This window comes from Elgaria multicarinata, chromosome 2, assembly GCF_023053635.1.
Source record: "Elgaria multicarinata webbii isolate HBS135686 ecotype San Diego chromosome 2, rElgMul1.1.pri, whole genome shotgun sequence".
NCBI classification, from domain to species: Eukaryota; Metazoa; Chordata; class Lepidosauria; order Squamata; family Anguidae; genus Elgaria; species Elgaria multicarinata.
This window is the reverse complement of record NC_086172.1, coordinates 93409526-93697883: the sequence shown is the minus strand read 5'-3', so window position 1 is coordinate 93697883 and position 288358 is coordinate 93409526. Positions and strand designations below refer to the sequence as shown.

Below are 288358 nucleotides of genomic sequence, written 5' to 3'. Positions count from 1 at the left end.
GCACCCTGAACACCTCATTTTGCACAAGGTTTTCAAAACTTTCAGATAACAGGTTGCATTGTATGACAAATTTGGTGTCTTCTTTTTTTTTTTAATTGCTTTGTGTCAAGGCAGTTTAATGCAGTGGGTGAGCACACGAGGGATTCAGTACAAGTGCGATGTAATTGGATTCTCAAACCTGTTTCTACCTCTTTCCCATCTCCCAAATTCTCTTTACATCGCTGCAGGATTTTTGAAAAAGTAAAATGTTCGCTGCTTGAAAACGATAAGCATCTCGCTACAATCAGATCGTCAATAAAAATATGAAAATGTGTTGTTGTTGTTTTTGGAAATCTTTACCTTTTACCCTCCCCCATTCAAATTTAAAATAGGTTCACAATTTGCCCACTCAGCGCCGATTTAAAAGAAACCTACATGCAACTCATATTCCTTATCTGCCTAACAACAGGCGAAGAGACCATGTTTATCTCGGAAAGTTTGCCTGTCTGCGCTTTTGGGGAAACACCCTGGAGGACTCAACTAATCTCCTGTCCGCAGGCTCCCAAGCCCCGGCGAGGTCTCCCTGACACCCAGACACAACAACGCTCAATTGCCTTTTCACATTTGCCACTTGCACTCCCTTCTCGCCGTCCTTAAACACCCGAGAAATGAGTCCTGCGCAAAGCAGGGGCGGCAGCAGCAATCAAATCAATATGATCTGTGCCTCTGATTGACCCCAAGGCCCTGCTCTCCTCCCCAAGCGCGGGCAGGCAAGAGGAACCCGGACTGCAAAGCGGCGCGGAAAGGCAAAGGAAAGCGGAAAGACTGTAGAGCTGGTAGCAACAGAAAGCCGGTGAAAGTATACACGTGCAAGCAGCATGGATATCGTGTGAATGTGCAACCGTGCCGGCATGTACTGTCCCACAGATGCGCGCATACCTACAACTGTCTCAAAAAGCCACCTCTGTTTTACCACTAAATCAAGCAGAGAGCGCTAAGAGAGTCATTCTAATCGTCCTCCCACTTACATAATTTTAAGAATCTTTGTAGGGCGATAGTTCAAAAAAGAAAAGAAAAGAAAAGCAACATAAAGCAAAACGCGTCAGAGAATCAGCCACAAAACACAAGAGTGCCTATCGAAGGGACACGCAGTTCTGGAGAAGACAACCCAGACTTCAACAAAATATGAAAAGGTCAAAAGATCTCCACATCAACACATCTTACGTACGCGCCATTTAAAAGGGATCCGTCTTCAAAATCACAAACAAGAAACAGCAATTAATAAGGAAAAGGAGAAACCAAAGCCCCTTTCCTCACCCACATTTCTGCGAGTCCGTTTTAAACTGTTCATCAAGGCAGTTTCCTTGCAATTAGAGTTGCACGAAATAGTAACAGACGAGAACAACATTTAATGCAAATTAAATTAAACTTTAAAAAAAATACTTCCTAGGAACTTACTTTGGGTTTACTTTAGCCACTATTCTTTTCTTCCCGCTCGCAAAGGAAGCCGTTTTGTCCAGGTATTGTCTACTTATGGATCAGCCCGTGGCTACGGGGTTTATTTTAATTTATGGCTTATGCATTCTTTTAAGGTCGATTTGCATGACCTCCGGCAAGAGCTAAGACACAGCAAGAAATCCCCAGCTGAATGTTGGGCGAGCCCACAATGCAGCCAAGAGCTCCCCTTCTCATGGTGTAAGCAGAGCCCTGTGTGTTGTTGGGCTCTCTCTTTTTTTCTCTCCCCCTCCCTGTGGAACACAAATTAGGGTGTGATATCAATTTTAAAGTTTTCGGTATAACTTTATCCCAGCGTCTGCCTGCAGAGAGATAAGGCGCCACCGGAACAGGAGATCCTCGATTTACTGCCCCTCTGTGGTCAAACGCAGTATTACCACCTAGCAGTCCAATCTCTCTCTCTCTCCTTTCTTAAAGATCTGCTCCACAGATATATAAGCACACTAGCGGCGAACTTCTCGACAAGTTTACCCACCTCAAAGTTAACGGAGGATTTAAAGCCGCTAGCAATAGTCCTTGTTCTCCCATCCTTATTCTATCTGCGGGAGAAGGCGAACCCCTTCGGAGAAACGACAGCAGCTTTCTGCTCCCAAATATTGATTTAAGGGCTTTATTTCTTTCTTCCTCTCGCTCCCTCCCCCCTCCCTTCCCGCCGCTTTCTCTCGCTCGCTCGCCTGCCTATGTTAGTATCACTCTTACGTACAGTATCTCTCGAGCGCCATGTGTTCGCAAGCAGCGGGTGATCTTAAAATACAACGCTGATCTGTCACTACGTTTTAAAATAGACGCCACTTGGATGGCGGAAGGGAATGGGTGGAGGGAAGCGGCAGTGTTGTGATTTCAGAGTAGCGGGATCTTTATGCAACCTCAGGACCCTCTCAGGAAAACTCACCCCAGGTTAGAAGCGTAAAGAGGACTTTCTCCATCAGCTCGCGTTTTCCCATCCCATTCCCATACGCCGCCACCGACACCCCCCTGCCCAAAAAGCCTAGGAGCGAGCAATCGTGCCGGAGATTCATTCAGAAATCTCTTAACTTCACAATCTACCGCCGGACGCTGCTGTTGCTGTTGCGGCGGCCGCTTTGGTCAATTGCAACTAACAAGCCCTTAAAGACAGCGCGAGAGAGGGTACCGTATTCTCTAGTATAAGGCGACACAAATAAAACGGACAAGCGCCCCACCTCCCCCGCGCGCCGCCGCCGCCGCCCGTAGAACATGATCGAAAAAACCCACTCCAAAAGCCAAGCCTGCACCACACACGAACACAGTCAACAACAGGTATCAGCAACACAATAAGCGGTGAGCCGGGTAGTTTCTTTTCCTAGTTACCTTCTTCGAGATCCAGTGTGGCGATTTTTTAAAAAGCCTTGGGAGTCCTTCCTTTTAAATAGTAATAGTAATAATAATAAGAATTGTGCAGCAGAGGGAGGGAAGGAGAAAGAAGTGACTGATTGTAAGGTAGGGTGAATAAGCTGCAAATAATATACTAACGAAAGAAATGAATTAAAGGAGCTACAGTCAAGCTGCTGCTGCTGCTGCTGGTGGTGGTGATGTTTCTCCGGGCCATGGATAGGCAGGGCGCCAGATCGTCAGGAGAAGTTTGCTGACGGGTTGCCTGGAGATTTAGTTACAATCGGATTCATTATTATTTGTTGTTGGGCTTGGCTTCCCCCCACGTTGCCCCCTCCCCCGCGCCGCCGCCGTCTTTCTCACTCCCTCCCGATGCAAGCGAAGGCGCTGCTGCTTTACTGCTGTCAATCTTGGCAATCAATGTGAGCGGCCATGTCGTAAGTATTCAAAGCATTTCCCGTCGCGCAACATCAGAAAGTGAGTGAGTGGCCAGGGGCATTGATCTGAGAAAGGCGAACGCAAGCAGGGCTGCTATATCGCCGCCACCAAACAACCCCCCCACCCCTCCCCACCCCACGGCAAAGGCAAGATGAGACAACACACACGCACACACACCAACAAGCGCACAGCCGAGAGGCAGGCAGGGAGGGAGCGGGAAGGGTGAGTGTGAAACTGAACGACCCGAGAGAAAGTGAGCGCAAAAGAGAAAGCGAAATCTCATTCTCGGTGTTCCCTCCACCCACCCCGCGCGCGCCTCCCAGCCACGGCATGCGCACATGGCCAGCTACAACTCTTCCCCCACCCCCCTACCCCAGTTCGGTCGCAATCGCCACTGTAAGAGCTATTGGCCCCAGGCTGTAGTTCTAGGTACGCACTCTTTCCTGGGAGTAAGCCCCACTGAACACACCTCCGAGTAAACATTGGCAGACTTGGGCTGTTGTTATTAGCAGGCAAAGCGATTGTAGTCAATAGGAGTTACTTCCAAGTTAGAGTTTAGTATTTCATGAGACTCACTCCCAAACAAGCGCTCGTAGGACTGCAGCAGACTTTTACTCGGAAATAAAAGGCTTCTATGCAAACGTGTTTAGGACAATCAGGCGCAATCGGATTCCATGCATGCCTACTCGAAAGTAAGTCCCAGTGTGCGCGTACCTAGAATTTAAGCCTTTGCTGGAAATTAGTTATTCATTATTTTCAATGGAACTTAATATTAATCAGGTATGGTCGCAATCCAGTCAAAGTTAATATTTCTAGTAAATCCCATTCATTTAAATGGCAAAGTTAAGCCAGGACTTAGTTTAGGCAGGATCGTGCCCTATTGATTGCACTTTCAAATCTCACTTTCTGTGATTCTTACATGCATATTAGATACTGTACACCGCATGTTTACTCAGGAGTAAGTCTCTCTGAGGGTGAATAGAAAGATTGCAGCCGCGCACGTTTACTCTGATTTCAGCGGGATTAACTCCAGGATCAAGGTGCACATACTTTCAGCCTTCGGCTGCTATTCTAGACACACTAACCTGGAAGTGAATCCCATGGAAGCCAATAGGATTGGCTTCCGAGAACATTTGGGATAGGTTTTGGAACTCTCACTGACTTTAAGCACAACTACAATCCGATTCTCCTTTACCTGTTTACATTTGGACTTTCGGTAAGTGTGGACAGGACGCCTCCTTTATTCCATTGAATCAGTCGGCCTACCTCGAAGGGAGGGCGGCATAATATGGGATGGAACGAAATCTTGATTCTCCGGAGCCATGCTGATTAAGGATGGGATCCTGTACACACTTACTTGCGAGTAAGCCTACCGAATGCTAAGCTTACTTTCGAGTAACCCGACATAGAATAGGCCTGTAGGATTAAATGACTGGCAAGGCTGAATAGAAAGCTGAAGGGGAGATTAGAACGGAAAGACGCCTTCTTCTCAAGAGAGGTTAATGTAAAATGATTCCTTTCTTACGCACCATGTACCTAGAACTTTTAAGAAAGGGTGATGTAGACTGAAATGAGGAAGGAGCAACGTGGGACAGAAGGAAAGGAAAGATGAGGGGAGAACTGGAGGAAGGAGGCAGAAGAGTAATTTCAGACCGAAAAGGATACAAAAGTTATCCGCTCACATAAGTAAAGAGGCCTTCAATCCTAAACACCGTCGTGGAACGAGCCAACGCATGTTTACTCAGAAGTAAATCTCACTGAGTTCGATGGGTCTTACTTCGTTAGGTAGTGTGCAGAGGAAGCCACATTGACTCATTTCCCAGGGCTAATCGTCAGGACCAAGCAGCAAAAGTTATAAGAGAAGACTAAAACTTTCTCTCTTGCAGCCCGATACGACGCACACTTACTTGGGAGGAAGTCCCATTGGAGAGAGTGGGACCTACTTCTGAGTAAAGGTGTACAAGAGCGGGCTGCTAATCCTCTACAAAATTAAGCAAAAGCGAGTAGCAATCAGGGTAAACTGACTTGGAAGTCAGTTCCACCGAGATCAAAAGGACTTACTTCCGAGTAACTTAAAGGGAAAGGCGCGGGGTGCGACGCATTACACCTGATTTGGAAGGAGGAGGGCAGCAGTTTGCCGAAGGCCGGAGTGTGAAAAGAAGAAAATTCGGGATTTGGAATCAAAGGGGAGAAGAACCATCCCGCAACCGGCTTCCGCGGGATGAAATCGCGACTGTCTGCACTGGCCACCGAAAGCGGGGCTGGGGGCGAAGGCAGGTGGGCGCGCAACTTCAAGTCCGGGTGGGGGCGAGATCCGTGCCTGGGGCAAGCAGAAATGCTGCTGGGGGCTGCCCCAGCCTTCCGAGCTGGTCCCTTGCGCTCGTGCGCACCACCATCACCCCCTTCTCCGCGCAAAACAACACAGACAGGCGTTTTAGGAACTTCCACTTCCCTAGAAGTGTTAATTAAAAACCGAGGCTAGGCAAGAGAAGGGAGAGCTGTAAAGGGATGGAGAAAGTAAATCAAGGAGAGGTTTATTTGGTGTGTGTGTGTTTAGTGTTGCATGAAAGAGAAAAGTCTTTCAATCATTTCTTTTTCGGAATTCAGCGGTGGCAGTGGGGGGGGGCAGACACCGCCCCCCTCCAAGTCAAACCTTGAAAGAGGCTTTTCAAAGTGTCAGGGGCCGCCGGGATCGTGTGAGCAAACAAAAGTGGAAAAACCGACGTGGCTCTGTCTTTTGATATTATTCGCACCTAGGCGAAAGGGTTGGAGGGCTGAGGCGCGCGGAAGGCAGCCTCCTCCAAGCCCCCAGAACAGAGGAGACGCTTGTTGATTGTTTGGCTTTGTATTTTGGGTCATGCCTTTCCCACCTCCCACCCCCTTTTCCACCATCTCCCCTTCCCACCCGCACACACACACGCGCTTTTCTAGAAGGATCAGATCATGACAGGGAAACGTTTCAGTTTTAAAATAGCTGCACACACATTCCCAAAGGCCAAGAAAGGAGCCTCCATCCGCCACCGAAGTCTCTGAAGCCCAGATTTGCGGGCTTGGGTAGAATCCTAAAAAATCCACCCAGACAGAGCTCTAGCGTGATAAATATCCATCCGTCCATAAATCGACATGGAAAGGGAAACTTTGTGTGGGCTTGCCCTGATCTGGTTTTATTTCAATTCATGGGGGCGGGCGGGGGGGTAAATATTTTGAACTTTATAGAAGCTTTTCTCCTTTGCTTGCACACTGTCCACACAATCTAAGATATTCTGGTCTATTTCCATTCTGCCTTCGGAAGAATAAGTAGTTTTTAAAAGTCGTGACTGCTTTTTTTAAAAAAGCATCTTCTTGTTTCAAGTCTAATTCTGATATTCCTCCCCAAATTCCAGTAATATTTAGTAACCTACAATCCTGATGGACCATTCCAAGATGAGAAGCTTAAACTCATCCAGTGTTGCTGGGCTGCTTGAAATTCTATTAGATGCACATCTATAACAAATCCTAATTTCAACTGTTCTTCTCATTCCATTCAGTTTTTAACCAGCTAAGTTTGCACCGAGTACCCTTCATGATTCTAAATACAATTCATTTCTCCTAGTTTAGTTTGCAAGATATCCTAGTGGAATTAAGCTTGTAGAGAACAACTGTAAGATTAATGTTTTAACACATGTACACTTTTTCATTGACAGATGGTCTGAACTTCTTTCTCCAATCTCTCTCTCTCTTTGAAAAAGAAATTGTCACACAAATTAAGAAAATGTTACAATTTACAGGGAGCAATCTCTCTCCTCTCCATAGGAATTTAAGAAATCTGATGAGGAGACCTGTGTAATTCGTAAACTTGCATACGCCTATACCAACAGGCACCTGCCCAATAACAGACGTTGCTTTACCTACTTTGTATGACTTACTCTTGAATATGTTACTTTCTCATACCAACACAGCAAGTATTGTCTTACACCGAGATCTGTTTTAAAAAAGGGGCTCCCCCCCCCCAAATATCCGAACAGTATAATATGAGGAACCCTAGCTCCTATCTGATTTCGGATTGTGAGGCGTGTTATATCAATCAATCCACAGAAGAAGCATCAGGTGGTAGGTATTCATTAGAAACCAATCCCATTTCAAAGGCGGAAAGGGGACGATTTGGGAGCATCCTTGAAGCGCTGAAAGCAGACGGTACAAAATAATACAAGGCACGCCGGCAGGAACGATCTGGAATTATTGCAAACTCGTGATGACGATCCTTTAGTCTTATATCAAGCGAAGAAACTGGGATCAAATAGAACAGTAGATACAAAAACGTATTTGGTTACATCGTACACAGTTTTGAATTCAGCTCTCTCGTCTGGGTTAGCCTGACCCTAAGGGCCAAAACAGACATTACTTTAGCAGTGCAGTTCTAAACACGTCTACTCAGAAGTAAGCCCCAATGAGAGCAATGGCTGTGTAGTGGGTTACAACCTAAATATGTGTCCAGCTGCTAGGTCTTTTTTTAAAAAACAAAACAAACCTCTAAAGTAGGTGCGAGGGGGGTTACGATACAGATCAGGGGCCCCTACACGTACTCTAGAGTAATAATGAAAAGCAGACATAACTGCTACACATATCTGTTTTGGCTCCAAGAAAGCGCCTTGGCAAGGAGTTCCATTCAAATTTGAAATTCCTTTCCAACTGAGACTTACTTCCATGTAAAGGTATGTAGGTCGAGATGCAAGTGAGTAAATCACTCCACGTTGTGCGAGGAAAGAGAGAGGAGACGTCTTAGCGTGGGGACACACACACACACACCCCTCCCGATTTGGAGGAACAACTTGATTTCAAGGGAGCCCTATTGAGTAAGATGTAATTTCCTTGAAAAAGCAAACCTTCTTCGGATCGACGCCCCAGCGAGCTTTTCAGCGTCAGGAAGCCGTTATTCGGTCTTAATAAATGCGAGTCTCCTCCCTCCACTCCCCACGGCTTTGCTTTCTTACCGCTAAAGTTTAAGTGGGGGGCAAAGTCACCGCAGAGAAGTGACTCCAAGCTACCGAGAAGTAAGTGGTGATGATGCTGAGAACGGGAAAGCGTTTGAACTTAACGGGACGTTTGCCTCCCGGCTGGAAGCCGAAAGACTCCCGGTGGTTTCCCCCTCCCGGGTATTTATTTTGGACCATCCCATCCGACACACGCCTGGCTCCGGGGAGTGTGGCATTTGATGGAGCGGAGCAAGTGCAGGACCTGGGTCCTCTGTGGCGCAGCCGGATCGCAGGCAGAGTTAGGAGCGCTGAAGCCCCACTGAAAAAAACCGACGCAATCCTGCAGCGTCCCACCACTTTGGAGATCAAAGCGTGTGTGTATGTGTGCGTTTTAGGCAGTCGTTCCTTAAACTCTCTCTCCGCCCCCCACCCCACCCTCGCCCCCCATCGCTGCTGGATCACACACGCAGGACCCTTGAGACAGACACACGCGTCTAAAGCTGCCACCTCGAACACGCTTTCTGTAGGGAGCGGTGCTGAATTACGAGCGGCGCTCAATAAGCAGGTTGCTTACTACAGGGGTGGGGGCGGAGGGGAGAGGAGGGAGACAGCAGCTGGGATCCAAAGCACTCTCTTCCTGAGAGTAAATCCCGCCGCGACCCGCAGGACAAAGTTGCAGCCTCTATAAGAACGTTGCCTACTTGGGAGCAAGTTGCACTGAACTCAGCGGGACTTACATCCAGGTAAACAATGCTTAGGATCCAGTCCCGTTTCATTCAACGAAACTCAATTGCTAGTAAAGGGTTATGGGAACTTACTCCCTTAGGTCAAGTTTACAGGTGGGAGGAAAGAAGGAACTTGAGATGGATGATGATGATGATGATGATGATGGCGATGGCGAAATAGCTACCCTTTCAGAGTGAATTAGAAGAGACAAGCGATTATCTTTTCAAGAAACAATGTTGGAAACAAAACTCTCACGACTGGCAAAAAGTTCCTTCACGCGAAAGCTAGCACATGGTTCTCCTGCAGGCCATCCCATCCCTTGTGTCGAATTCTCAAACTGTGCTGAACTCCGTCCCGAGATTTGCATTTGGGGGCAGAAGCAAACCATCCCCAAATAACCCACGACTCCCCCCCCATATACAGACCCACCCAACGCCCACCCACACAGAGGCTGAACCAGCCCCCTCTAAACATTCCTCAAGTCGACTATTGTGAGGGTGAGGTATTGTCCTTTTCGCAGAAGTGCCCGTTCGGAGTTCATCTGACACCACGAGCTTGGGGTGGGGGTGGGGGGATCGACCACCACAAAAGCTTGCAACTCCACTAATAACACCCCCCTGCTTTGGTCTGCCCTCTTTTCCCGCCGCGCCTTCCGCAAAAAACACACCTAACCAAGCAAGCTGTTAAAGTTCTTGCCCTCCCAAACACAATTCAAAAGAAAAAAGTTACACGTGAAATCTCTTTCCTCCCCCTTTTTTTCTTTTCTTTTCTTTCTTTCCCTCCCCTGACTTGGGAAGGTTGTTTGGGAAGATCCCGCTTGTGTTCCATGTGAAGTTCAAAGTGGGGGGGGGGGGGAGAGAGAGAGATGCTGGGATTTGTACGCTGCTGCTGCTGCTATTACTACTAGGAGAACAGGCTGGGGGTACTTACAGTGCTAGAGGGCAGGCTGCCTGCGGAAGGCTGTGATTCACCGAGGCTGCAAGGAGAGGGAGAGAGAGAGAGAGAGAGAGAAGGGGGAGTGCCAAACTGGAGACACCTTCACCGCAGCTCATCACATCTGCCAGCCTCTCTCCCCTCTCTTTCATTTCCACATTCCCTTTGTTCCTGAAAAAAAAAAAGAGAGAGAGGGGGAAAGTCTACACGTCACATCAGTGTCCCCAGATGCAATCTTCTACACCAAAAAAGGGAGGGGGGGGGAGATATATGAATAATTCAATCAAACAGCAGATAGTCTCTAAGGCAATAAAATGTATTGCACTTAAAGGAACTGAGGGTAATTATTACCGCGCAGGAATGTGAAGATATTATTATTATTATTATTATTATTATTCCACGCTCTGCACACTTCCAGAGGGCAATTTAAAAAAACAATACTTTTTCAATCATCATCATCTGCCATCTCCAATGTAATTCTTCCCTCCCCCTCCCCCCACGTCCAAAAGGGGAGGAACAGAAGTTGCTTGGAACGGATGGGATGGAAACTAGTCCTACCAAAGTGTAAGAAGTGTGGGTGGCTGAAGGAATTCTTCCAAATGCAAAGGCAAATGAGGGTTGTTGTTGTTTAAAAAGCGCACAGATTGTTTTTGTTTTCCTAAAAGTCTTTTCCCGCGCGGATCATCTTTGGGGCGCACCGCTCCGTCCCACCCCAAGCCATGCTCGCTGGCTCGCTCATTCCCACGCGCCCTCTGCCCCAGCTCTGGCTGCCTGCCTTCCACTCGCTTTGCGCAGCCTGTACCGGCTTTGGCATCCTTACCTGCTGCTTCCTAGATCTCACAAGAAAGCCTGACAGCAAAGGCAAAAAGTCATCCTGGCCGTCGGCGGGAGGACGGGGTGGGTGGGGGCTGGGGGAGAAGGAGACGCGGGGGGTTTGCAGTCCACAAGCCGCGAGTGGGGAAAGGAGGAGGCGGAGGGGGAGCGCTGTCAATGGGCTTCTGGACGTGTCAGGGCTGCGTTGGGGAAAGCGAGGCAGGGCAGCGACAGGGCGGCAGCAGAAGAGGCGACCGAGGCGTGCTGCAAGTTTGTCACCGGCACCAGGGAGATCTGGGAGGAGAAGGGACCCGGGCCAAGCGGCAGCACCTCGGAGGGCTCGCCTTACTCCGCCTCGGAGGTTGTCCTTCGCTCCCGGGAGGTAAGCGGGCTGCTTCCCTCCCCTTGACTATGTATGGCGGTGCCTTCAGACCTGGCGGGGTTCCGAAGGACGCCCGAAGTCCCGAGCGCGTTAAGGGGGCACTTTCGTCACCCGCTCCATCCCCACGGGGCAGCTCGAGGTCTGAATCCGCTCCTCCTCCTCCTCCTCCTCCTCCCACGGAGGGAAACCCCGCCGCGACCGGGCAAAATAAAAGCCAGGTAAGGGGGTGCGAAGGTGGGTGGCGGCGTGTGGGGGCGGCGGGGTGGCGGGAGAAGGACGGGGCTGGCGGCGCGTGAGACTCGGCGGCAGCCGCACTCCGAGCTTGGGCGCAATCGCAGCGCTCATTTGCCGAGAGGGAAAAGTTAGGAGTTTCTCTGGAAGCCTTTGCTTCCAACATTTCCTCCTCCTCCCCCTCCTCCCCACCCCCCGGTCGTCTTCTAACAAGGCCGACGTGACGGAACTAAAAACCAAAACATTAGCGGCACCGTTAGCCTAATAAAAGGTAAACTGCCGAAAGACACACGCGCGCGCGCTTGCGGGGCCGCCGCCGCCGCCTGGCGGGCCTTTTGTTTATGTGTCTGAAACGCCACCTCGAGGCCAATTCTGGAATAGCAGCCGAAGCACTTGGAGCGGGAGAATTTTGCGGAGGACCGGAGGGGGGCGGGGAGAGATACCGAAGCCCCCCGAGGAGGAGCGTCCGGGCAAGCGCTTCGCACCCCATAAGAAAAACCCATTTCCAAGCCGGTTTAGGGATCGAAGAACAGGGCCGGGGGATTGGAGAGGCAAGAAGCCCTTTCGTAATGGAGAGGGCAGAAGGCTCTGCAGGCTGGGGCGGGTCGAAAACTATTCGAACACGAAACCTTGCACGTTCAGACGCGCTCGTTTGAGGCCGTCTCTTAGAACGCAGGAGGACCGCGACCGCCTCGTTTCTTTCCGGCTGTGTGTGTCTCGAGAACTCTGCGGTGGGAAGGGGGAGACAGATAAATCACGCTGACTTGCCCGGCAGCCCCTCTGCCCCTAAATCCTGATTTATCCGCTTTCGCGCGGCACCTCGAGGAATCTTGCCCGGCCAGACGATCTGGGAAGCCAAAATTCATATGGACCAGATTTCCAGATTTGGGGGAGGGAAGATGGGACGGGGGCAAGGAGAACCTCTCCTCTTGGCAAAGGCATCTGGAAGCGGCACTCCCAGGTCCCTTCAGGAGACAGACGCGCTCATATCGGAGGGAAACCGGTGCTTTCCCGAGTTTGGCGAAGTTCCTTTTTGGATGGGGAGCCGTGACTGTTAGGCGAACGTGTTTTATACATTTCAACAAAAACGAAAGAGGGAGAGAGAAGGATAGCCACGAAAAAGTTTTTTTTTTTTTTAAAAAAAGAGCCTTGTGACACTTTTGCAGCCCGATCCTATGTGTGCATGTTTCCTCATAAGTAAGCCCCAGGTAGCTCAACGGCACTTACTCCCGAGTAAATGGGCCTAGGATGGCAGCCAGGAAGCCCGATCCTCTATGCAGGTTTTACTCGAAAGGAAGTACCGCTGAAGTCAACCGGGCTAACTCCCTCTGCAGCCTGAGCTTCCTCACAACCCAAATACCCTAACAGTGCAACCCTATGCATATAGACTCAGAAGGAGGCCCTATCCCACTTACCTGGGAGTAAGTCCTATTGAGTTCAATGGGATTTACTTTTAGGTCAGTGTGTAGAGGAATTGCAGGCTTAATAATGAAGTCCATAGGAGGAGTCCAGAATGGAGAAGGCCTGACAATTTTGTATTTTATTTATTTATTTTATTACATTTATATACCGCCCCACAGCCGAAGCTCTCTGGGCAGTTTACAACAATTAAAAATGGTAAATTTCTAAATCTAATGCTATGAAGTAAAATATTCTTGTATGAAAGGCACAGCTTGGGACCAAGTACCTCAGCGAGTTTATGTTTAATGCAGAAATGCATAGGAAGGAATGTCCCATGCTATAGCTGGAGGTCTCTTTGTCTGACTTTTGTGGAGACCTTGCTAAACTGTAGAGAAAACATCCCTCAGTGACTTGGGAAACACTCTCTCATCTGAAGACACCCTTGCCTCTACAGGTTGCACTCAACAGACAATCTGCTTACTACAGCGTGGAGATTAGTCAAGTTTTTCATTTTTGGTTTTTTTTTTTAATAGCTGTTCTCATTTCTCAACTTTGTTACTTGATAGAAAAAAATTGAAATGGATGAATAACTGTTTGGAAGTTAAATAAATGCTAAAGATGATAAAAGAAAACCTGTAACAGTGAACAGGTACAAAAGTGGAAGATGGGACAACTAATGTGGTGAATAAGGGAAGTGACATTTCAGCAATGAAAACCTAAATTAGTGCCATTCATTCCTCGTTAGATGTCTCTGAGTACTTTTCTGAAATAAAAACTGACCTCACTATTTTGAAAACTTTATTTTGGACATTCCTCCAAAATTAGTGGTACAAGTTCTTAACAGCTCCAAAATATGCAACTTGAGAACTCCGTAAGAATCTTATACTCTCAATTTGCCATCTTCTCTACTTGTGCAGCCTGTGATGTTATATGCCCAAAGCTTCTGGTACAATATTATGTTTTATTTGCAAAGGAAAGGCCATGTTCCCTTATCTGAAAAGGCAGCACTACTGCATATAGTGGGGTTGACTTCAGAGTAAACAAGCATAGGATTAGGCCCCATGGTTTTTTAAAAAACTTTTCTTTTTAATAATGGAATTATAAACCAAGTAGCACTTAAGGAGTTTATAGAAAATGCCCTGAGCAAACATAATTCCTTGATTTCATAGTGCAAGTCAAGTCGGCTAGATGACAATTACAGATGATCTTTGACCTTCCTTATGAAAGCTGGTTATGTACAAAAATGCCTGTGCTAAACACTATTTCTCCCAAGTAAGATGCAAAAATCCCTAAGTGCTTATCACCTCTAGGAATATTGAAGCACAGACATCTGTCTGCAAGCCTGGAAAATCAATGCCACAATTCCTACTGATTTGGGTGGATCTGGACAGCTAACAAAAGGCATGCCTTGTTTGTTAATGGGGTCACTGTAGTTTAGTTTGTTATGGCCTGTAGTAAAACAAATACAGTTATTACTTTACTGCGGTAGCGTAGTAGAACTGTGAAGACTGTAGGAGATTCCTAAAATCAACTGATAATGTGCTTGGACCGTTATTGTTTCATTAAGCTATAGCATTACATCTACATGGATACAGATAAAGATGGAGATACTTGGACATAGATACGAAAAGCATTGATATGCTGTGATGTCAGGAAAAAGAAACATGGCAGTATAAAACTGTCCTTCAGTGTAAAGAAATCCATGTAGCAAATCAATGCACAAACACTAAAACCAGAATACACTGGAAGTATATCTGCACAAGCCTCACTAAATCAAATAAAAGGTATGCAAGAATGACTATACTGTTGCTAACGTTATTTCAATACAGTTTGATGGCTTACTCTGTATCCTGGCTACATATATATGCATAAAGAACTTGCATATTGATCCTAATTTGCCTACATTTATAATAGGATGGTGAATGAAGATTAAAGGAAACTGTACAACAGTATTGCCTAATGGGCCTGATTCTGAAGATCTCTATCATTATCACCTATTCTGAGAATTTAGCCTAACTTAAAATCAGAAGACGCAATCTAAATCTGTTCAAATTAATGAACGACAAGCAAAGCACAATGTCAGCTTTTAGCCTGTTATAAAGAGAAACATAAACATCTCCACATGTTTCCAACGTAAATGGGCCAGCCCTTCTATTCGCAGAACCAATGTTTCCCCCATTATTAGCTGATGGATGTTGCAGTGGTTCTTACTTTGAAATAAATGTTTCTATAATTAGGGTGCTAAGAGTAATTAAGATTGTTAGAAACTTGCACAAAGAAGAAGAAAGACAAATGGGGGGATGTGCACATGACGAAGTCAGATATTAATAGTGTGCCTTCTCCAAAGACTGTAAATATTGTAATTAGGGATATCAGCCAGCATTCTTCTATAGGCAGGGTTGCTGTTAAAATGTGTTAGGCTGCAATCTTGTACCTACTGACCTGGGAATACACCCTACCAAAATTAGTGGGATGTACATCTGCTCATCTAACATCTGCTCTAATGTGTAAAGCAAATATATATGTGGTCAAAAGCAAGGCCGCATTTTCTCTTTATTGCAGCATCCTTTTTATGTCAGATGTGTGTGTGTGTGTGTGAGGTGGAACTGCTAAAAGTAGTGCTTAGTTTTTAGACTAAGATGCAGTCATTCTTTTCCATTTATTCCTAACTTTTCGATATTGGTTCCTAATTGTGCTGGTACAAACAGCAAACAGATTTTTCCTGGGAGAAAGATAATGAACAGTTGAGAACATAAGTAATTGCCATTAACATTTAAAAGTGCTAAACCAAGAGCATACTTTGTTGCAAAAGCAACACATTCTTAAATATCATCTTCTAATCTAATCTTCTCAATGTTTAATTATGGAGTAACTTGAGATAAAGCGTCTTATAGGTAGTGGTCTTCCGGATTTTATACAAATAGCTTTTGACATGTGGGGGCATTTTTATTTGCACTATAAGTATGTGGTCTTTGCAATAAGTCACTTTGCATTCTGAAAATTATGCCGTTAAGCATTATTAGATTTATGGATCATAGAAACTAATACACAAATGCATTAAGCACTGTGGTGGAATTTTACCCAATGGGCTATCCCTCTGCCACTGATCAATCCCTCTTGAACGCATGACATCAGCAAGTGGTAATGGGACAAGAATGCTGGCTGTATTAGAGGTAAGTATTAGAGGTAAGTATATCAGAGGAATAGTACAACTCTGTTGGCAGTTCTTTAGTAAATTATGTTTTATAGTACTGTGTTTCTGCACCTTGATTTCTTTCATGGAAGACATGCTTTGCAAGTATATAGTGGCATTAATATATAAAATAAAATTTACATAATAGCGATAATTCTGAAAGAGAGAAAGAAAAATGTGTTTAGGATTAGACTTCATGATCCTTCACCCATATTAAACTGGCATTGTTATGGAATATAGCAACTAGATTTTTAAGCCATGTATTTTGTTATCAAATGTTAATTCTGGTCCCTCATATTAACTTAATCCACACTGTAATTTATATATCTTTGAGATCATTGACATCATTGTATAGTTGTTGTTAAAACTGCATTTTAATTACATTTTATGTGCAGCAATGGGGTTTATGTCGATGGTAGTTCAATAAAATAAGCAGGATAAGTGACAAATGAAGAGCAAGAGGGAAATGAGATAAAATAAGTATAGCCGTACATCTCAGACATCTCCTGCACTATAAACTAACAAAGTGTGTTAAAATTCTAAGTTGATGTTTAACTGGGTGAATTTGTATTTCAAAGAGATTGAAATTAAAATAAACACACAGAGAAAACATTTAATTGAATGGTTCTAAATGAAGAAAATGGTTAATGCTCAGTGAACCAGATCTCATAATTATTATTATACTGTAAGCATTTTTCCAATGAGTGGAGGAGTAAAAGGAGAATTAAATATGGCAAATCCAGGGTAAGAATAATACAATTTTTAAAAGGTAGAACATTTTCATGAATAGATTGCTTTTACAACCACTCCGATAATGCAGCTACTGTGTGATGTGAACAGCACTTGAAGCAAAAAAAAAAAAAAAAATCTAGGCAGGCTACACTGGACAGATGATTTTTTTTTTTAATGAAAATTGTTATTTTTTTAAAAAAACGACTATGATGTTCCAGGAAGATGCTTTTTTTCATTGTGCCTTTTGCTAAATAAATATCCCAAGAGCACTTGGTGCAATTTTCATCCCTGCTTTTTAATAACACATCAGTTTCATTTGTGTGCATCCTATAAATAATACTCAACAGTTCATAACATTTTGGGGTCTTCACGTTTTTATTAGAACTTTGTTAAAAGTTTGTGTTTTTTCAAATATGTAGAAGAAACCATACAAAACAAAATTTCAATTAAAGTCATTGTATGTTTAAACTGTCAGGAGATATGTACAATTCTGCATTTGTTGTGTGCCTCATTCACAGAACTAGAATGAGGTTGTTACATTTATAAAATCTAAAATGTTAGATAAGAAAAGCCTCAGAAATAAATGTAAACCAACATTTAATTTTTTTAAAAAAAAGTATACGAAATGTAGCATATAGTAGTAAATAAATAAGTATCTGTACTAGACAAGGAATGATGGTGAGAATCTAGTGCTTTTCTTCTTACAGGATTATGGAGCACTACAAAAGAAGCATTTAAATCTCTAATTTTTCCTGACAATTAACAATGAAAAGCAGATGTTTACAAAGCTGTTCTGTATGCCGGTTTATAAGATGCTAAAATATGGTTTGTGGATGTCGAGGAGGAAGAGCTGGATAACTGCTTGTCTGGTGTATTTTTAAAAGCATTTTCATTGGCTCAGTTATTGTTAATAATGAAAGAAACACTTTGTGCTCTGTGGCGGAGACTAAACTGCCATCATAAAGTCCTCAAAAACACACACTCACACACCCACAGCGCCAACTCTTAAGATGTAATTTACAAAGATAATAATAACACAGAATGATTTCACTTCTCTGAATGCTCCACATTTGCATACCAGGACTGTGCACAATGCACTCATAATGCACATTCATAATGACAAGGACTTCTTAGCAAGGCAAAAAATAAAAAATAAAATTGCAGCCCAAGATCTGTTAAAAACAATCTGATAGTACCATGAATCTCTTTCTGGCATGGGGGAGGGGGAAAGAGCTCATGTCTGGATCCCAGGTGCTAGCTGCTTACACAAATGATGCTCACATTCATTCCCACACCTTTACTGTGCATGATCATCTAAATGATAATATTGGCTTACATGGTGTAGTGCAAAGCAATTACGCCAGTAGTTATTTCATTCCATGTCATTTTTGAGGGGAGGGATAGAAAATCAACATTCACATTCATTGTTGTTTCAAAGAATTATTATTGTCATATCCATAGTACTTTCTATAGTATAAAAAGTGCCTTAGAGTTGCCATTCATTGAGTCTCAATGAGGGCTACTTTGAGTTATTGGATTTCTACATGTGCAAGAATTAACACAGAACACCTGCACATGGAACATACTTGGGACTTCATACAGGCAACTGGGTAGTCACTGTGTGAACAGAATGCTGGACTAGTCTGATTTTGATTCAGCATGGCTCTTCTTATGTTTTTAGAATGGGAGGTCAGTTTTCAACCCTCAGTACAATAGTCACCCATTAACGATCCACATGATTCTATTACATAGGCCTAAGTTACACGAAGCAGGATATTGCACTATGAAAGCGGTATATAAAAGGCAGGAGCCACACCAAGCAGGATATAGCACTATGAAAGCAGCATGAAAGCGGTATATGGTATGTGTCAATGGGCCCAAACAGTTGTCAGTGTATTTTAATACCGCTAAAAAGCAGTAGCGTGGCTCCTGCCTTTTATATACTGCTTTCATAGTGCTGTATCCTGCTTGGTGTAGATTAGGCCATAGTACCTCTCATGAAGGGATTTGGTGATGTGTACAGAAACCCTAAGTCCTGACACAGTCTCCTACCTGTCTATCTGTTCTTCTACACATCATTCTGTTTCAATTACTGTGGAAGTCCTACACAGGAAGCTGTCTTCTATTAGTCAGACTTTAGGTCCTTCAAGCTCACTATTGACTATACCAAAGGAGGGCAACCTTCTTGCTCCCAAGGAACACATGCGGTGTGGTGGTTTGGGGACTGAAAATGGTGCTGGGATGGACCTGGGATGGTGTTACCCTGCACTCCCTCATACACAAACATATTCACCCACATGTGCAGCTTTCTATCCTGTTCCAGCTGGGTTCAGTAATATGGTTTCTACTTGTCAACCACTGCATACCTGCATCTTCTCATGTGAGTAGATGTAACTTTATTTATTTATTTATTTAAATTATTTCTATGCTGCCTTTAAGGGCCGCTTATCTGATAAAATTCCCATCCAATGATAACACAGCAGTAATTAATACAATTTTCAAACACCAGCTATCAAACGCCAGACAGTACTAAAATTCAATTGCCACTAAAAACTCAGAACAGACCAATGAAACATAGTCCGGGACATTTGCCATTTATGACAAATTAGAACATGTGAATAAACACATACATACACCAGCTTGGGATTGGCCAAATAAGTGCATAGTCTCAAAAGTGTGGAAAGGTTTGGAAATCAGGTATTTCACATGTATAGCTGTAATGCATATATGCCTGATTAACACACTGTGTTATATGCTAAGTTTACCCCACTGTGCATACACTATTCATCATAGATTGGACAAAGATGTGATGCAGCCCCATATTATTCACATGCATGGAAACTGGGGGTGCAAGGAATGTGCTTTTCTTCAGTGCTCAAGGCCTGACTGTAGTACCTGTTTCCACAAAAATGGAGATAGAGGAAATAAACATGCCTTCACGAGAAAGAGACACCCTTTTCGGCTGTTGTCTTATTTCACTCAAAATATTCTCAAAGGTGTTCCCAGACACCAGGGCTGGCTCAAGGCATTTTGGGGCAAACATGTTGTGGCCCAGAAGATTTTGTGGCCTGAGGCAAAGGACAAGATGGTGAGTCCCTCCATTCCATGTACAAAAGCTGACCTGATTCGTACTTCAACAGTAACAACAGGGCAGTATCCTCCACTGCATCTGAGGGGAGCAGGATAGCTAGGGGGTGCAAGGCAGGCTGTGTGGCACACACAGCTTTGTCTGCTCCACACACTGTCTTCAGACAACACAATAAAGCATTGTGTTCCGACATCATGGTTTAACAACAATCAACACTGGGTGGGCTAGCATGTTGTGTGAACCCAGCCATTGAATTCGTGGCAGAAAATCCATAAAGATACAGGGGCACAGTCAGCAGCTGGGATAGGAATATTTAGAGAGACCTTGGATGGGGGTACACACAGGGACTGGGTGAGCACAACATTCCCAGATTTTCTCACCTCTGTAATACAGTGAAAAGTTGCAGGAAATAACCATAGCATTTTATAGTATTTGTATTACATATAGTCCCAGGCGCCTGTTAGAAGGATGGGCCTACACATTTTCTTCATCCAGAACTGTAAATGGGACATTTATCCTACACATTTCTGTTTTCTGCTTATTCTTTTTCCAAAATGAAATTCTTAAAATAATAGTAATAAAACTTGCTGCAATTATTGTGGGAATTGCTTAGCTTTAATTGTAGATGCTGACTGCATTTTAATTTGCCTTGCAGTCCAATCTTAAACACATTTATATTTGTAAGTCGAGCTTCTTTGGACAGAACTTACTTGCAAGCAAGTGCATTTAAGATCACAGCCTAAGGGTGCAATCCTACGGCCACTAGATACTGTTTAGAGGCCCATAAAAATGTCTGTTTCTGGGCTCCAAGGTCAGAACCAGGGCTCCCCCTCCACAAAACTGCACCTAAACAAGAGAAATTGCCCATCTAGGCAAAAATGGAGGGCAGCTGGAATATGGAAGCAGGGGTCGCTTCCATGCTTCAGCTGCACTGCATTGAATACTCAGCAGCCTCTGACTTCAGAGGCGGCCAGTTATCAAGATAAGATTGCATCCTTAATGTTTCTTTCTTGTTTCTTCTATATGACTATGGCAGGATCTACACTACTGCTTTAAAGCGCTTTATAACTGTTTTGACAACTGTTGGGGCCCAGGACACACTCCATACAAAGCTTCACCCCACGTACCTGTTTCCCTTGAATTATTCCCTCCAGTGCTAAGCTGTTGCTGTTGTTGCTACCAGGCGGCTAGATCCTTTGCATACCAGGAAATGGGTTTAAGGGGGAAATGTAAAAAAATTATTAAAAATCAACGGATGACCCAAATTTTTGTGGTATATCCAGAAGATATATTAAAGAGGGATATAAATGGGAGGCATCTAGGTAATGAACGTTATGAGAAAGTAGGTCCAAATGAATACACGCATAGAAAGCAGCAGTGTTGCTATTATTCCATTGAGTTTTCTATGTTCCCTTCCACCACTCATGGGGCCTAACTTCAGTGCAGACGTGCAACCAGTCCTGCCATCAGCTCTACATAGCACAGCTGTGCCATGTGAGGGGCATATAACACAACTCTCCTTTGGTTGGGGAAAGGACAAGGTCCTCCAGCCTCCCTACATGGCTGCCAGTTGCCTTTGGGCCTTACAAATCTGCAAAACTCGTATGCTGGAAAGTTAAAGGTGAATCCAAAATCCAAATGAAGTATCAATGCTATTTATATAGTTTGCTTGGATCAGGGAATGCATTATGAATTCTGGGCATGATCCTCTGCATTGTAGCATATGGGGAAAGAGGAGGGCCAGGCCAGAGAAATGGTGTCCCTTCTACACCCGAGACGAGGGATGCTATCTATCTGGCAAGAGGGTTTGATTGGGCACGTTTCCCGCTGCTGCTGCACAAAGGATCACGAGGCGTGCACAGCTTCTGTGGAATGTGCCTTGGAATATAAAGAAGTTTCAGATAATTAAGATGCAAATAATTGTTTTTCTACATTACTCAATTTAATGACTTGGGCATAACAAGCAAAACAGATCCAGCCCTGCCAATTTTTTTTTTTTTAATTTTATAGCCTCATCCTTAAAGAGCCCTTTTCTGGTATAGCCTTGAGGCTGTTTGTTCATTAGAACTACATCTCTACTACATATTAAACATAATGCACCTTTTCAAGGATGGGGATCTAACACTTTTCAAAGGCCTTTTCATGGCGTTCTCGACTTTTTTCTTCTTTTCCTCCATCAAAATTAATAGAGGTGCATCATTTGGATTTGAAGAGAGGTTTGATTTTTGCAAACACTATTTAAGGGATTCGGCTGTTGATACTTTCCATATTAATATGCATTATTTATCTCCACAGGGCCATGAAAATGAGGGAGTTGCATGGTTTGAGGTGGCAGGAAGTGGGGTTCTCTGTGATCAGCAGCTGTGGCAGACTTTGAGGTTGCATTCTGAGCTGCAGTCAAGATCCTTGCAGAAAGAAAATAATTGCTCATTGAACAGTGTGTGGAGGGGGAACTCCTATGTAAATATTCTCTTCCACTTTGTCATTCCCAATTGTCATGGGGGCACAGTGCAGGTAGGGATCAGTTGCACTGGGGTTGAGGCCCTGCATCTTTTCTCAGTGCTAGGGCTTAACTCTAGAACACCTGAGGTAAGAATAGAACAAAGTGTCCGTAATGCAGAGTGCATTTCCCTTACATCCGGGCTTAGGAAGAAGGGCTTCTAGATCAGAGGGTGTGTTTTCAATGTGAGCCTGGGGATCTCTTTTCCTAGAAAAGAACCCCTGACTTCTTTTCATGACTGCTCTGTGATTTATGTTTCAGCTCATTTAAGTTAGGGTTGCCCTATTCTTAGCAAAGCAATATATAGCTCTATTTGCTAAATTTCATTTTGAAAAGTTAACTAGATTTTTCAAGCACCATTGCTGGGCAAAGTAAACAGTTCTATATGTAGTCACTGGAATATTACCAAAATGTAGTTAAATATCTGGCACCATTTCATGTTAGGTTTTATATGGAAACCTCAAAAATAATGTTTTTTCAGATGTTTTCATTGCTGTGTGAAAATTCTTTTTGGGGGAGCCAGACTCTGCAGTCCCTAAATTCCCCATTAAAGTACTTTTTTAAAAAGTGTGTTGAAGTTAAATGTTAAAAACGGGAAGGGATGCCATTTCAGTCAGAGAGGGCAAAAGATGTTAGTGAGTGTGAATGACGGCAAGATTCAGCACATTCCAAAAATCCTTGGATTCACTAAAAGTTAAATTATGAAGAAATGATGTATGAAGAGCACTTGTATTGATTCATAATAAAGCATCCGTATGTGCATAGGACAAATAGGCACCCTTTGCTAAAGCAAAGGAATTTGTACCTTTGGAATACATTTATGAAGGATCATCATAGGATACAAAGTAATCGTACTAATTATGGCTGCATCTCCTCCATGATTTCTCCAGAGGGGCACATTATCTCTTCTGTCCCAGTATCCCAGACCACAATCTTTGGATTGTGATCATGCAGACACCATGATTTCAACATGAAATCAACTACTTTCTTTCTCTTCCCCCTGCCCCTTTGCAACATCTTGCCAGTTACAATGAACTGGAGTTTTCTGACCATTTTTTGTGATCTTTAGCGTCAAGACTGAATGACCACCAAGCCCCTGGGTGCAATGATGCCTGAAGAGGCAGGCTCAAGTCCTTACACAGAAGAAGTGCATAGTTGCAACAATAGGGTGACCATATTTGGGAAACCAAAAAAGAGGACACCTAGTGTGTGTGTGGGGAAGCAGCTTTCTGAGTCCTGCAGAAAGTACGTTATTCCCCCGCCACCTTAAAGAACCAGATTGGAGTGGAGGAAGGGAAAGGATTTCATTCTGCACCACCACCATCCACTCCAATTGGGGCCTTTTCTATAATGTCCACGAATGACCCACTTTCCCCTTTAAGACCTCAATTGGAGCTCGGGGTGGGAGAATGATGTGCCTCAAGAAAGCATGTCATTCCCTCCTGCCATGCTAATGGCAGCCTTAAAGGGGAAGGTGTGTCATTCCAGGACATTATTGAAAATTATAGAAAATCCCCCCTGACACTATGGAAAGAACAAAAACCAGGACAAATCCGGGTAAATCCTGACAGTTGGTCACTCTATGCAACAAAGAACTCCTTATAAGTAAATGTCTCCTCATGTGTAAGGGCTCTCCTCTTTGTTCTTCTCAAATGAGCCACAGATGAACCTTGGGTGGGGTTCTGGCAGCTCCTGTTTGAAATCCTCAATTCCAGATGAACCGCCCAGAGAGCTTTGGCTATTGGGCAGTATAAAAATGTGACAAATAAATAAATAAATAAATAACTGCTGGAACAATGTCTCTTCAGCAGTTCTGTTTTGCACCACTAGTGCATCTTGTGATGGAGCTCCCATGTAATCTTGGACTGCCTTTGACTTCTTCTTGAATCCCTGCCTATCACTATACTCTGAGAACTTGCTGGCTTTGATCATTGACTGCCTTGACTTTGCTACTTGCCATCTCCTTGACTATGCAGGACTTTCAGGGTTTCGACTTCAAACCATTAGTCACTATCTTAGGCCCTTCCCAAGCCCCTACAAAGAGGACAAAATGTATTGCTAGATTGAAGATAGATTACTTAGTACAAGAGCTCTCAGATTCGGGACTATTTACAAGACCATTTCTTGAAGTTACATAAGAAACAAAGGTTTCTTTGCTGTGGCATTGCCACATAAGAATTTCCCTCTATATAAAACAATCATATGCCATTTTAGATATTGTGTGTTTTCAAGACAAATGAAACATCTGTTATATGAGTCATTACTACTATAGTGTGTACATATGATATATATTGTAGTAAATAATGTTTTCGTACAATGTAGCCTTTCTTGATTGTGGATATAATAAAGGGTTCAAATAGTGCAGTCAGGTTTGCAATCCATCTGGTGTATAGTTATTTAAAATTACGTTTAGGCCACATTTATGGGTAGAAACTTCTCTCTATGTCATTATTGTAGGCCAATGAGAGGTGTGGGGTACTATCCCAGAATGCATCAGACAAGTATGTTGATATTTACAAAGGTTCTCTTGGGATAATCTGCATTTCATCTTGAGCCATGCTTGATGTCTCATAAGACAAAACCAGAATACGCACATTCCCTACTCACAGTTGTTTACAGGTTCTTTAGACAATGTCATGGCCCTCCAGTTTTGCTTCTGTACCTAACCGGCACTTTTGGTGAGTTTTTTAGAGCAAGGAAAATGCAGCATTAAATTGTGAATGTGAAAGAACACACAATTTCCTCTTATGTATTTGCACCATTCTGCTATGCCACAGTGCCACTTACAGGTTATGTAGCAGAAAAGCAGGAAAGGAAGCACATCTTGTGTAATGCTCAGATCTCAACTCTGTGACAAAACCAAAAGTAGATGCAGTGGATTAACAGCCTCATGTAGGAAAGCTCAAAATAAGGGAACAAAATCCAGCCCTAATAGTGGCTTTGTTCATGAATTTGGTCTTAGTTTGTTTTAGTGAGCATCAATGCCAGGGGAGAAACCCAATTTGCCATTTTGGCCTCTGTCTTAAACTTGGCAAATTGTTGTATAAGTTTATGTTGGTTCTGAGGAAATCACTGATCTCCCATTCATTTATTTTAATCTCCATCTAGAAATGTAGTTGCTGCTGACCCTGCACAAGGAAGCCTGGCTTACGGTCCTATTCCAAGGTTAGCAACGAGGGACAGCTCAACTAGAATGTATTTATAAGAACATAAGAACCTAAGAAGTGCCCTGCTGGATCAGACCAAGGGTCCATCCAGTCCAGCACTCTGTTCACACAGTGGCCAACCAGCCATCGGCCAGGGACCAACAAGGCAGGACATGGTGCAAAAGCACCCTCCCACCCATGTTCCCCAGCAACTGGTGCACACAGGCTTACTGCCTCGAATACTGGAGGTAGCACACAACCATCAGGGCTAGCAGCCATTGATAGCCTTTTGCCTCCAGGAATTTATCCAACCCCCTTTTAAAGCCATACAAATTGGTGGCTATCACTACATCTTGTGGTAGTGAGTTCCATAATTTAACTATGTGCTGTGTGTCCTCTTATTTGTCCTGGATCTCCCACCAATCAGCTTCATGGGATGACCCCGGGTTCTAGTATTTTGAGAGAGGGAGAAAAATGTCTCCCTGTCCACATTCTCCATACCATGCATAATTTTGTTCAGTCATCGTCAGATCAGATCCCATTAGGTTATACTTGAAGTTGGGGTTTTTTGCCCCAGTGTGCATCACCTTACACTTGCTTACAATGAACTGCATCTGCCATTTGGATGCCCACTCTCCCAGCGTGGGCATCCCTTTGGAGCTCTTCACAATCTCTTTGTGTTTTAACAACCTTAAATAATTTGGTGTCATCAGCAAACTTGGACACTTGACTGCTCACTCCTAATTCCAGATCATTTATGAACAAGTTGAAAATAATTGTTCCCAATACCGATCCCTGTGGGACCCCACTGTTTACTTCTCTACATTGGGAGAATTTATTCCTACTCTCTGGTTTCTGTTCTCTAACCAGTTACTGATCCATAAGAGGACCTCTCCTCTTATTCCATGACTACTAAGTTTGTTCAGGAGTCTTTGGTGGGGACTTTATGAAAAGCCTTTTGGAGGTACTGGTTCCTCTCTATTCGGCCCTGGTTAGGCCTCATCTAGATTATTGCATCCAGTTCTGGGCTCCACAATTCAAGAAGAACACGGACAAGCTGGAGCGTGTTCAGAGGAGGGCAACCAGGATGATCATGGGTCTGGAAACAAAGCCCTATGAAGAGAGACTGAAAGAACTGGGCATGTTTAGCCTGGAGAAGAGAAGATTGAGGGGAGACATGATAGCACTCTTCAAATACTTAAAAGGTTGTCACACAGAGGAAGACCAGGATCTCTACTCGATCCTCCCAGAGTGCAGGACACGGAATAACGGGCTCAAGTTAAAGGAAGCCAGATTCCAGCTGGACATCAGGAAAAACTTCCTGACTGTTAGAGCAGTACGACAATGGAATCAGTTACCTAGGGAGGTTGTGGGCTCTCCTACACTAGAGGCATTCAAGAGGCAGCTGGACAACCATCTGTCAGGGATGCTTTAGGGTGGATTCCTGCATTGAGCAGGGGGTTGGACTCGATGGCCTTGTAGGCCCCTTCCAAATCTGCTATTCTATGATTCTATGATTCTAAGTCCAAGTAAACAATGTCCACCGGATCACCCCTGTCTACATGTTTGTTGACACTCTCAAAGAATTGTAGTAGATTAGTGAGACAGGACTTGCCTTTGGGGAAGCCGTGTTGATTCTTCTTCAGCAGGACATGCCCTTCTACATGCTTACTAATTTTGTCTTTAATAATGCTTTCAACCAATTTACCTGGAACAGATGTCAAGCTAACCGGCCTGTAATTTCCTGGATCCCTGCTGGATCCCTTTGCATACCAGGAAGTTAGTTTAAGGGGGGAAATGTAAAAAATCAACGGATGACCCAATTCAATTCAAATTTGGTATGCTTAAAGCTCTCCCTAATATCTATTAATGTGACAATTTTGGTGTCTTTATTATTATTATTATTATTATTATTATTATTATTATTATATTATTTATTTATATAGCACCATCAATGTACATGGTGCTGTACAGAGTAAAACAATAAAATAGCAAAACCCTGCCGCATAGGCTTACATTCTAATAAAATCATAATAAAACAATAAGAAGCTTAAAGCTTACACAGATATAAGCATTTCTTTAAAATCCTCCTCCTGTGCCCTGGCGATGGCTCGGAAGATACGCTCAAAAAGCCGGGGCTGAATATGGCGAATCTTTTCTCTTTGAAGCACAATTAAAGCAGGATGCATGGGGGTACTTCACAATCAAAGAAGATTATAAGGTGGAAAACTTCTGAGTCCTTTGCATGCAATTCGCAGTGATTGCACAGTATAACGCTGGTGTGATAAAGCTTTTAGTTTCACCCCAGGGTTTTTAGGCTTACCAATTGCATGTCTGCAATATAAGAATCCATTGCTGGATTAGACTAAGGCCCTAATTCAGTATTCTATTTCCAAGAGAACCCAGCCACTAGCTTTGGGAAACGTCTGAGAAACTCTCAGGAATTATGCAATGGCCATGCTCTATTTTCCCCAGAAGCCAGGAGATATACGGTACTACCCCCCTCATTCATTTGGCATGTCATGACAAATATCCATTGATAGACCTCTCAGATCTTCCAATGCATTTCCCAATGCCCCTCTACTAGAGGCTGAAAAACTATGAGATGCTGCAGTGTCAAGAGCAAGGATGTTGTGGTGCAGGAAGAACTGGCACCAACATTATTCCCCTTTGCACACAGTTACTGCTTGCTTCTATTACATAAATATCACAAAATTACTGTTAGGTTCTTTGAAATCTTCAGATGCGTTGCAATACAATGAAACATAGAATCATAGAATAGCAGAGTTGAAAGGGGCCTACAAGGCAATTGAGTCCAACCCCCTGCTCAATGCAGGAATCCACCCTAAAGCATCCCTGACAGATGGTTGTCCAGCTGCCTCTTGAATGCCTCTAGTGTGGGAGAGCCCACAACCTCCCTAGGTAACTGATTCCATTGTCATACTGCTCTAAAAGTCAGGAAGTTTTTCCTGATGTCCAGCTGGAATCTGGCTTCCTTTAACTTGAGCCCGTTATTCCGTGTCCTGCAATCTGGGAGGATCGAGAAGAGATGGACCTACAGAAGAGGGAGAGGGATCCTAAAACAAAATATTTTAAAAGTCTAGATATTTAAAAACAAATTAGAGATCCACTTGATCTTACATATTATGTAATCTATTTATTTGATATTGAATTCATTCTTAGGCTAGATCTACACACATTGCTTTATGGCAGTATTGAAGTGCACTGATAACTGTTGGGGCACAATCCACATTCCATATTCTGCTTTCATGTTGTCATATCCTGCTTTTTATTCCACATTCGTAATGATTCGACACATGGTATAGAACTGGCCTTAGATGATTATGTGTGGTGTTATGAGATATGTAATCTATTTGATATGAAACTCCTTCCTAGATATTTATATGTGGTGTTATGCTGGGTGTTTTTGCTGAGTAATTAATATAATTTAATATGTATATTGATTGTGTTGTATAATGATATGTTGTATCATGTTTTATGTACTAATAAAAGTTAATTAAAAAAACAGAGAGAGATACACAGAGTGCATTTATGTCTAGGGCTCTTCTAGGCCTAGGGTTCCTAGTGCTGCCAATCATTGGACTTACAATGTGAAGTACAAATGGATTTTCTACATATTGCTCACACTGTTGGGAGAAACTGCTGCTATATAACACAAACTTCTTTCCACACTAGTAAACAGAGATGTAGCCAGAGCTCGTCCCACACTTTGCTGCTAGTTCCCACCATGCTCTTTGTGCCAAGGTGGGTGTTTTGCTTATTTGTTTCTTCTTCTCCAGAACTGTGCAATTCCTGAACTCCAAAGGTTCACTGCTATGCTTTTATTCCCATGTAAGTGCTTGTCACCCTGATTTGGATCGGGATCATGGTGTTCTGGGAGTGGAGGGTTAAAACATTTCCCACCATTTTTTGTTGCATTTCACACACACCCCGATTGGGGGGGGGGTGTTCAAAAAAGCTGGGAAAGTATCCATTCTAGTCATTTTTTTAACCCCCCCCAGTGGTGGATTTTGGGGGGAAATGTGGTGCTGATGCTGATGGGGAGATTTAACCCTCTTCTCTCAGACCACCATGGTCCTGATCCAAATTGGGGCTGTGTGTGCTTACACAGAAGTAAAAGTGCAGCAGCAAACCTTCAGATTGTGAGAATTGTGCAATTCTGGAGAAGAAACAAACAAAAAAACTCTGCATAGATATTACTAGTTACCCCCCCCCACACACACACACACACACCACCCTTTATTTTGTTGCTAAAACAGAAGTGTGTGTGGTAGTGGCACTGGGGAGGGGTGAAAGAAAGAGCAGCAGCAACAGGGAGACGTGTGATCAGGTTCCTTGGTGAGGGAGAAATTCAGCTGTCTGGCCAGCCCGAAACCATGAAAATATGTCCCCAGCAAGATCACCTTACATCTTACAGAGTCCCATCTCCACAAAACACTGCAAGCTACCAAAATCAGGCAGGCACACTACTGATTTTTGTAGGGATCATGGAGCAACAGAAAATAATTTGCAATTTTCCTCAGTGTGAGAAAATATGGGAGCAGCAGAGTGTGTGAGGAGAACACAGGATGACCACAGACCGCAGGAGACCAACACACGAGGAATCCAAAAAAATTCACCAACAAGGCAAGCTGATCTGGAAGAGTCCTTGTACTAAAGATTGTTTGGTCCCATTGACACCAACTGAGACAGTTTAAGTACAATTATATCAACTTGAGTGCTCTTGAATTCTCAGTACCACCTTCATGGCCTAAAAAAGAGAATGACAGATCAATTCAGCTTCTCCATATATGAATGACATGAAATAATAATAATAATAATAATAATAATAATAATAATAATTATAATAATAATTTATTGCATTTGTATACCGCCCTATAGCCTAAGCTCTCTGGGCAGTTTACATAAGAAAGACAATACAACTCTTTTTTTATATACCTAATGCATCTATCTTTCAGTTGCTGTTTTTACCACGATTTCTTATTTCTGCTATATTTTATTTTATTTCCTCTATGTCGTTGGTGTCGTTGTTGTTAAAAGCAGTCTAACAGCCTTCCTGCCACCCCACAAAGCCACTTGCGACACTCCTGTCTGGAGTTTGTTTGCCATATGCTGATGAGTATCTCATCTCCCTCTAACAGCTGAGGCAGAGGAGATGCAGAACCAGCACCTGGAAGAAGTGATAGACTGGATGGGGACCAATAAATTGAAGCTCCATCCTGACTAGGCAGAGGTGCTGTTGCTGCATGTTTCATCAGTCCAGGTGTTCAAGCACTTCTGGAAGGAGTTGCACTCTCTCTAAAAAATCAGATGCACAGCATGGGGGTGCTCAGAAATCCATGACTGTGTCATGTCCCCCACTTCACACTTGGGGTCCAAGGAGGTGAGATTACATTACACCCATTTTGAAACAACTCAATTTGCTCCCTATGCTTGTGTTCACATCTTAGGACACAGACGTCTGCCAGAAAGTCTTTTCCTATATCCATCAATGCACTGTAATCTACATCTGAGTTCCTTTTCCAGGTGTTCCTGACACTGAATGTAAGGTGTGTGGCAACCAGGGAGAAAGCCCTTTTGCTAGTAGTCACCTTGCCTGTGGAGGATTGCCTTGTGGCCACCTTGCTATCATTTCAGGACCAGATTTAAATCATCTTAATCTTCATAACTCTTTAAAGGTTTTTTGGGGGCAGCGATTCATGTGTAGTTTTATTGCTGTTTTAGTTGTTTTGTCTTTATTGAATTTTTAATTTTCTATAAGCTGCATTGGGGAGGAGCATCAACTGATTGACACTGACAAGTAGGTGTAAATTTTAGTAGTAGTAGTAACAGTAACAGTAACAACAATATGTTGTTGTTGTAATGGGCTATCAGAGCATCATATCAACATAGGAAGCTTTCTTATATTGAGTCAGGCCATTGGTCCATCTAAACTCAGTATTGTCATTGCTGACTGGCAGCAGGGTTTCAGGCTCTCCAGGGTTTCAGGCAGGAGTTTGCCCAGCCCTACCTGAAGATCCTGGGGATCGAATCTGGGACCTTCTGCATGCAAATCAGGTACTCTAGCACTGAGTTATGACCTCTCCTGTTCAGTTCCTTTGTTTCAGCATGCAATATAGCTCCTTTGTTTCAGATTCTCATGATTTGGAAACTTCAGTTTCCCAAACGAAAACCTCAACAAAGATGGCATTTTTGCTTAAATAATAAAAAAATGAAGTTGAGTAATCCCTCACAGAATGTGAAATAAATTAAGTCCATTTTCCATTTTATTTTATTTTACTATTTATTTGGTCTATAGCTTCAGGTAGAGTTAACTTTAGATGCAAAACTTTGTGCGCTGTGCAAATCATGCCTAGATGTCAAAGTGAAATAACAACCCTAATGAGCAATGTTAAAAAAGGCAGGGCCCATTAGTTTAAAGACACATGGAAACAGCCAAAGATGACAAACATGCATAAAATTCAAAACATGATGGAAAGGAGAACAGGCAACTGAACCACATAAATCAGTGTTTTGAATTTTATTTCTCTGTGGGTATAATTGTACCTTAGTTTCTTATAATGATTTATTGAGGTAAATATTCTGTATGGTTTAACAGCTACAGCTTCAAAGTATCAGCCACACAGTCTCCCTTATTCATGAGGCAGCTGAGTACTGGGGTTCTGAATTAGCTTCTGTATTCTGGGACTTGGCAAAGTTTGTTTTTTAAGGTTCTTATAAAGGATTCATATTGATGCAGCTATTCAAATGTGAAAAACACTGTGCTGTAATGGATGAAATAGAAAACCTTTACTGTAATTCCTGAGGAAAAAAGTAAATAAATGGAAATAAACCATGCAGAATTGCCTTCAGCAAAAATAAAGGAATGCCCTCAAGTTTTTTTAAAAGTTTTTTTTTTTATCACTTTTGTGTGTGCACAAAATGCCTCATTTCTTGAAGAGGAGAGAGGGATTAAAATTTGGGGCGGGGGATTAAAACAGGCGAAAGAACTGGAGCAAAGTTTTAAACGGTGACATTTGCTGTTGGCGTTGAATGCCAAACCACACTTTCTAGTGCTCTCTGACCAGAATAAACCAACCATTAACTAATAAAAGAGTCATAGTCCGTGAAAGCTATGATGGCATTTTAACAGTTCTTCATCTATTATTTAAGGAAGTCTAATTTGCAAAATACAGTTCCTTTTCTGTTTATAGTCATAGAGCAATGATGGCAGAAATTATATGTGTTCCCATGGTGTGGAGAGCCACGGAAGCCCTGAAAGTGCACTGAATTTCCTTGCCTTCCATGCCAAGATATTCAGCAGGAAACTTTGCTGTTGCCAAGAAACACGTGTGCTTCAGATACCAAGTTCTACATGTGCTGATGTTTCAACATTCCTGGAGAGAAATCTGACCCCTTGGTGCCTATGCTAGGCTTGCTGGCATGCCAGCACCTCTGCCCATCTGTCCACAGTGGCATTGTGCAACGCCAGTTACAAAGCACAGGTGCCAAATGTATGCTTCACTCAAAACCCTGAGAAAATGCAGCAAATTACTTCCTTGCAAGAAAATGGCACCTCTTGCCAATTTGGGTTCTTGCTTCATTAGGAAAGGGTGGCCATTGGAAACCTCGCTGAGAAATGACCAGTCTATATGTACCATCTAGCTTGAAATCCTTCTGCCCTGAAGTTGAAATCCCAAAGTTTGTGAAGTTTACCAGGAATGTACTGCTTTGAATGGGTTTTGGATCAGCTGCAGAGCACCAGAATTTCATAACGCATCTTCCATATGCTTCACATTAGATTATTATTCAACAATGCTCCTGTACAATAGAAATACAATAGACCCATTCATAAGAATGAAAGAGGAGTCCTGCTGGATGCTTCCAAAGGTCTGTTTAATCCATCATCCTGCTTCCCATAAGGGGTAACCAGAAGCTTCTAGGAAGTCCACAACCAGAGACTCAAGGCTGTGGTTCCCCACTGTTGCTACATGCCTTCATTCACACACATACAGTATGCAAACTTGCATGTGTAATGACAAATGTGGGAATGGAGGGATCTTTTCCATAATGCACTCACATTTGTGCACTTCAGCAATGTTGGGATTAAGTACTGGAAAACGAGCTCAAACAACCACCCAAGTCCAAAGTGATAGGCTTTATTTTTAACACACACATGCACATATGTTGCAAAAGAGAAAAACAGCTTCATCAATATACAAATCCACTAGTACATGGACCAGTATACTAGTTCTAATAGGGCTAATATAGAGCTAGAGAAAGTCTGGAATTGGGTAAATTAATGTCTGGCAAATAGGGAGTGGGAAGAGGTGCTATGCAGTGGCAGGGGGTTGGGAAGCTATATAAGAAGGGAAAGCTCAAGTGCTGGTGAAAATGATGGATCACAGAGGTGAAATGGATGGATTCAGAGAGAGAAAAGAAAAGAAATACAGCATGAGTGCTTAGAATTCCCTTACTTCTGAGTAAGGGAAACCCCAAGGATTTCACTTCCTGGTTGATCACAGATACTTAGAAAATACTATGGGCACAGGCTATCTCAGGTCTGCCAGCTTTTGGTTACAAATCAAAATGGGGCAATACCCTGGTCTTATTGACAATGGGATGTACCCAGGGCTGGGCAGTGGGGCCAGTTGGCATGGGCCTATGATTTTGAGAGGGCATACTCCGAGTCCCCCTTGGCAAAGTTGCTTGATTTTTCTGTTCTTGATGATGAATTTGCCCAAAGAAAAGCACGTAAAGCATTTCTGAAGAATTTTGAAGAAGTGATGTCTTATATACATCTTGAATAAAAGTGCTTGCCATTACCTTTTTTTATAAATCGTTCTAGTTCATATGTCAATCAATCAATCTTTATTTACAGTCAACAGACTACCATCAACAGACTAGCATATAAGCACACAGACGTTAATAAAAATACAGGATGGTAAAAAAGAAGGGCTACAAAATCTGTAAAAAATACTAATCAGTAGGTTTAAAATAATGATCAGTATTTAGAACTGCTTAAAAAATACTTAACGAACAGTTTGAAATGGGGCCTACATTTCCTATCTGGCCCGGCCCTATTACCAGCTTTGCCTGGCCCTGGATGTACCAGGTTGTCCATAGACATTAACAAGAAAGGCTGATAGCCTTAACCTCCATGTCTAATCTCCCCATTAGCCATCACTTCATCTTGTAGCAATGACTCCTTCAAATTAATTTTCTGTTCTGTAAAAAAGAAATTCTAGATGTATGATATAAACAGGTTTGGAGGGGAGAGTATCATTTAACTTTATAAACCTCTAGCACGATCCACCCTACCTGCTAATATTTATAAGGCTTGGGAGTTCCACATCCATGCAGCCTGAGCCAATGAGCCAAAGTCCCACTATGTTCAATGATTCTAATTTCTGTGGCAGTATGTAGCCCTGATTTCAAAGCTTTCTGTCACAAGGCTGACAATGAGTGATATTTTGAATAACTCATGTAATCTGGGCCTCTCCAGTTTAAAACCTGTGTTTTAATTTTGGGGTTGCTCTTATTGTATTTTATGTTGCATTGTTTTATGATTTAATACTCTGTTCTGAATTCTCAATTGTTTTTGTTTATTTATTGCAAACCACCCAAAGGACCTTATATTATGGAGCAGCATAACACATGTAAAAATAAATAAATACATTTTGCCACTTTTTAATGGCATTCCAAATTTCACTCTGCCTACTGGTATGTCAGCCTATTAGCAACTTTGCCAAATTTCTCCCCCAAACCTCTCCAGGAGATCCTAATCACTGATCTCTCATAATCACATCTCCTTTGGCACCAGACAAATTGTTATCCTTCTCAAAAATATGTTGCCATCACAAAACCTCTCTAGTGAAACAGTGTTCTAAGAACGAGTTGCTTTACACTGAAATGCAGTATAATGTGGGACAGGCTATCAAGGAATGCAGAAGACAGTAGGAAGCTCAAACATGCCCTTGATTTATAGTAGGAGCAAGAGCCAGGGATGTGTCAGAGAGACGGAGGGAACTCAGTGTGAAGTGTAGCTAATAGAAAGGGCAAAGTTATTTGTGGCCTGATGGCCTTTGCCTTCCTTATGTAGATTTTCCCCCTTTCACATTCTTAAGTGAGGCTATTCTGTGTCCAATTGCATATAAGATGGTTATGCTTCAGATGTCTTGATTCAGCAAGTTAAAGAACCCTGACGCTGCAAGTAGAATTGTAGTTCCCAAAGCCATGGAAACAATTTTGAGAAGTAATGTGTTTGCAGCTGCTGGACTGGAGATCTCAGGAGTGGGGTAGGGCTGACACAAGACATGCCCAACCTTGATTGCGTTTATACAAAAGGTAGGGCTGAATGTTGGGCCTTGCTCAGCACTTTGGAACAAAAGCAGTTGTGCGGGTAAAGCACCGTGGCCAAGAAGCCTCTCTTATGCCCAAAGGGTGGTCTAGTAACATTTTAATTAAACAAACACAATGCATAAATACAACATTACAATTAGTTTGAAGCATTCCAGGTCCTCTTGAAAATGGATGTAGAGGTCAAGCTGGTGCTTGAAATTGCATTGAATTCTAGCCAGAATAGGCCCACCAACTTTAATTCCAATACTCAGCCTTTAGTACTTGGATCTCCAGTGTGTTGCCCATAAGCCCATTTGGTCCTTGAACCTTCTGATTTTATTTTGTTTTTATTTATTTTAAAAAATCACATGTGTGTGCGCGTATTTTAAACTGGGAAGCTGGTATGCTGCAAAGTGAAGTCTCGCCTTCCAGTGCCATCGTTATCTGGGTTCCAAAGAGTGGTTTTGCATTTTAGAGCTCAGATCCAACCTCTGCCTTGTATTAGGTTCCTTTTCTTTTAGTCTCACCCATTTCTGAGAAATGAGTGTTTGGTGACCATGCCCACCATGACAGCCATTTTATGAATGAGCAGTCATTTTGTGAGAGTACCCACAAAACTCCTTCAAAATTCATTAACCCCAAAGGATTGGGGACTTCTGCTTTAAGGCATCTCTTGCATTCAAGTGTATTTGGCATCTTTCTGCCTCACTTTTAAACCAGGAGTAGATATCAAGAGGATGTCCAAATTTCAAATGGAGAATTATGTTGGGAATAGCCATAAATATTTATGTACATGAGTTTCATTGTGCTTTCAGTCCTTAGGGGAGATATAGCATTGTAGTGTGTTTTGTAACTTTCCTGGACCCCTTAAAATGAGTGCTGGGGTATAACCTGAAGCACAGAACTGTGTCCAAATATTATTCTAATGTCTTAATGTCCAAGGGACATTAAGTCGCCTTTGACATCGTTCACCATGGAAAAGCAGCAGACCAATAAGTTGATGGTGATTTGAGAATGATGGGAGTTGTAGTCCAACATGGAGGATACCAGGGTGGTAAGAGAATGCTGAACAGTTCAATCAAATTAAAGGCCTCACTTTCCTCACCCGGAGAGGTATGGCAGCATGTCGCCTTCCATAATTGTATTAAGCTGACCCCGCACAGCTGTAGTTTTCACTGCTGTGTACAAAAATACATCTGATGGTCTATTCTAATGCATCAGCTGAGTTGTGTTTTAAGTGTCTATGGTAGCCCTCGCCAACATGGTACTCTCCAGATGTGATGGACTAGAATTCCCAGCATGCTCCAGCCAGCACGAGCGTGCTATAAACTGCTCCTTTAGAGAAGCCCTAGGTCTCTGGATCCAACCCATCATAATGAATACATGAAATAAAAAATAGGCCAGTTCACAGAAGCCTACACATCACTTGGCTACTCAGCCCTTTGAGATGACTCCTGTATGCGTATACATCACTTGTTTTCTCTGCACTGGGCACTTCTTGACTGGCACTCTGTGTTAAGTGATTCTGCTGAAAAACAGTGTAGGAGGTGATATGAAAGTTCTCTTCACCCATCCAAGCCATCACTTAATGTTGTAGTCATTAAGTAACGAACAGGCAGTTGTGTACAAGGCCTGGACAACCAGCAGCTGGATGTATGAACTGGCTCCTTTGGCAAGTATTTTTGACACTGGATTATATGAATATTCTTTCTGCTCTGTTTGATCTGTGTTGGTTCATTCACACTTGCATCAAGTGATGAGCAGGCATGGCTGTATGTCAGCCTTCTCCAATTTGGTGCCCTCCAGGTGTTTGGACTTCAAGTCCCATCAGCTCCAACCTGCCTGGCCAATGGCCAGGAAGTTTGGAGTTGTAGTCCAAAACATCTGAAGGGTACCAAGCTAGGGAAGGTTGGTGTGTGTCATCATAAAGAGGAAGAAACCTGAGATTTCCTCCCTGTTTCCTCAAGGCTGTGAGCTTTACTTTTCAAAGATACATCTACTCCTGACCTTTTTATTGCTGCCAATCTCCAATGAAAACTAAAGCAACACTCTTTCTTCTTTACTCTGTTAATAAAAAGCTGTTTCAGTAGCACAGAAATCAAGATATGTGAAAGTAGCCTGCAAGAAAGTACTGCTCAAGAAAAAGAAATCAAGACATATGAAAGTAGTTTTCGGCATTGATGTGTTCAAACCTATTTTGTTAAAGAAGGGCTTTTTTATAATGGCTTCAAAAATATAAAAGCCATTATTGAATGGGAATATTTCTATCCCTTATAGTTCTTGGGCCTTGAAAATGCTTTTAACTGTTAATGGCCAAGGCAGTTTTCCTCAGATAGGGGCTTTTCATAGTGAACTCCCTTTTCGTCATATCTGATATAGCAATGGAATAATAGGCTGGAATGTTCACATTGTCTTTCTCATTTACTCTAGAGTAGGCTCAATTACTGTTAATGTTAATAACTATTTCTATCCTGCTCTTCTATTAATGTACGCAGCATAGATCAGAAACAATAACCATAGTAGTTTATATAAACAGATGATACACTAAGAGAGCAATCCTATATGGCCCCTAGATAGGTCTGGGGCACTAGGCTAGTTCAGATTCCTGTATCCAAGTTCAAAGTCAGCGCTCTGTTCTCCAGCCCTCCTCAAGTATAAAAATATTTATGGCCAGTACTGTTTTTGTTTAAAAGAATATAGGAGAAAATCTTGAAAAATTTGAGCCAGAGCTTTCTAGGGCTTAGCCAAGAACTAGAACACTGAAATCATCATCATCATCATCATCTAATAAATGAAATGAGTGCATTTGTGCATATATGCACAGTGGCCTGTCATTCAACTGCCAATCCCAGTAAAAGAACAGCTTCTAATCAAACAAATCACAGAAAATTTGGAAGACTTGAACCTTATTAGATGCAGGACATTGGAAACAAATAGGAGTATTGGCTCCATTTTAGGGCAGCTTGTTAACAAGTGAGCTTACCTAGACTGAAGCCCTAGACAAGACAATCTCTTTGCAGATGGGAATCAGAAGGGATTGCGCTCAGCCACAATGCTGGTTACTCTCTGAAGCAGCATTGCTGTTTGGATAAATTCCAGTAGAGGGGAGCAATGTGATGGGTTCTCCCTGGATAGAGAGGCCCTGTGCTTAATTCATGGGTCTGAGAATATTCTAGGGCAGGGGTGCGCAACCTTTCAGGCCCCAAGGGCCACATGTGGTCCTGGCGCGGGGCTTGAGGACTGCATGTGTGCACCCACACACCTACCCACCAGAGAAACTTTGTCCTCACAGAGAGGGAGTGGAGAGCCTCCTCTCCCCACTCCCCCCAAGAGGAAAGAGTTTTCTGTATGAGGAGCTTCCAGGAGAGGAAATTTCTCCCTGTGTGGAGATCTCTAAGGATAGCATCACAGGAATCAGCTATCTTTCAATGTTTTACCCTTCAGCCCAGCTTGGGTGTGTGCAGCTCCCTGTGCTGCCTCTAGTTGAGGGCATTTTAATCCAGAATTTACTGCCCTAAAATGCAACACCCAGCCCATTTTGGCTTTAGGCTCTAGCTATGTGATGCTCCAAGGTCTATCTACACACACACACATGCAAACGAATGCTGGGAAATTGTGAGTTAGATCACAGCATAGCTGCCCTACAACACACACACACACTATATTTTCTTAAGCTCCACACTACATAAAGCCTGTTGTGGTACTCTGGTTTGAAAATAAACCTAATATACAACCATTCATATGCTATTGTGGTTTGAGTTAAAATACTCTTTTACTGCAATTTAAGGAATTGCTTTGATTGCTTTGTTATAACTACAACATTTTGTGAGAAGAGTGAGTTAAACTGATGGTAAGCTGTTACTGCTTCTAAGCTACAGGAAAGATGGACATGGAGGGCACTTTTTTCAGTGTCTGTGTCCCCTGATTTTTCTTTCTCAAAGCTCTGGCAGTGTACAAGACCCTGGAAAGAGCTTTCCCATTCTTTCAGGGTTCTCAGATGGGACTAGGGGAAGAAGCACAAACCATCTGACTAACCCATATCTTTTCCAAAGCCAGCTTTGAGAAAGACTAAAAGGGAGTCTGCACAGTGCATTCCCCCCTCCCTTGTGGAAAGGAAAAAAACAGATGCGGCTCCCAATATATCCATGATCAAAGAGAACATGTAGCGATCATAGCTATTCTTCAGATGAGTGGCTTTTCTTGTCCAGCTTCTCAAAAGCTGTGCGCAAGGTAAGGAAAAACTGTAATTGCGAGGATCAACAGAGTCAAGGGTGGGCAACTTGAATAAATAAATAAATAAAAACTTGTAGGCCTCCAGATGTGTTCACCTACAATTTGACTATGACCCCTTACCATTGGCTGTGTTGGCTAGGGATGATGGCAACTGTAAGCCAAAACATCTGGAGAGCCTCAAGTTGTGCACCCTTGCAATAAGTGATAACATAATTCAAATACCCGAATAAAGTTGCAACCCTGCATGCACTTTCCTGGAAGAAAGTCCCACTGAACTCAATGAGACATAATTTTGAGTAGACAATTTTTCATTGGACTACAATGTACATGTGTAATAATACTGTTACAGGAATTCTATCTGGAATCAGCAATGTCTCCATGTCTCTCCTCATTGCATTATATAGTTATTGACTGACTATATTTTCCTAAGTGGGCTGTTATTTAGTTAGTTTTTTAAATTATCACACAGGATTATTATTTACCAAAGTATTTATCATACATATGCATTTAGAAGAGTAACTTAACCAAATCTAAACATGCCAGTTGGCTTATCAGCCTGTGCAGAGCACCATATCAGTCTGAACTGTTGGTTCTGAAGTGGAGAATTGCCAGTATGTGCTGAATAGCTTTCTTGTTTTGTTAGGATTGTGTACATGGTTCCCGTCCCCACTGTTTTCTTACAACAACCTTGTTAGGTAGGTTAGGCTGAAGATGATGGTAACTTGCCCAAGGTCACTCAGTGAGCTTCATGGCTGAGCAAGAATTTGAACTTGGGTCTCCTCCTTCCTAGTCTTAACATCCTGTCACTCAAAAGTAAGTTCCACACACAATCTAACCCAACCCGATGAAATATGTTTTCCATACACAGAACAACCCAGTCTCCGACTGCCAGGAGAGAATCCCAGTGACTACTAGAGAATGCTACTAGTTGCTTCCATTCATAGTAAGTTTTTTGAGACTGGGGTGTTTCTGGGTCAGTAGGGAGTAGGTTCAGCAAACTGAATAACTCCTTTAGAGTTCTGGCTCGTTCTAACTGAAAACCAGAGCGGATTTACCGCCACCAGCCTCCACTGTCTACTCCAGAGTACAAGAAATGAGCGCCGAGCTCCGCGCTGGGAAAACGCGGTCTAAGTTCGACTCAGTGACCAACCACCGAGGAAATTGTTTTCCTTCTCCGCCCATCTCTCTTACAGCCAATCACAAGTGGGGAAGAGAGGCGAGAGGAGGAAGAAAAAAACAATCTCCCTGTGCCATGCCGCAGGTGTTTGTGGGAGTTGGAGTTTTTCTCTTCCCGAGAGTTTCCATAGATGGTGCTTTTGCCGCAGGTCGTCGAAAGAAGAACTACAACTCCCAAGAGCCATCGTTTTCTCTCTCGCGCGCTTGCGCCGTGTGAAGCCTCGCTGGGGGAGGAGGGGGAAGAAGAAGAAAAAGCCGCCGAAGCTCTGAGCAGGGCCGGGAAGTGGCCCTTCGACGGGCTGTGATCCGGTCGGCGGCAAGATGAGCGCCACCCGGGAGTCCCAACCCGAGCGCGGCCACGGCGTGAAGAGAGCGGCCTCCCCTGATGTGAATAAGGGCTTTGGGGTGGTGGTGGGCAGTTGCATTGCTAAATATCTGAGCAGGGTCAGGAAGGGAGGAGGAGGGCTTGGGGGAGGCGGAGGGAAGGTTCTTTCCCCACGACCATTTCTCTCTGCTCCGCCTGTCTTTTAAGAGGGCTTTGCGCGGGATCCCCCCCGCTCCCCGCCCTCTTAATCCGCATGTATTTACTTTCCTGAGGAGAGTTGTAAGGGGGTCTCTGGTGGCTCCGGGTAGACAGTCCGGATGGCCGCCTCACCCACACCTCTGGCCACGCACCTCTGTGCCTGAAGTGTGGGCCAGGCCTCCAGACACCACATTGCAGCAGGATGAGATTTCCTACTGCATTTATATCCCTCCCTTTTTCCTTCTTACAAGGAATTCAAGACTGCTTACATGGTCCTCCTCCTCTCCCATTTCCCCGTCACAACAACCCTGGGGTGGGTGGGTTAGGGGGAGGCTGAGAGGCAGTGATTGGGCCAAAGTCACCCAGTGAGTTTCATTTCTGAGGGAGGAATAGAACCAGGATCTCCCAGGATCTGTCCAACACTCTAAAACCACTGCACCACACTGGCTCTCAGATCCAAGATTTCTGACGTATCCCCAATGAAACAAGGGACCCTATTATCTGTAACCCCTGGTCTCATGTAAAGCATTGCTTACCTGAGGCCCTGCCACCTTCTTTTTCTTCTACATGTTGTCTGTATTAATTTACTGTACACAAGCCTGCATTGGTTTCTGAAGTAGGGTATGTTAGAAAAATGTCTCTTTAAAAATCACAAGAAGCATAAATAATGTTGTTGAATAGAAATTTAGTCTCACTGTGGTAGAGAAAAGCTGTAACATATTTAACAACCTTACCTGCAGAAGTGGTTATGGCAGGGATGGAAAAGAAGCAGTGTACATATTCATGTATGTGGGTCACATGCATATGCACTAGAGTGATGATGCACTCCCCCCCAATTATTTAATGTCTAATGATCTGAGGAAAGAGGGTTGAAATATTAGACTAATGGCTAATGATTTGTGGGAACTATGTTGTTAGTGTACACATGTGCACTAGCATTGTTTTTAAAAGCATTCACAATTTCTTCCTTGAAGGCAAAGTAAAAGTGACCTGCTGGCAATCCATCATTTACTTTTCCCTATCATAGAAGTAATACTTTTTGCTTCCACCTCTATGCTGCTATTCTTGTTTGTGTGTGGCTTCTCTCTTTCACTCCCCCCTGCCCCCACTTTTCTTATTTCTGAAAAACTGTTTTTACTAAAGGGACAAAAGGAAGGGGAGGAACTTGAGCAAGCAGCAGAAGGGCTGGGGAATGCTTGTGCAGGGGCTAGATTTAACAAAATCTCTATGTATACGTGCCACTTGCAGATCCCTACTATAGAAAATTATCCCAGTTTAGAAGATGTTATCGCAACTAAAGTAAAGCAAAATGTGTAACTCAACACATTGATCTTAGATGGGACATAGAAATGGGTAGAACACTCACATTGTCTGCTGTGTCATAGTGTTCAAAATATGTGATTATTTAATATCCAGTGTGTTCACTGGTTGATATTTCCTTTTAATGTGACAAAGGGACCATCTTCTCTCTTGCAGCTTGGATCTAGCAGCTGGGAGGCAGCAGATTTGGGTAATGAAGAAAGAAAGCAGAAGTTCTTGAGACTGATGGGTGCAGGAAAGGTGAGGCTTTGTCATTCAAGCAATTAAATGGCCTTACAGAACTCTTTTGAAAATGGATTGTTTTGCTGATCATGCTTAGCTTTATGTCACTATTTTTTTTATATAAGAATACAAGAATACAAAGAATACAAGGTGTGGTATTCCATTCTATATAAAATGCTTGTTACAGCCAGCAAAGTACATGTACATTGATGGTGCTATATAAATAATAATAATAAAGTAAAACATTTTTTTTCTGAATGTATGACATACCTAAAAAAAATTATGCAGGCTATACATAACCATTTTTTCCTAACTTGCTGAGAGTTGTAAGACTTTTTCCCTGGTCTAAACATGCATAGGATTGCACCTTAATCCATAGCAAGGGTGAGCAACTCGTGTCCCTCTAAATCGTGGACTGCGATTTCTATCATTCCTCACCATTGGCTATGCTGGCTAAGGCTGATGGGAATTGCAGTTCAACATCATATGAAGGGCCACAGGTTCCCCATCCCTGATCTATAGAAAGGTCTAAGTACTTAACATTTGCCAAGGTCTAGAAATTACTGTGCTGAGATGCATAAGACAGGTAGAACTTTCATTAACAACAACAGTATTGTAACATTTTCAAGACTGACTAATATATTCTGGCATAAGCTTTTGTAGGTCAGAGTACTTGGTGCAGTAGGCTCTGACTCCCAAAGGCTCATGACAGAATATATAGTTTAGTATTTAAAGTGCTGTACTAAAGAAATTAACAGAAATTACGCTCTGGTCTTTGTATAGCTATCTATAACTATAATTTGTATAGTGACCACAGAGTCTTGTAGATGTGTGTCTTTCGAATGGTCTAATATTGTTCTCTGTAGCCACATGTACATGATGGTCTTTCTGGGTCATGGACTGCCATGCCATGTAAATAGTAGGGTTTACCACTCATTGATGTCATTTTAAGCCATGCATATCTATGGCAGGAAAAAAATAGTACACCTCTGGCACGTCCATGTGTCAGTAGTAGTGCTGTTTAACTTTGTGTTTAAGCAAAGAAGTTACATATCTTCTAATGAATAAAAGTAATATGCGAAATTTACTCTATTCAATGAGGATAGACAAACAAACTAATATTGGAAATAGTATGATCATAAACTAATCCTTTGAATGCTGAACAGTAATAAATCCTAATGCACCAACTAGTCATTGTTACAACGTACAGAGTTTCAGTTTGAGACAATGCAATTAACTAGTTTACCATTCTGTGAAGGTAGGCAATTACAGCTTTTCTTAAGTTCTTCTCTGCATGAGCTAGTGTCATACCAGAAACCTCTAATGCGAGCAAGAGTAATTTTCTACAAGGGATCAGCAGATGGTAGAATTGAAACTAATGTTGTTAAGAAGAACCTTACATTCTGTGAATATTTGGCATACTGCCGTATAGCATGAAATGTTACATATTTGCATTTATGATACAAGTTGTCAAGAAGGTGAGCAGCTGCCTTATTTTTGTTCTTTGTTCATGATTTTTTCAAGAATGACTTTAGCCTCTGGTTCAACGTAGGAAAGTTGGTGCAAGAATATTAATAGTAAGCAAATCTGTAGCTGAGTTCTGTGATACAGCAACATGGTGTTGAGCAGTTGTGCTTTTAACTCTTCCTGAGAGTTGTCTGATATTTTTAATCATAATAATAACTTTATGGTACTTATATAAGTGGGCTATGGTCCATGAAAGCTTATGCCACAACAAATGTTAGTTTTTAAGGTGCCAGTGGACTCTCATGTTTAGCACAGCTGCTATGCTGGAATAATAACTTCTATTTTCTTCCAGAAAGAACACACCGGCCGTCTTGTTATTGGAGACCACAGATCAACTTCTCATTTTAGAACAGGTCAGAGTAATCTAAGTACTTACTGGAAGGAAATTTATCTACCTTCTTTATGAAGTATAACTGATTTCTAGGGAGTCCCACCTTTGTCTCTGAATAGTGGCTTGCTTATGGCCATGCAGTAAGCAGGGATTTCATCTGATGTTTTTCACGCTCAAAGCCATCTCTCTGGCCAGTAAACCACATGAGCTCTATGGCATGCTGATTGAGCACAGAACTGCCACGCATGTACTGTAATGTCCCAAGACATATGTAGCCTCCGGCTTATTGTATCTTGACATGCCACGTCTAGATTATGTTTTTATATCATTGGATATTTGACGCTTCTGTATAATGTTGTAGTCTTGCCGTCAAATAAGCTTCATTGTGGATACATTCTTATATGGCTCACTTTAGATCTCATTAATTCTTGGGAGCAAAGTTTTCCCTAGGACAACTTTTATAAATCCTTTCAAGCCATCCCATCCCATGGTTTTAATACATATTCATAATTAAGTACTAGCAAGAGATAATGATTCACTTGAAGTGTTCTAACTCCAAAAGGCCTTATGCTCCTGCTTTTGTGTTGTAATTAGATGTTTGTTAATTTGGATGGTAATCAACGTATATGAACATATAGGGGAAGAAGACAAGAAAATGAATGATGAGCTAGAGACTCAGTTTCAGCAAAGCATGGATAGCACCATGTCGGGACGGAACCGGCGGCACTGTGGACTTGGCTTCAGTGAGGTAAGATTGTCTAAATTGAGATAGTGACACAAGAAGTTGTATTTCTCCGGGGTTCAAGCAGTCTATACAGATGTCAAAACAGCCGGACAGTTTCCTACAATGGGTAGTATTTTAAGTATGCCAAGCTGTTGCATAGCACATGCACAAGCCTGTCCATTCCTCCTACCACTGCCTAGCTAACCCATTCCACTGCTTTTCTGCAGGTGGTTTTTGTTTCTGCAAGCATAGTAGGCTGTTTAGCTACAGCCTGGAAGTTCCCTCAACTAAAATAGTTAGAGTTCCTAGTAATCCAGTGGGCTAAACTTTCTAAAATATTCACTAAGGCACTTATAATTTAGAATCAAACCCCACAGATTTTTGCCTTTGATTCATAATAATGTATAGGAGAGAGCAGGGATAACCAACTGAAAGCAAGTCGGTCAAATCAGGCTCACAAAACATTTTTATTTGACCCTTGGGGCTGTGACAAATTTGGTAAAAGACTTTGCCCACAACTTTACTTTTGTTTTCAAAGGCAGACATATTTCACACTCTAATGTTGCACCTTTCTTTGGGTTTGGTTTATAATGTTCCAGCCATGCTTGAATGCTGCGCATCTTTCCAGAGCTGTGAAGTTCTTACTATTGGGTGATACCAACTTTTGGAAAACGGGTTGACTAATCAAACTGCTTAGGATGCTTTTTCTTCCGTAGCTGATATTTGCCATACCATTAACTGAGAGTCTTGAAGCTGGTTTATGTTATGTATTTCTCAAGAGTCTCAAGTACTTTTATATATGCCTGGTATTTATGTGCTTGCTTGGTGTTGTAGGTTTGGAAATAAGAGTAACAATACTGTTTATTTTGCTAAGAAAGATGGTATAGTTACCCATTGCAATGTGGTTAACCATTACTTTTAATTTTAACCATACTGGTGAGTAATTTAGTAATTATTCCCAATATTTCCCTTAAACCTATTCTACCTTGTTTTGAAAAGGAAGTGCCATGGAATAGACTTCCATTGTTTGATGTCATCAACATGTTTTGGTTTCTGGGAGGAATACTAATATAATCTGGGGACTAGGGCATGCCAACAACCTCACTGGGTAAGATATTACTCTGTAACATACTTTGAGATATTTGCTACATGATTTTTAAAATATTTTTGAGGCAAAACCTATTAAGATGATTTTACATGGGATTTGTACTCTTAAGGCAGAATCCTGTGCATTTTTAGATAGAAAAAAGGCCTGCAATCCCCAGATAGCCATGCTTGTAGGACTTTTTTGTTTAAAAATGCACAGGATTGTGCCCTTACTGTATCAGTGTATTTTATTGACATTGGAGCAAAAGAACAATTTGTCAGAAGGACTTATGGTGGAAAATTGTGTGTGTCTTCGCGCCCCCCCCCCCCCCCGCCCTCTAATCTGAATCTTTATTTTAGTTGGATGAAGATGAAGAAGAACAAGAGGATACAAAAGACTCCCTGGAGCCAGATAGCTCAGAGGACTCCGAAAGTGACTCTGACTCTGAGCAAGAAGAGGCTGCAGAAGAGCTACAATCTACTGAAAAGCACAGCAATGCCGAAGATCCTCAAGCCAAGAAAGATGCGAAAAGCAACTATAAAATGATGTTTGTTAAATCCAGTGGTACATAACTACAAATCAGCCTTTAAGTGAAGTAAGCCTTGTGGTTACAGTGCAAAGTATTGGACTGCTTATAGCACAGACCTTTCTATTATGGTTTTAATAAGGCCCTTTAGAGAAAGAATAGTGTTTGCATTCCCAATGCCATGAAGCTATTTTTATCAGCATGACTGTATCCATTTTGTTTTGTAAAGTATGAAAATAAAATTGGGCAGGGGGTGAACTTAGTTCTCAACCCACTTCTGCATTATTATTCTGTCTCCCTCCTATTCCATTATGGCTATTGAACCTTTTCTTAGGCTTGTTAAAATGATTAGTGAAATGATTCTTGAAGTCTTTATGTGTGGTTTATTTTTTAAAGCCACGTTCTATTTGGCTTTTGAATGATGTAATTATTAAAAAGTGAGAATTGGAACTCCTTTAGTCTTGCTCATGTCCCAAAAGGGGCAGCACGTTAGGATCTATGCCCTGCATTACAATCTGAGCTGTCTGCTGTGATGCACTTCTGTTAAAGGAGTGAGGGGGGGGGGGAGAGACAGATGACAGACAGCCCATCCTCAAGGTAAGGTCCGGAGAAGGAATTGTCGGGGAAGCCATTCATTGGGGATGTGGATGTGGGGGGTAGGGTTAGGGGTAGGGTCCATTCAGTAATGTAAATGGAATAGATTGTATTCATGAGCTTTAATGGAGAGTGAGATGAAAGAAGAGTAGGTACCTAAACTTGCTTGAAAAGAAAAGCTTCAGTATTGTAGTATAAGTTGCTTCAGTTTTCTCTAAATACATTTCAGTATGACCAAGCAGTTACATTTAAGGAACAATTCAATTATTGGGTAGTTTAAACGTGTGATAAATAAGTAATTTACATTAGCAGGATTTATCAAAATATATTTTAAACAATACATTAACAAGTGTAATGTATACATCTTTATATATCAGTTTGGTTTTGTTACATGGTGTGGAGAGATTTTTCCTTGGTACTCTAGCCCACTTTCATCTGTTCGCTTCATCGTGGTTATCTTTATATAACAGTTTGAGCTAGGGCCTACAACTATAATTTCACATCAGAAAGAACTAAATAGTTAGTCATGCCCTTCCAGTGTTCTGCAGACAACATAATTGGTGTAGTGCTGAAACTAAAGGACTGTTTGGTTTTCATACCCCATGCCCCTGTGTTCAGGATTAAATCAGGTACATTCTGCAAAACCTCTGAAGTAAAAGGATTGAACTTGGCAAAAGAAAGGGCATTTATCTTCAGATTAGTACTACTTATCCAGTTTATTCTTTGTTCCAGGTGCAATCCCTTATGTACAACCTGAAAAAAGAATGTCTGAGAGCCAAACCTTCATTAACATCTGCCTCAGAGACTGGGCTCCTATGTAGGGTCAATTCAGTTGTCAGACATGTGCGACAGGACTTTCCTGGTAGTGGCCCCAAGGTTGTGGACCTCACCATCTATTGAGGTGTTAATGGCTTCTTATCTACACATTTTAAAGCAAATTCATTTTGGATTGCTTTCTTGAGAATTTAATTGCTCTAGGTCTAAAATTGAGCTATCTGGAATGATTTGATTTTTTTGGTGGTTTTTCTTTTATTACTTTACCTTTACCAGGCCTGTGTTTTAAAAATATTATTAGTAGTGCTGTTCAACAATGCAATGACTTTGGTTTTAAATTGTATTTTATATTTTTATGATCTGAACTGCCTTTTGAAGGGTTATGCCCTAAAAAATGTGGCAAATAAATAACTTTATACATAATTAAGGTTTCAAATAATCCCAGACCAAACATCAGGCAAAGAAAGGCTTCCACATAGCAAAGTAGAAGTAACCAAACCACAAACAATGGGATGGGTCCAGGAGTTGCCATCCAGGAGGTGAAGGGTGTTTTATTCTCACCTTTGTTTCATTTCTCTCCCCTACTCTGCTTTCTGTGTTCCTGTGCCAACTACAGCTGTTGGATTAGAGTAGGGCACGTTTCCCCAGCTTGGTGCATTCCAGTTACTTTAGACTCCAATTCTCAGAATTCTTGACCATTGGCCATACTAACAGGGGCTGATGTGAATTGAAGTCTAAAACATTTGGAGGGCACTAGGTTGGGGAAGACTGGAGTAGGATAACTAGGGTAGCAATCTTAAGCACACCTACCAGGGAGTAAGTCTCATTGAGGCTTACATCTAAATAAACCTGCATAGGATTGTATGTTAAATGTTGTTAGGTCTGTGAGAATGAGGACTGTTTATCTTTACCACCCACCCATTTAGATTCATACTTCTAGCAAAGTTTGTGTTGTAATGCTATAGATACAGCTCTTTGTTGGCTGCCAGTTTGCTACCAAGTCACTTTAAGCTTTATAAGGCCCTAAACAGCTCAGGACGACCAACCTTCTGGAGCAGATTTGGGGAGGCTCTGGGGGAGAAAGGGAAAACTGTTCAGCCACTGGTTCCCTTCTGTTGACAGAATAACACAATTGGATACAACTCAATGTGTGCTATTAAACATGTATTTATTAGACAAACAAGGTTTTAAATTATGTTCAGCATATTTAAGACTAGCTTCATGAAGTGCTAATGCCACAATTAAAAGGATTCAGATTGTGGGTAAGGGAGAAAGACATGGGATGGAGGTTGAAAGGATGGTTGGCCTTAGAGCTTTCTATTCCAGTGCCCTAATCTAGTTGCTTCATTGGAGTTGTAGGATGTTGGAAATGACAAATGTGTCCATAGGCTGAAAGGCTTCCCTTGATGCTGGAAGGAGTTCCTCACAGATTTCCTTCTTTGGCTTCTTTGCCCTCCTGCTCCAGCTCTGAGGCCAGCTTCAATAACTGCAGCTTTGGGGGAAAGTCCCATGGTGGCTGCGAATTGGTGGGTGTGTTGTATGATCAACGCAGTGCTGATTCACAGCCACTGCAGGGCTTTGAAGATGTATAGACAAACCTCTGGAATATAACTTTGAACATACTGCCTAGTTCCCAACTAAGAAATAAACTTGTTTATTTAGTAACCACATTTCAAATAAGATACTGCAGAGCTGGAAAAGGTGCAGAAAACGGTAACTCCCCTACAAGGAAAGGTTACATCATTCAGGACTATGTTATAGGGAAAAAACTTAGGTGTATAAAATTATCCATGATGTGTAGAAAGTGAAGATGCTTTCCCTCCCTCATAAGGGTGAAGCTGAATGGTGGGAGGTTGAGGACAAAAGGAAGTGCTTCTTCACATAGCATATAATTACAGAATTTGCTACTACTCCCAAATTATAGTGATGACCACCAGTTTGAATGATTTTAAAAGAGGATTAAAGAAAGCTTCATGGAGGATGAGGCTGTCAGTAGCTAATGATACCTCCAGTATGCCTCTGAATCCCAGTTGCTGAGGAACACAAATGGGAAGGTGCAGTTGTGCTTGTGAGCAGCTTGAGGACTTTTGTAAACATCTGGTTGGCCACTCTGGGAATAGAATACTGGACTAGAAAGGTTGAACCAACCATGGCTGTGCTTATTTTATGAATATGCAGCTTTATGTGGGAGTACATGTGATTGGTTACTCCTTGGCAAAAATACATTTCTCTTCATAGAAAACCAGTGGTTTTGGTGAAGAGCAGTAGTAGTCTAGCTTTTCCCCTGCCGTGCTAGTTTTCTGTGTTCAGGGTGGGACTTTTTTGTATAGAGGATTGTGTGATACTCCCCAGGCCAACTAGTATGAAGTGGTACAACCCAGGCAAGGTTCACCTACATTTCTCAGCATCCTCACAACAAGAAAAACATGTCAGTCAAAAGGGGGAGGGGGAACTGCCTTCCAATAGCCAAGGGAAAACAAGTTCTCCCACAGTTCACTATGAAAACACCCTCTGTGGCCCAAAAGGAAGGATCTTACAAGGTGCTCGAACTTCATACGACATTTCCTAAGAAAGGAGTCTCAAAAGTTGATTTCAGAAAGCACAATTTTTAGGGCAGCATCAAAGCCACAGGTCCTTCTAAGGCTATGGTTGGGGAATTCACATCAAAGATTGTATGCACATGTTAGTTCTCATGTCAGGGAGGACTGCTCATAGAAATCTCTTGTGAATTTACTAGTCCCCAGAAGAGATTAAATTATGCAGAGATGCTGCCTCTATAAAATGTGGTAGACAAAGAGAATCAATGCCACTGCTAGGTTTTATAATCAAAGCTTGGCATCATTATTTGCTTTGAGTCCTTATGAACTGACAGGAGAAAGTGAAGTAGGAACCAAGTGTTCAGGAAACATGGAAAGGCCAGGTGGTATATTTGGTTTGAAAACTCAATCCACTTTTTATCAGACTTTCTCCTGAATCTTCAAATCTTTGCATATGGCATCTGAAGAGTATGTGGTTCAGTTCCTTATGCAGTTGTTGGCCCATGTTGAAAAATGTACCTGAGATAAGACAGATGGCTCAGATTTAGAACAAAACCAATTTACAACATGATTATGTCCACAAGCAAAGGTTTTAGGAATGTTGTTTTGCTTCCCTTGTTTTAAAGCACACCCTTTGAAAAATATATCTTATTACACTACTAAGGCAAAGGCCAGAATAATTAGTCTGTGTTTCTGTTTGTATGATGCATTAAAATTGAGTGAAGCTGGTTGCAAAGTAAGAACAATTTTGTCACTCATTTTATTCTTTGTTTAGACTTCTATAGCCAGCTTGCAGTAACCTTTTTGAAATTTGATTATTTCCATTAGTTCAATGGGATTTACTCCCAAGCGAGTGTGTATAGGATTGCATTTTCTTTTTAACAAAAGAGCATCCCCATTTCTTTCCATTTCTCCATACAAGATTTTTTTGTTCCTCTTGTCTTTGGTATGCTGAAATGTGGGGGCTATTATTAACTGAAACTGCTTAAAATTGGAGTGCAAGAGTTTCATTATTTCTCCTCAGAAATTTTAAAATGCTCTTGTTTCTATCTATGACTTGGTTCATGCATTCTTGAGGCTTGGTGCAGCCCACTGGCTCACTTTAAATGCATCACAAATAAAGTTTTCTATCAATGTGGAATCTTTTGTTTAATGAAGTCCTGACAAACATGCCAAAAATTCTATAGTGGATCCTGTCACAATGTGGTGAATTGATTGGGTTATACTTTTCAGATACCTTTCTAAACTCCATGATTCCACAGCTCCATGCTAATGTGGCACATGGTAGTACAGAGTTCTCTCTCAAAGCATTATTTGACATTTTTATTTATTCTATAGGTCAAAAGGTTTCTTCCACTTCTCTATGCTATCCTACTTCTGCAACACCTTCATTCCTTCTTCTTCTCCTTCTCAGACTTACCTGTAGTTTAAAACATTCAAAGTGTGGCTTTGGTACAGAATACCTCAACAGGCTATATTAAAAATGCCCTTTAAAAATTCCAAAGCTTTGAACTAAAAGAAATATCTCAAGAAGTTTTCATGGAAAGTTCATCTCAGTTGGTTCAATTCAGCTACACTTAGATGCACCTTTTCAAATAATAGAAAAAAGTGTAAAGAGGTCAGACCCAATCAATACACTTGTTCAAACAGAATTCCAGTCACTGTGATGTATGTACATTTTGTGCTCTTCCTTTGTACTGTTCACTATGAAGAAAGGTTGCTTTTGCTAGTAGGCAATAAAAGTCTTAGCCTTTTGAATGCAGCTAACCAACCAACAGCAATGTTTACCAGGTGAAAACATACCACATATTTCCATGCCTTCTCTGTACTTCTTATAACTATGTAATTCACATACATTGCATTAGGAAATGCTTTAAAATACAGAAAGACAAACAGAAATCAAGGGGCGCTGGAGCCTCAAAAGCATGCTTTCTTAATCTCAGAAGTTTGTGTCTTAGTTGTGCTCACTCTCAAGTGTACCAAAATAATTTGCAATGGAAGTCTGTTTATCATCTATTTATGACCTGTATATAACACACACACACACTCTCTCTTGGTGGGAGCCACGCAAAGTAAAAATACTTTCTGGATTAGCTGATAATACTTCTGTTTAGTCTGAAACTGGTAACTAATACATTGCACTAATTCCTTTTCAGGACAGATATACATGTTAGGCAGAGCTGATAACTCATGTGTTATAGATGTCAGTGATTAAAGCCACAAGTTATACTGTCCTTGGTCATACTGGGCATGGGGAGTTTGAACAAACACAAAGTGTAAGAGGCATGCACTTTATTATTGATAGCGACAGCACCAGTGTACCTTAGTCTGAACCTAAGCATGCAACTAGGTACACTGATTGAATTACCTAGGTATTTGAAAGCTCCCAGGTTTTTTTTTTTTAAAAGGCTTGAGATGGTTAATGAGAGCTGCAAATTGGGAAACTCTGCATGGGGAAGACTGAACATCTACCAGAAAGCTTCTGTACTGGAAACTTCTGGGGATGGGCCATGGCTCAATAGTGAGAGCAGATGCTTTGCATTCAGAAGGTCCCAGGTTCAGTCCTTGGCATCTTTGGATAGGGCTGGCAAAACTCCCAGAAACGCTGGAGGGCTGCTGCCAGTCAATGTTCATAATATTGAGTTACATGGATCAATTGTCTGATTCAGTATAAGGCAGTTTCCTATGTTCCACTCTCAAAGTGGTTTAAAACTTTGGGGAATTTAGCGGGCTAATACGGACATTCTGTGGGTTTGTTGTCTACCTTGGGCTAAATTAAGCTTTTCATAATGTTACAAAATAGTTACCAGATGGTCCTAACCACCTTGAAGATGGCATTTTTGAGATGGCTTTTAAAAAGCTTTCTTGGTCCTGATGGAGTGTCATAATTGTTGGCTGGTTGCAGATAGCCCTCTTTTGGCAAGGTGCTAGAGAGGACGGTGGCCAAGTAGTCTTAGAGGGGACTGGATTCTTTTCTACCTGTTTTGAGCCTAGTTTTAACATGGAAACAGCCTTGAACAGCCTGATGATCTATGCTGTGTGAAGGGCAGGGGAGTAGGACCCTGCTAATTCTCTCATGAACTGTGGTATCCTGGATAGACTGCATTGGGACGCAGTATTTTGATGGTTCCATTCCATTCCATTGGGGGATTAGTGCATGGCCTCATGGCATTTATGCTTCAGGCAGACGTTAGGATTTTATCATGTTCTTCAAGCTTTCTAACATCTGCCTGAATTGAAAACTCTGAGTGAAGTCTGGAGTTTGAGTTGAGCATCATCGTTATTCTTATGGATGTATACAGCTTTTATCATTTTTTTTAGTACCAACTATGACCAAGAACAGAGACAATAATTACAGAATAGGACATCCCTGTCAACTTGAAGCCAAGCCTAATATTAGCTGAAGGGATCATAGTTGAACAAATATAGTTTGGGTTATGTTCAGACACGTGTATGTAATGATCCCATAAGTTATTCCATGAAACTCTTGAAAGCTCAGTGTAGATTATAGTAGAAACTTTTATCTTCACAACCAGCCTGTGGGACAGCATACTTATTTAAGACTACCCAGCAAAGCTTTATGACTGTCTACTGAATTTGAACTGGATCTTCTATGTCCAAACTTGATTTACTGTACCAAACAGGCTTGTTATATTATGATGATACATTATCATCAATCACTACAATATTTATGACACAGATAAGGAATCAGCACTAGTGGAGCCAGAAAACATTTGCCAAGCAGCATAACAACCTGCATGAACTACAATTTATGTAGAACTACAAATTTCACTTAAGGGAGCAATCCTGTATCTCTTAGAAAGAGTTTGAGGGTCTATAGGATATTTCAGATTCTCAGATCCAAGGTCAGAGATAGCGGTCTGGCCTCGGAGCTGAGAACCCCATTGTAGGCATGGGGAAAAAACATGTCTACTCTCTGTGGTTGATAACTCAACCTCGGAGGAGGAGGAGGAAAGGAGCACTTCACTTGGTAGGGAAGGAGAGGCCAGGATATGAGTAAAAAAGCCCATCTAGTGAAAATGCAGAGCAGGAGGATGAGGAGACAAAGATTGCCTCCGCTGTGCTTCCTGTTCTGGATTGGATGATTGTAAGCCTCTGAGTTCGGAGGCTTACAATCATTGAGTGCCAGAATAATAGGATTGCACCCTAAGTAAGAGTAAAACCTCTCACTTGGTTCATTATGGATTTAAATCAGTGACAGCAACATATCAGCAGCAAAAAAACACAGACCAAACCCAAATAGAACAAAGACTTGACAAACAATGGTTGAAAATCAAAGGCAGATCCAGAGTTATGTTAATAGTTTATATATACATATACATTATCCCCAAACTGTTACATTTTATTTAAATTAATGTTTTCTTGCAAAATATTTCAACATTTTAATAAAGGCAAAAAATAAAATAATTTCATTTTGGCAAAAAGTTACATACTTGATGCTGGCAGTATTCAGTTAGTTAAAAATAGATTGCATTTTCTAAATACATTTCTCAAGCATCACTTCCAAGTATAGTCAAAATAGAATAAGAATTTTTATTTAATAATTTTAAACACAGTTTCAGTTACTTTTTCATAAGAGACGAAAGTTAGGTGGAGTCTATTGTTTAATTAAATAACTTACTGGATGGAGAAGAAATCAAACAGTTTTTCTGGTTGTGAAACTCTTCAACTGCCAAAGTAGTTGTGCTTAAATCCATCTCTCAACTACCCCTAACAAAAGGATGTGGGAAAGCAGGCTTGAATTCGAGTGGATTTGTTATCACTTCAAGAGATACTGATCACAATGATGAATCACAGATATATTTTTTGCTTACAAACAGATAAATGTAAGAAAAGCTATTTACATTGTCACTTGTGGAATGTGCATTTTACCTCAAGTACACAGACTGAATACACAAGGTGATATGCACAAAGTTGCAAAACAAGACTGTAGTTCTTTAGCACAGACCCATTGTTAGTTTCATAATATAGTTTCAACTCTTCCTCAGACCATGTGTATCTCTCAAAGAATTAACACTCCCCACCAATTCCTGGACATCTGAATTTGTCACATTTGTTCTGTTCCATTCCATCTGAAGCAGGCTTGCATATATTGGAGAGACTGGTCCAATAACATGTATGGGCTACCATCCAGAGAGCTTTTCTAGGCTCTTGGAGGACTTTTATTCATTTGATGGCTGTCCTCCCACAGAGCAGCATCACAAGCAGATTTTGAAACTATCCCAAAGTTTCAACATTAGGTTGCCGTGCAGTACAGGGAGCTGCAGTTCAAAAACAACCAAATCCAAAGCTTCACCAGGTAGAGTGTATAGCTCTCTGGATTTTGACTATTATCTCAGTTGCTCTACATCTCTTCTTTTGGAAAGCCAACAGCAATAACATTCTGAATTCATTTTTCATAGAACAGCCCACAATGTTAATTAACGCTTGGGGTGGTGTGTGCTGTCCAACATTTTGGATATTGTGAGCCCCAGGGGTTGCCATGGCTTGTTGTGTTGGCAGAGGTTGTTTGAAGGTCTGGTCTAGTTTTAGGGTTACGTGAGGGTTGTTTAACTCAGGTTTGGACAACACGACAAGCTACACTGGGAACCCCTGACCAGGGCTTACATATTTTTTAAGGATGACTAGCACACATCACGACTTGTCACAGGTAACAAGACAGCCATGATGGGCTGTCATGTTGTGGGAACTGGCCCAGTTAATCCATATAGTGCATTCCACCTATGCTGCAAGAACTCACTAACAGTTGCTAATACCAATAATGGGCATGATTGAAAGGATAAATGGAACCTCATGCATTATATGGGGCCTTCCTCAATCTCATCTATGAGAATGCAAAGTTCTCTATTTCCTATAGTTCACATTAAAAATTCTCTTCTCAAAGGAGAGATTGGGACGTTCCTGTACCTGTAGGCTTTTATAAATTAGCTCAATATTGTAGCAACTAACTGCCCATGTATATGTCCATGGAAAGTGTTCACACCTGTAGACCTAGGGCAGCTTACCATGTGGTTATCTGCTATTGCTTGGGGATCTCCATTAGCCAACAGCACAACTGGATGTTTCCAGTGGCAACCAAGGGTGGCAAGGACACTATCCTCACAATGGCAGGACTATTTACAGTGGGCTCCAGGTAGAAAGTGTAATGTATAGACAAGTCCTAAGGCAACTTATTATACCAGCCTTCCACAACATAGTGCCTTCCAGCTGTTTTGAACTACAAGCTCCATCATGCCTTACTATTAGCCATGCTGGCTGTATTGACGGGACTTGTAGTCCAAAACAGCTGGAGAGCTCCAGATTGGGAAAAGCTCTCTTATATCATCAATTCTACAAAAATACTCCAAATGAACTACAGTACCCCATCATATGTTCTATATAAAAGGAGTGCACTATAGTGGAATGCTGTAAAAAAATTCACACTGCACTGCAAGTATGCATGAATTCACTTTTGAATTCACCCAATATGAACAGTATATTGGATATTTGCAAACCACACATTTTCAGTATTCACACAGATTTTCAAGTTAAAAAGCATAATCAGTTCATTAGCTGTTTTTGTTCATTGGCCAGCCTTTTGCCCAGGTCTCAAGAAAATATACTGTACTTGTATTGTATTGTACTGAGGGCATTAGCTGAATTAATATACTAAATTATAAATGCCTGACAGTAAATCTTTTTTTGTTGTTGCTTTTTTGCTGCTGAAAACATTGATTATAAAGAATATAGATCTTTACTAGTAAAATGATACATTCTATTAATAGTTGTATTGCTCATTTTATATATTTCTATTTAAAATCGATGATCCAGTTCTACCTTGCATGAAGTACCTACATGCAGAGGGCTCAACAGATATTGGTTTGCTCTCTTCTCCTCTTCGGTGTGCACATAGGTCATTAGGCAGTGCAAGAGGCCATTACAAGGAAATGGAGATCTTGTGCATAGCTCATGCCTTCCCTGCTTTGTGTGATAAATGTTACTCAAACTTAGAGGCGCTTGAGTAATTCAAATTGAGGCAAGAGGGAAAGAAAGGTGGAGGTAAGAGGTGTGTGCCAGACCTTTCATTTCACATCATGACCTGTTGCTTGTGCATGCCAGAACTGTGCTCTAAAGTGAAGGGCGGGAGAATCAAGTTTCTATTGATCTCTATTGAAATGCTCTGTGTTACATAGGCACTGTACCTGCAATGGGATAGGGACTGGATCTCACCCTAAGTATTTCACTGCCCAGACCCAAAGTTACATTTTAAAAATTGGTTTTAAAAACAGAACTGTACAGTATTAGGTTATGCAATAGGATAGGGGACTATTGCCAATACTAGGAAACTGTACAATTTACTTATTAAAAGGGTATCCTTTGCATATCTTGCATCTGCTTTTGGTGTTTGCATGAGATTGCAAAACCATTGAAATTTTGAATACTTTAATAAAATACCACTTGATAGTTAATCAGGGGCCACAAAGGCATTATCAATTCTGAAAAAATAGAAAAAGATCTTGTTACTCCTACCTAAATGCTACTATGTGCTTCCAAAAGATCTTCCTTTTTTAAAAGCAAAAAAACTGTCCTTACAGCATGCATCTGGTCTTTTAAATGAACACAGCCCTTATTTTGTTTTGTTTTTTAAAAACAAATCTAATATATATTGTGTTTCTAAAAATACATTGGCTTACAGTCCAGCACATTATAGCCTTAAAACCAATATAAACAGGACTTGAATGCTTTTGACTGTGTGGTGGGTTGTGGCCAGTGTCAATATTTACATGGTATATGCAAAGTGCTGTTTGTATAAAAAAGACATCGATAAACAGAATTGTTCTCACTTTTTTTGTACAAAAAATATCTGTGTAGTTATTTAGTTTGTTCAAATAAGTGTGTTCAAATAAGAATAAGTGTGAGAGAAAGCGAATGTAGGAAACTCTCTTCCTCGTTGCTGCAGTTGTCCATCAGGTGATTGTTACTGGTGTATCAGCGTTCAGTTACTGCTTTGGCTAGTAAGAAGAGAAACATAATGCAGTTAGATATTGTTTATACACTGTTAGTAGATGCATTCAAGAAGGCATGGATTCTTTCACTAGCCTAGTAAAGGATCTTGGAACCAGATCCTTCATTCTGCCAGCAGAAGGATACTGCTGGCAGAATTGGACTTCCACATCCTCTCTTCTCCTGCAGCCCCTCATGCACCATCCAAATCTGCTCTGGAGGGTCCCCCAAATGTAGAAGTCCTGTTCTGCAAGCAGTGTCCTTCTGTTGGTGGAATGAAGGATCCAGATCTAACCCAGGGTAAGTGCATATTTTAAAGTGTTGATCCACAAACACTTGATGCCACAGAAAGGTCGTACAAGTGCCTTATATAGGCCTTACAATATACTTTGAAATTACTTTTACTCCTACTCTTTTTGACAGCATAATAGAAACTCAGAGAGGGTGCATATTAGCATTTTTGAAGAAGAAAAATCATCATATGGACTCCCCCCCCCCCCCCCGAAATTCCATTTGCATCAGTGTCTCACGCTGTGGTAATAATGGCTTTAAGTCAGCCTATGCTGAACCTCCCAGGGCCAGGTAGTGCTGAGAAGTCCTCTGCATGTTCAGAATTCAGCTCAGCTTTAGCTTTTTTCCTGCCATGGGTTATACACATTGTAAGAATAAGCGCTTAGTTTCTTCAAAACATGGTTAATTCTAAAGGTGACTATGTAGGAATACTCCATAAAGATGTTTAGTCAAAGGAGAATGCAAGAAAAATCAACATGTAGTGATTTTTCTTACCCAAAATAACTGTGCATTTTCACTTCTAAGGTAAAGTTTCTTTGTATCTGGGAACAAAGAAAGGGGATATTCTTAATGAAGTTGGAACCTTGTTTTGGATACTTAAATCATATAATTATGCCAGAGGACATCCCTGTTTTATCTTAAGAGCACTGCCCCTTCAGAAGAGGCTTTTCTCTGGGTTCCTTTGTGAGGGAATACTCATTGTATAGGAACTAGGTAGAGGGCCTTCTCTGTATTTGCACCCTTTCTCTCAAAGTAAAGTTCATTTTCTTTTGACAATATATTTAAAAGGAAACTATTTACTTGAATGTACTTGAATAGTACTGTAAATGTACTTGTTCCTTACCTTGCAGGCAACCCCTCCTACTGGGAAATGAGAGGCCACTCCAGAGAACTTTGTGATGGTGTAAAGGCCTCTGGGGCAATCGCATTTCTTAATGGCTGTTACACCTGTCAGGTTCTTCAGCCTTTGTGGTTTGATTTTGCCTGGCTAAGATGTTCAGAAGGAAATGTGGTATGTCTGGGGGTTGAACCCCAATGCTGAATAAGTTGGCTACCACTGGTCTAAGTGAACAGTGCCTTCAGGGCCCATGTTAATGTTTTCTTCAGGTGATTTCCTTTGTTTTAGCAATGATGAGCTCCAAAATCAAAACCAAAGTACTCATGACACAAGGTTCTTTTTTACATGTCTAGACAAACTTCTCATACTCATTCTTATCAATATGCAGACATTCACAATTAGACCCCAACAAAGAACAAAAAGTTAAAATTATAAGATGCTAGTGGTGTCGAAGAGGAGACATATACTAAGGCTTAACCGTACCACAGTAGAAGAGGTGCAAATACAAAAAGGATAGTGTAGCAATATTTGCTCTTATATAATAATTATGACTACTATAAGTGGAGCAGACAAATATTGTTCAAATCATGACAAACATTGCTCATGTGGAAAACTGGGAAATTAATAGGGCAGGAAAATGACAGGAAAAATGCAGCCAATTTTCATCTGCCTTCAGCCAATCTATAATTTTATAAAGACATATGAAGGGGTTTGTTTTTCTGCTCCAGCTCAACAGAATGCAGACCAACGGTAGTTGTTTCCAATAGTTCTTATTTTTCCTGTTTACATAAGAGGACATCATTTGTGTTACTTTGCATATATTATCTGCATTATTTCTAGGTATAATCTTCAGTAGGCTACTACTGAAAAGTCATATCTAAACATTTCACTTTAAACTTTACATCATAGCAATGGGGCAATAAAATAACGTTACAAACTCTCACAATTCCTGAACACTCATAAGCTCATATGCATTTTCTTTTTAATTGTTGGAGACAAAAATCTTTTAGATCACTAAAGTTTGCATGCACTAATTAGGATTAATTTTAGACTTACATATAGTTAGCTTCGAACAATGTTAACACATACAATTAATAGCAAAATAGGCAGCCAAGAGCAGTTAGTTCTTACTTTCAAGGTGTTTAGACAAATGTGTAGTGAAATCCATTGCTTAAGGGGGGTGGCTGAGGTACAGAAGGTGAGGGTGCTTTAGATGGGTAGGTCAATTGCGGAGCTAGAAGGGATCATACAAAGGAATTAGGCACCATGATTTCTCTCTCTCTCACACACAGACACGCACGGATAGGCTTGTCTACAGGGCTAGGCACCAGTGAGACTAAAACTTTTAGTACAGTATGCACTTAAGCAGCATACAGATTTGGTGCAAGTATAAGTCATGTTTTGACCCCCAAAAGCTAAGTGCTACAACCTGAATAATTTTAGAAGGCCTACCCCACTTGTTAAGGCACACTGCACACCCCTGCCACTGGGATCTCTCGCTTGACTCTCTATTAATTTGAAGTTAACTTAAAACACATATACCAACATGTTACTAAGAAAGGAAACTCACTTTCATTTGCTGCAATAATGACAAAACACTTAGGCAATTGTGGAACCCTCAGTCCCTAGAAGTACATCAAAGTCTGAACCTGAGTTTTTCCTGAAGTGCTGGCTTCTTCCTTTTTATTGTCTTTTAATGGTTATGATAAAGCAGGATTAAACTGGCCAGTCACTCAGTATTTACTGTTACTACTAAATAAAACTATAATTACTACAATTATATTTTGGTGATTTTATTGTGTTGGGATTCAAAATTGTTGCTATCTCTCTTGAACAGAGGAAATTGAAAAATAAATAAATAAATAGTCAATCACTTGGGTACCTCAAGTTACTTGAAGGCCACCATTTACTGAACCAGCCTGCCCATACTCTGATGTCATCAGAAGAGGCCCCTACTCACTTGCCCACTACCAAGGGCAGTTAGGCTGGTAAGTACAAGGGAGAGGGTGGTGGTAGCCCCACACTTCTGGGATCAGCATCCACTAGGGCAGGGTTCATTACCGCAGTTCTTTGCAGGTCTTCAGGAAAGCTCTGAAGACCCACATGTTTTCACTGGCCTTTCCATAAATTCTTGGGCTGCTGGTTCTAGGCAATTTCAGGTTTTGATTTTTTTAAAAAAATCAGGACACCCCGTTGTTTTTAAAAAACTGAACTTTTAATGAATGTGTAGTGATTTTATTTTATTGTATCTGTTTTGTATGGTTTTGGTCTTGTATGCCACCTTGAGATGGTTTTACACCTAAAGGCAGCCTAAAAATAAATTTAAATAAATAATAGCCCGTAGTCAATACTAGCCCTGCCATATAAACTGAAAACACTGTGCTATATTAGTAATGCACTAAAGCAGTAAGATACAAGGGAAGTATAATTTACCAAAACATCTTCATCTGCTGTTTCTGTCAGTACTGTCAGTGTCATACACACTGTGCAAATATAAAAGTTTTGCTTTTTACCACACTAGACGCCCGAGAGACAAAGGTCTCTAAAAATTTAAGATGGATCTGCAAAGTCAAAGCCAATCATGCATTTTAAAACTTGGGAAAGTACTACAAATCATTCAAATTTCAGTATTTTATTTTTTATGAGTTAACCAGCATTTTGTTTGAACATCCTGCATATATGAACAGAAAAACAGATGGGAAGATGTAGAACTATGTAACAGTAAAACACAGATTTGCAGGGAATGGGAAACAGAAATGGAGTTTTGCTGCTCGAATAACAAGCCACTCAACACTGTTGGAGGCTCCACCGCTGCATGCAAACGTAGGGGAAGTGCCCTTACGCTGCACAAAGTACTGTCTTCGGAGAGAGCCTGCCAGCATGGCAGTACACTTAGTGACTACTTTGACATATTGCTGAATAAATGATTTCCCATTTTCAGATTCCTATCCACATTTTTACAGTATTTCCAAGCTATTTCAAAGTGGGTCCCGAACATTTTGATATTTGCATTTCAATCCTAAATTTGAGCCAGTACAATTGTTTATTAAAACTTTATATATGATGGTAGCAATCCTATGTTCCTACTTAAGCAGGTATGGAATGGCTATAGAGCAATTATGGTGTGGCATGTGATAGTATTTTACCACTTGTGAACTGCTCCATGTTAGGAAGACACTATGCCGAGCACTGAATGTATTTGATGTGGGTGAGCGCACAGTTCAAATCCCGTGGCTTAGGTCTACAATGGAGTTGTATCTAAACAGCACTTGTCTGTGTACACGCAAAACCCCCAAACCAAACCAGATACAGTCTTAGTGTCGTCCCTGGTATGCACATCAGTCCAGAAAGAACATAGAATTGTAGAAGTCTGTAGCAGCAGGGTTAAGAGAACATATTGTCACCACCATTGCTTTATAAATAACTGAGCAATACCTGCCACCTCCTTGCTCCGCTGAGAGGCTTCAGAAGCCAGTGCGTATGATATGGTAATGATGCGTTCTTGCTCTTGTAACTGTGAATCTAAATCAGCAGCGTTGTGTTTGTCCTGAGCTGGAGTCTGTAGGTTGTGCATACTAGAGGAAAAATTGGGGGGGGGGCAAAAAAACCCATTAACTTCAAGCACATGCTTTATGCATATACATACACACACACACAGACCTCTTCCCCCTGCCCACGCACCCATGGTCCAGAGTGGGAAAGACTTAAGGATCATGCTACACAATGATGAAGCTGAGAATTCAACAGTAGATTGAGTACAGTCTTTGAATTATGTTTAAACTTTTTACTGGGGGCTTTTTTCAAGTTGGTAAAAATATTGGCTAGCTCTACGAAGGAAACATGATCTATCGTTCTTTTGTCGGAAGAACCAGCCCATGGTTATTAGCAACTGCAGTACAGACATGAGCGGAAACCGTCCCACTTTTATATTCAGTGGTTCAGCTTTATCCTGAATATATGCTTGAGCCCAGTGAAAAAGTACAGGTATATAAACTAGCACCTCTCGCTTCATGGAATTTAAGGCATGAGGGCTCTGTGAAACCATGCAGCAGGATATAAAGCTGGTTTTAAAAATGTATTTATTTCTAAATTGTAAATCACCTTGACTCAATGAATGGTCAAGGTGATTTACAATAAAACAACAAAACACAGCAATTCCAAACAAAATGAATATACAAAATTGATAAAATACATACATTGCACTAAAATAGGGAATTTCTAACATCAAAGACTGGCATCAATTGTTTAAAGCCCTAAACGGCTTGGGGCCAGGCTATCTGAAGAAACGCCTCCTCCCATATGTACCTGCCTGGTCCCTCAGGGGTACTTCTCCATGAGCCCCTGCCAAAGGAAGTCAGGCAGGAGGCTATCAAGGAGGAGGGCTGTCTCCCCCACCCCATTTCAAATGTTAAAAACAAACTGGTGTAAAATATGTATATGAATCTGACCTTGACCTGGTAAGAATATTCTTTATTTTTTCTGCCTTACGGTGTCTTTCTGCTAATTCTTCTGGAGTGAGAGGTTCTTCAGGCTCCAACTCAACATAACGTTCTGGAATTGCAACTTTTTCAGGTTTTGACAACTGTGGAGGGTTTATAATAAATGGTTAATGTAGGATATTAATTAACCCAGCCCCTCATATCTACAGGAAGAGAAAAAAAGAAGGGCAAAACAAGCCATTCATTCCCCTACTGTAAGTCTCACATGAGACTTGTAACAAAATATATTTGTGGATCAAAATTTCTGAATGTTCTTCAGCCTTTTCAGAAAATGTTTTGGTAAAAAACAAACTGATCAATTCCAATGTAATACTGGTGCTGCAAATTACAAGGAAGTTAGAAATGCTGGATTTAGTACAAACACTAACTGGTCTTACCTTTTCAATGGCTATTACCACATTGTGTACATCATACAATGAATTAAAATGAAAACTCATTGAGACTGAATACATTCCAATACAGGTGTTTCTTTATTCCCTCAATCTACCCAAAGGCATGCAAGTTTCCTAAGGGCTGTATGAACAATACTAGTGCTGTCTTTGCTGAAACACCATTTTATCCTGTTACAATTAAAGGAAGACAGCATGGATGAGAAGGTGGCTTTAATGAGCTAAGGAGATGCTTAGGTGTGTTTCAAAACACAATAGGCTGTGAGAAGGCACTGTGAAGTGGAAAGGGTTTTCCATCTTCTACTCCTTCCCTAGTTATCAAGAAAACGTCCCTTTGCAACAGAACTTCAGTGTTTAAACCTCAGTCTTGAATGCAATCTCAGTGTCAATTGTTTTTTAATATAGATCCTTTAATTAAACGAGTTAGCATTTGTAAAGTTATTTAGGGATGTAATTGCTTTTAAGAAATCTGCCATTGCATTTAGCAGAATTTCTTTCCTGTTTCTTCATCTTTCAGTGAAAATATAACATTCTTCCTTTGGGCCACCAGATGGCTCTACAGCTTTTCAAATACATATTTAGAAAACAGAAGTCACCCGCCCCATTGTATCATATAGCCTACCTGTTGTGAAACAAAGCATTATCTTTTTTTGGAGAACACAGCGAGACCTTGATATTGTATAATTTTTGATTCTGTGGTGGATAGGACTCCTGTGGTCGTTTATTACCTGGTTTGTTCTATTTTAGGTACAGTGCTTTAACATTTTAGTAATGTTAATCCCGTTAGGGTCAAGGATGCATACACATCAGTATTTTCTTTTCTCTAAAAACATGGGGTTGGATCCAGGTTTTGGAACTTTCAACTGGGGTGAGAGCAGATGTCCTAACCCCTCCTACCTGTGACAGCCGTCCAGCCTGCCCAAAATGCTACACAGAAGGTGAGGGGATTCTACTGAATGGGATGGACTGTGATGAAAGAGGAATGGGGGAATCCCCCCCCCAAATAGGACAGAAGCACCTTCTGTGAACAGAGCTCCACTTACAGAAGTCACCTCCACCCAATTTGTGGGGATTCCCCTGACCCTCTTTCCTTGGAAGACTGGGGGAGCAACTGTGGTGAGAAGAGGCATGTGCCAACATCTGGGGGCTGTCTTCATGGCGCCGAGTTGGCACCATCTTCCCCCCCCAAACCCCGATGCCAAGGAGGGAGCATGGGGTTTTCGGTGGTCACCCAGGTACCAGAACCACCCCTGCCCTCTTCCTGGCTTCCAGCGACCAATCACTGGTCACCTTCCATCAGGACTGCCCCCCACATCAGCCCCGGAGCGAGGCCTGATGGCGGAAGAGTCATACTGACCTTGCTCCCACCAAAAAAGTCGGGGTAAGCAAAGCTTTGCAGGAAAACCCCACGGTGGCTGCGAATCTGTGGCTACTGCATATAACTGACTTGCAGCTATTGTGGGGGATTTGGCCACAGATATACAGCCCCCTGGATCCACCCATAATACGTCTCAATATTCCTAAAAAATCCTCCCTCTTCAGTTATTTTCTTTTCTAATTTGGTGAACTCGTTGCTTACTTATATTAAAGAAAACAAACCAACAGAGGAAAAAACCTAGTGGCTATAATTTGGAAAACAGCGATGGAGCATTTAACATATAATACAAAAAACAAACTGACAACTAGCCTTACCTCTTTGCTAATATCCAAATTATAATCTTGAGGTTCTAGGTCTGCTTCTGTCAATGATACAGGCTCAATTTTTAACCAGTTGTTTTCCTCTTTTTGGTCTGTGCGGACTGCTCTTTCAAGTAGCTGCAGGTCAAATTCTTGCTCCCGCTTCCACTAGTAACAGACAGGAAACAATTACAGGTTTGACCATTTTGACTAATAAATCATGCAGAAATGTTCACTCCCATTACCTCAAATTCTGGATGGATGAAAGGGGAAACTAGGTCTTACCATAACATTACTTCTGGATATTGACTTGATGGGTGTCCTTGATGGGGTACTCATTCTCTGCAGCCAGCAGAGGGCACTCTAATCTCAGCTATTAGCACTCTGGGGTTAGCCTCTGACCTTATATGCCAGGAGCCGCATAGATTTCAAGTCTAATAATCATCATCATAAATGGGTCCTGAATCTTTAAGTGAAAACAACAGCTTTGCAAGGGCAACAACACTCAACCGTTTACTATCAGTAGAAAATAATACATGATTAAACCTGATCCCTAAAAACAGCTAGAAGTGCAATGAATTCAAATGTTCCATTTTACTAGATCATTACCAAATGGTGTGATATATATATTCCACTGGTTCAGAACTCCCACCCCACCCCCTTAGAGAAATCTCTTTGCAAATGTGGTATCTGCAGAGGGCAGCATGTATTTATAGAATCATAGAATAGTAGAGTTGGAAGGGACCTATAAGGCCATCGAGTCCAACCCCCTGCTCAATGCAGGAATCCACCCTAAAGCATCCCTGACAGATGGTTGTCCAGCTGCCTCTTGAATGCCTCTAGTGTGGGAGAGCCCACAACATCCCTAGGTAACTGGTTCCATTGTTGTACTGCTCTAGGTCAGAAAGTTTTTCCTGATGTCCAGCCGGAATCTGGCTTCCTGTAACTTGAGCCCGTTATTCCATGTCCTGCACTCTGGGAGGATTGAAAAGAGATCCTGGCCCTCCTCTGTGTGACAACTTCTCAAAACCTTTTATGCCTCTTAAAAATATAAAGAACTTTATAACAACTCTGCCATCTCCACATATGACGCTTGAAATCAAAATGCCAAAGTAATATTTACTCCAAAAATAATTTCCTGTAGCTATGCAACAAGTTGCAAAGAAATGCTGTGGAACTACCTCCCCTGCTTGTATGCTTGTTTTAAATTAAGTGAAAACTTAATTTCAGTATATGAGCATTCATTAGGGATGACAGAAATGTAAGGACCCCAGTGCCTGCAAGGGACTGGAGTAGACAATCCACACACCTCCTTCTAAGGATGGATTTGCTTGTTTACATGACATCTTGCCATTCCCTGTCCATACTATGGCTAGAAGACATCTTCACATGCAAAATGAAAAACAACCCTCATTCTCTTTAAACTTTGAAAAAAAGAGGAGGGGGAAAACAAAGAACTAAATGCATGAAATACTAAAAAGGAAAGAAAATCTTCTTTTATAATTAATATGAGGGGGTGGGTGGGAATCTGAGAAGGGAGATAGCAAAGAGACTCCTGACAGGAACACTTCTAGCCCCAGCTTTCTCTACATCCCAGTTCTAAACACACTTACCTGAAAATAAACCTTGTTAAAATCAATGGGGCCTATTTTCACATAAACGTATTTGGACTGGGAAGCAAAGCAAGATTTCTCTTGCGAGGACAGGTGGGGGTTTTAAAATGTGTGGGTCTTGAGGAATTCTATAGCTCACGGCTGGCTTAAAAGAATGAGTACCTCATGCAGGTCTGCCATCTAGGAAAAATAATCTGTTGTTATACTGTAAAAACAACTTGCATGAATTATGTGTCAAAGCAATGTTTTTACTGTACACCTTTCTAGTAGTGGCTTTGGTTTGGAGATGTGCTCCATAAATCATATGGATTAGAAAACTGTCCACAAAAATGAGTCACCATGTTTTAAATAATAGCCATTATTTTTTTCAAACATACTATACTCATTCACAAAGTCCTTAGTTTTTAGGTATCTTTGAAAATGAGAACACTGAACACTGTTTCTTCTGATCAACTGACAGATTTAGGCACAGCACATATAAACACATCGTAAATATTGTATGTTTGTTCCTTCTTAGTGCAAAATAAAATAATTAAAACGTAATCCTATTTATCTCAAGCACCCTTGAAAATGTGTTTAAAAACCTCCAGATGTTTATTATATTTACTATAAGAATAGCTTAAATTGGGTGTAAAACCAACCTCAAAATAAGATATTCTAATCATACAACTCTTCACAAAACATCAAGTGTCTTTTCACAGTAAACTTTTAACTAACAACTTTTTGGAATAGAAATGTAAAAATGTGATATGTATATTCCCCTCTCAGCTGAATATACAATTTCAGTCCATAGGCTATAATCCAGAGAACTGCATGCCTACTGGACCTGTGTTGCTCAAACAGCCCTCCCTTCATGCTACATGGCAAATAGCTTTTGGAATGGAGGAGTTTCAAAAGCAGTTTGTGATACAGCAAGTGGGCGTGCCGTTCCAAGAAGGAATAAAGTGAAGTCTTGGTGAGTGTATACAGGTCTTTGAAAAATCCATAGTAGCTCTCCAGATTACAGTCTGTAAGGTTCACAAACATTATTGGCAATTTATCTCCTCGTTCAATACCACAAGTATCTATAAGGTCACACAATGACATCCCATCTATTAAAGCATCAATTTTTTTGCCATGGATTTACAACCTGAAAACAGAGAAGATAAACTAGTTCACTTTCCCCCAGTATTCTTAATGACATAAATCTCCACTCAAAAGGATGACAGAGAAAATGTAGTTGACATCTATGTATTGATGACAGAGAAAATGTACTTGCAAGTAGAAGACATTGTTTTTCAACCTTTTAACTCAACGTAAGGTTGGATCCAGAGTTCCCATGAGCAGAATTCTGCTCAAGGAAGAGATAAGAGGTTCTTTTACAGTTTTCTCCTTCCCTTTGTAGCCCCCTGTAAAACTGTTTTGGAAAGTTGGGGGATCTTCTAGAATATGGGAACTGGCATAGGAGGCTGCATGGGGAACTGGCAACCACTGCACTCCCCCACTTCTTCCAGAAGGAGCCTCAGCTAGATCTCAATCCCTCCCAATAGTCAAAAGAGGCTTTCGGTTTGCAGAAGGAATACTCTGGATTCAAACCATGATGTTTACGGGGGGAAATACTATTCATGCACAAGCTCTTGATTTTACACTCAAACATATAAAATGTTTGTATTCGTTAGGAATATGAGCAATGTTGCTTAATTTAAAGGCAGGTGCTTTAAAAATGTTTTCAAGGGGAGAAGTCCAATATTCTTCATAATTAAAATGCACCATAACCAGATATCTACTCGATATTCAAACCAGGCCTGATTGCAAGAATATGAACCATATAAATACAATATTATTTCTAAATTAATTTTATATTGTAAGAAAAACGTGAATTCAGTATTAGGAAGCATGTTTATTGGTGTTGATACGGAATCTTTTACATCAAAATTAAATGACAAATCCATGTATTCTGCTCAACATTTCAATGTCATACTACATTTAAAAAGTGATCTTTTAAAAAAATATCAGTGCATTGTATTAAAAGTAGATTTACACATACAATGTATGCAATGTTATAAACTGTGCACACTAATTACATATTTCATTGTTTACCATTTTGGCTGCTACATTATTGTCGTGCTGTAAATTGTGCTATCAAACATTACTTTTTGTGCACTGAAGCCCTTTGGACACATGAAGAAGAGATCTCCAGGAAACATTTTCTTCTGGGCCATACTGGGCCATTTTTATCTTTTACAGCAAGAACACAGTCCAATATGGCATGCAAATATGTAAAGTTATTTGTTTAAATTGTTAAAAAGTTATGAAATGTTTGCATTAGAAATAAGTATGTGTGGAAGATCCATACAATTTTTTAAAATAAGTTTTAAAATCTGCTACTTAAAAACATGAATATGGCAGGGCTTTACTTTTCCTAAAACTTTTATACCATTACTTAATAAAAGTGAGACTGCAAATGTATAAATCTGAAAACCAGGTCCCTTAAGAGTCCACACGTGTATTTAGTAAATTAACAACTGGTAAGTGAATTGCAAATTAGTGCAAATAAACAACTATTTAAAATGGGAACAAAAAGGCTAAAGGGCAACACCCCCAACAAAAAATACCCATTAGAAATTTAACCAAAAAAAAAGCTACTAAAATGCAATTAAGCCTGGCAGAAACTGAGTAGACTAGTTAGAAATTGTTTAAAATAATTAGAAACTTTAAAACAAACAAAAAAGCCATGATGAGTGACAACTCTAAAAGCAAGAGACCTTGTGCAATGAATTAGGCAGGTGATGAGCATTCTATAGTTCTAGTGTACCAAAAGGAGAAGACAAAAACAAAAACAAAATGTTGCAGTGATTGTGCAAATCCCTTAGTGTTATAATCACATAACTAAACAGCAAAGAGTCCTATGGCACCTGGAAGACTAACAAATGTGTTGCGACATAAGCTTTCATTGATCAGAGCTCACCCTAAGACCACAGAGAAAAAACACATTGTTTGCTTTTGTGTTTACAAGTGAGGTCAAAAATGTGGCACAAGAGAATACAAAATTAAAAATAATATAAGCTCAAATGAAGTAAATATGGAAACCGAGTTGGCACTGGAGTTTGTTGCATACTGTTAAGGTGGTTCATTGTTGTTTGAGGATGGAGATGGTGTGGCTGTAAGCAGGAACAGGACTACCACCCATGGCCTGCGAGAGGGAAGAATAATCTTTTGGATGGGCTTTAGATCTGTTATAAGGCATTAGAGAAGTTTTAGTTGAGAGCAACATCATCATGGGACCAAAAAAACATCAGTGACACCATCAAGAATTAAGTGATCTGCTAAAAAAATCATTTTTTTTTTCATTTACAAAAGTCAAACAGGTCAGATTCTATGAACAAGAATATACAGACACAAATCTGTAATTAAAGATGGTAACTCAAAAACCAGAAGAGGAGCATTGTGGCAAGCAGAGACAGCAGGCTGAGTACTTTAGCTCTTCCCCCCATAGCACAGTCCTAATACGCCCCACCTCCTCTTGGTGCTAACACAGCTTTCCTCCAGGGCAAATAGCAGCTTCAGGGTCCAGACTCTGAGATGGGGTGAAAGGATTAGATAACTCCAGTCAGTGCACTGTGGTCCCAATCATAATCCTTTCTCTCTCTACTTCTCTCTCTTACACACACACATACCCCTGCTATTTCACTAAACAAACTGACATAAATAGATGTCATTGAGTGGGCACAGGATTACGCTGTATATGTACCTTCTAGTTTGTCTCTTAGATGGTCATTTTATACATCTGATGAACTGGGCTCTGGTCCACAAAAGCTTATGCCACAAATGTGTAAGTCTTTGTAGATTTTGCTACAACAGACTAGTAGAGCGACCCCTCTGGAATTTCTGACAATCCTAAACGCATTGGCTACAATCTAGCACACTGCAGCGCTATTTTCAGAAGTGACATTTATGGTTTCCTTTAAAAATTCCCATGGCTATCATTCAAATTTAAAATCTATAGCATATTCCTTTGATTTTATATTGATTCTCAGTTCTGCTCTCTCTTTTAGAACAATATTCTCAATGGACGCATTCCATAAAGGGAAGCTTTCATAGCATCACTTGAAAAATGCAAAATGACTGCTAAAATCCCAGAATTCAACAGGTCTTACATGCTCTTAACTGTACAGTGGATTGACGCCAAATACTGGAAGAAAATCCCATTGAAAATAAGGTGAGATAATTTCCATATAAAAATATTTAAGTCAGCAGCCTCCTACACTGATCCTAAACAGGGTGGTTGCGATCCAAAGATGTGATATGCTCATGAGCCAAAACAGCACATGCATTCAGACTTTTGATCATTGCTTCTACCACAGATAGTTACCATTGTTAAAAACAACAACATAGTGTGCAATCCTATGTATGTTTAGACAGAAAAACAGTCTTACAGTGCCCAGCATTTCCCAGTCAGCCATGCTGGCTGGAGAATACTAGGAGTCTTGGAACTTCTTTCTGTCCAATAGGCACAAGATTGCTCCCATGGTCTCTCTCTTTGCCAATGAAGGCTGCTATACCAACAATGGCAAGGGAAGTTTCGGCTCAGCATGTAATAATCTTTGGATCATGGCTATTCCTTGGAAATAATTCCTACTGGTAAGGGCTGCTTTGGTTAGTCGCCCAAAATGAATAATAAATTGTTATATTTAATTCTGTATTTAAAGTCTGAAATAATATATTTTTCACTAACTAAATGCAGAGTCTTGCTAGAATATTCTAGTCATTTGAAACATAAATTATAAGGGGATATTAGCAGCTGTATAAACTTCTGTTAAATTTGTTTCTATTCTTAATAGTTAATATATAACCTTTGTCAAATCCTTTTTTTTAAAAAAAAAAATCTTTATTTGACAGAACCATAGAATCTATGGTATACTAAACTTACTAAACTTGCAATATAGTTTTTTTAATGCACTACCTAACATCATCTATGGGGCTCATTCTTTTATGGTGCAATTGGGAAAATATATATATACAAACTTATTCTGCTTTCATAGCATAGCTTCGGTCAGTACGGGTGGGGGGAGAGCCAAGACCAACCCAATACCCATAACTGAACGCATTCCAGGAAATTATTGTCTCTTCTTGCTATACTTTTATGCTAATTTACTTCTGCACCTGCTACATTAAGCTGTGACTACTTATAATTAAAAGCCATTTTCTGTTATTCACACTCCAGAAACTGATATAACACTATAATATAATTAAATAATACAAGGTGTCATGCACTCTCAAATAAAAGTGCTTACTAGAGAAGCTACAGATCATATTTTTAGTTTAGTCCTTTTAAGGCATGTCTAACATACTGAGCCTATGTCTGCAGAAACAGGCCGGATGAATGATCGTGAAGAGACAGACTGTCTTTCTCCTTGACCAAGAGTTCTCTTGCGTTCACGAACTAACGCCTTTTGATGTCGCTTCATTCTTTCTAGTTGTTCCTCGGCACTCATCTTGCCTCTTTGGTGGTCTCCAGAGTATAAACGTTCCAAGGCACTCTTTGGTCTCTCCTGTTAAAAGTGACACAAAATATACATCATAATTAATATATATATATACACACACACACTAGGATCCCAAACTATAGCCTACATACTCTGGACCGGTTCTATTTACTTTAGACAATGTCAATGTAAAAGGCTGAAGACTGCCGTCAAACCTTCACTTTGTTTTTTTCCATGTAAACTGATCCAGGAAAATTGTCAGCTTGTCCTGTATTTGTAAGATTTGCTTTTGTCAGATTAGTGTTGTAGTATCCAACCCTACTGTAAGATGAAAAACATTGGACTAAATTAGGCAGAATATCATTATGGAGGAAAAGGAGTGTAACCTCCTTCTTGACAATAGATGCACTCTGGATTATTTACAAGAACTTTGTTTTTCAGAACAGGAATAGGTAATGAGCAATTCTGACATTTAGAGTTGAATTACCTATAAAGCCTAACCTAAAGAGGAACCTATAACCACATGCCTATCTCAGGATGTGGCTGAACATGTGATATAGTCAGGGACATCCATCTGGTGAATTATCTTATATTAAATTCCAGTGTGATATCAAATACTAAAACAGAATACAATGTGATTAATCATATTGTTTAAAATGATCTGGCATCCATAAATAAATGAGTAAAGTTACCTTGGAACCATCTTGTCGGAGTGTTGCATATGATGAAGCGGGCGATGTCTGATGGATTCTGGAAGTTGAGCCAGATAATCCTTTACAAAGGAAAAACAAGCCTTTAAAGTAAAATTGTATTTAGGAAGAAATGCAGATGGTGCTTTCTAAGTCTAGGTTTTGTAATCACTCTTTCCATTTAGATAGCACAGTAAGAAGTCTACAGGACCTTTTATTACAAGAAGACCCAGTCATATGTCCCAGTGATTAAAAACCATGATATGAACACAATCTGTCTGAAAGATTTTAAACCATTCAGATTATTCTTCTTTGCTTTTTATCCCACTTCAAACTCCTCCTGCCTGAAGTTTGCTATTAGCATTGGGTATGACCTATTCACAAGATGGATACAAAGTGGTGAACAGGAGCAAGAACGCTAAGAAAAGTTCACCTTGGGCATTCTTGGTGGATAGGCCAAAATGCAATTAATTATATCTGGAGTGAGGAAGATGTTTTCTCCTATGTCAAACTATTTAGCAACCAGGGGAGGGGTTTTTTGGGGTTTTTTTTTTACCTTCCCCACATTTGAGCTATTTAGTGGATTGCTGCTTTGCAGTCTAGATGTTTTATTTAACTGTTCATTGAATTTTTTTCACTGAACCGTGGTGTGGGTCACCATGGTTACTCTGCTTCTAGGATATCACAATTCCTGTTATATGGGTCAGTCTGTAAGGAGAACTAATACAATGCATTAAGGACAGGATTTGATCAGGACTCTTCTAGTCCTATCCCTCTAAGTATCATCCGGAATTCCAACACAATCGCAAATCAAATAGGAGTAAACAGGAATTACTATCAAGGTCCTGAAATCTCTAAACATCACATCAAAGCCACAACAGGTACATTCTTATAAGATATAGAAAAGTCACTCTGTTGACTTACCTCTGCTAGGTAATGTTTGGTATCTACTGTCAGTACCTAGAAAACCAATGGGAGGGTTGCTCAAATCGCTGCTTATTGTTGCCAATTCAGGTTCACTCACGTACGAGCGAAGTTCTACCTATACAGATGAATACTTGATGAAATGAGATTGCAAAAACATAGGACCTATTTTAAAAATTCTGTTAGAATACTGTCTCCCTGCACTGGCCACATATTAAAGATTCAATAATGTTTGAAGCAGTAAAATACATTTCAAAATCTGGGCTTGAATACTTACCCTGTAATCTCCATTCACACACTGCCCTAGTTCACGGTCTCGTTTTCTTTCATCTGACTGACGTTTCAGACCCCGCACGGATGTGTGCCTGATGACAGTGGTTTCCCTGGGAAGGGGTGGGACGGCTGGTGGGTGGTCATCAGGACTGTACAACTGTGGGAGAGGAGGTCTTGGCGGTGCTTCATCTTCCTGATAGTGTTAAAAAAATGTCTGCTTCAGAGTTATTGCTAATTAAAAGCACCCATTTTAATATGTACAACATGGAAAAACAATAAGGGAGACAGATCCCTTGCCTGCCCTCACATTCTAAGGAGGTTCGCTTGGCACCTACATTATATGCTTTTAGACTCCAGGTGAAGACCTTTTTATTCTTCCAACATTTTAACAATCTATAAATACACTTTAACATGGTGTTTTAAATTTGTAATTTTGCATTGCTGCTGTTTTTATCTGGTTGAGCTTTTTTATTGTATTTTATATTATGGTTTTATACTGTTGTTTTATATTATGAATGTTTTTAATTTTTGTGAACCGCCCAAAGAGCTCCGGCTATTGGGTGGTATAGAAATGTAATAAATAAATAAATAAATAAATAATTCTTTCATGAAGAACCTGGGGTATGGGGAGAAAGCTCACCAGAGGGAGAAAAGCCCTCCCCTGGTAGCCATTCCTGTCGTAATCTACCAACGGAGGAAGATGATTTTCTACCACCTGAAGAGGGACTGTGCATTCTGAGGATTTCATTCCCTCCAATAGCCAGGTAATTTGGCTTCAGGTGCACAATTTGGCTTCAACTGACTTTTTTTTTAAAATCTAGTGCACTACCTAAAATTAATCTAAAATTAAGACTGTCATGTTTCTCTTTACTTTTGCGCTGTGCCTACACAGGAATATGTGTGTTGTTCCAGAAGCAAGAGACAGATCTAAGTTACAGCTGGCTTTTATGTTTTTAGAAAAGAGTGTTCAGCCATCCCGTAACTACATTGAGGAGCTAAATTCTAACCTGGTGAAGAATTCTGCAAAACCTAAAAGTTTGCACACTCTTTTGTGGCATTTTGGTTGGTCCTAATACAGGTATTGATGAACTGTGGATTTGTCTCTCTCTCATGGACCAGCACAGCTATCTTTGTTTTTTAACCACCTGCTTAAATCATTGAAAATAATGTGCAGGAACTGAAACTTAAGAGCCTATACATTTATGCAAGTGTGTTCTTTGGGATTCCCTCATTTGCCTGTCTAGTTAAGAAGCACTGACTAGTTAAGTCAAGGTATTGCATTATCACAATCAAGAGCTTCACAAATTTAACGTAATGAGAGCCAGGATGAGATATTATCTGTCTGGTATCAGGGTTCATTGGAGTTGTATGCACAAAGAAACCCCATTTTCAAATATATTTAGCTCATTAGTTACAAATTACTGTATTAATGGCACTTACAACCTTTGGCTTTAATTTTACAGGTGATTGGACTGGAGGCTCAACTTTTTTCATTTGTTGGGATGGTGAAAACATTCTAGGCTGTGTATAAGGCTGAGGAAAAAGTCTGACTTCCAAAGAGGGCTTGACAGGACTAGATAGTGGTGGACTTCGCTGAGTAGAAAGTTTTCTGTCTGTTGACATGAGAGTAGATGATAATGAAGGCACTAGAGGATTTGAAAATGAAGGCACTGTTTTTCTTTCTGCAAAAGTGAACACACATTACATACAGATGTAGATCAGAAAAGAATCCAGTTGCACAATGCATAGCATTGAGATTAGATACGGCACCTTAATATTTATTGAATTGTTTTTAGAAATATATACAACTCTGAACCCAACGGACATCCACAGGTTATCTATTGTAAAGCTAATGGAAAATATGAGAAAAATTGTCATAAGTGAAAGGCAGGGTTTTACTAGAAAAGTTAAGAATGGTAAGGTGCAGGGGTGTTTTACATTCCACATGGTATCAGAAGCGGGCAAGGGAAATTCTTCTGTGCTGTAAATATCATTGCCCTAAAAATTAGTTGATAGTACTGCAGGAAGCAACATGTTTGCCAAATTTTATGCAATCTTAAATCTGCAGATTTGGGAATATTCTCATACGTAGATACAATTTGTAATGTTTTTATTAAACTTTTCTTACCTGGATTCTTTATAGATTCTATGATAACTTTATAGTTAGATTTATTTGCACTTAGACCAGCTGTGACATCTTCAATTCTCCATAAATCTTTTTGCATTTGCGCTTTCTCCTAATAATGAGTAAAGATCAGATGAGGAAGGGGGAGGGGCGAAGAGAATCAACATTGGTTTCATAAACACAAAATGGAAATTTCGGATATTTTTGTCTCAGCTATAAAACAGCACATAAAAGCGAGAGCTCTTACATCATTTAACATTTTAAAGGATTGATCCCTTGAATCGTAAGAACAGGGGTATGGGGCAGTGCACAAGTTTGTGGAAGGAGACACAGTGGCCCTTGTTCCAGCTGCAGGGCAGCAGCCACCATGGGGCTGCCTCCCTACTGCAGAACTCTACTGTCCAATGGGCTTACATTGCAGTGATGCAACTGGCAAGGTGAAAAGCTAGAAAGAGATCCGTGCACAGACGATTCTGATGATCAATTTCTTTATTCTCACGTAAGCATGAAAATAATGCCATTGTAGCTTAAGTATTTATACCATTATGAAGAGGTAACTCAATACTTTTCCTGCCTGTTTACAAGCTCCTCATTGCTCCTTAAAGTGTACATGTGCATTTGTTAACATGCATTTGAAACCTGGGAAGGAGGATCAGAAATTGGAAGTGCCCTGAGGCTGGATCAGACCAAGGGTCCATCTAGTCTAGAACTCTGTTCACACAGTGGCCAACCAGCCATCAGCCAGGGACCAACAAAGCAGGACATGGTGCAACAGCACCCTCCCACCCATGTTCCCCAGCAACTGGTGCACCCAGGCTTACTGTCTTGAATACTGGAGATAGCACACAGCCATCAGGGCTAGTAGCCATTGATAGCTGTTAAGAGCCCATTCACTTCTTTATTTGCAATTACCCCCTCCTGAAGCAATGTTTGAAGGCTGAGTTCGGGTGGGATGGAAATGGGGAGGGGGAGTCACTGGGCTACTGTAGTGTGTGCTTTATAACGTGTAGCTTGCACCTGAAAAATAAGAGGAAGAGAAAATCTGAGCAGTGCATACCGACTTGCTGACTGGATTCACATGATCACCCATGGTGGGCTGCAGTGCTTGCTGGGTGTTTTTTGAATATTCAAGCCATAGCCACAACTTGTTGTGCTATTCAAGCCCGAGGACTGCGGTTTATATGAGGGTTGTTTAACCCAGGTAACACTTAGCAGTACAACAAGCCACGGCTTGAATATTTAAAATGGCCGCCTGTATGCGCTGTAACCGACTGTGACTTAAATAAGCCATGGTGGCCTGCTGAACTGTATGAATTGACTCAGTGTTTTCCTAAAGGACAACACTATGGACAGCCTGCTGGAGTTTGGTACCTTTTTTTTTTGGTAGCTTGAGCATTGCATGTGGTGCATTTTATTTGTTAATTATTTAATTAATTTCTAGCTCAGTTTTCAGGTAAATCCCTTCACAAAGCAGCTTCCAACATACTCTAAAATACAATGAATTAGATCTCACATAGGGCAAGATATGACTTACTGCCAAAGTGTTTGGTGAACTGGGCAAAAACTAGGTAAGCCCTGAGACTGAAAATAGCCTTACCTGAGAAAAAAACGATCTATTCATTTGTTCCTGTAAGGCTTGCTTCAGCTTGTTTACATCTTTTTCCAATTTCAGATATTCATTCCAAGCATTTTCCATTTCCTGTTGGCAAATACAAAATTCCCAGTTTTACCTTTTCATAAGCGATAAAAGCTATTAAATAGGTCTGGCTAGTCTAAGAATCTAAGCAAGTACTTCATGCACATGTAAACCACAAACAAGTGTACTTTAGGCTACAATACTATTCATATGACACTTACTTGGGAGTGACTCTCAGTGAAGTCAAAGGGGCTTTTTAAAAGTATATATGGATAGATTAGACCATAAGAAAGAAAAAATGCCATACCGCAGAAATGACTGGCCTGTCTGCTGAGACAGCCCAGTTCACACGTAGCGAGAATTTCCCTGTAGGGCTTTTCGTCCTGGCGGCCACTGCCATTTTGAATATTCAAGCTGCGGCGGGGGCACATCATAGCTTGTTAGGTACGAACCCAGGGAGGGAGGGTTGTTGGGGTGGTTAACAAGCCACCTGCAATCCTAACAAAGCCCAGGGGTTCTGGGTAGATTGCAAACCATCTCAACAAGCCAGCCTCACCAGATTCGCATGTAACAACAAGGAATAACGTGTCCCTGCCATGGCTTGAATATTCGCAATGGCCAGCGCTGCCACAATGAGAGACAATTGATTTTTCCCACCAAAAATGCAAACTTATTTTAATATCTCCTTGGCTTTACGCTTCTATTTTACATGGCCAAAGTAGACTTATTAAATAGTAAATTAAATATCAATACATCTGCAATCCAACTAAGCATCATCCCCATAGACCTTTCATTTATTTCAATGGACCCAACATGCACTGAGCTGATTGAGTGCTAAACCATGTCTAGAAATTGTTTTCTGAGACTTTTTCGGAGCACCGATTACTTACTGTAGATACTTTGGATATTTCAGCCCGAATATGTATCAGATCCTCCTGCAAAAGTTTCTGCTGGTATGAAATTTTTTCTGTGTGTTGTGGTTGGTCTTTGTATTGCTCCATCTGCCTATGTAACACTTCTAAGACAGATTCCAATTGATCCTAAGGAAACGAATGTTAAAAAATATCAAAAGCAACAGAGTTAATCAAATTTAAAGAAAAAGTGTATATACATGTATACACATACCCTTTGGCACTGGATATGTATATGTACATCTTACCCATTTTCTTTCAACTCTTTGTTAACATAAGTATAACTAACTTTTTATATATTGGGTCTGTGTTGAAGGACAAAATTCTGAAGAAATTTTAAACAAGAAGATAACTTTAGGTGCTTAATTTATTGTTTAAACATCTACGCACTTCTATACCAAACATGAGCTGGTATATCAAAATACACATATACCCAAAAGATCATGGGTTCTTCTGGACCTGCACTGACCTTTGATGCTAAGGTCTTGGCTGGCTGTGGCAGGGAGTGCCTTTGCCGGAAACAAACACACATTCTTGGAGAATTCAGATCTGCCTTGAGTGACACATGCCTTAATTATATCATGGCTAGATTATTTCCTCTCTCATCTCACACTATTCCCCCGCTCGTGCTCTTCGCTCCTCTGATGCCATGTTTCTCACCTGCCCAAGGGTCTCTACTTCCCTTGCTCGGCTTCGTCCATTTTCTTCTGCTTCCCCTTACGCCTGGAACGCTCTTCCAGAACATCTGAGATCTACAAGTTCAATCTCAGCTTTTAAAGCTCAGCTAAAAACTTTTCTTTTTCCTAAAGCTTTTAAAACTTGATTTTGTTCTGACTTTATACTGCTAGTTTTACCCTACCCAGTGCCTGTTTACCCTACCCTGTGCCTGTTTGCATTCTCTTCCCCTCCTTATTGTTTTACTATGATTTTATTAGAATGTAAGCCTATGCGGCAGGGTCTTGCTATTTACTGTTTTACTTTGTACAGCACCATGTACATTGATGGTGCTATATAAATAAATAAATAAATAAATAAATAAATAAATAAATAAATAATAAATGCAATGTGCTCTACATAGGACTGCTCTGAAAAATATTTGAAAATTATAAATGGTCCAGAATGCAGCAGCCCTATTTTTAACAGGTGAGTGTGCAACTCCCTTATTGAAATGGCTGCATTGGCTTCCAATTTGTTTCTGGGTATAATTCAAAGTGTTGATGATGACCTTTAAAGCTCTGAGTGGTCCAGAGTCAATATATCTGAAGGGCCACCTTCTCCCATACGTGCCTGCCTACCTATTGAGTTTATCTTCACAGGCTCTTTTGTATGTCCAAACAATCCCAGATACATGTCTACTTGGAACTAGGAGAGTTAGTGTAGTGTTTGTGATAGGCCCATTTCTTGAGCCAGGCCAGGATTTCTGAATGACCTTCATTAAGTACAGATAATGCATCCCAGGTTTTGTACCAGACTGGTAAGGCAAAGGCCAGTCTGCCTGTGGCTGCCTGTAAAGAAGGAACACCAAAATAAATGACTACTGCTTAAGCCTTGTGTGGAACCAGGTACCTATTTCCAAGGGTCCCAGGTCTGTGAACACAACAGTTAGGACTAGCCTTTTTGTGACTGTGCCTAGGCTCTAGAATTCCCTTCCAAGGGAGGCCTGTCTCACTTCCAAAAGCTTGGTAAAAGTCTTCCTTTTAGTGTGTGATTTAAATTTGCTATTTTTAATTTGTCTGTACTCTGAATATTTTAAACATTTTGATTGCTGTTGTGCTGTTATTTTCTGCTGCTTTCGTGTTTATTTTTTATTTGTAAACTGAAAGTTGTTTTTAACTGTTATATTTTTTATTTTTATTGTAAGTTGCCTTGAACTCCTAGGAGGAAAGGAAATGCATAAATGGGAGAGGGCTTTCTCTGCTGTGGCACCCTGGCTGTGGAATGCTCTCCTGCTGGAGGCCTGACTGGGGCTGCCACTGGCTTTATTTTGGTGCCAGGGTAAGACATGCCTTTTTAACAAAGCCTTTGATGGCTAAATCCACTTGACTACACACTGTCTTGTTTTAATTGGATAAGGCGGGTAAGAAATAAATTTATTATTATTGTTATTATTATCATATTAATGGTTTTAGAATTGTATATTTATTGTTCTATTTTATATGTATGATTTTATCTGTACGCCACCCTGAGATCCTTGTGATATAGAGCAGAATATAAATGTTTTATTAAATAAATAAATAAATAAATAAAGTACTTCTGCATTCACAACGGCTCTGAAACTGTGTATCTCAACTTGCAATCCACCAAGAGGAATGGCAAACAAATTTTGAAACTGGGGAGACTTTCAAAAGCAGTTCTAGTTATGGAATAAGGAACAAAATTAATAATTCAACTGACACACCCAAGAATTAGAGGTCCCCTGAAATTGTTCTTTGAATCTTGCTCATAATTAGTGATGGGCAAAACCCACCTCTTGCATATGATTCAGAAAGGATCTGATTAAACTGGATTAATCTGGAGAATGTCTGCTGAAAATTCAAAATTAATTCAATTATAAATCAGATACATTTAAGGTCTTCAAACTGTCACATGCCAGCTAAGTAACTGGGAATATAACCGTGTAGAGCAGCCTTTCTCAACCTGGGGCGCTCCAGATGTGTTGGACTGCAACTCCCAGAATGCCCCAGCCAGCTCTGCTGGCTGGGGCATTCTGGGAGATGCAGTCCAACACATCTGGAGTGCCCCAGGTTGAGAAAGGCTGGTGTAGAGGCTTCTATGCTGCCCCTTGCTGTAAGTCTCACCCCTCTTTCCCACACTTAAGGAGGCAGGAGAGAAGGCTGTTAGGCTCTGTATGCCCATGCAAGTATTTCATCATTCAGCACCCAGGTATCAAGAGAGTAATACAGTCAGATGGTCCGAGGCTCCAGGTATGGGTTAGGTTCTATCTAAAATGCAACAGAAGTTATGGACCTCAGAAATTCTGGTTCCAAACCCATCTAATTTCAGACTCAACTCTATCATTAGCAATAATATCATTAGTACATTCAATGTTGTCATTAATTTTTCCATTTATTAAATAGATTTTCTAATACAAATGACACCCAAAAATCCCGAATAAACACTAAGCAGGATGAACCTGTACAGGGGGAAATGGAAACAAGAACCATTCTAATAATTATGAAGGGGTCGAAAGTTGTTTAAGAATACAGATAATTCCATTAAGGAACTGGAATATGTCAGCACTGCATTCAAAAACTCACTAAATTGTTTTTCTTTTCATTATATTCTTAATTTCAAATCCAACTTAATATTACTAGTACACCTTTAGTTCCCGTTCACTTTTTTTCTGATCCACTACTGATAATGCTACCAACATTTGAGTACTGATTTAGTCCACTATCATCCTCATTTGGTTAGATATATATTATAAAACTGAATTTGGCCAGTCAATGCATTCCTATAACTGGGGGGTGTTTGAGAGCTTCTCTACATAGGGTTGATTATGGTCAACGACATTCTCAATTCAGTTCAATACTCAACAGCTGGGCTGGAAGCAAAATATATGTCAAGTGGCCTCTGACATATATTTTCAAAATTATGGTATTTTAATGATGCATCCTATTTTCATCTCAATCCTCTTCCCACTATGAGCACAACAGCTGAGCAAACTATTCAAAATAAGCCTTGCAATGATTTTCGTATTTTGATTGCATAGTCTATTACAAAAATAAGGTGGGGATTGCAATAATATTTACTTTATTTTCTTTCAGAGCTCTTATTTTGTCTTCTAGGTCTTGGAGAATCCTGTCTTGTTCACAGAAAACACTTAGCTTCACCTATAGATAAGAACATATATACAGAAGGTTAGCTCAATAAAACAGGGCTGGGCTTTGCTTGGATCAGATAGGCAGTTGCATCCTTTGTACGCTGATATTTTATACTTACATCAATATCACTCTCTCCAATCCTGATGGGTTTTGTATTTCTTTCCTTTATTGTATCACGCCCTGTCACCTAAAAAAGAGAATAAAAATTTAAAAGAACTCATAAGAGAACAGTTACAAATAAAAGAAACACTCTATCTGGAAAAGTCTTTATTAATTCTCTCTACATTTTTAGTATGATTTAACACTATAATAATTTCAAACACCTGACATAAAAACTGAGGTCTTCTAAAACATAACAACTACTTAAACTACCTCTAGAGTTCTACTTCAACAATGTGAACTCTAAACAAATGTTGCCGCTGCCCAGCCTCCATGCATTCAATAAATCTTATACGGAAACCCTAAACAACCCCTTTATATGTGAACACAAAATAGAGCAGAGCAGATTGAAATACATCCTTCCAACATATGCTACAATAGTAATCTGATTCAACCCTTTGAATATTTATGCTTAAAATTAAGAATTACTGGTTCAATTTCAGAAACTGAGGTTTTTGGGGCTTATTTTTTTTTAATTCATAGTTTCACAAATGCCTTCACATTTGTAAAGACCACAGTTCTTGCTGGTGATATATTGGCCCTGAACCCAAAGTGTGTTAGTGATGATCTACATGTGCAGTAGTCCTTTTTAAAATTGGATTTAAATGGATTCCAAAAGGCAAAGTTCTATATACATAGAACTTTCACTTGCAATATGTACCTGATAGCCAGAGTGAAATATTCTGGCCCTATATGTGCTAACTTCTTGCACTGCAGAGGATAGAAGGAGCTTTATAGGAGTTTGTGCATACTGCATGGGGAGCAGACCAATTGTACCCTTCTGCATCACATAGAGCTTCAATGGTAACACCACAGCCTCAGCCGAAGGCCTCGTGTTTTTTAGTGCAGATTTGGGTGGTGTTAGAATGCTTCTTAAAAGATAGGCATTAGCCTCAGATAATAGTCCTTATAGATTAGACAAGCTTAGATAACAGTGCCAGATGAGTACAAAACAGACTGAAAAACCTTCATCATAGGTGACCACAATTTAAAGATTTCTTGCCCACATTGTTGCCAGGAGAGCTGCCTGGTCCTCTACCCTGCATAGCTGGGAGACACCCTTTCTTGAAACAGGTTTTAAGTACATATCTCTGCGCATGCCGTCCTTTTTTACGGGCTTGAAATGTGGAGAGAGTCCTCTGTGCACACAGTTGTACACACAAGGCTCTTTTTTAGATATTACTACGTGGAGCAAACCCAGTAATGAACAAGTGACTATGATAAGAAAAAGGCTTATGAAACACCCACTGCAGACACCCATTGAAAAGAACACACAGGAATAAGGTATCTAAAAGAAATTTGGCAGTACTACACATGCACACAAAATGTCTGAACAAGCAACAACAAGAAAAGTTTGGGAACTACTGTACAAAGCTGTAGTTTCCACTACAATCTTCTTGGCACTTTATGGAAGTGATTTTATCTCTCAGCCAATTTTTAGAAAAGAATAAGACTAATAAAGTGATTACTGTATTTACCGTTATTTTAAATTAGTTAACAAGTTTGACCTATCATAATGCTGGTGCCTCTAATGCAGTGATAAGGAATGTGTGGCATTCCAGATGTTGTTGGGCTAGAACTCCAATCAGCCCCAGCCAGTATAGCCAATGGTGAGGGCTGTGCCATCTTTTCCCCTCAAACTGGTGACTGGCTGTAAGTGCAGTGCTTCATTCTGAAGCATGCCCAGCCACCCAGAAAAAAAGGAAAAAGCAAGCTAGGGGCTAGTGGGTAGCATCCTAGAGGCTAGAGAGTGGATGACAAGAAGCGAAGGGGCACATTTGCCTGTCTTAGGAGAGTGGGGGTATTAGCTGGTTTGTTGGTGGAGTGTATGTTTGTCTGGGATGTGTGTGTATGTGTGCTTGCCTGGTGTGTGTTTTGTTCAGGGGGTAGCAGTAGCTATGTGGTGTTGGTGGGTGACTTGCCTATGAGTATGTGAATGTGTTTCTTTGAGCATCAGCAGTTTGTCTTATGTGAAATGGGTATTTTGTTATGCTCTGTCAATGCAAATACGTGGTTTGGGATTTGTTTCTTGGTCAAGTTACTTGCCTCAGTTTGTCTTTTGTGGAATAGATGCTGGAGCAGAAAACTGTGAGTTCAAAAGAGTGGTTTTGTTTTTGGAGCTGAGACCCCACTTCTGTCTTGTACTTAGATTTTTGGGCAACTTACATTTCTTTTAGTCTCAACTATTTGCCTTCTGGGAAATGGGTGTTTTGTGTTCAGCCATGCCCACCATGGCAGCCTTTTTGTGAGAGAGCCTACAACACTCTCTTAATACTGCAAATGTGTCTAACAGCCCAAAAGGCTTAAGTACCCCTGCATGTACACATAGCACCCTACGCAAATAGGTATGTGTAAATCTTTCATGCATGTTTTATACAATATGTCACTTTAAACTGAAGAGTATTTCAAGTATTTACAATTTGAATATAATTTTCTTCCCCCAAAAGCAAAACAGTGGACAAACATTTTTACCATGTCTCAATTATCATTTGATAAGACCTCTTAGGACCACTTAAAATCACCTAAAGGGATAAGCCACCATGGTCTACACAAAAGTGTTTAAAATTGTTATTCAACTTTTGAGGTATTAGGCAAGAGATAGTATAATGAAGTGGCTAAGAGCATGAGCAGTGAGCCAGGAAGTCACCAGTTCAAAAGTCACTTTATCCATGAATTCAGTAGGTGGCCTCAGGCAACTACTATCTCTCAGCTGCACTATATATCTGCAAAGTGGATATACTACCTTACCTATCTAATAGGATTGTTGCAAAGGTCACTGAGATAATGGCCCCATTCACACGTAACAGCGGCAACTCATAGGTTATTTAACTCAGGATTTGCTGCATTGCGTGTCACTGCCATTTTGAATATGCAAGCTCCATGTGGACTGAGGGGAGGTTATTCCATGACTTGTGAACCTAGACACTACAGGTTAATCGTGGATTAAACAACCCAAAGTTAAACAACCCACAATTGACTCATAGTGTCCATAGTTAATTAACTCATGATTTGCTGCCATTACATGCGAACCAGGTGAATGTATGTGAAGCGCTTTGAACATTCAGAAAGCGCTTTATAAATGCTAGTATTAGTATTAGTACTATTATTAGTTCTATTTACCATTCATGACTATTTGTCCCAGCTTCATCTTCAAGTTCCCATCATTGTAAACTGATAAAATGGAAGCCAGATCATCAAACACAGGAGGCATATTGCCTTTTGGCAATATCTATATTTAGCTTTTTTCATTGCAGTAAAGCATTCTTTATTTTATAAATGCCTACTCAGAATATGTTGTGAATTTAAAACTTTTTTTTAAGATGAGGAAGACATACTATATATTTGCATAACAGAATATAAGTAATTGTTATAACAACAAATGTGCAAGCAAGGGAACCTTTCTGCAATCTAGAAGATAAACCATGAACCAAAGAGAAAAATATGCAATTGTGTTATATAATATTATATTTAAAATTAACTGATTGTCAAAGCAGCAAAATTAAAACATAATTAGCATGCTTTTGTATTTTTATAAATATAAAAATGGAATCACCACCACTAGTTTCCAACACATGAAAAAATGAAACCAAGCACCACCAGGCCAGCCAATAATACTGCACAAAGCCCCCCAAAAACACACACCTTGCAGGAAGCTGTGGTATTATATATGTATCATGAGACACCTGTGGATGCTTAGCTATATAAACATTGACTGCCATTTGAGAAAGCAATGGAATGGTTACATTTCCGTTACAGGCAATCTTACATTTATACTGGACAGTAACCCTTGTGCTGAGCTCTTTAGCACTTTGTAAACCATGTTGATCAGAGGTCCATTATTTTTTATCTGTTTCAAACAAAATTTTAATACATATCTTGTTATAGAGGAAAAGTTGACACGAGAAGCCAATGAACAATAAAACAGCCAGGAAAATGAAAATATACCTATAGGGTTGTATCCAGTATTAGTCCTAGTTAGAGTAGGCCCATTGAAATGAATGAGACTTAAATTAGACTAACATTGGATACAAACCGCTGGATACAACCCACTGGATACAACCAAAAGTATCATTTTAATAGCATAATATTTCCTTGCTGCTTATATTTGGTTTTCTAACACTATTTCTAGGAAACTGGCATGACAGGAGGAATGGATGGGGAAAAAGGACATAAAGCTCCTTTCCTTCTCATGAGGTCTTCTTTTCTATAATCACATGATTTTTTGCAACTACTATCTTCTCAGGGCTTAATTAACTACTCTTTCAGTACCAGAACATAAACTATGGGCTGTAAACTGAAAAGAAATAGTGTAAAAGTACATTAGACTCTCAGGCTGCTTTGTCATATTTGCTTAAATATGAAACAGCCTTTAGCATGATGCTGTGTTCTGACTGCTAGTGCTTTTGGATTGCAGATTTTACCAACTTTTTCCAATAAACAAATAGAGGACACCTTTTCTAATACTGTCTTAACTAATATACGTATCATTACCTATATTTTCAAAGTGAGATATCTATGTGCACACATTCCTGGGGCCAAAAGGGTGGGACAGCAGCACATGATCTCCAGCTTGGGACAGGCTGAGGTTGAAAATTTGTTTATTTATTACATTCTTATACTACCCAATAGCTGAAGTTCAACAATCCAGCCAGGTTCAGATGATCAGTGGAGGAAAAGAAGCCACCATGGCTTCTTTTCTCTCCCTGAAAGTGCTGCTCATGCACCCGCCATTTCTCTAATTACCCTCAGCGTAGTTGGGGTTGCTGTATCATCCGGATCTGGTGACGTACGTGGCAGGTGTGAATTCCAAACCACCCTCCAATCCTTATAATCCGCTGTGGGGCAGGGGAAGTAGCCACTATGGCTTCTTTTCCCTCCTGATCATCTGAACCTGGGCTTTGAGAGGGATAAAGAGGCCACCTTCAGCCTGGATTCTATGGTGGGAAGGAAACTGAACTCTGAGGAGTTCAAAGGCAAATTTTCTTCTTCAAATTTATTTATTTATTACATTTTTATACCGCCCAATAGCCAAAGCTCTCTGGGCGGTTCACAAAAGTTAAAACCATGAAAAGCATAATAAAACAATCAACAGTCTAAAAACACAAATATATAAAAAATGACCCTGTGACCTTCTGCCAGTTGAAATGATTCTGGAAAGGGAGAATTAGTTTTGAAGGACATGCACTATGGTATACATTCTCCGGATCCAACTCACCTTGTCACAGGGCCCCTTCAGCAGCAAGGGGACTGCGGTGGGATTCATGACCTCTAGATCCAAGGATCGTTTGCTACCTCTCTGCTTGCTGAGATTTCTTAGGGTACTCCAACCTCCAGAAATTAGATAGGAGGCTACCATAAATGGCTTTTTCTATGTCAGTGGCCCCATGTAAGAATACCCTCCCGAGACATTTTCATAGCATCAACGCGGTTATGTTTTAGGCACTGGGTTAAATTTGTTTTGTTTACACAACCTTTTGGTGAGAATTGGAATTGTTTCCCTGCTATCGTTGCATAATATTTAATTATCTTAGGTTTTGTTTTGTTTTGCTTATTTATGTTTTAATATTTCAATTGAATTGTGCTTTTAAAATACGTTTAAAAGAGGCTTTAACTTTTTCAACCCACCTCCAGTGTGGCAAAGAATAAAAACTGCCTAATGGCAGATAAGTAAACAAATGTTAAAAAGTGCTTTAAAAATGTTGAATGTATGTTTGTTTCCTTGAGTGGAAGAGGAACCAAGAAACTCTTCTAACCTCAGTCAGCTTAAGAACATATGAAGAGTCATGCTGGATCAGACCAAGAGTTCAAAGTTCTGTTAACACAGTTTGTCAACCAGCCTGCCTGTAGGAAACCCACAAGTTAACCATAAATGCAATAGCACCCTCCCAGTCATGTTCCCCAGCAACTAATGTACATAGGCATACTGGTTCTAATACTGGAGGTAGCATTAAGCCATCGGAACTAGTAGCTATTGAGAGCATTATCCTCCATGAATTTGTGACTGTGTACACTGCAAATATAACACTTAACTATGGTTAAAGAATTGGTAATGGTCCATGGGATTGTGTTTCCTCCATCAATTTCCCCTTTGCACACAAATCCCCTCTGTCATCCTTAGCCATAGGTTGTCATTAAATCTGTGTTGATCTTACTGCTAAATAACTAGGCTCAAAGGAGAGTTTGGTTGCTCCACAAATCACTATTCGAATGGCCTAAAAACAGGTTGTTTTGCTGACATTGAAAATCAGAACATCCTCCCTAGTATGCCAGAAATCCAGCTTCTGAAATATCCCCCGATGAAAAACTGAGCCTAAGGGGTAGATTCAGAGCTCCTTCTATCTTTCTATGCTAATGTCACTAATAGCAGAGTCCTGTGGATGTCTATGCAGAGGTAAACCCCATTGAACTCAATGGGACTTACTCCCAAGTAAGTGTGTATAAGACTGCAATCTAAAATGAATATATTAGACTGCAATCCTATGCACACTTACCTGGCAGCAAGTTATCATTAAATACAATGAATCTTAAATCTGAGTATGCTGTTAGTCACATTTCTCTGCATTAATCCTACATGATGTTTATTATATTTAATTTTGACTCCTTTCCCTAAACCAAATTGTTGAAAGTACCAAGCATCAGCAGTGTCAGAATATACATTCAATAGGTACATTTTCTTTCTTTTTGGTTGCACATTTTAGTGTGGCTGCTATATTTAATGCAACTTTTAAATATTTGTTTTTATAATTTATTATCCATGTGGATTTTGTTGTTAGTGTTTTATTTTGTAAGCTGCCTTGGGAGATAATAGAAGAAAGGCAGAACACAGGTATTCTGAACAAACAACCAATTATGATTTAAAAAAACCAGGCTTTTTTTTTTTACGGAAATAGAATTAATAAGAAACAAAACAATTCCGTGTGTATATTAGTAGCTAAGCTTTAGCTCTAATCACAAATGTGTTGTTATATATTATCTTTTACTTAGGAAGCACTAACAATTTGTAAATTAAGTTACATTGGGTGGGGGATGGAATTCCACTTCTGCAGAAGGAGTTTTCAGCTTCCTCCTTCCCATTTGTAGCTGCTCTTTTGCCTCCTGAACAGCTGCTTCTGAGGGTTGGGGAAACCACTAGAAAGGTGTAAGAAGTGGCTTGAAGGGGGTACGGCTGGAAGGGGGAACTGACAGAAAGAAGAGAGTTCCCTGCGAATCACGCCCAGAATGGGTAGAAGTGCCTTCCAGGTAGTGCAAGGGGCTCCCTGAATCCCGCTGAAAGAAATAGGCTGAGTTTTGTTTTCAGTTTATACTACATATCCTGTAGATTTTATATTTAGAATTTATTCTAGTTACAGAAAAAAGAAATCAGAATTTGAGATGATTGATAAGCCAGCATTATAACTGAATGTAGAAAGGAAGTACATATAGAGAAGACAAAAAAGGGCAAATTACTAGAATGGCATTTTTATATAGTCATATTTTACCTTCAGATCTAGATATTCAAGATCTTTTTTCAGTTGGATGTATGTATCGTCAGCCTACAAAAAGAAGTACATAAGGATAATAAAACAAAATATACTGCATTATTAGACTCTGTAACTATCTTGCAAGTACTTCTGGAAATTTCTGGAAAACCATATAAAATGATAAACTAGCCAACAAAGAAAGACAGGATGTTCTTAGCATCACCACACTTAAGGTATATGATTGAATGGGAAATGAACGAAGTGCATCAATAGCAGCACAGCACCTTCCAACATGAAGAAAGCAGATTAATTTCCTTTCCATAGAGTAAGCTAACATGCAAGGTTAGAAAGACCAACTATATATTTAAAATTATTTTAAACAAAGGCACACTAATGGGAAAGTTTGGGTGGCATCTTTATTAAACTCATCATGTTAAAACTTCCCCGAAACGTTTTTGCAACATTTTCAGCCAAATTTCACTAATAATTTAAAATATGCCTTTATTCAAGAAGGCTTTTTCACATGAAAGCAAGTAATGATTCTAAGCCACCTGATCACGTTAAAATTGACAGCTTGCTTTCATGAAAGACCCTACCTAGTTCATGATCTTGTCATTGCATGAACAATAAATAATGCTGCTCTTTGTGCTTCCTTCTGGTTTACAGAAGGTGCACAATGGGAATTCATTTTGCCCCTGCATATGAACTTCATAGCAAGGTATAACTGGTGCCAACAAAGGATATCTCCATAAATTTAAACTTAGGAAATGAGTAAAACCCATGAACACTGACTCACACCTCTTCCTCTCCCAGTCTTTGTGCTTCACTTTAGTTTGCTTTTTTGTTGTGATGACTGTGATTGTTGTGTTGATGTAAATCAAAAATAAAACTCAATAAAATATTAACAAAAACTTCTAAAATTCATTTATTAATTTAATATTCAATATGTGTGGAATTATTTATCAATTAAGAATTTTTATTCATTACAGTGGGTGAGACCTGGCCCAATCTGAAGGCTCAAGAACCCCGCATTCTAACCTACTCATGATCATACTACAAACATGTTCTGTATTATTATATCATTTATTTCTTATCATATATAAATCTAAGATTATTTTAAGTGGGTGAATCTGTAACTAATCTGTGTAACTGGTGGACAAAACATTCTAAAATTTTAGTTTTGACTATTAATTTGTTCAGCTATTATGAAACAATTTTCAGAGATGGTTACCATTTTCTGCTCTATGAGACAGATCATTTTAATGCAACCTATTTTATTCTAAACTGCAAATTAAAGACCCTTGCCTACACTGATAAATAGCAATCTAGGCAAAGTAGCATTACTGTTACATTCTACCTTTGATTGTTATGGTCTATGATGCAAAAATATAATTGATTAGGATAAACTAATGTAGACTATGACACAATGCTGAGGTAATGAGAAAATGACACAATGCTGACGTAACATTGGCCTGGTCTCTCATTATGGCTCAGTTCCGACAACACGTTAGTCAGCGCAGTGTAAAAACTACACTCAATGGTTGAGTTTTTAAGGGGCACTCCCCACACAACATGTTCTAACTCTACTGTTGTGTGAGTGTGGGCTACTGTGGAGTTGAGTAAAAGTCAACGTGGCATTTGAGTGTCAGTTCCTCTGCCCTCTCTCCTCCCCTAGTCCTCCTGATGGTATCCCATCAGCCATTGCTGCTTAAAAACAATCCTGGCAGCTCTCCTAGAGAGGCACTCACTCCTTTCGCCACTCTTGCCAGGGAACTCTGTAGCCAGTGGGAAAAGTCAATTCAACGCAACGGAAAACACCATGGAGCCTGTCACACAACAGTTATGCAGGAACTCTCCTCTGCACAGCATGGATATTCTGCGTGTAGTGTTTTCCCAAAAAAAACCCACCGTTGTGTGGACTTTTCCTGCCAGACAACACATTTCTTAATGGTTGTGTAAAAACTCCACGGTGGAGTTCTAAAACCACTGTGAGAAACGTGTTGTCCCGAACTGAGTCAATATCTCAATTTGAAAGAGAAAATGCAAGCAGATGTGGTAAACTAAGTCATTTCCATCATGAACGATTGGAAAGACTTTTTTCAGCCAAAATTAACACATTGGCAAACTAGTAAGCTTTCTTTTTTGAACAGATTTTCTTTAAAGGCAATATTCACACACAAAATATCAAAGCAAAACAATACCTGAGAAGCAATTATTCATATGCAACAGCACCCTGCAAGTTATAAATGCTTATAATCTCCAGCACATGCCAGAGCAAAGTAAAATCATGAATGATCCAGGGACTTGAACATATTGAAGAATGGGCAAGAAAGCACAGACTCAAGCATGGCACCAGTGAAGCACTTGCAGAGTCACAGAATGTCATATACAGCACATATGAGCTAATTAGCAGCTGACCTGATAAGTGGAATTAGTTGGCAAGTGCTGTAGTAATTGGGCGATTGTGTAATTTCGAATACTAGCCAACTTAGCCTGATGTCTCCTTAATCGAATGAGAAGCAATGTTAGCTCTTCAGGCTGTAGGTATTTGGACACATTGTAAAGAGGAAATTAGCAGTTTTCAGGGAGAGTCACTGTAACTATAATTCTTCACCTATGGCGTCCAGAAAATGTATATTTGACACAATTAAGCAACTATTTCATATATATATATATTTTGGCTGGAATATTGCACTGTAAAGTCAGAACACAGAAACCAAAGTAGGGGAAACTCCTCTCCTGACTACAGTAAACAATTCTGCTTATAATGACTTCACTAGTAGTGGAACATAGGCCACATCGACAGCCAGGAAGTTCAAGTTACGTGATTCCATTAACAAGGCATGAAAAATCAATAAAGATCGTTTTGGACTTAGACATCCTTAGCAGTTCTAATACAATCAGCTCGTACACAGAAGGGGAAGGAAACTGTAAATGCTTATACTTACTGATTTCCCATGCAAACTTGGAGCACTTACAGTATGGGTCATATATCCCATCGTAGGCATGGAGCGTCTATCGATGTGTGCTGAGTTCTGTATAAATTGAAAAGCAGCATTAAAGAATTTCAAGTAAAAACATATATTTTTCTCTTCTTAAACACCTCAAACTTACAATTGCCTGCCGGCCATTGCACCAGAATGGACTGATTTAAATCAAATTGCTTCCTATTAGGACTTCATATATTTCCTAGACAATGACATGTACTAATCATCTAATCAAGTAAACAAGTTAATTTACAATGAATACAGCATTTACACTATATAGGAGAATATACTTTGTATAATTATATAGATATGACTTGATATTTTTACTAATTACATAAATGCTTCATGGTATGTGACATTTAATGCATAACAATCAGGAACTTCTGTGTATTGTAGCCAATGCGTCTCTGCTCATCTCTTTTTGTCTCTTTACAAACAACTAAGGATTGAGTACTTTCTAGAGGCAAGCACTGGTAGTTCATTTCTGAGCAGTGCAGATGAAAAAGAAATGCCCTTGTTTGCTTAGAGATAAGCCTACTTCATAAGTAATGACTTATGTGAAAAAATGTTGTCCCTGCCTACAATGTTGTAAAGCTACCTAACTAATATCCTAAAATTCCACTGGATAGGCCTGCCGGACGAGACTCATCAACTTAACAGTCTTTTAGCATTTAAGAAAGCTATAAAGACTGATCTATTCCAGCAAGCCTATCCAGAAGAATTTTAGGATGTTTTAATAATGTATACTATGTTTTTAATTCAGTTTTATGTATTTTATACTTGTTGTTGTACCCTGCCTCAATCCAAACGGAGAGGCGGGTAAGAAATCATCATCATCATCATCATAAAATATTATTATTATTATCTTTGACTTAGTATGCCAAATTTACAACGCTTGACCTAGAAAGGTTATTTCCCCAATTTGTTTATTTGCATAGAAAAGCAGCCTTTAACTTAATGGGCTGAATCCAAACTAATTTAGTTGCACTTAGGTCCCATTGAAATCAATGAGAAAAGTTGCTCATGATTAATTTAAGTCCCAATGAAAACAATGGGAGCTAAGTGCAATGAACTTAGTCTGGATCCACCCCGATACATTTGCTAGAGCATCCCTGACTCAGTTTCAGAGATGAAAAGTGTACTGTTAGCATGCTTATAGTCATGTGATGTTACGCAGTTTTCCTATAAGCAACAGAATTTACATCTCATTCAGTTCACCTTGTCACACACTAATGGGCAATGAAGACATATTATGGCCAACATGCCACATAAACAAATTTTGCTAAACCTGCAACTGGCCAGGTGCCAAGAGCAGATCACTTGAACTTGAAATACAACGGTAAATGAATGATGTAAAAATATTGACAGTAAACAATTATCTGATAATCTGCAGTTTAACACTTAGAAACTTTGTAGTATAATTTCATTAATAATAACTGGCTATTAGTAAACCAGAAAAATACATCAATACAATGTACTAACCTTTATAGTTTGGTTTCGAATCTTCCTTGGGGATCCAGCAAAAGGAATGTCTATCATCTGTCTCTTGTCAGATGGTTTGACAGTAACTCTTTCTGAAGGAGTGTGTGGTCTTCGGGGTGGAAAGATTTTAGGTGGTCCCGGTGGAGGTATATCAGAAGGAGATGGGGGAACAGAAACTGAACGCGGAACATCTAGTGAACTTCTTCCCTTACCACGGTCTGTAAAGTCTGGAGAACCAATATAAATAGGTGCTGTTGGGCTGCCATGTTTAAACTGCTGTCTTTGTTGCCACTCATATAGCTGCCATACAGTACCATCTTTATTAGCTCTTCTTTCATCATGGGACATCTTCAAGTGGCTAACCCGATCTTGAGCATATTTATAGTCACTTGGCAAATTGCGATTTAGGGGAGGTGAACTTCCTGAAGGCTGCCTGGTATTCTTTGGCAATGTATGATAATTTTCAGGAAAGGATACAGAATGGCTGGGTGCTTGGCGAATAAGAGTCTGATCAGATGCAAGACTGTGTGAGAAAATAGTTTCATTAGAGATTCAAAAAGCATGCAGCTATTATTACGTCAAGACTTCACAAAATGCAATTTTAGAATTGGTTTCATAGATGCAAATAAGTAATTGTAGCACGCTGCTGACTACAAAAGTCTGTCTTTTAAGGTTGGAGAAAGTTAATAGGGTTTTTTTTCACAGAGTTAACGGTGGTTTGAAAGAGTGTGCCCTATCAAAATGTATATATACTGTCTTTGCCACTAGTTAACAGGTTTTGCTGTTTTTTGTATTGTTCAAAACCCCTCAAAAGCTGTTGACCAGAGACAACAGTGGGACCAAAGGAGAAAAAAGTGTGTTCTCATCACAGGAAGCAATTGATGGTGCTATATAAATAAATAAATAAATAAATAAATAATAATAATAATAATAGTTATTTGAAGTCACTCAGCTCTCTCAAAAATTGCTACCTGTCTCATGCCTCAGATGCCAACAGCACACTTTTGTCTATACTCTTCTTGGCAACAAGTTGGCCACTAGGTGGTGAAGTAGACCATGAAACAAATGTGATTCTTTTATCCTAAAGAAATTAATCACCTTAACAACTGAATTGGGGGGGGGCACTTCACAATACATATGTTCCGTAAACATACATGCGTTGAGCAGGCAGAGATAGGCTGTTTTTTTAACCACGATCATTTGTTTAGAACATCCCTGTGCTTAGAGAGTTACTGATAAAAGGCTATCTTCAGCAAAACCAAGGAGATTCATTTAAGGTTATACCCCAAGTGAAAGCATATCATTTCACCACCTGGCTTCATGACAAGATGATTAATTCTGGTTCAAGACAAAAGGGCTCAAAACTTGGCCAACCGATTTAACAGGAAGTCATCATGTCACATAAGCAGTCTCATCTTTTGCACAATTAAGAAGCTATTGATTTAATGCGTCAAGTGACTGCTGGGCTTTCTGCCAAGTTAATATTCAAAGAAATGTTCTCCCCCTTTGCCTGGAAGAAAACAAGCAAGGATTGTAACACTTGGACTGATCTCAACAGCGTAACTAGGGGTGAGCAGCATGAGCTGTTGCCCAAAGTCAACCTGCATGAGAGCACAGGTATGATGGGACAAACATTCTGATTGCCACAGTGAATGTCCCAGAAAACAGTTTCTCAACTAATTAAGTAGGGATCTAGCTAAGATGTAAAAACTGCGAGTTATGGCTCAGAGCCAAAATGGATGGAGGAAATAAAAATGATGGGCTGTCACCTGCTATCCTCTTTTAATAGGCTCTGAAATTGTGAGATCAAAGTCTTGATGGGAAAAAAAATAGTTAGGGTGAGACAAACAAGTCCTGCAGCATATATTCTGGGTACATTTCAAGTGGACCACAAGGCACTCCCTTCCCCTGCCTAATGTCCCAGCCAGTATAACAGGGGGAATCATCATCTCCCCCTAAATATGATGGCCAATGAAGCAGTTCCAATTTTGCAAAAGAAGATATTAGAAGAAGACATTCTCCACAGTGGGTGTGTTAAATTGGGAATAACCATTCAGATTCAGTTGGATCCAAAGGTGTTCTATCACAAACAGAGTTGTCATTGAAGGATTGTTTTACACCCCACACTAGACATGAGAAAAGTGAATCTCCATCTTAAAACTGTTTTTCCACTTGCACAAGGGGTCAAACAAGAAGAAACATACTACAAAAACTACCTATTACTGTACTGTGTATTCTTGCACAACCTCTTGCACAAGCATTTCCATGACAACATTATCAACTATTTTCCTTCTGCTCACATTTATTTGAATCCAATCTATTTAATTTCCATTTATGTGTCTGCTACTAGAATAGTCTTTTATTTTTAAAGACAATACTAGCACCAGATATATTTCACACATGTAATAACTTACATGTAATTCTGCATACACTTCCCTTTTCCCAAGACATGATTTTACAAATCAGATAATAAACCAAGATAAGAGGAAATGAGGATTTTGATTTCTTTTGCATATAGCGCTTTATACAAGAAAGCTATGTACATTTTAAACTGTTCAGAGAGCAACACCAAATCATAAAGAGGGAAAAGAGCAGCACCAATGATGCCCCCCCTTAAAAAAAATCTGTTGATTTTCAAGCAATATTAAGAATTCTGTTGTACTGCTAAACTGGATATGAAGACTAAATAAATATTTCAATGCTTCTTTTTCTGCACCATTGGCACTGCCTTCATCCACTTTTAAAATATGAATTTTCAACCAAACCATGCATCACACATTAAAGCAGATATTGTCCAGGATCCAGAGTAACCATTTAGACATCCACACTCCTTAGTGTTGTCTTTCCCTCAGAGTTGGTGGGAGGAAAACTTTAGTTTTGCTTCATGTAAGAAATAGGCAACCTGGTGCCTTCCAGATGTTTTGGACTACAAGTCATGTAATCTCTGACCATGGGCCATGTTGGCAGGAACTTACTGGAGCTGTTCAAAACATCTGGAGGGCACTAGGTTGCCTCCCCATGGGGCAAGTTCCTAATATCCCATGCAGAAATCAGTTTGTGTAGACTCCTTGCAGCCTAGGTTCTCTTTAAAGCAGAGGTTTTCTAGATGGGGCATGGTGCACTCATAATTTCCTATTCATGTTTTTTTTCATGGGTTCTTAATGATGTCATGAAACTCCAGTTTCACTTCTACATCTAAAGAGCACTTTCAGCAAGTTATTTTAGAGCAGAGAAAACTCGGTATTTATTTGTAAATGTGAAAGTATTTGCATTATTCTGCTACACCACAGTGCCACCTAGAGATTATGTAGTGGAAAAGCAGGAAAGAAAACTTTCCTGAGATAGGTACAGCATTTTGCAGCCAAGAAAGCGGAAAATAAACCATGTAGATGAATTATTATACTATATGAAATTCTAAGCAGGCAAAATATTTTAAAAAATGAAGCTTGATTTTTGCCAAGAAAACTCCCTTACATTATATGTTTTGTGTCATCTAAAGATGAAGGATAAGCAATGAGACCTAATTATCTTGACCACAGCAAGTACCTGATAGAATCAGAACAAAATCAGTTGGCAGCATTATGTAATGGGGAGTGATCCAAAATATGAGAACAGCATTATGCTTAATCTAATCCAATCTATCTTAAAAGCCAATTGTCTTCTTTTCATGTTCCCCCCCCCACTTATATTTTTTGTGTGGGTCTCATCATTACCAGATGAGGACCTGCGATTATCAACTTCTACTTCTATCTCTGGTTTCTCAAGATCAATTTTCTGAGTAGGCCTATCTTTAAAGCGGAGTGTAGCCATACACGTACTCTGGATTTTAAGAAAGCTGATTTTAATAAACTCAGAACTATGATAAGTAAGGTCCCATGGCAAGTGAGCCTAATGAGAAAAGGAGTGTAGGATCGATGGGAGTATTTAAAAAAGAAAATTTTAAAGGCACAATTAAAAACAATTCCAACAAGGAGAAAAGATAGAAGACTACAGAGGAAACCAAAAAGCTTAGAGACGACCTGAAAATAAAAAAGGATACATATAGGAAGTGGAAGGAAGGCAAGGCTACAAAAGAAGAGTACAGACAGGTGGCACAGAAGTGCCGAAATGGCGTCAGGAAGGCTAAAGCTGAGATTAGCGAGGGATGTTAAAAGCAATAAAAAGGCTTTCTTCAGTTACGTGAATAGTAAAAGACAGAGGAAAGAAATGGTAGTTCAACTGCTTAATGAGGATGGCAAATTGATAACAGATGACAAAGAAAAGGCTGAAGTGCTCAATTCCTACTTTGCCTCAGTCTTCTCCCAAAAGCGGGTCTATGACTCCCCTGGAAAAAGTGAAGCAGAAGTTGTGGGGGCAGGATTGCAATTTGAGATTGATAAACAAATGGTCAAAGAACACCTAATTTCCTTGAATGAGTTCAAATCTCCAGGGCCCGATGAACTGTATCCTAGAGTAATGAAGGAGCTAGCAGAAGAACTCTCAGAACCTTTGTCTATTATCTTTGCAAAATCATGGAAGACGGGTGAGGCAGCGGACGACTGGAGGAGGGCTAACGTTGTCCCTATCTTCAAAAAGGAGGAACCTGGGAACTACAGACCAGTCAGTCTGACATCCATCCCTGGGAAAATTCTGGAGCAGATTATAAAGAAGTCAATCTGTAAACACCTTGAAATCAATGCAGTGATTACTAGAAGCCAACATGGATTTGTCAGGAACAAATCCTGTCAGTCTAATTTGATCTCAATTTTTGATAGGGTAGCCTCCCTTGTGGACTGTGGGAATGCTGTGGACGTCATATATCTTGACTTCAGTAAAGCTTTTGACAAAGTACCACATGACATTCTGATTAACAAACTAGCTAAAAGTGGGCTAAATGGAACAACTATTAGGTGGATTCACAGTTGGCTACAGAATTGGACTCAAAGAGTACTTATCAATGGAACCTTCTCAAACTGGGGAGAGGCAATGAGTGGGGTACTGCAGGGCTCAGTCCTGGGCCCAGTGCTCTTCAACATTTTTATTAATGATATGGATGAGTAGGTGCAGGGAACGCTTATCAAATTTGCAGATGACACAAAATTGGGTGGAATAGCTAATACCCTGGAAGACAGAAACAAACTTCAAAGTGATCTTGATAGGCTGGAGTGCTGGGTTGAAAACAACAGAATGAAATTTAATAGGGATAAATGCCAAGTTCTACATCTAGGAAATAGAAACCAAATGCACAGTTACAAGATACTTGGCTCAGCAATACTACAAATGAGAAGGATCTTGGAATTGTAGATCACATGCTGAATATGAGCCAACAGTGTGATATGGCTGCAAGAAAGGCAAATGTGATATGGCTGCAAGAAAGGCAAATGCTATTTTGGGCTGCATTAATAGAAGTATAGCTTCCAAATCACGTGAGGTACTGGTTCCTCTCTATTCAGCCCTGGTTAGGCCACATCTAGAGTATTGCATCCAATTCTGGGCTCCACAATTCAAGAAGGATGCAGACAAGCTGGAGCATGTTCAGAAGAGGGCAACCAGGATGATCAGGGGTCTGGAAACAGTCCTATGAAGAGAGACTGAAAGAACTGGGCATGTTTAGCCTGGAGAAGAGAAGATTGAGGGGAGACATGATAGCACTCTTCAAATACTTGAAAGGTTGTCACACAGAGGAGGACTAGGATCTCTACTCGATCCTCCCAGAGTGCAGGACACGGAATAACAGGCCCAAGTTAAAGGAAGCCAGATTCCAGCTGGACATCAGGAAAAACTTCCTGACTGTTAGAGCAGTACGACAATGGAATCGGTTACCTAGGGAGGTTGTGAGCTCTTCCACACTAGAGGCATTCAAGAGGCAGCTGGACAAGCATCTGTCAGGGATGCTTTAGGGTGGATTCCTGCATAGAGCAGGGGGTTGGACTCAATTGCCTTGTAAGCCCCTTCCAACTCTGCTATTCTATGATTCTAAGGGTACATGCTGAGAAACCTCCTGGAGATTTGAGTTTTCTGTGAGTAGTTCAATACCTTCTCTCTTGTCTGGGCTACAAAGAATCCACAGGAATTTACTCCTGCCTCTTTACTGGTTTGGCATTTAAATAGATGTGTGTTCTTGCATTTCATTACAAATTTGCTCGTACTGAAACTAAATCCCAGGCAACATTGCTAAATGGTTTCAGTTGGATATGCATGCTTAGAAATAATGGAATACACCTTGGTACCACTACACACCTCCCTACTGAAGCTGGCCCTTTCTTAAGATTTGAGAGGTGACACAGTAGAAAGAAGCAATGAAGCTGAAATAGAAATCCTTCTACAATAACAGTAACAACAACAACAAATTGAATGAAAACAATTGTCAAGGAGACTCCTGACCAGCCTACTTCTGGTATCTGAAGAGATATAATTAGACATGTGATGAACCACAGAAACTTTATACTGGCTTAATCCTAAAATAATGTTACTTTAAGGAAGGTCTCAAAAAGAATGTTTCCTGAGCCATCTCACTCCCTTAGCCCCCCCGTGCCCCCCCCCAAACAGAATTCTCTGGAAGGTCAAGGAGTTCTCCAGAAAAATGTGGAATGGGGCACTGTGGACTGCTGTGGAAATTTGATGATTCACCTCTTCCTGCAGCAGCTCCAGCACCCCTCCCCACTTTCCAAGAAGGCAGAGAGGTTTTTCAGGAGCACAGGTGGCTGCAAGGGAGAGGAGAGTCTGAGAAACTTTCCTTACATTAACTTTCCATGAGTTATCTTAGGATCCTTCTGAGAAAACAGATAGGAGTTCATGTATTATTAGAACTATAAACAGATTTGGGGGTGGGGGAGGAGAGGAGACCCAATATGTACAATCAGACATCTGTAGCTTATTACTAACCTTTTTGTGTCTCCTTTTTGGACTTTTACCCAGTGCTCTATGTGAGCCATGTTGTTTTTCCTCTGTGTCTGCTTATTTTGCGTTGGTCTGGGAGCAACTCGTTTATATAAACTGATGCCATTCTGCTCTACTGGGCCAGTACTTGTATTTAATGAATTGGAAAGTGTTCCATTTTTCTCGACAGGCTGAGCTGCTTGGGACCGAGACACACTTGCCTCTGGATTCAATGCACCAACCTCCAATAGATGTTTAGATTTCTCCCTTTTTGATTCCACAGTGTTCTTCCTAAAAGCATAACGCTCGTCTTCGCTTCCTTTTCTCAGCTCATCATGCTTATCATATGCAGAGCTTTCAGGTGATTTTCTGTAAATTCCTTTTGTATCAGTAGAATCTAACTTTGTACAATCTTTGCAGCCATCCACATGATTAGCTTGAGGAACAGCTTGCTGGTCTATTTTTCCTATTTCTCTAAAGAAAAAACACATATAGTAAACGTCAATACTTTATTTTCATTGGATAAAAACTAAGTGTGGTTCTGGTCAGATTTTATACTCAAACTATCTCTGGTGTTGCATTGCCTTAAAGGAGGCTCTCTTATCACATGCAAGAGTATTACACAGAGGACATATTTTTGATGCGTGTGCAGAGGAAGTAAAGTATGCATGCAACCTCTTACAGTTTATTTTATTTATTTGCCTTGTACACAGATTTATACATATCACTTAAATTTTCAAGGTATGGTTTCTAGATATAAACACGTTTTAATGTGTCTTGAGTCACTGTACAAAATTTATCTATTCGTGTCAATAATTAAAGTATCACTGGCCTCAAACTAGCGTGTATTTGTTTTAAACTTCCTCCTCCCAATATCATACAATGAACCTTTTAACAATGGAGAAAGTGGAGTAGAGATGTCCAGTGATGTCACATAATTGCCACAGTCAAAATGGCTACTGTTACTGTACAATAGGGATCTCTTGGTTTCAGAATGGATCAGACACTTTGTAGGACTGAGCGGGGAAGCAATCAGGGCTAGATAACTCATTACATTCAATACATTTATATTGCATCTTTCAGAAGAAAGAAAACTCTCCCAAGGTGGCTTACAAAAGCTAGGAAACAACAGCATTCAAATCTAATATATTAAAATTAAAAGCCTAGGAGCATTTTTAATGCAAAAGTTTTTTGTTTTTAATATCAAACTGATATATGACAGAAGTATCATTTAGTTAAAATGTAGGTAAATCCCTAAACTTGCCTCTTTGGTGATGAACGTGTTTGCATAAGGGCAGCTTGATTCATAGCCCGGATCCAACCATTCATATCTTCTTGAGTATCTGCACTAAAGTAGTATGTGCGCATCCCTGAATGCTCTGCCTGAGAGCCAATAACAGAACTCTTATTATAGATATATGCCCTCATGCCTGTATGGACAGCCTGTAAGAAGAAAGAGAGAAAGAGAGATGGATTAGATAACTATAAAGGAGAATATACAAATCTCCATGCTTATGAAAGTAGAGGGTTGTTTTTTAAATGCCACGTTAATGTACAGTGTTTCTATATAATCAGAGTGGCTCCTGTAGCTAAACAGATAGTTATAGTACCAAAATTGCTGCAGAACAGCAACCTGGCTTGCATATGTGATAGAGCATATTTCTGTATTTTTTTTCTTACTACTATGATACAATTACAGAATTTTATCTGACGTTTGTAACTTTTCTTATTGTTTCTCTTACTTCATGCATTTCATTTACTGCAAACACTACACAAAACAAGCTAACAGATGTTATATTTGCTCATTCCTTTGCTGAATATACAAACATGAATACACTTGCCAAAGGAAGTGAGGCAGGTGGCTACTAGGAGGAGGGCTTTCTCCGCTGTGGCACCCCGGTTGTGGAATGAGCTCCCCATAGAGGTCCGCCTGGCACCTACACTGTACTCCTTTCATCGCCACCTGAAGACCTTTTTATTCACTCAGTATTTTAACACTTAATTTTAACTTAAATTTAAATTTTACTGTTTTAACTCTGTATTTTAATCTTATATCAATTTTGCTGCGTGGTTTTATCCTGGTTGTGCTTTTTATACTGTATTTTGTATTTGTGCTTTTAACCTGTTGGTTTTTTTATTATGGTTTTAATTTTTGTGAACCGCCCAGAGAGCTTCGGCTATTGGGCGGTATAGAAATGTAATAAATAAATAAGTAAATAAATACTTTCTAAATCACTATGTGAGGGATAATCTATTGAGAAGAAAAGTAGGCTACAAATCTTATGATGCCATCAATTTTATTTTAAATTTTTTATAATTTTTAAAAGAAGAAATTCCTTCCATGTTTATTACAGTATTTAAAAAGCTTTATTGCAAAATTACTAAAGATTGATTAAACAGTTTTGAGTTTATATGCAGAGAAATATGTTTCAATAAGATTATGAAACATTTAACTATACAAAAGAAATATTTTTTAAAACCTAGGAAGAATTCATAACATAATCATTTTGGACCTAATAGGTTGGGGCTACATTAGAAATAGTGTCCTGCTACACTGGGTTTACAAGCCATGCTGCTAGTAGCCATAACAACATACAAGGAAGCAGAGAGCAAAGTACTAAGACTTGGTAGGAAAAAATTAACAACAACAGCAACAACAAAACAAAAACAGAATGAAAATTTCACAAAATCAGTACATCCAAGTTATGCTTACACAACATGCATGCCACGTTGATATGGACATGGAAGAGACACACCCTAATACCAGGACAAAAATGTTCTTGTTGCAGACCTACATCACCAAGGCCACACACAAACACATGATCCTGCACAGCCTCAACGTCAGGGAATATCACAAAAAGGGAAAGAGCCTGGTTACATAAACACAGCAAGCATGTTTCACTTGTAGGCTGGCAGCAGGCATCCAAAACAAGAAGCCACCACACAAAACAATAATCCTCTGTAGCTTACCGAGCAAAAATCAATGATAACAAGAACATCCTGTCATTGTTGGCAAATTTCCAACACAAGAGCTTCAGGATTTGTATATGCATGAGAACAAGAACCTGAAAGCAGCCTAGCATCCTGACATGTTCATCTGCGTACTCAGGCCTAAGGTCCCAGCTGTTCTCCTCTGGGATAAACTACATGGGATGTCAAATAGGAGCTTCAAGAGAGAGGAGAATTTTCATCGATATTGTAGCATGGGAGGAAAGGGTTAAATTTTACTCTCTGCACCCCACATAGTCCCTGTTCAGATGACACGCTACGCCATGGTGGTTAAGCATTTATGGCTTAGCATGTTGTGTTAACCATGACTTAGTGTGTTGCGTGAACCATTCCTAATCACAGTTTAAACACACTCACTAACCATTTGCTGCAAAAGGGTTAGTGGTCTAACCATGGCATAGCGTGTCATCTGACCACAGTCACAGTCTTGATCCGAATTGGAGCCCCCAGCAGCTGCTTTTGACTGTTTAAAAAGATACACGCAACAGCAAACTACACATTGATGCTGACTGGTTATTTTTTAATCTCTGTTTTTGCTACTTGTTCAGCCATTGCTGCAATCATCTAGGACAGTGTGTAAAGCAGGATGTAACATGGAACAGTTCCAAGCTAACAGGGCATCGTTATATGTAATTGAAATTTGCACGAACATTTCTATATAGTGCTACAGCAATATCCTATCTTCACCAAAGCTGTGCACAGCATCTAGTCATGATTAAAAAAAATTAAAACCTCATGTTCTGCTTTGCACATTGTAAAGAATACCATGGGTTCACAGACATCTACCTGCTAATCCTGGAATGTCTAAAATAGCTCATTCTGAGGGTGTTACAACTTAGTTTGAGACACTGTGGATCTTCAGTGCACACTGATAAAAAGACACCCTAACTACATTGTCATTGTTTCTGTAATTGCAACATATGGCCAGACCAATTAACAGACAGCAATTCGCTTCTAACACCTATATCTCCTCTAGGTTTCAACATGTGCAACCACTGACTACCTAATTGGCTGGGTTTGCATGACTGGGGAAGGAAAATAAGCCATCACCCTGTGCATGCCAGTCACTCACCACGTCATTACCATAATTACTCTTGCTGGGTGCAGTCTGTCATGTTGTCTGAACCCAGCAAGGGTGCACAGCAGCGGTGGGTTACAAATCACCTCACAACCCTAGAACAAGCCATGGGCTCTGGGATGGTTTCTAAACCTACCTGCTGCACACCCTTGCTGGGTTCGGATGACACAACCAACTGTGCCTCGTGAGAGTATTACAGTAATGACATGGTGCACGACTGCCCCAATCATGCAAACCTAGTCATTGTGTCCAACATGCTTCCTACATGATGAACACTGGTGAACTAAGGTACAGAACGTCTACTGTGTTGCTCTTCTGTAATGAAGGAACATATCCAAACCCATATGGCTGAACACTTGGTATACGAGGATCTCTCTTACAGCATTTCTTGGTGTGGAGGTCCTATAGAGTACTGTGATTGGGTTGTTTGTTCTCTCCTTTGCCAGTTCAGTCTTCCTGTTCCACAAGAATACAGTATTTGAGGATGTCAAATTCTTTCCATTTTTGCTGAATATGATGTTTTATTTACTGGAGTAAAAAACTGGGACTTTTAACATGTGTTTCACTCTTCCCATATATGGACACACTGGGCACCACAAAAGCCCAAGGGAGAAAACAGATCCCTAGTGATGGAGGCGATGACTCCTGAGTTATGAAATAAAATTCTATATTTTTTAAAAAGCCAAACCATGCCAGGGGGGGGGGGGCTATAGTGGGCAAGAATCAGGCTTCACTGGGCAATTGGAGGATTCAAAGGATGGTTGAAGTCACAAAGAGAGATAACATATCTATGAGGTGTGTGTGTGTGTATGTGCGTAAAAAGTGCCTCAAAACCATCATCAGAACAGACTGGGGAAGGGGATAAGAGAGAGGGTATAAACAAAAAGTTTAATTTCATTCAGCCAACTGCAGGAACTATATTTTGTGTGAGGTTGCCTGTAGTATCTTATGTCTAAATCGTTAACCTATTTTTAAAAGGGAAGACTATTATTGCATCAGAAGTACATATGACAATATTTCTGAACATAGGGCCTGTTCGGATGCAACACTGTGAGAGTCTCTACATTAGGGGGAAATCGTGCTGCCTTATCTGGGCTGCTCCTTTGCACAATTGTGATGGGCTCCATTAGATGGGCAGATAGGGGCAACCATGTGGTTTGAATTGCTTCCCCTCCTTTCAGTGTTCATGGCCTTGAATGGGACCACACCATCTAGTGGCTGCTTCGACTTTTGAAATAGCCCAGCTTGGAATACCCAGGCTATTTCAAAAGGGCTGGAATTCCCGGAGGAAGGCATGGGAGATGACCTGGAAGTTGACGTTGTCATCTAAAGGACCCGCAAACTTTAGTGAGCTGCCAATCACAAATGTGCGATATATCAATGGCGTAGAGAGGCTCTAAGAAATAATTAAGACTTATGAGCCATAGCAAGTTTTCAGTTTGCATCCTCCCCTCTTCTCTTCTTTCACCTGCCAGAATAAGGGATCGAAAGCTTCCACTTTATATTTTAAACTAACTAGAGATTTCCATTATGTCTCATCATGAGTGGAAGAAAAGTAACAACAGGTAAACTGGACAAACACTAGGAAATATTAGAATGTTGTTTATATGGGTTTAAATAATCACAGAAGTTTTAAAACTGCAGCTAACAGCTTCTACCACAATGTGAGAGAAAGGAAAGTTACAGACTGAACCCTAGAGCAATTCCTAACACTATGTGGAAAATACATATCACAATTATTTAAGATAGGCAATAGCCCATAGGAAGAATGGAAAGCTATACAAAGAAAGAAACAGGGATAAATATGTCAACAAGAATAAATATGTCAACATTGTCTATCTAAGGATAAAGCAGGAGAGTAAGACACTGGCAGTTAAAAGCTCATAGGTAAGTCAGAAAATAAACTGAGGGGGCTTAAATAAGGGGGGGAAGATTGATGTGATTTTAAAAATATGTGAGAAAAAATGCTGAGAGCTGTGGACTCCAAGGGACAGCTAGCCATTTATATAGTTGTAAAAAAAATATTTAAAAATAAAGGAAATGCTTTTTTTTAAATATAAATAAAAGAATTCAACTTTCAATTCATGTACCAATTCACCCAATTCCACTGCAGCATTTACAGGCTACACTTTGTATAGAGCCTCTTCTTCCTGCGGAAGGATTAGACTGAAGGATAATTTACAATTCTTGCTTGGTTTCAAAAACACAATGACAGTTTAGACAGCACAAATGATATCTAATCTTGTCTGAAACCTCCTATAGGATCTCTGCAATGTTTACTACTCAAATTGCTGAGTATTACCAGACTACTAAAGCCCCATAAAAACAACTACCCCAACCGCTATATACACATGGTGACTTTTTCAATACCAAGTCTTCTTTCAGTATTGGAAAATTAGTCTTTTGTGAAGTGCTGAACTCATTGCTTTCTTTTAAAGAGCAGCACTGAAATCGTCTGAGTAGTGGATATCCTTCATTTAAATTAATTTACAAAATATAATGTTCATTTCTTTCAAAGTTCAACACATAGTGGACTGTTTTTGCTATAATTCTTTTGGCCAATATTAATCTCTCTACTATGGACTGTATTAGGTAAACCGGATAAATTGTACTTTTGTTTGGGTTGGTGTTTTCACATATGTGTTCTGTAATAAAAAAACGATTGATTGATGGATTGAACCTCTGCATTGTAACATGTGCTCCCTCCAAGAACATGTCCATGGGACAGCCACACTTTCACTATAAAAGCAGAAGCAACTAATGTACACTATTTCATTAACATTCAGTTAAAATGGCAGTAGGCAGAACATTGCACATGTTGACATTCAGCAGCTAAAGAAAGCATGCTTACAATATTTGAGTATGCAACAAATACAGTGACTTCAGGAAACCCTTGCCACAGGAAGGGGTATCTCCACAGCATGTATAACTGGTTAAATAAAAAAGTGCTGTTCAAATAAATGCCAGTTATCTCTTAGCAGCACACCAAACAAGCAACACAAACATGTGTGATTGTAAGTGTGAGGACAATCAGTGACAGGAAAACACAGAAGATTTTTGTGATCATAAATTATGACTAAGTACTTCTAAAGCACAACAGTCTGAGATACAACACATACACATTCACAATAGGGATGAAAAAGTAATATTGGTACCTATTCATGCATTCAGATGCCCTTATTCTGGAAAGAGGGAGAAGGAAAGGCAGGCTCTCTCCCACATTGCACAGAAGGAGAAATGGAGAACAAACCCCAAGAGCATAAAACAAGGACAAAAAGTTAAAACAGCAGGAATCCTAAAAAAAATCATTGGAAGTTGACATAATGAAATAAGTAGTTTATGTCCGCACCCTCAAAAACAGGCAAAATTACTTATTTTCACAAAACACTGACATACATACTCAGTTCTTCAGAAGTTTACCTATTCAAAATGCCCTACCCCTAATTCCTTCCATGCAAGCAATGAGGAAGGAAAACTGCAGCAATTTTAAAAGCAATCAGCTTGGTAGTTCTGAAAGAAAATAATTAAGAATTGGTTCAGCCAATTCAGTGGAAAGGGGCTATGTAATTGCTAGCATTTTGTCTTCAAGATTTCCATCTGCCTCTATCTGTTCAGCCAATCTAGAAAAGTGCAGAAGCTCACAAGATATAAATCCAATTGATTTGCTCACATTATGGAAAGTCTCTGCAACTATGAGAGAACATATTAGCTTCTGAAGTTTAAGTTTTAAGGTTGTGCATCAGAAATACAAGGAACCATGAGTAATGTACAATCAATAAGTTTGGGGTCCTATTGAACCTTGCAAAGGGAAAAGGTTGTTTTTTATATATCAGATAAGCAAAAAATTGAGTCTAAATAATTAAATACCAAGCCTGCTACACGTTCTGGAATATTTTTAAAATGTGTTTTGCTTTTCAAGCAATGAATGAGTTGGATAAGCTGCATTCAATTTGACCACATTCTATTTTTAGGCTGTAATCCTATACACACTTACCTGGGAGTAAGCCCTATTGAATGCAGTATAGCTTGTTTCTGAGCAGACATGTAGAGGATTGCACAGTCGCAATGATTTAATAATGATTTCTGCATTGCAACATTATACTTGAGCTTCATTTATTGGATGAATGGTTTTACTCATTTTGCAAGCAGTATTTATGACATAATAAACATTTTGGAGAAGGAGCAGCATAAATTTATATTAATAATGCAAAGTGTGCAGCAGAGGGAGGTTAGACCTTAAACGATTTTTACAGAGCAAGTCTACTATTATGAAACTTTCAATAGAAGAATACAAATATTTCCTAATGACATACAATCCTAAATATGATTACTTGAAAGTCTGAATGATTTAAGTCGAATTTACTCCCTAGTATGTATGTTTATGATTGCAATCATAATCATATGATTTTTAATCAAAGTGACAATAAAAATTCCAAAGGTAGCAATTGTTCATAAAATATACATGCATTAATTTAGATGCAACATTGGAAAATGAATTACACTGAGCTCAGGCCTTAGGACACAGAAAAGTGAATGGCACTGCAGGTGAGACAAATAACTAGACAGCTTGCCTTGAAGGAACAATTCAGATATTACATTTTCCACCTTAGGGAAAGGGGGAATGACATAGATAAAATGGCCAAATATTTGTTTCTTCTACAATTTATTTCCATGAATAGAAAATATAATGGGTGAATATACCCTTAGAGGCAAACTGGGAAGGTAATTCACCTATCACATTTTCTCTTCACGAGATCACCCTCAAGAGTGATTTGCACATGGAGATCTGTGAAAACACAAACCACAATTTACTTTCCCAACCAACGGCATGTTCCAAGATACAAAAAATTAATCTACAAATACATTTGGCAGGGAAGTAAGTTACAGATTGTACATGAATGTATTGTTTTCTTGGATATACAGACATTAAAATTTCTTCCTCTGACTATAAAATATATAGGTGTGGTGCAAATGTAATAGTGCCCAATCAATTAACTAATTAAACAATTAATGGTTTTTTAGGCTATTTGAAGTGCCTCACGTGTTCATAAGCTCTTCCTAACTTGTGAAGGCATTGCCTCCTTCCTTTCATATTTTGTTCTAATTGTGATTTAGCATTACATGCATAATAGTATTTTTGCCAATTACAGCACCAAACTAGTTTGCAATATGGGATAGAAGAGGGTCTGCAAGTGTGGTATGGGTGAACTGTAGTTTATATTAATATAGGTGCATAGCTCCTAAATGAAAATGGAGGGATGAATATCCCGGTGGGAGTGGAGAAGGGAGGGAGCCATGGAGTGCTCCTAATCACCTAACCATGAAGATTTGCGCACCTGAGTTGACTTATTAAGATCATCTATTAATAAGCCTCACTGATTTCAAAGCAAAAGTAATAGGCAAATGCTTAACTCTCTTGCTGAAATTAATGGGATTTCACTCGATGCTTAACTTGGCTGGACAGCGCCCACCATTTTTTACTTTTTTAAAAAATTGTAATATTGTGTTTTATTCTTTTTGTCTTTGTATTATTTTATTTCTCATTGTTAACCACTCTGGAATCTGGTTAGATGTGGAGTGCTATACAAATGTTGTAAATAAATAAATAAACCTCCAACAAAAGTACTACACCTGGTAAATAATTTGATTGCAAATGTGGAAGCCTGCAACAAAACATTGCAGTATGGTGCTCCTGCTGTTTAGGGTTGCAGCAATCTCTTCCATAATACTCCATTCTATTTCCCCTACCCACCCACTCACTCCCCCACATGCAACAGTGAGTCAGCAGTCCATGTCCTCTGGAAATACTAAGTCCTCATTGGACTGCTTTTGGAATCCCCTCTAGGGCTTTTCCCTAATGTTTCTTTTTTAAAAAAAACTTGTGCGAATCTTAAGTTCCCCCTGATACCTCCCTTTTGTACATGGATGGTGCTGTTTTGGCCACATAAGTACTGGAACTATGAGAACTGAAACTGCTGTAAGTATCTATAACTGCACAACAGCTAATCAATATTTTAAACTGCAATCTGAAAATCTGGAAGTAACTGATTAAAATGGAAGCTGTAAAGAAAGGCAGTGTAATAAATACATAAAATGAAAGTATTGCAAAAACTTTATAGGACCTAATCCTTCTGATAAATGCAGGTTAAAATTATTGGGTTAGGTCCATCAGTTCCCGTTTTTTTACAGAAGCAGTCTTCCTCCAATTAAAGGAGTCCTTCAGCATGGGGGAGACTATTTCCATTGAAAGACGGCTTGTTTTTCCATTTGTCTTCCATGCATAGATTTTCCCCCTTTAAATTTCCACTTACTCTTGCTATGCTTTGTATTTCCAGCTGCATTTAACAGCACTAACAGATTAGATAAGTTTCATAGCTAATGAGTGATAGAATTCTGGTCAGACAGGAATCTTGGTACTTTCAAGCTGACAGAATGTAGCACTGCAATAAGCCCTTTAAAAATACTGCTTTGGAACTACTACAATAAATTAATGCTTTTCCCACTCAAGAGTGATATATCCAATATAAACTTCTCCTGTTGACCTTCAAAGCTTTTCACGGTCTAGCTCCTGCCTATCTCTCCTCTCTCATCTCACACTATTGCCCCGCTCGTGCTCTTCGCTCCTCTGATGCCATGCTTCTTGCCTGCCCAAGGGTCTCTACTTCCCTTGCTCGGCTTCGTCCATTTTCCTCTGCTGCCCCTCATGCCTGGAATGCTCTTCCAGAACACCTGAGAACTACCAACTCAATCACAGCTTTCAAAACACAGCTAAAAACTTTTCTTTTCCCTATAGCTTTTAAATATTGAGTTTGTTCTGACTCTATACTGTTAGCTTCACCCTAACCAGTGCCTGTTTACACTTCCCTGTGCCTGTTTGCATTCTCTTTCCCTCCTTATTGTTTACTACAACTTTATTAGATTGTAAGCCTATACGGCAGGGTCTTGCTATTTACTGTGTTATCTGTACAGCACCATGTACATCGATGGTGCTATATAAATAAATAATAATAATAATAATAATAATAACATTTGCACAGAAGTGAAGCAGTCAGATATCTTGAACATAAACCTGGGATGAAAGAGCAGATGAATTATTTAAACTGAGGGATATAAATACTGCAGGCCAAGGTATAATATCAAGTGGATATTTCTATAAATTAAACTATGATGCCTAATATTTACCAATGGCAAAGCTCCAATTTAACAGATATGTATAAATATATATTTTTTAAAAAGAATATAGTGTTAAATGGAAGGATTTTAAATGTAATATAGATGTATTAATATTTCTTTTCAGGAGCTCCCCTCACTGAACCCACTGTATGTCTGCGTATTATTTATATATAAATCCTCTCCCTCTCTGATTTGGCCAGCAGTAGGGTGACCATATGAAAAGAAGGAAAGGGCTCCTGTATCTTTAACAGATTATAGAAAAGGGAATTTCAGCAGGTGTCATTTGTACGCATGCAGCACCTGGTGAAATTTCCTCTTCATCACAACAGTAAAAGCTACAGAAGCCCTGTCCTCTTGACCAGATACAAAAGAGGGCAGGACTCTTGCAGCTTTAACTGTTGTGATGAAGAGGGAATTTCACCAGGTTTTGCATGCGATGTTCAGCTGCCTTATATGCCTTAAATATAAGTATTTGGAAGGTTGTTTTTATATTATGCATAAAGTTGCCGGAAGTAAGTAGGCCTCAATGTACTTACAATTTGTATTTACAGGTCGGGTAAGTATGGAACAGAAGAAGGGGGAGAGAATGCCTGAGTGCTGATTGGATGGTGGCAGGGGAGTGCTTGGATTGGCTGGCTGTGGGAGAGTGGGAGAAGCTGGAGAAATGTGTCTGTTTTAGCTAACAGGAAGACAGAAGTGTATGATTATGTGAAGAGTGTATGAGGAGAGAGGGTTAGATTACAGAGTGTGAAGAGATTGAGAGGCAGATACTGGATAGGAAGGATTAGTGTGAAATATTGTGTTGAGAATAAAGATATTTGAGAATATAGATAGTAGAATTCTATAGAGAAACCTTTTATGAAAGAACTTACAGAAACCAATACGCATTGAAGTCTTGTAACCAAACACACTGCAACTGAGGAAACCAATAAGCTTGTTGACATGCAATTACTTATGTTAATAAATTCCTATTAATTAAAACAACTGGTGTGGTCTGTGGAAGAGTGCCTGAGGAGAGTACATTTAATGGTGGCAGCGGAATGGAAAATTGAGGGCTAGGTTGATGAGCTGTGGGGCCTAAAAGAGTAAAGGCGAGACAGCAGCAGCAGCAGTAGCAGTAAACCTGAACGCTCACAAGCGTCATCAACACAGGGGGGATTGAAATTGGTCCCAAGTGCTGGTGGCATAGATAGTCCTGTCAGGTAGCCTGTGGGCAGCACAGGTGAAGGCAAGACATCACACTGCATGCATACATACAAATGACACCTGCTAAAATTCCTTTTTCCATACAACTGTTAAAGATACAGGAGCCCTGTCCTCTTTTTCACATGGTCACCCTACAGACGCTTAAAGATAAACACAGACACAAATGCCACCACCAAGAGGAATTGCTCTTTAAACTATTTTTCTTAGTGTAGATCATAAACATAAATGCTTCAAATCTCAGCCTCTGCCTGTCTATGAAGCATAAACATTCCATTATATAAATAATCAAAGTCTACAAATAATGCATAATCGCAAAAATAAAAACACTTCTGAATTAAAAAAAGTTAAAGAGAAAAGATAGTGCTTGCTATTTTTTTTACTTACCATGTTATAAAAACCTTGTACTTTGCTGTTATTTCTAATAAGAATTTAGGATTCAGTCATGCACAACGCTTACAAAATTCAGCGTTACATATTCTTGAGTAGGCATAGAAGTTCGAATATTTTAATATTAGGCTGAAGCACTGAGCACCTTGCATCAGCAAACCGTAAATTCGACTACATGTTGAAGTGATTGCCTAAATGCAGCTGAACTAATGCTGGATATTTTTAAAAGTCAAGGGTGAGATCCAGCCTCACATTCCCTGTGCGTAAATGGAAAATACATCTGCATGTCCATGGGGAAGTAGTCCCTTATACCTTATGGGATGCTGTTCCACAAGCTCCCCCAATTTTATAGGAAGGTTTGGGTATTGCAGGGGCTGTTGTTTGAAGGAAGGCAAGTAGAGCAAGCAGCTGTACATGTCTGGATTGTCCCAAGTAGTAGTTGTTGTTATTATTAGTATTAGTATTATTCAGGTAATTTGCCATTAAGGTTTAAGTCCATGTTTGCCTCCCCTCTGGATGGTTCCATGACCAACTGATCTAGGATACAGTCCAAGAAAGTGGATATGCCATCCTAAAAATATAAGAAGACTGGAGGTTTACATGCAAGATCTTCTGCGCACACACAGGGACTCTCCAGATTTCTCTTCCAACTGCAGCTTATCAGTTGGAAGAGTCATCTGACTTTCCAAACCAGATTTTCAAGGAGTTCTAGAAGCTATGATGGGAAGGATACATTCAGAAACTCTATCCATAGCTCTACATATATATGAAATATATGTGAGGAACTGAGATGATACTCTAAAGATAATATGACATTTCTAAAATATGGCAAGTTTGATGCTTAAATAAATCACACCTTTTGCAATCACTAATGTACCTTAAAGGAGTACTTGCGGTTTATATGATCTTCAGTTCCAACTGGTGATATTACATAGCTAGGCAATGGTATACTTCCAAGAACAGATTCTTCTCTGCTGTCTGTTGAATGAAAAAATAAACAAATTAATCTATCTATTTCAACTGGAACACTACAGTGCATTCACAATGTCTAACATGTCTTGTGCCAGGGCCCAGTATGCCTTAGGCCAGCTGTGCTATATGAAGGTTAAATGTGGTTCTTTTGGGACTGAAGTTGTTGTGTGAAAACAACAACAAATACAATATAGTCCCAAGAGTCATTTAGCAGCACTGTAGCTACTTATACCCAAGTAGTACATTGCGACTAAGATAAATTAAAGGGTAACATAAAGAGTGGGGAAGGACTATAGCTTAGTGGGAGAGTCTATGCTTTGCATCCAGAAGATTCCAGTTTCAATCCCTGGCATTTCCAGTTAAAAAGGTGATGTGAAAAATCTCTGCCTGAGACCCGGAGGAGCCACTGCCAGTCAGAGTAGACAACATTAGAGTAGACATCTAGTCTGACCTGGTATAAAGCAGTTTCCTAATTCTGCCAACACTGCTAAATACCGAATTCCACTTTTCAGCCCCAGCATATACTACACTTGGAAGTTCTTTCCAAGTATTTAGCAGAAGTCCTGTTGGTTGTCCAGCTAGTCCAGCATCCTGTTTCCAACAGTGTCCACCCAGATCCTTCAGGGAAACCTGAAGCAGGGGATGAAAATAACAGCCCTCCCTTGCTGTTTGCTTCCTAGGAACTGGAATTCAGGAGCATATTTATGCTGGATTCTCCACTCCTGCCCACACGCAGTCATTGTCATAAAAAATTGGTTTCTTTGGTTATATCCTTAGCTAAAAAATACATTTATCAGTTCTTGTGATAACTGTATGCGTTTTATTAAAATTATGTGCCACCCCCTTTTCCACAAACAAAACTACAATAGATACCATATTACAGAAGTGATGCATGACTGAAATATAACATTAATATTTTACTCCACGTCACAGTGGAGAAACCACAGTGGAGAAACAATGCCTCTGTATTTTCCAGACCCTTGTGATAATTAAGTCTTTATTTTATTTATTTATTTACAATATTTATATACTACTACTCATTCAAGAATTTCGGAGCAATGAACAAATAGAATAAAAGAATAAAAACACATTAAAATACATTTTCAAAGGGCGGTATAAAAATGTAATAAATAAATAAATAAATAAATAAAGGGAAATCAACAACAATGTTTTCAGGAGGCGTGGAAGGAATACAAAGTTGGTGCCTGCCTGACCTCCAGAGGCAGGTAATTCCATAGGAGAGATAGTGAAACATTGCCAGAAAGGCAGAGTTGTTTGAAGGAGACAGATCAAGAAAGAAAGAGTGTGTGAGTGCATGCAACATACCAATTATAATTCTTGCTTTGTCACCAAGGTTTGGGTATGACAACTGTTCCATCAGTGCAATGTGATAAAATGCATGCTGAGAAATAGCCAATGGTAAAATCTACTAAAAGCAGCACCAACATCAGCCTTCCTGAAATAAATGCAAGTGGGAGGTAGGGCAAAGGATGGGCTTGATCTTTACTATTCTCCTAGATGTGTAGACTCCTAAAAATCTTATTTTCTAAACCTTAACAAAAAGCTTTGCAAAACAAATTTAATACTCATGATTAGAATGTTACATAAACAGAACTTTATTTACTAACCTTTATAGTAAAATAAACAATAATCAGCAAGCACAAACCATCGTCTTTTCCATAATCTCATCCCAGAGCTATCCTGAAAATACAAATAAGAATAGGTGTTGCCTTAAATTTCTAACAGACTGGAAGTAACAACAAGCAGGACATCAGTTCAACAGCACCCTTCCACCCATGTTATCCAGCAACTGGTATAGCCATCGGGACTAGTAGCCATCTATAGCTTTATTGTCCACGGATATGCCAATCCCCTTTTTAAAGCCATCCATCACTACATCTTGTGGAAGCGAATTCCATTGTTTAACTATGTGCTGTGTGAAGAAGCACTTCCTTTTATCTGTCCAGAGTCTCACACAAATGATCCTAAATTTTAGCATTATGAGAGAGGGAGAAAAATGTCTCCCTATCCACTTTCTCCACACCATGCATAATTTTGTACACCTCTGTCATGTCCCCCCGATTCATCTTTTTTCTAAGCTAAACAAAGCGAGCTGCTGTAACCTTCTATATGCTTACTAATTTTGTCTTTAATAATGCTTTCAACCAATTTACCCAAAACAGGTGTTAAGCTAACTGGCCTGAAATTTCCCAGATCCCTCCTGGATTCCATTTTAAAAATTAGTGTTACATTGGCCATTCTCCAGTCCTCTAGTACAGAGGCTGATATGTTACATATCATGTTACAAGACATGTTACATATTGTTGTTAGAAGATCGGCAGTTTCATATTTGAGTTCTTTAAGAACTCTAGGATGGGTACCATCTGGGCCTAATGTGTGTACATACATATACACACACAGTTTGCACGTACAGACAGACAGACACACACACACACGTACGTTTTATGCAATTTGGGAAATAGAAGGTTTTGCAAGAATGCTTTGGCAATATTGATGTAGGTGGGTGGGTCTATATTTAAAACTGTACAGCACACTGACATGCACTAACCATTGACCTTATTCTTTCCAAAGTTTGGCCTGCCTGCTTATTTCTTGCATTCTCCCCAGAGCTGCCATATAATCTGCCACAATAAAGGCAGTTAAGATAATATCCATTTAGAACACAGATAGCAATCTGCATTATGAAATATTAAACAATTTACTTAATTATATTTACAGTTGTTCAGAACCTCAGGCTCCATAATATAATAAATGAACACCTACCATCTTTCTACTAAAAATGTTCATTTTTGTGTGTGGAAGACCTTTATCCCTCTTTGCCTACATATGCAGCATCTTAGGGCTGTAAACTTAATTCTACATTACCAGTCACACCATATTTTTATCTCTTTCACCATAGAATTTGCATGACAGTAGTATATTGAATAACATTTTTTTAAAGGATTACAATTATGACGAAAGCTCTCATTTGCAGGCCATTTTCATTAAAATGTCAGTATTTGGCCATATATAAACCAAGAAAATACAAATACATTTAAGATGGGGTAACAATGGCTAATTAATATATTTGGAGAAGTACCTGCCCATTACATTGTTCATAAAATAAACATGCATATTCTTAGTACAAGTTTTTCTACACAAATTGTGCACCTTTTAAGGGGCAGAAAGCAATGTTAAAATATGCAAGAAGGTTTCATGGATCAATTCTGAGATCCCTGAGCACACCAACTGTAAAAAGAATACTGGAGTTCTAGAATCAGAGTTCTAACATATATATATATATATATATATATATATATATATTTGGTGGTAGTTATTCGGTTTAATCTTTTTTTATTGTTGCCAAACACCAATAAATAAAAAAACACTACTGAGCAAAATATAATACATATAGACAGACACACCCACAAAAATCAAACAAAGCAAAAACAAACAAACAAAAAACACAAAAATATCCAATATTCTCCCCAGCAAAAATATGTAACAATGTTGTTGTTATTTTTTTTTCTTACTCTATCACTGTCAAATCCAAATCTCTAATTTCTCTCTTAACATTTTCTACATTGTTGGTTGAATCCACAGATATACAAGTCATGTTTTCCCCGTCCCTTCATAAAGTTTACAAAAGGTTCCCATTCAGTTACAAATCTTAAAATCTATTTTTCTCTCATTATTGCCATGAGTTTCGCCATCTCCGCTAGCTCAAACATATTCAATAGCCATTCTTCTATTGTGGGCACTATTTTGCCCTTCCATCTTTGTGCATATAATAATCTTACAGCTGCTGTCATATATAAGAATATAGTCCCATGGTTCTTTTTCATTTGCTCATCCATAAAGCCCAAAATAAAGTATTCCGGTTTCAGTTGGATATTAATTTTTAAGATTTTTTGGATTACAGAATTAATTTGTATCCAGAAAGTTTTTGCTTTTCTGCAGGTCCACCATGCATGGTAGAATGTTCCTTCCTGCTCTTCACCTTTCCTGCACATTCCTGATATCCTTTTATACATTTTAGCCAATTTTGCTGGTGGCATATGCCACCTATACATCATTTTGTAAAAAATTTCTTTAAGGTTAGTACTTAACGTAAATTTTAGCCCTCTTGTTCACGTATTTTCCCATTGTGCCATTAGTATACTATGTCCCACACTCTGGCCCCATTTTATCATACATTCTTTCACTTGTTCTTCCTCCATCTCAAACCTCAATAAAAGTTTATAAATTTTAGCAATAACATGTTTGTCATTCGTACATAATCCCCTTTCAAATTCTGACTTTGTTGTTTCAAAGCCACAAGCTTTTTTGTCCATTTTAAACCTTTCTGACATTTGCATATATTCAAACCATTGACATGGATACCCTTCTTTTGTCAACCCTTCTCTTGACTTTTATTTATAATCCCCTTGCCACAGTTCTAAAATATTGCAAAATGTCCACCAGCTGTAACTACTTGTCCTCTCCCTTCTTTGGTATGCTTCCTGCACTGATATTCATAATAGCATTTTTGACATAGTCTGGGTTTATATTTATTCCATATTTTCAGAATAGCATGCCGTATGGTTGTTGAACTCTACGTTAACTTTGACTTTCTCATACTATATATAACCATGCCACCCAAATCTCAAATCATGTCCCTCTAAATCCAATAGTCTTTTATTTTTCAACAGTATCCAACCTTTCATCCATACCAAATCACATGCAGCAAAGTATAACTTTAGATTCAGCAAACCTGGACCCCCCCTTTCTTTTGCATCCTGTAATAGTTTATATTTAATTCTTGGTTTTTTTGCTTTCCATATAAATTTGGATATATGCTTCTCCCATTGTTTGAATGGTAACTCTGAATTCACTATGGGTATTGTCTAGAGTTCTAACATTTTCAAATGCTATGCAAAAAGGCCTCATATTTATCAGACAGTCGTAATTTAATTAGCTGAAATGCATAAAATTAGATAATCACACACTCACCTGTTTATGAAGCCAGCCTCTTACTACAACAGGAATATTAGGATTTCTCCTTATAGATTGGTCCCTTTTCCCAAAGCTGTGAATTTTATTGCCGGATTTCACCACCTTAAAAAAGAAAGAAAGAAGCACGATACATAAGGAACAGCCATGCTGGATAAGACCAAGGGTCTATCTAGTCTTGCTAAAGGAAAGATGACACTACTTTGACTATGGTAACTATTTAATCTGTTTCCTTTCTTCTCTGCAGCAATGAAAAATCATCAAAAATATTCGTGAAATTCTCCCTACAACAACTGTCTCCTTTACAATATATATTCTTTTTAAAAAGATAAAAGTGAATAACTAGTCAAAATAAAGATTCCCCCCCAAAAAAAAAACTGTAGCTGTCATTCTGAGCAGAGGCAGGGGACATGCAGCACATGTGCTGCATGTTGCCCCTAGCATGTCCCCCTGCAGTGCAGCTGAAACCCATGGAGGTGCCCCCCCCAAATGGCAGTTTCCTCCCAAATTTTGAAGCCAAACCACTACAGAAGGCTAAAACAGACAAATGTAGCATGTTTTAAAGCCAAATTTGTCTGTTCTAGCCATCTATAATACGGCTCCATCACACCAACATTTTATCGCACTCTTGTCATGCCTGCTTTGGTGTTTTGCAGCGCGGTACTCACATGACATCATGCCTGTCCTGCAATCACCCCACCTTTTGGTTATGTCCATCACATTGGCTGACAAAGTTGTTGATTGTTTCGTTAGGATTTTGGCTGGGAAGAATGGGTGCAGTGATCCTACGTTGCTAAATGTTATTAACTGGGATTGGGAGAGGGAGGATAAAATAACTGGTGCGTGGAGAGAGAAAATGGGGGATGCACTGAGGTCTTTAAACGCCGAAGAAGGGGCGGTGGGGGGCAGCCTTGGTGATGCTTTTCCAACAAGGCATGAGGAAAAGAGTGTGTGAAAGTTGGAAGTGGCTTGACATTAAGCAAAGAGGTTGTGAAGAAAGTCATCTCTGTGCTGTCAGGAGGACTCCGCACCTGGCTTAAAGTCCTCCGTGCTCCCCCCCCCCAGCACTTCCCAAACACTATGGGGACTTCTGCAACATAAGTAAGTCCTGCCTGTGACTCCCCAAACTTCAACCATTGTGATCACTCTGATGTTAGGAACGCTGTGTATAACTAAATAAATCAGGTCCTGAATGAGGCACCCACGTCCATCACCTGACAAGAACCAATGAACTGGAGGGGGAAGGAGAAGGGGCGGGATGGGGCAGGTGCAATAGCAGGAGAGAAAACAAGTGAAAAAGGAGTCCCCCGGTATAGCAATCATGAAAGGGACCAGAGCTTGCCCCGCTAATGAAACAGATGTCAAAATCACAGGTGCATACTAGGAAAAAAAAGTAGGTGTGATGGAGCTCATACTTTGTCTCTAAAAATTGGGGCAAATTACCAGATTTTGTTGTCACTGAATTTGGTGGCAGGACAGTGGCAGAATGCAGCCTGTGAAGGGGCCATGGGGGGGAATGACCCCCAGGCTCCAAAGTTGCCCAGCCCTGAAGTAAAATTATTGAACTGAGGAGGGGTAAAGTGGAAGCTTTGACCTTTGATGAGTTAGTCCTCCCTACAGAAAGGTCAAAGCTGTGAGATTAGTTCTCAAGGATTTCAGAGATGCTAAATAAGGAAGTTTTTCATAGCCCCCATAAAATGGGGTAAAGAATGAAAATATTCACCTTTGCTACCCTTAATATTTTCTCGGATGACAGCACAGCACCTTTATTTTTATTTATTATATGCATTTTTATTAATATAAATTTATATCCTACCTTTCTGGGTCAACTGGCTCTTATCAGTTATTTGTTGGAAATGTATACAGTTTCCCTGCCCATAAGGGATGCCCTTTCACTTCTGACTTGAGGGCAACTTCATAAAGTTACATTGTCCAGTGAAATAAATGGAGCAGCAAAATACCAAAATATATCAAAGATTTAAAATAAATGTTTATGATTGATAAATATTATGGAACAAATAGCCTGTGATAAAAAAAAACTTCAACCAATGAAGAAGAGAGCATGAAGTGTAGTGTCCAAGAAAACAGGAAGCTTCAAAGATGACTGACATGCCCTCTCCGCCAGGATCTAATCAGGTAAAATTATCATCTTACCCAAAGGCTAAGCTCAACTCTTTAATAGCATCGACTATTCAGAATATAGCAAAATTAAGTCTTACCTTGGAGCCAGCTTTTGTATCTACAGTGGATGTAGTTACTGCAGTAGATGTTTCACTGACCATGCTAGAAGGTCTTTGGTTTATCTGATGCTTGGACATATGTGAATTCTGCCTAGAAAAAGAAAAAAGTACTTACAAAGCATATATCATCTTCCCACCCCACAGAGGATGTATTTTCCCCCCTTTTACTCTGGTATGCAACCAGCATAGATTGCACTTGCAAGCTTTTCCACACTTGCGCCAATGCAGTAAACTGCTCACTTACGACAGCTTTTATTCAGATACCAGTGCTAAGAGAAGCATAGTCAGTTCATCCATCGTCCAATTTAACCAACACCATCATTTATACATTTGGCTAATACATGTACATTATACATACATCATATTTAACATATTTATAGATCAACAGATTTTAAGACCCTAAGAAGCTGTTGTGGGCAGCAATTGCAATTTCTTTCCCAGTGGAAGTCTATGAAAGTTCATTTCATTATTTTTGTACGTTCAGCTGAATTTCGTAATTTGCTGAAATTAACCTCAGGATATCTTCATATTTAAAGGTTTCAACTGTTCGATTACCCATTATGTTCTCCAGTAAATTGCCATAATGCATAAGTACATTCATTGAAGAAAACTGATCAAGGACACAGGAACAGGTAAGCAGTGTCTGCCTTACTATTCTTTGACCTGAAGGATTTTAGAGATGGGGCACCCTTTTTTTTTGTTTTATTTTGTTATTGTTACTAGTTGATGAAAAGCCAATATTAAATGAAACATTAACAATAAAAGAATTATTTTGGCATGAAACCCAACTCAATCAGGTGTCTTGTTCAATGGCTGCCCAGATGATGTGATAGTATTGCACAGCAATAGCCAAGGCCATTCTGGGCAAGGAATGTTATGCTGTGCCTAATTCCTGAGCTATGGAAATTAGGTGTTCTTGCCGGCACAGATTAGAACAGAAGCAGAAACAAAGACCTGCCATTGGCAAATTTTTGGGAATTTCAGCTGGTAAAAAATACAGTAGCTGACCTCTTGACTCCGTGCCAAACTAGATATGATGGCATTCATACAGTTAGCAATTGTGGGGATGATTTTTTAAATGTAAACTGCAGATGCCGGAACCTAATCCAGATTGTGACTGCAGCAGTGTCTGTGTGCGTGTTAAAATCTCCCCACCCTCCAAACCAAGATTCTGATTGGGGGCCTACAGCTGCAGTTTAATTTGAAAAATAGGTAACTGAGTGAATGGTGTCTCTTCTAGTTTGGCCCTCGGAATGTCTTCTTAACTATACTTATTAACATGCCAACCTTGAAAAGTAAAGCACACTTTTTTTTGCTGGTGGTGGTGGCTCTCCCACATCGTTCTATCACAAAAACATAAGCAATATTTATTTGCATTAGAAAACTTGGCTGGGAAAGAAGGATGAGCGGAAAGACTTGTTTTAGTAAGAAGAGCTAAGCCAGCTATTGTTGAGTTTTGAAATCTATTTTGAAAATATGTATTAATATACGTTTGCCTCAAACCATGTTTACTAGACTTGAGCTTTCATGCTGGGATACCTTAAAAGTTGGAATAAAAAGTGAAACAAATACCTTCAGCTATCAAGCACTTGAAGCTTCTGCACACCACATTTAAAAAAAATCCTTTTATTTACAACACAACAATAACATAAACAAAAAGGGGGAATCATATCATAAAACATCTCAATACACAGTAAGCATTAACATCTCCCTTGACATAGGGGGGGAAATAACACAAAGCTGGTGTTTACACATCACACTAGCCTAGGACGGGTGATTAGCAATTCAGGGTTGGTTGTTTTGCGAAAAACCTACCCTGCATGGTTAGCACACCCCACACAGATTATTGGGCAAAAAAGCTACCATGCATGGCTTGTTTGCCCCCTCATCCTCTTCTCCCTCCCTCCCCCTCAGTCCTCCACCTAGCATCCCAGGGAACCTCATGACACACCTGTCTTGTTTGCCACCAAGTCCCCCTTCCCAGCTCCAATTGCAATCTTGATCAGAAATCATTTTTTAAAAATTGTTTTCCTGGTCCCATTTTTGAGCCAAAACAAGACCAAGTAAATCTTTTTGCACTTCCCCATGCCTGGGTAATGTGCTAGATTTAATATTATATATTTGGTTTTAAGCAGATGCGTAGCTGCACAAACAACGGGAAACCGAAGCATACCAGCTTACCCCTCCTGCACCCCTGTGTGTGACACTTGGCAAGAGAGACAAGGTGAGTCCCCTTCTCCATAAAAGTCCCTCAAGCCACCTCCATTTGAGAGCTATGAAAAATGAATGAGGCAAGAAAGATCTTTAGGGTGCTTTTAAATTCCTATAGGCTACTATCAGAATCGAAAGGTGCTCCATACAGAAAATCAGTGGGGGGGAACCACCCCTCACCAAGAACTGTGTCTCCCAAGGGTTCTTGGCAGACGGTGGTTTTCCCTGAAGCGGCTCCTCCGGCTGATTCCCTTACGGGGCATCTTTAAATCCCATTGTCTTGCACTGGAATTTAAAAGTGCCCCATTGTGGGAAATCAGAAAGACAAACCTGTTTTTTTATGGGAGGAGGGGGTTAGGGGAATGTGGGGCCAAGTGGTGGAGCCCCTTAAAGGGTTCCCTCACCAAGGCATGAATTGGAAATCCGCAGGAAAACTGAGAATTTTAACCTTTCTTTTTCCCACCCCACAGGATGGTGAAAAAAGGGTTAAAATCACTCACTTACCTACAGGTTCCCCAGTCGTGCCTCGGTGGAGGAGCCCCTTCAGGGGTTCCCACACATGGCTGCCCACTCTCCCGCACCAGTACCGTCTCCTGCCTATAAAAAAGGAGGTTTGTTCCCCGGTGGGGGAAAGATCTTTCTCATGGATTGACTGTCAAAAGGTCAAATGTTGCAAGAGCAGTGTGAACTTCAGTCTACTGAGTGGATGGTGGGCGTTTTTCCTTTTAAGCTTGAAGTATAAGTCTCTTTGCTCTCAGTATCCACTTCTGCTGTAATTTAATGGTGCATGTACATTCACTGTTATCACAGATTTTTCAAGAACAAAATTTATATGAGCAATAACTTCCAACCAAATGGAAGTCATTACAGGACAGGCCCACATCATATGCCTCAACGAGGCATTGTCCTCATTTCATTGTCAGCATCTAGCAGAGATAGCCAGCTTCTTAGCTAGTTTCTTCTTAACAAGCCTCTGTAGTGTCCAATATATACGAAACATCAATTTGTATTGGATCTCGGCTTTAAATCTACAGAAACAGTACATATGGAAGCTAAGGGAACCTTTCACTGATTCGACTGTATAGAGCATTCCAGTTCCTCATTCCATTCACCTTTGACCTTCTGAATGTCTACTTTACTACATTCCAAATGACTTTTATAATCAGCTATTGTAGGCTTAGCTTTCTGCAAGGAACCAATTAATTCCTTTAATAGTGCAGCAAGCACTAAAGCACTCATCACATATAGATTCCAACAAATGCTGAAATTGAATGTACTGCCAACTAACACTAGATGGTAAATGATATCTAATCTGCAATACTGAAAAAGTTAAAAAAATCATCATCCAAACCTGATCTAAATCATTAATTTTGTTAGTGTAATTCTTCCACATAAAAGGAATTACACTGTTTTTATTTTATTTTATCTTGTACACAGCTCCAAAATTTTCAATGGGGAGCGGTATATAAATATTGTAAATAAATAAATAAAAAGTGATCTCTCTATTTTCAAAACTGGATGCTCCCATAAAGTTAATTTTGCGTGACAAAATGGATCAAACTGCAAGTGATGAGCCATAGCATTCTAAGTCTCTCTCGCTGCTATAATTGTTAGTTCTTCCTTTTCTTTTTAATATACCTAGATCTTAATGCCATCCAGCCAGAAAGGGGAACCAAATAGTTTGACTCCGAAACTATCCACAAAGGAGTATTAAAAGAAAAAGTTGTTTTTCAATTATTAGTGAAGGTTAATAAATAAACTTTATGATATAAACTAAGCTCTGGAAAATTAAATTCACCCTCTTTGACTGAAAACTGCATCTTCTTCAATGAAAAATGTGGAAGACACCCACCTTCAAATAATCTTATGAAATGCTGCCTAAAGTTTTTGAAAATATATTTGGGGAAGATATAAAGGTAATACATGATAAATAAATTATCCGTGGCAAGACATTCATCTTAAGTATGTTAACCTTACCCCAAGTACTTAAATTAAGTGATGCCCATCTTTCCAATTCAAGAGATATTTCCCCCAGTACTGCACTTCTCAGTTTAACCATTTACAAAATCATATCGCACACCTCACATACATACTTGTAAGTCTATAGAGCTTTAACAAGATGCTAGATTAACTTTCAGACATGAAGCCGTTCTTGCAGCTTCTCCTCTCCTCCATTTCCATTACTGTATAAACATTTCATTATAGAACAAATGTAAAATCTGCAACTCCTATCGATAAGACAGACAAATGAGAAGATTTCAACCTAGAAATTTAAGTATGAAATTTCCATTAATTTAAAAGAAAATGATATTCTATTTTTTTTAAGGTGTAGGTTTTTCAGACAACCTAATGATATAGCCCATCACATTGAAAAAAGAAATAAATTCAAAAACAAGCAAACAAAAAACAATCCCCAACCTGCTGTCAGGTATAGGCCTTATACCTATTGGTTGGATTTATTAGGAAATAGTTTGAGAATGTCAGATGTTCTCTGCAAGCTTATCTATGTAAGAAGTTCCCATGGGAGTATTATTATTATTATTATTAGCTTGTTCACTCCCTGTCTCTCGGCCTTGAAGCTGTTGGTTCTCTGGGAATTTCAGAATGTTTTGGAAGCCGCTCTTCAAAGTAGTTTGTAAAATCCCGCCCTCTTGTCACATGGGTATGGTTTACAGGTCAGTGGATCTGTCTGTCAAGTGGCTTTGAATAGGCCTTAAAAGCTGGTGCAAGGCTGAAAAAGCTTTGCTAGGTTTCATCTCTCAACGGAATGCCTCACCTCCTTGCTGCTTTGGATTCCATCTCCGCATGGGACTTTGAAAGCACTCTGCACATGGACGCTTTGCTATTTGGACTTTGGATTTCTAAGAACTGTGCCATGAAAAGTAGTGACTTGGACTTGCATTTGCTGTGGAATCTGTGTTTGTGCCCAGACTCAGGTGGCAGGGAGTTCCCAGTCCTTAGCAGAAGGATGGGACTCCTGGGCCTGAGGCTTAACCTTTGCTGAAGTCATGGCAACAGGGTCAGCTCAGTAGTGGTAGGCCGAGATTGACAAGTGTGTGACGGATCTCTCTGGTGGCTCAGAGCAACCTTTCCTGGGGCTTTGTTTTAGGAGATTGGTCATGTCCCTTTGAGGTGCTGGCATATGCGGTGTCTGGAGAAGCTCAAAGCTGTTATTGGCGTACCCTATTCACCCCCCCTCCAAGTGTTTGCCTTAAGGATCGTTTCAGGAAAAAGCCTAAAGCTTTCTAACCATCGTTCAGCTTTAAGTGTGTTTTGGAGACTCTGTAACCATTAAGCTTGTCTACCGTGTGATTTCCTCAATAAAAGAAGTCTCACTGATGTGAGTGCTTCACGTCAGCTTGCCAGCACATGTGAATGCCAGAGGGAACAGGCAAGAACATGACACCTGCCATATTTCACTCAAAGGATGGTGAGAACCCTGCTAAATATAAAATAATATTTATCTTCATGCTCAGCAGCTAATCTTTCTAATGGAATACTTGGAACTTTTGTGAAGGACAAAAGGCCAACACATAAGGGAAGGAGCGTTCTAATTGTTGTTATTAAAATCTATAGCCCATTACACTCAATGAACGGCATCTATATGCTAAGCACGATAAACAGACTCAGCTTCTTCCTTGACATCTGCCCATTTTGCTTTTCCTACTGTGCATAGTAAGCAGAGAAAGAAATACAGAATGCTTTCTAATATTTCACATTGTACTATACAAGCAGGCAGATGTATCTTTAGGTTGGGCTGGGGTGTGCATGAGAAGGTCTTTTCTTTTTCAGGGGGGAAAAAGAAGGTTGCACCTCATGTTCCATACTTAACCTTGTCCTGTATGCACTGCCACTAATCTACTAGGAAGGCAACATTATGCTGATTTTCTTTACCAAAATCTAACCTAATACCTGCAAGATATTTTAATAATATTGAGTTGAGACTGGGTACAAACAGTCAGGGACCAGCACACAACTTCCAGTCTAGCTGTGCCAAAACAAATGAGCAGATAATATTATCATCTGATATGGTATTGTATAAAGGAAGTCTATAGAATTGTCTCAAACAATTGTATTGTATAAACAAAATTAATTTTATCCATTTTATCATGATGACTGTAAATATTGGAGGCGGTAACAGCAATGACCTGCTTTAGGGCTGCAGGCATGGGGTAAGAGCCATTTTGCTGGAACCTTGGGAATAAGACTCACTTTTGGAGCAAAATAGAGACTAGGGGAAGCTTGATTCACCCAAACTGCTGTCCAATAGCTGTCATTTAGGCCTAGCCTAACACATGCTGTATCATTTCAGATTGCAGGTTGGGAAGAAATACCATTTTGATTGCTCTCCCCCCAAAACTCTCACTATGTCAAAAGGTTTTAGAGGAGCCTTCCCTTTGCTGCGCTGCTTTTCTACTTGCAAATAAATTTCTGTTGTTTACATTAGAGGAGCATTCAAACACATGATCTTCCACCTGCAGTCTGAAGTAGTACACTACAGGAATCTACTACTTCTTTCTGCCACATTTGTAGATAAAGTCTTAAATGCCTGCCATAAGGGCGAAAATACTTGCCTAGCTACTTAGCATTTCAGCCTTGTCTCTGCCAATATTCATAGCTGTTGCAGACAACAATGCCTTATCTGGATCAGCAGCGAAAAATATACATCAGCTACCAATTATTTTAATGGAGGATGAAAAGTTGTTAAATGTAAAATCCACAGAAACATCTCAATACACGGTAAGTATTAACATCTCCCCTGATATAAGGGGGTATAACACAACAGGGGTATTCACACATCACGCTAGCCCATGATAGGTGACTAGCCATGTAGGTTGGGGTTGTTTTGCAAAAAAACCACTCTCCATGGTTAGCGCGCTCATGCACACACACACCCTATCAGGCAAACAAGCCACCATGCATAGCTTGTTTGCCTCCTCGTCCCCCCGCCTACCCATTATTTTAATCAGCTATCCATTATTTTAACAAAGGATGAAAAGTGTTACAAGTCCAACCCCCTGCTCAATGCTACTCCCCTTTCCCTTGCATGCTCTAATTTAGGGTGACCATATGAAAAGGAGGACAGGGCTCCTGTATCTTTAACAGTTGCATAGAAAAAGGAATTTCAGCAGGTGTCATTTGTATATGTGGAGAACCTGGTGAAATTCCCTCTTCATCACAACAGTTAAAGGTGCATGACCTATACTAGAGTGACCAGATTTAAAAGAGGGCAGGGCACCTGCAGCTTTAACTGTTGTGATGAAGAGGAAATTTCACCAGGTTCCCCATATATACAAATGATATCTGCTGAAATTTCCTTTTCAATACAACTGTTAAAGATACCGGAGCCCTGTCCTCCTTTTCATATGGTCACCCTATCTAATTTGCTTTTGCCCTTCCTGGTTTGAGGCAAATCATAGTTTGCAAATTATATCCAAACCAGGACAACAATGTTTTGAGCGAAGTATAGTTTTCCTACAAACAGTATTAAAAAACATGGTTAGTATCCAATGTTAGTCCTACATAGAGTAGACCCATTGAAATGAATGAGACTTAAGTTAATCATAACTAACTTGTTCCATTCATTTCAATGGGTCTACTCCACACAGGACTAACATGTTACTCCATGGTTTAAATGTGGTTTTCAATTCTGGTTTGTTAGTGCACTATGGAATATCACCAAATAGGAAGTTCAAGGGGGGAATCTGACCATGACCTGGTTTTCAAGATAGTTACTTAATTCCCCTCTCTGCACATGCTGTTCATATGCCAGGGGGAATAAGCGTAATTACCGCCAGCAGGATGGGTTGTGGTGCCATGCGAAGACTGGCAGGGTGGCTTGTTACCCATGGCAACAAGCCACTCTGTCCAGGTTCACACAACATGACAAGCTGTGCTGCTGGGAGAAATTATGCTAATCGTACCTCCCCACCCGCCCCAGGACACGACCAGCACAGACAGGAAGGGAAAATAAGCTACCATAGCTTATTTCTCCTCCATGTTCATATGAACCTGGCTCATGTGAGGCAAAGAGGAAAGGAAGAAAGATGTATATGTCAGTGGCATTAAACATTTTGTCAGCGCTGCACCATAATTAAAAATCCAAATTCACACTGAAGTTTTGGAACAAACGTTTAATGCCACTATGTCACAGGAGAGTTGATTGTTCATGTCATAGAAAGGTGCCAGAAAGACTTAAAGAGGAAACAACAATGAAGTTTTGTTTAGGCTCAAAGAAAGAATGCAGATTAAAAGGACAAGGTCTTTGGAGGACAAGGAGGATGCTCAATTTTGCCAATAGAAAAATATTGCCATATTAAGTTAATTATGTCTTGCAGAATCAACTCACAACATGCTAGTTAACAAAGTCAAATTTAACTGAACACATCTATTTAATAAACCTTAATTAAGGTTTATACACTTATCAGAATAAATATTCACAACCTTCTCATGCAAGACTGAATGGGCATACTGCACTCTTTTGTATTTAAATGACAGGTATCAGTTTAAAAGAAAGTTACTTTTGCCTTTCAGGGAAGACAGGCTCACACACAAATACCGATATGCTATGTGACAGAATAAATATTATATACCATAGGAAGGTCACAAAATTCACCTTATAAGTGTAATTCAAAGAGGCATCTTCCTTTGCTAGTTAGGATTTGTCCTAATTTTACAGGGATAAAATACTGCAGCTTACAAAATGTGCCATAACGTGGAAGAAAAGCCCATTATGTGTTTTTTGGTGTTTTTTTTACTAGTGGTGAATGCTATTCCTCCAAATCACAGCGCTCATGCCATACTGCACTTTCAAGCTTCAGACAATAACATATGTTAAACAACCAGTACAATTTGCAAATGGTAAAACAGGATACTAAAAATTAAGAACATGAAAAAGATTACATCTAAGAATATGGCTGAGGAAGCTTGAGTTATTGCTGCACTGAAACTTCACTACTCCTTATCTACCCTTAACACAGCCAAATGAAATGTCTGACAAATTGGCTGTCCTGAATGTTCTGTGGTTGTCACTGATATTCAATCAACAAATAAATGAAATAGGTAGGGAAGAGCAATTCTTAGGTCACTGTTCATTATTTCTCCTACAAAAGAGCAAACTATCAGAGGAAAACACCTAGTGAACATGACAATCAGTTTCACTGAAGAAGGCAGCAGGTTAGCCTCCAATATCTACTTGAGATAAAATTATTATGTTTTCAGAACTCTACAGTTTAGCAGATTACACACTTCAAAGAATGCAGTTGTTTTTTAAAAGGTTTTTGGATATTACACACTTGTGATTCCATTATTTAAGCATCTGCTTAACTGATATAACTCCTTTTATTTAGACTTTGTAGGAAGGCTCAGTTTCAGAAAGAGGATACAGACCTCTTTAATAATAATCTGAAACAAGGTACATACACTTTTCAGAGAAATCATGTTATGGATCTAACAAATGTTATATCAGTATCTGTTTACTTACCTTTACATTAGAGGAAAATATTTTATTATTTTTGGCATTTATAACCCACTGTCAAAAGAGACCATAGGATGTTTTACATTAAAAAAATACATCTCATTTGGCTCTCCCCTCATTAGCCAACAAATCAACATTTGAACATTCTTTGTCTCTTTGATATGTACTGTATTTGTTCGATTCTAAGATGCACTCCCCCCCCATATAAACAACTTTAAAAACGGGGTGCGTCTTAGAATCACGGGTGTTTATTATTTCTTAGAATCAAAGCTTTTTTTCTGTTGGTGGTACTGAAATTAGTGTGCGTCTTACAATCGATGGCGTCTTAGAATCGAAGAAATACAATATACCCAGAGAATACACAGGGTAGTATCCAATGTTGCAATATCACTAATGTTGCAATAGTGCTGCTTCCTGGTGCAAACTAGGGGTCCCAAACTTTTTGGATCCATAGACACTTCTGGGAATTTGAAAAACTGCTGTGGGCACACCACAAATTGGCTCCCACAGAGGACATGGCTGCCACAGGAGCCTGGCTAGTCAAAGGACAAATAATTCACCCAAGTAACTGAGTACAAGAAAAGGGATCTAAAAACTCCGAAGTGAATCCACTTATTTGACTCCACAGAAACACAACAAAATATCTATTTAAAGTTGCAATCCTATGTATCCTTACATGGGACTCAGTGGGAATTACTTCGGACTAGGACTAAATAAGAATGTTTTGCTCATCCTATCCACACATATGTCTCTTTCCCCAGCCCCAAAGGACATAAAATGCCTCCAGCCTCAGCAGGAAAGAAGACATTTTCTGTACCTTGACCCAAGGTTCAGCCACTCAAGGGAAAGTTGTCAAGAGCTACATTCCAGTGAGGGCAGGGCCAAACCAAAAAGGGTGCAGACACTCCACATTCTCACATACACAAACATTCTCACAGCCACACACTCCACATTCTTCACCCACCATCTCTCTTTCATACACACGCACCATTCACACTCACCATTTGGCTTCTTTGTTGTGCAGCAGGAAGGGGGCTTCCCTTCTTGTTGCACAACACAGAAACACTGCTATCTGGACATGAAGAAAGACAGTGATCTCTTCTTCTTCTTTCATTCCTGGGGCGGATCCGCACGTCGGCCCCAGAGTGCATTTATGCGACTCTAGGGCACCCCAGAAACGATAGTCTGTACTTGCCTGTAAAAAGAAACTAGGAAGAGACAGAGATGCCGACGACGCCGACGACGCCCAGCTCTCCCCGGCCGGCTCCTCAACCAGGACAGAGAGCTCGGCGGAAGAAGGTTGGGTGGACAGCGGAAGAAGCTATATAAATAATAATAATAATAATAAGCTCTCTACCCCCGCCTTCTTCAAAAAGAGCTCTCCGAGCCGGCTGGGGAGAGCTGGGTGGCGTCGGCAGCGTCTCCGTCTCTTCCTAGTTTCTTTTTACAGGCAAGTACAGACTATCGTTTCTAGGGTGCCCTAGAGTCGCATAAATGCGCTCTGGGGCCGACGTGCGGATCCGCCCCAGTTTTGTTAATCTACTGAAAATTGCATGCCCTCTGGGCAGGGATTGTCTGCCCTCTCAGTGACTAGAACAGCATGTAGTGGTGATAAGTGAGGAGTATCAGAAAGATGAGATAAGACGTACTATAAAGTACATTTTATCCAGTCTTTTTTTTATGGAATAGCTGGTTCCTTTAAAATAAAATGAGGGAAATGGAAATTTTACAATATAAAACAGCATGACAATTAAATGATGAAGATTATATCACTATATGTTTGATTTGTAAAGGTGGCCTTGGTATTTTTGAGGCTTATACTATTAGAATGGTGCAGAAAGAAAAAACAACAACTTTGTTCCCTTAAGGGTTGTAGACAATGTTACTTTAACTTAAAGCCCATTCATTTCAATAGGTCTACTCTAAGTAGGACTAATATTGGATATAACTCACTGTCACCTTTGTCATGGTTACTGACTAATCTGACTGAGGGACCTGCAGATGTTGACTGGCAGCTGTAGAACTGCAGGAAGAGCTGAAGAACAAAAACACTTAATTGGGGTTTAAGCAGAGTTTTTAGAAGTGTTGGTGTAGCAGCAGTTAAGTAATATGCTTTCTCTAGCTAGTCCCATCTGATTTTGTTTTTGTTTTTTTAAGCAGAGAAGTAAGGAATAGGATACCTCTTCTGCAATCACTCTCATCAATTTGGAAAAATACGTAGCAGCATAGTTGGTACAGGAATCCATCTTTGTGGAGGCGGGGTACATAGGGATAAATCGTGGATGCAGTTAAGACCTGAGAAGGACACAAAGCCATTTTCATTGTCTTAAGGCCAGCTATGAAGGTTCAAACTGACCTGGCTCTGATCTACACCTTCAGCCCTTTCGCAACAGAGGAGGCATACTCCCTAAGGTTCCCCGCTTCTGCAATCGCCCCTCACGGAGCACACACGACTGATCTGTACCACAATTAGAGGAGTGCCATTGAGGGAGCACGTGTGCCCCGTTATGGTGGTTCTGCATGTGTATCGGTAGCAGTGGGCGGATCTAAGCAGATGGGTATGAGGCACAGGACTTTTTAAATTACTCATGAGGGATACGCAGGAGCGCAGATACGCAGCAACACATGGGGAATATGAACTATGTTTGTATTAAAAAAAAGCACTCAGCGGTAAAACACGCCGATACCCATGCACATGCCCCTCACAGCTAATTAGCTGTTTGCTGAGTCCAGAACTCATGGTGAACAGCAATGATGTCGCAAAGGGGGAAGCACACCACAAACATTCTTTGAAATGGACACGAAAAAGCCAGAAAAACTATGGCAAAAGCAGTCAGGGATATTCCGGTAAAAGTGAGATGTGAAGCCGAGATCACTGTGGGTACAGGGGTATGTCATGTGCCCCATTAGTGATGACTGCGATACAATACTGCAACAATTAGCTGATGTAGACTCCCCTCTGGTTTGTACAAACAATGGCTTAATTTACCTGTGGAGGCTATCACGCTGTGCTGCATGCTTGTAGGCTTTAGAGTTATTTGAGGGATATTTAAGGGTTGCCTAACCCTCAAACAACCCTGGCTGCATTGGTTCATATGACACGACCAGCTACAGCAAGTCAGGCAGCCACAGATGCCCAAGCAAAAATGGTGCCTTCAGGCACCTTGTGGGTAAATTAAGCCACGGTGGGGTGTTGTGTCACGTAAACCAGATCAATGTGAGTAAAAGTTATAGTAAACTTTCTCCATCCATGGGGAAAAAGAAGTTTTGGAAAAGTGTTTGTTAGGAAAAAGTCTCAGTAGCCTCTCTCCCATGTGGGTCTGCTGCTTCAAACTGCAGTCTTTTCAGCTGCATAATGTAAAACAGTGTACCCACATTTAACAAAGATTAAATGTTTAAAACAAAGATTTTGTAAACTGCCCAGAGAGCTTCGGCTATGAGGCCGTTTATAAATGTAATAAATAATAAGATTAAGAGGTGGATTTCATACTTTCCTACCCCATGATCTAAATTCCTTTGGAGTTACTATTCTTTTATTTATTTATTTATTTTTTTTATTTATTTATTACATTTCTATTCTTCTTCTTTATACAGCAGAAAATCTACTCGTTTTTGAAGTGATCCATCCTCGAAGAAAACTGCCTTTTCCTCCCTTCACTCCTCCATTTCTGACTGTTCACTATAGTTCCATTCTTCCACCATAGTGCTGGCTCCAGGTTTTTGAGGGCCTCTGGGAAAGACACGCTCAGCGCCCCTCCCTCTCTCAGAGAGTCCACCTTCTCACCTGCTATTGCTCCTTATTTTCTCTCTCATCATTGCTACCACTTCCTTGCTTGAGGGGCAGAGACCAAGTTAGCAAGTAGGAAGTGGCATCTATTGCTTCTCCTTCTCACAAGCACCATTGTCTAGGTCAGAGCAAAAGGCAGTTGAACAAGTAGGTTCCAACTATGGGGCAATGGAGCCAATTTAGGGGGCTCTTTTCAGTGGGCTGGGTGTGAGCCCTCAGAAGCTGCTTGACTATGCTTGATGCCAGCCCTATTCTAGCATACTCCTCTCTTAAGTTTCCTGTCTCCCTTTCATTCTTCCATCTTAACATCATCAAACACAACTTTGACAGGTATATACTCATCACAGCATAGATGCCACTCACACTAGCACAGACTCAATCAGTGGAGTAAATTAAGGTTGTCCGGCAGCAGTGTTTCTCTGACTGCTCCCACAGAGATCTAATCCATTCTCAACAATTTCAGATGTTTGAAAGAAATTGCAGCTGAAACAAGACAATTTTACTTTCCTCTATTGCCCTTTTAATTTAATTAAACATTTCACTCTTATGGGACACATAGTAAATAAATATATTACTGTCTTCTATGTACGTGTCCTTCCAACTCTTCTGTCTCCTTTAATTTCCACACTAACCAAATATCATGGCTGAAATAAGCTCCAAAGTGTCATTTCTAATCAACTTGCTTCAGATATAGCACATTAGAAAAACAGATGTAAACATTACAAGGATCAGACTTGTAATATTAATGAGCAGAAATACAAATTTTCATGCAAAAATATTATCCTATAATCCATATCATCAGTAACATAAATATTAATCTATACAGACTGTAAAATACTCAAATTCTTTCTATAGAGCTATAAAGGCTGTCCAATTCTATGAAACTGCATGTGTGGAATCTTGCATGAAATATAGTACTTCATTTTGGTTTCAGAAAACAGGTTCCCCCCTTTGTTTATTTAAAAACGTTGCCTGCCTTCACAGTTGCAGAGATATAACAATGAACTTATTTTTATTTTTATTATTGCATTTATATCCTGCCTTTTTCCCCTTATTACAATTGGGAATTTTGGCAAATAATATATTTTAGTCTTACAACAGAAATACTCAATTTTTTTGTTTTGAGTAAGACAAATCAATCTACTTACTCCTCTTGTAAAAGAAACTCAACGTTTTCTGGGGAAAAGTGGCCAGTCACAGGATGTCTAAATGTCGTAGTCTGCTGGTTGTGGCTGAAAGAAAAATCAGAATGTCATTTAATACCAAAGCAAGCACAAGTGTCAGAAATAAAAAATTCCTCCAAAATATTATTTAATCTGACCAATTCCTACAAAGATACTATGTTTCCTGAAATGCCAGATGGATGATGGGCTACTTTCATCTGTTTTGTCACTGGCTTGTTGAATTTACCAGAGATCTGCTATTATTTATATATATCCAAAGCAAGGTGTCATTTGTTACATACATCTCTGATATTTAGCAGAAACAAGAAATGTATGTTTCTTCATTCATCCTCAAATACGTTGCTTTTTGTTCCTAAAAAAATGGAAGAGTCTATAAAGAATAGTAATTTAATATTAATTCAGTCTAGTTTGTATTGTAGAATAATCTTGTCATTCTGCTACCACAATCTGCATTATTTTAGTTTGTGCTTTCTAATTTCCAAACAACCTTTTAAAATAGTTCTTGTATTTACAATTATCAGTAATAATTCTATGATTAAAACATGCACAAGCCAGTAGTTTGGAGCCTTCACACCCCCATTCTTAAACTACATTCCTCAAAAAATAGACCCTCATACAGTTTTACACTTTGCACTTCTATTGCACCTACCGATAAAATCATCACTTACAAAAGAAAACCCATACCTTTCTTTCTTTTATCATTTAAGAAAATGTATACTATGCCATTCAATTCAGAGCACACTGCTGAGGATAATTTCCAACAATGCCCCCCAGCCACAAATTACAAGCACAATAAAACAGTAAAAGCAGGAGACATAGAGCGTCATCAGATGAGCATTTTATCACACACTTGCTACCTCCCACTTATGGATCTGCGCGCATCCTTTAGATGACAATGTACACCTCCTGTGTGTTTCCCACTCCTTATGTTCGTTTGTCTGTTGCAAAATAGACCCCCACAAAATCTGACTTAAAAAAAAAACCAAAACGGAATGTGCCACCATCTCCTGTTGTGTGCAGGAAAAGTGGCACAATAAAACCAGCCCCTGAATGGTCCACGTGGTCTTTGTTTACTTCCTCTTTCCCAGCTGGGATGAATGAGGACGTAATGAGGGACAGAAGCGGGGCGGACGGTAAGGAAATCCAGATAAACATTTTAAAGGAATGGATCCTTTAAAAACTTTTCAACAGATGGTGAAAAACCAAGCGAGAAGGAGACAATGGCCCTTCCAAGGGAAGGAGTGCCATAGTGTCAGAGAAAGACCTCCACAATATCTCATTCAGACAGGTATCCACCTACCAATAGCAGATGGAAGAGGGAGTCCCCTGCAGCTCTTAATTGGGCCTATAGATCTAATTTACATTTCTTTGAAGTTGATTTGGGGGGGGGCAGTACTGAAGTGTAACAAAATGTTTTGACATTTTCAGCAAGTTCAATGCCAGATTTACCATATGCTTTAACCATTATTATTATTATTATTATTATTATTATTATTATTATTATTATTATTTCTACACCGCCCCATAGCTGAAGCTCTCTGGATGGTTTACATAGGATTAAACAATGAAAAACATATACAAAATTTAAAACCACAAAAACATGCAACATACACAGAAACAACTATAAATAACTTTATAAACAACTATAAAAACAGATTCAGGATCGATGAAGTTCATCACATATTGCTAAATGCCTGGGAAAAGAGAATTTTTTTAACCTGGTGCCGAAAAGATAGCAATGTTGGTTCCAGGTGGGCCTTGCTGGGAAGATCATTCCATAATTGGGGGGGGGGACCACAGAGAAGGCCCTCTCCCTTGTTGCTGTTTTCCTGGCCTCCCTCAAAGTAGGCACCTGGAGAAGGACCTTAGATGTTGAACGTAGTGTTCCATCAGGTATTGTGGTCCTCAGCCATGTAAGGCTTTATAGGTTAGAACCAGCACATTGAATTGGGCTCGGAAATATACAGGCAGCCAATGCAAGCAGGCCAGTCGGTCTTATATGTTTGAACCTTCTCGTTCCTGTTATCAATTTGGCTGCTGCATTTTGCACAGCTGCAGCTTCTCAACCATCTTCAAAAGCAGCCCCACATAGAGTGCATTGCAGTAATCTAACTTGGAGATTACTAGAGCATAGACAACTGAAGCCAGGTTATCCCTCTCCAGACAGGGGCATAGCTGGGCACCAACCAAAGTTGGTAGAAGGCACTCCATACCAACAAGACCACCTGAGCCTCAAGTGACAGAGATGGTTCTAGAACTCCCAAACTATGAACTTGCTCCTTCAAGAGGAGTGTAACCCCATCCAGAACAGGTTGAACACCCTCCATCTGGTCAGCAGAACCAACCATTAAGAGCATTTCAGTCTTATCTGGATTGAGTTTCAATTTATTACATTCATTCAGTTCATTGTTGCAGCCAGTTCAGCACAACCACAGCCTCACCTGATAGAGATGAGAGGGAGAAAGAGCTGTGTGTCATCAGCGTACTGATGACAACACACTCCAAAACTCCAGATGACCATACTCAGTGGTTTCATGTAGATGTTGAACAGCATGGGGGACAAAACTGACCCCTGCTGAGAGATCAAGGAGAATCAACAGAGTCACACTCCCCCTGTCTTTCTCCCAACATAGGTCATCATACAGGGCAACCAAGGCTGTTTCCATATGAAAGCAAGGCCTGAAACCCGACTGTAATGGATCCAGATAATCTGTCTCATCCAAGGATGCCTGGAGCGTCCCATTCAAAGACCTTGCCCAGGAATGGAATATTTGTCACTGGTCTATTGTTATTAAGATTTTCCAGGTCTAGGGAAGATTTCTTCAGGAGTCTTCTCACTACCATATCTTTCAGACAGCCCAGGACCACTCCCTCTCGCAAAGAGGCATTAATCACTTACTTCCCTGGTCCAGCCAGCTGTTCCATCCCTGCTAGCTTTTATTAGCCAAGAGGGGCAAGAATTCAATACTGTGGTGGCTGCACAAACCTGTCCAAGCACTTGTCAATGTCCTCGAGCTGTACCAACTGAAACTCATCAAAGAAACTGGACAAGACTGCTCTGGATACCTCGTCTAATTCACCTGCTCTAACACTGGAATCTAAGTCCTGGCGGAGATTTTATTCTGAAAATGCCTAACAAATATATTACAGTGGGCCTCAGAAGGTTCTACAGTGTCCTTGGGTCAGCATGTAATAGCCCCCAGACAACTTTGAAAAGCTCCACTGGGCAGCAGATTGATGATTCAATAGTGGCAGCAAAATATTGTTTTTTTGTCACCCTCACTGCCTCTGAATTTGCCTTACTGTAGGCACTCACCAGTGTTTGACTGGATCCATTAGAAGTTCTTCTCTTAGGCACTTCTTTGTCCCCTGTTTTTATGGATCCACCATTCTGAGTAATAATTTCTCAGTCACTACAGTGTTGCTAATTTTTAAAAATAGTATTTTTTTAAAAAAATGTAGCATAATTCCTTTTAAAATGGCTTGGATCTAGACTTTAGTCCCACTGACATTGGCTCTGCTCAGGGGATGTTCATAGCAGCAGAAGGAGAGGAGGTAGCTTTGGCCAATTCCCCTCTGAAAAATCTATTCTGGGTGGTTGAGGGACCCTCCAGAACAGGAGAGGGTGTGCCTCATCCCCCATTCTATCAGCAGGATCCTTCACTGAACCAAGAGTGGAAGGAGCCCTTCTGTTCATTAAGGATCCAACCCAGTATCTTTTCTTTGCTACTACTACTCACTGTTCTTTTCTTTCTCTTTTGTGGTATATGTATGTGTCTCCTGTTGGCTATCTGATCACCTATAATCTTTACATCTGTTTTATCTTTCAGCTTTCCAAATCAAGAGAATAGCATAACACAAAAACCAAGTTCACAAATAATAATTTAAGAGCCCAAATCAGAGCCTGAATTTTATAATGCAGGTGTCCAAATTTTATACTGCCTAAAAATAATGGAGATTTCAGTGTTTCTCAATATGTCTCTGAATGGTCTTGCATAGTTAAGGAAAAAAGAAATCTGGCTTTAATATACTACAAAATGTTTGCTACAGGAGATTAATTACTAAACAACCACATGAAAAGAATCAAGCAAGATAAATGTAACTGATATTAATTTAGAAGCACACACACAACACTACCACAGCAATCAAAACACAGAGATTCACAGAAAATACATAGTAACTTTTTCTTTTTATTGTAATGTTTTTTGTGGGGAGGGAGAATCTAAGTGCACCAAGATGGAAATTGCTGCTAATTTAAAGGAAACAATCCCTAATCTATCAGCTGCTTTGTTCAAACTGATAGCTAATTCCACTATCGTTCACACATTTCCATTACATTTTTCTGGAAAGATGTTCAGTCTGTTAAGGAAGTAAATAACATTCATATTTTGTCTGGGGCTGTTCTAATTCTCAAAATGTTCAATTACAATATTTAGGGTTATGAAAAATTCAGAATGTTTTTTTGCAAAGGCTAGTATAATAAGAGATAAACAACAGAAAGTAATGAGGAATTAGAGCAGTAGAAAAAGGAAATAGAAACCATAGGGATACTCTTATCATCCCTTGACAAGGAGAATTAGTCGATGGTGCTGCAGTGCCACTTCACAATTATGTTCTTCCTTCACAGTTATATTCCCAAGAACTTATTTTGTCACAATTCCATGTGTTGCTTTCCTCACTTGCCATAGTGATGCAGGATTCCAACTGGTACTTTCTTGTGTACTTTAGGCGAGGTATTTCTAGAGAAAATGGCACAGTTGCTATCCACATTATGGCAATTGTTGCTATTGTTGCTGCATTTATGTTTATTTTAATGGTTTTACTCTGCTGTGGTACCTGATGTGTGTGGATAGGATACTAGTTCTTTCCGAAGCCTTCCCCCCCAAAAAAAAATTGAAAAAAAATTTAAAAATGAAGAAAAAATGGATTATTATTATTATTATTATTTATTTATATAGCACCATCAGTGTACATGGTGCTGTACAGAGTAAAACAGTAAATAGCAAGACCCTGCCCCATAGGCTTACAATCTAATAGAATCATAGTAAAACAATAAGGAGGGGAAGAGAATGCAAACAGGTACAGGGTAGGGTAAGCAGCCACAGGGTAGGGAAAAACTAACAGTAGAAAGTAACAGTAGAAGTCTGCACAACATCAAGTTTTAAAAGCTTTAGGAAAAAGAAAAGTTTTTAGTTGAGCTTTAAAAGCTGTGGTTGAACTTGTAGTTCTCAAATGTTCTGGAAGAGCGTTCCAGGCGTAAGGGGCAGCAGACGAAAATGGACGAAGCCGAGCAAGGGAAGTAGAGGCCCTTGGGCAGGCGAGAAACATGGCATCAGAGGAGCGAAGAGCACGAGCGGGGCAATAGTGTGAGATGAGAGAGGAGAGATAGGAAGGAGCTAGACCGTGAAAAGCTTTGAAGGTTAACAGGAGAAGTTTATATTGGATTCTGAAGTGAATTGGAAGCCAATGAAGAGATTTCAGAAGCGGAGTAACATGCTCGGAGCGGCGAGCTAAGAAGATGATCTTTGCGGCAGAGTGGTGAACAGAAACCAATGGACTGATGTGAGAAGAAGGAAGGCCAGAGAGAAGAAGGTTGCAGTAGTCCAACCGTGAAATAACCAGTGCATGAACAAGCATCTTGGCAGAAGAGACAGACAAAAATGATCGAATCCTGGCAATATTATACAGGAAAAATCGACAAGATTTAGCTACTGCCTCAATATGAGGAATAAAGGAGAGCGAGGAGTCGAAGATAAAGCCAAGGCTACGAGCTTCCTTGACCGGAGTAAGCGTAACATCATTGACAGTAAGAGAGAATGAGAGATGAGGAGAAGGTTTAGGAGGAAAAACAAGCAATTCAGTCTTTGCCATGTTAAGCTTCAAGCGACGATGAAGCAGCCAAGCTGAGATATCTGAAAGACATGCCGAGATACGATCGTGAACATCAGGAGAAAGTTCCGATATAGTTGTGTATCATCGGCGTACAGATGATATTGGAGGCCATGAGATTGAATAAGCTTGCCCAAGGGCAACATGTATAAGGAAAACAACAACGGGCCAAGCACCGAGCCTTGCGGAACCCCTACTGAAAGGGGAAAGGAGGAAGACGAGCTGCCATTAGTCAACACGCTGAAAGAGCGACCCGCTAGATAGGAGGCAAACCAGTTATAGACAGTTGGTTATTATGGAATGTTTTATTTTAGCATGACGAATAAAATATTTAAGTCATGGTGTTCATATATTTCTCCAAATGATTTCTAAAAACTATGTACAGTATCAGATTATTACAATTTCTGTGCACCGAGCACAAGCAAGTACTAGGTTGCAAACTGAGACCAGAACACCACTTCACGGTAAGTCCAACGTTCTGTTCTCGGTCAGCGAGGGAGTGGAGCAGGCAGGAAAGGGTTATCTCCACCTCCGTGGAAGGCAGGGCCAATCAAACAGACTTATTGCCACCTGGAAGGGGACGAACCCCTCTCAGTTGTCAGTCTTGTCTCTGCCTTCATCAGAATTACAGGGCTGATCGCTTGCTCTTGAGTTAGACTCAGAGCAGTGACTTCTAAGTTTTTTATTAGTGTGTTTGGTTAAGAAATTTACCCCAGAGCACTTTTTTGCTATAAGTCCTGAGACCACACTGTACTTTTAATATACCAAATGTGATAATTTTATGCCAAACCAACTTGTACATAATTGCATTTTATGTTCCTAAAGTAACGAAGTCAATCTGTAAAAAGTACTAATATTGCTTCTTCTTTTTAAAAATTTTCCAAAAATTTCCATCCGGCCCCCGGAAAAAAAGTGGGTGAACCCCATTTTTGCCCATGGCTTAAAAATTTCCGGAAACTAGTCTTATCCAAATTTTCAGCAAATTTTCCCTCAGCAATTTCAAAACAGCATCAAACCCTTCAATCAGGACATCCACAGCATCTCTGGGATTCATATGTGGAAAAAAGATGAAGAGCTGTATGATTTCAAAAAGAGAAGGTAGAGCTGCATGTCATCAGTGTACAGGTGACAATTCAGCCCAAACTTTCAGATAGCTTTGCCCAGGAGCATCTAAATATTGAAAAGCATGGAAAATGAGATTGAACACCATGGCTCTACAAGTCAAAGGCCATGGAATGGAACAGAATTCACCCAACACAGTCTTCTGTGATTAGTGATTCAGACAGGACTGCAACCACCATAACCCTCCTAACCCCAAACCAGATAATCGAGACAGAAGGATAGTATGAACAATGGTGCCAAAAGCCTTTCAGATACCCATCAGCTAGTATCCAGTCCCTGGCAAACATCATCCATTAGAGTTACCAAAACCTGGCCAGAATGCAGACAAAAATGGATCTAAATAATCAGTTTCTTCCAAAACAACCACTACCAAAGAACCTTACTTTTAGAAAAGAGATTGGAGACTGGATGATAATTGTTCAAAGCCTTGGAATTCAAGCTAGATTTCTTCAGTATAGTTACCTGACATTTACAAGCAGCATCTTCAAGTCCAAGGGGCTTGCAGACCTACCATCAGAGCTACCAGGGCTACCAGGGCTGAAAGGCAAACTAGAAGGAAGGACAGCACATAAGTGTTGGTCTCATCTTCCCCAAATGCAGCCTTCTCCAAAGTGGTGTCCTCCAGATATGTTGGACTTCAATTCCCATAATTCCTAGCCAGCATGGCCTTTGGTGAGCTGAGCTGTAGTTCTTTGCTATGACAGATGCTAGGAGATTAAGGAGGGATGATGTTAGAAAGACAGTTCTGACCTTGGCCTCCCCGATGAATGGCTGTAGGGGTCTCTCTGTTTTTAGTTGTTGGCTGGTGGATGAAACTGTGCCTGATCCTGAAGGATAAAAGAGGGGGTCACCCTCATTCTCAGACAACCTAAGGACATCCCCTTTGATATTATCCCTTTGTTGCCGACCAACTAGTGGCAGGCCTCTCAGCCTTAATCCCCAGAAATGGCCACTGCTCCAGCAGAAGTTAGTTGTCCCCACAGAGCACAGTTCAAGCCCCCTCACTTTCTTGCCTTGCTGTTCCAAAATAAGAAGACAAGGCTAGAGATGTGAAAAGATGTCAGTTGTCTCTCAGTCAGCAGTATATCTATTATATATCAAGCAAGATCAGTTCTGCAATATACAATATCTACAGGAAACAAAAAGAAATCCAGAGAAATATCTACAGATACGAACAGTGAACATGTCCTGCTGTTTAAGAGTTAAATTTAAACAGTCACTAACAATAGCTCTTAAATAAGCTGCCAAGATAAGCTGCCAGTTCTATCCAAAATCTTTTATGGTCTTAAAAAAAATCTATTACCATCACATACTTCGAACAACCATTTAATCTGGCTGAAGTCCATTCCAACAAAACACACCTTGTCTTGGAGGCCAGGTGCTGTTCTTTTCTGTAGCAAGCTCTCTTCAAAATCATCCCTTTCCAGTTGGTTAATTATTTCTGCATGGCTCAAGGTTAATTGATAAATATTTTTAACTGTACTCTGCAGACTGTCTAACAACAACTGGATAGAGAAGGGTTTACAACTGGGTTTGTATTTCCATATTTTGGCAGGTTAAATCTTTCATAACACAACATCCTTCTCTTTCACTTAAGTACATGTTCTTACACTCCTTCCCTTTTATCTGTTAATTAAGTTTTTCAGATATGCATCCAATGTTAAGTTTCTATCTGATTTTAAAAGATGCACATAAAAATATAAAATTAAATTCATAATGTTGAATTCCCAGGTGAGATTGAAGTTACTTAATTACAGAAATACACACAAATATGTGTTGCAACACTACCCAGATAGCATTTTGTAACCTTAGTTGTTTATCTATTATAATCAAGCTCTGGAGTTTCTAAACTGTACATTCACAATTTACAATGCTTGGGATCCAACATAGTATTTTAGGGTACCCAAATAGTTTGTGTTGCCCCAATGGGAGATTTTTAAAAAGGGGTTCCTTATTTCAACAGCAGACCTCTATGATTATATCAGAAAGTGGAGTGGCAAACATAATGACTGATGTTAAGAAATATGCCTCCTTGGAAATTAGTTGCTTGTTTCTTTGCATCAAGGCCATGTTTCAAATCCACAGGAACAGTTCCATAAATTTCACTTTATTACACCATATCAAAATACAGACAACCAATAAATAAGAGCCAAAGTTGATTACATTTAACTTCCACTTCCAAGCAATAACCTTTCAAATCAGGGGAAATGGAAGTATATCATCATAACTTCTTTCTCCTCCAGAGTAATTGCCATAAAAAACCCGAAATGCAATCAACAGTGCAATCCAGTATACAACTACTAAGTCATAAGTACCACTGAGTTCAATAGGACTTTAAGTGGGCATACTGAGAGTAAGTTCCATTAAACTCAGTGGGACCACCTTTTGAGTATACATATAATGAATGCATTGTCACAGTGTCATTAATAAATATATTTCTAATTTTATTGTTTTCTTTTGGTGGGACCCAAAGAAAGCCTTTAGGGTAAAGTTAGTCTATATCACAAGCTTCTTGAAACTACATCAGAACATGTTTGGGAAGATGGTTTTGTGTCAACATGATCTGTCATGGGGGGTTGCTCTTAAGAGAGGATACAGAAGCTTCACTAAGCCCATGGAGGTTCACACAAGTCTTTGGATATCAGTACATTTCGCAGTATGTATGATAGTGACCTTTAGATGTTCTCCCAGCTGTGAAGGTACCACTTTTTTGTGCGTAACTCCCACATGGCTGGGAAAATGTTTACGTGAACCAGCCATGTGGATGAGAGCCAATCCAGAGGGTATTCCCCAAGGAATCAGCACTGTAATAGAAGTGAAGGAGCCAATTAAGTTAAGCAGACCCATGGAATCAGCCCTGCCAATTTAGCTGGTTCATTTAAACATTATCTCAGACATGCAGAAGCTGTTCATGGATAGAGAGGCTCCCATGGAGCTAGAAAGCATCAGTGACCATGTGGATCTAGCCAGAGGACTCCCCTCTTCACCACTGTCTTCCTTGTAAGGCTCGGATTCATATGAATGGGAGCTTTTTTCCTAAGCCATGGGGAAATGTGTTTTTTGTGGGGGGAGGGATGACAACTGAGAAGGAAAGGATTAACCCTCCCCTCTCTGCATGCTATCATCCCCCAAAATCTCCCCTACATAATCTTTTCTAACCCTCATTGCTGTGCAAAGGGGGGAGGATATCAGCAAGTTACGAAGGGGAGGAAGGATACAGAAAATGGAAAGTTTCCTTCAATTTTCAGAGGAGCTCCCATTCAGAAGAGCTAGTGATTTAGAGGAGCCTCTCACTCACAGAAATAAGATGGGATGCACTTTTCACTGATTCCCCCACCCCCTGCAGCCGCCTGAGCTGACCATGTGGTCCTCCAACTCTCCAAATCAGAATTTTGGAGAACACAGGGGCTGTGGGATGATTTGACAAAACCCACTGCTTCTCACCCTGCTTTCATGTGATGTCTGGATTCAATCCAATATTCTGATAAATTCTAAGATAAATTCTTTTTGTAAATTAAAACCTAATTAGGTTTTTCAGAAGGGTAGCCATGGTAGTATGTTGCAACAAAACCTTCTGTTGCATATTCTGTTGCATGCTAAAGATTAACCTATTTATTATGGTATAAACTTTCATGGATCATAGTCCATTTCATAGGGCTCTAGTCCATGAAAAGTTATGCCATAATACATTTGTAAGTCTTTAAGGTGTTACAGGATTCTTTGTTTCAGGAGATTAGGGAAATCTTGGGAAATCTAAAATTTAATATTGTGCAGAACCAATGCCACACAGCCCATACCTTCACAACTTTTGCGGCAGGTCCAATTGTCATTTGATAATGGCTTCTGCTGCCAGAATTAGAGACAATGCCATAAAGGAGACAGCAGAAAAGCCTTAATTTTCCCTCTGGCATTTTAGTTTCCTTACAAGAAGATGTCCTTAACGATGTTTAAATCTCATAAATGCATAGAATTATTCAGTATATCATTATGATAATCATGGCACAATGCATTATTTGTTACTGTACACAGTATATTTTTAATTAACTGATAGCTGAAGGAAAGTTTATTTAATGTAAGACGATTTGGTGGTAGATTTTTGCCCAAGACCTAAGGACAAGCAGATCAATGGAAAATGGATCAAATAAGGCATCTCACAATACACTTTTCTGGTACCCGTAGGAGACAACTACAGGAAGACCAAAACAACCTATATAGAACTGGAATTGCTCTATTGGCACCAAGCTCTAATAAATGTTTATGCAGAGAAACAGCATTGACTATGTTGTACTGACTCAGATCTCATAGTCTACTTGTTCAGAAACTGAACAAGAAAAACAAAGCAAAACAAAACAGGAAGTATAGCAGGAAGGCACTTACACCTGTTGATAGGGCAACCTGCTGGGACATGAATGTTTACTCAGACTTGCTTCCTACCTGGTCTATATAAGAGACCATGCCAACACGTTATTAAAAAAAACAGTGAGGAGAACAACATGGTGAACAGCTTCATACTACCAATAGCATCAGGGTCTATGGAACAGGACCTGATTGATGACAAAAAAAATTAAACCCTTTCCAATAACTGTTTATTACTTTCCAATAATTTAATACATTTATATACTGTTTAGTAAACAAATTTATTTATTTATTTAAAACATTTATATCCCACCCTATATCAATAAGATCTCAGGGCAGCATACAGATAAAAGCATACAGTATAAAACAGTAAATATACACAGCTAAAAACAAATTGTACCAAAGTGATGTACAATAGAAGACGCAAGCACAAACACAATAAAATAAATATAATAAAAATACAATATAATAATCATAAAAATATCCAGTTCAACACATATGTGTCCAGCAGTATAACAGCTCAACAAAAACTAATTGGAAAAAGCTTGGTGGAAAATATTTTTAGCATGTATCTAAAACTCACTATGTTTGGCACATGCAAATATACCAAACGCCTTTTCAGAGGCCAGCAGATGAATCCAAGGAAAATGCAGAACCACCAGAAGGGAACAGGCAAGAGTATTAGAGATGAGGTGGTCTATCAAATTATGTATTATTTATTTTTGTTTATTTTCAGAGAGCTCTGTAAATTATATTTCAGCATTCCTTTGATTTAAGATATGTTCATCGTTTCAAAATACATAAAGGTTAATTTATTGGAGGCTGGAACATGCATTATGTACCATATCTATTTTAAGTATGAAATAAATGTTCCTCTATAAATAATCAACAATCAACATTGATTGCTTTAGTATATGACTCCAGCACTGCACTGCTTTTAAGAGATATTTTCCACAGTAAGAAAATTTCATCAATCTGAATTACTGCCAGTGAAGCAGAATACTTTAAACTCTAGAAATCCTGACATATAGAAGCAAAACTTTTAGAAATCATTCTACAACAGCTACATTTTCAAGGGAGAACACACAAGGTAGTAGGTCTTCCTTTCCCAACTGAAAAAATAATAATTTCAGTAAGATCCTTACAGTGCAACATGGACGATTTAGAATTGTATCTCAAGAGCTTTTACTTCAGTTCTCAACTAAGTCAAAGACATGTTCTCTAATTTAGGATAAATCATCAAACTTCTTCCTTGTGTCAACATATGTTCTTTGCACATCTGCACAAGCATCCACTGAACTTGGAAAACATGAGAAATGTAGGTTCCAAAGTTGTCCAGATTGTATGCTTTAAGAGACTGGGCCTGCTCATATGTCACGACAGCTCCATTACAGCTGTTGCATCATGCCAGGCACAAGCACATGGCTTGCGAACCCAGTGAACCTAGGTGCCAGGGGTTCTTTGAGGGTTGTCGCAAATAACTAAAACAAGCCATGGGTTATTTGAGAGTTGTCTAACCCTCAAACAACCCCTGCCACCTGGGTTCACACAACACAAGAAGCCACAGTGCCTTGCAGAAATGTTGCCTGGCATGATGCGACAGCCTCCACAGGTGGGCTGGCATGATGTGCAAACCATGTCACTCTGTCCTCAGCTATTCTGAAGCCTCTCAACACCTATTGCAATTATATGTTCAGGAAAAGGAAAGTCTGACTATGGAGAAGTCTGAGTCAAAACCATTAAAAAAATTGACCCAAACCTCAGTGGGGCTGAGCTAATATGTAATGGGCTTGGAGCAGGGCACCCTTGAGACTGCCATTCTGAAACACACAGTTATGAATTTTTGTACCATCATCACTAGATTCGACTTTTTTAAAAATAGTTAAGTTACATTAGAAGGTCTGCATCAACTGACAAACCCTAGCAGCATCATAGATAATATGAGTAATTTAACATTAAAACTGACTACAGAAGTCATATCTGCACATCCTCATGCAAAATACAGTTACGCCAAATATCAGATGGGTGAGTTCTTAAATAACATATTTTCCCTAGCATGATGAAATGTGGGAGCACATGAAACAAACAGAACAATATATACTCATTAAACTGCTTAAAAGCAGGCATCCTCTGGGTTTTTATAACAAAAATGGCCTAAATTATCCTAATTTACTTCCTTATGTTAGCTGAAGTCTCTCCATTTTAACAGGAATTGTAAAGTTGCAGGCATAATGTCATGATGTCCTGTATTCGAGAATGTCTCCTTGAGTGCATCCTTCATAATTAGCTATGCCCCAGTGTTATGTTCTGATTGGTTAATGCTGCAACAGGGCCCTGCCCCTTGCAAGCTCAAATACTGTACTGTATTCCCTATGTCTTTTGTCTGATTGCTCCCTTTGAAGAGACCAGGCCTTGATTACCAATCAATAAAGCGCTTTTGAACCCTCTGTCGCTGGAATGGTGGAGTCGTGCTTAAGGCTGTTTGGATTTCGTCCTTGGGTGAAAAGAACATTGATCTAACACTTAAATATTAATACATACAATTCAATAACAAAAATAAAGCCATTCAGACATAGATCCTCGTTTTTCTTCTTCTACTGTTACTTCTATCAACAGCTTAAAAGATATCATAACCCATTCTTAACAGAATTTATTTATTTATTTTATTTAAAGTATTTTTATCCCGCACCTCAGCCAAAAGGCTCTCGGAGCGGCTTACAATGTATCAATAAAGAAGACAGTCCCTACCCTCAGGCTTACATTCTAAAAAAAAGACATGACACACAAGGAAAAGTGTATGGAGGGAAGAGGGAGAAAATAAAAAGAAATTAAGGAGACTGTTTAGGCTGGTGGGAAGGCCCTGCTCCGTCCTCTCATCTCCCAATGGAGGAGCAAACCAACAGCTCCTTCTTCCCCACAAGGTGAAGATGTTAGCCCTGTGGGGGGGGGGGTCTAACTGAAGCAGGCTCCGATGGTGCCTGCCTGCTCCAGTGTCCCTCGCATCTTCTTCCCCACAGGGTGAAAAGAAGTAAAAGTAGTCTCAATCTTTTTCACATACTAAATGATTTGGTACATAAATATGCTTTTCCTTATTCAAAATAGTTTTGCATGCTTACATAAACCTTAGCTTATTTCTTAAAGATATAAATCACCTTAAGAAATAGACTAAGGTATACGCAGTTGGACAGGGTGATTTGATAGCCTGATTTCTTAACTGATTTTTGCAAGCTGCAACTACCCATATTCAAATGAAATGGAACACTATGGTTTCTTACAAATATCAAACAGATCTACCAATCTTCTCCCCTCACATGTGAGGCTCATAGTTTAGTGTTTATTTGTAGTTTATTCTTAATTTGTGCCATATTCAAGAATATGGAATAAGGTTTGTCTCAATTGAATGTTAATTTTATACAATTATGGGCCTTCAACAACCCTGCTTTTCATGTTCAGATGAACCCCACTTCCTTTAACAAGCAACAACTGGGAGTTGTATGTTAAAAACGGATAACTGCATGTTGAGGAAGATGACTGCTTCCTCAACATGCAATATAAGCTTTGTCACTGATTGCTGGAGCTGCCTTAAGTCTAATTTAAGCATTTGTTTCCAGAATGCTTTTCCTCAACATTTCACACCTAGATTTTAAAGAAAATGAAACAGTGGAGCAGTTTGTGTACATAAGCTGATTTCTTGCTCATGAAGAAAAAGTGACGTAAACATGTGAAATGTTTCTACGTTCTACAAATATTAAATTCTATTAAAATGCTTCTACTAATTGGTACACATATGGAGACGATGCTGCTAGAAGATGTAAAAGTTACTACATACATGCATAATGAATCCTGGGGTGGGTGAGAAATGCATGGATGTTAGGTGTTATGATTAATACAGAAGAGGAATAGCCAACTTCTGTATTATTAGGGATCATACTATTCTCCAGAAATTTATTCCAGGGTTTACACTAGCCAATCTTCTCACAGATGGTCAGGCTCTATAATAAAGTTGGCATTACCTAGCAGAGAGGTTTTCACAGGTACAGAGCATGTGCACTTAGATGGCATGCAGTCAACAAATGCCATAAGGGCTGAGAAATGAAATGTGCTTTGTTCAGGATCCACCTAAATGGCAGGTGGACAGTGGTTGTTTGTGTTTCCAGAAAGTGCATGATAAAAATTCTACAAAAGAATATTAATTACACAGAGACCTATTGCTTTTTTTCCTTACAACTAAAGCTATGATTGCATTTCTACAACTACACTTTGATTAGCATTTAGTAGGGCCACTGAGAGCCAGATCTGACCTGTTCAGCTGGCCCTGAAACAGACTGTTCAAAATTAATGATAATTGTTATTACTTATGGAGGCAGCAATCCTATGGCCTCTAGATAGAGTCTGGGGAGCCATAGGATATTTTGAATTCCTGGATCCAAGGTCAAAGATAGCGCTCTGACCTTAGCCCAGGAATCCAAGCTCCTCTCCCCCTTTTGCTAGCAGCAAGCATGGAGAGAACTGCGCTGGCTGCCTCTCCAAAGTCACAAAAACAACCTCGGAGAAGAAATAAAGGGGCATTCCCATGGCCAGGGAGGAGAAGAGATGCGGAAAGCCAGCTTACGCCCTATCTTGAGGCCTCTCCAGCCTCCTTTCCTCCCCCTCCACAACACCTCAGCTAGACAGGTGAAAAAGATGTTTAGCTGAAAATGCAGAGTAGGAGGTGCGGCAAAGGGGAGGATCACCTCTGCACTGGATACTTGTAACCGTCCAAGTTCAGAGGCTTACACGTATCAATGGAGGATCCCATAGGATTGCAGCCTTAAATATCCAGCCTGTCGTTCACCTTATGGTCCTGGGGCGGGGTGCAGTATTATATTGTCAGTAAAACAATATAAAAGAAATTACAGCCACTTTAAAAGCTCAATTCATCCTAATTTACTACAAAGGAAAAGGATATGTTAATTACCTATAACTGAAGTCCCTGAATTGGTCATCTGTGCATTCACACAAATTGGTTCTGAGCTTGTGCAGATCTATTATTCAGAACCTTCTAGAGCTGAAATCTTTAGGCTGGAAGCCTTCCCTCCTTGCAGGCATGCCTAGAGGGTGGTACATCCACCTTTCCCCTTAGTCTCTCTGAGGAAGTTGCAGCGACAGCCCCAAACTGAGATGGTAGTGTAATACATACCAGAACTCCTGTAGCAGGGTAGAAGGATGAGTTGTGTGACTGCACAAATGACCTCTTGAAGAACTAAAGTTACAAGTATGTAATATCCTTTCTTTTGGTCTCTGTGGATCACACATATGGATGATAAACCAGCTGACTTCCTAGAAGGAGTAGGTAATAGGCATTAAGTCAGTATAGATGAAAGAACTACTCAACCGAATGAGGCATCCTTCCTTGCTCAAATATCAAGTCAAATCTTGTGGAGTTTACAAATGCCCTGGGCTGAGTCCATGTTGCAGCCCTGCATAACTCCTGGAGATAAACATCTCTCAAAAAAGCAACTGAAGAGGCAACAGCTCAGTCAAGTAGGCCTGGATCGAATTTGATACTGGAAACCAAGTCATGGCTTACCAAAGTTTAGTTGTGTCAGAGATCCAAACAGAGTCATTGTGTCAAAATCAAGGTTTTTTTACCCCCATAACATATAACGTTTCTGAAGGAAGCTGCCCAATGTAGATAGAAGGCTAAGGCCTTTTATACATTTAAGAAATGATGGGAGGATTCCAAGGGCATAGTTGGATTATGAAAAAAGCGAGGAAGAATAATTTCCTGGTTGAGATGAAAAGCTGGATCTAGTGTGAGCACTGCCTTGTCTCTCTGAAGGACAGTAAATGGGGGAGGGCAGAATGGAAGGCAGTCAACTCACCTGCTCCTCATCCAGAAGTTGTGGTAACATGAAAGAGTGTTTTAAAGGTACACAAATGAACTTTGGACATAGCAAGAAGTTCAAAAGGTTTGAACATTAGGGTAAAAAAAATGATGGAGAGGCTCCAAGTAGGAACAGGATTGGAAACTGGAGGGTATAGATTGTTTAGTCCCCTAAAGAATCGCTTCATAAATGGATGAGAAAAACCCCCTGTATGCCCTTGAATCCAACAGTGGAGTGCAGACAGGGCTGCTAAATAAACCTGAAGAGATGACAAGAAAAGTCTTCTTTTACAAATTTTCAAGAGTAACTGAAGAATGTGATGAAGAGGACAGGTGACGAAGTCAACAGGAATAGAACTGGCATATCACAGGAATGGAATGCTTGCCACTTTAGAGCATAGGACAAGCAGATACTTAGCTTTCTGGCTGCCTCTAAAATCTGTTTAGCGTCTGGAGAACGTCATATCCAACCTTTTAGTATGCGGTCTAGATGCCGAACACAACTGTTTTGCTAGGTCAGAAGGGACATTGGTTTGGGCAGTGTGAACTTGACTCATTCTGACAGGAAAACCAGAGTATTAGTCTGGGCCATCATGGGGTAAACAAAATGATCCAACTCACTGAATCTTGGCTAGGACCATTGTGATGAGGGCAATCAGAGCTAAAGCATACAGAAGGGCCATGTCCCATTGATAGAGGAAGACATCACTCAGGGAAGAATAATCAAAACCGAATTCTCATCACACTGGGGATTCTCACTGGTGGCAAAGAGGTTAACCTGTGGTACAACCCATAGTTGAAAAGGACTGTGGAAGACTGTCCTCTGAAATCCATTCATGAAATGTCTCTTCTGAAAGGCCTAGAATGTTGGCGTATGTGTTTTCCATCCCTTCTACATGGATGGCAAGTTGGCACCTTGAGATATAGCCCAGTCTCAGAGATCCAGAGAAAGACAAGGCAAATTCCTCAACTATGTATGTTTATGTACGAAACACTGGAGGTGTTTTCCATTACAATTTGCACAACCTGGTTGCAGAGAATGGCTTTGAAGGCAATTAGCACTTCCTGAATAGCTAATAATTTGAGACAGTTCATGTGATACCATTTTTTCTCTGGAGACCATTTAACATGGACTTGATATGGGGCACAATATGCCCCTAAACCTGAGGCCAAGGCATCAGTGATCACTATCCTGGATGGTTGTCTTTGTCAGAATGGAAAACCCCACCAAAGCTGGGATGGGACTGTTCCTCTGAGTGTGGTTGTATTGATAACTGGGTTTCCCCTGCTGATATTAATACCTGGGCTGATCTATAGGCATGGAGGCACTCTTTAAAATATTGGTGACCTAAGTTGTTTAGGGCTTTATATATTAACATGGGCACCTTTAATTGGGTTCAGAAGCAGATTGATAGATAATGCAGACATTAGGATTGAAGTGATGAATCCTAATGCAAAGAACTTTGCTAGATAGTTCCTTTGTGATGTCTATGCTTGGCTGAATAATAGCTAGCTATCATAGATATTATGCTTTAGCTATCATAACTGTGTATAGTACAAAAACAAAAAATAACACCCAGCTCCCCCAAATGTAGATCCTACGTATAAAACTTCTAAATGATTGGAGGTGGTGGGGCAGACATTTTGATACACAAATTAAAATGGTATTTTAAAATGTTCATTATACACCAGTCTGCAATTTTATCTTGTAAATTATTCTCAATTATATTTCAATTCTTCTCAGAAGCAATTACTTTCTTTTATATTGTCACTCAAATATCACACGGCAAAATAAAAAAAAAATTCTCTTGGCTAGAAAGACAATAGAAATTTTAATTACTGCCATTCATTCTGTGGTATGAATGAAAATGTTTAAACAAAATGTTGCCAAAAACGAAGAGGCAGTAAATACTAATTAAGATTGCAAGAATAAAGTTGCCATCTGAACAACAACACTTTTCACAATAATGTTATTCTTTTCAGCTTATGCACATAAAGTTACCCTGACGTTTCTTTTAAAACCAAAGGCTCACTTCTATACGAGCATTCAGAATCTAGCATAAATATTTAACAGTTACTGTGAGTATTACCAATTAGTTAACTCCAGAACTATGCAAAGATGACCAGACCATTTTATAGTGCTTCCTTGAGTTTCAGAGGAAAAGATATGGGCCAACTCAAACCTCAAATTTTTCTTACCACTGTATCCTGGCTGGGAGACAGACAATTTCTAACTGAAGTTAACTATGTTTTAACTCAGGGTCTCATCACCTCCTTCTCTTTGGCAAAGTATATCACTGATATACTTTGTCTAATCATCTGTGCAGCCACACAACTGGATTGTGCAACTGCACAGAGCATCTCCAGAGCTTTCTAAGGCTCTTGTCAGGGAACCAATTCTTGTGCTCCTGCCCCTTCCCTTGGGCAGGAAGGTAGCAAAATAGTGCCTGAATGTTCTCCATTCATTTTTGGTGAGTATTTATAGGGTAAATTTTTCCATCTCCAAAGCGGTTAAGTTTGAATTGTGCAAATCTAATTTCTGGGAAGCCTATGCAATTTCTCAGATATATCCATTGTAGGCAATTTAGGCTGGTTTCTGGTAAATCATGTTCAACCTAGCACTGCCTGTGTGCTCTGCACAGAATGTAAGTGAGCATTAACTGGAAGACTATTGTTCCATTTTGGAAGCTGTATATATTGAAGAAAAGATTTCCGATGTTCTCAAGGTGCACTTGAATGGTGTTAGGCATGTTCCATTTTTCTAAAATAATAATTATATTTATTTATATAGCACCAAAAATGTACTTGGTGCTGTACTGTATGTACAACAAAAGCTCACTTCTATATGGGCATTCAGAATCAAAGGTATGCTGGGAAGGCATTCCAAACCAACACCCCCATTGGCTTTTAAGGTGTGTGAGAAATGGTTTCAAACCAAGTTAAAAACCATACCAATAAAAATAACAACTGGGGCATCTTGCATGATCATTCCTGTGTACTACATACCTATTCTTCTCTGTCAAATGTTGGACAGTGTGCAGCTTATTATTAATGAATCTTTTAAAACACAGGACACTCTGCAAATGGTGTTATGTGTCAGTCAGCTTTTTGAAGGAACATGAAAAATGCAGCTTTGAATTGAACATTGAAATTTAGAAAGGTCTATTAATACCTGCTAAGAATAATTTTCTCATTTTCAAACAATAGGTAAAATCATTTCCTCCGCTGGCATTGTGGAGGCACTATATCAGTTGTTGCCTTCCAATATTTAGTGTCAGGATCCCCTAGCAAGAATCTAGCAGTTGACAGCCTGGCGCCTTTCATCCCAATCACTTCCACTGATAGGCAGAGGACATCAAAGAACAGTATTAATGTGAATGGTCTGGGTGAGCTGTGCCTCTGATTCATCCTCTTGAAGTAAATCAAGACCAATTTGGATACGGTTTGATTGATAACCTGAAGACAGAAACTGTAGGGTTACATATGTACACATTCTGCCTGTAAACAAACTTGCCGAGAAGTGATCCATGCACAATTGAAGAACTGTTCTTCATATATGGCTTTAATCTTTTTGTACTTTTCATTTTTGTTAAATAGTTCTTCTTGCTTGTTGAGTCCAGTAACAAGTAGAAAAATGTTCTGACATGCCCTCAAAATCTATTGAGATGTTCTTCAATCTAGGATAAGTCTAAGTTTCATGATTTGGCTCCCAGATGCTGTCACTGGCAGGAAGGTACAGTCGTATGAAAAAGAAAATACACCCTCTTGGAATTGCATGATTTTACATATCAGGACATAATAACAATCATCTGTTCCTTAGCAGGTCTAAAAATTAGGTAAATACAACCTCAGATGAACAAAAACACATGACATATTACACCGTGTCATGATTTATTTAACAGAAATAAAGCCAAAATGGAGAAGTCATGTGTGAAAAAGTAAGTACACCTTATGATTCAATAGCTTGTAGAACCACCTTTAGCAGCAATAACTTGAAGTAATTGTTTTCTGTATGACTTTATCAGTCTCTCACATCGTCGTGGAGGAATTTTGGCCCACTCTTCTTTACAACGTTGCTTCAGTTCATTGAGGTTTGAGGGCATTTGTTTATGCACAGCTCTCTTAAGGTCCCGCCACAGCATTTCAATCGGGTTGAGGTCTGGACTTTGACTGGGCCATTGCAACACCTTGATTCTTTCTTTTTTGGCCATTCTGTTGTAGATTTGCTGGTGTGCTTGGGATCATTGTCCTGTTGCATGACCCAATTTCGGCCAAGCTTTAGCTGTCGGACAGATGGCCTCACATTTGACTCTAGAATACTTTGGTATACAGAGGAGTTCATGGTCGACTCAATGACTGCAAAGTTCCCAGGTCCTGTGGTTGCAAAACAAGCCCAAATCATCCCTTCACCACCGTGCTTGACTGCCAAACATGGCGCTGTGCATTATGGCCAAACATCTCCACTTTAGTCTCGTCTGTCCAAAGGACATCGTTCCAGAAGTCTTGTGGTTTGTTCAGATGCAACTTTGCAAACCTAAGCCGTGCTGCCACGTTCTTTTTAGAGAGAAGAGGCTTTCTCCTGGCAACCCTTCCAAACAAACCATACTTGTTCAGTCTTTTTCTAATTGTACAGTCATGAACTTTAACATTTAACATGCTCACTGAGGCCTATAGAGTCTGAGATGTAATTCTTGGGTTTTTTGCAATTTCTCTGAGCATTGCACGGTCTGACCTTGGGGTGATTTTGCTGGGACGTCCTCTCCTGGGAAGATTGGCAACAGTCTTGAATGTTTTCCACTTTTGAATCATCTTTCTCACTGTAGAATGATGGACTTTAAATTGTTTGGAAATGGTCTTCTAACCCTTCCCAGATTGATGGGCAGCAGCAATTGCTTCTCTAAGATCATTGCTGATGTCTTTCCTCCTTGGCATTGTGTTAACACACACCTGAATGCTTCAGACCAGCAAACTGAAAACACTTTGGCTTTTATAGAGGTGGTCTATACTTGCTGATGATCAATTAATCACAGGCATTTGATTAGCAGCACCTGTCTACTACTTAGCATCTTAATTCCTATGGAAGCAGTAAGGGTGTGCTTACTTTTTCACACATGGCTTCTCCATTTTGGCTTTATTTCTGTTAAATAAATCATGACACAATGTAATATGTCATGCGTTGTTGTTCATCTGAGGTTGTATTTACCTAATTTTTAGACCTGCTAAGGAACAGATGATTGTAAAATATGTAAAATCATACAGTTCCAAGAGGGTGTACTTTCTTTTTCACAAGACTGCATGTATGAGAAATAAGAACGCTAGATCTCCAGTTAACAAATGCCCTGTTCTAGACAGAAGCATTCACCAATTCATGCTGCTAGTTATTTCAGGAAGTTACAGAAGGCAATTTTATAGAGTTTGTGCTATGGTTAAGGGTAAGATTATTCTTGAAACCTGAAGAAGAAATTAAAGAAAAACTGCAGTCTTGGTTGAGGCTTGCTGTCTCATGGACAACTATAAAAGGGAATCGTCTATCCCAGAAATTATCCACATTATGAAGAATGGGAAACCATTTACATTTTGGACCTCTGGTCCTATAAACAGGGTATATAGACAGTTCACCATGGGGTTTTTCTATTGTCTGGACAATCAATAGTACCTTATTTCTGTGATCTGGTCTGAGAGTCTTACTGAAATTTTCTCAGTTTCATGTATACCCTGGAGCAATGGGGCTGGCCATTTAATTAGTAAAGTGCCATCTGAGATATCTGCAACTCTTCACTGTTGATATTTCAGTTTTAAACTGCTCCTTGGGCAAACACATCAGTCCTATTTCTTTTTAATATTTGCATGTGGTCAATTTTCTGCCAACTATAATAAAGAGATCTCAAAGATCCACCAAGGTCTGTTGTCATAATTTACACCAGACTGTAGAGATTTAAGTATTTTCTATAGCATTAGCAGCATGGTGTTGACGACTACAGCTTGGGCAAAATGACAAGTTACTATATGTGGAAGCTCACTGTATTAAGACGAGAAACGAAAAGCTTTCAGTTATCAAGCTGCCTTCCTATCATAAACCAGAAAGAAAATGTACTGAACACCCCATTTTCTATTAACAAGGAATGCAGCTTTTTTGTACTACAGAAAAAAGATGGAAAATGCAGATAACTCCACAATCATAATTATTTTGGTACTATATCAGGAGAGGGTAATTATATGTAGTGGGGGTCATTTTTAATAGAATTCTTCATATTTGCAAAAAGACTTTTTGGAGCAGCACAATGCATTTCAGAACTCAGAGAAATGTGTTATTTAAGATTATAATCAGTTTACCACTTATGCAAATATTTACAATAACTATTTCAAATAGGGTGCAACTCCAAGATATATATCTGTCCAGGTTATATAATGATGTAATTAATTTCCTGTGCACTAGTTTCTCAGTCCACTATTGTGTCTTAAAATGGAACTAACTGTGAATACAAAAGGAGAAGAGTTTCAGTGGCTAATGAAACAAAAATATTGTTAAGTGTCAATACCATCTTATTGTACTGAGCAGAAGTGACACACTTCGAAGAAGCAACCCTTGGGAAAAGTCTAGATCCCCTTTCAGAGTGGTATGGCCAATTGGATTTGTCTTTACTGACATACAGGACATATTATTTGGACACAGGCTGTACTAATAGGATCAAGGGATTCATTCAGATTATATGCGGTACCCTGGTGCAACCTCTCCAAGATACTGGACTGCTCCATCTGTGTCTCATCTGCCAGCAATTAAATGTATTCCTGACTCCTCCTCTGGTACCTTATCATGACATCTAGTGTTCCATCCCACTTCACCAGTGTGGCATTCAATACTGGCAACAGCAGTCACCCCAGATCAACCACTACCTCCTTCTGCACCGGTCGAGCAGCTTATGGAGGAGTGAACACAACATTCTGATGCCTCTCCCCAATCAGATGGAGAAGATTAACAGTCTGATTCTGCTTCCTACTCGCTTGTGGCACCATCAGTGTCTTCGCCAGAGGACGCAGTAGGGATGCAGCACTGAGCTTCTCCTTCCAAGGAAATTCTTTGACCAGGTTCTTTGGGTGGCCCAATCTTTGGATCTGGACATTTTGGCAGGAATGGGACCTTCCTTGTAGGGAAACACATTCCTTCTCTCATGGACCAGAGACTTCTTCTGTTTCCATCTTTTCCCTAACGAGAAAGATCAGGGTGGAGGGAACAGACTGTATCCTGTTTGCCCTGTGGTGGTCAAAACAGGCATGGTTTTGAAACTAACCAGGGCAGAGTATATATGGCTGCCTTTGATACTAAATCTGCTTTCTAGGGATTGGTAACATATTTGACATCCAGACCTAATCCCACTCTGATTAATGGCATCCATCCAAAGTCAAGCTCTCCAACACCATTAACAAGTGACTTCATAGCAGTTTTGGAGGCATTATTGGATCTATCAATTTGGTGACCATTTTTTTAATAGTTTTTTATTCTTTTCAGTACTTAAACATACATCAATACAATAACAGAAAGAAAAAACCAACATAATACATAAAAATTGAGTAACCTTAATAGCATATTTTCTAATTAAATGTTGACATAGGCCACGTCTACACAGCGTTCCGAAGGCATCCCGAAGCCCCCTGAGGGCGCCCTGAAAACGCTCGTGTAGTACGTACCTTAATCATCTCCAGAAGAGGTGGAGGAGGCGTGCTTCGGCAGCGCAGACTGCGGGCGGGCTGCCCCGTGCTCCGTCTTCCTTTAGCCAGGAAAGGGGAGGGAGCCTCCCACGCCCCTGGGACCGTGCAGGGTCCTCCGCCCCTTTCCTCGCCCGTCCGCTCTCTTCCCTCCCACGACCCAGCCCCGCTGCTGGGAGCTCTCACAGGGCCTGCTGGCTAAAGGGAAATGGAGCCTGGAGCAGCCCGCCCGCAGTCTGCGCCGCCGAAGCACGCCTCCTCCTCCTCCTCTTCTGGGGACGATTAAGGTACATACTACACAAGCGTTTTCGGGGCGCCCTCAAGTGGCTTTGGGGCACCTTTGGAACGCTGTGTAGATTCCCTCACTATCATACTTAACATAAAAAGCATATTTTCTTATTAAATGTTAACATAATCGTACTTAACATAAAAAATGCACCCCCCACCCAGGGATCTATTCCCTGTTTCAAAAATCTCATTGTTTCTTCTGGAGGTGGTTTCCCACTCCCCTTAGATAAAACATATTCCAGGAACTGTCTCCATATTCCCTCAGAATCATTCGTTTTTGTTATTCCTCTTCTCACTTTTATATTACATGTTAATTTATCATTAATAGCAATGTCCCATATCTCTTTATACCAATCTTTTATATGGTAATCACCTTGAGCCTTCCAGTTCCTGGATATCATTAACCTTGCTGCCATCAGCAAATTCGTTATCAATTCTTTTGTCTCTTTATTACATTTTAATTCTCCATATAATGCTAACAATGCTACTATAGGTGTCTCTTCAATCTCCATTCCTACAATTTCTTTTATTTCATTAAACACCATTTTCCACAATTTTTGAACAAATTCACATTCCCACCACATATGTAGATACGTTCCTTTTTTTTGGCACCCTCTCCAACAATTTGCTGAGTTCACCTTGTTTATTTTATTTAGTCTGCTGACCATTTTAGAAGGGTCTTGGGTGTGAGCTGATTTTGGGGCTTAGGACTCCATAAAATTACCTATTTCAGAAAATCTAACATGTGACAAAAATGTCTCTCATTGCTGGAAATAGTTGTTCAAGAAAAAAAGATATTTCTTAAGTTACATTTCTGCATTCAACAACACCTGCACTAAATGGATATGACCCAATCTTCACCTGCTACTCAAACTGCAGACCAAAAGTTTTAAAAAATATTCAGAGAGAATAAATCTTCTAAAAGAAGCTGGGTTTTTTGGTTTTTTTGTTCTTCATAAGTCTTGATTTAGCAACAGTTTCTAAAACTCTATCATGAGAATAAATTACCAAATGCAGCATTTAATGATTGAGCAGATTGCATGAAAGAACAAGTAACAACTTACATTCTATGCCTACGTCTCTCTCTCTGTGTGTGTGTGTGTGTGTGTGTGTGTGTGTGTGTGCATAAACCATATCAATTTTAAAGAAAGTGAAAGAAATTTTGTCCTAAATGACAATACATCATGTGATTCTTACCCAAGTAATACAACACTGAGGATGTAATCCTGAACACATTTACCTGGGAGTAAATCCAACTGAACTTCATGGGGCTTACATCTGAGTATACATGCATAGGACATGCATATCTATTTCAGCGATGATGGGAAAAAAATCCATTTTCTGAAAGGTTTTGTTCTAGCACATCATATTCTACAACGTATTCTGTTTTATAAAAGAATGTGGCAAATTACCTTTTACACCTAGACCATTATAATCAAAATAGTATTATAAAAATAAAAGAGAAATCTAGTTAGTTTTATAGCTTTTCCATTCTGAAAATAATGACAAACAATATTGTACCAGGATTATTCAAAAATCTCTAACTTCAAGAGGTAAATATCATGCTGCTAAAAAAATTAGCTCCCTATTTGTCATGTTGGTTTTTTTAATCATTTTGGTATAAGTCTGCCTAACACTTATACTATTAGTGAAAACATGAAATAATTTAATTCCAGTAACAATACTGGATTTTATTTCATCATTTGAAAACTGTGTGTATTGAGTTGGTTAGTGAGTGAAAATGTGGACTTCACAGAGTTCCTAAATTCTGGTAGTAGGCCTGTGTAATTTGGCCTAATCAGCAGCTTTGTAGTTAAAAGTAGGCCTCACACAGGAAAACTGGTACCAGGCAAGGGCATTTTTTCAGGCGTGAAGTTGTTTGATTCTTGCCAGGTCGCTCTGGTCTTGCAGATAAGAGGGCAGTGTTATGTCTCTCTGAAAAGCTGAGAAGTTGCTGTTTGTTTTTTATCTCAGGCTAGAATGCTGGGGCCTCTTTCTTTTGAGGAAGGAAAATGTATTTGCCTTGACTGTGATGCTTTATGGCATAGGGCATAGAAGAAAAAGTACAGTCGTGTGAAAAAGAAAGTACACCCTCTTGGAATTGTATGATTTTACATATCAGGACATAATAACAATCATCTGTTCCTTAGCAGGTCTAAAAGTTAGGTAAATACAACCTCAGATGAACAACAACGCATGACATATTACACCGTGTCATGATTTATTTAACAGAAATAAAGCCAAAATGGAGAAACCATGTGTGAAAAAGTAAGTACACCTTATGATTCAATAGCTTGTAGCAGCAATAACTTGAAGTAATCGTTTTCTGTATGACTTCATCAGTCTCTCACATCATTGTGGAGGAATTTTGGCCCACTCTTCTTTACAACATTGCTTCAGTTCATTGAGGTTTGAGGGCATTTGTTTATGCACAGCTCTCTTAAGGTCCCGCCACAGCATTTCAATCGGGTTGAGGTCTGGACTTTGACTGGGCCATTGCAACACCGTGATTCTTTCTTTTTCAGCCATTCTGTTGTAGATTTGCTAGTGTGCTTGGGATCATTGTCCTGTTGCATGACCCAATTTCAGCCAAGCTTTAGCTGTCGGACAGATGGCCTCACATTTGACTCTAGAATACTTTGGTATACAGAGGAGTTCATGGTTGACTCAATGACTGCAAGGTTCCCAGGTCCTGTGGCTGCAAAACAAGCCCAAATCATCATCCCTCCACCACCGTGCTTGACAGTTGGTATGAGGTGTTTGTGCTGATATGCTGTGTTTGGTTTTCACCAAATGTGGCGCTGTGCATTATGGCCAAACATCTCCACTTTGGTCTCGTCTGTCCAAAGGACATCGTTCCAGCAGTCTTGTGGTTTGTTCAGATGCAACTTTGCAAACCTAAGCCATGCTGCCACGTTCTTTTTAGAGAGAAGGGGCTTTCTCCTGGCAACCCTTCCAAACAAACCATACTTGTTCAGTCTTTTTCTAATTGTACTGTCATGAACTTTAACATTTAACATGCTCACTGAAGCCTGTAGAGTCTGAGATGTAACTCTTGGGTTTTTTGCAATTTCTCTGAGCATTGCACGGTCTGACCTTGGGGTGATTTTGCTGGGACGTCCTCTCCTGGGAAGATTGGCAACAGTCTTGAATGTTTTCCACTTTTGAATCATCTTTCTCACTGTAGAATGATGGACTTTAAATGGTTTGGAAATGGTCTTATAACCCTTCCCAGATTGATGGGCAGCAGCAATTGCTTCTTTAAGATAATTGCTGATGTCTTTCCTCCTTGGCATTATGTTAACACACACCTGAATTCTCCAGACCAGCAAACTGAAAAAAACTTCGACTTTTAAAGAGGTGGTCATACTTGCTGATGATCAATTAATCACGGGCATTTGATTAGCAGCACCTGTCTGCTACTTAGCATCTTAATTCCTATGGAAGCAGTAAGGGTGTACTTACTTTTTCACACATGGCTTCTCCATTTTGGCTTTATTTCTGTTAAATAAATCATGACACGGTGTAATATGTCATGCGTTGTTGTTCATCTGAGGTTGTATTTACCTAATTTTTAGACCTGCTAAGGAACAGATGATTGTTATTATGTCCTGATATGTAAAATCATACAATTCCAAGAGGGTGTACTTTCTTTTTCACACGACTGTTTATAAGTATTGTTTAAAGCATGCCAAGTCGGTCTTGCTCCAAGAGAAATTAGAGCGCATACCAATTTGAAGAAGTATTTATCAGTCTGTGAAGAGACATCACATTTATCTTGATTGGGCCCCAATACATGCACAGCTGTGGGGCAAGCTGCCAGCTTTAGTAAGCACAAGAGACGTATGAGGTTCTTTGCTCTGTTTTATTTACTTATCCATTTACTATCAATAAATTGTAAAACTGATCCATTTGTGATTTTGTCTCACTTTGGCTTACCCCAAATCTATTTTGATAAGGATCCTGACAAGATCAGAACTGTCATTCCAGCCTGATGCTGGGAAAATACACTTTAAATTCCTCTATTTAGCTTTCAGCCTGCTTCACTTACAGACCATTGCTTTAGTCAGGCCTACGCTATCCATGATCTACCAAGCCAAATGCAGTTCATGAGAAATATATTGTGGCCTGATCACACTCGATGATCCCCCACTCCCAGTATTTTTGTAGGAAGAAAAGCCAGCTCCTGCTGTACTTGATGTGCTGATTTGGCTTGATGTGTCTGTTAGCGGCATGTCCTCATTCACACGCACACTTGAACCTACGTGTGTCTGAAAAACAGATATGGAGGGGGAGGTCCCAGAGATGTGGTACATATGCCACAGACCACACAGTGTATTTCAACAGAATGGGGAAATTAGCTACTTCAAGGGGGGAGGGGAATTACCTGAAGAACAACTGTCAAGATTGATAAATGCAGACTTATTTTAACTTATTTTACCACAAAGTATTTTACAAAAAAGAAGAATGTTCCCCTTAACATATAAACTGGCACACTATTAGAGAAAGGTGAAGGTAGGGAATGACAGGTTGCTTACCTGTAATTGTGGTTCTTGGAGGTGCAGAGCCCCATTAAGTGTGATGCACAGAGACCACAAAGAAGAACTGGCATTTTCCAAATAAGGGGTGGGGATGGTGCTATCGTGAGGCAGGTATGGTAAATGGCACAAATTGGGTCATGAAAGGGGCAGAATGGATAGAACCAGAGAAATATTAAGAGAAAGAGAAGAAAATAGACCAGAAGAGGTAGAGCACACAATGATTAGAACAGCTGACTAAACTATTATTAGGTACCCAGAGCCAAAACAATTTGGTTGTGAAAATGGAATTTAGAACAGAGATGTAAGGCTACATCACATACGAAAGCTATCCTGAAAGCCTCAATGGGTGCTTCACCAGAATGTGAAACTTTTAACTGGGTATACAAGGCAATGGATCTATCTGGGCAGAAAAGTGTCAGGTTCCTGGCTGGCATGCTTTATCCAGGCCAGGATGACTCATCAGATAACTGTCAGACTGCAGAATACAATGACCCTGTATGACACTGGCATCCTAGCACCTCTAAGGAAGCTACACCAAGTTCTCCAGTACTGGTGGCCATTGAGGAACTGCTGGACAAGGACCTTGAGATCCATCCATCCCCCACAGAATCTGAGGATGCTCAGCATTCATCTAGCCCTAGAACACACTAATGCAAGAAGGCAGAGGCACAGGCCACACCTGGTGGCGAAACACACCCCTCAAAAACCGTAGCAACTAGACTCCTCATCACAAGCCTGTAATGAACTTCATCTGAGTCCTGGTTGGGTCTCTAAAAGCTCTGGCTATAACAGTTCTCAGCTGAAACTTGAGAACAGTTTCAAACACCTTACCTCATCTTCCAGTACCTTGTACTTTTCTTTCCTTGACCCTGCCTTGTATTTTGGCCTCCATGCCACAGACCACTGGACTCCTGTCTGACTCTGGTTTTGGATTGTGCTTTCACTTGACTGATCTCCTGGATTTTGACCATGGCTGAACCTCTGACTTCACTTTTAGAAACCACCTACTTACCTAGTAAAACAATGCCTTTGACCTTTGCCTGTTTATTGACCTGCCTTTGGATTTGCTGCTCAATTAATGCTGAGTCTGACCCATTTGTGTGGGACAGCAAGGGAGAGAGTAGGTTCAAATGGAGAGTGGGGAGAGAAAAACTTTTAAACTGGAAATGTGGGGAAGGGCACCAAAATAGGGAAGGTAGTGTGCTAGGAAGGATCACAAGCAATAGAAGACACACATAATCAGTTAGGTAATAGCTACTATATAGGGCTCTCTCATTCCAATGCAGCCTTCAAGCCATTTCCTGCCTTTCTCACAACAAAATGAATACTTAGCTAATGTGCCAGGTTGATGTCAACCAAAAATGTAAAATGCAAAATTCACATGTACATCATGTCTGAACTTCTCTGTAACAAGTCATGAGGTAAACACACCTGAATTAAATGTTTCATCACATTTCTTTAATTCTTGATTTATCTTCCTTATTCACACACACAAACACATACTATTACGCTCAGGGTACTGCAGGCATAGCAATGCACCTAGACATGGCTAGTCCAAGAGATTTTGTTGTCTGAGATGGAATAATAGTACTCACCCCACCCTGGCCATCCCAGCCAAGTTACATAGTACCCAAGGGTTGATAAATTTATTTCGTACCTGAGACAGAAAATTCTGTGTTTTTCCACCTCCCTGGCAGTAAAAATACAACAATAATAAATTAACTAATTATTTATTGCCTTTTCATGACACTCCAAATCAGCTGCTGGTACTTGAGCACTACCAGAGCACATAAGGGCGCTCCCCCATCATTTCCAGAGACAGAGAGCTCCACATGCAGAAAGTGACACAAGTCACTATTTTTACTACAATGAATAGGAAAGGTTTCTGTATGCACATGGAAATAAATGAGAGGGACAATTCTGTTTTTGCAACGTACATTTCTTGGGAATGACTATCTTACCAAGGAACCAGCTTCTTTACAACTTGGTTTTAGTCTTAGACTCTACTTCCTGAGCCAGTTTCAGATCCCACAACAGTCCACTTTCACTATTCAGAACTTATCCAGAAATTTTACAGATACTATTGTTAGGCTTAAATAGACCTGGTGCATAATTGCTCAAAACATTTTAAATATTTCTCACTTCCTTAAATCACTAAAAAACCAAATACAATTTTTCACTACATAAACAGAGAAATACCATGTAGAAAATGCTTTTCCACTATTTTAACCAACTGTTCTGGAAATATTACAGTACTATAACTGAGATTATTAATTAGCAAGATATACCAATAAAATGCAATCAAGTGCAGCTTTAAAGCTCCTTCTATTGGAATAGTATAGCATGTCTGCTGTCCCAGAATTAGTTAATGGAGAAAAATAAATAAAATCTGCATAATGTTAGCCAATTAATCACTAGGCGTGGGAGCACAACCCTTTACAATACCATTGCTTTGTTTCAGATGTAATTACTTTTATTTTTCTTTAAGTGTAATTTGTGGATAAAGGGCACTATTATAATGTTCAGGTTTCCTTCTTTCCAAGACCCATTTTGCCTGCCAGTATGATTTATAATAAATTGCTGCAAATCTCAGCTACATTAATCATGACAGTACTCTCAAAGTAAGTTTCAACTTTCATGATATTTAGAACTCTGGTCGGGGTAAGCCAGAAAGATAATATACATGATGGAAGATAGAGGAACGAAATCCCTAGCAATACACCACCAAACAACTTGTACTCTTATAATTTTACTTTTCGTGAAAGTGGAACAATGATTCTGCGTGAGTTCATGAGTATGGCCTAATCTACACCAAGCAGGATACTGCACTATGAAAGCGGTATATGGTATGTGTCAATGGGCCCCAACAGTTGTCAGTGCACTTCAGTACTGCTATAAAGGAATCGTGTGGCTCCTGCCTTTTATATACTGCTTTCATAGTGCAATATCCTGCTTGGTGTAGATTAGGCCTATGAGCTAATGAATATCACATTATAGTGCTAATGAAAGAAGACCACACAAATGCACAGCTTTTAGCTCGAGGTGGCTTCTAGTATTATTGGAGGGGACTTGAACAGATCGTGAGAATAATATCTAGGATACAAGTGCACAGGTTAATCCAAACAATCTCCCTACTCAATATGATATTGAAACTGGTGTTTCAATTTCCCTTCATGTTTAGTCATTCCCAAGAAATGTACGTTGTGAACCGCCCAGAGAGCTCCGGCTATTGGGCGGTATAGAAATGTAATAAATAAATAAATAAATAAATAAATAGTCTGCCTTGTCAGGGACAGCTTAGGAATTCACAGCCACCATGACAGTCCGAACATATTATCAGCCCATCATGTAATGCTCTAGATTCTCATTGGGGCAAGAGGATGTTGATATGGGAGAGTTTTCTTTGCATTCTTTGTCATGACCAAACCACTTCCTGATAAAATTAATACTGTTATATTCTTTTTCCAGCAAGAGTCTGGGAGTCTCCATTGCCAAAAGCATAATGTTCCTGATAAGATTTCTGGAGCCCTCAGTGAGTTTATATTGATGCTGATGTTCCTGTCAATGCCCAGGTCAGTCTTTAATATTCTGATATGACTCGCTCTGGTTTGTCCAGATGTCACCAAGGGACAGAGCCATCCCTGAGTTGCTTAGCAGTTCACACTGGCAGGAGGAGCTAAGCCAGAGTGACCAATTAAACATCACCAGCATAAGAGGAACTTCTCAATAGTGGAACCTACCCTCTGGAACACTCTCTCACACATGGTTCAAGATGTAGAAACTGTTGCAAGTTTCAAATGTCTCTTCAAAGTATGTTCACAAGACTTTCCCTAACCTGTAATGGATTATATCATTGCCATATATTATTTGTATTCTTGCTGTAAAGTTTTTAATTATATATATATATATATATATATATATATATATATATATGTGTGTGTGTGTGTGTGTGTGTGTGTGTGTGAGAGAGAGAGAGAGAGAGAGAGAGAGGTAGGTAGGTAGGTAGGTAGGTAGACTGGATAGTTTAACTATGTGTTTAAACTATGACCTGGTTCACACATACAACTCAGAATATGGGCTAAATTGGGGGTTGTCGTTGAATTGTGGGTTGTTGAATAAAGGGTTGTCATTATGTGCAAACCCTGCACTATGGTATAACTCTGGGTTGTTAACTATGAACAAAGCAGGAAGAGAATCTCTACTCATTTATTTATTACATTTATATACTGCCCCATAGCCGAAGCTCTCTGGGCGGTTTACAACAGTTAAAAATGTTTGTTGTTGGGTTGTAAACTCTGGGTTGTTCAAGGTTAACAACCCATAGTTAAAGCACAGTGCACATAATAACAACCCACAATTCAACAAAGCCCACAGTTCAACAACCACCTGTATTCAACCCGTACTTTGGTCTGTCATCACGTGTGAACCAGGACAATGCATATTTAAACAAAGTTTAACTATGCATACTTTGTTTAACTATGTAACTTTGTTTAATTTATAGGGCCTGTTCAGACAACACGTTAAGCTATGGTTAGGCCACTAACACTTTTGCAGCAAATGTTTAGTGTACATCTTTAAACTGTGGTTATATAGCCACCATGGTTAGAATGCTTCATATGACACACTAAGGGCCTTCCTAGACCTACCTTTGAATCCGGTTGGAAGGAGGGACCAGCCCGTCCATGATCTCTGATCCCCCCGCCCCGCCCACAATCTCTGATCCCCCATCCCCCCGGCTCCGTTATCCCCCGCATTCCCCCCCGGCTCCATTTCCCCCCCATCTCCCCACCCTGCCCTGATGGCCACAGTGCTGTGGAGCGTTGCGTGCCGTCCGCCGCTTTTCCCAGCTACTCATGAGTAAATGCGGTAGCCGGGAAAAGCGGCAGAACGGGCTACATGCCCGCGGTCTCAGGCTCAGCCTGAGATCGTGGGAAATACCAGGCCACAACCGGTGCCAATTATCCCAGGCCAAGGGAGGGTTACCCCTGCCTGAGCCCGGGATCCCCTGTGCATCATCTGGACACACAGGGGCCAGGCCAGGGCTCACACCGGGCTACCCTGTCGTCTATCAAGGGCCTAAGTCATAGTTCAGACAACACACTAAGCCATAATGTTTAGCTCAAAATGCTTAATCACTGTGGCTTAGCATGTCATCTGAACAGGGTCATAGTTAAACAAAGTTAACATTGGCCTAATCTACACCAAGCAGGATAATGCACTATGAAAGCGGTATGAAAGTGGTATATAAAAGGCAGGAGCCAAACCTTGTTGTAAGCCGCCCAGAGAGCTTCGGCTGTGGGGCGGTATATAAATGTAATAAAATAAATAAATAAATAAATAAATAAATCAAGCTGGATATAGCACTATGAAAGTGGTATGAAAGGGGTATATGGTATGTTTCAATGGGCCCCAACAGTTTTCAGTGTACAAACTTCAAAGTGATCTTGATAGGCTTGACTACTGGGCTGAAAACAACAGAATGAAATTTAATAGGGATAAATGCCAAGTTCTACATCTAGGAAAAAGAAACCAAAGGAACAGTTACAAGATGGGGGTTACTTGGCTCAGCAATACTACAAACGAGAAGGATCTTGGAATTGTTGTAGATCACAAGTTGAATATGAGACAACAGTGTGATGTAGCTGCAAAAAAAGCAAATGCTATTTTGGCCTGCATTAATAGAGGTATATCTTCCAAATTGCATGAGGTACTGGCTCCCTTCTATTCGGCACTGGTTAGGCCTCATCTGGAGTATTGCGTCCTGGGCACCACACTTCAAGAAGGATGCAGACAAGCTGGAGTGTGTCCAGAGGAGGGCAATGAAGATGATCAGGGGTCTGGAAACAATGCCCTGTGAAGACAGACTGAAAGAACTGGGCATGTTTAGGATAAGAGAAGATTGAAGGGAGACATAACACTCTTCAAATACTTGAAAGGTGTCACACAGAGGAGGGCCAGGATCTCTTCTCGATCTTCCAAGTGCAGGACACGGAATAATGGGCTCAAGTTACAGGAAGCCAGATTCCGGCTGGACATCAGGAAAAACTTCCTGACTGTTAGAGCAGTACGACAATGGAACCAGTTACCTAAGGAGGTTGTGGGCTCTCCCACACTCGAGGCATTCAAGAGGCAGCTGGACAATCATCTGTCAGGTATGCTTTAAGGTGGATTCCTGCACTGAGCAGGGGGTTGGACTCGATGGCCCTTCCAACTCTACTATTCTATGATTCTTTTTACTTCAATACTGCTACAAAGCAGTAGTGTAGCTCCTGCCTTTTATATACTGCTTTCATACTGCTTTCACAGTAAAATATCCTGCTTGGTGTAGATTAGGCCATTGTTTAACAGTTAAACAATGTTAACGAAGTTGATAGAACTTTTGTATGCTACAAAAATTGTGACATTTGTGTTATTATTATGCAATGTTTCTAATGAAAGTCTGAAACATAATGCTACCTCTCTCAGGTTTTCCCCATTTTCCAGGGGTAGTTCACCCCACAACTTGAGAAACACTGCTATAATTATAAACATTAAATCAATGTCTCTCAGCCTCTTTCATTTACAAACTACTAAACAAAATAATTAGGAGCTCTTAACATGCTGCACCCTCCATTATTACTTTCCCTTTGAAGAGAATACCACATTTTCAGATATTATTCCCTTCAAGCAAAATGGGTCTACGATTTATTTTCAAGTATATTCCTGCTTAGGAAGCTTTTTTATATTTAATATGCAATGCATTAAATGTGTTGTTTACTCTGAGAAGCCCAAATAAGGGCTGACATTTTAACTGTCTGCCAAAACTGTTCCTCACAAAACCAATCTTCTGATTTACCAGTAAGGTAATTATATCATATGTTTTACCCCTTCATTAAATTATTCTTCTATGCAAAGCTTCAGCAGTGGATGAGCTGGACTGTGCCATCTTCTTGTATTTTGATTTTCTTTTTTTTAATCTACTGTATGCACACTCACTAAAAGAGAATTGCATTATTATTATGCAGTAGGATACAACTGAATAGTTGAATTAAAGCACATTTTTGTCAGGGGGCTTAACATTTGACTATTTATGTTAAATATTTTATTTTACGTTCCTGTCTCTTCACTATAAAATCTCTCCCTGACAACAACAAAAAACAAATATATTCCCCCTGTAAATTCCTTTTCTAAAATGCCAGTCATAGTAAGGGGAACAGATATATATATTGCAGAAATACATTGTGATGTCAATGTGGTCAAATAAAGCTGGTGAGATTGCCTCCATCAAGAGCAGAACCATGCACCTCCTAGATTCACTTTTGTTCTAGGTCATGCAGTCCATGACAGAAATGATACTGTGACAGAATCAGAAGTCAAAAAGTGAGCAGGTCACAGTCTACTGAACATGGAAAAAGCATAACATGCTTCTCATCTATGTAAGTCAATGCCCAACAAAGGAATTTCACTCTGGATGAAACAGAACTGCTTCCCACCACCATGGAATGATTCACTATGCTCCCACATAACCATGTTGAAAAAGCCTTATTCCGCTTTAAAAAAAAAAAATGTATTGAGTCAGAATGCCATGCCAAAGTGCCATACCAGCTATGTATATATATATATTAAAATTTCAGAGAAATGAATCTGTATTGTTGTTCTAATTTGTGGCTATAGATGTTTTTTATTATTTTCTTGTTCACTACCCTGATAATTTTATTGAAGAGTGGCCTAAAATTTTTAATTTGGTTTAAAAGTACAAGAAACAAACATCTGTACTTTATTTTTATTTATTTATTTTTAAAAATATATTCCGCCCTATATCATTAGGATCTCAGGGCAGTGTACGGATAAAATCATTCAAATAGTATAAAACAATAAATATACACAAAAATGTCTAAGAAATGCCTTATTTCTCCTTTCTTCCCACAGTACTTGATATCTTCTCCAGCTCCACCAAGCCTAGTAATCCTCCTCCACATATAGTTGTATTATTCCTCCATAGAGAATTCCACTTCACATAGCCCCCATCTTGACGGATGCACTTTGATGCCACAAGGTGCCTAGCTCCCACACCTGCGTTCCTTCCCAGCATCTGTATGGGAAAGAACGCAAGTGCGAACTTTCCCTGCTATCTACAAATAAAAAAAGAAAAACTGGGTGGGGGTGGGGAGGAGGCAGCAAGAGGAGGACACGAGGGATGCCATGTGAACCACCTCTCTTCCCCTGACCGCCCGTTCCTCCCACCCCTTTTTAATTTTTTTTATTACCTGTATCTGCCCAGCTGCGCAGATGCAGATAATAAAATTTAAAAAGGGGGGGGAAGAATGGCTCTGTTCCTCTCCTCCCCCCAGTTTTTCTTTTTTAATTTTTACAGAGGTGCCGGGGCCCCTTCCCTGTCCAGCCCATGGTGTCCAATCAGGGGGCACCATGGGCTGTGACAAGCCTCCGCGGCTAAAAAAGTCGGGATAAGTACCCAACCTTTTTTCAGTGGAGTTTCCAGGGTTTGCCGCCTGATGGCTTCGCAATGGCAGCTGTGTCATGTAGATGACTTGCCGCTATTACGAATCCACACCAGGACAAACCCTTAGTGTAGACATGTCCATAGACTCTACAACCAGACTGAGTGCTGCACCTCTCTGTGTCGATTACAAGAGAGTATGTTTAATCTACAAGAAAATGTTGCAGTGTGGAGTATTGCTGTCCAGGGTCAGCCAGGCAGGCCTTTTCCCAGGATACTCCACCCCCACCACACATTGCTCTGCTGCCTCTGAGTATATATAGTCCTCACTTGGCAATTTTGGGGGATGCAAAAAATCATCAGCATCATCATAATCTCAAACACTTTTCTTAAATGCTTGAAGCGTTTCACATACATTATAGCAGTAATCCTTAGAAGGATAGTATCCAATGCTGCTCATCCGTCCACTGCTGCTTTTGGAGCCAGCCCTATTGATTCCCTTCCATAAGCGGTGACCACCGCCTGCAGAATGGAGCTTTAGTGCTTTGGGGGGCAAGCTTTGAAACAAGCAAAGTGCTGTACAAAATACCCACACACACAAAAGAGAGAGATTTATGTCCCCATCCACCCTAACAAATATAGAAACAAAAAGATCCAAATATTAAAAATAAGGATAGCTAAATGAAAACACAAGTTAACTTCACCATTTTTTATTGTGACAGCAATAAAGCACTGTTCACACATTCTCCAGAACATGTGAGGGTTAAAATTGAGGACAGAGATAAGGTCTAGAAGGGAGTTCTACTCGTGTTGCTTTATTATTTTAATATTGCCAATAGATTATGATGTGTGTATGTTGCAAAATAGGTTTTAACACATGCAACCTAGAACAAAATGTTGCAGTGTATCCCTACTCTTTAAGAGGAATGTTCCAGCCAGCCACCTTAGAACAAGAGTGTAGTTCAGTGTGCTCATGTTTTGGCCTCTCACACGGGAGAGTTTTATAAGGTGGGATGGAGAACAAAGGACACATTTTTATCCCCCCCCCCCCCAGGCCTTCCCTTGCTGTGTTATATTGTGTGAAAAGGGTTAGGTTTAGGTTTGGCTGAAAATCCTGAACCTCAGCATTTATTGCTATATAGCAGTATGAAAGGGGAAATCCTTCTATGGTGCAAGGAGTTAACTTTTTAACCGGAATGAACATATTCCCCATACCCTACTTTTTACCTAACATTCTTTGTCTTAGCTGCTCTCAATCACTGACATACCATGCAATCCTATACATGTGTACAGAGAAATGTCTCACTGTTTTCAACTGAGTGTACTCCCAATTAAATGTAAATAAGATTGCAGCTTTAGTTGACAGACTCATACAGTTCACCTCACTTCTAGTTCCAAAAAAATCCTTGGATTTTAGCATAGCTGTAACTGAAGGAAGTCCCCACAACCAAACAAAAGGCAGCAGCAAAGGCAGACAGGCATGTCTTTGATGTTTAATGTGAACCAGGAAATTTCATTTCTAGACAATAGGTGAGTTATTCTAGCATTTCTTATCTCTATAGGTTCAAATGCTTACAGGTTCTTTTCCGGCCATTTTGGAATATTTTAAAATTTTCTTTTATCTAAAAATTTATATAGTTCTGTGTAACTAGGGAGTCCCAAGTATGTAGAAATCACTACTAACTGATAGGCACTCAACTACGTGAGTTTGCTATTAGAGGGAATGATGGATGTTCTCTACACTGTGCACTAACTGTCATATGAACAGCAAACTAACCCAGGAATGATATTTACCATGTCTCGTTTATTTATTTATTATTGCATTTATATCCCGCCTTTTTTCCCTCCATTAAACCCAAGGTAGTGTACATCCTCCTCCTCTTCCTCTCCATTTTATCCTCAGAACAACCACCCTATGAGGAAGGTTGGGCTGAGAGTTTGTGACTGGCACAAAGTCACCCAGTGGGTTTCCTTGGCTGAGTGGGGACCAGAACCCAGATCTCCTGACTCCTAGTCCAACACCTTAACCGCTACACCACACTGGATGTGGTGAGAGTATAAAACAATAAATAGTTTTATACTAACTTAAGTGCAAACATCCCACATCCTATTGCCAGGTACATTCTTGCGATTTGGACACATTAATGATTAAACCTGTTCTCCTACTCTCTTCCTCAAATGCATTTCAAACACATGAGTAATTGTACAGAAACTCTAACTAAACTCTAATTTTCACTTCTTTTTTCAATGTTGCACCAGAAAGAGGTTTCAGACATAGACACAGTAAACAAAGACTGCATTCCTTTAGAAAGGTGTGCCAGAAACCCAAGATAGCTAGTGAAAGCTGAGAAGAAAACTTGTTTAATTCCTATTTGTTCGTTATTACACCAGTCATCAGCACAAGGAAAAGTAATTTAACAGAAGACTTTGAACCTCCAAGCCTTGTCACAACACGCCTGAAAAAGTTACACGAGAAACTATTTTTTCAATGCAATATCGATCTCTTCCTTAACTAAGGAAAGCACAAAAAGATGTAAGAATCCTTCTTCATATCAGCATTCACTATTTTTTCCACATACAAATATTTCAAGCCTGTCTTGTCCTACAGCTTTGAAAATATAATTAAGTTAGTTATCACAAACATGGTCACTAGGATCACGTTCTCTGTGACCAAACAGTATTTTTTTAATAGAAACGTAACACAACTCCATGTAACAGACACATCTTTGTCACAACATGACAAACAACCATCGTAAATGCAACACTCTGTTCAGAAAAAAATCTATGATAAAAACGTCACTTTCAAATGTAGCTCTGTTCAAAGCGATTAGGAAGTCTCAAATACCTGATCATAAAAGGTCAACCTGCCCGTTTAAAATGCAGTATCTTTTTAAAAACACCAACTAGAGATTAGCACAGAAAAACACATTAATTTTACTGTTAAATATTGCCTTTGTTCTCCAATTCAAAGAGTTTCCAGGCAAGTGTTCATATTGCCACTGGCAAGACAGGCACCACAGTGCAGTTTTACAACGCTAAATACATCAACAAAATGAAAACCTAAACATGTACATACCTGCATGACACCTGGAAGAATGGATGTTCCGGCTGAGAAACAGAGTTTGAAAATCCAGACTTACTCCCCATTGCTTTCATGTACTGAAATCACTTACATTTCTTTCATATTCCATATATTAAAACTGGAGTGTTAAAACATATCCATTCATCTGTACAGCATCGTTCAGCAGCCAACCAAAGAAAAACCAAGTGCACTCTGAGCTGGTCTTAAAATTCTGACCGCATATCTGATTGCTTCTTCCTCAACAGCAAAATTCCCAACAATCGACACTACATAGCGCACACTACAAAAATTACAAATGTATAATTTTCTAAGCAAGGAACAACAAGCCTTATTTCCAACAAGATATAAAATCTTGTTCAGTATTCTTCTAGCCAAGACAGGGCATCGAATGCTGTAGAAGAGAGAACAAGGGAGAGAAAAGAGCGAGAGACCTGGTATCTTAAACAGCAGCCTGGTTTGGCAGTCAGCCAGCAACCAGCAGAACTTATTGCCAATGCTGCAAATCCCTCCTATCAGCTAATGAAGATCAAGACTGCAGGTGAAACATGATTTTTATCTCCATGACAAGGATTCCCTTGGAAATGCAAAGATGTATGACCTTGAATTCTGTACAGAAAAGTATATTAAAAAGAATAAATCAATTAAAACCAAATTGCACCATTCATGTTATTTTATCTACCATATCTAATGTTTTTGCATATTCATGGCAATATACAAATTCACTGGGCTACATTGCACTTGTGTTCCAGTTAACATATTTAAAAGAACAGGAGATGAAAGGCCTTCAGCCATATAAATTACTTTCTCATTAGTACTATAGCTATTTAAAAACATTTTTCTTCATAAATTCTTACTAATTTTATGTAAAATTAAGCTGAAGCTATTTGTTTTAATATGAAAATGAAAGGTTAATCCTGTGCAAAATAAGGCACTGCTTTGTTGTCTTTGCAGTTCCTTTCTCTTCGGAGGAAAATAAAAATAAATGGAACTATCAACACAAAGTATGAGTGACAGCCAATTCAGTCACCCCAACGTCCAATGCCAATAAAATTTTAACATCACAAAGATGGTAGACAATAACTCTATTAGGCTAGGACATTGCAAGCACAGCCATGCTTGAAAAGAGTACTAGATTTACCATGTTGTTAAGAAATGCAGCTCTAAAACATCCCTTACAAGACTATCTGTATGAAATATAGCTAGGAAGATATATAGAAGGGTTGAGAGAGATTTGACATTAATGCACATAATCAGTGCAGTCAATACTGGGCATTTCAATATTGGATTGTACCAGTGTATATGCAAGTGAGGAGTGTAGCTGTAAAATGGAGATTAGAATATGTTGAATTTCCACATAAAAAGAGCATGGAAAAAGATGGCATGCATGGTCTGAGGAATATGTGCTAAGACTGGTATTTGCGATGTGGCAAACCTGGACATCACTGTGCCAGTGAGTTTATGCTAAGGCACCTGCTAGGCTCTTGCTGCCTCCTACTGTTTTCACATATTCCACGTAAGACAAAGAAGTAATAGTTCTGTTCACTGCATCAAGGGACGATAGAGAGGAGCCCTGTTAAAAATGGCTTTTGGGGAAGGAAATCCACCCTTGCCAAGAACCCTTCCTTGGTATGGGTTGACTTCCCCCATTGTTTTTCAGCAGTTCACCTCTCCCCACATCCACTTCAATAAAGAAATAGTTCTATGCACTTGCACAGAAAAAAGCTACACTGCCCCCCGCCCCCAAAATGGCAGATGTGCAGGGGTGGACAACTGGGTTATTGGTGTGGGTTCCCACCACCACCTTCCAGCCATTTTTCAGCAATGCAGCTTCAGATACGCTAGTCAATTGAGAAATTGCACTAGAGGGAAAACATTCTCTCTCCTTTTGTTTTCAAGAAATGTATAAGAAAGCACACACAAACAGTGTGAGAGAGCACATGAGTCTTCCCAACATTTTGTGACTGACCACACCTATGGTGTGTTTCTGATTAGCCTCCCAACACACACACAGGGCAGCGATTTTGAGATCATATCTAAGACATTTCTTTAAAATGCCAAATATGGCCATGGGCCCCAAAAGATTAGGGAGCCCTTTCTTGAGGCTTAAATGCTCCTCATATCTGAGGTTTGAAAGACACATGTGATCTTCTGTCAACCATAACAGCCTAAGGCTGTTGACTGTGTTTTTAAAAATGCTTTGCAACAATGAAGGAGACCTGAAATAGCAAACATCTCTGTTCACACACTGCAATTTTGAAGGGAAAGGGGGATTGGATAAATTTCTGGAGGAGAAAGCTATCAATGGCTACCAGCCCTGATGGTTGTGTACTATCTTCAGTATTGGAGGCAGTAAGCCTGTGTGCACCAGTTGCTGGGGAACATGGATGGGAGGGTGCTTTTGCACCATGTCCTGCCTTGTTGGTCCCTGGCCGATGGCTGGTTGGCCACTGTATGAACAGAGTGCTGGACTAGATGGACCCTTGGTCTGATCCAGCATGGCTGTTCTTATGTTCTTACTTGGCACTGAGCAACTGAAAAATCCCAGTTGTTATGATTCTGGGGGAAGTATTCAATGCTGCCTGCGTGCCAACAGCAGCAACCGGTAACATAAAAGGGAGCTAGGTAAAATGTTCATTTCCAGAACAAAACAGTTCAGTGGAGCTTGAAGAAGAGAGCTCCATTGACCTGGCCCATTTCTGCTCATTATTAGGGCTGTTTTACGCAGCACGAATGCCCCATTGTACAAGCAGTGTGTCCTACTGATGCAATGGAATGAGTGGAAGCTCAACAGCAGTATTGGATAATACCCTGGGTCTCCTGAGCATATCAAAAGCCTTTTCATTTTGACATCAATAACTTTTTAAAAGCTTTCAATGATAAGCAGAAATCTGTATTTTTCACACACACACACACACACACACACACACACACACACACACACACCCATCCGACACCTCACTCTGATCAAAAAGAGAGTGTCAAAATTTTAAAGATGGCCTGCAGCTCTTTTGGCCTGAGGCTGTTATCTACAATGCCCTGGTTAAAAATTAATTTTCCTAAGCTACGACCAGAAAGCTAGCTCTAAGAAAAATAAAAATGAGACCAAAGATGGCGCTGCTTTAAACCTTGAAATTTTAGCTTACAAATGAGAGGGCATAAATTGTTTCTGAAATCCCAGAATATTCTTCCCTACAGATCTAAACAATGGGAATGAGTGCTAAAAGGAATCATACTTCATTACAAATCATTCCACATTCCTGCTACATGCCAACACTAAGAACACAAACTTAAATTGGCCAGATGAAACAAGGTTTCTAAATTGTCAGCTGATGAGTCATGCTATCTGAGAGATGTAGATTAGACCTTTGATACTATCCTGAAGGCTTGCCTGCAAGGTGAGTTATTTCATGAAAGTGCTATCTGTTCGGTGGCAATTAGAGAGGTTTAGATGACTTCAGGTGTTAACTATCATTTACAAAAAAAATCAAGCAACTGAACTTAACAATAATCCTTAACATATGCATAGCAGTTTCAAGTGCTTCACATGCATTATTTAGTTGTAATCCTTACAACAACCCTGTAAGATAAGTCAGAGAGCCAGAGAGAAAGAATGTGCATGAGGCTTGCCTAAGGTCACCAGTAAGCTCACAGAGACAACATTCAAACGTGAGACCTCCTGCTTCATAGCTCCGTTTCTTAGCCACTAAGCTACACAAACTCTCATAATGTATTGATGCAAATTATGTGTTATATAAAGCCTGGTACACCAGCATGTGTTGAGATGGTTTAGACAAACAACAAATAAGCAAGTGTATTCATGCAGTCTCCACCTAAGAAGACCACCATTTGCCTGTTGTGATGAGTTTAGCATCTACTTTCCAAACAAAGTTGCTTGCTCATATTCTGCTGTATTTCAGGGCTCTAGTTTAAGTGCTATGTGAGATACTAAAAGACAGGAGCAGCTTTGTCATGCTTATTTGTATTGGTTTCAGTTGGTCCTAGTAGGATGATATCATGGTCAATGGTATTAATATCCACTAGACCCAGGAAAATTAACAAGATACACTTCTCCTGGTCCATTTTCCAGTGCAGGTCAATCCTCCACCATGATAATGGAGCTACTATCCAAAACTAGGTCAAATGACAGACTGAAAAGCATCTAAATAATCAGTATCATATAAAAATATATGGAACTCAGTTGTCATAACATGCTCCAATTCCCCTCCCCCTAAAGATAATGGTCTAAAGAGCTTCAAGGCCATGAAGAGTACCCCTTCTCTCAAGGAATCATTTATCACCTCCATCACCTCCAGCAGAACACACACATACACACACACGTACACACGGAAGTAATAACAGCTAGCCAGGATAGGCATTTATTTAAAATTGTGGATTCATATCTCCAGGAATCTTGCCGACATCATCAGGTTGCCAGTGTGGTGTAGTGGCTAAAGTGTCAGACTGGGAGTCGGGAGATCCGGGTTCTAGTCCCCACTCAGCCATGGAAACCCACTGGGTGACTTTGGGCCAGTCACAGACTCCCAGCCCAACCCACCTTACAGGATTGTTGTTGTGAGGATAAAATGGAGAGGAGGAGGATTATGTACGCCACCTTGGGTTCCTTGGAGGAAAAAAGGTGGGATATAAATGCAATAATACATACATACACACATACATACAAACTGAAATGTATCCCAAACAAAATACACCAGGACTAGTGAAAACTTTAATTACATCTATAAATTTGGATGTGATTAAAGTGGCATTTAAGTCAGAACAAATGCAAACAATTTTATCTGTGAAGTGTAAAGCAAATGAGACTCAGTTGGCCCCCAGGAGTTGCAGACCACCCAACCTGTGGATAACCCTACTTTGGGTAACTGCTGGAAGAAAAGAGGGTTAAGCAACATCCTTCCCTGCTGTTCCTCCATTGAAACTCACTATCCCTCAGAGGCTGCTTTTGCTGAAAATAAGAAAGAAAAGGTAAAAGAAAAGGTAACTTCTTGTCGTATAAAGTGTTTGACCCTAAGACCTTTCTACTTTGACTGGTTTTCTGTAATTATGGTTCAGTCAAAAAATAGGTAATGATTTTTAGAACTGTATTTTATTTGTTGTTGTTTATTCGTTCAGTTGTTTCCGACTCTTCGTGACTTCATGGACCAGCCCACGCCAGAGCTTTCTGTCGGCTGTCGCCACCCCTAGCTCCCCCAAGGTCAAGTCTGTCACCTCCAGAATATCATCCATCCATCTTGCCCTTGGTCGGCCCCTCTTCCTTTTGCCTTCCACTTTCCCTAGCATCAGCCTCTTCTCCAGGGTATCCTGTCTTCTCATTATGTGGCCAAAGTACTTCAGTTTTGCCTTTAATACCATTCCCTCAAGTGAGCACTCTGGCTTTATTTCCTGGAGTATGGACTGATTTGATCTTCTTGCAGTCCAAGGCACTCTCAGAATCTTCCTCCAACACCACAGTTCAAAAGCATCTATCTTCCTTCGCTCAGCTTTCCTTATGGTCCAGCTCTCACAGCCATAGGTTACTACGGGGAATACCATTGCTTTAACTATGCGGACCTTTGTTGTCAGTGTGGTGTCTCTGCTCTTAACTATTTTATCAAGATTTGTCATTGCTCTCCTCCCAAGAAGTAAACATCTTCTGATTTCCTGGCTGCAGTCAGCGTCTGCAGTAATCTTTGCGCCCAGAAATACAAAGTCTGTCACTGCCTCCACGTTTTCTCCCTCTATTTGCCAGTTATCAATCAAGCTGGTTGCCATAATCTTGGTTTTTTTGAGGTTTAACTGCAACCCAGCTTTTGCACTTTTTTCTTTCACCTTTGTTTTATAGTCTGTCTGAATTTTAGTCCGCTTTATTCTGTTATGCTGCACTCCAAGCCTTCAGGATCGGAAAGTGTATAAATATTACTATACAAACTATAAATAAAAATTAATTCTAACAGTGACCTGGCAAAATTTTCAAAAATCAGAAAGAGCCGTATAACATATGGAAGGAAATAAGACTTATGTGATCTATTGAGTCACCAGAGATTTCTCTAGTTAGAGAAGGAAACAGAGAAACAAGAATGACAGCTATAAGATGACAAACATAAAACCCAATAAATGGGTTTGGGGTCTGATCCAATTTGTACTTTTCATGTGCTCTCTAATCCCATTTCTGATTCAGGAATAGGTAGACTGTGTGTAAAGTATCTAATGCTGTGACAAATCAAGGTCTCTTGAGAGTTTTGAAGTCCTGGTTTATTTCAAACCATCCTCACCAGTTTTGGTAATAAAAAGTCTATGTAGTTTCAGTAGGTTCATGTCTGTTAAAGTGATTGCCTTTTTGCTGCTATTTCAAAAAATAAGCTAAGAGCAATTTCAAAAAGTAAGTTCACTTTCATAATTGGCAAATATGGTACTATTAAATCTAATAATATAAGAGGCTGCAAAGAATCCAGGCACCCAAATATACTGACCCATGCATATGTAGGCATTTTTATAGTTTCAGCAACACATTTTATAGTTTCAGCACTATCCCCAAAATGTACATAACAACCCATTGTGGCTATTTCATAACAGATTTCTAAAATGATGTTCTCTTCTGTTAGGATAAGGTATGAAAAATAGATTCAGATGACCAAGTGCCCAGAGCATGGGAAACAAACAGAACAAACTTGAACATGAAGGCAAATTCAACTTGATAGGTATAACTGAAACTTGGTGGGATGACTCCCATGACTGGAATATAGTAATAGAGGGATATAACTTGTTCAAAAAGAACAGAAAAAATAGAAAGGGCCGCGGAGTTGCACTATATGTTAAAAATACTTATAACACGTACTCTGGATTTTAGGAAAGCTGATTTTAATAAACTCAGAACTATGATAAGTAAGGTCCCATGGCAAGTGGCCCTAATGAGAAAAGGAGTCCAAGAAGGGCGGGAGTTTTTTTAAAAAGGAAATTATAAAGGCACAATTACAAACAATTCCAACAAGGAAAAAGATAGAAACAGAAAAAACTAATGTGGCTTCACAAAAAACTTAGAGATGACCTGGGGGTGGGGTGGGGAGGATACATATAGGAAGTGGAAGGAAGGCCAGGCCAGAAAAGAAGAGAATAGACAGGTAGCATAGAAGTGCCGAAATAGCGTCAGGAGGGCTACAGCTGAGAATGAGCTGAGACTAGCAAGGGATGCTAAAAGCAATAAAAAGGCTTTTTCAGATACATGAATAGTAAAAGACAAAGAAATGCTGGTTCAACTGCTTAATGAGGATGGTAAATTGATAACAGATGACAAAGAGAAGGCAGAAGTGCTCAATTCCTGCTTTGGCTCAGTCTTATCCAAAAAGCGGGTCTATGACCTCCCCCCCCTGGAAAAAGTGAAGTACAAGCTGGAGGGGTAGGATTGCAGCTTGAGATTGATAAGCAAATGGTCGAGAAACACCTAATTTATTTCAACGAGTTCTTCAGGGCCTGATGAGATGCATCCTAGAGTAATAAAGGAGCTGGCGGAAGAGCTCTCAGAACCGCTGTCTATTATCTTGCGAAATCATGGAAGACGGGTGAGGTGCTGGATGACTGGACGAGGGCTAACGTTATTCCTATCTTCAAAAAGGGCAAAAAGGAGGAAACTGGGAAGCACAAACCAGTCAGTCTGACATCCATCCCTGGGAAATTTTTGGAGCAGATTATAAAGCAGTCGATCTGTAAGCGGCTTGAAAATAATGCAGTGATTACTAGAAGCCAACATGGATTTGTCAAGAACAAATCATGTCAGACTAATCGGATCTCCTTTTTTGATTGGGAAACCTCTCTTGTGGACTGTGGGAATGCTGTGGACATAATATATCTTTACTTCAGCAAAGCTTTTGACAAAGTGACCCATGATATTCTGATTAACAAACTAGCAAAAGGTGGGCTAGATGGAACAACTATTAGGTGGATCCACAGTTGGCTACAGAATTGGACTCAAAAAGTGCTTATCAATGGTACCTTCTCAAACTCGGAGGAGGTAACGAGTGGGGTGCCGCAGGGCTTAGTCTTGGGCCCAGTGCTCTTCAACATTTTTTTAATGATTTGGATGAGGAAGTGCAGGGACCACTTATCAGATTTGCAGATGATACAAAATTGGGTGGGATAGCTAATACCCTGGAAGACAGAAACAAACTTCAAAGTGATCTTGATAGGCTGGAATGCTTGGCTGAAAACAACAGAATGAAATTTAATAGGGATAAATGCCAAGTTCTACACCTAGGAAAAAGAAACTAAATGCAGTGTTACAAGATGGGGGATACTTGGCTCAGCATACTACAAATGAGAAGGATCTTGGAAGTGTTGTAGATCACAAGCTTTATATGAGACAACAGTGTAATGTAGTTGCAAAAAAAGCAAATGCTATTTTGACCTGCATTAATAGAAGTATAGCTTCCAAATCACGTGAGGTACTCGTTCCCCTTTATTCGGCACTGGTTAGGCCTCATCTGGAATATTGCATCCAGTTCTGGACACCACACTTCAAGAAGGATGCAGACACGCTGGAGCATGTTCAGAGAAGGGCAACGTGGATGATCAGGGGTCTGGAAACAAAGCAATATGCAGAGAGAGTGAAAGAACTGGGCATGTTTAGTCTGGAGAAGAGAAGATTGAGGGGAGACATGATAGCACTCTTCAAATACTTGAAAGGTTTTCACGCAGAGGGGGGCCAGGATCTCTTCTCGATCCTCCCAGAGTGCAGGACGCAGAATAATGGGCTCATGTTACAAGAAGCCAGATTTCAGAAAAAACTTCCTGCCTGTTAGAGCAGTACAACAATGGAACTAATTGCCTAGGTAGGTCATGGGCTCTCCCACACTAGAGGCATTCAAGAGGCAGCTGGACAGCCAGGGATGCTTTAAGGTAGATTCCTGCAATGAACAAGGGGTTGGACTCGATGGCCTTACAGACCCCTTCCAACTCTACTATTCTATGATTCTAAGATGAGTATAATAAAAATTAAGGAGACTTTTTTCCCCACACCCTAACATAACTTTTGGAGTTCGAAATATACATAAGATACTGATGCCTTTGCCTCAACTGCCAAACCAAGGGCACAAACATGTGAGTTTATAAAACAAATAAGCAAACACTGTACAGTCCTCACGTGAAAAAATGCTGCAAATCTGTACAGGGGTTAATGATAATAACAAAGCATAAAAAACAGCCTGATCATGCTTTCTTGTTGGTATTTCTTTTCTTCTCTAGAGAATTTATACTGACTAATGCCCCAGTCCAGTGGACAACTACTAGTGGCTTTGGATGGAGATGTGCATTCACATCTACAACAAAAGGCATATCCAATTATTTCAATAAGACCTAGACATGAACTGTGATACACATTTGTATTTACAACAACTGCATGTGCTTAAGGCTGCTTCTGCACATAGATGACCTCTGCTGGATTTCAGCAAAGATTGTACCAAAACATTATATCTAATTAGCAATATGTTTGCATTGATGACAGAGGGGGAGAAAGAGACCAGTTATTGCAAGGTCACCACTCCCTAGGGAACAACACATCTACAATTTCGTAAACAGTCTTCACCCACACATTCATAGCTTTTGAAGTATCAGTAGTATGGCAAACAAAGTCTTCATGATGGCATGGTAAAGTACAGGACTTAAATTGAGCCAAGCTCAGTTCTAGCTCTTATTTTTAGGCAAGGGCTGAATGCTCTTCCTACTAGGAGAAAAAAATTCACATAAAATCACTGGACAAACAAGATTTCTTTGATCATTTGGCCAATTATCAGTAAAGTTTCAGAAAGTCTTGTTTCATTTATTTATTTATGAAGCCCAAAGAAATCTCAGGTAGGTAGCATGGAAGGTGACTGGCATCAAACGGAGTGGGGAAACCTTGAATCCTCATGCCTGTTTCAAGGATTTAGATCTAAGACCCAAATCAACTAGACTCAGAGACCCTATTCAGACGACACGGTAAGCACTTTGAGCTAAACTTTATGGCTTAGCATGTCTTGTGAACCATGACTTCACATGTTGCGTGAACAATTCCTAATCATGGTGCCTACATAACCACAGTTTAAGCACACTCATTAAACATTTGCTGCAAAAGGGTTAGTGGCCTAACCATGGCTTAGTGTGTTGTCTGAACAGGCCCAGAGACTAATTTTGGTCTTCTTCAAAGTAACATGCATATTTCCAATATGTAGTCTATGTAGTTTGCAATGGAAAAGTTTTAATATTTTATAAGTATTAACACACGTGTGTCAATAAGCCTTTACAAAGACTCTCATTGAAATGTTGTAAAGGAACTGATATAGCTTATAATAGGTCCTGAGCCTAATGGACTGATAACGAGAGAGCTTCCCAAATTAGCTTTCCTTATTAAGGCTTAGGAAAATGTGCTGGCTGACATTCAATTACCATCACTTCCACGAACAGTCCGAAATATTCCTGATAAAATATCTGAAGTACTGCAACTGCTTGGCTTCAATTTACAAGAGCGGATTCAAGGTCACCTTTAGCCCAAGGAAAAATAAGCCTCAAATAAAATAAAGACTAAAACATTAATCCTTAAAAAGAAAATACAGTCAATATTTTGGGAAAAACAGTTTTAAAACACGCATACTTTTCTAGCTCATGAGAATGATAATCTATTGTTCTTAACGTAAAACTGGTTTGGTTAGTTTTATAAGCTTTAGCATAAATCCACTGCATTTAGTAAGGCATGGACTTGCTCTACAATGCTTTTATTTTATCTACACAAGTGAATTTGGCATTAGATTTCCTATGACATGACGTTTCTACACTAATACTGCATTATGAAAACAAGTATATTATAAAATATTTGCAAAATGCACACCAAATGTGGGAATGTGTATGAAAATATGGCCCAAAACTTTATTTGTATTTGATTAAGTGGAAAGTTCCAGGCCCAATTTCCCTTCTCATCTAGCTAAGCCCCACCTCTCTTTCTTTGTATTTAATTTAATTTCTATACTGCCTACTCTGGGCAGTACAGAAATACAATATTATACATAAGGTAAAAGCTATTGACTTACAAACATATAAACAGACAGTACACATACACACGCAAACACAGATCTAAGCAATGCCTCCGGTCATTACTTCACGAGAAGAAGATTCATGAGAAGAAGGTAGATGGGCAGGCCAACTTACAGACATGGCGGACATTGCTATATGTTTTATAGCTCAGTGATACCGAGCTAGTGTGGTACAATGGCTAACCTGATGGAATAGGAATCATGAAATCCAAGTTCAAATTCGTACTCAGGTATTAGGTTCACTAGCTGATCTTGGTCAGTCAACCTCTCTCAGCCTAACCAAGGCCAGCATTGTTGGATACTTGCCAAGGCCCATGCCTCGGCAAAGCTCCTGTTGCCACCTGCCGCTGCCCAAGCCTCAGCAGGGGGCACACCTCAATGTCCTGGAACCCACTGGCTCTGCTCCTTTTCCTCTTTTCTATTGAGACCTGTTTATGTGCCCTCTCAGAGCATGCAGGCATGTGCAGGTGCAAGGAGGAGCAGGAACCTATGCTCTCCTAGCCCTTTCTATCTGGCAGCTGTGCAGATTTGGCCCAGAGAAAGAGGGCAATCTAATGAACAATAGTGACATCAGAAAGGAGATATTGGACCCACTAACACTAACGTCCAGCCGGATGGCTAGATCTAGCTCATCAGTCAACTGAGCCCTCCTCCCTGAAATCCCACCCTTTGAAGAAGGGCAATATAAGAGGGAAGTTACCTAAGTTAAAAAGCTGCCATCTTAAGTTGCCTGTAATGATTTGAAGCAGCAGTTCCTGAAGATTTCCCTCAGCTTTCCCAATGGGAAAGAAGAGAGAAACCTGTTATGTCAGGATTCCTCTCTGTGCATGAGAAACGGGGAACAGGTTCTTAATGCGTGAAGCCAACTGGAGATCACTCTCCTCCTGTATCACTAGATTGCTGCCTTTCCTAATTGTCTGAGCAATGAGGTGGGGAGATCGTGGGTTTACCTCTCCTGCCCCATCCTTCCCAACTGTGTGTGCATGTGGGTGGCCCTGCCCATTGCCAGTGGTAACCCTACCCATTTTATTTTGGCCCACCCACTGCAGCCATGCGCCCCCTGAAAGGTTCCCACTGAGGCCATGCAGTCCTCAGGCTGAAAATGTTTCCTCACCCTTGCGCTAACATCATGCCCAATGAGCTCTACCTACATCACACAGGATAAAATAGAGATGGGGAGAATCTTTGGAGGAAAGGTGGGATATAAATATAAAAAAATAAATAAATACATTCACAGGACTGAATAATTATATTACATTATTAAAACTTTATGTAATAAATGTAAAAGTTTTATGAAATATAATTAGTGAAGGTGTACATTCAACAATTATATCCTAGGAACTTTTTTAGGACTTTTGCCTGGCCGATGCACTTGAATTTTTTTAAAAGTTTTATTATAAAAGAGCTGCACTCATTAAATCATGTTTTAAAAGCACTTTACATTTATGATATATACGTTGTTATTTTATTTAACCACTATATCCTGAAGTACATTTTAGGTCATATAACTGCCTTTGGCAAAAAGGAGAAAATAAATTAGAAAAATCTCAAATGCTTCCACAAATTTGAGGGGAAAAACATTCAGGGAATTGAAACAATTATTTAGTACTATAATTCATTTTTACAGGTTGCACATTAAAAGGACTAAAAATAAAATATTTATAACATTTAATGAAACAACATTAACTGTGAAAACTATATACTAAAAAATGAAAATAGATTCAACTATGGGAAATAATTTGTCTTGACAATGCATGGATGTTCACCAATGTATGTTTTCACTCAGTTGCTTACCTTAACATGGAATCACTGTTCTTCATATCCTTCTTCAGTTATTTCACAAGCTAATATCTAGTTATGCACTTATGCATTACAACAGGATGTGATTAAAAGCATGAAGTAATTCATTCTAGCAAGGACAGTATCAAACTCCACCACGATAATACACAATCTTAACCTCAACAAAACTATAACAAGCCTGAAACATACGCCAACAGTGATACCAGAGTGGGCCAAAAATATTTCATAAGAGGCATCCTAATTGCTCATGATAGGCATAATGACATTTAAATAACTAATGTCATCACAAAATCAGTTTCTAAAACCACAACACATAATAAAAGCATAGCAATTCTATCATCTCAACAACTAGTTGTTATATTAGAGCACCCTTGGAGAACTGGTAATGTCCCATCCACACCTCAAAAATAGCATTCAGTATTGAAGGGAAATGAGTAAACTCTAGCAGGCTGAGAGGGGATGAAAAAACCTACTTCGCTAAATTTGATGGAAAGAGGATTCTTGGGCCTTCATCACTCCAGCTGTTGCTCCACCCTCTTTTCACAGCAAGTCCTGCTCATGCCACATTTTCGTATATGTTCGGGGTGTGTTTGGCTGGTGGGGGGGAAAGAAGAACAGGGACTGCTGGGGCTTCCCTCTGCAGTCTCTCCCCTCACCTGCTGGGCGTCAGCTGACTGAGTGCTCCACCTCTCCCTAACAGGTACATCTGCAGCCTGCCAGAGGCTGGGAAGGTGGGGTGTGTTTGGCTGGTGGGGGGGAAAGAAGAACAGGGACTGCTGGGGCTTCCCTCTGCAGTCTCTCCCCTCACCTGCTGGGCGTCAGCTGACTGAGTGCTCCACCTCTCCCTAACAGGTACATCTGCAGCCTGCCAGAGGCTGGGAAGGTGGGGTGTGTTTGGCTGGTGGGGGGGAAAGAAGAACAGGGACTGCTGGGGCTTCCCTCTGCAGTCTCTCCCCTCACCTGCTGGGCATCAGCTGACTGAGTGCTCCACCTCTCCCTAACAGGTACATCTGCAGCCTGCCAGAGGCTGCACCTCGGCGACGCGCCGAGTGCGGCGCCGAGTGCGCACTTGGCGCCGCACTTTGCGTCGCACATAGGAGATACCATACTACTGTACCTGCAAGATCTCCAACCAGCCAACCAGCAGCAAATTGTAAAATACATTTTAATTACTTTTTAAAATGTGCCTGGGGAGCTCTGGGGAATACGGGGATGCCCACATAACTGTGGTCACGGGTAGGGGGAGGTATGGTGCTAGGGGAGGAACAGGCCAGATGAGGAGAAGAGGGGATAGATTCCTTACAGCTATTCCCTCTTCTGGTTCCTACCCCAACCGGATAGTTCCTGGTGGCCATATCAGCTTGCTCTCGGGTCTGGTGGTGCTGCTGCTGAACGCCAGGTCAGTCCAGAATAAAATCTCCCTCATCCATGATTTGATTGTGGATGAGGGGGCTGACCTGGTATGCATCACTGAGACCTGGGTGGGTGAACTGGGTGGGGTTGCTCTCACCCAGCTCTGCCCTCCTGGGTACTCGGTGCAGCACCAGCACAGACTCGAGGGCCGGGGAGGGGGGGTTGCCGTGGTCTATAGGAATACAATCTCCCTCTCTAGGCTTCCTGTTCAGTCGAGTGCTGGTCTGGAGTGTTTGTACTGTGTGTTGGGTACTCGAGACAGATTAGGGATTCTGCTGGTGTACCGTCCACCCCGCTGCCCAACAGTCTCCCTGCCTGAGCTGACGGAGGTTGTCTCGGACCTGGTGTTGAGGACCCCCAGGATGGTGGTTCTGGGGGATCTCAACTTCCATGCCGAGGCTGCTGTATCCGGAGCGGCTCAGGACTTCATGGCTGCCATGACAACCATGGGGCTGTCTCAACATGTCATCGGCCCAACACATGCAAAGGGACACACACTTGATCTGGTTTTCTCGACTGGACAGGAGGATGGTGATCTGGAAGTGGGGGAACTAACATCTACCCCCTTGTCATGGTCGGATCACTTCCTATTGAGGTTTAGACTCTCGGCAGCCTTTCCCCTCTGCAAGGGTGGGGGGCCTATTAAAATGGTCCGCCCCCGGAGGCTAATGGACTCCGATGGATTCCAGAGGGCTCTGGGGGATTTTCCTGCTGATATGGCCGGTGCTCCTGTCGAAGCCCAGGTCGCTCTGTGGAATGCAGAGATGACTCGGGCGGTTGACACGATCGCGCCCAAGCGTCCTCTCCCTCTGAGCAGAGCCCGATCAGCTCCTTGGTATACATCTGAGCTGAGGGCGATGAAGCAAGAGGGGAGACGGCTAGAACGCAGGTGGAGGAAAACTCGTGCTGGGTCTGATCGAACACGGGCTAGAGCTCACTATCGAGCCTACTCTGTGGCGGTGAGGGTGGCAAAGAGGCAGTTCTTTTCCACCAGCATTGCGTCTTCTCGGTGTCGTCCGGCGGAGCTTTTCCGAGTGGTTCGTGGCCTGTTACATTCTGGGCCAGGGCGTGAGATAGTTGAACCCTCGGTAGCACGCTGTGACGAGTTTGCACGGCACTTTGAAGATAAAGTCGCTCAGATTCGTCATGAATTGGACACCACACTTAATGCAGCACCACTAGTAGAGGCGTTCAGAGCGCCGTCCGGCTCAGTTTTATTGGATGAGTTTCAGTTATTGAGGCCCGAGGATGTGGACAAGGTGCTTGGCCAAGTCCGGTCGACCACCTGTGTGCTTGACCCTTGCCCCTCGTGGCTCATTACATCAAATAAGGAGGGGATCACCGGCTGGGTCCAGGAGGTTGTAAATGCCTCCTTGAGAGAGGGAGTGGTGCCGGCCTCTTTAAAAGAGGCGGTAATTAGACCACTCCTGAAGAAGCCTAATCTGGACCCGGAAGATGTTAACAACTACAGGCCGGTGGCTAATATCCCTTTCCTGGGCAAGGTGCTTGAGCGGGTGGTTGCAGGACAACTCCAGGCACTCTTGAATGAAACGGATTATCTAGATCCATTTCAATCGGGTTTCAGGCCTGGTTTTGGAACGGAAACTGCCTTGGTCGCCCTGTGGGATGACCTCTGTCGGGAGAGAGACAGGGGGAGTGCGACCCTGTTGGTTCTCCTGGACCTCTCAGCGGCCTTCGATACCATCGACCATGGTATCCTTCTGGATAGGTTGTCTGAACTGGGAGTTGGAGGTACTGCGTTGCAGTGGTTCCGCTCCTACTTGGATGGCCGATTCCAGAAGGTGGTGCTGGGGGATTATTGCTCTGTGCCGTGGCTCCTAAGCCATGGGGTTCCGCAGGGCTCTATTTTATCCCCTATGCTGTTTAACATATATATGAAGCCGCTGGGGGAGGTTATCCGGAGATGTGGACTGAGGTGTCATCAATATGCGGATGACACCCAGCTCTACCTTTCCTTTTCATCAAACCCAGGTGAGGCAGTGACTGTTCTGAACCAGTGCCTGGGCACGGTAATGGACTGGATGAGGGCTAACAAACTGAGACTCAATCCAGACAAGACGGAGGTACTGTTAGCGGGTGGTTCATTTGTCCGGCGAGGTGATGTTTGCCCTGTCCTGGACGGGGTTGCACTCTCCCTAAAGGATCGGGTCCGTAGTTTGGGGGTGCTCTTCGATCCAGAACTGTCACTTGAGGCACAGGTGAACTCAGTGGCAAAGAGCACCTTTTATCAGCTTAGGCTGATATACCAACTGCGCCCTTATCTGGACAGTGATAGCCTAGCTACAGTTATCCATGCTCTGATAACCTCTCGTTTGGATTACTGCAATGCGTTATACGTGGGGCTGCCTTTGAAAACGGTCCGGAAGCTTCAGCTGGTACAAAACAGGGCAGCCCGTTTACTAACAGGGACTGGCTGGCGAGATCACATTACGCCAGTCCTTTTACAACTTCATTGGCTGCCAGTCCAGGTCCGGGCCCGATTCAAAGTGCTGGTATTGACATTTAAAGCCCTAAACGGTTTGGGGCCAGGTTATTTGAAGGAACGCCTCCTCCCATATGTACCTACCCGGACCTTAAGATCATCTACAGGGGCCCTTCTCCGTGAGCCCCTGCCAAAGGAAGTGAGGCAGGTGGCTACTAGGAGGAGGGCTTTCTCCGCTGTGGCACCCCGGTTGTGGAACGAGCTCCCCAGAGAGGTCCGCCTGGCGCCTACACTGTACTGCTTTCGTCGCCAGCTGAAGACCTTTTTATTCACTCAGTATTTTAACACTTAATTTTAAATTAAATTTAAATTTTACTGTTTTAACTCTGTATTTTAACCTTATATCAATTTTGCTGCGTGGTTTTATCCTTGTTGTGCTTTTTATATTGTATTTTGTATTTGTATTTTTAACTTGTTGGTTGTTTTATGATGGTTTTAATTTTTGTGAACCGCCCAGAGAGCTTTGGCTATTGGGCGGTATAAAAATGTAATAAATAAATAAATAATAAATAAATAAATAAATATTACTGAGTATTTCATTTTCCCTCAAGAATCTGGGTATATATGAAAGCCAGTGTGGTGTACTGTTCAGAGACTTGGGAGACCTCAATTCTAATCCCAACTTGGCCATGAAGCTCACTGGGTGACTGACCCTGACCCTAACCTACCTCACAGGGCTGTTGTAAGGATAAAATGGAGAAGAGGAGGATCATGTATGCCACCTTGGCTCCTTAGAGGAAAAGGAAGGATAATGGAACAAACAAATAGTAATATGTAAACATGAAAAAATATAAAACCCACTCCTTCAACATATATAATCAAATAATTGAAAACTGTATTCATGTACTATGGTTCTTTATATATGACACAAGCAAAATTCCTTCCTAATTTCCTCAGCCTTCTTGCCTTATATGTTCCTGAATCTTTTCAATTAAGCAATGCCCTGAACTGTGGCTTCCAGAAATGAGCACAATAACTAACATAAGTGATGTCTCAGCACTGAATGTAATGAATGGCAAGGCAAAAAATATTTAATTTGAATTCTTATTTTAAAAAATTCATAAGTTACTGGGAGCAGTGTTCTGTGTACAGGCTGGTTTGCTTTCTAGCCCTGTTTTCCACTGCAGCATCTTACAGTAGAAAATCAATGGTACAGATACATACACACACATACATGCATCCAGACACTGTGCTTCTGCCCACATGTGGAGTACTTTGGAACCAGTCTACAAATGATGCATGTGAAACTACACAAATACAGAATCCGACTATCAGTTATCAGCCGTCCTCTCCAATTCACTCAACCTAAATTCATTCCAATTTAAGTTGCTTGTATGCTACCCTCAAAGTAATTCACAATTCTTGTCACTGCTGAATCACCCTAAGGGTGATCCTCTCCTCTGTGCTCTGTCTGCCCTACAGTTGTTGCTAGTCACTTGATTTTGAGCAACTACCAAGGGAGCTTCAGAGTGGGAGGGGGGAGGCCATGCATAACATAGGAAACTACCTAAAGCAGCTTCTGCAGTCTCCTCCCCTCCCTGTCCCAGGGACCACCAACTTTTCACCCCTCCACACTTGATTTACTGAGCACAGAGAGGCAACCATTGCAGTTCACTCTGCACAGGCTGCAAGGTGAAGGGGGAGGGGAGCATGGCTTCCTGGCTCTGAGGTTGGAGTGCTATCTCAGAGTCAGAAAACCGAAAAATCCTATGTCCCCCCCAGATGCTGTCTAGGGGATATAGGATTTTTCCCTAAATCTACTAATATATGTAATCACTGAAGACATTAAATAGCTTCTAAACCAGGACTCTCTTCAGAACCACACACAAGATTTCTTTACAATCTAATAACAATCCACAAGGTATTATTCTTTCAGTGAAACATTATTATGGTAGTTGTTTCTAGTCCAAATTTCATAAGCTTTGGCTAGAAAATGTTATATGCAAGTAGATGGTCCAGACATATATTTACTGAACTAGTTATTTTATCAAAGAAGGAAAAAAGTAAAGCCTCAAATGGTTTGTTCTTAATAAATCCATGTTGGCTACTGCTAGTAGTAGTAATTTTCTCTATTTAAAATAAAGTTATAGTGCAATTCGTTCCAAATACTTTGCTAACTCCCCTGGCATGCTAGCTTCTTGTTTATGCTGTGAGCCGTAGCTACAAACAGCAGAAGTGGTCATGTGATTTACATTGAAATTTAGCACTTCCCTGCAGACATCAAGGTTCCAGCCATACAACATTTTCCAAAGTATTCATTCAAAGTATTCTTTCTTGCCCAGGAAAGCTTACAAAATAACATGGTAAGTGGCACCAAATTCAGACAAAGTTTCCTCTCATGCTGCCAGCTCTCATGCCATATCCCACATTGTTCCACACAGTGGGTTGTTATGAGTGAATCCTGCACTATGGTTTAACTATGAATTGTTGACAATGAACAACCCAGAATTTGCAGCCCGGTGACCCTGTCAAGACATGCTAAGCCATGGTGGTTAAGCATTTTGAGCTAAACATTATGGCTTAGCATGTTAAGTCAACCATTCCTAACCATGGTGGCTACATAACCACTGTTTAAACACGTTCACTAACCATTTGCTGCAAAAGAGCTAGTATCGTAAACATGCATTAGCGTGTTAACCCATAGTTAAACCATAATGTAGGGTTTGAACGTACCAAAACGCATGATTCAATACTCAACCCATTTTCTGGGTTGTCATTACGTGCAAACCAAGCCATTTTGAGGGTGCAATCCTATGCATGTTTAAACAGAAAAAAGTCCTACAACTCCCAGCATTCCCCAACTAGTATGTATAGGATTATGCCCAAAGTTGACAAAGAACATATGTAGAAGTTCAATTTCTACAATTCTGAAAAACCTATTAAAGCAGAAAAACTGAAATAATTTATACATGTATCGAAAGGAGGTTTTTAAAAGTTTAAAAAATGAAATCTTTTTTTCCCTTTGGCTCTTCACAATTTAGTTTGAAGTAGACACAAATTAATGAGTGCGATCCAATTTCTAATGAAGTTCTAATGAAGTTATCCCAGGTGTGTTTTTAAATGTTACCTGTAACAAATGAAAATCAGGAGCAATGTGAGAACTGGATTAGTTTGATTTATTAGTTTTTATACTGATGTTTTTCACATTAAATGTTTTATGATTTTAGGCTGCTGCAATCCAAAGTGATACAGGTAACCGATACATACAATGGGCTCCACACAAGCAAGATTGCTCCATTCCCTTCACTGATACAGAATATGTAAGCCTCTTGCAGACATAGAGTATTTCCAGCACCTAGGGGAGAGTGGTTAGTCATGTTCATATTATTTCTTACCGCACCACTGAATTACGGTGCTTATATTAGTATTCTTTTATCTTTTATTAATGTATTTTTAATTTCTAGCCCTTCATGACTCAATTTTATGAGAGACATATAAACTCGTACAAGTAAATATTCAGTATCTTGGTATGAATCACAATAGTAGTGGCAGACATGACATAAATCAATTTCTCTTACCTAACTCTCCCTAGCTTGAATGGCAAATTTTAGATGTTTGGAGGACAGTTTCTAATATTAGAATACACAGACAGGATGCACCCAAGAAGGCAATAGTGGTTCCAAAGAAACTAGAAGACACCAAAAGCTATTTGAGGAACCTTTAACTCAAGCTGAACTAAACCAGCATTTGACAATCGGAATAGGAAATTAATTTTGGATCTACATGATTAAAAAGGAGAGTCTTCAGCCTCTGATCTATGTTGCCAGTATTGCATGCTATATACAGTTGTGTGAAAAAGAAAGTACACCCTCTTGGAATTGTATGATTTTACATATCAGGACATAATAACAATCATCTGTTCCTTAGCAGGTCTAAAAATTAGGTAAATACTAACCTCAGATAAACAACAATACATGACATATTACACCGTGTCATGATTTATTTAACAGAAATAAAGCCAAAATGGAGAAGCCATGTGTGAAAAAGTAAGTACATCCTTACTGCTTCCATAGGAATTAAGATGCTAAGTAGCAGACAGATGCTGCTAATCAAATGCCCGTGATTAATTGATCATCAGCAAGTATGACCACCTCTTTAAAAGTCGAAGTTTTTTCTGGACTGGAGCATTCAGGTGTGTGTTAACACAATGCCAAGGAGGAAAGACTTCAGCAATGATCTTAGAGAAGCAATTGCTGCTGCCCATCAATCTGGAAAGGGTTATAAGGCCATTTCCAAACTATTTAAAGTCCATCATTCTACAGTGAGAAAGATGATTAAAAAGTGGAAAACATTCAAGACTGTTGCCAATCTTCCCAGGAGAGGACATCCCAGCAAAATCACCTCAAGGTCAGACCGTGCAATGCTCAGAGAAATTGCAAAAAACCTAAGAGTTACATCTCAGACTCTACAGGCCTCAGTGAGCATGTTAAATGTTAAAGTTCATGACAGTACGATTAGAAAAAGACTGAACAAGTATGGTTTGTTTGGAAGGGTTGCCAGGAGAAAGCCCCTTCTCTCTAAAAAGAGCGTGGCAGCATGGCTTAGGTTTGCAAAGTTGCATCTGAACAAACCACAAGACTTCTGGAACAATGTCCTTTGGACAGACAAGACCAAAGTGGAGAAGTTTGGCCATAATGCACAGCGACATGTTTGGCGAAACCAAACACAGCATTTCAGCACAAACACCTCATACCAACTGTCAAGCACGGTGGTGGAGGGATGATGATTTGGGCTTGTTTTGCAGCCACAGGACCTGGGAACCTTGCAGTCATTGAGTCGACCATGAACTCCTCTGTATACCAAAGTATTCCAGAGTCAAATGTGAGGCCATCTGTCCGACAGCTAAAGCTTGGCTGAAATTGGGTCATGCAACAGGACAATGATCTCAAGCACACCAGCAAATCTACAACAGAATGGCTGAAAAAGAAAAGAATCAAGGTGTTGCAATGGCCCAGTCAAAGTCCAGACTGTGAGAGTCTGGACATGTGAGAGACTGATAAATTCATACAGAAAACAATTACTTCAAGTTATTGCTGCTAAAGGTGGTTCTACATGCTATTGAATCATAAGGTGTACTTACTTTTTCACACATGGTTTCTCCATTTTGGCTTTATTTCTGTTAAATAAATCATGACATGGTGTAATATGTCATGTGTTGTTGTTCATCTGAGGTTGTATTTACCTAATTTTTAGACCTGCTAAGGAACAGATGATTGTTATTATGTTCTGATATGTAAAATCATACAATTCCAATAGGGTGTACTTTCTTTTTCACACGACTGTATGTTCTTTTTGAATGTCAGCTGCTCAAATGTAGATGAAGTCATTTTTGTTTAAAACTTACTGATTAGCAAGTTGCATCAAAAGACCATATCCAGTAACTGTCAACATTACCAGATAGGCTGATAAACATCAAATGTAATACATATTTGGGGGGATGTGTGTAGCTGAACTTTGAAGCCAGTAGGGAACGATCTGCTACCTGACAGATTATCAATACTGTAGAATTATTTCTATGACCCCTAAATTTCTCCATTGTTGTTCTGAGACTGCTTAGTGAGGAATTGTGGTGATGGGGTGCAATGAGAAGTGGTATTTTAATCCAACTATGCATATAAATCCACAAAAGAGAGCCTGCCCACATATATTTGTTTTAGTCATCTGTTGTACATTGGTTGTAAGAAAGAGAGAACAAATCTCTTCTGATAGTATATCATGTTCTTTGACCATCTCTAAAAATTATAATTAGACACCAGGCAGCAAAAACAACTATTCATAATTGCACTAAATGCACACACAATCAAGCTGTAACAGACTCTCAGTTTTAATGGTTAAATTTTTACACTATTATATACACTAAGCAGCATTTCGTTCAAAAATTGTATTTTGACATTCAATTTGAAAACTCTTTTGGTAATCCTAACGAGTTTATAAACTGATACATTTTTGTTTTCTAAAGAGGTCTTATTCCTCCATACACACTCACACACACTACATTCCTCTGAACCATATAGAGTGATTTACGTCCTCATAAAGACAGCTATGAAATAAAGAAAAATCACTTGATCTCCCATTCTCATCCTCTGGCTTTTATGGACCAAATGAATTTGACATGTCATTTGTGAAAAATGTGCAGGACAATTGGTTTAAGACAATTACTTTCCTAATCTGACAAGTAAGCAAGATAAATTAGAACTAATTCCAAATTCAGAAAGCAGCCATTTTTTCTGCAATTATTAATGATATGGAATGTAACAATATTTCCAGGTAATCAAGATTGTCTTGACTTATCCGATAAATAATATAAGCCTTATACTATGGGGACAGGTTACTATATTTGGGCCTTTTTAGCTTAGGAAAATGGTGAACAGGGAGGTGTCTATATGACCGTGCTTTACAGCTGCTTTCTCCCCCTCCCCCCCCCTAAAAAAAAACCCTCAAAGCATCACTGATGTAGGGTGGGAATGCTAAATCTAGATGGCAGGACGGAGTACAGGCAGCAGCTATCCTGTTTGGCAGCATACCACAATAATACACATTAAAAACACAAAGATACTCTAGTAAAACACAGTAAAAACAGCAGTAGCAGCAAGCATTCTAAAATACAGCAAATACCAGCATAAAATAAACCTTACACAAGACAACTGGGGCTACATCGCAGTCTGATAAAACATTATCAGGGGAAGCCCAGAGTAAAACAAACCTGCAATGATGGAACCTGGCGGACCCCCATTGGCAACTTATTCCAGAGGTAAGGAGTCACATGAATGAACCTTGGGATTATATGAACGAACCCTGGAGTTGCACACTGCAGCCTCTAGTGTGGCCACAAGGAGGTTGGAACTTCCATTTTCAATTAAGTACAATTTGTCATTTCTCCCAAACTTGTACAAACTGTCAATAATTTTAACTGAATTGTTGAAACAGCCAAATTCAAACTGTGTTTTCTGACCTAACTTGATTAGACCAAAAAAAGAAAAAGAATCCCAAATGGTAAAACTTAATAGATTCTTTTGTCCCCCCCCCCCCCCAAAATAATTTTTTATTACGGTCATAGACCAACAAAATAAAAATAGCTAGAAATACAATCATTATAAAAGCAAAATACAATAATTATAAAAGCAAGCCAAATTAAGAACAGGGAGACAAAAGTCTCTAACAGACAGGTTAGAATAACTACAATTACAACTATTATAAAGACAGGCCTGTTAAAGACTGAAGAACAAGAGTCATGTATCTGAAACACAAAATGTCACAAACGAAATAGTAATAGCAGAGGCTTACCCTTGGTTTATCATAATTTTTTTTGCAGGTGATAGCAGATGCAGAGAATCGTGCTACATTGTGTGTAATCAGAGGGTTCTGATCTGATAATAGGTGTTTTAAAAAAATACTTCAGATCTCCCTGGTTTTTAAAAAGAATTGGGGTAATAAGATCTTTACGGAGGTCACGGTAAAAAGGAGAGTGGAGTAATACATGGGCTTCAGTTTCCACACTTCCCATGTGACAAGGGCATATTCGCTCTTGAACAGGGATCTTATTATATCTGCCTTCGAGGAGTGAAGAAGGTAGAACATTTAATCTGGTTAACATAAAAGCTTTCCTATATTTGGGAATTGAAATGCTTGACATATAATTTGGCATTGTAAATGCTCCTACATAGTCCTGATAGTTGGGATGGCGTACAGCCAGTCTCAGTTGGTTTTGGAGTTCGATGTCTCTGATTCGCTGTATAATAGCCGCTTTAGCTTTAGCATATCCCAAAACCCGTATGGCATCAGTTGAGAAGCCCAAATTCTGCAGTTTTGTTGATAGTGTCCTTTTCCATTTGGATTGAAATGGGTCAGTCAAAGTCAGTGGGGCAAGACCCATAGGACAAAACGTCAACTTTAGCCAGAAATTCATCTTATGTATCACCATTCGTGCCTCCATAGTAATTTGTCCTGCCTAAAGCTGTAGGATTGTATTAGGCACACAAGAGGGGGTTCCTAATGTTGCTCTTAGAAATTTTGTTTGTGCAACCTCAAAAGGGGCATAGTCTTCAAAAGCACATACAGTATCTGACATCCATACAGCATCTGTGAAATTACTTTAGCAGTAAATAGTTGCATGGCTGCAGGGATATATTGGCCGCCTTTTGCATAGAAAAAAGAGAGGAGTGATCTAGTGCTCTTTTGAGCATTTGCAATGGCATGCTTTGTTTGGGACTTCCAGGAGCCTAATGATTGAAAGGTTACTCCTAGGTATTTATAAGAGGTAACCTGCTCGATTTGATGTCCATTGATCTGCCATTGATTCTTTTGTCCCAAGCTATGTTGTTGTTGTTAGTTTGTTTTTTCCAAAAGAAAACACTGTTTGGGGAGTGAAGCCTGCTTCCCTAGATCAATTTTTATTGCCAAATTGTTGCTCCTCAAATTGCACTGGCTGGTACAAAAAAAATGGCTGAATTCAGCTGGTTTTGGGGGGAGTGTCACTTTTTGTCCCAACGATTTCTGGGGACTCTAAATGGTAAGTAGCTGGGATTTGGGTATCTGCATGGTAGTAAAAATCTCTTAAAAGAGCAACATTGTAGGTCTACATCTGGGTCAATTCTGCAATGAAAGGTGTGACTAGGTAACATTTAGCCAACATTGTTGAAAGTATTAAATTCTTTTCCTACCAGCTACCTCCCTCAATATTTTATAAATCCCAGATATCAAGGTTTTTAGTTTTCCTGACATAGTTGTCTTCTTATAGTGGGTAAGATAACTCATATATTAATTTCTTGTACAATATTTTGAAAATAATGTAGGATTTGTAAGCACTGAAAAAACAGTAACTGAACACTATAGAATGAATCTAAAGATGTGAAATCTTGTATTGACAATTTGGATTTGAAGGTAATTTGCACAGAATGGAAATAGGAAATAGTCCTTCAAGTGACAGATGGTTACTGGTTTTTACTAAAAATCAGTGGAACTATTCCATTCTAGATGTAAAAGTAATAGTTGTGGTGCCACACGAAAGGAATTAAAAATATTCAGTGTAGAAAAGACACTGATTAATTTTTTAACCAAAAGATTTTAATTGCAACTAAAATAGGATTAAAAATTATACATTAACAATACCATTGAAAGGTAAGCACACATCAAGTTACATAAGTTAATACAGTATGTCCTTCTCATTCTTGGGTTTCTAGTTTAGTCATGTAAGCTTTAAAAAAAAACAGCACAGACAAGAGACAAGATAGCAATCAAAATGAAGGAATGGTTTTAAGGTTAAAAGAAACTTGAACTTTCCACATGGAGAGATTAAAAAGTCCAAAGAAGATTTAGAAGATTTAACTGTAAAGAGGGAGTAAATTAAAAATGTGAATGGAAAGAAATGAGACATATGGTAGAATTGCATATTATTTTAAAGTGTAGTGAAAGAGTATTATTGAGGAAATTGGCTTCACACTAATTTGCAAAGCATAAACATTCATAAGAGTAACAGTATCATAGCAGCCTAAGAAAAGGGTATATTATTTTAATCTGTTTACATTGTGTGGCACAACTGAAATGCTTTCATTTAAGCTGTACTTGGCTTCAATAGGGCTGAACTAATTCAAATTGGGGAGTATTGGATATTGTCCATAGAACCTGGATGGTTTCAGACTAAGGCCTTAGCTAGACCTAGGGTTTATCACGGGATCGTCCCGGGGTCATCCCTGTTCATGTAAATGACACACAGGATATCCCAGGAGCAGGCAGGGACAACCCCGGGACGACCCCAGGATAAACCTTAGGTTTATCCCTAAGGCCAATGTTTGACCCTTCAAATGCTGCAGTATGAAGCTGAAATAAATTGGCACTTCACATTACGAGATGGGAATCAATGTTCCTTGTGTAAAGCAAAACAAACTGAAAAGCACAACAGGAGAAAGCTGAGCTAGAGTCATTTAATTGCAGGGAACTTTTTAATGTTCAAAATAGTAGTTCCCACAGTCTGAAATGGTACAATCCATTCTGCAACCTCATTCTATCAATGTGTAGAACTAACACAGTTTGCATCTGACCACATGGTAACTCAAGTCTCTAATCATCCTGGCAAATGCTGAGAACATTACAACACACCTGGGGTTAAAATTAAAAGGTTACCACTAAGAGAAAAAGGCCTATGCCTAGGAAGTCTGCATAACAAATGAAAGTATTTGTTTGTACACTTCCCCTTTAACTTTCAAACGATTAAAATAGTATCCCAATCATACTTGTCGTTTTGGAGCCTCTTATTGCTGAAGATATATAACATGGAACTTTGTATTATATACGAAGGCCAATAATAATCAAGCTGAGTTCTACAAAATAATAACGTTAATGATATTTTACAGATTTCCTCATGATGGCAGCATAAACCATCCTGAATTTTAGTTGGCAACACATTCCATCCCATCCTGCTGCTCTAAGTTTTAAAATGATCTGTAACACTGGGATTGATCAGTTGCACAGTTTATGCAATACTATGCAATATCAAATTGTTTCCTAACAGCTGCTTAAACTCTTGGGTATTAAATAGAAAACAATACAACCCAGAATATGGCAGAGGTCAAACAGTTTCAATAAATTCATACCACATATAGCATTGCCCTTATTTTTATCTACTAAGTCAACACTATTCGCCACACACTTAAGTAGTTCCAAAATGATTAAAGGAAGGAGTAATATAAAATACTGATGTCAAGGTGAATTGTTTCTCCCCGTATTTTCATATGTGATGCAAGGCTGTAGAACCACTCCACTTAAGACGGAGGGTATGTCTACACCAGTCTTTTTCTGGGGGATCATCCTTGTGCGTCCACAGGGGATCCCAGGAGCAGGTAGGAACGATCTCTTCATTTCCCTGGGATATCTGCAGACACTTTTTTCCTGGTTTGTTTGTGGTTTTTTTGCAGTTCCAGAACAATCCCGAGAACTACAAGTGTTGTGGGCGCCTATCCCAGCTTCTTACCTCCTCCCTGCGAGTAGTGGGGGTTAGCAGAGGGAAGGAGTCAGGCGGGGGAGAGTCCAGGGAAATCGGGGAGAGTGGGATCGGGGCTTTTTTTTTTTAACTTACTTTTTCGCTGGAGCGCAAGTGCACTCCAGCTCCTGTCTTGTGTTTTAAGAAATGGTGGGCACAATGGGCGTTATGGTGGGCACCCTGGGACGATCCTGGAAGCGGGTAAGTCTGGAATCGTCCCCTCTCCCTTCCTCTACACCCTATGGTGTAGACACGCCCACTGAGAAAGGAAAGGGTTGATCTTTATAAAACTGGAGGGGACAAATGAACACTAGAGCAAACATTTATTCTGTAAAGTAGGTAGTAATAGTGTACCCAACCAAAATCTCTGGGAGGAGTTGAGTAGCGCCTTGGTTAACTATGATAAGCAGATAATGGATTTCAAGAGTAGTTTATTAACACTGTGAAAACAACTTCCCTGAAAACATAGGAAAGTATATCATAGTTCAACCATCAGTATGGAATAAAGGCACAGTTTCTCTGAAAGCTGCTCTACTAGTATGAGGCTTTTATATCGAGCAAAGAAGGATCAAACATGGAAACCTGCTATTTTCACAGGCTGCATTCTGACGTTGTGATGAGAATGACCCTTCGGGGCTCAGTGTTTCCCTTCCCTCTAGGAGAAGCTTTCATTTCCATTATTGATTAACCATAAACTGATCAAGTGGTTAAAATTAGTTGTAGTTTGTTTGAAGCAAGTCAACTTCAAATCATGGGTTATAAAAGTGGCTTGTTTCAAACAAACCAAAGTTAAAACTAGCCACAGTTAATAGGCCTGTTCATTCTAAGCCATGGCTAGGCCACTAACCCTTTTGCAGCAAATGGTTAGTGAGCCTGTTTAAACCGTGGTTATGTAGCCACCATGGTTAGGAATGGTTCACATGTCATGCTAAGCCATAATGTTTAGTTTGAAGTGCTTAACTACCATGGCTTAGCGTGTTTGAAGTACTGCATAGGCAAATATACACTTTCAACATATAGTATGCCTCAATTAGTAACTTGATGTTACTAAATGTTGATGTTTTAAAGAGACTATCTGAAAATTATCTCAGGATCTTCTGTCCCAATCTATAGCATAATTACAGGGAATCTATTTATTTCAATGTTCAACATTATTATTATTATTATTTATTTATATAGCACCATCAATGTACATGGTGCTGTACAGATTACACAGTAAATATTAATGCATAATATTGCATTAGATGTATCACATCTGCACAGAGATCTGAAAGTTTTGAAGAAGGTTTTCTGGCCATCTAACTGGTTCCTTCGTTGCCTTGTTTACTGTGAGCAATCCTGTCTATTGCAGGGAAAGGCCAAGGTCCACCATTAAAAGTCATCTGACAATGATTCATGAATACAGGCAAACTTCCCTGTAATATTTGTGTTTATTCATTCTTGACACAAATTCTAGGTTTTATTCTTCCAGAAACACTACTTCACATGTAAAAATATGAAGACCAATTAATCTTACCAATCATTACAACTAATCTTACAGTACGACTAATAGATGAGTAAACTATACCATCTTGGTAGTGCTCTACACCAGGGGTCCCCAACCCCCGGGCCACGGACTGGTACTGGTCCGTGGCCTGTTAGGAAGCGGGCCACGCAGGTGAGCTGCTTTCACACACACACACCCCTCCACCCCAGCGTACCTCGGCGCCATCTCGCCTGCCCAGCCAAAGTGAAGCCAGGACACTGGGGTGGGGGTGGCAGCTTCGGAACAGCGCATCTGGCCAGAAGCCGCCCTGGGAGAGCAACTTCCAGGTGCGCCGTTCCGAAGCCGCCGCCCCCACCCCAGCGTCCTGGCTTCACTTCAGCTGGGCGCCCACCCAGCTGAAGCGAAGCCAGGATGCTGGAGTGGGGGGGGCAGGGGGGCTTCCCCAAACCATCCCCTCAACCCCCCCCCCGGTCCGTGGAAAAATTATCTTCCACGAAACCGGTCCCTGGTGCCAAAAAGGTTGGGGACTGCTGCTCTACACCATAGGTATAATATTACACATGCCTTCTCAAATGTCTGAGAGTTGCTGGCATTAAAAAAGCACTGGGTTGTTTCTAATGGTGTCTTTCTGCCAGTGGAAAGGAAACTACTGACAGAACAGATTTCCCTTTCCTTCCTGCTGCCCCTCCAACCCCCAATCCGCTCTAGAAAGTTGGGGTGGCTCTCTGGAGCAGATTTGGGGAACACGTGGGTGGTATAGGATAGAGGAGAGGGAAGTCCCGTCATGTGAACAGAAATCTTGCTGTGCAAGCAGACTTTCATTTGCACAAGGGTTGGATCCAGCCCATGACATGCAAAACACATTATAGAGGCTTTGTGCAAACATTTCTCAGTGTCCACTTGTGGGGGCTTAAACATTCCAAATAGCCATGAGTTCCATCAGATTCAGAATTCAATCCCACAGCTGCTGACTAATCAGAATTCCTTCACATAAAACCATTTCCTACAGGGACATCACTTCTATGTAGGCAAAATTGCACTTGCATGACAAGAGGACATATTTCATTGACTGGAAAACTGTGATTGGCTACACTTTCCCAACATAAAGACACTGTTATCCACAACACATCAAAATAGATATGTATAGTCTTCTCTCACATACACAGTTTTCCTGCACATAAATAATATCTATGTAGAAATTGACACATGTGAACCAGCCCTCAAAGACAATTTCAGTTTTGACCTTTAAGAGCCCTTAAGTAAGCCTGCTAATGGCCAAGGTCATAACACATTAGTGCACTGCACAGATCACATATAACTCTACAAAGTCACTTCTTTGTAGAAAATCAGCTGAATTTTATTCCAATCACTGTTTTGACTTACTTCTGACTGGTAATACCACGGTTGTACGTCACTTTAGTCCTCAATGACTTAATAAGCTAAGCACAGTAGCTTATTTTAGAAATGCTCCACGATGCCCCACCACACGACTGGGCTAATAAACTGTTGTGCCTACCTTATTAAACTACTGTACCTAATCTGACCCTTCCTCTGCCCTGTTCCAGTCCTCCCGCCCAAGCAGTGGCATTGTTTCACCAATTCATTATATCACGGTTGGGGCTACAAGGAACAAAATCCCAGTGTGCATCAAAAAGAGGGTGGCATAAATAAACTCGTGGAAGTTAGCAGTATTGGGGGGAAAGTTCACAGGCAGCCTCCCCTAGTCAAGAGGCACCCGATGCATCTTCAAAACCCTTTACCCCTGCTTATTTTGCACACTTTCCAGATAGGGCTAAAGGCACGATAGGAAAGTGGAGGGGGTTTAATCCCACTGTGTCACCATAGCACAATAGTGGTATTTCGTGGTGCTGTTGTTTTGCCCATTTGCTACTTCACAGTTGTGCACTTTAGCGATTGGGCTACAGGCTCAATAGGAGTGGGGCAGGGTGGGGTTATACCCACTATGTCCCCTGAGCACATTATCATTATTTCACGGTGCCATGTTCTGCTGTTTCCATTACAGAGAGTCACACACCAATCTGAACCGTTCTTGCTGCGCGACTTTCTAGGTGAACAGATTAGCCAACCATTCCCAACAGATGACATGATAACCCATGGAGGGTTAAATAACCCTTACTGAAGACCGTGGGTTATCACAGTGAACAGATTAGGGGAGTGATGAATGCATGACCACTCCTGAAAAAAACCTCCCTTGATCCAGTGATTTATGCTATTATCGTCCAGTCACAAATTGTCGTGTTTCCAAGCCCTCCCGCTGCAGTGCAAGACAATAAAGAGGTCTGCCAAATAATCCAGAAAACTTTATTCAGCAAATAAACATCTCTTCACACCTGAGGAGAATTTAAACAAGGAATTTTTTTCTAGGCTTTAACTTCGCTAAGCAAGACAATTGCCCTTTCAACAAAAGGGAAGGATTTTTCCCTGAGTCCCTTACTTTCAGGGAGGATTCCTCTGAAGAAGCCTTTGGCAAGAAGCTAGCCAAGCTGATTGCCTCTCGCCTTCTTGTAGTTCCACCCATTTGAATCTGTGGCAGACTCTGGGATTGGTCAATTCTGAAGTCCCTCCCCCCCCTCTGAGGATTGCTGAATTCCCACAGACTCTGAGCTAACGTTTTCACTGATAAGGTCCAGTGAAGATTCATCCCTGGCTGGTAGAGTCTGGGAGAATCTCCTCCACCACTTCCTGTGTAGGCTTGTATGTTTCTAGTCCCATTTCTTCTGGTTCAAAATCTGATTCCAATTGATAGCTTGAAACTCCTTTCCCCACACTAAGGGGAACAGGCCTGATCTGACACAAATACCCCATTGATGAGTAAGGTGTTCAAGAGAGTGCTGGTGTCCCAACTGCAAGCACTCTTGAATGAAACTGATTATATGGATCCATTCCAGTCTCGGTTCAGGCCCAGTTTTGGGACAGAATTGGCTTTGGCAGCAATGATGAATGACCTTTCTTGGGAGAGTGACCTTGTTACTTCTTCTCATTTTCTCAGCAGCTTTTGACCACAGTATCCTCTTGCACAATATCAGTGAGTTGGGAGTTGGAGGCACTGTTCTACAGTGGTTCAACTTGTACTTGCAGGGTCGCTTCCAGAGAATAGCATTGGGTGGCTGCACCTCAGCCCCACGGCAGTTAAACCATGGGGTGACAGAGGGCATCATCTTGTCCCCAATGGTATTTAATATCTATATGAAGCCGTTAGGTCATCTGAAGATTTCGGGCAAGGTATGCTGACGACACCCAGCTCTATTTCTCTGTGACATCTGAACTGGGAGAGGCCACGCACATTCTGAACCAGTGCCTGGATGCAGTTATGGCTTGGATGAAGGCCAATAAACTGAAGCTGAATCCCAATAAGATAAAGACCCTATGTGTTGGCAGTTCCCAGGTCAGGAATTGGGGTGTCTGCCTCTTCTGGATCCCGTTGCACTCACTCTGAAGGAGCAGGGCGTTTGGGGATGCTCCTGGATCCATCTTTGTCACTGGAGGCCCAGGCGGCCTCAGTGGCCCAGAGTGCCCATTACCAACTTTGGTTGGTACACCAACTATGCCCTTTCCTTGATAGGGATAGCTTAACCACAGTGTCCCATGCACTGGTAAACTCACAATTAGACTACTGCAATGTGGGGCTACCCTTGTGCATTGTTCAGAAGCTGCAGCTAGTGCAGCAGCTAGGTTGCTCACTGGGACACCTAGCTATGCTCATATAACACCTGTGTTAAAAGAACTTCATTTGCTACCTACTAGCTACCAAGCTATGTATAAGGTTATGCTATTGTTATATAAAGCCCTAAACAACTTGGGACCAGTAGACCGCCTTTCCTTATACATATCCAGGTGTCCTTTAAGATCTGCAGAGGAGGCCTTTCTGGTCATTTCAAAACAAACAGAATGTTGCCGTGAAGTACTCAGATGGTGGGCCTTCTCTCTAGCAGCACACACCGTAGCTGTTCAAGGCACAGTGATTGTGAGAACCAGGCCAGTGTTTAAGCTTGGGCTCATGCATTTTCTCCTTCCCTTTCTGCCTCCTTTGTATGTGATGCATGAGTATTGAAATCTTCCACTTTTGGTTGTTTCTTATTTCTAACTGCAGTTAGAATGAGGATCTGAAAATACAGCTTGCAATTAATCTATAAAATGGCTATTTCATGATTCCCATCATGAGGTCCACTAAGAGTCGGAAGCGACTGAACGAATAAACAACAACAACATATAGATGGAACTGTGGCCATTCAATATTTATTAAGCAAAACACACAACTATCACAAAGAGGAGATAATATGCATAAAGGTATGCATAAAGCTTTGTTTTAGGAAAGCACAAGACAAAGCTCTTATGAAATTAATCTCTCTATTTAACTCATAATCTTTGATATTTACATATGTAATGTACTACAATGTTTTTATGCAGAGAGAGGATAGGAGCGTACACAGGGAATTTGTAAAGGACTTTAGCGCTTGTTTTCAAACTCTGTTTTGGTAATACATGGAAGATTATCAAATATTAAATACTTTTCATAAATAGGGGTTGGGCTTCTGTATCTTTAACAGTTGAATAGAAAAGGGAATTTCAGCAGGTGACATTTGAAGCACCTGGTGAAATTTCCTCTTCATCACAACAGTTAAAGCTGCAGGAGTCCTGCCTCTTGACCAGATACAAAAGAGGGCAGGACTCCTGCAGCTTTAACTATTGTGATAAAGAGGGAATTTCACCAGGTGCTGCATGCATACAAAAAACACCTGTTGAAATTCCCTTTTCTATACAACTGTTAAAGATACAGGAGCCCTGTCCTCCTTTTCATATGGTCACCCTAGTTGGTAGTCTATTTTTAAGTCTTGGGGAAAGCAGATTCTTTTTTAAGTTCAGTGGACATCAATCGAAACAGGGTTTTTTTAGCGGGGGGGAACTGATTTTATTTGTGAAGTATTAGGAAATTTTCTGTTCCTATTCAGTACAAAGAGTACCAGTCCAAATATTTGTTATGGTCACCAGTTGTGATTAAAACTAGGCCGAGCTTTATGGTGATTATTTTGTTTACACTGGTATCTATTCAGATCCCCCATGTTTCCTGGCTATTGAAAATGGAAAATTCACTCAATTTGTCATTAGTTTTCAGTATTTGTTGACAGTGCTTTGCTCCAGGCTTGTTGGCTACAGTCCTATTCCTGTCATGTATACTCACAAGTGAAGAAAAACATATGCCAGATAAAGGCTGCTTCACATGTCACATTTTCTCTATGTGAAGAGAATATTAATGTAGCCAGATGTCATCTGGGAAGTGCCTTAAGAGTGAAAATCAAGCCAAGGAGCACTTTGCTGATAATGAAATTGTACTTTCAGTTTTGCAAGCACAGATTAGATTAGATTTCAGACAAGTGCGGACTTCCTTCGCCTAATCACATCTCTAATCAAGGCAATGGAATGGAAATGATGCTCTCACTAAGCTAATTCAGTTTCTCTAAATTGATTTGTAACTAGTTTTGCAGTAAATTGTGTCTGTTATTATTTTTTTACAAATGTGTCAGTTCCAGTGTTGAGATTAGAATGTAATTCATAATTCTTATGCTATTTTCATTAACAGTAACAAACTGAAGGTAGGTAGCTTTATACACAGGGATTATGTGTGGGTTTCATTAATATTTTTAACTAAACTTGTTTAGATTTTTAAAGTTTATTTTAGGCTGAGATCTTTATAAACTTGAGCTTGAATTCTTTGGTCACATTCCTACAGATGTTAAAAGGAAACTACAATTTATGTATTTTGAGAGAAACCACTAGGGTTGTTGCTTACAATTAATTTCATAATGGTTTTGTCCCCAAGACTTAACGACAGTCTCCCCAATCCTAAAAATATTTTTAAAATCTTCTCCTACTTTTAATAGACTACTACTTCTAATCCATGGACAAATATTTACTATCTGATAAGCTTCCAAGTTTTACCAGAACAGAGTTTGAAAACTAGTGTTTGAGCCCTTTACAACTTCCCTATATACATCCCTGTCCTGTCTCTGCATAAACACATTGCAAAACATTATGTAAGTATATATAAAAGATTAGGGGGTAAGGTAGATACCCTGCATTCTTGATTTCTTACAATAATTCTGTAATCCTCTGCTAATTTATGTATTTCTCCATTTAATATGAAGAGCGCTTGATGAATAGAAAAATATTTGAAGTGGCTAAAGACATTTAATTCTTCTAGCCAATTTTACTCTCTAAAAATTGGGGGAAGCTACTTTTTCATTCTGCTTATTGCTGCATTCTGCGTAAATCAAAAGCCTGCACGTTGCTGCACCAAAACAAGTTAATCCAAACAAAAATATGATTTTATTTCGTTTGAATTTCTTTTAAAACAAAATTTATATTGTTATGCCAAAGGAGCACGCATTAATTAAAACTAAACAAATAAGGTCTTGTTATATCCCTTTCTTGAAGATAGATTGCATCATCTTTTTATTAAGTTTAAATGTACTTGTGAGTCTAATACTCCAGCCATCTACTTTAAAGGGGGGGGGGGAGGCAGTGCTGCGCCTGGCCGGCAGGTCTCTTTATTGGCATTTCTATTTGCAATTATCTCCAAACATAGTTAACAATTCTCTTACTCTCCAGATGTCCCAGCTTCGTTCCCTCCCCCACCCACTCCAGCCCCATTTGTTTCTCCATCCAGACCCAGCCTCTTCAGCAATTCTTTACCTTGACCCAATGAGGTTACTCTGTGTTCCCTCCTCCCATATGTAGATCTTAAAAAAAAAAAAAAAAAAAAAAGGGAAACCGAGTAACCCCATACATAAGGAATTTTATTCTTCACTAATATTTCCGTTATTAGTTTAAGACTTCGTCTCCAGTTTAATGTGTGTTGAGAAAAATCATTAAAAATTTGCACTGTTTTGTCTTTATATTATATCTGATTCTTAAATCTCAATTCTTTCATAATTTGCTCTTTTTTATAATAATTACCAAATTTCACCAAAATGTCTCTAGCCCCTTTGTGGTTTTGCCCCCCCACACGATGGACTCGATCCGGATCCAATCCGTCTATTGATATATCAGGCATCAGCTCCTTGAACCAGTTCACGATGATTTCTCTAAGATCTTCTCCCTGCGACTCCTTTAGCTGCTTTATTCAAAAAGTAGATCTACTAGATTAATCTTCCAAGGCAATCGAAGATGGAATGCCTCTCCCGACGTGAATATACCTGGTCACTACGTTCAACATCTAAGGTCCTCTTCCGGGTGCCTGCTTGGAGTGCGGCAACGAGGGATAGGGCCTTTTCGGTGGTGGCCCCCAGACTGTGGAATGATCTCCTTGATGAGGCTCGCCTGGCACCAACACTACTATCTTTCCGGCGCCAGGTTAAGACTTTCCTCTTTGCACGGGCATATGGCGGCACATCCTAATTACCCACATGTTTAGTTTTTAATTGGTTTTTAATGCTCTATGTGTGTATGCACTGTGTTTCAGAGTTTTAAATTTTGTATTCTTGTTTTTATCTCAATTTTAGAATTTCTGTAAACCGCCCAGAGAGCCCTGGCTATGGGAGCGGTATATAAGTATAATAAATAAATAAATAAATATGCGTACAAGGTAGCAATCTGCAGTCCATGGTACAACCAGCAATACCTCCTCCGATTAGCTTAATGATTGCACAGGTCTGTATTGGAGAAGGTGATCTGCCAAATAACCTGGTCCCAAGCTGTTCAGGGCTTTATATGTCAACTGCAAGACCTTGTACTTGACTCAGTAGCTAATAAGTAGCCAGTGAAGTTGCTTCAATACCAGTGTAATATGTGCACAGCCAGGCACTCCACTTAGCATCCTGGCTGCCACATTCTGTAACAGCTGCAGCTTCTAGACCAAGCATTAGGATAACCTCACATAAAGTGCTTTACATTAATCTAAATATGAGGTTACCAATGAATGGACTATAGTGCCCAGGAAAGGACATCGCTGACATAGGCATTCCTCACCACAAAAGCCACTTTTGTATCTAATGAAAGTGATGAATTCAGGAGCATCCCCAAACTATGTACCTGTTCTTTCTGAGGGAGTGAAATCCAGTCAAGAACAGCCAAATTCCTCATTCCTGTATGTGGTAACCACCCACACATAGACTCTTCAACTTGTCAGGATTCTGTTTGTTGGCCCTTATCCAACCAATCATTGCATCCAGACATCAGGTCAGAGCATGCATGGTCTTTTCCAATTCAGATGTTACAGAAAAATAGAGCTGGTGTCATCAATATATTTATGACACTTTCCCCCAAAACTCATGACTGCTGCCAGCAGCTTCATATACATGTTAAATAGCTTAGTGGACAAAATAGTACCTTTTGGCACCCCGCAGCATAAGTTATCAAGGCATAGTTCCCCAATGCTACTTTCTAGAACGATCTTCGCAAGTAGATGCAGAATCACTGTAGCACAGAGCCTCCAATTCCCACCTCATGGAGATGATCCAAAAGAATACTGTGGTCAATCAAGCAAGATCAACAGAGTCACACTCCCTCTGTATCCCCTTAATGACTGCTGCCAATGGCTTCATATAGATGTTAAATAGCATGGGGGACAAGATGGTTCCCTGTGGCACCCTGCAGAATAACTGCCAGAGAGCTGATGCACAGTCCATCGATGCTGCTTTCTGTAACTTTTCCCACAAGTAGAAGAACCACTGTAGCGCAGTGCCTCCAATTCCCAACTCATGAAGACTATCAAAAGAATATGGTGATTAATGGAATCAAAAGGCACTTAGAGATCAAGCAGGATTAACATAGTCCCTCTGTCTCTCTCCCACAAGAGGTTATCCATCAGGGTAACCAAAAATGATTCCTTCCCAAAACCAGTCCTGAACCCAGACTGAAATGGGTCAGGATGGGTACCAATAAAATTAATAATAAAGTGAGAGCAAAGAATACACACTTGAAAAAACTTTTTTTAAAAATAAATGTTGTTCAACTTCTATTTACCGCCTTGTAAATAAAGCCAGAAAAGTTACTAGCCTGCAAACATTTTTAGTAACCTGCTTGGGGTTGCAGGGGAGAGACAGAGATCTGTGGTTCTATGCAGGGTGCAGAGCAGGGGACTTCCCTCTTCTAGCAGCCCATTTGGCTTCTATGCTGGGTACAGAGAAGCCCACTTATTCATAAGCACACTTGAATGAAGTTTCGGGTCATCTATGTCTACCAGGATATGTTTTTAACGCAAGGCTGCTTTACTTTAATATAGTTTAGTTGGTTTATTACTTACCAAGAAGAAGGCTGTAAGAGAAGTTAAATATATAAGCCTAGAACAGTATAAAGAGTTAGGAACCATTTTCCTTCCTACAAAACTCTTCTTTTGAAAGCAATGTTAGATCAGACATCAAAAGCACAAACACGGTTAAAAAAGTGAGTAGCTGACTCCAGATGAGTATTAGCAAGAGCATAAACCTCTCAGCTACTGACAATCATGCATTTGAGAGATGCATGGAAACACCAAAGACAGTCTACACAACACATTGTAAAATAATTTACCATGCTGGGGAACAAACTGACAGGAGTACTAATAATGCTCAAAAGGTTCAAAATGGAGGTTGTTGCAAAATACTGTAAATCATCATAACTGCATAAATACAAATGGTGTCATTAGGATACCCTTTGCATTCAAATGGTGTCATTAGAATACCCTTTGCATCTGTGAACTGCCCAGAGAGCTTCGGCTATTGGGCGGTATAAAAATGTAATAAATAAATAAATTCACCAGGGGAGTGTTCACCAAAGTACATCAATTACTATTATTCCCACTCTTGCCTATGCTGTGCAAATATCAACCTATAACTAAATATGGGAAATTCTGAACTGCTGTATGATTTCTGTAGTGGCTCTATCCTACAGTGAAAAGGAGAAGCTGGAAGGACAAGGAGAAATCTTCCCTTCAGAAAAGATCAGTTAGCACAAAAGTGACAAAAGCTTTGCTTGAAAACAAAAAAGTTAGCTGGATGACACTTCCTAGCAAATAGTCATTTTAACAATTCTGGATACATCCCTAGTGTCTTTGTTGGGGGTGGGGGGGAAGCCATATAAAGGCCTTCAAGTCAACAGTTATCTGAATGAAATCTTTCTGAAACTTCATGATTCAAAGGAGTATTTTTTTTAAAAAAAGCCTTATTAGAAATAAGCCCCATGCTATCCCTATAAGTCCCATGCTATCTATTTAACTGTAGAGTTTATTTATTTATTAATTACATTTCTATACCGCCCAATAGCCGGAGCTCTCTGGGCGGTTCCAGAACATATCACATTTCAATATGTTCAGTGAATAAGACAACACCAAGGGTTTTAGTTATATATTTTACAATAGGCAGGCATTATTAGTTTAAATTGAGCATGTTCAATAAATCTTTTAGGAGGATTTGAAAGAAAGGGATGTGTGGGTGGGTAGGGGAAAAAACAGAACTCAGGGTGAAATGCTCATGGGACAGAAGCCGTCTGATCTTGAAAGCTTCCAAGCACGCAATGCCCTACCGGGCTGTCGCTGACAAGACAGGAGGAACAATGGAGGCAATTTTCATCTCTCTGTCCTCCTTTGTAGTTTTCTCTAAACAGGCAGCTGAGCGGAGGTGTGCTGGCAGGGTTGCGGCCAGAGATGCCATAGGATTCTTCGTAATCTGGTCTCTCTTCTCTCCTCTCACACACTGGAACACCCCCTTTCAGACCTCTCCAAGGCCACTTTCGCAGATGCTGTGGGTCTTTCCACCACAGCCACAACGTGGCAGGGAGAGGGATCAGATTCCAGACTATCTCTTCCAAGGTCACAGCAGTGTCTCCAGGGACCATAGGATTACTCTCCCATTGTATAACAATATCCAGTGGGTTTTCTCACCCAAACATCCTCTGTTCAGTTATTCTTTTAGGACACAATCCTATCAATTCCCTACTTGATGATCGGAAGCTCCTTAATGGAAGCTTCTGATCATCCAATGCAAAGTGGGAGAAGGGTTGAGGCAATCTTTACCTTGCTATCCTCCCACCCTGCATATTTCACTAGACAGGTTTTTTAGCGATGGCCTTCAGAGGGCGAGGGAAGAAGGCTGGAAGAGGCTCAAGATAACTTGTATCCTGGTCTCCCTGGTCTTCTCCCCTCCCTGCCACCCCCTTTCCCCCTCTCAGAGGTCGCTTTTCCAACCTCTGTGGGTAGCTGGCTTAGTTCTTTCCATGCCAGCTGTGATGGGGTGGGGAAGGTGAGGCAGAAAAGCTCTGTTTCCAACCTCAGAGGGGGAATCCCCAGTATTCTATGGCCCCTCAGACAATGTCTAGGGAGCATAGGATTTCACTCTTAATCCTATGATTTTATTTATTTAGTACATTTCTATACTGACCAATTGTCAAAGCTCTCTGGGCGCTTCACAAAATAAAGCTTAAAATCATACAATATAAAAACTAATGAAACATGATGTTAAAACCTTTAAAAAAAAAACCCAAAACCAAAATGTCATTAAAAAACCTGGAAAAATAAAAAGTCCTTCACCTGGTACTAAAAAGGTCACAATGTAGGCAGCAGGCAAGCCTCTTCTTGTGGGCATTCCATAGCCAGAGTGCCACCACTGAAAAGGCCTTTCTCCTTAATAGCTACCTGCCTCACATAATTTGGTGGGGGAACCTGAAGGAGATGATCTTAGAGTCGAGGCAGGTACATTAGGAGGAGATGATTCTTCAGACATCCTGGTATCAACCCATTTAGAGTTTTGAAGAATATTAGTGCTTTGATTTAGATCCAGAAACAGAATGGAAGCCAGTAGTGCATTTCACAAAGCACTGGCTTAGTACGATTGTATAGGCCAATCCCTGTTAACAATCATACTGCGCTACTTTGGATCCGCTGAAGTTTCCAAAGCACTTTCAAAGGCAGCCCCATGTAATAACATATTGCAGTAATCAAATGTGCATTGATTTTTTTCTTAGAACTGCATATAATTCCAATAATATTAATAACGTAAAATTAATTAAGTTATCTAGCATTTCTTTTAGAGGAAACCCTTATTAAAACAGAATGTTGATATTGTTATTGTCTGCACTGAAACACAGGCAGCATAGGAGAGGCTATGTGTGAGGTTTGGTCTCGATCCCACAAACTGCAAGGTTTTCTAGGCATCTCACCCTTTTTGGTACACTTGGGATTTTCGCTTCTCTGGAGGCACATGAAGAACATTTGGCCAAACTCTCATGGTTTTAAGTTTGGTGGCATTTTAGTGTTTATTATTGCCTCTCTCGGGCCTTAGCTAGATCTAAGGTTCATCCCAGGATCGTCTCGGGATCATCCCTGTTCATGTAAATGACACACAGGGGATCCCGGGAGCAGGCAGGGATGAGCCCAGGACGATCCTGGGATAAACCTTAGGTCTAGCTAAGGCCTCAGTTACAAGAGGGGAGAAAGCTTTCCTAATTGGAAGCCAGTAATTCTAATTTTCCGAAAGCCGGTAATAGGTTTTCAGAAAAGTTTTTAATTCAGGCAGATCTCAGCAGGATATCTCTACCTATAAAGCTGAAAGTATGTGTGTGGGTTTTTATGTCCAGAAATATTTACCACTTCCACATGAAGTAGAAGTTTGACATTTGGCACGCTGATAGGTCTTTGTGTACAATGTACCAGAAAAATCTTAAAACTTAATTTTTGGGGGTTTTAAGTATTTTTTAAGAATTTCATTAAAAAACATAGGCTTATGCCTAGAACCCCCAGCATGCCTTGGGTGGGAGGGGTACTCCGGGGCTTTTTCTCCCCTGCCTGTCCCCTTATTAAAGATGAATAAGTCACAGAGATATTTCGTATTTATCAAATAAACGTGATCAACTTTATTCAGGGACCCGAGCAATACTGGGAATATCCACGAATCCTACAATAAAAGCCTTAGTAGACGTACTTCATGATCATGTTAGTGTAAACACAAGGTTTAAATATATCAGCTTTCTTCTTCTTTTTCAGATAAGGATGATTTCTAATGCTTTGTGATTATTGCTCTTCTATGCATTCTCTTTCAGGTTTTGTAGTTCTTCTTAAAAGTCTGATGGCAAGCACAGGCCATAGTATTTCAGTTATGCATAAATTATGTGACAGTGTTAAGCATGCTACCTTTGCTTTTTTATTGTAGGATTGTACATGCTATGTATCAGATTATAACATTTGCCTTTCTTTCCCCAACATCATTGTCTGGAAGATCAAGTAGATAAGGTTCATATAAAGTTGCATTCCTCCCTCCTCAGGTCATATGTAAATTCAATTACAGCTCAAAACATTCATGTGCCAAAGTAATTGGTTTTATTAATATACAAATACTAGTCAGCTGTTTTACAGACACCTCTATAGCTCACACGCTGAACCTGGCCCACTTGCACTGTAATGTATGTGCACACTGCAGTGCTGGAAGGGACAAGGTGAACAAATTTAGAGGTTAAAACAACAGTGCCCACCACATTAAAGAGGAAAATGGAGTAAACTTATAACAGGAAACAACTGTTTGAATTTATTATGCAAATAATGTTCTCAGACCATGCAGCAAACTGCTGAAAATTATAACTGCAATAGAGATAGTTATTATAAGCCAGGAGGTCCTAATAAAAAGAGAGAGGTTACTAAAAGGAACACTTATATCCATGAGTTGGACACACTGCTACAATAAAGGGTGGATCCATTATTCCAACTATTTGTTTCAGTCCAGATATAGCATCAGGATCTGCAACTGCACCTGGCATTCTTGTGCAGTTGCAGGGCCCCCAACAACCTGGTAGTGCCCAGGCCTGATACAAGCTCTGCCTGCCACCCCCCTACACACACACACACACACACACACACAGAGGAATGTTGGGGCTGTGAGAAGACAACCATTTTAATTACCCACAATTAGGAATGTAGGGATTTGTTAAATGCATTCTGTCTTGTGTTCTGCAGATTGTCAGGCATCTTTCATTCCATCATTTGTTCATTGATGGAATCAGGATTTCTTACGGATATACAAGAATTTAGTTTGTGTTTACAAACGTGCATTTGTGCTAATGCATATTAGCGAAAGGAAGCATTAGCACACATACATACTTGTGCTAATGAGCATTTGCGCAAATCCCTCCAAAAGTAAAGAACTGATCCACAAGTCTACGGAATGCATGTGACTCAGAAAAAGCTGGTCCACTATGGAATCTGAAGTCATTTGAATCAACTGCAGATTTCTCCAAAATCCATGCCCTGAAGCAATGTGCTGACAGATAGAAATATTGAAATGTATGGCAGGAGTGCAGCCAGGCCATATTGCCTCACTGACTAGCCTTGCTGGAAATGCAGGGCAGTTCTGTCCATCAGCAAGTTGATTCCAATCATCCAACCAATCTTAAAAAGAGAACAGCCATCCAACTGAGCTCAGGAACCTGAATAAACCTTGTAGATCAACATTGACACCAGGAATTGAGGTGACATTTGTTATATCAGGAGCACTGTGTGCAATTAAAATATTAGGTGTCTCACAATCAACAGGTGCAGACTACAGCACTGGAGCTGTTAGCCACCACTGCCACCAGGTAAGTCCACTGAGGACAATGATACAGAATTGCAGCCCAGAGAGCACTTTGCTAGGCGACCCCTCAAATATGGCACTGGCCCTGAGTGGCAGAGTTTGGGGCTGATATTCCTCAACCTATATTGCAATATCCCAATTGAACTAGACACAGCTCCTAAGTCTAGACTAATCAGAAGGTGAATCCATGTTTTGGATGGAAACTGCTCATATGTGGTCTGCCATTGGCTGGCTGACTAGTAATCTATATTTATTAAGCTAAACTACTTCAGTGACCACAGTACTATCTTTATCACTTTGGGACTCAAGGCCACAATTTCTTAGGACGTGCATGTTTAGACAGAAAAAAATCATACAATTCTGGCATGACCCAGACAGCATGGACTTTTTTCTGAACATGCATATGATTGTGCCCTAAATGTGCTATCTCACTAGCTGTCCCAAAACCCTTCCTTCCGCACTGCAACCCACTAACCAATACATTATTATTATTATTATTATTTATTTATTTATATAGCACCATCAATGTACATGGTGCTGTACAGAGGTAAACCTGTTCTGAAGTTCAACTAATTAATGAATTTTGAGAACTTTTAAACTGCTTTTTTTCTACGGATGCTCAGAAATTAGACAAATGTAACATTAAAAATCTTTTAAACATATAAAACACGTAAAACACACATACTTGATTAAGCAAAAGATCAACAAAATCATGCAACAGCTAATAAAAGAATTAAAGCCAAAGGGTTGGATTTTGAAAGTACATGCAAAATGCTTCTCTATGCAATGGGAGATTACTAGTTTTGCTGTTCAGAAAACACATGTCCAGATGGGATGCTACTCCAAAGGGCTCTGCAGACTTTGGGGAGTTGAGTAGGGTAGGGAAGATAAAACTCCCATGTGAGAATAGAAACAATTTTAGACTTCTCTGGATCCAGGCCAAACTTTGCAAGATGTCTAAAAGCCATATGGTGAAGGATAAATTACTCTCTCTGTATAATTATATTACATAATTATCTTTTCTTATCATTCACGAACCATAGAAATTGTACTAGTTTTATAGCATTTTGGTTATGGAACTATTTATAATTATATTTTAATATAAATTTACCCTTAGAAGTAGCTTGACCAATGTGTTCCTTTTAAAAATCTGGAGAAGTTCATCTCAACTCAAATACCCTAAGCTCAAATTCAACATACTGCAGAATAAATAGGAATACAAAATGAAGAATATTATGAAACACAGCAATACTTCAAGAAACTTTTACTTACAGGTTTATTTCCCATGTTCAATACTCATGTTCACAGCAAGGACAGAAATAATTATTTACTATTTCTATGCAAATGCTTTGGATTATTAAAGTATATAGTTATTATAGTCTACATGCTGTACCCCTACTTCAATACAAACTTGCTGTTAAACAACAAAACAAAACTAGTGTCAGAATACAAACAAACGATTTACAAGAATTACTCAAACTACATGAAGAGGTTAAAAGTTAATCATAGTCTATGATTCTGTGCTTGAATTTCATTAAAAGGTACAGGAGTTAACAAAGTCAGCTTTTTGGCTTTGGTCATTAATTCTTGAGATAGTTACTTAAAAGCCATTGCTTTGCATTTTATATTTTCTTCCACATGTTTTTGGTTAACAAAGAAAAAGAACAGACGACGATTATTGTTCAACACTGACTTCTGACATTTAAACATCCAGAGTTATCAGAACAGCTGTAGCAAAGGATAACCAAGGAAAGAAACAGGGATTGAGACTGAGTTAGAGAAAAGTGGCTTGAAGAGCAAGCTGAAGGTCAACAACGGCTTTAATATTTTATCAGAAATACCTCACCCTGACCTTTAACCTAATTTGCATATACTTTCCTCTCATTGCTAATACAAAGGCCACTATAAGGCAGGTCCTCTCTCCTACAGTCCCTCTGCCCTCACTGAGAGAACCTGCCATAATGAGTGGCTGCCAGTTGGCAAAATCCAAACATAAGCAGTGCACCAATACTGGCATAATACTTATAATACATTTCAAAAACAAGAAAAACATTGTGTAAGAATAGTTTGAATTTTTAAAAAAACTCACAAGAAGTGGATGGTACTATGCCTTGACTCTGGATGCCTCACGTAGAGATCTGGTGCAGAAACTATTTCCAGTTAGTAATATTACATTCTCCTTTTGAATAAATGAATGCTTCATTCATCCGAGTGCTTCGTTCTCTCTTCAGCCTCCTAGTTATTTCAGTCTTTTTCAACTTCAAAATGCAGTATAATCAGCCGTAGATTTGTGAATGTACCTCTCATAGGGCGTTAGTACCACATATATTAATGCCCTACCAAGACATTACTGATGTTTTTCTCATCAGGTGGTTCTTTCCCACACACTGTCTCGCTGGCCATAAATGCAAAATGTTTTTATCTGGCCTAAACAAAATTTTCTATTTATATGTTCCTACATATCTTCTGGTCAGTTCCACTCCAGTGTCTTCCCTATTCCCCCGCTCCTGTTGATTATAACCCAGTTGCATGAATGGAATTCATGAGGCACACATAATGAGTCTTAATTGGTCCCTCACAAGATCTCTACTCCAATATATGCACAAACTGAGTCAATTACAATAAATTACAGAAATTTATGGCATCCAGGAGGTGCAAAGTTGGAATACACCACTGTGAGTTCATAGGAGGTAAAACAGGGAGTCAAATATAGAAACAAGACAAGACAGCAGCTTGCATTCAAAGTTTGCAGCGCTCAGGTCCCACAGCAGTCGGTTCCAAAACACATCATTCTCCATAAAGACAACATTGTTAGATCCTGGGAAACAATTATTACATGCTCCAAATGAGAGATGTAAATGTTATCTCCTGCCAAACAAAATGTAATTTTTCATCAACCCTTCATAAACACAATTGACAAATGGCAAGATTCCCTTTTTCTAAAATGGTATAGGCAATTTGCAATAAATATCTTAATTTGCACACATTTTTCTTCATCTCTCTCTCCTACTACTCCTTCTCCCCTCTTTGATGTGGGGGAGCAGGGTAGTATATATATTTTATCACCATACTTACAAAGTAATGGTAAACTCTGAAGCAAAAAAGTATACTATTGACTTGAAAAGGGACATTGACAGGCACCTACAGGGGGGAAATATGCAGCTAGTTTATAAGCAGAGGATTGCCATGAAGAGGCATGGTTTGTAGTAATTTTGTCACAGTGGTATTTTGGTTGAATGCTACCTGTGGGGAGTTTAATGGAAAAATAGTACAAAGCTGTATTTTTAAAATGCAAATAAAGTGAGCCAAATGTTTATTTGTAAACTATGTTAACAGTGCAATTCTATAGAATGTTTTCTAGGGCAGGTAGTCCCTTGAAGATAGTCTGGAGGATTTAGCTGGTGCACAGTGCTACTGCTCATATGCTGACAGGTGCAGTGAGATGTGAACATATCACACCAGTTTTGAAAGCTCTGCACTGGCTGCCAATTAACCATCAGGCCCAATTCAATGTGTCAGTACTAGTGTACAAAGCCCCAAACAGCCCAGTAGTGCCCATCTCAGGATTTATGATCACCCAGGGAGGCTTTGCTTGTAGTGTCCTTGAGAAATGTGGCCCATGGAGCTACCATGTATGGCAGGGCCTTTTAGATTTGGATGTCCTCTACACTGTTTAACATAGGTTATAGATTAAAGACCTATTTATTTGTGGAGGCTTTGGGGATATAAGCAATTGGTCTGCTTGTCTTTTGATTGTGTTGATAGTTTTATTGTACTTTATTTTATGTTTTATTGCACTTTATTTTATATTTGTGATTTTAGAGTCATGATTTGCTGTTTATGTGGTATAGTGTGTGTTATACAGCTGTTAGCCACCCTGGGCTCTTGTGAGGAAAGGCAGGATAAAAATCAAATGAATAGAATTTCTATTCAGAAGTCACATTAATTTAAATTGGGCTTATTCCCAGATAAATTGGTATAGGACTGCAGCCCTAATTATTCTTTTATATTAGATGAACCATAGCTAATAATTTCATAAAATAAATACACTGGAACAATTCATATTGATAATGTGAAGAACTTCCATAGTTGTTTTTCATAATAGTTTATAATTATTCCTACCCATCAACTCACTGCTCACAAAAAACAGCTTTTATATATAATATCCAAGATCTAATAGAATTCTTCATCCTGAGGATAATAAATTATCTGTAGGATCAGTCACTGAAATTGTCAGTGTATAACTAAAAGGGGGGGGGGAATGAAACTCAGAGATTTTCACATTTCTGCTCAGACATTAAGTCCTGTTGTGACTAACAGGATTTATTTCCAGGTTGTGTATAGGATTGCTTCTCATTTTGCATGGAAGACATAAGGTCCGCCAGTTTGTTTTGAACATTATTTTTAGTACTGTTGAACTATAGCACCAACACATCAACTATAATATAAGCAAAATTATATTAAAATAGAATTTTATTAAATAGAATTTTATTTCAAAATATTTACTAGGAAATATTTTCTAGCACTATAGAAAATATCATTCAACATTTGTTTAAAGCTACATTTCACTTTAAAATTATCCCTGTCATGTGTCAAGTCTTCTTTGAAAGCTTCTTCATTATTCTTGTTTGTACATTTTTTACAAAAATCAATAAAATAGATTTTTAAACAAAGTGTCTAAGCAACAAAGCTATCTGGTAGCAGACAGTAGATCAAGAAAACTGTTGATCATGACACATAAATGCATTATTGTCAGACAATAAAACAGCACAGAAAAAAATAAGCTTCCATCTTCAGTAACCTGGAGAGCATATTTTCACAATGAACTATCTTAACTACAACAGGAACATTGTTAAAAGCAAGCATCCAGATTACTCAACTGATGCTACCTGCGGGATCGCCTTCTCCCATACAGTCCTCCCCACACACTCAGGTCCTCCTCCCCACACACTCAGGTCCTCTGGGGTGAACTTACTTCAGTCAGCTACATCTAGGCTGACATCAGTTTCCCAGAGGACCTTTTCTTCTGTCGCCCCCAGATTGTGGAATGGCCTGCCGGAGGAGATTCGTAAAATTAACTCTGTGTGATTTTAAGGCAGCTTTAAAGACTAGCCTTTTCCGGCAGGCCTATCCAAATCAATGTAAAATCAAGAATTTTAAAGATGTATTGATTATGTACTAATGTTGTTCCCCACCTCGAGCCAAAAGGAGAGGCGGGTAAGAAATAAATGGAGGATGATGATGATGATGATGTAAAAAATCTATTGGTACCACATGGACTGCCAAAATACAGCAAAAATATAATGAACACGAAATAAAATACTTTTTAAAAAATAGGCTGTACACTTAATTGGGAATAAGCCGCCTTGAATTTAGTAGGATCTTCTTCTGAGTAAACATGCATAGGATTGTACTGTAAAGGACTTAGGTCATATTGTGACATCCTTTTATCAATACATTTACTCTTGATCAGATTTAAATAAAAAAGAGAGACTGAAGTCCCACTATTTCATCTAACTATATGTATTTTACCCAAGCAAAATTCTATTTCAAATTGCTTGATAGAAAATCAGTTTAAGTTTGTGTACAGGGAGTATAGGACTCTCAAAGTGAAAGTCTTTTTTAAGAGTGCCAATTCTCATGTAGATGACTCAACTGTGAAGGGGTTCCATGAAGCGAGGATTTTTGCAATAGTAGTAGTGGTAGCAGCAAGCAGCAGCAACAACAGTAAAGTTGCTAGCCATAAAATCATATTTGATCAGTTACACTGCAAATTATGCTTTGGGGATAGGCAACAAATGTGGTAAACAAAGTTTCCAAACAGGATCAGGAGTTAATAACCAACTTCATTAATGCTAGAATCAAATGTCACAGAGGACCAAAAGTGGAAAAGAGGAAAGAGATGGACAGGAAAGAACCAGGAAGAAGAATATTTCCAGCCACTCTCTCAGCAAGTACAACTGTTCTAAACAGCCTCCTGTTTTTACTTAGTGACATTTCCAGCCCCAGCAAGACTCCTTAAAGGAGCCTGCCCCAAATGGGCACTGTCCAGATGTGATGGACTGCAACTAGCCTGCATGGCCAATTCCAACACACCTGGAGAGTGCCAGGTTAGGGAAAGTGAACCTAAAAACTAGACTAGAGGCTTAAATGTAACTAATACCCCAGTGGACCCCAGACTAATAGCAGACCCTACTTTTCTGTTCAACTTGTACCCGGTATTGGGAGCTAGGAATTTGAACTATTTTTCCAATCCTCCACTACGAATCCCTGAGAAACAAGCACAATAATAAATGAAAACATTCAGATCAACTGAACATTATTCAGGAAATATAACACTGACTATTATCTTAAAACATTTTGCTACTGCAGTTCTCCCCCTTCAATGTAGTGCTCAGCTGATTAAATATTTTCATGTATGTATTTTTTTAAAAAAAATACAATTATATAATAATGCATTATTTTATTATCATATATTGTGTACTTCACTAAGACATAGGTTTAATAAATGAATCAATAAAATAAAATATTTTATTAAACTGATGAACAATCCTATAGGTTAAGGGCCACAGTGTGGGCAAGTCCCAATGCCCAAGCCGCCCCATATGTCCAGATCCGGATACAAGCATTTCTGCTCATTTCCCGGATTACTTTAGGAAGCACCAACTCGACTTTGCACTAGCAGTGGATCACACTGATGCGATGGGATATGTGGGAGTATAGTCAGGGAATAGACAAGTAAGATAGCAACAAAGTTAGCAATGTACACGATTTATCAAAAGACATCTTTTTGCCATGTTCAAACCTAAAGAGAAGAAATTTGCCCCTGTTACTGTTATTACTGCAATCACTACTACAAAAGCATTTAACAATTGTATACATATCTACCCAGAAGAAAGTCCCATTCAGTTCAATGGAGCTTACTCACAGAATTGCAGGCTAAAGCACTTCCAAAGGACCTGTCTTCTATCCAATACTTCTGTAAACCCAAACCCAAACATACCAAATTTAATTTGCTGTTAGAACATACTGGAGATTAGGTCTTTAGCTAGACCTAAGGTTTATCCCGGGGTCATCCCTGCCTGCTCCCGGGATCCCTTGTGTGCCATTTACATGAACAGGGACGATCCCGGGATAAAGCTTAGGTCTAGCTAAGGCCGAAATATGCATTACAATGAACCTGAGGTATGATTTGTGTTACAAATGCTTTAAATTTGCAGTGACCCACTTAAAAAAATACTTTCTTTCTAACAAATATTAAAACCTGAATCAGAGAAAAGCATGGAAAGGCTCAAATCCAGAAGAGACAGGAATAAATTCCATATATGGAAATTGACCCCTTGAAAGATTGTTGCAAAGCATTAGGAAGAATACCCTACACATCTGGAGAAGACCCATTTGAGATATTTGAGCAACATCAGTTGCAAAGGCCAAATCATAGTTTTGTCAATACATTTATGATACAAATTCAAAGTGAACAAATTTCTTGTAATCTTACAGTATGTTTTACTATCATGGCATTCATGAATTGATCATGAACATTGTGGGCTAATTATCAAATGATATGTGGTAATTATTCCACATAGGAGAATGAAATGTTTAAAAACCAGAGAGTAACATTATGCAAAAAGCCTATCCATTCAAAAATAATGTTAAAAGAGACTTTAAAGATGTGCCCTCACAATCTCATTTGCAATATAGTAAGTTTTGGCTAGTGTTTTATTGGTAGAGGGAGGGCAAATATTAGTCTCCATCAATTCTGTTCAAACAAAAGAAAGAAAGAAAAAACTGGGGCAGCCTAAACTTTCTGCTACTCTATAGAAGTGTCCAAAACTGCGGAGAAAGAGGTAAAGCCAAGGTAAATTCTAACTAAATGAGCAGTATCATTACTATGCTGATGACACCCAGCTCCTTTCAGTCAGATTTGGGAAATGTTGGAAGTCTTGCATTAGAGTCAGTAAAGAACTAAATATGGGGAAAGCAACTAAAGATACTGATGACAGAAAGGAAGTCATCAGAGAGAAGCTTTCCAACATGTTATAGATAGGATTCCACTCCCTCTGAAAGAGCAGATATGTATTCATGGACCTTGCTTTTATCTTGGAAAGATTAGGTAGCCAAGAGTACTTTGCATGACTTTGGCTAGGCTACCAATTATAGCCATTTCAAGATAACTCTAATCTTGCCCCAGTTACACGTGCCTTTACTTCAAGACTATGCTACTATAATGTGTACTACATGGGGCTGCTCCTGAAGAGTGCTCAGAAGCTACAATTAATGCAGAAAGCAGCAGCAAAGCTGCCAAGGGAAAGCCAACACTTACATAAAATTTGTTTCCATGGCCAAGACTAGGTACTGGTTCTGACCTATAAAGCCCTAAATTGTTTAGGATTGTGATACCTGAAGGACATGAACCTACCCCAAGATCTTTTAAAGAGAGACTGTTTGCCATATGAGACACAGAACGCAAGAACACATGATCAGGTTTTTTCAGCAGAAGCAGCCAGACTATGGAATTCTTTACTCCAGGAGGTCCGATTTTAAGCATGTTCAAATAGAGAGATAAGAGTGGTCTGTTCAAGGGAGGGGAGGAGAGTTCAGTTCATTTATACTTTTTTAGTTTGATCTGTACTTTAATTTGTTCAATTATAGATTTGAGTTGGGCTTTCTTGCTGATTTTATTTCTATTATAATGGTGTTATTTTTAAAATTTATTTTTTAGTATACTTTTATTGTAATGGAGTGCAGGGACGATTATATGTCAAATGTCTGGAGCATAAATATACCTAACAACAACAGGCAATCAAGTTCACATTTTTTAAAACTAATGACTGAGATTTCTATCGCATCTGTGGACTGGTTAATAATTCCTAGTTATTTTCTTCATGTGAATATTGTTGCATTAATTAAAAAACATGTAAAACATATTTTAATAACTATTGCATCATTAAAAAAATGAAATATCACTAATCCTGTATGCGGTGGGAGAAGTACCTTTCCATTTATCTATTTTAAATTAAAGTCTAACCACTATTACTGGAGATAGATTCTCAAGAGTCATAACGCATTAGGAAGCATTTTCTAATAGACGGATCTTCAACTGGTGGATCATGACCAACCTAAAGGTGGGTTGAGGAAGTGGCATCATCACTTATTGTTTGTTTGCTTAGGGTTTTGGTTTTTTTAAGAGAAAGACTGAAAGTGATAACGTAACTAGATTTATTTATTTATTTAAAACATTTATATCCCGTCCTATATCAATAAGATCTCAGGGCGGCGTACAGATAAAAGCATACAGTATAAAACATTAAATATACACAGTTAAAAACAAATTAAACCATAAACCAAGTTAAAACAATATATAATTTAAAAGCAGTAAAACTATTAAAACAGTTAAAACAATGTGCCAACTTAGTGAATTCAACCATTAAAAGCTTTGTTAAAAAGCCATGTTTTCACTTGGCACCGGAATAAAATCCGCATTGGCGCCAGTTGGGCCTCCAAGGGGATGGCATTCCACAGTCGGGGTGCCACAACAGAGAAAGCCCTCTCCCTTGTCCCATCATAGCGAATGTGTTGTGCTGGTGGGATGCGGAGAAGGGCTCCTCCAACAGATCTCAGGTCTCAGGCAGACATATATAGATGAACAGGAATAGATGTCCTAGAGACTCCAAGACCTAGCTAGACCTTCAAAAGTTACATAGAAAATGGAGTTTCAGCAGGGTTAATTATTCTTATCAAGAACATGACAAAGATCGATATGTATGGTTAAAAAGTTTATACTAGGTCCCCTGTTGCAGATTGTAGTAAAGATGGATTCAGAGTCTGACAAGTTAGAAGATCATGGTTCAATAGATATACCATGTTTTGAAATACTGAGAAGTTTACTTAAATAACCTAACAATTGTAGAAGTAGCATTACTGACATGAGACTCAAATTTAGGATTAGATGGTATATGAGCATCAATGTTTACACTTCAGTCGATAATTGGCATGTTGCAAATACCTTTAGTATAGAAATCTGCTGCTGCTGCTAATCTTTCCTTTGACAAAACAAGTATTTTACACATTTTTAATTACATGACAAATTGAATCTTTTATCATTAATCTTTGCAGTATGTGTATTATTTTGATTGACAACAAATTTTACATAAAGTTCATTTTTCAAGGCAAATGGAAGATAACCATAAAGCTAACATAAAAGATTCTGAATTTCAGTCTGAATAATAGTAGAACATTTCTGTAGAAATGGAAGTTTCAAAATAGCTGAACACTGTATTTGCATAAAAAGTGAATCAAGTTATACTCTGAAGAGCTTTACAAAGACAATCTTTTATATCTGAATTAGAATGCAAGGCATTTGAAACATGCTAAGTACTAAGGTCAAGCAACCTTAAACAGTCAGTTCAATTCTTGATTAAATTAGTTTCAACACAGTGGTGTGCAAAAAAACAACAATCTATCAGATTATGAGAGATTGATCACTGCATCTCAAATCTGAGGTCATAAGGTTTGTTTCCAAGTACTTCCACCATGCAGAGAAGGCTGCAATCCTTTGGGATCACATATTCATCCTTTTGTATCGTCAAGACATGGCTATTTTAATTTGTTCAGTGCCCAGGATTCCAACATTGGAAGCTTTCCTTTGCAGAAGTTATAGTAAGAGGTTAGCCATTGCTCTCTCTCAAGCCATCATAAAAATGTCTTACCAGTGTGTTTTTTCTGTACCTTTCCAGGTCCAAAAACTATTTGTCCTAATATGCCCAAGAGACTCCCTCTTCCTCATTATGTTCTTTGGTTTGGATCCAGCATAAGGCTCCCACACAATGGGTCTGTCCATCCACTGGAAGTTTTTGATCCAATGGGGGATAAGAATAATAATGGTTTTAATAATTTCGTAAGTACATGGACTTGGAATCTAAAAAAGAACAAAATTTTCTCTGTATCTATTTAAATAATTTTTAATCTAGTAGGCATTTTTAGAGTGTAAATGGTAAGCAGTAGAGGTTAAGCAGTAGGCATTTTAGTGTAGTTACACACATATGTCAGGATTCACTGACCACCAAAGAGGCATTGGGCCCATCATGAGTTAATTAATCCTCAAGGAGTTGCAACATATGCCGGCAGCCATTTTGAATAAGTTGTCCAAACCTGGCCATTGTGGGTTATGCAAGGGCTAAACAATGCATAACCACACAAACCGAGGGTGGTTTAACCTTGCATAACCCCGATGGCTGGGTTTGGATGACACGACAACCCCAGATTGGAATTGTATATCCAAAATAGCATCTGCAGGAAAGGTGACTCATAGTGGGTTAAACAACCCAGTTAGCCACTACAACGTTTCACAGCTGCACAGGAACAAGTCAGTTTCAACACTATGCCAAGTCATTGTTAAGGGAGTATAACTATGATTTCACACAACATATGAATTGACAAATTATGGTTTGTGATCAGTGACCAAACAAGAAACAGAAACCATGATAAAAAGCAGGGCTCTGAAAAGTGTGGCCTCCGGTGGCCCCCAAGTCCCCCCAGCATCTTCCAGCAACAAAAAAAGGGGTGGAAGGAAACACTCTAGCAACTGGCTTTATAGTTCCTCCCATGGAAGCCTTATTCCTAGAGCATCCTAGTAAACTAAGCTCAAAGGTTTCTGCCTGCTTCCGGGGATGCTCTAGTCTCAACACTTCTATGACAAGAACCATAGAGCTTGTTCCTAGAGCAAATACACCCTTCATTTTCATAGCAAATTGTTTTACATAAAATGTATTCAACCTTTTAAAATTATTAAATAAAACAACAACATTCTAATCATCACACTGACTCAGTCAAGCCCAAGTGTGTTTCTATCTCGCTCCCCCTACATTACAATATAGGTACAGAGAGAGAGGCCTGGTTCAGACAACACGCTAAGTTCAATCGCAGCTTTTAAAGCTCAGCTAAAAACCTTTCTCTTTCCTAAAGCTTTTAAAACTTGATGTTGTTTGGACTTTATACTGTTAGTTTTACCCTACCCTGTGCCTGTTTACCCTACCCTGTGCCTGTTTGCATTCTCTTCCCCTCCTTATTGTTTTACCATGATTTAATTAGAATGTAAGCCTAAGCGGCAGGGTCTTGCTATTTACTGTTTTACTCTGTACAGCACCATGTACATTGATGGTGCTATATAAATAAATAAATAAATAATAATAATAATAATAATAATAATAATAATCCATGCTGCTTAACTACAAAATGGTTAACAGAATGCACTGAGAGAGAGAGAGATGGAATGATAGACATACACCTACACCCCACACTGACTGATTCAGTTACAGAGATTTCAAAATGATTAGGGCACTTCAATCTCTGAAATGTGGTACATGCTTAGACCAAAACATTCCATTTACTACACAAAATCTGAAAGTGGACATTTTCCCCTCAAGATGGGAAGCAAGAGAGAAAAGTTTGTATCCAATGATACACATGATAAACTCTGCTTGGGTAATAGGGCTTTCCTGCCCCTCTTCTCTACTGCAGCCACCTGTGCCTTCCCAAAATATGATGTGGAATTGCAGGGGGAAAGGGGAAACTGGCAGACATTAGAGGCATGTTACATGAACAGAATCACCTTCCATTCATGCAAGAACACCTTTGGACCAAGCCAAAGTGGTTAAAATTATTCCAACCAAAGTAAGAAAGCAAAATATGGTACACACCATTTCCAAAACACCTTGATAATTACATACATTTTCCCTTCAAAACAGAGGACTCAAAAAAGTACCCCAAATCAAGATCAAAGTTTTACTATGGCTATAGATCAGCAAACATACAATCAAAACCTACATTTGAAACATTAAAATAATATTTCTCCAGTCTTATTCTCACTTTACCATGTTACTCAATCTGACATTAATTTCACAATTATTAACTCATGCATAACTAACTCATTACAAACTCTACATAAAATTGACCAAATATGAAACAGACCTCTACATAATAAGGCAATATTTCCAGAAATACCATGAAATCTTCCTTGTGGCAAAACTGAGGGTCAAACATTGAACCTAGCTAATCTTATAGCATGCCTATATTTAGGAAGATTTAGCACTTCTTAATATTTTGCTACTTTAATGCCATAATCAAATTCACACCCACAAACAACAGGGGACAGGTTTTATTTGCTAAAGCTCACATATTTTTCAGGCCGAAATCCTAATTCTCCGAGACAATAAAAAAGTTAGCATGGTTAATGGCTTCACTTTTTAAAGAAATCAGATTCTACTCACTTCAGTAGGCCCAAATTACAACCCTTTTATTGAGAAACAAACCAAATGCACTGAATAGGAAAATGAAAGTAAAACATAAGAACAGTTTGAGGGTAGAGTCCTTAGCTCCAAACCAATATAGCAAAATTAACCCATTACTACATTCATCATTATCAAAACCCATAGGAAAAAAACAGTGCCAGTAAGCTCCATGAGACGAGTGTTTTATTGTATGCTTGTTACTGGGCTCTCATGGATTTTTGCAGATCCCTCTCACGATGTCGTGTGCCTCCCGCCCCTTCTAGCCTTCTTTGCGCCGCAAACCCCCTCCCCAGTAAGTCCAGCTTATTTTTAAAGACAGAAGTTGCAGCTATCTCCTGCTGTGTGCAGGAGAAGCAGCAGGATCAAAATGGCCCACTGAATGGGCCATGTGCAAGTTGTTTATTATTATTATTATTATTAATTATTTATTTATTTATATAGCACCATCAATGTACATGGTGCTGTACAGAGTAAAACAGTAAATAGCAAGACTCTGCCGCATAGGCTTACAATCTAATACTTCCTCTTTCAAAAGAGGAAGTAATGAGGGACAAACATGTGGGCAGAGAAGCGACAGTAAGCAAACATGATTTTCCCGTGTGATGACGCTCTATGTCTTGTTCCAAAGCATCTTCATCCATGCAGAAAAATAGGTGTCACCACTACCAAAAAGTATAACCAAATCCAAAGCGTCAGAGAACTGTGTCAGGCTCTAGATTTCACTGATTGAAATCCAGCCTCCAGATAGACAGCTGAAGCCCCAACACATTTAGGAAGACAAAGTACAGACCAGAGGAAGACTGCTTGCACCACCTCCTGGAATAATCCAACATCCAACCCATTGACTAATAAGGAAATATGGAAACAGCATATTGGCCTCATATTCCAAAAAGCAAGCCTAGCCATATATGTGACAAAAGTTCAGCTCTGAAACAGACCTTAACTCTTTAGACACTTCAATTAGACCAGTGGTTCCCAATTGGTGGTCCATGGACGCCAGGGGGTCTGCATAACCCATCCAGGGGGTCCGTGGCACCATTCACATATTCACCATTCATTTCTGGAGTCCACTGACGACGAATTCCTGCCAGAAGTAAAATATAACATCACCTGCGACTAGCTTCAGAGATTACTTCCCTGCACCTAATTCTGAAAACTCATGGATAAGGAATCCTTTTGAATGTGGTGATGTACAACTAACAACTCTATCTGCGGAAGAGCAAGATGCACTTGTTGACGTGACTTGTGATGGTTCATTGAAATCCTTTTTCAAAGAATATAGACTGGACCAATTCTGGATGAAGGTTTCTCCTGATTATAAGAAGTTAGGTGAAAAAGCTTTGAAACATCTAGTTCCCTTTTGTTCCACATATCTTTGTGAACAAACATTTTCGACATTTTGTTATATGAAGAACAAGCATAGAAATCGGCTTGATGTTGATCCAAATTTGAGATTAAAAGTAGGAAATGTTGAACCAGATGTGGAAGGGATTGTTCAGGACAAAAAGAGGCATGATTTCTCCCATCACATTTAGGTTTAGTAGCTGCTAGACATGACATAATTTGTTCAATTGTAAACTAGACGCTAGTAAAATTAAATTCGTCTTTATATTCCTAACTAAATCATTGTCATTTTTGCGTGGTAATATCACAAATATCACAAATTTTATGGTCTGTTTTTTAGTATACCTAAAATCCTTTATTAGGGACTACCCCTTATTTTCTCCAAAAAATTGCTTCGCACAGGTAACTACCATAGAGATAACAATTTTTCAAAAGTAGGGGGTCCATGGCTTGGCATTTGAAAAACAAGGGGTCCGCAGTACTTAGCTAATTGGGAACCACTGAATTAGACTATGATTTGGGGGAGGGGAACTTTGAGGAGCCACTAAGTGCATGAATCTATGTTTGATAGAATATCGTCTTCATTTACTAACACATTCACACAACTCCAGTCAAGAAATTCTCAACCATGTATATCACAACAAATACTTACTTTTGAAAACATGAAGAAAAACAACGAAAGTATTAAAGGAGTCACTTAAGATTCAATGCTTCCTTTTTCCAATAGTACAAATGCCAGAACTATCTATATAAAGTGCTACTGAACACTTTCCAGGTGCTCATATCTTTTTCCACTTAAGAACAAAATAAGGGGGTCTAAAAGAAGAATCCAGCATTTAATTTAAACTGTAGGATTGAGAAAAACTGAACACTCTCACACCCTGATTATGAACCTGGTATGCAGAAGTAACATCTCCTGCAATTAATGGAACATAACCCTGAACAACTATGTTTAAAAAGGGATGTTAAAAGTTGTGTAAATAAATAAAACTTTGAACAGCAAAACACATCCAATAAAAAAGAAAAAGAAATTAAAACTGCAGAACAGTAAATTAAAAATAACTATCAGCAGCAGAAAATGTTAATAGGGACAATAATTTTAAATATGATGGTGCAATGTAACAACACTACTCTGAACAATAACCTACTCCGGGCGAAAGACAGGGGGAGTGCTACCCCGCTGATCTTCATGGATCTCTCAGCGGCTTTTGATACCATTGATCATGGTATCTTACTGGACCGGCTCTGTGAGATGGCAGTAGGAGGCACTGTGTTACAGTGGTTCCGCTCCTACTTGCAGGGCCGATTCCAGAGAGCGGTATTGGGGGATTCCTGTTCCACCTCATGGATATTAAGCTGTGCAGTGCCACAGGGTTCTATTCTATCCTCCATGCTGTTCAACATCTATATGAAGCTGTTGGGGGAGGTCATTAGGGGTTTGGGGGTTAGGTGCCATCAGTATGCTGATGATACTCAGTTCTACTTCTCCTTGTCATCGGAGTCAGCTGGGGCAGTGAAAGTGCTGGACCACTGCCTGAAGGCTGTAATGGGATGGATGAGGGCTAATAAACTGAAGCTCAACCCTGATAAGATGGAAGCTCTGTGGATTGGTGGTTCCTGAATCCAGGAATTAGGTAAGTGACCTGTTCTGGATGGGGTTGCACTCCCTCTGACGAAGTGGATGCATAGCTTGGGAGTACTTCTAGATCCATCCTTGTCACTTGGGTTCAGCTTCGTCTGACCCGTCAGCCTTTCCTGGACAGAGACAATCTAGCCACAGTAGTCTATGCACTGGTAACTTCCTGATTAGACTACTGCAATGCACTCTATGTGGGGCTGCCCTTGAAGACAACTCAGAAGTTGCAGCTGGTGCAAAATGCAGCACCTAAACTGCTCACCGGAACATCCTATAAAGACTATACAATGCAGTTCTTAAAAGAACTGCATTGGCTGCCTATACACTTCAAGTCAGAATTCAAGGTGTGGGCAATAATTTTTAAAGCCCTAAAAGCTTGGGACCTCGGTACTTGAGGGAGCACCTCTCCCCTATACATGCCTGCCCGAGATTTGAGATCTGTTGGAGGGGCCCTCCTCTGCGTCCCACCAATTTGAGACATACATTATGGTGGGACATGGGAGAGGTCTTTCTCTGTTGTGGCACCCCGGTGCCGACACTGGCTTCATTTTGGTGCCAAGTTAAAACACGGCTCTTTATCAAAGCCTTATTCTCCATGGTCACACATAGTTTTAATTGTTTATAATGGTTTTATTAGTTTTTTAAAAAAATCTACTGTTTTTAATTTAACAATTTAATACTCTTTTAGGAATGGCACCAACGCTGTTTTTATTCCAGCACCAAGTGAAAACATGGCTTTTTAACAAAGCTTTTAATGGTTGAATTCACTAACTTGGCACATTGTTTTAACGGTTTTAATAGTTTTACTGCTTTTAAATTATATATTGTTTTAATTTGGTTTATGTTTTAATTTGTTTGTAGCTGTGTATATTTACTGTTTTATACTGTATGCTTTTATCTGTACGCCGCCCTGAGATCTTAATGATATAGGGCGGGATATAAATGTTTTAAATAATAAATAAATAAATAAATGTTTACATTGTTCTGATTTTATCTGTTCACTGCCCTGAGATCCTAGTGATATAAGGTGGGATACAAATGTTTTTTTAAATAAAATATTGAATGTTTAGTTCTTAAGCTTCAAATGTGCAATATAATTTCAGCATTCACATCCTAATCTAGAGAAGCAGGCTTCAATGCACTGATCTCCTTCTCTGGGGATAATGTATAGAATTACCAGCACAAAATGCATGAGCATAGTCAGTTGCACATCCAAATGCTAATATCTTTCATCTGCACTACATTGTTTTAGAATGGAATGCACATGTGGATGTGCATCCCCATTCACATTTTCACACAGCATCACATGGCATTATCACATTAAGCTACATGTAACTAGAGATAGACTGGAGCTTCAAAGTTTAGCAGTATATTATTTCTTATGCCAGAACGTCATTCTTTCATCCAATATTTATGTGTTAGGGTATCCAAGCAATAATCACTTCAGCAGTACGTTGTTAATTCTTCTGAAAACAGTTAATTTCCCAATTCTACTTTGCATCCTATGAACTACATATTTATTGAACTTTAACTTAGTTGGATGTTAGCTTCAGTCATGTCAACCCTTTTTAACCTTTCTTAAAAGTATATGTTTGTGGCTTTGTTGAGGGTTATTTTAGGTAAGTTTCTGAAAAGATCTGAAGTAAAATGGATAGCAAAGGGTTCTTGACACCAATTATTCCTTCTCAGCATTTACCTCTTTCAAGGTTCCAGAAAGTACTGTGTTAAACTGTTGAGATACTGACAATGTAACAACTGTTAGCAACAGTTCTTGGGGGGCGGGGAATGTATCTTGGTATACAACTGAATCAATACAAAGCCAATTTACCTGACCAGGCTGGCAGGGCTTCTTGAAAGCTGCTGCATGTCCTGGTTCCACATCTGTAGCATCCTGATCATTTACAGATGTTGCTATCAGCAGGGCAAAGTGTTCTGAAAATACTTGCAATCCCTTGAAAAAATATGTTTTCAAACTTGCAAAAACATATCCTATACATGGCAGCACCAAGCATTGTGGGTTTTCTGGGAAATTTTGAATTGGATTTTTTTCTGATTTAAATTTCTGAAAAAATTCTGATGCTCTAACGAGTAATCTAATTTAACATGTTTACTTGTATTTAGTAAACAAAGCTTTAAAAGTATCCTATGTTAATTTTTTGTCCCAATAAACCACAATTATTTTACCTGAAATATTTAGGAAGTGTGGGGTGAGGGATTAAAGCAAACTTAATGCAATTTAAATGATTTACTATGTACATTTAATTGTAATAATTGAAAAAATATAAAAACCAATGGGAAGTATCCAACAAGTATTTCACAGTGAGACCTACACAGCAGGAGGTAGTGCTTCCTAGAGCAACCCTGGAAATGAGCCCAAATGCTTGTTTCCAGAACAAGTAGAGCCCCCTTCTGTGAGCTTCACTGACAATTCCTAATTTTGACTTGTTTCTGGTTATTCGAGGAAATGCTAGCAGTGAGTCCTGCTGGCACACAGGCAGAATTAGATACTGCCCAATAACATGTACTTCCTTTATATTGTTTATATTTAAGGAAAGAAAACAATAGGTACTGAAAACTTTTGACATACTAATACATTTTACTATCCCGAAGTTCATTATTAATGAACTTATGAAATGGAAAATTTTCCATGAAAAAATTAAGCACTGTTTTGGAAAATCTGTTTTGGATTTTTTTCTGCCCCACATCACTGGTGGCACCTGCATGTGACAAGACGGCAGGAAGCCAACATATGCAGAATTTCAAGCAGATTCAGCAACCAGCATAGTTTATATAGAACAAGTATAATGTGTTGTTTATTTCTTATATCAATTGATAACTGTGCAACTACATTCCAAATAGTTTCAAAGACAGATCTATATTGATCAAATTGCAGTTGTCTAAATAGGAGATTAACATAGCATTTATATTTGCAAGGTCTTTATTTCCCAAAAGAGTGTGTACCTTGCAAACAAGCTGAAGCTAATAAAAAGGACACTTAGAGGTTCTTCAGATGGGCGTTTTATTGCATGCTCACTACTGCCCACTTATGGATGTGCACATGTCCTTTAGATGATGATGTCTGCCTCTTGCCTGCCTCCCGCACATTTTTCTGTCGTAAAATAGACTAGAGGTTTAAACCTTTTTAATCCGACTTTGTTTTTAAAACAGAATGTACCGCGATCTCCTGCTGTGTGCAGGAAAAGCAGCCTCTGAATGGGCCATGTAGACATTGTTTACTTCCTCTTTCCCCTCTGGGAAGAATGAGGAAGTGCAGGGAAGCTATGGTAAGGAAACACAATTTCCCCCCATTTGATGACATCTGACTATCCAGCAATAAAGCCAAATTTAGGAATATGTACCTGTTGCATTTTTAATATGTACCTGTTAAATGGGGCATTCCTGTTATTTGCCAGTACATATTTTCTAATCCTAATATTTATGGTTACCAGCAAAATTCAATGACAAATAGTATGTACCTCTCAAAAACAAAACCAACATATGATACAGTTTCCAAGGTAAAGTTGCCAAGAAGGTGAAATGGCAGCAACCTTTAAAACTTCTATATTCTTGGTATCCCAAACCCCTTTGACCCCCCAATATTCCGCATCCACTGTATACTAAAACAGCTTCCGTTGCTTTTTGAGGCATCAATTTATCCTTAAAATGTCCCCAGGCTATTTTGTCTTTCAACTCATGGGAATATGATAATGTATTTTAAAGTAATACTATTAACTGAACAGGTGCACAAAGCAATTGTAATTCTGCACCACCCAAACCTTTCAAAGTGAATGCATTTTTCTGTAGGAACATTCCAACCATGCAAGTCTAAAGGCTCAGGAAAAGCATTATTTCCTTCAGGTAATGTTCTCAGACAAGTTATTGCCCTCACTCAACTTTTCTATCATATTATTAATAAAAATCCATCCCTCTCCCATCTATAACCACACCACCACCACTATCACCACCAAATAAATGTTTCAGCTTCAGTGGAACAAATAGACTTGGGGATCAAAAGAATTCCAGGGATCCAACCTTCTATAGCAGCAGAATAAGCATTTAATAATAAGCAGAATAATAAGAATTAGTTATCTACAGCAACATTCCTGCTTTATTCAAAATGTAACAGTGAAAATTGGATGATCAAAAGACACAAATAAGAAGAAAAAATCATGTCTTGTAAAATGTTTCTCCACAGGACAACAATGGCTTCCCTTTTTTCAACAGAAAAGCTATATGATTATTAAGACACTATTTATTTATTTATTTATTTTACGAACCAATACCAGTCAGAACTTCATCATGTTATTTTCCCCTGTGCTTTATCTGGGCTGCTATCTCTGCTTTATATTATATGCATGCACCATATAATATATCGAAATGGCCTATTGTATGCTTTACAGATTTCTCAGTGTTTAATTTTCTGTAAACACTTTATTTGCTGAAAAACATGACAATCTTTCACATATCAGATGCCATTAGCCCGCCTTCTAACAACCTCATTGCTACACTTCAATTCAGCAGCAGGCAACAGGTTCCAGCCAGTGTGTTAGTAAGACATTTAGCCAAGTTTGGCTGACATTCATTCAGTCAAGCACTCAACACAGCTCGAAATCCAGAAGCACTCAATATGAACAGTCACAAAAGGTGAAACCTGTTGCTTGTGCCAGGGAACACAAGAGCAGTCTCCAAAGGACAACAAACACAAACTAGCACACTTGTAGGCACTATTCTAACCATTAAAATATATCGGAACACAGAGTGCGAGCATTTATGCCCCCACAAGAACCCCCCCACACACACAAAAAATAACGCTGAGGTAGGGGTGGAAGGAAAGGAAGTAATCCTTCTTATGAGAATATTATATATCCGCAGGCACATATATATTACGTTCTCGTAAGAAGGATTACATTCTTTCCCTCCCCCCGCGGGAAGTAAGTGGGTGAATCGAGAGTGGGAAATACTCACTCAATGAAGTAACTGGCTCCCTCTTCGGAGAATCCCTCCTCCCATCCACGGGGAAGATCTAAAAGAGAAAAAGAGGAGGGAGGGAAAGAAAGAAAGTGGTAAAGAGAGAAAGGAGGAGGCAAGTGAGACCTTTGTGCCCTAGAGATACGCGAGCGTAAATCCCAGTCACACAAAGGTCGTTATCCTCCCCCACTCCCTTCCCCTGGGAGCGAGAAAAGCAAACACAAACACCGAGCGCGGGGCGAAGGGCAGAAAAAACGCGCGGGGAAAAGAAGACTCTCAGATCTCTTCTCTCTCTTCCCCCCCCCCCACGCCCCCCACATCGTCCTAAGCGGGGCAGACGGGGGTAAAGGCACCCACCTGAGCGGATCATGTGGCCCGAGTTGACGGGTTCCCCGGTGCGAGGATGCAGCCAAGTAGTTGAGCGGGCCAGGTCGCTAAGGAGGGAGAAGCGGCAAACATGCACCTGTTAGTAGAGCCTGTTGTGAGGGAAGTCGGGAAGGAGAGAAAGAAGAGCGGAGAGAAAGGGAGAAGAAGCGAATTTAACGGCAAACACCCCCCCTCCTTCCTCCCACCCGACACTCCGCTGTCTCCTTTTCCCGCCTGGCGCCTTACTCGATGAAGAAGACCCGGCCGTCCCTACAGACGCCATAGGACCAGTGCTCAGGTAGAGTGTCCCGCCCCACCGCCTCGGCCGCCGCCATGTTCGCCGCGCGCACAGCGAGCGAGCGAGCCTGCCCGCCCGCCCGTCGGAGAGAGGGGAGGGGGGGCGTGCGGGAGGGCAGGCAAGGCAGGCGCCCAGTGCCCGGCTCTACTCAGCAGCGCCACCGGGCAGCGGAGAGCGTGAGGCGCAGGCACACACGCCGCCACACAACAACACAACGTGTCTCGCCTGCTCTGTGTGTGCGGGAAAGACGACGAGGAGGTGGAGGAGGATGTGAGGAAGGTTTTCCGTTGCCTCACATTTAGCCAGGCAGACTTGACAGACGCTCACTGTCCCTGGGTTGAAAACAACGAGATCTCCCACATACTGTGTATGGGGAAGACACAGCCCTTTCTTTCTTATCTATCCCACAGTATTCCAGGCAACAGGTTTTGCCGTTCCTCAAAAGCCCACTGTTCCTTATTTAGGACTTAATACCTGCCGCCTGCCTGATCTTCTTCAACGTCCATGGTTGGAGCAGCTGTAATAAATGAAAAGAAAAGAATGTAAGCGTTTGTAAAACGCCTTTCTATAACAGCTGAGTGCCTACAGGTGCCTCTTGCACTTCTTAGGACGTGGTTCTTGTTTTGTTTTTTGTTTTTTTGGAAAATTTGGTGCAGTTATTAGATCGTTTGTTATGGAGAATTTAGACATCCTTCCTGCAAAAATATCACATTTTCCCATTGTGGCATCGCATCTGTCATGACAGCTATCTACTGGATAGTATGGGCAGTCTCCAACTGGCCCTACTGAAGGGCTTTCTTGGACTATGTCTTCAAAAGTACATAGAGAAATGGATTTCTATAAGTCTTACTTCAGGATCAGCAATTCTAACCCCCCCCCCTCCAAATCCCATTGCATGCTACTTATCCTTACTGAGATAACTGTCTCCCACTATTGATTCTGGCACTTTAACACATGCATTAAAATCCTGTTTTCAACCCCAAAGAGATACTAAAAAAAATTATTGGTATTGACATCTTGAATCAGTAGTATTCTTTAACTTCAGATGGTAACTTCTTTTTAAAAAAATTAATGATATATTCTTCAGTTACATACACTTCAAGCTTTAACTTCAACTCCCTTCCTATTAATTTATGTATGGTCTTCCTGCTATAAACAACAGTACATTTTGAATACAGTTGATTATATTTGCCTAAAGGACAACAACAGTAATTGTCTTGTACTTGTGTACAAAGCCCTAAACAACTTGGGACCAGAATTCCTGACAGAGCGTCTTCTCCCTTACCAACTTTTCCCGGTCACTGAGGACATCTGAGTGCATGCTCCTGGTGGTTCCACATAGATCCATCCTCCGATTGGAATCCACCAGGGGAAGAGCCTTCAGAGCGGTGGAGCCCCTCCTGTGGAATTCCCTGCTTCTGGAGATCAGGCAGGCGCCAACGTTGTACTCCTTTCGGCGCCTCCTGGAAACATCTTTATTCCAAGAAGCCTTTCCTTAATATGCAGCCTTGGATCTCTGTTTTTACTTCTTTTAAATTTTATTTTAACTCTTTTATTCTGTTTTTATTTTCATTTTATCTTGTACATCACTCCGGAATTTTTCAATGCGGAGCAGTATATAAATATTCTAAATAAATAAATAAATATTTATTACATTTCTATACCGCCCAATATCCGGAGCTCTCTATATTGGTTTCATAGGCCTTTGAAAGATATTCTGTGCTGTTGAGCATGAGGTGGCAGTAATGAAATTAGTGCAGAATAAGGTATGTTCTTGGTGGTGATGGAACAAAGGAGCACTTAAACCACTCACTGGCCTCTGTATCACTTTACATGGGTAAGTCAAGTGACAATTTTGCCCCATAAAGCACTTCCCAGTTTGGAACATATATTTCTTCCAAACCCATCAGTTCATCAAGTTTGGACAAAATGGCAAACTATGGCTTATTGAAAATTCAGAAACTATTTAAGAAAACATAGTGCAGGAGTGTAAGAAGGAGAAGGATGAGGGAACATGCAAGCCCAAAAGCTTATTGTAATGCCGAACCATGGTTTGGGGTTATGTGTCTGAACTGAACCACATTCAAAATGGTGAGGGGGGACTTTGACATATTTCCATGGGATTGTGCTGTAGCTGGAATTGTCTAAAGTCAAAAACAATGCCTTCCCTTCACACCCAAGAGTCTTTGATCCCCCCCATTCAATTCATTGCTAAATTATTATGCTTCTCCCTTTATAGCATTACAAAAATGTGCTCCTTCCTTTCTGTCCCTCAGAAAACTCTGCCAGTACCCTAGTCATCTCTCATGTTAACTACTACAATCTCCTTCTTCTGATCTTCTCTTGTTTCACCTTCATCTACTTACATACATCCAACACTCTGCTGCCAAAATTAGTCACCTATCTTGTCACACTGACCATATAACTCCCCTCTTTAAATTCCTGTACAGAATTCCTGTCCACTCCTAGATCCTGCACAAGGTTCTTGTACTTTTGTTCAAACCCATTCATAGTCTTCTCCTCACCCCTACTTCTCTCTACTCTTATATCCCAATTCATCTCTTCTTTCTCATCCAGCTTCACCACCCTCAGTTGTACAGAGGTCTCCTGCACGTCAAAATGACCGCATCCTTTTTCCTTTGCTCCGCCTTATGCCTGGGACTAATTCCCAAAAAACCTCTGTGTCACCACTTTTCTTCTTTCAAAACCCTCTTCAAAACTTACCTTTTCCATGAAGCCTCTGGAACAACCCCCTACAATATGCAATTGTAACTAAAGAATGTGCAATCAAAAAATAATTGCACATTCTTTCCCTATTGCATATTCTTTGTTCCTCCATTTCCTTCCCATTTGTCTGTTGTTTCCTTGTGTCTGTATTTAGATTGTAAAATCAAACCTGCTCTTTGTAAAGAGTCATGACCCATCAAACCCCATGGGACTTGCTTTTGAGTAAACATGCATAGATTATATTGTAAATTAAGGGATATAGTTGTCATGTTCTTCAGTCTAAATCAGCCTCAGAGAAGGGCTCAGAGGGGGAGAATACTTCATCCAGTAACACATAATCGGTTATTCCAGGACCTTACAGATCAGAGGATTTGGATTTACCAGATTCCTCAGACTCAGAGGGTAGCCCTCTGATGCAGTCCTTACAACCCTACACTGTAGGACCAGCAGCTGCAGAATTGAGCAATGGCTCTCTAAGAAGGTGACATCTTCTCTGAGGAGGCACCAGCCAGCACATGCAGACCAGCCAGCCTTCAGAAGGCCTCTAAGTCAACTGCTCTTCTTGAGTAGGTTCCAGACAATGCCTGCCACAGTGATCTGTCCAGGGTCCTGACTTGCCTTTGCCTATGAAATGAGACCTTGCCTCATTGAACCAAAGGTGACCTGGCCCTTCCAGTACCCCTGGAAGCCATAACCTGGGCTAGGCTAAGATAATAGTATATAGTCAGACAAACCGAAAATGTTTATAAAAGAAGAAATATAATGATAATGGAGAAAGTGGAGAAAGAGAAGAACAATGACAAGAGAAGTGACATCATGATATGAATTTCAGATATTATTAAATGGGGGAGTTAGTATTTCTGTAATGTTACCAGGCTTGCTCAGGAACACCCATTTCTAAATATTTCTGCAACCTACTTCTCCATGTTCAGGGAACAAGCCCTTTTGGAACACCAGTACTTGGGAAAATATTGCTCATATTACGCTCTTCTCAATGTGACCCTGGCCCTATTCCAATGGAGGACAGCCTGATGTCAGTCCAGTGGAGCCTGATCCATATAATATACTAACCAAAATACAAAGGAGCCAAGTATGTGTAACTGGGATTGTTACATCTGGGTAAAAGAGTGCTCTTGTAAGGTACTCAGGCAACGAGAGACAGGTCAGAGCTTTTCTACAAAATACAGGACTTATTTAAATTATATATTAAACAATAATTATATAGCTAGCTGTGAAGCTTTCCATGAGAAAAAGAAAGGGAATGAAGGAGAATTTTTGGTGTGAGTTGTCTCTGCAGTATAACTTCTGCTTGGACAGTAAATGGCGGGGGTGCAGGGAAAGAGAGTTGTAGAAAGAAAGAAAGAAAGAAAGAAAGAGAGGGAGAGAGAGAGAGAGAGAGAGAGAGAGAGAGAGAGAGAGAGAAAGAAAGAAAGAAAGAAAGAAAGAGGCAGGCCCAAAGGGGGAAGGTAGAGAGTAGGAGAAGGGAAATTATTTCCTATCCTTCCACTTGGGCTCTTTGAACATAAGAGAGGGTGCAATGATCCTAGGATGCAAAGCAGACACTAGCCATGAGCTCACAAGCATAGGGAAGGGAAGAGAGAGGCTAACAGGAATAATAGACTGAAGGGGGTAAGGAAGGCAGTTCATAAAGTCTGGGAAAGAGAGAAAGTAATAGAATGAAGGACAGGTATTTCCAGACAGATAGGCTTGGACATTTAGGATCTTACAAAAGAAGAAAAAATGTCTGGATGGATGCTTCCCAGATATAATAAAAGCAAGACCTTTTTATTCTCTCAGCATTTTAACAGTCTATAAATTTAATTTTAACTTTGCTGTTTTAAATTTGTGTTTTAAATTTGAATTTCTGCACCGCTGCTGATTTTATCCTGGTTGTAATTTTATATTGTTTTGTATATCATCTTTTTATACTGTTTGTTTTATTCTTTGAATGGTTTTAATTTTTGTGAACTGCCTAGGGAGCTTCGGCTCTTGGGCAGTATAGAAATTCAATAAATAAATACATAAATAAATAAGTTAAACTATGAATTCCCTACCACAAGATGTAGTGATGGCCACCAATTTGGATGGATTTAAAAGGGGGTTAAATAAATTCCTGTAGGAGAAGATTATCAGTGGCTTCTATCCCTGATAGTCATATGCTACTTCCAGAGGCTGGGGAACATAGGTGGGAGGGTGCTATTGCACTCTAGTCCTGCTTGTGGGTTCCTGGTCGACAGCTGGTTGGCCATTGTGTGAACAAAATGCTGGATTAAATCCAGTATAGCTTTTCTTATGTTCTTGAGTATGGTTGACCAGGGGAGCAGGATCTTTTTAATGGTTTAAAAAAAAAAACACCAGTGGAATTATCTTGTATTTTTTATAGTGAGAATAACATTTCATGTATAGTGCATTTCTCCTTTAGGAGTCTAGGAAACCAATCAATAGGTGTGCTTCTCAGATTCCAATTAGAATATAACAAAGTGGAGGCAGGGTATTAACATTTTCTGGATGTTACTCATAATGCCTGCTGAATAGAGGGTGTGGGCACTCCCTTGTCCATGTTGATAGAGAGCTTGTACTCTTGCAACCTGATATGGCCTTTGTGACCAGTTTTTTGTGACCAAATCACTTTTTATGGCAAACATAACACTTTTTGAGTCAAGAGGCTAAGAAGAAGTGTTTAATAAGGTTCAAACATTAACATAGACCAGAAAGTGGAGTGCTAATTAGGAATAGGAACTGCACTAGGTCTTTGTGCACTGTCATGCAAGGATAGACTACATGCAGATTAACTGGCACAGACTACCTTTAACTTCCACATAGAATTTTCTAGTCTTTCTCCATTGTAGATTCTGCTTCCTTCAACTCTCACTCAGTTGACTGAATTGAAATATTAATAAACATGAGCACTTCCATTCATCCATCCATAACCTTGAAGAGGGGAATGGATATAATAAGCTAAACAATCAGCTTCAAGAGACACTTATAAGAACTGTCTTTGTAGCTACATAGACAAAAGTAGAAAAAAGCCAGAATCTTTCATAAAATTTGTACAAAGCAAAGATAAATTGAAGAGCATACAGAGTCTACAGCGTTGCAGGCCGAAGCCTCGTATTCGAGGCCCGGCCTGCATGGAGTAGCGGGGCAACCCGGGTTGGTGGCTTAACAAGGGCCCTTGCCCTGTAGCTTGGCCTTATTAAACACACTGGGATCGAGGCCATTAGGCCTTGGAGGCCAGATATCACCTATAGGGGTTCTTTGGTTGAAGCCTGCTACTGAACGCATAGTTTCATTGCTCAATTGAAGTACTTTGCTGTGGGCCCAACTGGGTTTACAGTAGGCAAATTGTGCAGCTTTTATACTGCTTGTTTGTAGCTTTAACAATATGCCACCTAAGAAGGGGTTGGGAGGGAAGAAGGGCAAGGGCCCTGCCCCCCGCCCTCCTCCAGCACCTCTTTCTTCATCTTCTGATGAAGAGGATCAAGGCATGGCACTAGTTTTACAGCACATTGCGGCTCTTGAGCAGGTCAATGCCAGATTAAAACAACAATTAAAGGCTAACAGTGCCAAGGACCCCAGCCCTGGGCCGCACAGCAAGCGAGCAAGTAAAAGAGCTTCAGTTGTCGTTTCACAACAGTCACCTGAGTCTTCTCCTAGTGCATTGCCTGATAGACCTCAAGCTCCAGTGGACAATCCTTCATGGGATGACCAAACTTCAGAGGCAGCATCGGCAACCATTGCTTCAGGGGTGCCAGTTACCCCAACAACACCTCTCAGTACCCTGCACAGTGAGAAATACATGCACACCACAGCAGGTTCTTCACCCTGGTCAACATTTGGTCATTGGGGCCTACCTCCATGTTTTATGGGCCAAATGTGGCCATTTTCTTGACCTATTGAGCTGGAAGAAGCTCAGGAGCAAGCAAGCCCTCAACGTGCAGTAGTGGAGGCTTGCACACCAGTCTGGCAAGTGACTCCTAGTCCAGCAGGGTGGGCGATTTCTGAAACACAAATGGCTCCACCCCCCGCCCCCCTATTGCTGAATCAGCTTCCCTGCCCACAACCACAGCATCTCAGAAAACACAGACCGAGTTTGAGTCAGGAAAGGAGCCCATTGTAATGGATCCTTATGCTTCAGCTGAAGGATCCAAGGTCCCTTATGGAGCAGTGTCAACCCCTTTAGGTTATCATCTTCTGCCTGCTACTAAGGAGAAGATCTGGAAAGGGAAGTTTGTTGATTTATTCTCTCTCTTATTTAGAGAAGAAGAACAGAAGGATAAAGACCATAACAGAGATAGGTACCAGGAGCGGAATAAGAAAAAGAAGGTTGAGCAAACTTGGGCCAATTGGTTGGCAGGTTATATCATATTCATGGGCTTAGTGCTCCAAAAACACCCGGAAAAAGCAACAGTCCTGACAAAGTACTTAGATATCATATTCAGGTGTTATTCTGAATATCTAGGTCCAGCATAGTTGGGTTATGATGGAGCATTTTGATTGAAGGCTAAATTCAACCCTGAGATTAAATGGGATGTGAAGGAGCCTGAGTTATGGCCCTATTTCATGACTCCTGCTAAACCTATCTGTAAGGGAGACCAGACTTAGCCAACCGGCTTAACCACTGGATTTTGCACAGATCCCAGGAATAATGCACACAGCTCACAAGAGTGAGGGTTAAGCAAACTTAAATTTATTGAGAAGAGGCAAGCAAACAGGATTAGCAAGTAAAACAACACATGCAGATATATATTGAACCCCACAACCAGCAAAACTAAAAAACTATATACAGTATCATACTTCACCCAGCCATAGGTTCCGCCAGCTCAGGACAAAAGCCCCATTTCCAAGAGGCCTTTTTAATAACCCTTTTTCCACTCCAACTTTCCCCCCCACCCTCCGGTCCTCCTTGGATGAGGTATTTCGCACTTCTCTCAGATGTTAATTTCTCCAAGGCCAGCCGGCCTGGGCCCCAAGCGGTTCCAGGCTGTACCCTTCCGCCCACTTGCAGCTGGTGACTAGCTGGCGGCTTATCAGTTCTTACCTAAAATCATAACAATAGAACACTTTAACAATTCTTCCCTTTTTTAAAAGCAGCTATTCCATGTATGAATTAACCCCTTCCTTACACTATCAATGGGGAATGGGCAGACAGTGGGCATATTTTATACCACCCGACTGGGCCTGCGCAGCTGCACGGGCCAGCCAGGCAAGCAGTTCAACACCGCCTCCTGTGCTGGGAGTTCAGCTCTAAGGGAGTATGCCTTAGGAACCAGTGCAAGTATAGGCACAAGTGTTTTTTGTGGGGGGGAGCCCACCCATATTCAGGATGCCCGCACATCAAGGGTGTCAAAGGGGGTAAGGACGCGCAGTCCGGATTCAAGCCCCATAACCCCGGGCCTTCTCCAAAAGTGCCCCAGTCCAATTAAGGTTGACGTTTTAGCTCTTCTGCTCTGTGATTATACATGGAAAGAGGATGCATTATTATTTTTATTTAATGGGTTTGTGTTCGGTTTTAGGATTCCATTTAAAGGCCCTCAGGAACCTCTTTTTGTCAGGAACCAATCATCCATCAATGGGATGGAAGAGGTGGTTTCGGACAAAATTGGTAAGGAAGTTATGGCAGGCAGGGTCCTGGATCCATTCATTCATCCCCCTTTACCTCAGCTTCGGGTATCTCCCTTGGGCATAGTGCCCAAGAAGACCCCGGGTGAGTTTCGCCTCATTCATAGAATCACAGAATAGCAGAGTTGGAAGGGGCCTACAAGGCCATCGAGTCCAACCCCCTGCTCAATGCAGGAATCCACCCTAAAGCATCCCTGACAGATGGTTGTGCAGCTGCCTCTTGAAGGCCTCTAGTGTGGGAGAGGCCACAACCTCACCAGGCAACTGATTCCATTGTTGTACTGCTCTAACAGTCAGGAAGTTTTTCCTGATTTCCAGCTGGAATCTGGCTTCCTTTAACTTGAGCCCATTATTCCGTGTCCTGCACTCTGGGAGGATCGAGAAGAGATCCTGGCCCTCCTCTGTGTGACAACCTTTTAAGTATTTGAAGAGTGCTATCATGTCTCCTCTCAATCTTCTCTTCTCCAGGCTAAACATGCCCAGCTCTTTCGGTCTCCCTTCATAGGGCTTTGTTTCCAGACCCCTGATCATCCTGGTTGCCCTCCTCTGAACATGCTGTGTCCATAATTTCTCCCATCCCCCGGGGGTTCTGTTAATGACTTTATACCACCGGAATTATGTACAGTGCATTATGCCTCCTTTGACACTGCTGTACGTATGGTACAGCAGTGCAGTCGGGGTGCATTAATGGGAAAATGCGATTTTAAATCTGCCTTTTGCCTATTACCAGTACATCCGGATGACTTTGAACTTCTGGGATTTGCGTTCCAGGATCAATTTTATGTGGATTGGGCCCTTCCAAGGGAGTGTTTAGTTATCTTGTTCAGTTTTTGAAAAGTTTAGCACCTTTCTGGAGTGGGCCTGGCGCCGCAGTACAGGATCAAACAATTTGGTCCATTATTTGGACAATTTCTTCTTCGCAGGCACAGCACAGTCTGACCAATGCCAGCGTTTCATGACAGAATTTGAGGCGCTGGCAGCACAGTTGGGGGTTCTGTTGGCCCCAGAAAAGACCGAGGGTCCAGCTTCATGCCTGACCTTCTTAGGGATACAGATTGATTCAATACAACAGAGTTGTAGGCTTCCTGGGGACAAATTGGTGACCCTAAGGAATTTAATGGATGCCGTCCTTAGGGCCCAGAAAGTTACTCTCAGGCAACTTCAGGAGCTGGTGGGACACCTGAATTTTGCCTGTTGTGTGGTGGCCCCGAAGCAGGCCTTCTTGAGGTGGTTATGCAAGGCAATGAAGGGTGCTAGACGCCCCCTCCATCGCATAAGAGTGTCTGCGGATATGAGAGCTGATTTGGGGGTTTGGGCAACATTTCTTAGCCAATACAATGGCATTTCCTTTTGGAGGCATGAGTTACTATTGGAGGCCCAGTTGCAGGTCTGTTCTGATGCTTCTGGGTCTCATGGGTTCATGGTGATCTCACATGATGGCTGGTGTACCCAGCAATGGCCTTTGAGCTGGAGAGAATCAGGCGTTCCTGGAACTTTTTCCCATTGTGGTGGCAATTTGGCTGTGGGCTGATCATCTCTCCAACTCAACGGTCCCTTTTTGGTGTGACAATATGGCCACCGTTCAGGTGGTCAATTCCTTGTCATCCAAGAATGTTTGTGTTATGTGCCTAATAAGGGCCATGACATTCCATTGCCTCCAACATAATGTCACATTCTTTGCTTGCCATGTGCCGGGTCTGGATAATGGTATCGCTGACTCTTTGTCATGCAACCAGATGTCCAGATTCCGGGAGCTGGCCCTGGCTGCTCATCTGCATTTGGTTCCCATGCCTTTGGAGTTTTGGGATCTTGGAGAGCTGAAGCAATGGAAGCCATGAAGAGGTCCGTGGCTCCCAGTACCAGAGCATTATACAAGCAAGCAGATAGGGAATTCAGCGCTTTCAGAATTAGACATGGCCTAGCGGCTTTGTGGCCCATTCCTATTGATCATTTGATGCAATTCTGTGTTGAATTTCATCAAAATGGAGTTGCCCCTAGAACCTTGAAAGGAAAGTTAGCTGGTCTCTCACTTGAGCCCAATATTAATGGGTATGTGGATGCTATGGCTGACCATCGAATTCGCAGGATGTTGGAGGGATGGGTTAGATCCACTCCAGTCATGCCTGACAAACGGAAGCCTATTACCCCAGAAATACTACTGGGGCTTAGGGATCAATGGGAGAAACTTTGCTCCTCTAGCGTTGAGCAGCTCCTCTTCCACGCGACTGCGCTGATTACATTTTTTGGGGCCTTTAGAATTAGTGAAGTCCTGGCTTGCTCTAAATTGGATGGTTCAGGCAAGGCCTTGCAATACAGTGATGTTCGCATGGAAAGGAACTCGGTTGAGATCCATCTCCGTTGCTCTAAGACTGACCAGAAGAGCCGTGGAGTCAGGGTAGTTTTATCCCTGGCTTTGTGAGACGAAATCTGCCCAGTGACAACCATGACTGTTCATGACAGCCAGGGGCTCTTTGCCAGGTTACGTCTTTTGTCATAGGGATAAATTGCCCTTGACTGAGTACCAGTTCTGGGCAGTTGCCAAGAAAGCATTGCTTGCTATGGGCCTGGCTGATTGCCAGTTCAGAACTCACTCTTTCCGAATTGGAGCTGCCTCCACAGTGGCGGCAACAGGAATGGGGGACGCCAGGATCAAGGCCATTGGTAGATGGCGGTCTGGGGCGTTCAAGGCATATGCGTTAAAGGGATTCAGGGATTCCCCAGTTAATAGCTATTTCTTTCACCAGATTGTGTGGGGAGACCAATGCTTGCTCAGATCCTCATATGTGGACACAGCATGGTGTTCTGGGCCAGTCGCAAAGCATCATGAACAACTGTGGGATTGCAGTTGGGGCTTGGCTTGGAGGCCTCTGTCCAATGGGTTGGACGAAGGGGCATCAGATGGGGCGGTCTCTTGCACACTCTGTTCTGTGCTGATCCATAGGTGTTGGTTCTTCACCTCGAGGGCAATGACTTAGGGCTTCTGAAAGGGAAGGCCCTGATATTACAAGCTATAGCAGATTTTGAGTTTATATGGAATTGTTGGCCAGTTACGTGGATCATATGGTCAAGTATGCTGCCTAGGCGCCATTGGTGTGAGGAGCGTGATACCAAAGGTTTAAATAGGATGGTTAAGAAGGTTAATCGTGAGATACGATTGTTTCTGCAGGGCCGTAGGGGATGGGTCATCCCGCACCCGTCCATCGTGCCAACCAGATCGGAGCTTTACAGGGCAGATGGAGTTCACCTCTCTGATGCAGGAAATGATATTTTCCTGCAGGATCTGCACTTGGGATTGCGGGACTTCTTCCCGGGTTGGTGGGGTAAAGGGGACCTAAGCTGAGGCTTGGTCCCCTTTTTTGGCAGGGAATGTGCAGGAATTTACAGTTTCAGATAAGGACGGTGAGCACTCTGGCACCCATTTGGGTGATTGGCATATCCGGAGGACCTGCTCCTAGGGAGCTAAGTGGCCCATGTGTCAGGATATGGTGTGCCTTTGGAGATCATCCTGTCTTCACCTACTCGCTGTCCCTTATGGCGTTGAGCAGGGGTGTCATGGGGTGATCTCTCCACACTTGCAAAGTGTCACATAAGCAAGAAGTTGGAATGCCCGACTCCTTGCTTTGGAGAGTGGCTCGCCCTTAAGCCAGGCAAGTAGCCTGAGATAAGGATTTAATTCCCGCACTTTCACATGCAGATCCAAAGAGGGATGGATTAAACTTTAATAAAATAAAGAGGCCCTAGTTTACCCAAGCTCTGGTGTCTGTGTCTTATTTCATATGTCTGCCTTCACCCACAAATATTGTATCCTTAAAAGGGCTAAACACTCTCTGTGGTACTAAGTACTCTCTGATGCTAAGAGCTCTCTGGGAAAAGCTTTGGCATTCACATTCGTATGGCTAATAAAATAAGATTAACCGTGCAGGCCTATATATATTCTGCTCAGAAGTAAATTCCACTGAGTTCAATCAGGCTTACTCCCAGGTAAGTGAGTATAGGATTGCAGGCCAAATGAGGTTGCTTATTGCAGGAGCATTCCCAAGATTTAAAATGTATTTTTCTCTCATATATTTTGAGATAATAAACATTTTTAAATTGTTTTTGTAGTTGCTCTGTAGGTGTCAGGAGGTTCATTTTTGTGAACCACCCAGAGAGCTTCAGCTATTGGGCGATATAAAAATGCAATAAATAAATAAATAAATTAGATATTATCAGAGGATATTCTTGTCCTTACAATGTCAATATTCAAAGAATGACTTGCTCGTTGTCTTACTTTATTTTGCCCCTCACAGATTAGGTGAAGTGTTTCAATCTGTCACCTCAAACTGCTATTCCCATAGAGTGCTGAGAGAAAAAAATATTTATTTATTTATTAAATTTATATACTGCCCCATAGCCGAAGCTCTCTGGGCGGTTAACAAAAGTTAAAAACAGTGGACATTAAAAAAAAGTATACAAAATTTAAAACCATCAAAAAATATAAAAACAACTGTATAAAACAGTATCCATTTTAAACAACAACAGTTCTGGGGTCCTTTAAAAAACAAACAAACTTAGCATATGTTGTTAAATGCTGTTAAATGCCTGGGAGAAGAGAAAGGTCTTGACCTGGCACCGAAAAGATAACAATGTTGGCACCAGGCGAGCCTCATCGGGGAGATCATTCCATAATTGGGGGGCCATCACTGAAAAGGCCCTCTCCCTTGTTGCCATCCTCCAAACTTCCCTGCTCTGAGAAAAACTGCTGGGGAATTTACAGAGAGCGGAAGTCTTTGATTCAAAGCACATGTCTGCCCGTGTAAAGGAGCCAATCTATCTCGCAAAGAATCTAGAAGCAGAAACCCCTGTAAATTGCAGGATAAAAAGCCTGGTGTAGTGATGCCCTCACTTTGTGTGAGGGAGATGAGATGGAAAGCAGGGTCATTTCATTAGCCCTGCTAAAAAACAATTTGCTTTCCCCCCTCCTCCCTCCACATTCTGTTTTCCTTTCGTACCATGTACTTTTAGACTGTAAGCCTGTGGGCAAAGACTATCTTGGTTTTATTGATTGTATGTAAGCTGCTCTTGAAGACTTTTTGGCTGAAGAGTAAGATAAAAAATATTTAATTAAACAAATAACAAAGAAAGTCAAAGGCACAGATCTTTAGTGCCATTAGCTGCCTTGAGTGCCACTTTTTGATAGAAAGGCAGATACAAATAAAATAACATAAATCAATAAATCTCACTTCTTTCAGGTGAGAGGAGCATTGATAGTGGCATGTCCAAGGGCCCTCAACATTCTGGAATATGCATTGTTTACTTCCAGAAATGTCACACAAGCATTCATGAAGGAAAGTACTGAAAGAGGCAAATAAGCACTCTTACCTAAAGCCCTTATAAAACAGTAATTAAGAACACAGTAATGTAGATAATGGGGCTATACTAATTCATCTGATCCTTATCCACAAAGTGTGGATATTGTTTTAAAGCACTTGCCATGGTTATCAACAGACGAATGAGAGGTGAAATTAAAGTACAGAACATGTAGATCTGCCCAAAAAATGTGGCTTGGATCCAAAGGTGATCTTGCAAGGTGCCTATCCCTGATTTGCGTCCAGTCACCCTTCCCACTGCAACCTCCTTGCCACATCCCACAGCATTATAGAGGGTCCTGTCTCTCACGTTTGGCTTTTCAAGGGGTTACTTGAAAAAGCAATTGCATGAGCAAAATTCTGCTCACACATCTTTGGCTCTAAGCCAGTAATTTTGCTAATTTGGCCAAAAACAGTCAGAAGCACTATTTTTACAAAGTTAAAACCTGCAGTAAATGGAGTCTGCAATCTTTGACGTGTCCTTGGCCATCCATTACTTGAATTGTTGTGATACCATTAAAGACTGGAGGTCAGAGAGAGAAGTCTCCATCCTATTGATCACCTGAGCTTCTGCAGTGTCATAGAATGCTCACTAACATTCTAACACATAAGAAGATAATCTGTCAACACAAAGGTCAGAGAGGTTGAAGGATCTTTGAACAGTTTTTGGAAAAGGAAAGCAGAGAAGTTAAGAACCAGCACTATTGCAGGAATGGTCAACTGTTAAACTGGTTATGCAAATAGATTATCTGAGTGGTCCAATTGTGTAAATGGAGATGGGTGTTAGTGTGTAATTGGGCAGTTTGATGTTTGGTGGGGGGTGGTAGAAACAAAGTATTGCAGCTGGTGAATCAATCAACTGTAGATTTTAGTTAAAGTTGGAGTTAAAAGAAACTTTCAAGTGCATTCACCCTTCCTTTTCAATCTGTATAGTTCCTTTTCAGTATAACAGGACAAAAATAGATTCTATGTGTGAGCATTCTCTATAATAGAATAGGTCAGCAGGGTGTAGAAGTCTGTTCTGTAATTTAAAACACTTATATACATATTTCACATTACATTCATAGTTTAAAAAGTAGAGGCTTGTCAGGCTGATTGACAATGCAGACAGCATAATAAATAGGGTTATTAATACAAACACTGAGCTTTAGAGAAGTCTTGTATAGTTTGATTTGAATTAAGATTATATTTTCCCTAATTAAAAAGTACTACTTTATCTACTAAAATATGTGCCTACTTCTATTTTCTGCATGAGCTGGATCTCACATATATAATTAAACAAGCATTTAGTACTTCGCTATACGTATAACTATAACCTCCAAATGAGCGAAGAGGGTCTGTTGACTTTGCTGAAGTATCTTGAAATATTGCTATATTTTTTATTTCTGTATTTTATTTTTAATCCAAAAATCACAAATGTTATCCAGGTCGATTACAAAAAGCTAAAAAAGTTAAATACAATACTATAAAATACTATTACAAACTCAAGCTAGTTGGAATAGTTGTGGTGTGTGCTGGATTTCACTAACCGTTTACTTCAGAGTGCTTCTCTGCAGTAAGCCTCTTGCTCCAAGCCAGAGTCCCATATATTAATTGATGCAGACACTGAGTGGATGCATGCACAGACTGGTCCATTTATTTAAATAGATGGAACAGATTTGTGTGGACAAAGAAATGTACATGTGTCTCTATTGTCACCATTGGAATTAATGGAGACATATGTGCTCAGTACCTCACCTTCATAAGAAGTTATTAGAATAGAGGCTTCTATTCCAACCTCTATAGTTACCCATTTGTATTCTTTCAGAATAACTTATTAGAAATTATTTTGATCACTGACCTATATTTAAAGAAGTATTAATCTACCCTGATAACATAGTCACATTCTACAATAGCTAAATTAGAATTGCTAAAAAGAAAAATGAAAAAGAGAGATCTAACAAATTGCCTGAGCTTAGCACTTCATACTATTTCTTCAGAATCACTATAAATTATATATTTCTGTGTCTCCTTAGGTTTATATTTGTTTTAGGCTTAAATTTGCATATTGAGTCATTCAGTTACAATGATAATAATCAAGTGAAAATTTAATAAAGCTAATTCCATTTGAGCTTCAGAAGGCTTAGCGATAATTACTCCCTTGTACTATTAGCTGAACAGATGTCTTTTACATTATTTGTTTCTCAAATAAAATGGCTGCACATTTTGTTTAGCCACTAAATACCATTAAATCATTATTATGTGGGGATATTGACTATTTTACAATGTTTCACTTGTGGGTTTGAGCTTCACAAAATTAGTGTTGTGCTTAGTCAACAGTAATTACATGGTATTTGCTTTCCATTTCCTATCTTATTTTTCTGTTATACTTATTTGAAAACACATCAAATGATCTGTCTGGCAAGTATTTTAGGAAGCTGAAGCATCCACTTACGAAAAAAAAAGTAATCTATCACTGACATGTTATAATAGACATGGAGAGTATGAGACATAGTCACGATGCGGAAGTTAACTGATCATGAAAGAACAAGAGGCTAACAACATAGAATGATCTATTGGAAATATAGCCCAAGATCCAAGCAACCATACAATTTTGTGGGTCCACATGGTAACATCTGAATGGTTCTGGCTAAAAGGGCCTGCATCTGGGGTACACCAGCTGAAGGGACATGGTCCCTCCTGCTAAGTCTACATAGGGTTAAGGCCTTCACAGAGTCATATGGTGTTCTATGTTCTTTGTTTTTAATCTATAAGGAGTTTTTCTGGATGCATAGCTCCTGATGCGGCTCATCTCTGTCTAAGCCCCTGACCCCTAGTGTGGTCTGCCAGTCTTGTGTTACCACGTGTCCACAATCACTCATTTACATCCAAAACGGAACTGTATATGTGTATCCGATCATATAAATATAGATCTTGGGTCTAGAAGTGAGGTTTGATATGAGGAGGTTGTGCATTCTACTCATACCAAGAAGATTTTAGCTACTGGACTTAGACTAAGACTTGAATCAAATAATATAAGTTTTATTGCAAAAAGATATGCTTTCAGAGAAGACATGCGTTTGATACAAAATGGGGAAGTTGATTAGATCAAGCAGTTGAACTAGCACCAGCAACTGCTACACTAAGGCCTCAGCTAAACGAAGGGGGTCAGAGGGAGGCGATCCCGTGATTTTTTGATTGCGAGATCGTCACCCTGGTTCCCATGCGATGCACGATATCGCGCCCGCCATTTTGGTTTTTTTGTTAAAGGGGACGTTTTTTAAAAAAAAACTACTTTTCCCCGCTCACCCCACCCCACCCCCGATGGCTCGCGGCTCCTTGCAGTTACTCGTGAGAAGCTGGGACAAACCGCGATGCCAGGCCACACGTTCTGCAGTCTCGCAATCAGCCCGAGACTGCGGAAAAAGCGGGCTACAACTGTAGGGCAATATCCCGGGCCATGGGAGGGATCATCCCTCCCTGTTCCCAGGATGCCCTGTGCATCATGTAAACGCACAGGGATGATCCTGGGGCGAACACCAGGATATCGCCCCATCTAGCTGTGGCCTCAATACATAGAACCAGGATGTTCGAGAGAGAGAGAGAGAGAAGTTACAGTTGCCAAATAAAGGAGCAGGGAAGTCACTAGAAGGCCTAGAACAGGGAGGCCTAGAAACAATACAACAAACTGGGAATGTAAATGATATTGGATTGGGCAAGATGAGGAATAGAAACAGGACTGGCATCAGGAGTAGGCATGGTTGGGCACCTGCTGAAGACCCACAACCCAGCAGGAGCCCACTGCTAAGAGCCCCCTGGAATTGCTCCTTCTCCTCACCATTTACAACTTACTTGTTCACCTGCCTCTTGCTCTGGCTGGGACAATGGTGGTGATGGTGAGAAGGGGGAACAATAGATTCCACACTGCCAACTTGCTCACTGGCTCTTTACCTGTCAAACAAGCAAGTGGTATCAAGGATTAAAAAGAGGGTGAGGATAACCATGGTGCTGAGAAGGGTCTACTGACTGGAGGGAGGGGTCCTGTTGATTGGGAAGATAAAAGTATGAATGTGCCTTCTACTAATCTGAACCTATATTGAATGCAAGCAGAAGGTGCTAGTAGCAGAGGGGCATCCACATCTTTCCTGATAACAGCTAATGGCATTGTAGGGTCTCTTCACAAATTGGGCATTGTGCTGTGCACACACTCAGACTCCATCCCATGCTGGCATTTTAATTCTATCTTCTTTTTTATATGGGGACCATCATGGGATGAAATCTGAGTATGCAAGATTTGAATTCCCACCCCATCCCCACTCATGCACAGAGATGTGGGACACTACCATACAAATATTCCATCAGAACACAGAGGTTATGAGTTAAAAGAAGCTGTAGCTAAATATGCAGTGTTTTGAGACTATGTGACTAGCATAAGTGGGCAGGAAATGCACTATATTAATACCCACTTTGGATGAAGTGGGTCTATTTGTCACTAAGCAACCTGGTAAAAGGAAATGGATGAGGAAAATAGGTGTAATTTGCTTTATGTTGGATTCATCCTTTCATTTGTTTCTAAGAGTTTGGCCAAAAAAAAAGTTACTTGAGTTTTATGATGTGTGTGTTGTGTTGTGTCTGTCTTTACTGTTATTTGTTTTTTATTGTTGGGTTTGCCTTTAATTTTTGTTGTGAACTATATTTTTATTTGTAAGCTGCCTTGAGTTTGATTTTATCATAGAAAGGTGGGCTATAAATGCCCAAATAAAGGCGTAATTAAATAAATGGTGATATTAGTCTTGCTAAAATGACCCAGGCAAGCTTAAGAGTAACTTGAATATGACCGACAAAGGGAAGACTCTTATGATGTTTGTCTCTGATGTACACAGAGACAGCAGAAACGCTCTAGAGCAGTGGTTCCCAAACTTTTTCAGGTAACCGCCCCCTTGGTTCCACAAACTCATGCCCAGTGCCCCCTATCCTACACTATAAAAATAATTATTCAGAATAGCGGTTTTCAACGACTCACTAAGGAAGATAACAATGAAATTCAAAACAGTAACAATTAATTGAATATTTATTCAAAATCCAATTACATTTTTTTAGTTTATTCAATTAAACTTGATCCAGTGATATCATCTTTTCAAAGTTTGATAGTCATTTAGCAAGAATATTAGATATCACTTTTAGTAACTAGGGTAGAGTACCTCACTATTCTGTAAATTCATAATGTGATGGATGGGCTTGATGAAGTTATACCAGTTTCCTAATGTCTGGTTTAAAGTCACTTAACATGAGTCTTAAATCACCACGTTTAGTAATCTGGAGTCGATTTCTTTGTTTGGAGAGAAGTAGGCAGACTACACTAAAACCACATTCCACCAAATATGATGTTGGAAATGCAACCAGGAGCTTCTGAACCACTCTCCATAGTGCAGGATAGCAGGGCACAACAAGCAGGGTATGTCTCTTCACTAGCGTTTTGGTGCTTTTGAAACATTTCAATTCACCGTTAAAAGGACTCTTCTTAAACGGTGTTAATACATGTGTGGATTCTTCCCCTATATGGCTTGGGACCAAACTACCTTCTCCCATAAACATGTCCCTGGGTTTTAAGACCTTCTGGAGAGGTGCTTCTCGGAAAAGACCACCTTGAGCGCCCCCCTGCCGCCCCTTTGCCTCTTAGCGCCCCCTGCCACCCCTTGCCTCTTAACGCTCCCCTATGCAATCCCACCGCCATCAAAGGGGCAGTACCACCCACTTTGGGAACCTCTGTTCTAGAGGCTTGATGTACACAACAGCTGGGAATCCCTTTTTGTCCTTTTTTTAACCTGGGGCATGTCTAGACCAGGCGATATCTCTGCGATCACCCTGGAATCATTCCTGTACATCCACATGATGCACAGAGGATCCCGGGGGCAGGAAGGGATGATCCCTCCCTTTCCCCGGGATAGTCGAGATGGCTTTAATCTCTACTTTTCCTGTGGTCTCGGGATCGTCCCGAGACCGTGGGACATGTGGGCAGCCATCCTGGTTTCTTCCCGGCTCCTCGCGACTAAATGTGAGGAGCTGGGAACTGGGCATGGGGCACGGAGCTCCTCAGGAGCTCCATGTCCATCGGTGGTGGTGGTGGAACCGGATTTTTTTTAAAATACTTACAGTAGTGATTGAGTGCTTGTGCACACATTTTTGATTTTTTTAAAAATGGCGGGATCGATGTCCTCTTCCTCCCAGGACATCACATGCCGTGTGTAGACTGAGGGGGAGGGTCTCTCCCTCCAATCCCTGGTCTAGACATGCCCATGGACTCAGGACTCAGTCTCACTTCACTCACAAAGTGAAGTACTGGAAAAGGGAAGTACTTGCTAGCATGTTGATAAGGGAAACCTCTAGACTGAGTAGTAGATTATGAGGACAAGGGTTAAGCCTTCCCCACTCAGTATCAAAGAGTTTGGGGCTGGTATTGTTGTAGAAAGTAGTGGGAGTTTTCAGGACTAACTAAGCAACAAACTGAAACCTTTGGGCTAGACAGGAGTCAATGCCATATTTTCTATCTACTTTGGCTATTATTGGCCTGGGCAGCATGCTTGACAGTGCCCTGCATGTACAGAAATCTTTTTAACATACACAACTCAGGGCCATCTGATAGCATACACCTGATTACATGGGTGTATCATTTAGGGTGGCCCAAAGCTTATTGTGGGGTGCACAGCTCCAGTTCCTTATTCTTTTCTGTCTATTTTGGCTATTATTGTCATGTGGAGCCAAGCTTGACAATGTCCTGCACATACAGAAAGCTTTGGGCCAGTCACAATTCAGTTCCTTCTGATAGGGGGCACTCTTCTGGATGATTTGGAGTGCACAGCCCCAGATCCTATTTTTCCCCTATGGATTTTGTCTGTTATTGGTGTGGTGCACCATCCTTGACAGTGTGCATCCACAGAAAGCTTTGGGCCAGATATATCTCATAGAATCATAGAATAGTAGAATTGGAAGGGGCCTTTAAGGCCATTGAGTCCAACCAGGGGGAATCAATGCAGGAAGCATCCCTGACAGATGGCTGTCCAGTGGTATTTTGAATGCCTCTAGTGTGGGAGAGACCACAACCTCACTAGGAAATTGGTTCCATTGTCATACTGCTCTAACAGTCAGGTACTTTTTCCTGTTGTCCAGCCAGAATCTGGCTTCCTGTAACTTAAGCCCATTATTCCATGTCCTGCACTCTGGGATGATCAAGAAGAGATCCTGGCCCTCCTCTGTGTGACAACCTTTAAAGTACCTGAAGAGGGCTATCATATCTCCCCTCAGTCTTCTCAAGGCTGAACATGCCTGGTTCTTTCAGTCTCTCCTCATAAGGTTTTGTTTCCAGACCCCTGATCATGTCAATGCCATCTTATAAAGAACATGCTCCTGGATGTGTGGGCATCTGTTTTATGATGGCCCAAAACTTAGTGTGGGGTGCACAGCACCAGTTCCTTATTCTTCTCTACCTATTTCTGTTATTATTAGCATGTGGCATGTGTTTGATTGTGCCCTTGACAGTGTCCTGGGTGTACAGAAAGCTTTGGGTTGAACACTACTCAATGCCATCTGATAGAAGACACTTTCCTTGGATGTGTGTGTGCATCATTTGGGGTGGACCAAAGTCTATTGTGGGGTGCACAGCCTCAGTTCCTTATCTGTCATTGTAATTAGTGGGTGTTCAACATGTCGGTGTGTGTGATGCAAAAATGACTCTTTTGATTGGAGATATTTTTTGTTTATTTTGAAGGGAACCGTGTCTCGATCATGGAGATATACAATATGGAGTAGCGCTAAACTCAGTTTGTGGTGCAGATTAATATAAACTAGGGGTGTGCAACATGTGGCCCATGGACCACATGCACCCCTTGAAGCCCCCAGTGCCCTTCAGCCATACCGAAGTTTCCTACCCCTGATTTAAGCATGAGATCCTTATTCATTTTACTTATAGAGCTCTGTTTGAAGTTTTGCACAAATAAAGAACTGGAAACTAGTAACCAACTTCAGCATCATCAGATTCAGGAATGATGGTTGTGGTGAAATAGAACTAGGTCATCAGTCATGTCAGAGACCATCAATTGCAGTAAAAATACTAGGGGTGTGTTTGGGGGGGGGGGGGAGAAGAATCATATTTACCCAGAAAGTGCTAATTTCAATTTGAATGCTGAGACAGTGACACCTCAATTTCTTTCCTCACAATTTCCTCACAGTGCTGGCAGGCATTTGGATCTTCCTGTAGAAGCATGTCTGCTGGGAAAAGGCAGTTGAATATGCTGCAGCTGGGCTACATGTTATATTTACCACAGGAATGCATATATTTACCACCATTCTCCTGCAGCAAGTCATTCCCTTCACCAAAAGAACATCAAAGAGCATTTACTGTGTGGATCGGTAACATTACAGTGTAATTTACCCCACCCCCATTGGAATCAATGAACTATGTAGAACAGCGCCAAAAAAATATCCATCATGGTGGCTTGATCCCTGCAGTGAGCATTCGTGGACATTACAGCAGGGAAGGGGGTGACTTGCACTGTTTTCAGTGGAATTTCCATGGCAAACATAATTTGTGGCCCAGCCCTAAGTAATTATTACATGTTATCTATGTAATTATACACTAGTAGTCTGGAAATGCCCTCAGCAGTATAGTTCTTCCAATTAGTGAGCAATGTAAATTGCAAGCATGTTAGTTGAAATATCTTCCGGGGAATGTTAACTATTTTAGATTGTCATTTCTAAGAATGAACATATGGAGAGCCTGGCTGTACCAGACCAAGGGCCCAACTAGTCTAGTATCTTTGGAAGAATCTAGTGGTGTGCTACTGCTAGCACTATTGATGCTGGGCTAGCAGAAACCAACACTTGTGCAACATCAATAGTGCTTGCTAGCACAATGCATACCCAGGACTAGCAAGCACTATTTGATGTTACACAAGCATTGGTTTCTGCTAATGAAACATCAGTAATGCTAGCAGTAGCACTCTGTCAGATCCAGGAGACCCATAAATAGGGCATGATGGCAATAGTTCTTTCCGCATTGTTTGTCCACTAACAAGTAATATTTGGAGGTCCACTGCCTTTGAACATAGAGGTTCTATTGAGGTATATGCAATAGCCACTTACAGACCTTTCCTCCATTAATTTTATTTATTTATTTATTGCATTTCTATACCGCCCAATAGCCAAAGCTCTCTGGCAAAAAGAATTTGTCTATTCTTTTAAAACAAATGGCCATCAATGGATCCTGTAGCAATGGATTTCCAAAATTAACTATGCATGGTAAGAAATATTCCCATATCATCTCAGGATTATCCCACTCTGGCATTTATAATTTTATCTGCTTAGAGCAGGTGTGTTGAACCACATGCCCAGGGTTAAATCCAGACCCTTGGAGTTCCCTAGATGGCCATGCCCCTTCTCCATGTTACCAGATAGTTCCCACTTCACCCTCCTAGATCATTTGGTGGTTTCCCAGCTTTTGGGTGGCCCCTCACCCACCCACCCCATTCTAAAGGTTGAAATGCCTCTCCTACAGGCATATTACTGACAGTAAGTGTTTACACTAAAATATGCTGGTATTTTGGGGATTTTGGTCCCATCCCTTTTTCCTTTGGTCCCACCCCCTTGCCTTTGGGCTTGTTCCCCACTTGAATGTATCCCCTAAGAGCTTCCATGAAACTGAATTCAGTCCTTGGGCTAAAAGAAGTTTAGGATCCCCAGTTTGGAAACACCACTGTGATACATGCCTGACTGCCATCAAGGTAAGAGCCACTAAGGTTTTACAGACACAATTTAATATGAATGTGGGTGTTATACTGTATATAGTAGGCAATTGCTGCAGAATTCAACCATGTTATCTAATTGTGGCAAAAAATATTTATTAATATTGTTTCCTCTTGCAAGGAACCCCAGGCACCTTACACATGGTTCTCCTCCTCTCCATTTTATTCTCACAACAACTCTGTTAGGAAGGTTAAGATGAGAATCAGTGACTGCCCCAAACTCACCCAGTGAGCTTCATGGACGAGGGGGGACTAGAACCTGGATCTCCTGAATCCCAGTCAGAAGATAATGAAAGAAAATTAGGGGGAAAGGTATTTTGAAGAAAGCTATGGCTTTTATTATCTAGTTGTAAATCTTACAGTATAATTAGATATTCTTTTAAAAGTCTAAAATATTTCTGTTGTGAGTCTGCTTTCCCTATATATTGTGATTTAATGATACATTTGGGTGTAAAAGGGATTAGTAGCATTATACCTAAGCTCATCTATAAAAATGTGTTGCCAAACTTTTCTGTAGATAATGGTCATTACAGGGGGAAAGGGAGGAATTTTCTTTACTGCACCGATGTATTTACTGTTGGATAGCAACCATTAAATTTAAACGTTTTTCCTGATTAGGGGGTCTTGAAATGTAGATAGGTTGTGATATTGTCTCCTTAACAGGAACAGGTGAGAAGGTGGAATGAACTGTATAGGAAAGATAGTGGTTAGTAGGGACTCAAATAGCATCAACACCATTCGCTATGCAGATACTGTTACAGCAGGTCTAGTTGATTGGTCAGGTAGGTCTTAATTGATTGGTTGATTTGCATATGAATGCAAATTCTTCATTCTGAAGGGGGAACTAATTTGTTTTAAGATGATGCATGCATGCATCATCTTAATAGGCAATGTCTTTGAAGAGGCATTTCTTGCTATGCCAGGAATTCCTCTTCCAAGATGGCATGAGTCATTTGTGATTTTTTTTTAAAGTACTTGTATTAAAAATAACTTGTGTGTTGTTGTTTTTAAAAATGCTGCTCAGTTAGCCAGTTTTTTTAAATTGACTAACCTACATGATTTATGAATTAAGGCTACAACCCTACACATACTTACCTGGGAGTAAGTCTTTTGAGGACTTATATCTCAGTAGACATTCATAGGATTGCACCATAAATATTGCAGCCCGAATTCATAGAGGCCATTGTTTTTCAAAATAATCTGACTCATTAATTAATACTGTCCTTTTATGCAAATCCTATCTGACATTGCAAGCTCACACGAAGCCTATGCCAAATGCTGTTTTCTTCCAAGCCACATATTTTTTCTGGGAAAACATTAACCAGAGCTATAGGCCTGAGAACTTGCTGCCTACGGTATTCTATCAAATTGCTTAATAAGAAGTAAGCCTGTTACTGCCTACAGGGATTCTGGTCAATGTGTAAAGACACCAATATGATTGATAGGTAACTCAAGCACTAATGTTCTGCTTCACTTCTTTCCATTGCATGTACTAGCAAACAATGAAGAAGGGTGTCCAGGCTTTTCCATTTCAGAAGTGCTATTTGCTGTATTTCAGTGTCGTTAATTTTCTAATATTTTTTTCAAAGCTGTGCTGCAGGTGCACACAGTTGCAGAAGAAACAAATAAACATTCTTGGTACAGTCAGACATAGGCAGCATGGCAAAAAGGCAAAGGCACAGTTTAGCACTAACAAGGAAGAACTAGCAGGCTGTATCCAGGAAGCGGTCAGTGGGGCCTTGCTCCTAGAACAGAGATTCTGGCCCCATTAGGCTGCACTGCCACTGCTGCTCTCCAGCTCCAATTCTCTGGGTCCAACATGACTGCTTGGCTCACTCAGAGCAGCTCTATGACAAGGGCCAGCAGCAGTGCAGCACTGCAGTCAACTGCACTTCCTGTTGTGCTGTTGTTGGCCCTAGTGATCTCAGGTGCCACTGTGAGTGGCCCAACAGTAACGTTGGAGCCAAGAGGAGGGCTGGAGTTGGAGAAGAGCGGCAGCCTCAGCAATAAGCAAGCATGGAGGAGGAGGAGGAGGAGGAAGAGAGGAGTGGTTGGCCCAGGAGGAGTGTGGTTTGGCCACTCAGTTCCTGAGTGGGGTGAAACTTCCAATGCACCTGAGCACAGCAAGCTAACTTACAGGGGTCAGGATAGGTCATGTGCCACACACGCCTCTGTTCTCCAACATTTTGCCATTCCCAACACAGCTGCCTCTCTCTGTCTAATGGTAAGGCCAGCCGTGTGTTGTGTGTATGTGAAAGAAAGCGAGAGAGCGCATGGGATTTAATTAGTCAGTGGGTCTGTTACTAATTAATCTGCTACAGCACAGGTGGGCAACTGCAGGAGGCCTGGGGTCATTTTTACCCCCTTCAGGCAGCAGCCCCTCCCCAGAGGGTGCTGGAAAATAAATGAATAAATGTATCCATAGTGGTTACAGAGCACCAAAATTGTCAAATTTAGCTTGCAAACATGTGTCTCATTTTTTGTGTAATATGCAAGGTCTGTTTTTTGTGGTTTTGTACAGCACCTAGTCAACACTAGATTGATAGATAATTAAAATAATACTTAGCCAAAACATACATAGTCATTTCTGGGGCTCTTCTAAGTTGAGTAACTTGGCGAGAGGAGGATCATTCAGGAGTTTTCAAGAGGTGCAGAATATCCATGAAGCAGCAGGACTAGAACTGCAGCATTCTACCATTTATCCAACCTCCTCCATGAAAATAAAGTTGAAAAGGAAAAACAGGACAAAACACCATGGCATTTCACACGCATTTCTCTGCAGAAGAGAGTTTTTCCACAAAAGGCTAAGTGCAACTTTCAGTAGCTGTGGGCAGACCACCTACAATTTGCTAGCAACTCTGATCGGCATAATAATATTCTTGTGTGGGTAGGAAGGAAAATACCGCCATAAAAGAATAGACGATCTGTGGGTTATTTATCAAGTAAGCTAGTGCATTATTAAAAAAAAAAAGCTTTGCAAAACATTTTGACTTGCATCTGGTGACATTTTTAATCTAATAAAACTGTCTCATCGACATAAACATCAGCTACTCTGCTGCCAAATGACTGCTGCATGAAATTAACATGCAAGGCATATAGCAAAACACCAATTCAAGTAAATCTCTTTGGAATTCCAGGAGGAATCCAAAGCCACTTAGAGGAAACATTTGCCAGCTCGACCATTTCAAATGTTTTATACACATTTCTGTGTAATAACAGACGGAACACAGGACAAAGCAAAGACGCCAGCACATCATGAAAATATAAAGCTGTTGAGAATATTAAACATAATCCTATTTAGTAACTGAAAAGGCACATAAGAAATAGAAGTGTAATGGGGTCCTTTGCCCAGGATTTTATATATATTCATAACAATCCTAGTGCATATTGTCCTCAGTGCAAGGCATGGATTATAATTAAACTGGCAGTGTTATTTACTAATGATGAGGCAAGCAAAACAAAATAATTATCTATTGATTTGCAAAGAGTTTGGATTTGTTTCAGATACTTCTCCAAGTAAAAACTTCAACAGTATTGGCTATTACTACTATTTTTATAATACTGAAGCTATTGTGTAATTAGGTTGTCTCAGAAATCAATGAGCTACTAGTTTGCACCTTAGAAAGACGCTGAGATACAATTCAAAACACATTTTCAAAATCAGCAGCAAAAACCAATAATATCTTATGGCGTTTTCACATTAAAAGCCCCATGATCACTTGAATCAGGTCCCAAAATGATATCTGATATGCTTGACTGGGAATGGAGGACAGGAGAAAGAAATATGGAAACAACACCCTTCCATTGGATGAAATTCAATGGTGGCATCAGCCACAAGAGGAGGAAAGCGCCTCTCAGAAGACATGAGCACTTGAGGGCCACCAAAGGCATGCTGGGAGATATAGTACTATCTCACAGCTAACTTGGCCCCCACTAACTAACTTTCCCCAACTGCCACTAACCCACCATTCCATTCTAGCCTTAGCTGTCAGTCATTCCTCCATTCACTCTTCTGTTTCAATAGCCTTGGGTGGGAGAAAAGGTTTATCAGGCTGTGGCAGCCATCATTTGGAAGTGGCTCGCCCTCCTGGGCCTAAAGGGAGAGAGCCTAGGTTGGCTGCCTCAGTTACTAGGCCCCATCGGGAGCAGAAGGGAAGAAGGGTGCAGCTCTGGGCAAAAGGCATGCTGGGAGCAAAAGGCATGCTGGGAGTTGTATTTTTTTTCTGTGGGGAAAAAGAAAATCTTGACGACAGCTTCAAGATGGCCCTGGGTGAGAGAAAGAGAGAGAGAGAGAAGACACTAATTTGTTTTAAAGTTACCTTGCCTACCTTGCAGGGTTGTCATGAGGGTAAGAGGGGGGGGGGAAATGAATTTAATTTGTTTAAAGGTTAACTCACAGGGCTAGCACCAGCCTGCTACTTTAAGATGGTGGATCCACTTCCCCGCTGTATGTTATTCAGATATCTGGGCAATGTCGGGTATATTTTGAAAACATATTTAAGGTTTGCATCTTTTTTAGCTGGTAAAAAGGGTGTTGTGGGTCCTGATTGTTTTTGAAGTTTAGATGGCTGCTCCGGCCAAGACATGATGGGAGGTGTAGGTCTTTCAAGTAAAACAAAAAATGTGGTTTATCACGAAGCTCTAATTTAAAATACAGTTCTTATTAACACAATTTCCCATTTATTCTAACAAAACAATTTACTAACTCAACCAAACTAAAAAAAACCAAGCAACGTAAGGATAAATAAGTTGCATAGAAATTTATTATATCAAATAAATGTTATAAACATTATTCATGGACCCAAGCAATGCCAGGCATATCAGCTAGTGTGATATAAAGGAACAGATGTTCAAAATCATGAGATCAGGCAAAGCTCCATTATTCCAGTAATTAAGAGAGCTCCTACAATGCCCCAACTTGGCTTGTCAGCCCTGATCTGCTTGATACATAAATGGGACAGGGGGTCTTAGAGCAAAATGATGTGATGCCAAAAAGCTTAAGTCTTTGTAATGACTGGTTATTGGATGTTTTCTGACACCTTCTTCTAAAAATGACATTATTTCATAGAATCATAGAATAGCAGAGTTGGAAGGGGCCTACAAGGCCATCGAGTCCAACCCCCTACTCAATGCAGGAATCCACCCTAAAGCATCCCTGACAGATGGTTGTCCAGCTGCCTCTTGAAGGCCTCTAGTGTGGGAAAGCCCACAACCTCACCAGGCAACTGATTCCATTGTTGTAGTGCTCTAACAGTCAGGAAGTTTTTCCTGATGTCCAGCTGGAATCTGACTTCCTTTAACTTGAGCCCATTATTCCATGTCCTGTACTCTGGGAGGATTGAGAAGAGATCCTGGCCCTCCTCTGTGTGACAACCTTTTAAGAATTTGAAGAGTGCTATCATGTCTCCCCTCAATCTTCTCTCCAAACTCCTGGCACACTGTAGGAAGCCCCTACCCCCTCCCCTCTCTTGCTTCAGTGTATACTATTTAAGCCCTGGGTTTCCTAACTTTTGATATGTGAGTAATTTTTTTATTTATTTTTTGATTAAAAATCAGGCACACATACACATATTTCTCAGATAGCTCCTAGAACATGGGTTATGAGATAAATCAGTTAATAGTGTTTCCTGCTGACCCCTTTACTTAATTTGGGGTTAGGGAAATGATCACGCTTTCTGGGCAATATACCTCAGAGAGTCCCCCATGGTTCTCAGCTGTAGCATGGTCTGAATAAAAAAAAAACCTGGTGTATCCTTACTCCCTCCCTTGGGATGATGTCATTACCCATATATGGATACAGAGAGTTGTATCAAAATGCCATGGGGGAACAGAGAGACAGATGCATCCAATATGGTAGTTTGATTTTATAATTCTACTGTTCATGTTGCAATGCACTAGCCATTTTGAATCAATTGTCCTGCATGGCTTTCGTTTTACTGACAATTCCATAAATCTCAAAAGAAATTCTCAAGTGCTTCCAGATGGAGGGATCATAGCACTACCAATCAATAGGCATTGTGCAGCTATTCCATATTTTCCTCCTTAACAGATTATTTTTGTCCTGATAAATAAATAAATAAATAAATAAATAAGACTGAAAAAGCAGTGGAAAAACACAGGAGGGTTAACAAATCGAAGACAACATCATCTGGACCTCCTGTAAAATTCTGTGAATGAGGTAGGTCAATTGCACAATAAACACTTCATCTGGAAGCAACCCTATTCAGGATTGCTGATTACAGCTATCAGTGGTGCAGAGCCAAATGAAAGATAATTTCATTCCCTTCAGCTGTGTCTGTGCTATTGCATTTTTTCTTTTCCTCTCTGCACTTTAATTCCAGCTACTCCTCACCCCACAGCAGCTGAAATAAATGCTACCTCTATCTCCCTTTCTTATCTTACTTAGGCTGTTCTCGCATAATACATTGAAAGCCACAGATAAAAAGCACTGTATAAAAATGCTATGTGTTACTGAAACTAGGACAGTCCTCTGGCTTCAGCTACAACTGGTTAATACCTGGAAAAAACTGGGACATTTGTGGGTTATTGCAAGAAGTGTGTGTGTGTGTGTTTGGGGGACACCAGTGAGATTTAATGCAGAGAGAAAAGTGTTGGGAATTTCATATTTGTTTTGGAAAATATTTCCTGGGCTCACAAAGAAATGTGACTTACATGAAGTAGTTTTTTTTTTAATGGAACTTAGTTCTCAAGAGAAGCTAGATGAGTGGTTTTCCATTTGTTCCTTAATAAATTCTTTGACACAATTGGGTACACTGTGTTCAAGTAGGTAAGTACTGACATGTAACAGATATTACAAAATGACAAGAGCATTTTTGTTGCCTTTGCAGACTCTGCAGGAACAGAATATGCCAAAGAATTTTTACAGTTTCGCTGCCATTGAGAGGAAGCCTGTCAGTGCCATTATGATTATTATTATTATTATTATTATTATTATTATTATTATTATTATAGCTGACTAGATTGCCTCAAAAGGTCACCACTGTTAGTTTAAAATTAGATCATTCTTAATTTTACAATAGTGCCCAGGTCTATGCAGTTTTGATTTATTTATTTATTGACTTGGCCTTTTTCAAATTGTATAAGTTGCAAGAAAAAGATTTGCCTCGCTGACATGGATTTAGAGAGATATTGGTAATGTAGCATCTCTGGATGGACACAAGGGAGAAGGGAAGCAGAGATGGTGGAGATTGTATACATTTTCCACAGGATGGGAGGCAGGGGGACAACAACCCCACATATCTATCACGGTGGAGGGGGGGGGGAAGTAAACCACTGCAAACTCTGAGCTGCTGATCTATAAGACTTGGTAGCGTAGTAGTGGCATAGGCCACCAATGTAATTCTGTTCAAAATAGGATCCCCAAGGAACATGATTTGATTACTTAGGAAATCAGTTTGAGCAGAAACTGAGATGGATTTTCCCCCATCTGTAATATGTAGTGATAATAGACAAATTGGGGTGGGTAGACATGGTGAGAATTTTAACTTCAATGCTATAGTGAGTTCATGTACTGATGTATTGTTATTCATGGCTTGTTTCCCCATGACATTCCAGGAACAGTGGCTATCTAGGTTTCGTTTATTTTGAATGAAGAAATAACTGCAAGCTTATAGTATTTTTAAAATAATATTAGGGTTTATTTGCATGCAGGAGGAATGTATTGTTAAAAATGTTAAGACGATCAATAATAATAATAATAATAATACAAGAAGGACTTGACTATCCACTCTAATCACCTACTCTGATTAGAAACTAGCGTGGTTATTCACAAAACTATACCCCCTCCTAAGCCTCCTCCCACCCTTTCCTATGGAAAGTTTGAGGTGAAATATATTAATTTTTGCAGACATATAGTCTGGTATATCTCCAAATCTCCTAACAAAGCCTCATAGGAGGGTTCAGATTTGGATTCTGTCCACTTTAAATGAGCCCTATTTCTATTCAGACATTTTCTAAACCAGTCCAATTCGTTTGGGATTCAGCCGAATTTGAAGTGTGCCCTTACTCTATGCTATGTCCAGGATCAGAGGCAGTTGCTGGGAAACAACAGTGTGTTCATGTCCTGCATGTGGCCTTCCCAAAGGGACCTATTTGGTCACTACAGGAAACAGGATGGGGCTTGGTTCTTTTTATGTTTGGTTACAATACTTCCAAGCTTCTACAATAACTTCTTATTTATTTCCTGTGCATTCCCTACTCCGGCACTATGGTCCCTGGGACATCCTGAAATGCTCCAAATCACTATCATAGAAATCTGGTGTGTGAACATGCCCTCAAGAGCAGTGTGAGGAGTTACCCAAGGAAGCATATCTACTAATGTTTTTGCTAGATTGTGGCAGGCAGAATGGGGTAGTGGACAAGGTGTTGAGCCCAGGTTTCTCTGGTCTAAGGACAAGTCCCCAGTTAATTGTGAAACTTACTAGTAATTACTAGAGCCCTCTTCAGTCATTCATTTTTCCATGTTGAATGTGTGAAGAGAGGAGCACTCCAGCCCTCCTAATCAGTTTTCCAGGGTTCTTAATTATGTGGACAGTCCCCACGGACACAAGGCTCTCCAGTTCAAACTGTGGCCCTCTGAGCATACAGAGCAATGGATCCGATGATGTAGGGGGCGAGAGGGGAGTGCTCAACCTGAATGAATGCATGAGGATGAATGACAGATGAGGGTGTCTCTATCATCCTAGGGCTTGTCTACACAAAGAGTTTGCCCCGGGGTGGCTTCGCAGTAGCGGCACGTCATCTACATGACACAGCCACTATTGCAAAGCCATCCGGGGGCAAACCCTGGAAACTCCGCTCCAAAAAAGTTGGGCACTTACCCTGACTTTTTTGGCAGCAGAGCCCATGGCGCCCCCTGATTGGTCACCATGGGCAGCCCCGTGCCTGTAAAAGTAAAATAAAAATGGGGTGGGAGGAGTGGAATGGGGCTGTTCCTCCCCCCCTTTTTTAAAAAAATATCTGTATCTCCACAGCTGTGCAGATACACATAATAAAAAGAAAAAAAATGGGGAGAAGAACGGGCAGCCAGAGGGAGTAGAGGTGGTTCGCCCTGAGTCCCTGCCCCCTCTTCGTGTCCTTCTCTGGCTCCCTCATTCCTCCCCCCACCATTTTTTAAATTTGTATTATCTTTATCTCCGCAGCTGTAGTGATACAGAAAATTTAAAAAAAATAAAAGGGGGGGAGGAACGGCCCTGTTCCTCTCCTCCCTCCCCCCATTTTTTTTAAAAAAAACTTTTAAAGAGGGGAAAGTTGGCACTTGCGTTCCGTACTGTGTAGATGCCAGGAAGGAATGCAAGTGTGGGAGGAAGGCACCTTGTGGCGCCAAAGTGCTGCCGTAAGGACGGAGGCCAGATCTACCTCACAGTGTGGGTGTGAGGATTATATGTGGGGTGGTAGAGGGACCATGTACATTCCCTAGAGAGTCTTGAAGGAAGAACAACATACAAATGTAATAAATCAATATATTCTCATCACTTTCACGGTTTGAAAGTGGACTCAGATGGGCAACATAATGACAATTCTAGGTGTATGTGTGGGAAATTATAAATGATTAAATGTACAACAAAGTGTACATTGAGATAACCTTAGCACTAGATATTTCAGCAAGGAAGTCTTGAGATTCTCATTTAAACAGCATTCATGCAAACTGATGTTGAGTATCAGCCTACTTTTTGGAGATAGCAGCTACATAGCTTCCATGCTAATCAGCCTCAAGGTTAGTAAAGGATACCACCTGCCATTTTTACCCACCTAAGCCAATTTATTGAAATTAAAGTCAGTTTACCTGCAAACATACAGAACATGAATTCAGAGCAATATCCTAAAATCTATGCTAAGCAGCCTCCAGGAATACTTTCAACAGTAGTATGCAAAATAATGTCCTTTTTTACATTTCCCCTCTGTGTGCAGTTAATGATATTCTGATCTTGTCTGTGTGCATTATATAGAGCTTCTGTTGAATATCTTGCTAATAGAAAATTATCTCAGATGTCAGATGACATCACAATTCTCAAAAATCTTCAAGTCTGCACACGCACACATACTGAACTCAGAGGGATTTAACATCTGAGTAAATCGGTTCTACATGCACAGTGTAGGTTCTTTATCCACAGAACTAGGGGCAAAGAAGCATGTCTCTCAGGGTCATGTATTCCCATACACATGAAGAATGTGACCCAATGCCTACATGCATATGCCCATACATGAGTATGTCTACCAATGAGATTCATAACTGTAAAAAAAGGGGGGCAGACAAATGTAAAAATAAATATATGTAGATATGCAGGCATCAAGGTACACAACATGTTGTACGTGTGGAAGAGAGAATATGTACAAGTCCCAGACTTGCTATACATAGAGAGACAGTTGTATAGAACATCACATCTCTGGCATTTATTTGTTTGTGCATAAAATGGACTTTCATTCCATTTCTTCATTGAACTGAACATAGCTTCCAAGACTTTGCAAGGATGTATTAAGGCATATTAAGAATATGTATGTTATAACAATGGAGAGACAAAACATTTAAATCCACAAGTAGAGTCTCTTCCCCTCTGTCTTATAGTTTCCCCCTCAAAAGAGTAAAATAGCAAGAGAAGCAATTAATCTTATGATCCCAATTCTTTTTCTCATCTCCTTGTGACCTAATTCATAATCTTAAGATGTCTGATACAGAAATACCAGCAGCCTGATTAAAGAGTTGATAGTGGCATCATGTAATGCCAACAATGGGAGGTGCGGAGCTCTTTACAGAATGCCAAATATATGTCAACTGACTGGCCTGGGGTGACACAATCCACTAGGAAATTATCATGCACACGTGCACCATTTCATTTGCATGGCATAAGAACTTGGCTTTCACGTTGCACTGTGGGCTATGTAAGCAGCACCACTTGCTTTAAGAAAAATTATAGGTGCCGCAGGTCAAGTTGGAATTGTGACAGAAGGACAATATTGGATACGTTGCTTAAGCATCTTGTGTTTAATCAAACATTGTTTCACCCTCTTACAGCACAAATCTATACATGCAAGCCCTATTGAATTAAATGGGGTTTACTCTCAGGTATATATGTATAACAGGGATGGAAATGTATGGCCCTCCAGATGTTGTTGGACTGCAACTTCAATCAGCCCTAGCTAATGGTGAGGGATGATGGGAGGTGAAGTCCAGCAACACCTTGAGGGCCACACATTCCCTATCCCTGATTGCAGCCTCGTTTTTAAAGGAGAATCAATGCTAAAGAAGTTGCAAAATTGCTCAGAGTATGGGAGTAGAGCCATACTGGGGCAGACCAAGGGTCCATCTAGTCCAGCATCTGTTCACACAGTGGCCGACCAGCTGTCAACGAGATACCCACAAGCAGGACATGAGTGCAACAGCACCCTCCAGCCCATGTTCTCCAGCAGCTGGTGGACATAGGCACTGCCTCTGATTTTGGTGGTACCATAAAGTTATCAGGAGCAGGAGCCATTGATAGCCTTTTGGTAGATTGTGGATTGTTATGTATAGCCACCAGGCAGTCATTATTGCATGCTCAGCTAAATTCTGCTACAAACCAGAACTGTTTTTGTCTGAGCTTGGCCCTGGAGAGGCACATAGCATATTTGATGGGAGCCATAGTGTGTGTGCTTCTGAGGTTGTTCCCCATGGCTTCACCACTCAAGCATACTGTCCTAAAATAATTAGTGGGAAATTAAAACCCTGTGAGATTGCTATTCACATGGAAGATAAAAGACGTATATATCCTAAAATTAGATGTTCAGTTTGGCCTTGTCTCATGCAGTCAGAATTCTTGCTAGGCTTCTGTTGGAGCACATTGAAGTGGAGAAAATCACCCCTTCCTCAGTCATGAAGCTGTTTTCCTTTTAAACATGGATCTGGAGTTTCCTGCCAGGAACATCCTTTTATTTGGCCAAAAGGTCCTACATATGTTGCTTGGGAAATGGAATTAGTGGCAACTGTGGCAATATGAGCAGTGCAGTGGGCAATAATGGCTGCTGCCACCATGTGATGGCCAAGGGGGAAGGGGATTGATGAAACTAAGGGCTGCCCACGTCATCAGTTTACACACGTTGCCTAGATTGCTTTCTGTGGTTTAAATGCTGTTGCTATAACAACAGCCAAGGGAACTGAGGCCTGAGTTCCTGAAAAGTTGAAGCAAGCCTGGACAGCAGTGTTAGAGCCTACTTTTGTAGTGGATAACCACTGTTGCTGTTGTTTTCTTGTTACAGGTTGTTCATTTACTAAGGCGGCACAGGATGTGCCAAAGAAGGATAGTTAAGAGCTCAGCTTTTTCCTAGCATACCCCACTAGAATATTGGTATGAAGAAGCTTCATGCTCAGGTCTTTAATCTAGCCTATGATCTTATGGCACTGCACATTAAGCCAATGAGGTGCCAGAGACAGTCTTCTACCTTGTATTCCATTATGGTTTCTGTAGTCTGTCTGAAGAACTTTCTTATAATGCGCTACATTCATCAAATAAGAAATGAAGGCATATACAGGGGCATTCATAAAATCTACCTCTGGATTAATCTTGACCTGGTAGTCTACCAAAGTTTATATTTGGACATTTCTTTGACACAAAGCTAACCTTTGGTTTAAAGAGGATGAGGATCAATATGGGAATATGTCAGTTATATATTTAAGTATGTTTTACCTTTAAAGCTTCCAATTACATAAAGTTCAATATCGAGATCCAAGCAATGTACAACTTTTAGCTGTAGTTAACCAGAAGGGGACCCCAGTCAGCAGAAGTCCTCTTTCCCCTGAGGGGAAGCTGATCCTGAGCACCAGCACTCAGAACTGATACGTTCTGCCACTTGACCAGGATCCAGTTCAACAATCACCTGAGCAGCAGGGAAAGCAGCTAGCATGCTGGGAATGCTTGGAGTCATAGTAGTTTTTTCTTTCTTTTTGTGTAAACATGCATAATGTGTTTTGCAGGTTTTGGAGCTTTGACAGTTTTAAGATCTGTTTGTGCTGCTTGTGAGTCTGGTATTGCTTGATTTATGCTGCTTTTGTATTTTTATTGTTTTGGATTTAATTTAATGTTTTTACTCTAAGCCACAAAGCGAACCTTGGTTATAGGATGCCACATCAATGTTACTTGTTAAGAAATAAATTAATAAAACAAGAGAGGATTATATATAGTACAGTTATAAATATATACTCTTTAACAGCGCTCTCTCTCTCTCTCTCTATTGTACTGTCTCTACTTCCACAAACAATGAGAAGTTTAAGGGACAGTGCTAAATATATTTAATATAATAAAAGCAGTGATCTGCTTAACAAATACTCTGTTACTTAGCAGCAGTAGAACCATGCAATTTTTTTTTAAATGATTCAGAATTTTGATATAGATAGATAGATAGATAGTCTCCACACTGGAGATTTTATCTCTACACTGGAGATAAATATGCTGTTAGACTAAAACTGTGCTATATTAGGAAAAAAAATCAAAGATCACTGTTCATCTCCAAGGTCATGTTCAACAGAGGGGTAATACTTTGTAGTTCTGTGCACTGTGCAAACACTACCAGGCAAAAAAGCAATTTGAAGAAGCACCAGCAAAATGCTAAATTAAACCTAACTTTCTTCACAATCTGGCCTGTGAAATTGCCCTAATGTTCTTTTCTTCTCTGACAGCACCTTAGAAGAAATGAAGCACGAATTATTTGCGAATAGGCAGCCAAACAAATAGTATAATTGTAATCACTTTTTGCAGTTTGTGTTACCAATCCTAATTACTTCATACAAAAAAAAAAAAAAATACAAAAAAACCCACACAAAACAAAACCTCTTACCAGCCAGAAAATTAAATGTGATGAGATTGGGAATGTTTGAAGTTTTCATGAATATTTTAGGCTTTTTAAATTTGTTTCACACAGTTCTGGTAATTTAAAAAATATACACTGATGTGACAGAAAAGTTGGACCTTCTGTGGAATCTGAAAATGGTTAAGGAGCTTAGAAGAAGGTGGAGCAAAGACTACATCTTCCTTTTGGCTGAACACATATTCATATTCATATAGGCTACGTTCACAAGTACACGTACAAGGGAGTAAATGCTATTGAAAGCAGTAATACATGCTTCTAAGTAAACATGCTTAGGATTATACTGTTACAATAAATATTTCCCCTTGAACACTCTATAAGCATTCTCTCATATTCATGGTCAAGTATATTAAAGAGTTATATAATTAAAAATGGTCTTTCAGTGTATGCATAGAAGTGAAATTGATATTGTAATCCATGGCAGTGATTGTGATGCAATGGATCAGTAGACATTGAGTTTCTTCAGACAAACGTTTTATCACAGGCTCACGACTGGCCACACATGGATCTTTGCAGGTCAGTTTGACGACTCAGTGATTCTCCTCCACATCTCCTGCTGTATTTCCCAGTTTTAGCATTGCAAATTAATCCACAGAAAAGCTGATTTTTTAAAAATAAGACTGTATTTGTTGGGATTTTCTGCTGGGTGCAGGTAAGTTGTGCTATAAAATGCCCACTAGATGGCGCCTTTTCCATTGATCTGTATGGGTGGGCCACGTGGTCTCTGCTCTCTTTCCTCATGTAATTCCAGCTCATTCCCAATGCAGAAGAAAGAAAGAAAGAGCGGTGGTACATGATGGTAAGAAAAAGCAATCCCACCCGCCCTGTCTGAAGATGCTCATTATTAAATATCATGGAGTACAACAGTGTGCATACTCCTTGGCTGTATGGTGTTCTGGATCAACATGTTAGATTATCGGTTGAATCAAAATTTAGTCATACTAAAACTCACTGGTTTCAGTGAGTCTATTCTAAGCAAATCTGGATCCAACCTTGTGTGTCTAATCTCGCTATTAAACGCATATCCAAACCATGCTTCCATGTACATCAGTCTTCAACTTAACTGTTAACACAACTTGAGCAGCAAACTAATAAACTCAGGAGATCAAATATTTAGCAATAGAAGAAATAGGATGAAAAGGAAGCTGAAGTAGGTTGAAACAAAAGAAATGGTATGGATGAAAAACAATGCAAAGCCTGGCCAATCAATGGATAATAAAAGATAGTAAGGCCTGATCAGTTGCTGACAGATCTATAGAAAGAAAATTAAAGTAATTCTAACTGTAAAGAGGAGGGGACAGTATAAAAAAAAAACAATGCCCTATTGGGGTGGAACATAAGATGCTAGGTTGTTGCCTGTGCAAAACCAGGGTAATTTATTCCACATGGAATCTGATGTTCAGCTGTGCACTAATTGGAGCTCTTCTTTGATACATCTACAACTACATTCTTCCTTTCTGAAGTGATAGGAAATTCAGGGCAGTCTTTACTAAATGAGTTGCTTTTGAGCACTGGAGATGAGCATAATCTTTGTATTTATTTATTTATTTATTTATTTATAATATAAAGGTTGAGAAAATATAGGGTTATAAAAGCAAAAAGGCGGGCAGGCATTGCTAGTTGCAGATAAATATCAATCCAGGGTCTTGAATTCTTAAATGATCACTCAGATCAAATCCCCACTACTGCTATTTAGATACTTTCACAGCGCATACACTCTCTAGGCAAAAGTGTGTTTCATCTCTGCTGACAGCTAGAAAAAACAGAGTTAAATTGTCCATGAAGAAAGTATATATTGCTTGACATCGTCTACCAGGATATACAAATCCTACCGAAAGAACCATCTCTTCTCTAAGACTATAACTATAAACATTACTCTCTGTCCATAATAATTCCTAAAATACCACAGATATGTTATTGAAGCCTTCATTAGACAGCCCCCCAGCCATAGTTTTAACATTTATACCCAACTCTTCATACAGGGTTTTTCCTGAGTAGAGGAACACAGAAACTGAACATTAACCGCCCAGAGAGCTTCGGCTATTGGACGGTATAAAAATGTAATAAATAAATAAATAAATAAATAAATAAATAAATAAATAAATAAATAAAAGCAGTTACAGGCATTGGATATTTGATATGGTCATAGATTCATGTTTTAGCACAGGGCTGTGGTTGCTTTTACAAGAAATGTGTAAACCACTGTTATGAGTGGTTATTTAGAATGTGTGGCATTACATTGCACAGCAGCAAGAAGGAAATTGAAGGCTTTGTTTCTACATATTTTCCATGTTATAGATAAGAAAAAAAAACTTTTGCTCAGATATCCAAGTCTATTTTAGTGACAGTATCAAGCATACTAATGTAGTTAATAGCTTCAAACTGTCTTATTCCCAAGCCCTTATCCACACTTAACATGGCTCTGCATAATCTTTGCCCCTACTGACAGTTAATTGTGAATTGCTTAATTTAATATTTGGTGTATGTAAAATATTTTGATAGAGATTAATCAAGTTAGGGGCTTAGAATAGTAGAGGCAGACCTTTTCATTAGTATGCCACTACAGTATTATTATTTATTTAAACAACAAAGAATCTTCTGCCACCTCAAAGACAAATAAATGTATTATGGCATAAGCTCTTGTGGACACATTTTGTATATAATACAATTGTCCCATACTTCCTTAAAACGAGCTGGAGAATTCCAACTGAAACAGTCCTGGGCTTCAGTCCTATATACACACTTATCTGGGAATAAGCTCCACTGAATTCAGTAAGCCCCGACTGGGATATAAGCCCTCGGCAAATGCGCAACCATGCCTGCCCTTTGAAGGCTAAAGCTGAGAATGAGCTGAGGCTAGCAAAGGATGCTAAAAGCAACAAAAAAACTTTCTTCAGGTACATGCATAGTAAAAGACAGAGGAAAGACAGAGGAAACGCTCTGAATTTTTTCAATGGGAGCGGTATATAAATATTCTAAATAAATAAATGAATGAATAAGTTCCGTGTTTTTTCCCCATTAGTCTTCATGCAAACAGCATGCATACCCTACCCCATAACTTACTTGCTATTCAAAAACAAATATACTTACTTGAAAGTTGAAATTAATGGGATTTATTTATTTATTTTATTTAGAATATTTATATACTGCTCCCCATTGAAAAATTTCGGAGCGGTGTACAAGATAAAATGAAAATAAAAACAGAATAAAACAGTTAAAACAAAATTTAAAAGAAGCAAAAACAGAGATCCAAGGCTGCATATTAAAGAAAGGCTTCTTGGAATAAAGATGTTTTTAGGAGGCGCCGAAAGGAGTACAAGGTTGGCGCCTGCCTGACCTCCAGAGGCAGGGAATTCCACAGGAGGGGGGCCACCACACTGAAGGCCCTTCCCCTGGTGGATTCCAATCGGAGGATGGATCTATGTGGAACCACCAGGAGCAGGCCCTGTGACCGGGCAGGTTGGTAAGGGAGAAGCACTCTGTCAGGTATCCTGGTCCCAAGTTGTTTAGGGCTTTATGTATTTAGAAGCAGATGCAAAGACATAGAAGATCCCAGCACCTTTTCATTTATAGGTTCAAGAAAAAACAAATCCCGATACGAGGTCTAAAAGATCATAAGAACCATGCTGAATCAGACCACAGGCCTGTCTAGTCCAGCATTCTGTTCACAGGGTGGTCAGCCAGATGCCTATGGAAAGCCCACAAGCAGGTCACAAGTGCAATGGCACCCTCCCACTCATGTTCACCAGCAACTGGCACTCAGAGGCATACTGTCTCTGATACTGGAGGTAATATACAGCCATCATGACTAGTAGCCAATTTGCTGTTAAAACATCCCTACGAAGGAGAGAGAATATTTATCAACTTCTCCTCCATGAATTTGTCTAATCCCCATTTAAATTTTTACAGCTTTATTCCCCACTCCATTGATCATCCAGAACACATTACATTTAATCTAAATTTTCGAAATACTCTTTGGGAAAAAATTAAAATCTGCAAAGAGGACTACACGAAGCACGCTGCCTCACCAACACTGCTCTCTTGTGGCAGAGATCTTAAGGCAAAATTGGTGTTTGCTGTGCATTCTCTCCATAATGACAAAATTGCTCCTAGCTGGTGAGAAGTAAACAGCAGCCAATAATAACAGAAATTCACATAATAAGTAGCAGGAAACACAGAGAACAGCCTAAACTGTAGTACATAAGACATAATTACAAAAGTCTGGTATATAGATAACAGAAGATGATCAGATGGTCAGAAGATGGCATTGAGCCTTGCCACAGATAATACAAAACTATACATAATTTCTTGATTATGGAGCTCCCTCCCTGGGAAGGTTAGATTTGCCCCTTAATTGCTCAGTAAAGATATTTCTGTTCTGCTCGTCATTTGATCATTTTAATAAGGGATTGGTAGCAGGTTCTACTCTTTGGGAAGTTTTATTGCTTCGTTCCCAATCTTTGATATTGTTTGAACGTATCTCTGTATTGAAAGATATGAGAGAGTACAGTAAGGCAACATTTTGTGTACACTATAACTGTGTATGTATATGTGGTGTGTAAAACACACAGGGTGCTTCCAGACGGAGGGCTCCTAATACTACCAAATAGAAGGCATTGAACAGCAATTCTCTTTCCTCCTTAACTGATTTTCAACAGTAAGGAAAAAGACAAAAGAAGTGGTGGGAAAACAGGAGGAGGAGTGGAAGAGGATATCATGTAGGCATCCCATAAAATTCTGTGTATGAGGCAGGACGATGTCGCAATAAAAGCCTTGTCTGGAAGCACCCACAGTCACACTTGACCTGGGCTGGCCCAAGACATACTGCCTCCTGAGGCAGAGCAGCAAATGGGTGTCTCCCTGCCAGCAAAGATATAGTAATAATAAATGAAATAATGAAGAATTGGCTGCCTTTTCCTGAAATGCAAAAAAACCCTGCTACCCAAGG

At 40.2% G+C, this 288358-nt stretch overlaps 3 protein-coding genes across 9 annotated transcripts in view; 1 reads left to right on the top strand and 2 right to left on the bottom strand.

Annotated features, from left to right (window-relative positions):
* Window positions 1-10032, bottom strand: part of SOX6 (SRY-box transcription factor 6) — a 530518-nt gene extending 520486 nt beyond the window's left edge. For 3 of the 5 annotated variants that reach the window (XM_063117230.1, XM_063117236.1, XM_063117234.1), the window contains exon 1: window positions 1438-1777. The gene's annotated coding sequence lies outside the window, so the exon portion shown is untranslated. Of the gene's footprint in view, window positions 1-1437; window positions 1778-1969; window positions 2118-9890 lie in introns of those variants that run through there. The other 2 variants (XM_063117232.1, XM_063117231.1) reach the window with 2 other exon arrangements.
* Window positions 10033-41260: 31228 nt separating this feature from the next.
* C2H11orf58 (chromosome 2 C11orf58 homolog) lies at window positions 41261-47677 on the top strand. Its single transcript, XM_063117222.1, has 5 exons — window positions 41261-41516; window positions 43129-43212; window positions 45014-45074; window positions 45691-45800; window positions 47223-47677. The coding sequence occupies exons 1-5, from the start codon at window positions 41451-41453 to the stop codon at window positions 47433-47435; spliced, it is 534 nt and encodes a 177-aa protein (XP_062973292.1). The 5' UTR covers window positions 41261-41450; the 3' UTR covers window positions 47436-47677.
* A 9893-nt stretch (window positions 47678-57570) lies between these two features.
* PLEKHA7 (pleckstrin homology domain containing A7) lies at window positions 57571-246126 on the bottom strand. Of its 3 annotated transcripts, XM_063117219.1 has the most exons (30): window positions 246029-246126; window positions 245774-245850; window positions 245414-245471; window positions 139079-139162; window positions 124435-124546; window positions 122216-122320; window positions 118852-118924; window positions 117129-117229; window positions 104663-104841; window positions 103405-103872; window positions 96541-97063; window positions 95020-95106; window positions 94490-94609; window positions 92090-92143; window positions 88378-88458; window positions 84571-84639; window positions 84381-84461; window positions 80608-80757; window positions 79679-79780; window positions 78085-78193; window positions 77397-77638; window positions 75961-76149; window positions 75684-75801; window positions 74763-74842; window positions 73936-74136; window positions 67008-67160; window positions 64876-65009; window positions 63863-64002; window positions 61559-61661; window positions 57571-59306 (listed from the first exon to the last, which is right to left on the bottom strand). In XM_063117219.1, exons 1-29 carry the CDS (start codon window positions 246115-246117, stop codon window positions 61570-61572), a joined length of 4071 nt encoding a protein of 1356 aa, XP_062973289.1. In that variant the 5' UTR covers window positions 246118-246126; the 3' UTR covers window positions 57571-59306; window positions 61559-61569. The 3 variants fall into 3 exon arrangements, with proteins under 3 accessions (XP_062973289.1, XP_062973290.1, XP_062973291.1); XM_063117220.1 differs by lacking the exons at window positions 88378-88458; window positions 94490-94609; XM_063117221.1 differs by lacking the exons at window positions 61559-61661; window positions 88378-88458; window positions 94490-94609.
* Between the last annotated feature and the right edge of the window lie 42232 nt (window positions 246127-288358).

Coding starts and splice junctions, on each gene's coding strand:
- C2H11orf58 (XM_063117222.1), top strand. CDS start 41,451: ATGAGCGCCACCCGGGAGTCCCAACCCGAGCGCGGCCACGGCGTGAAG. Junction 41,517..43,128: donor AGAGAGCGGCCTCCCCTGAT/GTGAATAAGGGC, acceptor TCTCTCTTGCAG/CTTGGATCTAGCAGCTGGGA. Junction 45,801..47,222: donor GTGGACTTGGCTTCAGTGAG/GTAAGATTGTCT, acceptor TCTTTATTTTAG/TTGGATGAAGATGAAGAAGA.
- PLEKHA7 (XM_063117219.1), bottom strand. CDS start 246,117: ATGGCGGCGGCCGAGGCGGTGGGGCGGGACACTCTACCTGAGCACTGG. Junction 94,610..95,019: donor CAAGTTTGCATGGGAAATCA/GTAAGTATAAGC, acceptor AAATACCTACAG/CCTGAAGAGCTAACATTGCT. Junction 84,640..88,377: donor GGTTACTGTCCAGTATAAAT/GTAAGATTGCCT, acceptor TCTCTTTTTTAG/GTGACAGGGCGTGATACAAT.